Below are 269,732 nucleotides of genomic sequence, written 5' to 3' on the forward strand. Positions count from 1 at the left end.
CAACCATCTATCTTCACTCCCATTCCTTCCCATTCCAGTCATCGCATGACGTTCTAGAGGGTGGCACTGAAGAGTTTTGGTGAAATGGTATCACGCTACCAAACCCCTCTCTTGACACGGATGATCACTTCTTTGTAGAATGGTGAGATCCTGGTAGTGAATCCGTAATACAGTTCACGGAGGATCCTGATGTATTGAGTTTGAATGCCCTGTTTGGCTAGGGCTTCGATGACCGCTTCAGTCTCAACAGAATCAAAGGCCTTCTTTAAATCAATGAACGTTAGACAGAGTGGTATCTTGAACTCCCGAGAAATCTCAATGAGCTTGGTTATCGTGTGGTTGATCGTGCTGAATCCTTTTTCGGAACCCAGCTTGCTCGCATGGTTGTTCTTCATCTAGTGTTCTGCCAATCATATTCAGGATGACTCGAGTGAACAGTTTGTAGACGACAGACAACAGGCAGATCAGGCGATAGTTGCCAATATCATGGATGTCTCCCTTCTTGTACAGTAGTACAGTCCTGCTGGTTTTCCATTGGGACAGAACCTTGCATTCAGACAGGAAGCGTAGCAAAGAGCCGAGTCAGTGTATTGACGAATACCAACGGCAGATTCTTCAGGTGTTCGGGTCTGACCTTGTCTGGGCCTGGTGCTATTCGCTTCTTTACCAACGAAATGGCGTGTTGGATTTCGGACGGAGGAACGTTGGGAACAACATATCCATCCTGCAGAATTTGGTATGTGGGCAGGTGGACGTGGCTCTCGAAGAGATCCGAGTAGAATTCATGAATAATCTTCTCCATTGCCCTTCTGGAAGATGTGATAGATCCATCAGGACGTCGGAGGGCAGTCATTTTGGTCTTGTAGTTGGCGAAGGAGAGGTGGGTGTTGCAAATGCTTTTCCCAGTTTCTACCACATCTACCAGCACTGCTGCTCTTCTCTCTTTGAGGTCTTCCTTTATCACTTCTCTGCACTGTTTTGCAAGCTCGGATGTTTGCTTGCGGTTGCCTGAGGCTTGCGCCAAGCCACGTTGGTAAATAAGTCAGCCACCGCCATGCTCCAGGACGCTTCCCGGACGGCACAGCCGCTTAAGACACATCATAAGACACTTAATACCCATCTTGCAGGATTGCAGCACCATATTTGATAGGGTTCAAATATGATTTGATCCATGGGAACATCTGCAAGGGTGATTAGAGACTGCCCTAAAAGCCTGTATCCCTCTCGGAGAGCATGGCAAGCTACCAAGAGTATCCTGCCCACACAGCAGAGCCTGGCAAGCTATACGTGGCATATTCGATATGCCAAAACCAGTAATTACAATGGGTCTCATTCCCCAACTGGGAGCTCTTTGGCACTATTGCGGCAACATGGGAAGATGCCGTCGTTGACAACATTGATGAAGAATACAATCGACTGGTTCAGCACTTCCATGATTGTACGAAGAACGCCAAGAGAGAGATAGCCACGAAAAGACGCCTGTCTTTAAAAATTCTTAAGCTTATTCACCCTGAACACCACCAGGAGTAATTCCTGAGTGCAAAGCCAGGAGTAACCCCTGTGCACTGCAAGGTGTGATCCAAAAAGAAAAAAATGTTTTATATGTGTCTCTTGAATATATGGCTGGATTTTTTTGTTTGCTTGTTTGGGGGCCAACCCCATAGTGCTCAGGGCTTACTGCAGATTCTGCACTCAAGGATCACTTCTGCTGGTAATCAGGGGACCATGTGCAGTGCTCAGATTCAAACCAGAGACAATCTCATGCAAGGAAAGCCCCCATCTCTGTATTTTATCTCTGACCCAATGAATTCTTTTCTGCCTGGAATTTCTCATCTTTAAACAAGACAATACAGTCTTTTGCATTGTATCTAATCAGCTACATGTTTGGATTCATCGAGAATCTTTCATTTCTTCTTTTTCTTATCTACCTGCTACTTTTTTTCTCTTTTCCTGCTTTCCTTTAAGTTAATTTTCATTTTTTTCCCTGTATAAGCTTGGAGATGATATACTTCTTTTCCTTCTCCTTCTCCTTCTCCTTCTCCTTCTTCATTTTAGGGCCACATTCAGTGGTGCTCAGGACTTACTCCTGACTCTGCATGAATGGATCACTCCTGGGTGGGCTCGGGGGACTATATGGGGTGTGGGGGTCAAAGTAGATCAGCCATGTGCAAGGCAAGTACCTTGCCCACTTTACTATAGTTCTGACCCCAAAATAAACTGTTTCTTAGGAATTAACCTAAAAAGTACAACAACAGGAAAAGTACTGTCTTTATTATTCTGTTTCAAATATGGAAAAGTTACATAATTATACCCTCTACATCTGTACTTAGGTAAAATTTATCCTTTTGAGATCTACATCTCTGGACTGGAGCCATAGTTCAGAGGCTGAACATGTGCTTTGCATAAGGAAGGTCCAGTTTGATCCTTGGTACCACATGGTACCCTGAACACTGCCAGGTGTGGTCCCCCCAGCACCCAATTTTTTTTTTGGTTTGTTTTTGGGCCACACCTGGCTGTACTCAGTTACTCCTGGCTTTATGCTCAGGGATCACTCCTGACAGGCTCAGGGGACCATATGGTGTACCAGGGATGGAATCCAGATCAGCTACATGCAAGGCAAACACCCTACCCATTGTATTATCACTGCAACCAAAAACTAAATATTTTTTTAGTGTATATGTCTGTGTTAGTTTATTTTCTCTCCCTCATATTTGTTTATATAACTCAAATTTTCCAAGAGTAACAATTTTTCTGTGTTTATCATATTGAGTCTCCTGCCTCCATGCCTGGCTGTCCTCACCGAGGCCCCTTGGAGGGGGGCAGGTTGAGTTTCCCTCCCCACCCCAAGCAGAGCCCCAGCAGCTGAAGACCTCCAGAACCAGCCACAGCCATGCTGCAACCACTCTCCACATATCCGGACAAGCCTCATGCATGAAGGAACCAGCAGAGGAACCCAGACATGCGAGTCCTGGGGCTGAGATCTCCAAGCCTGCTCGGATTGGGACTGGGCCTTCTCTACCCAGATCCCCCATCTTCTAGTAGGTAGATGTTACACCCACCAGCTGCCACCGGCACCAGGTGGTCCCATCAATGGCCAAGACCCAGAGACTATAAAACCCAGCTCCCGGAAATGCACAGCCACATTAGTGGCAGCGCAACATTTTATTATCTTGGTTTTACTTTGGAGAACCCAGCAGGCTACCGAAAGTATCCTGCCCACACGGCAGAGTCTGGCAAACTTCCCGTGTCATACTCAATATGCCAAATACCAGTAACAATGATAGGTCTCATTCTCCTAGCCCTGCAAGTGCATTGAATATGGCCCTTTTAAAATTTCAGGGCTAGGAAGAAGGAGACGTTACTGGTGCCTGCTCGAGGCACTCAACAAACAACAGGATGATCATGATCCTGATCATATTGACATTTCAATTTTCAAGTAATTTTTTTGCTTTGTTTTTTGGGATACACACAGAGAAGTGCTTGGGGCTACTCTCAGAGGTCTTTGGAAGAGCATGCAGCCCCAGGGGTCAAACCTGGAGTTCCTGCATGCAATGGTATTGCTCCAGGTCTTTGAGCCATCTTTCTGACCCTAACTTTTATTAGTTTTATTAAATAAAATATTTTATTTAAAAAATATTTTATTTAAACACCATGGTTTACAAAGTTGCTCATAGTACAGGTGTTATGAGTTTTTGATGTTCCAACACCAATTCTACGCCCAGAGTGACCTTTCCTCCACCATTTTCCCAACTACCCAAACCTGTCCCCTTAGCAGGCACACAAGAATTTATTTTATATTGCTTGTTACAACTAAATGGCTAGTGGAGTTATCAAAAATACTTCAGTAAGGGGCTGGAGCGATATCACAGCGGGTAGGGCATTTGCCCTATACGCAGCTGACCCGGGTTCGATTCCCAGCATCCCACATGGTCCCCCAAGCACTGCCTGAGTAATTCCTGAGTGCAAAGCCAAGAGTAACCACTGTGCATCGCCAGGTATGACCCAAAAAAGGAAAAAAAAAACCTTCAGTAAAAGAAATATGTGGGGACTGAAGCGATAGTACAGCAGGTAGGGCATTTCCCTTATATGCCTTCCATGTGGCCGACCTGGGTTCAATACCCAGCATCCCATATGGTCCCCCAAGCACTGCCAGAAGTAACTCCTGAGTGCAGAGCCAGGAATAACCCCTGAGCATGACCAAGTGTGACCCAAAAAAGCAAAAATAAATAAAATAAAAAAGAAAAAGAAAATATGTGAAAATTGTTCTATCTCACCATGGGGTTGTCAAGTCCTTGTCTAAGGGTTGAGCCTTCTGCTACTGTTTCATTCGCTGAATTTAGTTGGCTTCTATGTCACTTTCCCATCTAATTTGGTGTGCTCCTACTGGAATTTCAATATTGTGGAATTTGGAGGTTCAGAAACTTCAGTATCGGTAGAACTGGGTTGATGAGTTGACATGACAGTGGCTGTGGGAGGTGGATGTGGCTGCCAGGGCTGCTGGAAGTACAGGGGCTGAGAGGGACACTGCCCACTCTCACTCCAAGAAGACTCCAGAGTTCTTAGCCTGGACACAGGAGTACTTGGAATTTTCATGGTTTGGTGTCTCTGCAGAGATTATTGGTGACCCAGTGGAGTTGAACTGTCAGCATGGCAGCAGTGGTGGGAAATGGCTGTGGCTTTCCCAGGCTTGGGCAGGGCAGGATCTTGGCCCACCGTGCCTGGAGTTCTCAGTGGGGGGACTCTTGTGCTCATGAATTTTAGCTGCTTGGCTAGCATCTCCTTGGAGATTTAATCATGAATCAGAAGTGTAGGCTATGAGTAGATGTGGTGGCGAATATGGAAGATCCTGGCCCTAAGTTTGTTTTTTTTTAATTAATTTATTTTTTTATTAGTGAAACACCATGAGGTACAGTTATAGACTTACAAATTTTTGTGCTTGGGTTTCAGTTATACAATGATCAAGTACCCATCCCTCCACCAGTGCCCATCCTCCACCACCATGGGTCCCAGCATCCCTCCCACCCCCCATGCCCCCCTGCCTTTGTGGCGGGCTGGCCCTAAATTTTAAAATAAATTCCTGGGGCTGGAGCAATAGTACAGTGGGTAGAACTGTACTATTGCCTTGCACCTGCCTGACCCAAATTCGATCCCCAGCATCCCATATGGTCCCCCGAGCACTGCCAGGAGTAATTTCTGAGTGCAAAGCCAGGAGTAACCCCTGTGCATCACCAGGTATGACCCAAAAAATCAAAAATATAAATAAATAAAATAAATTCCTGGGCCAGAGCGATAGTACAGTGGGTAAGCATTTGCACGTCACTGACCTGGCTTTGATGCCCCAGCATCCCGTATGGACCCCCAAGCACCACCAGGAGTGATTTCTGAAAACAGAGCGTGAGCATTGTCAGGTATGGCCCCCAAAAAATAAAATAAATTCCTTCCACTTCAGGAGATATATTTTGCTTTGTTTTGTTTTTCAAGTTTTTGATGTCCCAATTTAGTTTACTTCAATGTAGTCCCCCCCCCCCCTTGTTTTTGGTTTATTTGTGACCACCAAGCATGACCATGTGGATCACACGCAAAGTCAACAGTTTAACCCCAGTACTCTCTGGCCATCTGCCTTATTTTTTTAATGTTTTCCTCCTAGGAAACCACACACAGGATCAGTAGGAATGCTGCTCAGTTGCAGAGCACTTGCCTTGCATTTGTGAGGCGCTGGTTCAATTCTCAGCACCACACACACACGCGCACACACACGCACGCACACACATAACATAGAGCTTCATAAAAAGATAGCTCAGTGGGCAAGGCTCATGCTTCGCATCAGGAACTTCAGTTCCACTCCCAGACTACGTGGTCTCCTAAGCACAGGAGTTAACTCTGAGTACAGAGATAGAAGTAGCCCCCAGGCTGGTTGTGGAGGTACGGGGGTGGGGGATAGGTGGGTTGTGAGAACAAGAGATACAACCATCTCAGTATATAGTGTTTCATTAATTTCTAAATCACTTGACTTCTTTGTCTTGATTTTTCTCGCAAGCAAAGTGATCTAGAAAGATGGTGAGAAATGTATATGCTCTTATCTTGTTTTTGTTTTGTGTTTCTTTCTAACTCTGTCAGTCAAAGGATAAATCCTTTTTAGAGTTACTTGAGACATTATCTGTGGACTTTTGTCAATTTTTGTTAATGATGCCATGTCTTGGGCTGGAGCGATAGCACAGCGGGTAGGGCATTGCCTTGCAAGTGGCGAACATGGCAGACCTGAGTTCAATTCCTTTGGCCCTCTCGGAGAGCCTGGCAAGCTACCAAAAGTATCTCACCCACCCGGCAAAGCCTGGCAAGCTACCTGTGACATATTCGATATGCCAAACACAGTAACAACAAATCTCACAATGGAGATGTCACTGGACCCGCTTGAGCAAATCGATGAACAATGGGAGGACAATGACAGTGATGCCATGTCTAAAAACTATTACTCTTGGAGCCAGTGCCATAGTACAGTAAGTAGGGCACTTGCCTTGCTCTAACTCACACCTGTAGGTAAGCCAGACTCCTATCCTAGGCATCAAACCCAAAGCCCAGACACTACTCATGGTCTCAGCTGCTTGCCAGGGCAACCAAGACAACATGCTAGCCAGATCACTGGGTTCAATCCGCAGCACCACTTATAGTTCCCCAACCCCCACCAGGAGTGATCCCTGAGCACAGAACCAGGAATCTCTGAGCATTATCAGGTATGTTTCCCTGCCCCTAAAAAAGACTTGGTGGTCTTGTGAACCCCATCTTGGCTTGTAGATTTTGTTGGGGGTTCCCTTTCCATGGTGCTAGTGTTCTGCATATTGGTTGCTTCCTGACTGCAGGCTCATCTTTGCATCATTGCATTTGCTACCTGTCTCTGGCCACTGCTTCTCAGGTCACTGTGTCACATGTACAAAAACCAATGGATGTCAGAATTTCAAGCAAAACTTTTATTTATTTATTTTTTGCTTTTGGGTCACACCTGGCGATGCTCAGGGGTTACTCCTGGTTATGCACTCAGGAATTACTCCTGGCGGTGCTCAGGGGACCATATGGGATGCTGGGAATCGAACCTGGGTTGGCCGCGTGCAAGGCAAAAGCCCTACCCACTGTGCTATCACTCCAGCCCCCTCAAACAAAACTTTTAAAGCACCTCAATACATCAGTTTTGTTTGGGGTTTGGAAGTAAGATTGCCATAAGTAGGACAGTCTTTGCTAATGATACTTCTACAGCTGAAACTCAACGAGCAGAAAGCCTTGCTCTAATTTACACCTGTAGATAAGCCAGACTCCTAACCTAGGAATCAAATCCAAAGCCCAGACACTCATCACAGTTGCTTACCCAAGGCAACCAATACAACATGCCAGCCAGCTCATATCCAATTCCTAACCCCCAATAACCAGACAGTTTGTAGAATTTTAGTATATTTTCTCTCCATTTTACAATTTACAAAAAAAAAACTTGACAAAAATAACCTGCAAAAATAATTCCATAGGTTTCACTCTCCACCCCTCCAAACATCACTGACATTCCTCAGAGACCATCCTTTCCCTTCCCTAATCTCCCAGATGAAAACCTCTCCAAGGTGAAGGAGGGCCCCAATCAGGAGGCTCTCCGGCCCCAGGCAGATCCTTGAGGAAATAAATTAGCAGGAGAGGCAGGTGGCTCTAGGCCGTGCGGTTCCTCGCTGTCTCACACACCCAGCGGTAGAGTTTCTGGCAGACGTTGTCATTCCATCTGCCGTCCACAGTCAAGTGGGCGCAGTCCTCCCCTCCTCCGAGCCCGTGCCCGTACCAGTCATCAGGCTGATCTGGTCTCCAGTTCCTAAGAGACCAGAACCTTCAGCCAAGCCCCTGATGAGACCCTAGCTCAAGGGGCTGGCCGAGGCACACACTCACTTGAAACCCTTCTCGTAGTCTGTTCCGTCCACCCACTTCCAGGGCCCATTCTGGTCAGTGAGGCCTATCCAGGTGTCCACAGGGCCCATAAATTGCTGGACAAATTGCTGAGGAAGAAGAAGGGAGATGGTGAGCTCGTCTTAGAGCTGCAGGATCCCTGCAAAGCCCACAAGGGCCCTCACCTGCTCTCTCAGTGAGCCAATCACCACCAGGTGGGCATTCTCCAGCCGGCAGTAGTTGTCAGCTTCCGGCCAGGACTTGACAGAGCTAGAGAACCAGTAGCAGCTGCCCTCAAACTCCTTCCAGTTCACGGGGCAGCATGTCTTCTCAGAGACTGAGGGGTGCAGAGGAAGGGAAAGGGGCTAACAGGCTGCAGAGGTGAAGCGCGCAGGAGAGCTGGGTTGGTTGGGGGGCCCTCACCATTGCCTTGGAGGACAGCCATGTGACAGCTCAGGCTTCGAAGGCTGACCACAAACTGCTTCACATGGAGCAGCAGGGAGGAATGATCTGGGGAGATGCAGGCAGAGGTGGAGGGAAAGAACATCAGTGGGAGCCCTGGCAAGCAGCAAGGCTCTGTCATCTATGGACTGGGCCAGAGAGAGATGACAGGGGTTAAGGTGACACCTTTTGAGCCACTGAGCCTGGTTCCATCCCTGGCTCCACTCTCCACCCCCCACCCAGCACCACCAGGTGTGGCCCCGGAGCCTCTGAGTGCCACAGCAGTGCCCAGGTGATCCCCACCACAGTGCCACAATAAGCCTGGGCCCCTCGGGTATAGTTTGAGCCTCCCACAAACCTGGGTTGCCCTGAAACTTGCTCTGGGGCCCCTTTTCCTCTCTGACCTTCTTTCAGGCTGTGTTGCTGCTTCTCCACCTGTGACTCCAAAGATTTCATCTTTCTGCCCATACTTTCTCCTGGGGGAGAGACTGGGTCAGGGGCCCAGCACGCCTGCCCTGCGCCACCACAGCCCCTCGACACCCACCCCCTTACCCTGGATGTGCAGGTTCTTAACCTCGCCCTCCGTGGTCTTTGTGAAGTTGCTGAAAGTCTCTCTCAGAGTCTGCAGTTCCTCCTCCAGCTTGGAGTCTGGGAGAGAGAGGGCGAGGAGGGGACAAAGGGCACTGCGTCTACCATCACAGCTCTCACAAGCCCAGTCTCCCAGCCCACCCATCGGGGCACCCACGTTGGGATCCAATGACACAGATGACCAACAGCAGGAGGAGGCTGAGGCCCAGCGCGAGCAGCAGCAGGCGGGTACTGGAGCAGAGGCGCCGGAAGAGCGTCCGGGAAGGAATCAGCTCTGTCAAGGAAAGGAGTGGGGGGAAGCTGGGCTCAGGGGAAAAGAGGCCTGAACTCTGATCCTCACCTCAGAGGAGAGGAGGCTGCGCTGGCCCCAGGAGGGTCTTTGTAGATGAAGAAACCCAGGCAGTGTGTGACCCCAAGAGACCAAACAGAAAAGAGTCAGGAGCACAGCAAACCCCTGACAGGCCCGGCCTCTGCTGACACCCAGTGGCTAGACTGTGTCACTGGGACTTGGTGGAGGAAAACGAGCCAGCCAGCAGCATGGGGGTGGGGGTGGAGAAGAGAGTCCTGGCACCACCGCTAAGGAGGCAGAGAAAGAGGAGGCTTCTTTCTCCCCCCAAGAATCCCACAGCCCATTGGGCAGATGTAGGGAGAGAGCCCATGGAGCCCAGTTTCTTGTGAGTTGGAATCAGGGGCTTCTCCCCACTTCTCTCTTCCCCCACAATCCCCTCATCAAAGAGCGTCTGCCACCCCTCACCCCCCAAGAACTTTACTTAGCCCGGGACTCTCACACCTTCTCTCCAATGAAGAGAAGGCAACTTTATAATGTGGGAAATCTCCAGCTCTCTGTCTTGTCACACAAACTTCCCCCCACCCACACCCCCGCCTCAGACCAAATGGAGAGCATGCTCTAAGTCCTGTACACACATACTTGCTACACTTTCATGCTAACAGACACAGCAGAGGCTCACAGGGCGTTGGGAGAAGAAAGGAGGGAATATAACTTCTAGTTACCCCACACCCCTGATCCTATGCTGTCTCGAGGGTCCTGGAAAGCAGGCAGAAGGAGGTCAGGAGGTGTCACCGCAAGAGAGACTGCAGCCTCTGTACCCCCCTCACAAGGGGTGGCTCAAACCCCAAGTCTACATAAACAGAGTCTCCTCTGATCCTACATACATAACCAGATCCAGATCCAGGGACCTCTGAATGAAGCAGGAGCAGAGAAGGGGTGAGTCACCAAACGCCTGCCTTCCAGAAATGGGGATGGAGGTGCATCTCCTCACCTGTTGTGGATTGATGATCATTCTCCTCATTGTCCAGATGCTGAAAATCTTGATACTCCTTTGTCATGGTAGGGCTGACTGAACCTGAGACTAGGTCAAGTTTGGGGTTAGGGCTAAGATTGGGGTACAGGGTCTAACCACTTTCTAAGTGATTGGAAGTTTCATCGAGCTCCTCCTTGCCCTCGATGCATTCCCAGGCTTGATATACAAAAACCCATCAACAACCCCTACACACACACACACACACACACACACACACACACCCCTCAGGACCGGGACCTCAGGTCCCCTCCAATCCCTCCCACCCACACCTCAGTCCCCACTTTTCTTCCCCTTTTACTTGCTGAAGATCGAAAGGTTGAATCTCAGGTCTTGTTCAGATCCCAGACTAAGGAGGGGGCTGCACCCTGGAAAGTGGGGTGTATGGACAACCCTAGAGGGCAACGGGTAAAGGGGGAGGTCCACCCCTGGACTGCGTGTCCAAGCAGGTCGAAACTGGCATGTCCGGTGCCCGGGACTTTGGACAGTAAACAGAGGTGGCGATGGATTTGGAATACAGAGGACACGTGGGAGTCAGAGTGGGGGATGGGTTCCCTAGGGAGAGAAAGTCTCCTCTGTTCCCCCCACCCCTACATGCCTATCACTTATCACTGCAGTTTGGGGGTGCCTAGCCAGGAGGGAAGGGGGTAACGTGCTATTTCCCCTCTTTCTTTCCCTTTTCGCTTCAGCCTCTGAATTTCCCAGAATTTTTCGTTCTGTTTGTTTTGTGACCTCACCCACAGTGCTCAGGGCTTACTCCTGGCTCTATGCTCAGGGATCACTCCTGGCAAGCTCAGGGGACCATACATGGAACCAGAGTTGAATGCATGTCAGGCAAACGCCCTACCCACTGTACTCACGCCCTCCCAGAATTGTTGGTGTTTCCAAATACCCCTGACTGGAATCAGAGGGCCATGATCTCTACGCTTGTCTTTTTGGGGCCTGTGACCCTGACATCTGAACCCCAGCTCAAGATTCCCTAGCTCAGTCTTCTGGGGCACTCTCACTCCTGGGGAACAAAGTCCTCTGAGCAATATGAGGGCCATGAGAGCTGGCTTCCTGCCGCACTTTGCCTACACACGCCTTCATGGACTCCCCCGGTCCCTTCAACTGCCTCGTGCTGGTGTTGAGGCTCTGTACTTCCTAATCCACACACAGTCTGGTTGATAAGTAACGAGACAAGCCCTGGAGGTGTACTGAGTTACCCTGAATTTAAGGAGCATGGAATGGAGGCTGACTGAGCTCACAATCTATACATGGCCTCCGAATAAGATCCCGTGGTGAGACACCTATACTGCAGAATGTCACCCTCACAGTCCCACAGGGGTTCAGAGATGACTGTATCATAGAGTAGTATGTGTCTCTGAACAATGCTAACTCAGAAATTGGGCATATTCAAGATGTTTAAACATCTCTTTAGGCCCTAAATGTGTGGTCATGTAAATCCCACGTTAGAGAAAACTAGAGTCATGAGTTTTACATCCAATGAGATACTCTAGAATGGCTTTCAAAACATGGGAAAGCCCACATTTGTTTCGGTTTGGGAATTTTATCCAGTAGTGTTCAGGGGAACATAGAGTGCTGGGGATTGAACCCAGGGCTCCCACGTGCAAACCCTATACACCAGCCCTTTGGTCCACCTCCCCAACCCTCATCTGCTTTGAATGTCCTTTGGTCCACCTCCCCAACCCTCATCTGCTTCAAATGTCCCCCAGCCCCCACCCTATTGTTAGTTAAGTTACTGGGACTGTGGGCAGTCATTTTGGTGACTCTTGGGCTGTTGTATAGCATTCTCTGACTTCACTGTGTGTAATTCAGTTTATTCAGTTGGGTGCCGTTTAGCCTTGAAGAAGTAGGAAGCACCAGAGTGTGACGGATGCTGCTCACAGGGGTATGGAACTGGAAAAAACTGTATGCTTATAATCTGTACGTTCTTCTGTTTGTTATTCTGAAATAAATTTTCTTGAAATCTGGCTTCTACCCTATAACCACGTTGCCCAAAGTCTCTGATTAGAGAGCTGAAAATAGCCTCCAAATCCCTTAACTGCAGAATGGGGTCAGAAGTGATTGTCACTGGGAAAGCAAACTAGACTAAAAGCACAGGACACGAACTGCTCATTTGTAAGCAAGGGCCCTGAAAAATGCCAGAAAAAACTCTGGGATAGTAAAAAATAAAAGATGAATGGTGCCACAACGGTGTTTTATACACCTGGCAAACTTTTCCCTCTTTACATTTTACATTTATTCCTTTAAGAATATGGGCTCCAGGGGCTGGAGCAATAGCACAGTGGGAAGGGTGTTTGCCTTGCACACAGCTGACCTGGGTTTGATTCCCAGCATCCCATATGGTCCCCTGAGCATAGCCAGGAGTAATTCCTGAGTGCAGATCCAGAAGTAACCCTTGTGTATCACCGAATGTGACCCAAAAGCAAAAAAAAAAAAAAGGTATGAGCTCCACTCAATGCCTCTTTTGCAAACCACAACACCCAAAAGGAGAGAGAGAACAAAAGGGAATGCCCTGCCACAAAGGCAGGGTGGGATGGGGGGGGATGAGGGGTGGGAGGGATACTGAGACCCGTGGTGGTGGAAAATGGGCACTGGTGGAGGGATGGGTACTTGATCATTGTATAACTGAAACCCAAGCACAAAAATTTGTAAGTCTACAACTGTACCTCATGGTGTTTCACTAATAAAAATTTAAAAAAAAAAATATGGACTCGTCAGGGCAAGAGAGATAGGGCATATACAGCAGGTAAAGGCATTTGCCTTGCATGCAGCTAACGTGGGTTTGATGCCCGGCATCCATATGGTCCCCTGAGCACCACCAGGAGTAATTCTTCAGCACAGTCAGGAGATACCCCTGAGCATTGCCAGGTGTGACCCAAAATTAAAAATAAATAAAAAGAATATGGGCTGGATAGATAGTATGGAAGGTAAGATGCCTGCCTTAGATGAAGCCAGGAGTAAACCCTGAGCACAGAGGCAGTGACCAAAAACAAAACCCAAAAAAAAAAAAGGGCAGGGGTGTTGGAAAGATAGTACAGTGGGTAGGGTATTTGCCTTATACATGGCCAACCAAGGTTCACTCCCCAGCACCCCCAAATGAGCCCTAGAGTATCACCGGGTGTGACCCAAAAACAAAACAAAAAATATTTTTAAAGAAAAGGAGGTGGGGGTGGGGGTTAATATGCACTTTGAATTATGGAAGGTGCTCAGAGACAAAGCTTCATGTATTAATTTTTGATCTGCTTAATAACATGCCACAGACATAATAACATAAAACAACACCCATTTATTTGCTCAGCTCCAAGGGCAAAAGTCCACTGGGTTTCATGCTTGGGGCCACACAAAGGTGCCAGCAGAACTACATGACTGTCTGCAAGCGAAGAATTCACTTCCAAGTCTAGTCAGTTGCTGGCAGAATCAGTTCCTTGCAGGCATGACTCAGAGGCTGCATTTCTTTGCTGGTTGTCAGACAGAGGTCACTCTCTGCTCCTCCAGGCTCCCCACAGCCCACAGCACGGCTCAGCAACAGTGCATGGAATCCTCCTCATGCCTCAAATTTCTACATTCCTCTGAGCTTTGTGTGGAGTGTTGGGGAAGAAGGTGGAGGGAAGGGGAACTGAAGGTGACAGGACAGAATTAGGCTACTCCGGCTCTATGCTCAGGAGTGATCCCTGGAATATGTGGTAGTATAGACCATGCGTGGTACCAGGAATTGAACTAGGGCTAGCTGCATGCAAGGCGAGCACTTCACCCTCTGTTCTATCTCTCCAGTACCTCTGCACGTTTTTGTTTTGATTTTTGCTTGGGAGCCACACCTACCTGTACTCAGGCTTTCTTCTGGTTCTGTGCTCAGGGATCATTCCTGGAATGGCTCAGTGGGTCATATGTGGTGCCGGGGATGGGCCTTGGGGTGGCTGTGTGCAAGGCAACCTCACCCACTTTACCATCCTCTGGCCCCTTTTCTGCACTTTTAAAGGACTCATGTGGTTAGATTAGGCCCTACTAGGTAATCTTTCTGTCTCAAGGCCAATGGTGCATACAAAATGTATGTATATATATGATCAAACATATAAAACATTAGCTATATAGAACATTTAACCATGAGTTAAAAGGCTCATCATACAGATTCCAGGGATGACAGTATGCCTACCACATTTCACACAGACTCCTAGGTTCAAAGTCCTCTCTGTATGTGCTTTGCATCCTAGGGAAATGTACTGGGAAGGGACGGATGAAAGCACATGTGAACAGAGTAGGTTGCAAACCTAGGAAACCCACATCCAGGCAATCAAGGTTCCAGATTAAGTATCTACAACATTAATCTGGAGAAACAGGATTTCCTAGTGGTTAGTAAGCAGGTAACTGGGGGAGGGGAGAGGGGTTTGTGAAGAGCAATACTACAGTGGGTAGAGGGGCTGGAGCAATAGCACAGCGGGTAGGGCATTTGCCTTGCATGCAGCCGACCTAGGTTCGATTCCCAGCATCCCATATGGTCCCCTGAGTACCACCAGGAGTAATTCCTGAGTGCATGAACCAGGAGTAACTCCTGTGCATCGCTGGGTGTGACCCAAAAAGCAAATAATAAATAAATAAAAATAATACAGTGGGTAGAACACTTGCCTTGCATGCAGCCAACCTAGGTTCCTTTCCCAACATCCCATATGGTCTCCAGAGTCTTGCCAGGAATAATTTCTGAGTGCAGAGCCAGGTATAAAACCTGAGAACCATAGGGTGTGGCCCAAAAACCAACAAAATAAGTAAAAAATAAAATTATGGGAGCCAGAGTGATAGGATAGCGGTTACAGCATTTATCTTGCAATGTGGCTGACCTGGGTTCAGTCCCTGGCGCCCCATATGGCCCCCGAGCCCAGGTGGGAGAGATCTCTGATACTGGCATGATGGGGTTGAGATCTGAGGTCGGGAAAACTATACACATGGAATTTGATCATGGCTGATTGTAAAGTTAGTTGCTATGAATAACTATGTAAATTACAGTACCTCAATAAAAAAATAAATAAAAATAAAATTATGTGGGTCAGCCCAGGGGTCAGGATTGATCTAAGTTCGGTCACAGACTCTGGGGCACTGCCAGGGTAGCACTGGATGTCCACAGTACTGCTGGGTCCAACACTGCCACAGTGCTGGGCCCCAAGCATTGAATCATCTGGCCTTCCTCTCTGGCCCCCTTGTATTGATGGGAGTCTGAACGCTAGTTTGTAACTACAGAGCAGGAACTATGGTTCAGCAGGAAAGCATGTCTGACATGTGTGAGAATCTGGGTTTGATGCCCACAAACAAAAAAACACGGTCCTCCCGTTGTTCATCAATTTGCTCGAGCAGGCCCAGTAACATCTCCATTTTGAGACTTGTTACTGTGTTTGGCATATTGAATACGTCACGGGTAGCTTGCCAGGCTTTGCCGTGCGGGCGAGATACTCTCAGCAGCTTGCCAGGCTCTCCGAGAGGGGCGGAGGAATCGAACCCGGCTCAGCTGGGCTGGCTGCGCGCAGGACAAATGTCCTACCACTGTGCTATCGCTCCCCACACTACAAAAAAAAAGAGAGAGACTGTGATTATAGATTATGCAGCCCATGAAGAGTTGCACGCAGGGCAGCAGCCGGGTCAGATCTTTATGTACACTGGCAATGGTCTGACCTCGGGGTGGGTGAGAGGAGTCAGAGATGGAACTTCAAGGGACCAGATCTGTATGCACAGCGATCAATGGTCTGACCTTGCATGTAACACACCGGGTTCATTCCTTGGCACCACACATGGTCCCCAAAGCACCAGGAGAGGTCATTCCTGAGCAAAGAGCCGGGAATAGTGCCTGACTACTGCCAGCTGTGGCCCTCAAACCCAAACCCAAGACCTACACCCACCCCCCAAATAAAAGAGGGATAGTTTAGTCAGGAAGTTGCTGTGTTGGTCCCAGTGAGAAACCGAGGTTTGAAGGTCCACAGAGGACTGAAGACGACCTATGGTTGCTGATTGTCCACTGAGAGGGGCTGAGGACGGGGACAGGAATGTATCTGCCCGGGCCCAGAGGCTGCTGGAAATGGGTCTGGAATCCACAGAACCATCTGGGCTAGAATCACTAAAGCTCAGGTGTGGCACTGTGGGCAAGCCAACCCAATGAGAGGGTACAGAGGAGAGACGGTAACCCACAGAACCTCTGCCCATGGGAGAAGCAGAAGAGCAACCTCCCCACCAATACTGCCAGTCATGCAAGTGGAGAAGTGGGGGTGACCTTCAGGACCAACTCTGGAAACCCTGACTGCCAGGTCAAAGGCTGCCAAATAATGAGAGGAACAGGATCCTACCAAGTAGGTCTGGAAGAGGAAGGAGCTACTCTGGCTCGGGGAGGCCTAAGCAGAGAGCAGAGGAGGGACAGGGAGGCAGGCTCTTGGATGCCGAGAACAGGCTGGGGGTCCCAGGATAGACGTTGCGGGGTGGGAGATGAAGGCAGCAGAAAGAGCCTGAAGATTTCTATCAAATAGTCTCAAGTTCGCCTTGCCCTAGTTTAAAAAGTGAGTCTCATGCCTGTGTCAGTGATGTACAGGTGAAATGAGATCGATGAAAAGCACTCACCACAGTGCCCACCACATACCAGTGCTCAGCACATACTATCTTATTCTTAAGAATAAAGAGTTGAGGGACTGGAGCAATAGCACAGCGGGTAGGGCGTTTGCCTTGCACGCGGCCAACCCAGGTTTGATTCCCAGCATCCCATATGGTCCCCTGAGCACTGCCAGGGGTGATTCCTGAGTGCAGAGCCAGGAGTGACCCCTATGCATTGCCAGGTGTGACCCAAAAAGCAAAAAAAAAAAAGATTTGAGTCCAGAAAGAGTACAGTGGGTTGTACAAGGCCTACCCGGGTACAATACCTGGCACCCCCTGTGGTCTCCGAGCCCTGCCGGGAGTGATCCCTAAGTACAGAATCAGGAACAAGCCCTGGGCACCAGTGGATGTGTCCCCCAAACAAAGTACAGATTCTGGAGTAAGCCATGACTGAAGCTGGTGTGGCCCCAAAACAAAAAGAATAAAAATTTGGGGACAGAGAGATAACACAGAGGTTAAGGCTCTTGCCTTGCATTCTGCTGATTCTGGATCAAATTCCTGGCACCAAGCACAGTCCCCTAAGCACAGTTGGGGGTGACTCCTGAGCAGAGTCAAGACTGTCCTCTGAGCATCAACAGGGGTGGAGGGGGAAAATAAATAAATAAATGTCATGTATACGTGTGTATAATATATATATACATTATATATATGTGTGTGTAAATATATATATAAACATATATATATATATATATATATATATATAGTGTGTGTGTGTGTGTGTGTGTGTGTGTGAATAGTATAGTACAGGGGTAAGGTACATAGTTGACCCACATCCAATTCCTAGCACCCCATATGATACCCAGGGCATTACTGGGAAGGCCCCTAAGCCCTGCTCAAAATAAAAAAGCTTTAATTAGGCCTCAGGGCCTCTGAAAATGCAAGAAAGGGGGAGGTGGTCTCAAGAGACCAGAAAAGGTTCCCCTGACCCTAGAGTGGTCAACAACTCTCTGTGGCAGAGTTGGGAGCCCAGCGGTGCTGAGCAGTCCCCTCCCCTTAATTCACCCTCTCAGGGTGCTTCCAACTTGATAATTGGATACCCTACTTTGACTGGACCCCAGATCGAGAGAGCTGGGACCCAGAGCACCAGAGTCCTCTGTGCAGTCCTTCTCTGCCAGCTGCAGTCAGGCACCCAACAGGTCTCAAGTGCAAGAGCAGTAATACAGCAGATAGAGTGCTTCCCAGGCACACAGCTGACCCAGATTCAACCCCTGGCACCCCATATAGTTCCCCCAAGTGACCTCTGAGTGCAGAAACCCCTGAGCAATGCCAGGTATACCCCTCCCCCCCACACACACACACATTAACATACCTCAAGAAGCAGAGACTGAAAAAACGGGCAGAAAGGGTCAAAAATAAGTCCCCACTTTCAAAGACGGTGGTGTCTGGCTCCCCAAATCTAGAGGAGGCAGAGTAGGGCATGGGTAGAGGTGATGCCAGAGATTAGAGACACACTCAGGTTGGAAGGCTCCATACTAGGAGGCAAGAAAAGGGGATGTTCGGGCTGAAAAAAGATGACCACAGGATGCAAATTTATTATTTTGGGGGTGTTTTTAGAGAGAAGGGGGCCACATACATGGCAATGCTCAGGGGTTGCTCCTGGCCCTTCACTCAGGAATCACTCCTGGTGGTGCTCAGAGAACCATATGGGATTCAGGGATCAAACCCAGGTCAGCCACATGCAAGGCAAGCACCCTGCCCGCTGGACTTTAGCTATGGCTCCAACAAGTTTAAAATAACAGACCTACACAACCCAGCCAAGGTCTTCTCCAACCCCCAAGATATACATGAACTTGACAGCGAGGAAGGTCAGAGTACATCCTCTCCCACCAACTATAAGAGGCCTCCCTTAACATCATGTGTATTTAACTCTCCCTCGACCCCAGTCCACGATCCTCAGTGTTAGACAGTTGGGACTTAGTGAAACACAACACTCTTTTTTCAATTCTAATTTAGAGAGCAAGTTATTGGAAGGGGATCAAGCCCCACACACAGCAGTGCTCAGGGCTTACTTCTGGCTCTGTGCCCAGAGATCACTTGTGGCAGGGCTCAAGGGACCATAAGGGGTGGGGAATCAAACCTGGGTGGGCCACATGCAAGACAAGCACCTTACCCACTGTACTATCTCTCTGGCCCCAAAAGCAAATTTTCTTTTTTTTCTTCTTTTTGGGTCACACCCAGTGATGCACAGGGGTAACTCCTGGCTTGCGCACTCAGGAATCACTCCTGGCGGTGCTCAGGGGACCATATGGGATGCTGGGAATCAAACCCAGGTTGGCCGTGTGCAAGGCAAATGCCCTACCCACTGTGCTACTGCTCCAGCCCCCAGCAAACTGTCTTAATTCCAAATGTGTCCAGATTTCTCTTCCACCATAACCTGCAAGTTTACCAGGAACCGAAACTAGACTAAGACCAATAACAATCATCACCACGTCCTACTATGTGCTGGGTCACTTCCAAGGGTTTTACGCGCTCTCTCTCTATTTCTTGCAAAACCTCAGCAAGTAAGTAGTTATTATCCTCTTACTAGGGAAATTAAGGCTCGGAGAGGTTAAGTTCTTTACCCAGTCTTAATGACATTATTCTCTCCCTTAACCCATGCCTCCCCCTTCTACTGTTCGTTCATCCCCGCACAGAGGACAACCCTGTCCTTCCCACCTGTGCTCTCAACAGCTTTGTTATGGAGTTTTGAATAAAACCCACGGAAAATCTTAGCATTGACCTTGCCCATCTCTATCCCTCCCCACCCTCTTCTCTCCCGCACCCTCCCCCGTCCCCTGACATTCCAGACTTCTTCCTTCCTTGCCTTCCTTTGAACCTGGTTTACTTGCCCAGCCCAAAACCTCATCATTGGTCAAATCTCAACACAATATTGCTCCAAGATTTCTCTCCTATCATCATGTCTAAACTAGAGAGACATAGAGCCAGCAGCCACCTTCTTAGCAGAGCAGCACAATGAATACTCTAAATCAGGAGTTCCTAATTTACTTCCTACTGTCTGATATCTCCACACCAAGAGGACCCCCAAGTTCCCTTATGGCAAGAACATTGTATTCCCAACTTCCAAATACTGTCAAGCACCAAGGAAGATCACAAGTGCACATTGAAAGAAATACAGTGAGAGGTATTAGAGGAATCAGGATTTAAACCCAAATTTTTAAAAACCCAGAACCATCCATCCACTCAGTACACTGTTTCCTAAAATGTTCTGGGAGGAGTTATTTAGAAATTGGAAGAATCTGCTAAATGCTGCCCTTGTGGAGAATGTAGAATGCAGTGGGTAGGGCACTTCCTTTTAACTATGTGTATTCCTACATTTATTTAAAATTTTAAGACAGATTTTTTTTTATTTTTTGGGTCACACCCAGCCCATGCTCAGGGGTTACTCCTGGCTCTGCACTCAGGAATCACTCCTGGCGGTGCTTGGGGGACCATATGGGATGCTGGGAATCGAACCCAGGTCGACCGTGTGCAAGGCAACCGCCCTACCCACTGTGCTATTGCTCCAGCCCCCATGTATTTTTTTTTAATCTTAAAAAGAATGCATGCTGAAGGCTAAAGAGATTGTTCAGTGGGCAGGGCACTTCTCTTATATACTGCTGATCTGGGTTCAATCCCCAGCACCCTATATAGTACCCTGAGCACTGTCAGAAGAGATCCCTGAGCACAGAACCAGGAGAAAGCCCTGAACACAGCTGGATGTGACTCAAACACAAAAACAAACCTGCCCCAAAAAAAGTAGTTAAACAAAAATTTTAAGTAATGTTTGCTGGATCAGAGAGATTGTACAGGGCTTAAGGAGGTTACTTTCCTCATGGCCAACCCCAGTTCTATCCCTAGCACATGTGGCCCCTGAGCACAGAGCCAGGAGTTAGCCCTGAACATCACCAGGTGTAGCCCAAGAACAAAAAATAATGCATGCATGGGGCTGGAGCGACAGCACAGCGGGTAGGGCATTTGCCTTGCACATGGCTGACCCAAGTTCGATTTCCAGCATCCCACATGGTCCCCCGAGCACCACCAGGAATAATTCCTGACTGCATGAGCCAGGAGGAACCCCTGTGCATCGTCAGGTGTGACTCAAAAAGCAAAATTAAATAAATAAATAAATAATGCATGCAGAATTAGATGGTTCTACCCCTTCTTCATTAGTTCCTTAAAATCCATACATTTACCCACTCGTACCTTCCCCCAGTCACTGATTTCTCCCTTCAGCCAACAGGTAGAAAACATCAGTACAGCCTCAACCCAGTTACTCCTACATAGAACCAAGCTAAAAGAAGGGTTACTTGAAAAGCATCTTTTCCACTCAGTTAGACATCAGAATTACCTGGAAGGTTTCCTGAAATGCAAATTTCTAGTCCCACTCTTCGGATTCAATGAGTTGGGTTTTGTTGGACAGAGTGCTACACAGAAAATTCTGCAGGGCCATGCGCAGAGAGGACAATTGGTTTAAGTAACACTCTACCTCAGGATCTCACCCTCGCCTTGGATCAGTTTGGGTGGGAACAGCCGTGCCCTCCCCACGTGGGTTGGTCTTCTGCATCCGTCTCCCACATTCTGTCAGGACTGGCTACGGACACTGCCCTTTGGTACTACAGGACTAAATCATCAGTTACTTCTTACCCTCCACCTCAATCTTTTCCCCTGAGCCCCCTGTGAGAGGCAGAAATGGTGGTGTCACAGCTGGCCTGGCAATCGCCCATGTAGGCTGAAGTTGAGGCCTTCACCATGGAGGTCTGGCACGTACATGGACAGGGCAGAAGGAACCTGAGAATTGCACCACATGGCTGCATCTAAGAAGTTTCAGTGCGGTCACAGAGGCATAAAAACTGAACTCCCTAAAAGCAACTGATTTTTCTTCCTTTATACTAAGAAAAACCTGGTTGCCTGTTTTTGCTTGTTCACCAGGAAGCTTAAAAACTATACTTACAGCAGATTCAAGAATGTGTCTGCCTTGTATGCATGAGACCAGGATTCAACTCTTTTTTTTTTTGCTTTTTTTTGGGTCACACCTGGAGATGCACAGGGGTTACTCCTGGCTCTGCACTAGGAAATTACTCCTGGCGGTGCTCGGGGGACCATATGGGATGCTGGGAACCGAACCCAAGTCAGCTGCATGCAAGGCAAACTCCCTACCCACTGTACTATTACTCCAGCCTCCAGGGTTCAATTCTTGCTACTCCCTCCCCAACACACACACACACACAAACACACACACCTTTCTCTTTTAACGCTTACTTGGCCAATTTAACTCCTTCCTCATGTATAGACTAACTTCCAGCTGCCTACTGTGCATGGTGCTCCCTGTCGTTAAGCCAACTATCATTCCCTTCCATTCCCACACTTCACTCACACCTCAACCCACCAGCTCAATACATCAGTCCATTTTATCCTGATTCCCTCCTGTATTTTTTTTTTTTTTGCTTTTTGGGTCACACCCAGCATTGCACAGGGGTTACTCCTGGCTCTGCACTCAGGAATCACTCCTGGCAGTGCTCAGGGGACCATATGGGATGCTGGGAATGGAACCCGGGTCGGCCGCGTGCAAGGGAAACGTCCTACCCACTGTGCTATCGCTCCAGCCCCCGAAAACTTTATAACATTTTTAAAGCTCAGATATTTAGCATATTGTATGCTAGTGCGAATTATCGAATAGAAAGTAAAATTACCGATGTAGGGGAAGGAGAAAATACAGGAGGGGGCTGGAGCGATAGCACAGTGGGTAGGGCGTTTCCCTTGCACGCGGCCGACCCGGGTTCCATTCCCAGCATCCCATATGGTCCCCTGAGCACCGCCAGGAGTAATTCCCGAGCTCAGAGCCAGGAGTAGCCCCTGTGCATCACTGGGTGTGGCCCAAAAAGCAAAAAAAAAAAAGGGTTATAAAGTTTTCATTGACCCAACGACCCAAAGGTCTTTTGCTCTTCAGTGCTATGTGATATTCTATAGCATGGTACCCCCGCTTTGTTTTTTCACCACTCTAATGATTGCCCCCAGCTATGTGCTACCACAAGCACTGGCTGCAAGTTTCTTCAACATGAAAAAAATAAACATATGTAGAGACCAGAGCGCTAGTACAATAGGTAGGGTGTCTTACACCCAACTGACTGAGATTTGACCCTCAGCACCACATACGGTCCCCTGAGCACCACCAGGAGTGATCCCTCTGTGCAGAGCCAGGAGTAAATCCTGAACACAGCCAGATGTGGCTCAAAATCTGACATAATTTTTTAAATAAAAAATCGTATTTACGCTCCTTGCTTCTGCAACTATTTCTCCCAGACTTTTCTATTTTTCTGTCCTTGTTACTTGCAAAACTACTTCAAACTTTTCCTACTGAATGATAGAGTTTTTAAGGACATCCAATGAGAATATATTAATGCAATATCTCTCATCAGCAATGTCTGAAACAAGTTTCACCAGAGCCCTGCTCTGTCTACCAGTCCATGAACATAAGCAGGAAAAATTTCCTCTCTCTTTCTTTGAGAGTCCACTGAACTGATGATAGGACCAAGACAGCCCAGAACAGGAACAGCCTGGGAGAAGCCCACAAGAGCCCTGCCAGTCTCACTTTCTTTCTGCACCTGTCCGTGGGGCTGGACAAGGTCCAGGCTTCACTGGTGACTTGGATCCTTGACCTCAGGTTCCTCTGAGACCCCTTTCGGGCCACTCTGTCCTGCAGAGGGAGTGAAGAAGGATCTGACTTTCCCCAGACCCCAACCTACGCTCCCACCCTCTCTCCCTCCTCACCCGGGTCCCAAATAACCAGGCCACACACCAGGTTTCAAGTATCTGTCTCTTCCTTTCACTCTCTCAAAAGAAAAAATAAATAAATTGCAGAAGGCGGCAGCATTTCCAGTCTTCCCCTGGCTCCCTGACACCCAACCCCCAACCCCTGGCCCCACCCCCCTCCCACATTCCCCTCTCCCTAGACCCACCCCTCCCCTTCCCTCCCAAAAAAAATCCCAGAAAAAAAAAAAGCCACAGTTAGACCTTCCACTCATGCAAACCGGCAAAGAAAAAAGGTGGGGGGCATGTGGAAGGCAGGGGGCCCACAGTCGAGTCCCCCCACTTATCCCCCCAAAAACCACCTTTGAGAAGAAAAAATGGAAAAATTAAATGAGAAATCAAGGGACATGGGAAGTTATGGTGGGGGCAGGGGTGACACCAGACCCTTCCTTAGGAGAGAGCAGCCGCAGTGCAGCGCCGCTCCGGGATGGGGCACTGACTTCTGGAATGTGTGGGGGAGGGATGGGGGAAGGCAGGTGACCCCCAGTGGGTTTGTGTGTGCATTGGGGGCAGGCAGAGTGTAGGGGGTCCTAAGGAACAAGGGCTCAGGACCGGGAGCCTGGCCCCCCCCAGACCCCAGAATTCTAGGGTTTAGGAGCCCAGTTCTGGGGTGCGGAGATACATGCAGAGGAGTGTTCCCCCTCCAGTGGGCTGGATCCAGTTAGAAAGGAAATAAATAAGAAGGGTGGGAGGGAGGCGGGCAGGGCAGGGGTGTGAAGGGCTTGGGCGACTGAGTCCAGACCATGGGGCCCAGGCGGCGGGTGCAGGGCAAGTCCAGGCCACGCCAGGGCAGGAATCAGAGTCTCTCTCGGGCTGGGACCCAGATGTAAGGGCCTGAGAGGTCCTCGATAACGCGCTTCACCTTGTGGTAGATCTCCTCAAAGCTGTCGCCCTCCACGATGGCTGGGGGTGGGGTGGAACAGGGAATGAGGCTGGAGGCACAGCCAGGGTGCGCCAGCCCAAAGAGGCACCTTTCTCTCAGCCTCCACACCCTGAGCCATGGGGGTCCACCACCCACAGGAGACCATCCCCCCGCCTCATGCGCTGGCAGCAGCCGCTGTGGCCTCACCTGAGAAGCACTCTGTGAACTCCTGCTCCAGCTTGCTGGCTCTGTCGAAGGCTTTGCGGGCTTGCTCCTCCGTGATCCGTTTATTGATCTCTCTGTGAAGAGGGAGAGGCACTGGCTGAGGGGCATCCCACCCCGCCTTCTCCTTCCTCTACCCAGAGATGTGAAGTTATGCCCAGTGTCGTCTTTTTTTTTTTCCCTTGTTTTTTGGGTCACACCCGACAATGCTCAGGGGTTACTCCTGGCTCTGCATCAGGAATCACTACTGGCGGTGCTCGGGAGACCATATGGGATGCTGGGAATTGAACCTGGGTTGGCCGCGTGCAAGGCAAATGCCCTACCCGCTGTGCTATCGCTCCAGCCCCCCAGTGTTTTCTTATTCAGAGCATACAACGTGTCTTCTGAGGTCACAAATGACGGGTCCGCCACCCCACAGCCCACCCTGGCCAGCTGTGGCTACTCCAGAGTCAGCCTGAGTCAAACAAGGCCCCTGAAGGGACCTTGATTTGCCGCAGCGCCTTTGGGACTGTGGGCAGCTGTCGCCCCCTCTAGGTCAAGGCAGGAAGGGAAGGGAAAGGCCTAGGATTTCCTGCATCTCCTGGGATCCAGCTCTGGAGCCAGTGTGTCCAGGCTTCAAACCAGGGGCCACAGGTGTGGGGAAGTGAAGGGGAGGCCCCCTGGGACCATACTCACAGCACATTCTCCAGGGAGCGGGGGCGGATGAAGATGGCGATAGGGTGCAGGTGGGCCGCCTGCAGCCGCCGCACGGCATTGGCTGAGACATCGAGGATGCAGTGCTTCCCCTGGGGCAGGCAGGGTGGGGGGCGGGGGGGGGGACCAGCGTGTGGCAGGAAAGACAGACAGGTGCCAGGACAGGACAGAGTCCGGGGAGAGGTGGGAATGGGATGTTGGCCAAAAGGAAAATGACAAGGATGTCAATGGAGAGAGAGAGAGAGAGAGAGAGAGAGAGAGACAGAGACAGAGACAGAGACAGAGACAGAGACAGAGAGAGACAGAGAGAGTCAAGGCAGACAGGAGAAGTAGACAGAGCGAAAGAGAGAAAAAGAAAACGGCAGAGAACAAGGAGGAAGCAAGCACAAAAGGGACAGCGCAGGCGGCGGGGAGGAGGGGCGGAGAATGAAAATGAAACAGGGAGAGGACCCAAAAGATGGGCAGAGTAAGGTCAGAGGGGCAGCAGTGAGCCACAGGCGAGGAAAAGGGAAAGAAGGAAGTAGGGTAGAGGAGGACGGAGGGGGGAGGACAGACAAAGGACAGACAGATGGAAGGAACAAGAAGGGACAGATGGGATGGAGGAGAGGCAGATGGAGAAAGGATCCGTGAAGGGAGAGAGGGCAGGGTGAGGGGCAAGAGAGGGAGAGGTAGCAGAAGACAGGAGAGGGGGCAGAGACCCCAGGAACAAGGTGGGGAGAGAGCACAGGGCCAAAGGGACATGGGGCACAGGAGAGGGAGAGTCAAGGGGGGCCAGGGCCCAGGAGGAGAGAAGTAGGGCGAGTCGGAGGGCCGAGGAGGAATGAGGGGCCAGATGGTGGTGCAGAGTTTGGGTCAGGAAGCGGGGGGGGTGGGGGGGGGAGGCACAGGGGAGGGGCACAGAGTGCACGCGATCAGACAGAGTCGCCCAAGAGGAGAAGGAGGTGGAGGAGCGAGTGGAGACCCAGCAGGGAAAGAGACAGAAAGAAAGAGAGTTAGAGAGAGCTGGAGGAGGGCCAGGGGTGGGGGGCAGGGGTGGGGAGGGGAAAAGGAAGAGGACAGGGGTGCCCACTGGGTCCTACCTGCTCGGCCACCTCTCGCACGGACTGGACGCTGGTTCCATACAGGTGGCTGTTGTACTGGCCGGCCTCAATGAACTTGTGCGCTTGAATGTCCTTCTCCATTTTCTCCCGGGACGACACAAAGTGGTAATCCCGGCCATCTATCTCATACTCCCTCTTGGGCCGTGTCGTATCTGCCAGGAAGTCACCCCACCCCCCAAAGATCTAACCACCATCCCTCTAGCTCAAAACCTCACTACAAGCCCCTAGAGAGCTGGTCCACGAGTGGCAAAGGGCTGCTAGGAAGCACAGGACGGAAGCAGGGCAGAGCCGCTCCAGCTCCCTCGAGTTCTCCGAGCCTCTGGCCTGGAGTGACTACTGCGAAACATGAGGGGGGCCAAGAAATCCCCCTTCTCTGTGTCCTCTGCACCCCAGAGACCCACATCTGCCTATAGCCCCCAGGGATGGGTCTCCCCGACCCTTCTCCAGCAGAGCCCGCCACTCGCCTCCATCTGAAACCCTGACCCAATACTCACGAGGAACACAGGATCCAAATTTGTCGGGGAACTCGGAGAGAAGATCATCATTGGCACGGTCCTTGGTGGGCCCAAGGATGATAATGGGGCGAGCATAGTGTACTGAGGAGAGAGATCTGGCTTAGACGAGACAGAGCTGGGAGCAGGAGAGACGAGGGCCAAAGCCAAGGCCAGGGCTCACCTTCCATCTGCGTCACTGTCTCGTAGCTCAGAACGGAGTCTTCTCGACCTAGAGGGAGGAAGGCAGCTGGGAAGGGTGCTGCTTGGGGGCTCAGTGGCCCATGTGACCCTCCGAAGGTTATAAGGGGAAACACAGAGCCCCTCTCCTCCAGGTCGCCCCACACTGACCCTACCTACCCTGCGATCCAGAGCTGGAGCCCCAATCCTAGGAACGAAGACACCATTTGGTTGATTTAGAATTCAGCCCCCCTGTAAGTCCCTCACCCCCAAGCTCTGCCCCTCTTCTACCTACCTTGGCCTTTAACCTTGACCACTCTCGTCGCTCAACCCTGTGGGAAACATAAATGAATGGATGGGGCTCGGGGAATCCTCCGTGGGAAGCCCTAGAACAGCTGATAACCCCATCTGCCAACAGCCCCTAGTCCCATGAGCAACCACAGGGGCTCACGTTAACCATGATGCCCAGGAGAGCCAAGCAGATCCCCGATGACTCAGGACACAGCCCGAGGAACTACTGGCTGCCCGCCCAGGAACCTTGGGAACTGGGTGCCTGTAGCAGAAAGGTTGCAGGCACCAGGAGCCTCACCGCCGTTTGCTGGGGATAAAGCCAATGTCATCGGTCTCACTGTCGGAATGGACCCGCCGTGCCTGCCACCATTCCTCATCGCTGGCATCAATTACATGCAGCACGTCCCCAAAGTGGAAGCTCAAGGCCTGGCTCAGGAAACCGCAGTCCTTGGTCTTGTCGTAATCGAACAGTGCCCTGAAAAGGCATATGGCCATTGGTCAAATCAATGGCTCAGGACTCCAGGAATGACCCCAACCACTCGAAACCCAGACCTAAGGTCCTAGGAGAAAAATCGACAGCAGTGTTCTTCAATCACCAGTCCATAGACTGCTGTGAGTCCACAGGCATGGAAGGTTGGAAACCACTGTTCTGCCATCTTGGTTAGGACTGCCAGATCTAGACGGGTGTGCAGGACAGGTACTGGTCTGCAGGTGTGTGAAAGTTGAAGAACACTGAAGAACACTGGTCTACAGCAAAACCTGGGCTGCTCATGGTTCTCTCCCACAGCTGCCATGTTTTCTGTGGCACTGTCGCACTGTCCTCCTGTTGTTCATCGATTTGCTCGAGCGGGTCCAGTAACATCTCCATTATGAGATTTGTTGTTACTGTGTTTGGCATATTGAATACGTCACGGGTAGTTTGCCAGGCTTTGCCCTGCGGGCGAGATACTCTCGGTAGCTTGCCGGGCTCTCCGAGAGGGAAAGAGGAATCGAACCTGGGTCGGCCCAGTCGGCCGCGTGCAAGGCAAATGCCCTACCGCTGTGCTATAGGTCCAGCCCATATATTCTGAGGAACCCCCAAACTATGTGAGGACCAAAAGTTCTACAGAAACTTCATCATCACCATAGCTATCTACTATCGTTCAGTCCACACAGGGGTCCCCTGACTCTGAGACTTCTAGAATGAGAATTACATCTCCTCCCTTCCAAAAAAGCTTTCTGCGTCTCAAGGATCCACCTTTGTTAAGGTGAGTTGGAAACTGCCCCCACTCATAAATAAAAAATAAAGAAGAAGAACAAGAAAAAGAAGATCACCCTTCCAGTCTGGTTAGCCTATTCAGTAACAACTTCCGGTCATGGGGGGGGGGGGGGGGCGGGGAGGGCAAGGCAGGGAGAGAAAAACTGTGAAGTTGTAGTTGCAGGCAGAGTAATGGGACTAGAAACAAAACAAGAGTCTCCGGACATCATTGAGGAGTTAGAACTAAACAAGCCCTGGAGCCAACAGCACCCCAGCAGGGAGAGAAGGGCCACTTGCAGGTCCAGTTTGAACCAGGGATCTGGGCAACCGTTCAAAGAAAGAGAAAACACTGATGAGGCAAGACAAAGCATGCACACACAAGAAAGAGAAGAGCTCGATATGGGACATGTTGAGTGTGATATGCCTGTGGAACACCCCAGTGGGCATGTCCAGAAAGCAGATGGCCAAACTGCAGACCTGGACCTCCAGAAAGAGGTCAGGCCAGAGCTGACAGTTCCAGTTGACATGGACATGGGCAGAGCAGAGCAGCACAGGAGGATGGAGAGGAGCCGAGACAGTGAAGAGAGGACCCGGGAGGTAGTCGAGTGGGATAGTACCTCATCCTGGAGGATGAGAAAGAGGTGTGGGGACTGGAGCTATAGTACAGAGGGTGGGGCGTTTGCCTTGCACGCAGCCAACCCTGGGTTGATTCCCAGCATCCCATATGGTCCCCCAAGCACTGCCAGGAGTAATTCCTGAGTGCAGAGCCAGGAGTAATCCCTGAGCATTTCTGGGTGTGACCCAAAAAGAGGGAAGGAAGGAAGGAAGGAAGGAAGGAAGGAAGGAAGGAAGGAAGGAAGGAGACAGAGAGAGAGAGAAAGAAAGAAAGAAAGAAAGAAAGAAAGAAAGAAAGAAAGAAAGGAAGAAAGAAAGAGCCCGAGAAGAGAGCAAAATGCCCTGGAGAGGTGAAGCAGAAGCAAGAGAGCAGAGACCCAGCTCCCCTGGCTGCCCACGTGAATGTGTAGGCAGTGGCCACATTCCAAATCACCTTTACAGTACCAGGCAGTGACTTTTCTTTTGGGGGGAGCCACTCCTGCTATAGTCAGGTGGTGCTTGAGGGCTCTCCGGCTACATCCAGTGGGGCTAGAGGGGTGAGGGATCATGCACAGGGCAGATGCAAGGTAGGTTCTTCACCATTTGAGTCAATTCCTGACCTAGCATTAATTAATACGTGAGTTGCTGGTGGGTGGCTGAGTGATATTAGAGGAGGTAAGGCACTTGCCTTGCAAGCAGCCAACCCAAGTTTCATTCCCAGGGGCTGAAGAATAGTACAGCAGGTAGGGCGTTTGCCTTGCACACGGCTGACCCGGGTTCGAGTCACAGCATCCCATATGGCTCCCCAAGCACCACCAGGAGTAATTCCTGAGTGCATGAGCCAGGAGTAACCCCTGTGCATTGCCGGGTGTGATCCAAAAAGAAAACAACAACAACAACAACAAAAAGTTTGATCCCCAGTACCCTACAAGGTCCCACGAGCCCTACTGGGTCCCGCGAGCCCACCATGAGTGTTCCCAGAGTGCAGGACCAGGAGTCAGCCCTGAGCATTGTTTGGTGTGGCCCCAAGTAATGCTATTAAAATAATTTTTAAAAAATTTAACTGTGGGGCTTGAGCGATAGTACGGTGGTAGGGCGTTTGCTTTGCATGCGGCCGACCCAGGTTCGATTCCCAGCATCCCACATGGTCCCCCGAGCACCACCAGGAGTAATTCCTGAGTGCAAATCCAGGAGTAACCCCTGGGCATCGCTGGGTATGACCCAAAAGAGAAAAAAAAAAATTCAACTGTGAGTTGTGAAATTGTAGCACAGACTGAGAGTCCCAGGGAAAGTGCCGAGTGCCAAGGGTCTAGAAGGCAAGAAGGGTCCTTGAGGCAGAGACTGTTTCCCCACTGACAGAGATGTCAAAGGTAACCTGGACAGATCAGGTCCTCAGCCAGAGTCAACCCCCAAGCCATGTGCCCCACCCCCACCATGAGTAACCCAGAGAGTCTGACCTGATATAGAAACCCCTCTTGGGATTGCTTCGCAAGGAGGCGGTCCCTGAGCCCAGGCTACTGTTCATGAGCTGCTCCCGGAGGTCATGGATCTTGGCCTCAAATCGGCTGTACTCTGAGGAAGAACAAGAGGTTCCTGGCACTGGCCTCTCCTATTGCCACACTGCCCCCCCACCCCCACCCCTGCTGAAGCCACATCTCAGGACAGTGTCCTAAGAGTCAGCCCAGCCCATGAGAAGAAAAGCTTCAAGCCTGGTACCTTCCGGTTTGTACTGAGCGATGATTGTGACCGTCTGGCCTGCATTTTTAAGGGCGATGGCAGCCTGCTCATGGCTAGCATTACGAAGGTCAACACCATTGACCTAAGCAGAGAGGAGAGGCTCAACTGCTGAAAGTGACCAGCCCACGCAAGCCCTCCCCATGAGCTCTGAGTTCTGCCCAGGAAATGGGGGGAACAGAAGCTGGGCCAGCCGTTCCTCACCGAGAGGATCTGGTCCCCCTTCCGTAGCTCGCCGCTCAGGTCTGCAGGGCCCCCAGCCAGGATAAAGGAGATGAAGATGCCTTCACCATCCTCGCCACCCACAATGTTGAAACCCAGGCCTGTGGAGCCCCGGTGGATCACGATCCTCCTCGGTTCTCGGGGAATATCTTCCTCGCCCAGCAGGTCCTTGGCCACTGGGGAGTAGCGCCGAGGGGAAGTGGGGGTCATGGCTGTGGGGTAGTCTGTGCCCAGGTAGCTGCTGTGACTGATCTCGTTGTCCAGGTGCTGGGAATAAGCTGAAGGAAGACAAGAGGGAAAAGATGAGACAGACCTCAAGGACAGAGAAGCACCCACCATGGGACCTTCTACCTTGGGAACCAAAGGAGCCAGACTCAGGGGAAGGGGAAGTTATTCCACCAGAAATAAGGGCATGGTTTTAAAAAATTTTGATTCCTCCGCCCCTCTTGGAGAGCCCGGCAAGCTACCGAGAGTATTCGATATGCCAGACACAGTAACAACAAAGTCTCCAATGGAGACGTTACTGGGCCCGCTCGAGCAAATCGACGATCAACGGGAGGGCCTTTACCTTTACCTTTACCTAATTAAAAAATTAAAATTGAAAAAAAGTAATGTGGAGTTCATGCCCAATTCAATCAGCTTAATCAATGGCTGAATAAATAGCAGTGCTCCTACATTAAAAAAGAAAAGAAAGAAAGAAAGAAAGAAAGAAAGAAAGAAAGAAAGGCGGGCATGATAGGTAAAGTAGATGTCATGAGTCAGGACAGAAGTGACACCAGCAGGAGTTACTTTCCCTAAGGAATATTAGAGGTGAGAACTACATGTCCGAGGAATGCCAGGATGGCTAAGTCAAGAGCAGTATTATCAGGAGGCGGGGTTCTTTTGCCAATTCATTCATTTGAATGAATTCAATAAAATGAATTCTATAAAATCCATCACGTTTGGCTGGAGATATTTTAACAGGTTGTATGCATACAAAGCTTGATTTGCATCTGGAAAGCCTGGATTCAGTTCCTGGTACCATGTGGTCCCTTAAGCACTAACAAGAATAACTCTGAACACTGCTAGGGGTTGCCGAAAATTTTTGAAAAAATATTCAGGGCAGGAGAGATAATGGGTATGGTGCTTGCCTTGAATACAGTCGATTCAGGTTCTATCCCTGGAACCCTATATGGTCTCCAAGCCTTGCAAGGAGTGATCTCTGAACAATAGCTAGAAGTAAGCCTTGAACACTGCCAGGTGTGGACTAAAAAATCCAAAAATTCATCAACTTTTTTTCTCTCTTGATGATCATTTTAGAAAATACAAGGTCATTTTTACCTTCTATTAGGAAAATCCTGGTAAGTGTACAATGTCCCTTCACCCTGTGCCTCCTTTAAACCGGTCATCTTGCTCTATACACTCATCAGATTTAAGTTCAGTTTCTTGGCAAGCATGTTTCAAAGGTTACTGCATCACAACAGTAGCACTGTAGCACTGATTTGCTCGAGCAGGCACCAGTAACATCTCCATTGTAAAACTTGTTGTTACTGTTTTTGGCATATCAAATACGCCACAGGGAGCTTGCCAGACTCTGCTGTGCGGGCGGGAGGGCAGTAAACTCTGGGTAGCTTGCCGGGCTCTCGGAGAGGGACTGCATCCCAATAGGATGTACTGTTTGTCTTTTTACATGATTAAACAGTAGGTTCAGGGGCTGGTACGGTGCTTGCCTTGTATGTAGTTAACCCTAGTCTGATTACCAGTACCTCACATGGTCCCCTGAGCACCATCAGGAGAAATTTCTGAGTACGAAGCCAGGAGTAACTCCTGAGCATTGTCAAATGTGGCCCAAAAACAAACAAATTGATGATTCAGGCCTTGTCAGCTGCCTTTCACTGAGGATTTTAGTAGCCACTGTGACAATCACTGTCAGGTTCTATTTCATTGATGACTGAAAAATGTGCTGCTTTTATATTATTTCCTTCAGTATTATTATTTCTCAGAGGAAGCATTTTTTGGTAGAAGCTCTTCTATAAAGAACTTACACAGAGTAACCATTTGATGATTCTGAGTTGATCTGTACAGGAAAGGGAGGATAATACTGGACCCTTTACCTTTATTGATCAGTTTCCTAAATGGATAGATTCCCTAGCACCTTTAAAAGGTACCTAATTAGGGGCTGGAGCAATAGCACAGCGGGTAGGGCATTTGCCTTGCACGCAACTGACCCGGGTTCGATTCCCAACATCCCATATGGTTCCCTGAGCACCGCCAGGGATAATTCCTGAGTGCAGAGCCAGGAGGAACCCCTGTGCATAGCCAGGTGTGACCCAAAAAGCAAAAATAAATAAAAAATTAAAAATTAAAGGTACCTACTTATTCTACAGGGTTTTGTGTATTGTTTTGTTAAGGGTTTTTTTGGTTGTTGTTGTTGTTGTTTCATTTTTGTTTGTTTTGGAGTCACACCAGCAATGCTCAGGGCTTACTCCTTGCTCTACACTCTGGTACCACTCCTGGCAGGACTCAGAAGATCATAATAGGATTCCAGGGATCCTATCATAATAGGATTCCAGGGCTGGAGCTATAGCACAGCGGTAGGGCGTTTGCCTTGCACGCAGCCAACATGGCCGACCCGAGTTCGATTCCTCCGCCCCTCTCGGAGAGCCCGGCAAGCTACCGGGAGCATCTCGCCTGCACGGCAGGGCCTGGCAAGCTCCCCGTGACGTATTCAATATGCCAGACACAGTAACAACAAAGTCTCCAATGGAGGCGTTACTGGGCCCGCTCGAGCAAATCGATGATCAACGGGAGGGCCTTTTATTATTTATCCATGTCTTGCCCAAGATCTGGTATCAGCCTTTTCTCCAAGGAGCAAGTATCTTTTAGGTAGATACAGAATTCAGAGACAGTGTCATACAATTTTCCTTTAGTTTTAGTGTACTTTCATATTGTTGGCGTAGTCATGCCTCGTTATTCTTATCCAAAACTGTCTTAGCTATTTTCCAAAATGTATTTTTCCAGTAGAACTTTAAAATCAACCTGCCAAGTTCCGAGAGGAAAATCACATTAAAATTCTGATTAGAATTGCATAAAATGTATAGACTAACTTGGAGAGGGTTGAAATGCTTGGCATATTAAGCTTCTCCATCTGAAAATATAAAATGATTTTGCATCTCTTCAGTCTGTTTTGTTTTGTTTTGTTTTCATTTGTGTTTTTGGACATGCAAGGCAAGTGCCCTACCCACTGTACTATCATTCTGGCGATTCTCTTATGTTCAGTAACAAAATTCCATCATTTTCTTCATAAAAGCCTGAGACATTTCTGATCCAGTTTTCATTTTTTTAAATTATATAGAATTTTTACTATAACAAAAGGGATTTTTTCCTCGGTTTTTAAAAATTTCTTCGTGTGCATATATGTATGTGCATACAGACACCAGGATCGAACCCAGTATCTCACCAAACAATGCATACTCTCTACCAATGAGCTACATTCTTGTCCAGCCAAATAGAACTCTTTTTTGGTGAGGGGGTTACATGTGGCATGTTTGAGGTTCTATTTTTATTTCATTGTTCAGAGCTCAGAGGCTACTCCTGATGATGTTCAGGAGATGCTCACTGAAAACAATATGGTACCAGGGACCAATCCTGGTTTGCCAAACTGATGCATCACCTATCCCCAAAATCTGGTCCCCAAACCAGATTTATTTTTAGCCCTTACGGTTTCTTATTGCTGAGAATTTGCTAATTCCTGCTATGTATCTTACATACAATCACATTCTTTTTCTTCCTTCTTTTGGGGTAGCCACACCAGTGGTGCTCAAGGCTTACTCATGGCTCTGTGCTCAAGGATCACTCCCCGAAGTGCTCGGTGGAATATGTGTGGTGCCAGGAACCAAACCTGGGTCAGCAACTTGCAAGGTAAGCACCCTGCCTGCTGTACTATCATTCCAGCATCACAGTCACATTCTTAACCTTCCTTATCCTTTCAAATTTTTCAGTTAATTCCATTATAGATTTGTTTTGGGGCCACACAGGTGGTGCTCAGGGCTTACTCCTGGCTTTGAGCTCAACTCACTCCTGTTAGGCTCCGAGGACCTTATGGGATGCCAGGGATCAAAAACCAGGTCAGTTGCCTGCAAGGCGAGCACCCTACCCACTGTACTATTGCTCTGGCCCCTCAATTATGGATTTCATACAAATAGAAAATAGCACAACTCGGGGCTGGAGCGATAGTACAGTGGGTAAGGCATTTCGCTTGCATGTAACTGACCTGGGTTCAATCTCCTGCATCCTAAATGGTCCCCTGATCACCTCCATGAATTATTTCTGAGCTCAGAGCCAGGAGTAACCTCTAAGCATCACCAGGTATGGACCAAAACCAAAATGTTTAAAAAACAGCATTAATTCACATCTAAGAATGTGTATTTATCCTTCTTTACATGTAACCTCTATGTATTCTATCCTCTAGCCCTGCTTAAAATCTTAATGCAATGATTCCCAAGCCTCCCAGAGGATGCTTGAAGAACTGAAGCACTGAAGCACTGTAGCACTGTCCTGTTGTTCATCGATTTGCTCGAGCGGGCACCAGTAACGTCTCCATTGTGAAACTTGGTGTTACTGTTTTCAGCATATCGAATACGCTATGGGGAGCTTGCGAGGCTCTGCCATGTGGGCAAGATACTCTTGATAGCTTGTCGGGTTCTCTGAGAGGGGTGGAGGAATTGAACCCAGGTCGGCCTCGTGCAAGACAAACACCCTACCCGCTGTGCTATCGCTCCAGTCCTTCCAGAGGACATCTGGCAATATCTAGAGACACTTTTTGATTGTTATGACTGCTAGGAAGAAAAGGCCACTGTCATCTGATGGTCAGAGATTAGGGGTGCTATTAAAAGATAGCTCAAAGGGCTTTGCATGCAGGAGGCCTGGGTTCAGTTCCCAGCACCATGTGATCCTGAGTGACCCCCAAGCTTGTTTGTTTATTTCTGAGGGGTTGGCATTTGGTCTATATCCATGGTGCTCAAGAACTGTACCTCGCTCTATGCTTAGGAGTGACCCCTGGTGGTGCTCAGAGGACCAAATGCAACGTCAGGGATGAGTCAGGACTGGCGGCATACAAAGCAAATAAATGCCTTACCCCTGTATTATTGTTTGTTTCAGGGTACACACAGCAGTGCTCAGAGGCTACTCCTGGCTCTGCGCTCAGAAATCAGTCCTAGCAGTGTCCAGGGAACCATATGGGAAGCCAGGAGTCAAACCTGGGTCAGCTGTTGCATGCCTTACCCACTGTACTGTCTCTCTAGCCCTTCCCTTAACTTTTTTTTTCTTTTTGGGTCACACCCAGCGATACTCAGGGGTTATTCCTGGTTCTGCACTCAGGAATTATTCCTGGCGGTGCTTGGGGGACCATATGGGATGCTGGGAGTAGAACCCAGGTCAGCCGCGTGCAAGGCAAGCACCCTACCCGCTGTGTCTTCCCTTAACTTTTGAATACAACAAATCACAGTCTATCCAACCACCTTTCAGTTTTCCAAAACAAACTAATTTACAACGATGCTATTCCCTTAACATGCTTCTATGTTATTAGAAACTCTTAAATCTCAATTTACAAGCAAGACTAGTCTATATAGTCTTTTCTCCACATGCTCTTATAAAATAAAAAATGAAACTTTATCTTTTCCTAGCCTCAGAAAGGACTTCAAAATCATCTGCTCTCTGAGGCTTTAGTAAAATTGGCCAGAAAATCAATGGCCCTTATTTATGCCTTCTGGGGGGAAGTTCCTTTCCACTGAGTCCTTTTCCAGTTCTTCTACGCTGATTCTTCACCAACTATGGCAAATAACATAGGTGTTGTGGCTATTCTATGTGGAATATCAAAGAGGAACTAAGTAGGTTGTCAAGGGGCTAGGTGGGATGGGTAAAAAGGGCTTCGGGGCATAAAGGGCTCTCACAGGTTGTGATATCTGGAGGAGCATAGCTGTCACTCAGGTAGGCGTTGCTGGGTTTGGCCACCTTTAGGTAGACGACATCGTATGTATTCTTAAGGGCTGCTACAGCATCCTCGTGCATAACATCCTCCAGCCCCACACTGTTGACCTGGGGAGGAGGGAAGCAGAGTTCAGAGAGCAAATACTTGGTGAAGTTCAGGTTTCCAAGGCCAGGCAGGAAAGTGTGCCAAGGAAAGTAATGGGGGTCCTCACCGCCAGGATTTTGTCTCCAATCTGCAACCTCCCATCCTTGTGGGCCGCACCCCCTTCGATGATCTTCGTCACATAGATGCTATTATCTCCTGGGATATGCTGGTTCCCAACACCCCCTGCGATGCTAAAGCCAAGACCTAGAAGAAGGGGTGAGCAGAAGTGGGTAAGCCGGCTCTAAGGGGCGTGGGGCAAGGAGGCAGGTGGAGGAACCCCATGGTACATTACCTTTAGGTCCCTTGATGAGTTTGATTTCCATGAGCTTCTCAGCTGGGGGCTTCCGCCGCATGACGTAGAGGCGGACTATGGAGCCAGCTTCCTTGAGGGCCTCCACGGCAGCAGAGTGAGTCACCTCCCGCACATCCACTTCATTTACGAACAAGATGCTATCATTGACCCTGGGGGCAGAAAGGTGGGCCTGAGCCAGGAGCCTTGGGCTGCCACAGCCCTTCCTTTCACAGAACGAAAACCCTAACCCTTGGCTCTTCTCCCCACCTGAGGCGACCATCCTGGGCTGCAGCCCCACCAGGAATGATCTTGGTGATGAAAATGGATGGGTCGTCACCAATGTGTGGGTTGTCAGTGCCACCTGCGATGCTGAAGCCCAGACCTGAGTTACCCTGGGCAAAATAAGAGACAGAGAGTCAGCTCACTCACTGCACATCAGGGCAGAAATGACAGGGAACAGGAAGCGTGGCAGGGTAGAGAGACACAGAGTAAGGGCTTGCCACCCAGAAAACACGGGCAGAAGGCAGCACCGACCAGAGGGGCTCAGACAGAGGCGCCTGCTCACCCTTTCCAGCGTGATCTCCTCGTATTCCATCTCCCCCTCTGTTCCATTCACCTGCAACTCCAGCGGATCAGAAACACAGACACAGTGAGCCGGAGACTCCTGGGGAGCCTGACCAAAGACCCAGACCCTCCCTAGCCCCTCCGTGAAGACCAAGACCCTCCCACACCCCCTCCGGTCTGCAAGGTCCCCAAAATCTAAACAACTCACATATCCTGGGGCTTCTAGGGTATCTGTGTTGACAATCACAGGGGGTGAATTGGCCTGTGGGGGGGTGGGGAGGAAGTAAGAGATGAAAGTTGCCTGAGCCTTGGCTCCAGAGGAAGCTGGTGATGAAGAGTCCCACGAGCCAGTCTGATTCTTGCCATCCTTTTAACCTAACCGCACCCCTCAAGGCTACAGCCACACATGCCCGTGTACATGAGCCTAACTGTGCCCCGCCGAGGCCCCTACATGTGGAAGGAGAGGTACGAGAAGGGAGAAGGGAGCGACGGCCAGACTAGGAGCAGCAGATGGAAAGGAGTGAGGAGGGAGGGGCTGGGAGAGCTTCTCACCGGATGTAGCACCACAGGGGTGTCATGTGCCTATGTGCTACACATAGACACCCCGGGACGTACGTCCACCGGGTGCAGCCCTCTTCTGCTTGGTCCTCTTCCTGTCCTATCTCTCCACACAGAGACTCACGTGCCTTTATTGTCCTACCAGAGGTTTGACCCTCACCTTCGCACACATCTGCCTTAATCCCTGAGCCTTGGAATCTAGGGGTTCCCCCAGCTGCGAGGCCTTTCTTCCTTCTCACCCACCCGCCATCTAATCCACCCTTCCTCTAGGGACCCTGTTGCCTAGCAACAGTATCTCAGCCCAGCCAAGGCTTGGGGAGACCCACCTCCTGGAGACCTTGTCGTCAGGACAACAGGAAAGGAGGAAAAGGGAGGGAAGAGAAGGACAGGCGTGGCTTGGGGGGGGGGGGAGCAGACACCCGAGATCCGCCTCTCCAACCCTGTTAGCCCAGCTGAGAAGTCCCTGCTATGGAGCTTTGTGGGCACAGCTCAGAACAAATATCCTCCCTTCCTCCTCTTCTCCCTTTCTTCCTCCCTCTCCCATTCCCTTCATCTACACAGTACAGCTAGGTCCGGTTCTCTCATCTTCCAACCCACCTTCGCTCAGGAAAGGGTTAAATGGGGCTTAACCAGATCCCTGACATTGCTGGATACGGGAGAGGCCAGATTTAAGCTGGTTCTAAGGGTTTCCCCAAATGCCAGAGCAACGGCAACCACATCGTCCAACCACATCGTCGCTATGGCAATAAAGGGAGGCGATCTATCTCCTCCCTTTCTTGGGGAGGGGGGACGGGAAGGGGGCAAAATACCAATCACAAGGCATTTATCTTCAAATCCCTAGACTCTTTCTCGCTCTTCCCTTTTAAAGGGGGTCCCCACGTCCCCCCTTCCTCTTTCTCCCAATCTATCTCCTCCTTATTTATTTGCAACCCACCCAGCACAAGACATTTATCAATGATTCCCCAGACTCTTTCCTGCTCTTCCCTTCCAGCAGGGAGTGCCCAGCTCTCCCTGACTGCTATTTCTCAATACTAATTACCATTTTCAAGTTCTAAAATAGACCAGATATCTATAAGTCTACGAACACCATCCCCCGGCCCTTCAAACCTCAGCAAAGGCTACTGTCCAGTCCACAGCCACAACAGTCAAAATCTCATCCACATGTCCTTCGTCTACCCCATAGAGCCCATCCTCACTTCCTGACCCCAGCCTTATTCCCAGATCCCATCTCTAACCCTGACTTGCTTTCATCTTCTTCCCTCCCCTCACTTCTACTCCTCCCACACCTTCCATATACAATCCTGGTCGCACTTTCAAGTTCCTCCTTCTAACCTTAGCCTCGACTCTAGCCCCTTCCCTGTCACTGTGCCATCCTGCAGCTGCATCCCTCAGCAATCTTCTGCCATTATCCTCCACCATCGCTTCTATTCCCTGGAGGAGAGAGCAGCACCACTTTAGCTCACCCCACGTTCATACCTCCGAGACTCTTTCCCCACATCCTAATTCACTTCTCAGCACATCCCCATCTCCTGAAAATTGGTGCTTCTCCTATCCTTGTCAAGCCTTGTCCTGAGCCCTCCATCATACATACACTCAGAGCCTCTGGCATATCCCTCGGGTTCCATCACTCCCTAGCATGGTCCTAACTGTCCCTGTCACGCTCACTTCTCTCTGTCTCTGTCCGTGAAGCCTCCATCCTTCCTGCCCTCCTTGCAGGGGGGACTTCAGGGGGAAACTCTGTGCCACCTCCCCAATTCCTGGTCTGACTCTCTTTCCTCTCTCTCAGTTCTACCTGCTGTTCTGATTTCAGTCTCACCCCTGTCTGGCTCCTGCCCCAGAAATACGCGAGTTTCATCCTTTCTCAATTTTGCTACATGCCAGAGAATGGACCCGCTATGCCCCCCAACTCCTGCCACCTCCTCACCCCAGGAGCTCATCAGCCCGGGGTTCATTAACCGCTTCCCCATCTTCTTGGTGAAATTTTCAGCAGCCTTCCCATTCTCAGGGTATTCACAAGATCTTGCAATCCCAATCCTAACTCTCAAAGCTTACAATATGCCCACTATTCTCCCTTTCTCCTCGTCCTGTGCCCCAAGAGAAGACTCAGGGAGAAGAGAGAAGGGGGACTTGGAGAGTCAGACAGTCCCGGAAACCAGGCATCTTCAGGACTACAAAACACAGGGGGAGCACCGAGAAGAGGAAACCAGTAGTAATGAACAGTAATGGGGGAGAGAAGGGTGCGGAACGGTGTGGATGGAGGTGAGAATCTGAGAGCGGTCTGAAGGGAAAGCAGAGAACATGTAAAGGGGGCAGGGATGGACCAAGGCTGCTCAGGCCGCAGAGGGCCTGAGCCGGGGATCAGGGAGAGGGAGGAGTGCGTGGGAGGGAGAGAGCGACAGCATCAAGCACCAGCCAGCAGTCAGCAGCCAGCAGGGAGGGAAAAGCAGCGGGGGAAGGGGAGGCAAGGGAGGGAAGCAGAGGCTGAGGCAGAGCTGAGGCAGAAAGGGACCACAAGCCAGGTGGATGGAAGGGACTGGCCAATTCAGGAACGGACGGCTGGGCCCAGAGGTTGGAAATGGGAGGAGGAGGGCCCCGGGATCTCTAAGCCGCGTCTGGACACACACACAACACAGCCAAAGGAACACCGCCCTACCCCTTGGGGACTGATGCCGCACAGGCTCCGAGGCTCCGAGGGCCACACTGGGGAGGGCCCGTCCGAGTCTCCTACCTGGATGGGGGAGAGGTGGGCGTGGCCCACGACCCCGTGGACCGCCTCGAGGTGGGCCAAGTTCCTCTCCGCCACGTGCACCAGCTCGGGGGCGTTTACCTGGTTGGGGAGGTGAGCCGGGCTGTGCTCCAGAGGGGGCGTGTCTTCATCTTGGTAGCGGTATTTCTGGGGACCAACCGGGAGGCAACGTCACTGGGGCAGGCCCCCGCCAGCCCCCGGCGCCTCCCAAGTACCACCACCTCCTCTTCCCAGACCACGGCAAAGCGGGAGGCCCTGGGGCCAGCCCATCTCCTCCCCCTCCCTCGCCTCCAGCCCATTGGCCCCTAACCGCAAGAGACCTGACACCTCTCCTCTGTCCCCAGGACCCTCCCCTCCCCCAAATCCTGCTTTTAACATTCTGGGATCACCTCCCCCACTTTCTCCTCAGCACACTCCCTCCCTTTCATACCTTCCCCCACTGTCCCTTCCTGGTCCCAGCTCCTGTGACATTGGGAACCTTTGCATCCATCCTCACCCTCTTCATGCCACTCCCTGAGCTGTGACCTCCCTCCTTCCTTGTACTATGGCTCAGCCCCCATTGGACTTCCCAGCCAAACCCCACCCTAACTGCCTCAGTCTCCCCACTGCAGCCTCTAAACCCCCTGAACCAGCCACTGGCTTTCCAGCACCTCGAATGCCCCCGGCAGAGACCATGGTGAGACACTTCCACTAGCAGGCACTTGGCATCGGCCCCACAGGCAGAACAAGGCTGAAGGCATCCAGCTCTTTCTCCACTGGCCTCAATGGCGCCCACATAGTCAGAAAATGGACCCCCAAAGTCTAGCCACACCTTTAAAAATAATCACATTCCAGTCAATTCATCCAATATGCCAGAAGGCACCGGGGAGGAAGGGAGAGGTAAAGAGGCAGCAAGGACTCTGAGGAGGACAGGAATGGGTGACAGGTTCCTTCCTGGGAAGGAAGAGAGTGCAGAGCCTGACTGTGAGTTCCTGGTCTCTTACAGCCCTTTCGAGTGGAAAACCCCTCATGACTCCTGACTTATAACCACCTGCCTCCTGTGCTAATTTAATAGGCACAATGAGATTAACTGGAGGCCAGAGAGAGAGAGGGGCATCTGGAGAGAGCTATGAAAGGCAATAATCCTGCCTGATTCCTCCTACATCTGTGCCAGACAGCATAGAAACAGACCCTCTCATGGGGCTGAGTGAGAGTACAGGGATAGGGCCCTTGTCTGACCCCTACGGGCAGAGTCAGGAGTAAACCCTGAGCACAGCCAGGTGTGGCCCTCCACTCCCCCGCCCCCCCAAAAAAAGAAAGAAAGAAAAGAAGAAATCAGCTCTCTCAACCCCAAGAGGAGAAAAAGAATGAGGAGGCCACATCCAAGACTCCCTCCGTGATTGGAGAAGATAAAATACACTCCCTAAAACACATTGTTCATAAGAAAAGGCAAGGAGACTGGAGAGTTAAGGAAATGGCATTGCGTCTGAAGGACTCAATACAACCTCTAAGCTCAGAGCCAGGAGTAGCCTCAGCACCTCAGGATGTGGCCCAAACCACCCCATCCCAAAGAAAAAGAAAAGAAGCTTGTCAAAGTCAATGCCCAATATTTGAGTATGATTCTGAAAAGCCTGAGGCTGATGAATCAAAGATGAGGATGTAGCCCCACATGAACTGTCGCCAAGAGAACAGAGGAGGGAAGTGACAGTGAGCAGGGCAGACCCTCATGACCAGGAGACAGAGAGCAAGAATCTAGGAGAACCGTGATACAACTGAAGAGTCTTAAAGAGGGGCAAGAGGGAAGCGTCTTAAAGAGGAGCTTATCAAAACAGACTTTGGCCATGACGTGGAGGGGGAATTCTCTGAGGTTTCAATACCACGGGCAGAAAATGTCGGGGAAAGGGGAAAGGAGGGATGTATTTAGTAAGCAAAATAGTGTCTTCAACAGCTGAGCCATCTCAAATAACAGGATCCAACGGACCGAAAACGGCTGCTTACTCTACAGCCTGAAAAAAATCTTAAACCTGGATAATGGCCCAGAACTGGAGGGTCCAGAAAGACAGCAGGACGCAGTTTTCTGCACGAGCCCTCGCAATTCCCAAGAAGTACGTGGGTCAGAGTCAAGAGCTGCAGCTTCAAATCTGGAGTTTAGGGGAGGGTTTAAGCCCAACACCCCTCTAGCACTATCCCATATCACAGAGAAAATTCCTAAATCTGATGTAGTATCAGGGTGCACATAAAGAAAATGGAAAGGTAAAGACGGTTATTTTGTGGTTTATTCTAGAGAGGAAATGAAGGTAAACTATTATCACAGTGAGACTGCAGACAACTGTACCTGCCCCACCCCCAAGAGGGAAGAAGGAGTCAAAACTGGGGGAAAGGCTTCTTATTGGGAAAGGATGTGAAGGAAAAGGGGAACAGGAACAGGGAAGGAGACCAAAGTTCCCGGAACGTGGCTAACGGGGGTTAGGGCTTATGTTTCATCCGTTAATCTCTGGGAAATTTTCAAGTAGATGTAGCAAGGAAATCGGGGGAGGAAGGCCTTCTAGAAGGGTGAGGATGAGTGTAATTCCAGAACTGCAGTCTTCGGGGGTGGGACCGGGTCTTTAGCCCCAAATTACAGCACAGTGAATGCAGACAAGGCAGACAAGGAGAATTCCTTCCTTTACTCTACTGGGACTCCGGCTGACAAGAGACAGCTTGGATGCCATTGGCGGACCAAGTCTGAACCCCCAATATAAAAGGACATGAAGCAAGAAAAACACTTAGGGATAGCTGCTCTTCCTTCCCCCGTGAGCCCCTCATCATTGGAGCCCCAATTCCATAGAATGACCTGGAACCCAAGGCTGCACCCGGAGAGACAGGGGTGTGAGTCAAAGTGAATGATGATAAGGGGGCGACCCACTGTGCCTATTCGCCATACACTGCAACCCAAAGACCCCACACCAAGCAGAAGGAAGAGCGACAACACTTGAAGCTTGCACCCTGAGATTTGGGGGGTCCGGAAAGAGGGGAGCGGGGCCGGAGCCCGTACCGCGGCACGTACCACGCAGAGACACATGGAGGCGAATCTGTTCCGAGCCGACATGGAGGAGGGGAGGGGGAGTCGGGGAGGGGTGGGTGGGAGAGCGAGGGTCCCGGGGTTGGGGAGGGGGAGGGGTAGAGGGGCGGGGGCTGCGGCGGCTGAGGCGACTGGAGGCTGCGGCCGGAGGGGGGGGCAGCGCCTGCGCAGTGCGGGAGAGGCGTCACGGAGGGGGGGCGGTGCGGGGAGACCCTCTGGGCCAGCAACTTCCTCGCTCCACCCAGATCTGCCAGTTCCGACCCCCCTACAGAGAACTTCTAAAACGGACCATTTTATTCCCCCGATTCTCTGGGCCCCTTCTTCCAGACAATCGCCCATCTCTAAAATCACCTCATCATTCCAAAAGCTCACCTCTTATCTTACCGGACTCCTAGGATGCAGGCAAGGAAGCAGTACTTCTCTCACTTAAGAAGGACCTCCAAAGAATCTACAGTGCCTCTGACAAGCCTCTCCCTTCAACCCCACCCCCAAGGATTGCTAATGTGGACAGCATCCCCCTCAGACTCTTCCCCACCGGATGGTCAAAGGAGTTTAGATCCTTTAAACTAACCCTTTAGAAATCACCAGTTCATTAACAGAGACATTGAAACACTACCCTCCTGTTAATATAAACATCCAAACAGGGGCTAGGACAATAGTTCAAAGAAATGGGGTGCACGGTTTGCACGGGAGCCACAGTGCACCAAGCAGAAACCAGAGGAGCCCCCAGAACCCAAAATAAAAGTAAACAGCATCCAAATAAGCCGCCCTCAAATCTGTTTCCAAATCCATGGGTCCAATAGGTATTCATGACTTGCTAATATGTTAGTTCCCAACGTCACCAGATCTCTTTTTGGACACCAAATGCATCTTAAATATGACCCTCAAATTAAATCAAAAACTCTTCCATTTACTCCCATTGAAAGGTATTTCTGTCCTTCTCCTCCTCTTCTTAATTTTTTTTTTTTTGGTACTGTTGCTGGGTATTGAATCCAGGACCTTGCAGGCAAATGCATTTTCTTCCACTTCCACTGACCTACATTCAGAGGCCTATCCCTTTGTTTCATCTCATCCCTAAAGTTCATACATGCCACTTCCTACACCTCAACCATGTTTCTTAATTTCAACTCTGTTGAAATACTACCCCCAAAAGAGCTATTTATCTCACACCTAGATCTCAAAAAACATTCAGTAAAATTAAACCCAGTCTGCAATTTACAGTGACCCACACAACTTCCAAACACACCCCAAACAAACCAACTGCCCCACGTCTCTTCCAGGTCTTCTATTTTCTCCCTAACCAATGAATCTTAAAGCATCTCTTCCAAACATTCTCCCATTGAACGCCCACCTTTCCAATTAAAAGCCCAGTGAGTAGTCTCCTCGAATCTACTTCTGTACAGCGGGTAGGATGATTGCCTTGCACACCTCCAACCATGGTTCGATCCCTGGCACCAAATAATGGTCCCCTGAACCCGCCAAGAGTGATCCCTGCGCGCAGGGCCAGGAGTAAGCCCGATCAACACCGGGTGTGGCCCCAAAGGGGGCAGGGGTGGGGAGGAGGGGAATCAGGAAAGATGGACTTCCCTAGCATCTCACCTTACCCAGACACACTCTCTGCCATTAAATGAAATCTGTTATATACTCCCCAAAATGAACCCCGATGCCCTAGTTTCATATCTGGAGATAGAATGCTCAGATTCTCAGAGGGCGCATTGCGGAAAAGCAGGACGCGAAATGCCTTCTAAAATAGAAGATGCACAGGCCCTATTTCTCCACCAGTGGGCGCTACGGCCCACTAAGACCCTCCGCACCCCCCCACTTCCTTTTTCCCTCCATTTTCCGTTTCCCCGTTGCCTGGCAACGCAGAAATCAAGGACTTTGCTGTAGCCGGGCAACCGTCTCCCTGGAACATAGAGTTGAGGTAGGAGGTTGTGCTCTGGTGAAATTTGAACAAGCCTCCATCTTTGAAAAACTGAGACGTCAGATCGCCCAACCCCGGATTCTCCTTTTCGAAGACCCCAGCGCTTCTTACTCACTCCAATCTATGCTCGCCTCTTTCCGCGTGCTGGACCACGCCACGCCCCTCCCGGGCGAGCCCCGCCTCATCTCGGTCAAGCAACCCCAGCCCCGTGGCCCCGCCCCGTCCAGAGGATGCGCTCCCCCTCCCGGATCGAGTAAGCCGGACCCCACCCACCTGCCGCGGCAAGACCACGCCTTCGTCCACGGCCCTCCCATTCGCTCCCCCGGCCTCGCCCACACTGTCCGTCCGCCTCGCCCCTGTGGCCAATGAATGAGGCCGTTGGTCACACTGCCCCGCCCCCAGCATCCTAGATTTGCCCAATAAGGACCACCTGGAGGCTTTAACCGCTTAGCCCCGGGCTTAGTGCAAACATTCCGGTCTTCCCCACTTTCCGCCCTCCCCCACTTGTTCTGCTCCGCCCTCCGCCACCCTCGCCCGGCCCTCAGAGCAGCCACGCAACTTCAGTCGTCGACGGTTACCATGGCAACGGCGGCAGCAGCGCGGGGAGAAGGGGGAGGGACGGGGGCGGAGTGGGAGAAAGAGATGCTCAAAGACTGAGAGATCCCCTCAGATCGGTGTAAAATTAAGTGATAGCTCTAAAGGCAGAATTTGCACAAACCGCGGGGCCTGGCACTGCGCGAGTCTTCAATAAACGTTCTTTAAATTACTGCGGCAGGAGTCTAAATATAGGCAATGAAAGATGGAGGACTCAGAACGAAGGCAAAGCCTGAGCAGCCCCTACCCCATCCAGCATTTAGCGGGGGCAGCTCGATGCCATGCTGGCTCCTCCTGCTGGCTCTTCCTAAGCTACCCTCCACTGCCCTGGATAGAGATGAACCACAACTCCCGAGAGCCTCTGGAGCAGCAACTGTCTTAACATTGAGGGTTACTGGGCCTTGAAGCCTCATGGGAGTTGGAGTCTCCGCCATCCTGGAACTGACAAGTTTTGGGGCCAAGGAATGTGGCAAGCCTGGGTCTACACGCCTCTGTAAAACCCAAATGCATGATCATCTGCGCACAAGATTCCTTCTTCAGGAGAAGCTCAACCCTGGGATCCATCAAAGTAGGAGTGTGGGAGATGATAAGCCCCACCCCCGAGGATCACTGCCAGTGCGATCAAGCCCCTCACCCTCTCTCGCATGTGTGTATGTTCACGTGTTCACAGCAGAGCCCACACATTCCAGTTGGTCTACTGTGGACACTGTACACAGGGGACCACCGCAGGGAACTCAGGCTAAGGGCAGGTCAAGGACCGGAAACAGGAAGACCAGAGGAACAGACAGACACTAGAAGAGACCAAGTCAGAGAAACTGGGCTCAAAAATTCACTGACACTGGTGGTTGGGGTGGTTGTGGTGGGAGTGTGGGAGGGAAGGGGGAGCTGTGTGAGAGAAAGCCCTTGGACCCACAGAACAGGGAACAAACAAGTAGTCTTCAGAGCAGTTGAAGCTCCAGACCTATAGGTCCTCCTGCCCCAATCTCTTCCATCCATCATTCACATGTGCACAACACATGTGCATACATATGTGTGAGTTTGTAACAGGGAACATGTGTGTCCTTAGCTCTCTCCCCTGAGAAGCTGCAGTTCCCACTAAATATAACCCCCTCCCCAGCCTGTGACTCACACAGACCCCGCCTCCCCGGCCCCCACTTCCTGTCCCACCCCCCCAGCCCCCAGCTGCCTGCCACCCTCCCAAGCATCCCTCTACACACCAGGCATCCAGCTTTCCAGTCCTAGCTCGAAGCTAAGACCTAGGCTATTTGTCATCCCACCAGGAGTGTGCCTGCGATGCCTATCCTAAACCTCCTGCTCTTCCCAGCTCCCATCCAACGTGGGACACCTCTGTACAGATTTTCCCAGTCACCTCCCTGCCCTCCTACTCCTTTCCACCCCAGTAACCTTAAATCCAGGTGTCCTCCTCCACCTTGATCCGAAGTGCCAGGAGTAACAGGAACCTTTTCCTCCATCTGTTCTTATTCCCCTTCCTCAACCAGGAGTAGACATGGTGAGTGTGGAAACCTACCTGGGCCACCCCCAGGTTCTGCACTACCCACCTGTCCCCCATCTAAATCCCTTCTCTCCTAAAATCTTTCCTCCTCCTCCTCTTCAGAAGCTGGCAACCTCAGCTGCTGGAAGCTCCTACTTCTGATGGAAGCACCCCAAATCCTAACCTCACCTGGTCGATTCTCTCAGATGATCCTATTTCAAACTCCAGCCCTCTGACAACTCTCAACTCTCCTCATTTCGTGTGATCAAATCCTAAATGACCAGTTCCATCAGACTGAGAAAGCACTCCCAAAATGATCTACCACCAGATACTTGCCCTGTTAGCCTGAAGGCCAAACCCCTCCTCCGCCAGATGACAGCCCCAGACCAGTCAGACATTCACAACCAATATCATTCTGCCCCAGGCCAGGAGTCCCCTTAAATTGGACACAGCACTTGCAACCCAAGGAAGAACCTCACAGACCAACGTAGTCTAGCTCCTAGCATACAGGAGCAGGATTCCCATGAGAGCCAGCTTCTCCTTAAATAAGTCTCCCTCAAACATCAGTGGTGCTATTTGACCATTTGTGGGTTTGAACCAAACCCACAAGATCCCCCCCAAATCACAGAATACCCCAAATTCCCCATTTCCCCACAGGTACAAAGGGATCACTCCAGGAGGCACCTGTGGCCAAACCCAGCATTTTCTGATGTGAACCCCCAAACTGAATTATGATCCCCCAAAGCATTCCATATACGCATTCCAGGGTCTTCAGCCCCAAATCAGGCCTCCTTAATCCCTCCCCACAAACTCATACCCTCCCCCAGGACTGTCCCCTACCATCATGCTTACCTTGGTTGTCACTATACAGAGACAGTCCATGTTGGGGGGCCTGGCCGCTGTGGCGGGTAAGGGGCTCTGACTTCATCGGAATTTCCTTCCTCCCCTTGGTGGGTTCTCACCCCTCCCCCCTCCGCACCCCACTTTTGCAGGGGGGGCCAGGATGGGGGGAGGGGTGAGAGGGGAAAGAGGGGGTTGGAGAAGGGAAAGGGAGGGGAGCGTGGGAGGGAGGAAAAAGGGGCCAAAAAAGGGGGTCCCCAATGTAGGGAATGGGGTTTGGGGAGCACACCCCAATTTTCAGGAGGGGCGGGGGCACCGGGGGCTGGCAGCCCCGGAGTTCGGGGGCTGGGGCATGAGCTGAGGTGGGGGAGGGGAACTGGATTTCAGGGAGCCCCGGGGTGCGGGGGGGTCTTGCCTAACAGCCAGGGTCTCCGGCAGTGGTGGGGGGGCGGGGGGAGTGGGGGGGTCGGTCGCGGCAGCGGCCGAGGGAGCCGTGGAGCTGAGGAGGGAAGGGGAGAGAGGAGGAGAGAGGAAGCAGGGGGAGGGAGGAAGGGAGCGAAGAGCGAGAGAATGGGGGGGTGCCTTGGCAGAGTTAACTCCTTCGGTGCTGGCAGGAACCCGGATAATGGGAAAAGGAGACGGAAGCCAAGGCGGCGAGGTCCTAAGACCAACACGCAGAGCTGGTCAGCCGCCGGCTATGACATCAGTGACTCTGAGGATGGCTTCAGCTTCTTAGAGGAGGCAGCAGCCACATTGGCGTGTGAGCGCCAGGGTTATTTCAATACCCGGGAGAAGCCATGGCAGGGGATGGGAAGGGTAGGCAGAAGGGAATCCCAGGGGGCCGAGGTCTTCCTCAGAGTCTCCAGAGGAAGCCTAAAAAGTAAGTATGCCTAGACCTCTCTGCGTCCAAAATTGATGCAGACCTCTCCCCCCACCACCAAAGAGGAGGGAGCAGGGGGGCTACAGGATGAAAGATACTCTCTGTGCCCCTTGCTCACCCCTCTAGCTTCCTGCTTCCACAGGAATTGTGTCCCCACACTGCACCCCCTTACCTGACTCTCTGAGATGGAAGCTTCATAATATTCCAGGATATCTGTCACAGGTACAGAACTGAGTTACTTTCCCCTGGCACTGCCTCACTGGCCAGCCCTGCAGCAGCTCCTCTCTGTCTGGTACCCGAGGAGCTCCAACATGCAAGGCTAATGGGGCTTCTGGAAGAAATTTGCTTGAGTCAAAGGATCTCTAGACTCCCAACCAGTTAAAAAAGTTCGAGAGTTGCCCTGGCAACCCTGGGTCAATTCTTTTCAGTAATGCCCCTCAGAAAATAGGGTTACTCACCCAGCAAGGCCTGAAAGAGGTCACTATGTAGCACTCCGAGGAGAGGGGGTGCCCATTGCAATAGTGGGGGGGTCAGAAGCCAGAGGGCTGACCTGGGAGCTGGACAAATGCAAAGGGTGGAAGGATCAGGACAAGAGACAGATCGATACCCTCACCTCTTCCCCCAGCCCCAGCCCTTTCGGCACAGGCAGGATGGAAAAATTCAGGAAGAAGGATCCCAGTCTGTCCCCGACACCCCCCTCCCTCCTCCACAAGAACACCTTTTTTTTCACCTCTTGGTCTCTCAGACATCTCCCTCTTCTCTAATTTTAATCTCCCTGATTCACTAGGATTGGAGTTGAGCTTCCATCTCCCAACCCAATTCTAGTCATTAGGTAAAGCAGATAATCTCTGGACTAACGACTGTCCTGTTCTTCCCCAGATCCCCAGGAAGCACTCCCTTTGCTTTGCTCCATGAGTCTCAACCCCCTCTCACTAAAGCTAGGCGGCGTGACTTCAATTCACTTTCCCAGGCCAGAAAGATAGTATGAAGAAAGAATAAGGCACTTGCCGTGCACACGGCCAACCTGTTTCATAACTGGCATGACATTGATCTGAGCACCGCCAGCAGTGACCCCTGAGTACAGAGCCAAGAGTGAGCCATGCTGAGTGTAGTCCCAAAATGGGAGAAAAAAAATCACCTTGCTGAGGGACTGGGGAAGAGGGTCACTTCAAGAATTCCCCCTCCTACATCAACAAACAAACACTGTTCATCGATTTGCCCGAGTGGGCCCAGTAATGTCTCCATTGTGAGACTTCTTGTTACTGTGTTTGGCATATTGAATACTCTCAGCTCGGCCGGGCTGGCTGTGTGGAAGGCAAACGCCCTACCGCTGTGCTATCACTCCAGCCCTACATCACAGCTTAAAATAAAAGTTGCTCCTTTTTCTTGAACCAGAACCAGTTTCCAGTTGGACAGGCAGAACGGGAAGGTATAAATGATTTTTTTGTTTTTGTTTAGTACCTACAGTGCTCAGGTTTTATTTCATCCAGGCAGGCTGGGGGTGGAGGTGGGTGGCAGGATCAAACCCAGACGAGCCTGTTCTAGGATTTCTGGGTAGCTTTTTGTTTGTTTTTTGAGGAGGTAGGGTGGCAGCACACCCAGCAATGCTCAGGGGTAATACTCCTGGCGCTGCACTCAGGAATCCACTCCAGAGGTGCTCAGGCAGCCATGTGGGATGCCTAGGATCGAACCTGGGTCAACTGCATGCAAGGCAAACACCCTACCCTCTGTGCTATTACTCTGGTCCTGTTCTAGGATATTTATTTGTTTATTTATTTTGCTTTTTGGGTCACACCTGGCGATGCACAGGGGTTATTCCTGACTCTGCACTCAGGAATTACTCCTGGTGGTGCTCAGGGGACCATATGGGACGCTGGGAATCAAACCCGTGTCGGCCGCGTGCAAGGTGAACACTCTACCCACTGTGCTATCGTTCCAGCCCCTGTTCTAGGATTTTTTTTCCCTTTTGGTTCATATCCAGAGATGCACAGGGGTTATTCCTCGCTTAGGAATTACTTTTGGCAGTGCTCAGGGGACCATATGGGATGCTGGGACTCGAACTTGGGTTGGTCATGTGCAAGGCAAATGCCCTATCTGCTAAACTATAACTCCAGCCCGTTCTAGGATTTTTGATTTGTGGGAGAGGGGAGTGACAGGACAATTGCTATAGCTCCTCTAGAGCCTGGGAAAAATTCTTTTACCCAGAGGTCAAATCGATCTCAGGAGGAAATACAGGTCAGAGAGTAAAATGTTCCATCATTTGTTTTTCAGAATTTGCAAAACACCTCCTTGGCCTGAGGAGTATATGCTTATGACACACATCCCAGCTTGACTTTTTCACCCCATTATTTCTCTTTTGTGTTAGGGGAGGCTACCTCATGAAAGACCCCAGAATCTCGGGTCTTTTCATCCTCTGGCACTGGTCTTCCACTTCTTTCTGGGAAGTCTGGGAGCCCAGTACCGCAGATAGGGCACTTGCCTTGAATGTGGTGGGCCAGGCTTCAATCCTCAGCACCCGAAGCCCGCCAAGTGTGATCCATGAACCCCGAGCCCAGAACCTGAACACACCTCCGGGTGTGGGTCCCCCAAAAAAACCCTCCATGAGTCTGCCAGCCTGACCTCCCATGTGTCTATCGATCTATCCTCTTCTGTCCCTCTGACCAGCCACCTAAGCCATTGTCACTCTCTTCTGCTCCATCCCACCTCGCGACGCCTTCCAAGGACTACACTTCAGTTGGGACAGGTGGCAAGACTGAGTTCAGGTGAGACCAGGGCCATTTGTCACCCTGGGTCTACTAGGGCTGGGGAGCGGGGGAGCGGGGGAGCGTTCCGGAACTACAGCTCCCAGCATGCTCGAGCGCCGGAAGCCCCTCCCGACCGCCTCCCGGTGCATTGTGGAGCGTGAATCGGGGTGGGACGACCCAGACTTAGACAGACCGAGTCAGTGTGCTAGGTCGGCGCTCGAGGCCAGCCCGCAGGAGCAGCTCGGAGATGCGGGCCGCAAGAATAGCCCCGGGCGTGGGGCGGCAGCTGCTCAGGTTGGGGAGCGGAAGGCGAGGCGTTGAGGGTGGGTGCCGCGGGTCGGGGTGAGCGACCCCGGATTGAAGCCCCCGTCCCCCACAGCTTACGACCCAGCGCACTCTTGGGGCAGCCTGGGGCCGGCCCTGCGCAGCGACCCTATGCCAATGGGGCCGCTCAGGTAAGTGCCCGCAGCGCCGGGGGCGTGCGGGGCGCCCGCCGCTCGCCGTCCTCCCGGCCCGCCGGCAGGGGTCTCCCTCCGCATCTGCCTCCGGGCTTGGCACCGAAAGTGGGGGAAAGGGCAGGCCAAGGTGGCCGGGGCGGAAAGTAGGGGAAAGGTGGCCGGATCCACCGAGCCCCGGAACCCGGCCCTTGCCTCCGCTCTCCTGGGCTCTTCGACGTCCGCACTCGATAACCATCTTCCTCCAGGCGGTTCTGGACAAACCCGAGGCCGGAGTCTCCACCGATGCTTCCGCCGGGGAGAAGCCGGCGAAGGCGGTACGTGAGTGCCCGGAGGCTGGTCTGAGGTGTGAACCGAGCCGCCGGCAGCCACACCCCAGCCAGCTCTTCCCTGACGCTTCTTTGCTCACTGCAGGAATCCAAGTCCTTTGCTGTGGGTATGTTTAAAGGCCAGCTCACCACCGATCAGGTGTTTCCATACCCGGCCGGTAAGAGACTGGGTAGACCGGGTGGGGAAGAGCAGGATCTCCGACCACCTCACCTTGCCTGGCCTCAGCCGCCCTCTCCTGCTCCCCACACAGTGCTCAACGAGGAGCAGACACAGTTTCTCAAAGAGTTGGTGGGGCCCGTGACCCGCTTCTTCGAGGTGAGCAATTAGAGGCAGAGGACTATTTGGGCCCTGATGGAGTGGAAGAGATGTTAAGAAGCCTGAAAGCGTGGTAGATCAGAGACAGTACAATGGGTAGGACATTTGCCTTACACATAGTCGACCGGGTTCTGTCCCTGGCTTCCAAGCACCACCGGGGTAATTTCCAGACCGAGCAAGGAGTAACCCGAGCATCACTAGGTGTGCCATACCCCCCCACAAGAAATAAAAGGCCAAGAAGAAGGTGTGGATGTGGAATCCTATGATTTCCCCAGGAGGTGAATGATCCTGCCAAGAATGACATGATGGAGAAGGTGGAGGAGAACACTATGCAGGGCCTCAAGGATCTGGGCGCCTTTGGTCTTCAAGTGCCCAGTGAACTGGGCGGTGTAGGCCTTTGCAACACCCAGGTGAGGGCACCCCTCAGTTACTCCCATCATGGCAGATGCAGCCCCTCACCCTTGGGGTTCTGTGGGATGACCCTCCTAAATTTCACAGACATCTAAGTGCATCCAGTCCCCGAGGGCTGTGGACCTGACCCAGGTCCCAAGCTCTAATCCGAAGGTGGGTGGGAGGGATTCCTGACAGTAGGGCCCGAAGCCTTCTCCCACCAAAACATGGTGGGAGACATATATCCTCTGCCAGCGTCCCTTACTATACCAGTTTCCTGGTCCCACAACCTCTTTCCCCTCTGTGGGAATATTTCTCTGCCCTTTTGCCCACAAAGGTCAACCTCCCAGGCAGCCAGTTACAGTGTCACATGACTGTTTCCCCTACAGTACGCCCGCCTGGTGGAGATAGTGGGAATGCACGACCTTGGTGTGGGCATCACCCTGGGGGCCCATCAGAGCATCGGTTTCAAAGGCATCCTGCTCTTTGGCACAAAGGCCCAGAAAGAAAAATACCTCCCCAAATTGGCATCTGGTGAGGCTATAAACTAAATCTCGGGACTGGGTGTGTCCTGATCTGGACACAAATTAGGCCACTGGTACTTGGATCACAGCATTTGGGGGCATGCTGGTTGGTGGAGGTTCTGGAAAAGCATTGTAGAATACTAAAGGGAGGTGACTTGCTGAGTTTTACCAGAGGGGCTAAGGGGTAGGGTTACTGAGATTCTTTCCTAAAGAAACTTTCTTCCCAACAGGGGAGATTCTGGCTGCTTTTTGTCTAACTGAGCCTGCCAGTGGGTCGGATGCAGCCTCAATTCGAACCTCGGCTGTGCCCAGCCCCTGTGGAAAATACTATACGCTCAATGGAAGCAAGATTTGGATCAGGTTTATCTTCCGCCGTTTTCCCCTCTCTCCGCAGCCTTGGACCTCACCACGCTCGGACCTGCCTAATGATCTTCTCATTTTCCACAGTAACGGTGGCCTGGCAGAAATCTTCACAGTCTTTGCCAAGACACCAGTTACTGATGCCAGTGGAGCTGTGAAGGAGAAGATAACGGCTTTTGTGGTGGAGAGGAGCTTTGGAGGTGTTACCCAGTGAGTGGGTATGGGGAGGAAGAAAGGAGAGTGGGGGGTGGGAGAGCAGAACTGAGCTATGGGACAAATGGCTGTTCCGAGACATCCGGGGATATGTGCTAAGCCAGAGGAAGTGGACAGCACGTTCCCCATGGGACTGATGTATACGGGACTGATGCAAGGCTTCAGCTCCAGAATCACAAAAGGTGGCAAAACAGAGGTATGCCTCCTCAGTCCTCTGGGCCTCGGGCACCGAGGTGAGCCCTCCCCCCACCTCCTCTGCCCCTTTTCTGAAACTTGTGGCCTTCTCGGTTCAGACGTTCAGGCTACAAAACAGAGGTATGCCACCTCAGTCCTCTGTCCCCTCATAGGCTGGGAGTCGCGTTTTTCTCTGGTTGATAAGAGGTAGTTTATTCAGAGTGGACGCCTGTTAAAACAATCCTGGTTTCTCCACTCTATTCTGCTACAGTGGGGCCCCTGAGAAGAAGATGGGCATCAAGGCCTCCAACACAGCCGAGGTGTATTTTGATGGAGTACGGGTGCCGGCAGAAAATGTGCTGGGCGAGGTGGGGAGCGGCTTCAAGGTTGCCATGCACATTCTCAACAATGGAAGGTTCGGAATGGCAGCAGCCCTAGCGGGCACCATGAAGGGCATCATCGCTAAGGCGGTGAGTACCCAGCCCGAGGGCAGAGAGCTAGCCTGAATCCAGCTCATGTTGTTTCCCCTTGCCCTTGCCAGTGTACCTTCTGCCAGAAAACCTTTCCCTGCCAGCCATTCCAGAGCTGACATGCACAGTCTCAGCAGTGGGAGGCATGGCAACAGCCCAAGCGAGCACTGTAAAAGGCATCGTGGCATAGCTCTCAGTCCAGCCAGGACTAGAGCCAACCCCTGTCCCTCCCAGCCCAGCAGCTTTCCTCAGGAGGTTAAAAGACCACAGCATGACACCATGCCCTCTTTAAGGTGGATCATGCTGCAAATCGTACCCAGTTTGGGGAGAAAATTCACAACTTCGGGCTGATTCAGGAAAAGCTGGCCCGGATGGCTATGCTGCAATATGTGACTGAGGTGAGCCCTCCCCGACTCCCCCTGCCCCTTTTCTGGAACTTGTGGCCTTGTCGGACGTTCAGACTACAACCCCCAGCAGCACCTGGGGCAGTGGGTCTCCAGCTTTACACCAATGCCCTAGGGGATGCGGGGAGGCATAGTCAGCTCAGCTTCTGCAAAAGACTGTTCCACACTGTTCCAAGATGGCTCCAGGATACCAAATTCCACCCCGGTTCTCACCTCTTCAGCCAGTACCTTAGAAGCCCCAGCAAACGTTAACTCAGGATCAAGTATTTTGAGAGGCCTCACATGGGGACACATGGAGAGCTAGGTCACCCCTTGTCTCTGAGGATTTGGGTTTTGAGATGAGAAAGTCTGATGCCACCCTTTTCTGTATTCCTTCCCATGTCCCAACCCACAACCTCAGTCCATGGCTTACATGGTGAGTGCCAACATGGACCAAGGATCCACAGACTTCCAGATCGAGGCAGCCATCAGCAAAATCTTTGGCTCGGTGAGGTCCCGGACACACAGGGAGGGAGAGTCCACTTTGGGAACCTGGCTCCAACACCAGTTTTATATGGTTCTTTGTCCCTAGGAGGCAGCCTGGAAGGTGACAGATGAGTGCATTCAAATCATGGGGGGCATGGGCTTCATGAAGGTACAGGATGGTTCTCTGCCATGGTTCCCTGCCCTGGCTGGGTGGGGTGCAGCTGGGCCAGGAATGAGGGTAAGCTGATTTTGGCATGAGCCTCGCTGATCTGTGTTCCCCTATGATAGGAGCCCGGGGTAGAGCGAGTGCTCAGAGATCTTCGTATTTTCCGGATTTTTGAGGGGACAAATGACATTCTTCGGCTGTTTGTGGCTCTGCAGGGCTGTATGGTAAGAGGAAGGGGACCTGATGGGAGGACAAGGAGTCCTGACTTGAAATCCTGATTGTGGTTTCTCCTCCCCCCCAGGACAAAGGAAAGGAACTCTCTGGGATTGGCAGTGCACTTAAGAATCCTTTTGGGAATGCCGGCCTCCTGCTGGGAGAGGCAGGCAAACAGCTGAGAAGGTAAGTTAGGGCGCAAGGCAGGGCAGAGCAAGGCAGGGTGGTATCAGCAACTTACAAGTCGCTCTCACCCTTCCTCTAGGCGGGCAGGGCTGGGCAGTGGCCTGAGTCTCAGTGGAGTTGTCCACAAGGACTTGAGTCGAAGTGGTGAGCTGGTAAGTAGTCAAAGGAACAGGGGACAGCTTGCACCCAGGACTGATGGGTCTGGGCCCCCTCTGAGCCTGATACCTTCCGTCTCTTCAGGCAGTTCAGGCTTTGGAGCAGTTTGCTACCGTGGTAGAGGCCAAGCTGATAAAACACAAAAAAGGGATTGTCAGTGAGTGACCTCTCTACCCCATCCCCACTGCCTTTTTTCCTCTCCTTTCAATTAATACCCCCAACCCCGTCCCATCTCATTACCTGACAGATGAGCAGTTTCTGCTGCAGCGTCTGGCAGACAGTGCCATCGACCTCTATGCCATGGTGGTGGTTCTTTCCAGGTAAGGAGGCAGTGGGGAACCTGAGCTGGAGGTGGGGTCTGGGGCCAGGGTCACAGGCTAGATTTGTCCTCCCCCTACTTCCCACCAGGGCCTCGAGATCTCTGAGTGAAGGCCACCCCACAGCCCAGCATGAAAAAATGCTGTGTGACAGCTGGTGTATTGAGGTGAGGCTGGGGTTTCTGAGTGGAGTGTGGCGGGGAGAGGGGCTCACAGCGCAGGACTCAACCGCTGCTGCCTCCACAGGCAGCCGCCCGCATCCGGGAGAACATGGCCGCGCTGCAGTCAGATCCTCAGCAGCAGGAGCTCTTCCGGAACTTTAAAAGCATCTCCAACGCCTTGGTGGAGCAGGGGGGTGTGGTCACCAACAACCCCCTTGGCTTCTGAAGGTTCCTAGCCAGTTCTTTCTCAGAATGTGCCTTTACTCAAGCCAAAGCCAAGGCCTTTTTCCTGGGGGCCCAGCTTGTGCCTTGAAAATTTCGGGGCCTGCCCCACAGGAAGTGCTGATCACCACCTTACAAATAAAGTTGCTAATACATCACTCTGCTGTTCCATCTCGGTCCTTTCCCTTGCTGCCTGCCCAAAGAAAGGAGCCAGAGGCACGGGGAGTTTGCCCCTATTGCTTTATTGGTTTTCATACAAGTGACTAAAATAAATAGAATAACAAAAGCAGCTACACGAACCCCAAATACCAAACACATCCCCAGCTTCCTTTGACTACTTACTGTCTATGGGTGACTGATTGATTCCCTTCTTCCTCCCAACGTACCTCTGACCACCACACACCCTCCCCGACCTCCAAGCCCTGTCCAAGGCACAACTATCTGGGGGAACGGACTAGGTCCTCATATTCTGGGATTAGAAGAAAGGGTCCAGTAGATGGGGATTCTTCATATAAAGTAAGGAATGTGTACTAAAAAAATAGTCCAAACAATGTAAGAAATTCTATTTTACCCCCCTCAGGCTTATTAAAAAAAAGATAAAAAAATTATTGGAGGTCCCTCACAAGGAAGGAGGAGGAACCAGGCACTGCTAGAAAGTCACAATGGCAACAGCGTCACAGCAGGCAGTAACCAACAGGACAAGCTGAGCCCAGGCACCAAAGGAGTGATGAACACATATGACTGACAAGACATGCAGTCATAGAACAAGCACCAAGCACCACTGGCCAGGCCGTGGTGCAGATCCAATATGGCCCCTCGTGGGACCTACATGACATCCACAAAGAACTCACTGGGGTTACCCATGGCCATGTGGAAGCTTTGGCGGCTAGCAGTTAGCTCTGGAGGCACAGAGCCCAGATCTCTGACTGGAGGGGCCCCTGGCGGCTGTACTGCTGGAGGCACAGGAGGCAGAGGTGGGGGCATCATGACCACCATCATGGGGTTATACGGGAGGGCCATACCTGGGGGTGGTCCATAAGGATGGAGTCCTGGGTGGGCTCGGAGATTGGGAGGGCCTCCCGAAGAGCCCCTGGACAGAGGTGGGCCACCATCCCCATTCCCCCCAGGCTCCCCAGCCCGCCGAATGCTGCCCCCTCGGCTGGAGGGCTCCGACTCACTGCCGCTGCCGGACTTGGACTCGGGGGCCCGTTCCTCAGGCCTCCCTGTGCGCCCTGCCCCCCCATCGCTTCGTGTCGACCCACTGCTCCGGCTCCCTGCAGGGAGAGGGGATGGGGCACTGAGTCCTGGGCCAGGGCCCCTCAGCTACCCCAACCCCTCCTAGCCGCTCCTCCCTGGTTTCCCCGCAGACCCATCCCTGGTCCCAGGCTGCGCCAGGATCTGACAGGGACTTACCCTCACTGTGCTGGCTGCTGGCACTGCCTCCACCGTAAGTGTAGGAAGAAAGCTCATGGTAGGGTGGCGGCTGAGGGCTGTATGGGTGTGGGGTGGGATACTGGTAGGAGAACGTAGGCAGCAGGGGCCAGGGGGTGGCACCAGGCAGAGGAGCCAAGGTATCCTGGTCTGATGCCCCACTGGATCCATCGTTGTCATTCAGAGAGAGGTTGACTAGGTCTAGAAAGCAAAATCAGAGTTACTGCCTTGACAGGAGGGGATGCTCACCACGATACTAACAACGAGCGCGCTAGAGAGTCGCTGCTCTGAACGGCAAAGATCCCAGACGCCGAATGAAGAGGAACTGGGAACTGCCTCTTCGGAGAGATCAAGATGGGCATTGAAACAAGCAAATTCAAGGACCTCTGACAGGAAATGCCCCACCTATCATTGCAGAAGGGCAGGAATACAGTCAGGTTTGGCCACAGCAGGCCCGTATGTCTCCAGGAGGCTCAGGAAGAGGACCATCCCCAATGGCAAAGCCAGCCCTGCTGGGGGGTGGGGAGGGGTGCACACGCCCTCACACAATGAGAGGCCCAGTGCAAAAGAAGTTTTCTCAACTATGCGAGTGGCCCTGGCAGGTTTCTGGGGTCAGAGGTAAGACACAGAAGCCAGAGTCCTTCTCCCAAGGCTGGGACAGGGGAACTCACAACTCTCACAGCCGCCACTGAGGTCTCCAAAAACATAATAACACTGCTCAGAGAAGGTGATCTTGTTCACAGTATGTCGGATCAGGCCTGCCTTGAGCAATCCGCTGGCATACTTGCGGGCTTCCCGCCGCTCGGGAAAGCCCTCCACATGATGGTAGAGCCAGTCAACCACGTCTGAGCCTAGCATCACCCAAAACAGAAAAAGGCCTTAATTACTCCCCTTCATCTTCTGCTCTCACCCCTACCCAGCTTGTTTCCAGCGCTGCCTCTTCCTCCTCCCCTTCCCAGAACCTAGTACCCAAAAAGGCATTAGGGATGGTGATCTTGAGCCACATGCGGTCCCGAACTTCCAGCCCAGACTCTGGAGCTGCCATGGCTTTGGTCACAGACGCCATGTCTGTGTGGACAGAGAGACCTCGGCCTTCACAGCCTGTCAGAGGAGACAAGGGGAAATTAGAAATAGAGCCTGCAGCAGCAAATCATCACCAAACTGGTGGAAGGCCGATCCTTGGGTTCACCTTCAGGCAGAGAGGACCCAGACGTGATGGTGCTCATGGATGAAGAGCCTGGATAGGCTGGGAAGGTACCAGTCAGCGCAGCAGAGTGAGAGACCCAGGCAGCAGGGTCAATTGGCTGGATGGGTTCATCTGGGAGAGAGAAGTTACCAATCACCCATCACTTTCCAGATGCAGAGAGCCAGCCTCGTTCCTTTCTGATCCCAAGCCTTATCCCACCTCCACCATGAACCTCCTCCACCCATTCCGTATGGCCCCACTCCACCCCCCAGTTCTCAGCTGCACTCCACCCCCCAGTTCTCAGCTGCAGACCCACCAGAGCATCACTCACTTCGGGGGAGAGTGAAATAGGCTTGGGGAGAGGGATCCCAACACTTGGCTACCGTCAGCACAATGGGGCTGTAGGGAAGAGAAGAAGGCCAGTCAAGCAGGGGTGGGGGAAGAAGAGAGTAGAAGCCTGGAATGAGAATGGGTTGAGATAGAGAAGAAGGAAAAAAAAAGCACAGGGTCCCAGAGACGGCACAGGGGTTAGGGAGCTTGCCTTGCATGAAGCCTACTCTGGACACTGCATAGCCCTCTGAGCGCTGCCAAATACATGCCTCGAGCACAGAGCTGGGAGTAGCCCCCATCCCTCACCACATGTGGGTCAAATCCCCCTCACCACCACTCCCACCCTCTAAAAAGGAGAGAAGGTCAAAGTACAGATATGGCTGGGCCAAATAAAGGTGGGCTGGGCCAAAGTAAGGGTGAGAGGCTCCACCACACGAATGACAATAAAACAGTATGTTAATATGTTAACTTTTTCTTTTGAGTCATACCTGGTGGTGCTCAGAGTTCACTCACTGAGCAAGCCCAGGGGACCATATGGGATGCCAGGGATCAAACCCAGGCAGCCACATGTTAGGCAAGGGCCCTACATGCTGTACTATCACTCTGGCCCCAACTTTTGTTTTTGGGTGGTGGGAACTTCATCCACTCAAGGTACATATGCCAGCATTTAGCTACATCCCTAGTCCTCAAAATGGTAACACTTAAAATATGTACTACTGGGAGATTCAGAGATAATGCAGCAGGTAGGAGGCTTGCCTTGCAGATAACGAACCCAAGTCCAATCCCTGATATCCCATATGGTTCCTGGGCCCTGCTGGGAGTGATCCCTAAGTACAGTCAGGAGTAAGCCCTAAGTACCACCAGGTGTGGCCTACCCCATACAACCCAACATAAATGACGTACTACTAGGGCCAAAAAAAAATAGTACAGGAGTTAAGGTACTTGCCTTGCACGTAGCTGACCCTGGCTTGATCACCAGCACCACATAAGTGCACCTGAGTAACCCCCTAGCACTGTCATATGTGGTTCAGAAATCAAACACCGAAAAAAAAAGGGGGGGAGTGAGGACTGCAGAGTTCAGTGGCGAGGGTACTTGCCTTGCACCAGGAAGACCCAGTTTCAAACCCTGGCATTCCAAACGGTTCCCTACGCCCTGCCAGGAAGTGATCCCTGAGTACAGAGGCAGGTGTAACCCCTGAGCCCCAGCGGGTGTGACACCTTCCCCCCCACCCCCCGCAAAAAAGGGGAGGGTTTGAAAGAAGTGCTACTAGGGCCAGGAAGATGGCTCTGTGGCCAGGGGCATGTGCTGCACATGGAACCCAAGTTCAAAGCCCAGCACATGACCCCCTGAGCACTGCTGGGTCCTGGAGGCCCCTGGTGGTCCCTGGCACTGCAGGACTTGAGCAGCTCTGCATCCTCGGGTTGCAGCACTAAACTGCCTGACTCAGTCGCCAAGTCTCACCAGGAGTGCCCGTTCGACCTAGCATTCAGGCTGCCTCGCAGAAGTCACATCAACCAAAACAAAACAATAGGAAAAAACAGTCCGCTGAACAATGCAGGAGTTCAACTCAGAAATATGAGTTCAATAACAGTAAAAACAAAACCATTACAAATGCTAAAATTATCACTGGGTGAAGATTTTCTTTGTTATAATAAGCAAAAATGTCACAGGATTGATGATCACCTCTAGGGGGAGTGAGAAAGCTGAGAGAGACATTTGGAGGAAGATTTATTTACACTGGGCATAATTTATTTCAGGTGAGGGTACTCATTCACTCTGAATTCAGTCATTCTGTTGCACATTTTTGTTTTTGTTTTGGGTTTTTTTTGGGGGGGGATCAGTAGGGGTCGGGGCACTCGGCTACATTTGGCATTGCTCAGGGGCTTACAGCAACCCCTTGTGGTGCTCAGGGAGCATGCACGGTGGCAGAGATTGATCCATGCTCAGTTGCATGCAAGGCAAGTCCCTTACTATCCCTCCAGCCCTGACATTTTTGTTTCACACACTTGTTAAATGATTAAGCTTCACCACTTTTTAAGACTATAAATAGAGAGAGAAAAAGGAAACACAAGAGGATGACGAAACCAAGAGCAGCAGAGGCTTACCCCGGCTTGTGCACAATGTCCCTCAGCACCCGAACTGCATCATCATTACTCATATTCTCAAAGTTCATGTCATTCACCTGAAAATGAGCCAGTGTGTGAGGAGCAGGGGCAGGCAGTGAGAAAGAGGCAGGTGGGCAGCAGAGGCCCTCCCCAGCACACCTGCAGGAGCATGTCTCCCGGCTCGATGCGGCCATCAGCTGCCACGGCCCCACCCTTCATGATGGAGCCAATGTAGATGCCACCATCGCCACGTTCGTTGCTTTGGCCCACAATGGAGATGCCCAGGAAGTTGTACTTCTCTAAAGAAGGAATCCATGTGACATGGGGGAAGTGCCGGCCACATGATTCCCACGAGCCCTAGAAACCAAGTCCTTTCCTGGGCCCCTACCCCAGGCTCCCTTCATACCCATGTTGAGGGTAACTGTGATGATGTTCAGAGACATAGTTGAGTCAGTGACGCTGCTGAAGGAGGAGGTCTGTGGTGAGAAAAGGGGAAGGAGCTAGCTGGCCTTCAACAATCAAGGCCCAGTGCAGAGAGTCTTGTTCTCATGCACCTCCTATACCAAGGCCCATGTCCCAGACTTCTGGGCCCAGTCAACCCAGGAGAACTCTCACCCTCTCCAGTCGGGGAGGCCGCTGTTTCCGTCTCCGCCGGTGGCGCTTGAGAAGGCGGGAAGCACTGCTCTGCTCAGTGGAGCTGCTGAACCTAAGAGGCGGATGAGAAGGGTAGGAGTGATCGTGGGAAAGGAAGAGAGAGAGAGAAACCAGCAGGAAGGAGGGGAGAGAGAGACAGGGAAACCATACCTGCTCATGGTGTCATCCTCATCTGAGTCCCCAAGGCTGGTGCTCTCCAGTTCACTGGTCATGAGGGTGGAGGAACTCTCATAGCCAGCCAGGTGGCGCTCCAGCCTTGAGGGGCCGCTGGGTCGGTGGCCCGCGGCTGGAAAACAACCGGAAGCTCACCATTCAGGTCTCCCATTCTTGTACACTCCTCCAGGATTGGGTCTGGCCTGCCCGCGCGGTTCCCAGCTAACCAATCTACCCCGGCTCAGGACAGGGCCCCCTCACCGCTGTGCTCAGTGCTGTCTCTCCTTCTGGGCCGCTCCCGCCTTAGAGACACTACTGACTCCGTTTCTGTCTCAGGCTCCAGATTTTCACGGCTGCTGGATACATTGGGGCTAGATGGGCAGAGGTGGTTTCCAATCCTGTCAGTGGGACAGGGCTCCAAATCCTCGGCTGCCCCTACAATGGGTTTTCAATGCCCTCCAATCCCCTCCTTAAGAATCCCCAAGACTCACTGGAATGATGGAGGCCGGGAGTCCCCAATGCCACTGGTCCTCTCTGGTGGTAAGGGGGGCAATGGAGGGGGTGGAGGCGCCAGTTCAGACCGAGACTCATGGGTTGTCAGAGCCATTTCCATTTGGGGGTTATCCGATGACACTAACTAAAAGGATGCAAGTGATTTAAAAGCCTCAGTGGGAAAGTGAGGTATATGAGATGGCAGTAAAAGAAAGGACAAAAAAAAAAAAAAAAGAGGACAAGGTATGAGAGCCTGGACAGAAGTGCAAGAAAAAAAGCAGAATTAGATGCTTCACAAGAAGGTGGAAACTGGGGGGCTTCAGTTTCTCTCCAAAAAGATAGAGAAAAGAAGAATCAGGACCTCCAACCACTGACAGGGAGCCACAGAGAAATGGCAACCCAAAACCCAAAACAAACAAAAAATAATAAGGGGTTGGGTCTCAGGGTCAGGATACCACCTTACCCAGGATACCACCCTTCCATTGAAGCAGGGAAGGCGAGCATTGTCATCTGAAATTTCTTCCTTCACCACACTGCCAAGACACAAAATAAAGATGAGACTGGACTAGCACTCCCCAACTACCACACCTGTTTGGTTTCTCCCAATCTTCATCCTGCTCAAGGTTACTGTCTTTCTCCCATTCTGTTCAAGTCCTGTTCTTGGGAAATCTTCCAACATAATTCTCCTTCCTGATTTCTCTCTTTTTAAAAAAATTTTCATCCACACCCAGTCATGTTACTACTAGCTCTGTGCTGAGGCATTAATCCTGGTGGGCTCAGGAGACCATATGGGATGGTGGGGATTGAACGGGGATTGAACCCAGGTTCGCTATGTGCAGTGCAAGTGCCCTATCCTCTGTACTCTCTCTCCAGTCCCTTATTTTTCCTTATTCTCCCAACTCATTCTCAAGGGCTCAGCACTGTTCCAAAGATTTCCAGAGTCTGAGTCAAACCACTCTGTTCAATTCCAAAGGCCATCCCCCAAGGTTACACCAGATGCCCAAATACCTAATCAAAATCTCTACTCCTAGGTTTTCTTTACATTTCTCTCAATTGCTTCCAGAGAACAAATCCTATGTGTTGTCTTTATCTAACGATGTTCAATAGATGGGCTGGAGCGATAGCACCATTTGCCTTGCACGCAGCCAACATGGCCGACCCGAGTTCGATTCCTCCGCCCCTCTCGGAGAGCCCGGCAAGCTACCGAGAGTATCTCGCCCGCACGGCAGAGCCTGGCAAGCTCCCCGTGACGTGTTCGATATGCCAAACACAGTAACAATTAAGTCTCACAATGGAGATGTTACTGGGCCCGCTCGAGCAAATCGATGAACAACGGAGGCCCATGACCGATTCAATAGATTAAAAACAGCACTTTCTCGGGGCCGGAGTGATAGCACAGTGGGTAGGGCGTTTGCCTTGCACGCGGCCGACCTGGGTTCAATCCCCGGCATCCCATATGGTCCCCCAAGCACCGCCAGGAGTAATTCCTGAGTGCAGAGCTAGGAGTAACCCCTGAGCATCGCTGGGTGTGACCCCAAAAGCAAAAAAAAAAAAAAAAGAACAGCACTTTCTTATTAGGCTGTGGCTCCTGAGGTGGGGGTCAGGAGGAGCCCAGCTTTTCCTAACTCTGTGCCTCAACTGGCACAAAACTCTGTACCAAGGGCCTGAAGAGAGAGTACAGTAGGTAAGGCACTTGCATTGCATGCAGCTGACCTGGATTGTGACCCTAGTTCCATCCTTAGCACCACTGATAGTCCCCAGAGAACCACAGAAGTCACTTCCAGTCACCTTAGAGATGCCCAAGTGCTGTTAGGTGAGGACGAAAACACAAAAACCCAACAAAACTGCACTACATGATCTATTCTGCTTGATCGAGCCCAACTTTGGGGTCATAGTGCCCTGGGTTCCTAGAAGGCCCTGCTTCTCAACCACCACATAATGTCTTTAATGACTATTCTCCTCAGCACCATGTCCTGGTCAGGCAGCAGAGTATCTGTTACTTGGTAGCGATTAGTGATTAGAGAATATTTTTTGAGGCCAGAGACAGTAGAGTAGGTAGGATGTTGGCCATGAATTCTATCTCCAGTACCTCACAGGGTCTCCAAGCCCTTCCTGGAATGTTCACTGACCAAAAAACCATGAGTAAACCCTAAGTACAGCCCAGTGTTGGTATCCTCTCCCCTCAAATATATATATATATATTTTTTCCCTTTTTTTGGGTCACATCTGGCAATGCACAGGAACTACTCCTGGCTCATGCACTCAGGAATTACTCCTGGCGGTGCTCAGGGGACCATATGGGATGCTGGGAATGGAACCTGGGTCAGCCGTGTGCAAGGCAAACGCCCTACCCGTTGTGCTATTGCTCCAGCCCCATCAAATATACATACTTTTTACTACAGGAATAAACATAACCAGCTCTCAAAGACCCACTCTTTCTTTCTGTCACACATACACACACCCCCACCTCCCCAAATTATTACATCCTATAGTCCACAGTTTAGTCCCATTTGCTATCAGTGTGACAACACAACCAGGTCACTACCAACCTGTCTTGACATTTAGGTAATACTTTTCTCAACAAAACCCATTCTCAGCTTGTCAAATTATTCTATTTTGTATCACTATAACCTGTGGACTAGAGAGCCTTGTATACTGGCATTTATACTCACCACAAATTTATTGTGAAGCAAGCACTTTTACTTAGATTATCTCCAACTCAGATAGGATAAAGGCACAAAAATTAAACTACTTAAGTGACAAGCAGACAAAATTAAAGCCAAAATAACTAAGGTAATACGCAAAATACCACTCTCCCAAACATGCAACAATTTTTCCTAGATTGTTTATTCAGTGCACCTAAAACCCAGGATAACCCAGCCCATCTACTTCAAGAGCTGAAGCCGATGACCCAAAGGCTCTGTCCCAGATATTATAAATTAAAAAAAGGTATTTTTTCATTTTTTTCATTTCATCATCCTGTTAATCGTCGATTGCCTCGAGCAGGCCCCAGTAACGTCTCTTTCATCCTAGCCCTGAGATTATATTCACGGCTCTTTAGGAGAATGAGACCCATCATTGTTACTGGTATTTGGCATATTTGGTACGCCACGGGGAGTTTGCCAGACTCTGCCCTGTGGGCAGGCTACATTCGATAGCCTGCAAGTTTGTCCAAAGTAGGAATGAGACAATAAGATGTCATTAAAAAAAAAAAGGTATTAATCAAATTGTTTACTTCCCAGTATAGCCCAGAATTTTCCCTGGGGATCATCCCAGGGACCTAATACCCCACTATCTCAAAACATGCAGCTGTCCAATATAGACTACAATACTGCTGTCCTTAGTAGTCTAAACACCAACCCTGTCTGCCATTGTATTAACACCCTAGTTGAAACTAATCAACCCACAGAACCACGTAAAAATGGAAATGGTCAATGTTTTCCATTACATCAAGTCCAAGGGAGCTGAAGAACACCCCCAATATTGAACCCTCCGCATTCATAGAATGAACGTTCCCTAGCAACCCGTCTATACTGGTAGAGGTCAGAAGGTCCCAAACGTTCCACCATAGCCAAATCAGTATCAGAAAATTTCAGAGTATCCCTAGTCTGTGTGCTACTGGACACCTCGGAATAAACTGGCAGAGGGTCAGATCAACCTTACCGCAGCTGTCCATAATATCCCCAAATAAGCCAGAGGGTCCCACTGCAATCCCAGAATAGCCTAATTCTCTCTAATCTGGTTTATTATAGCCTAATCTGTCCTACAACATCATCTGCCCCAATCCGTCCAAACATAGCCTTTCCCGTCCTTGGATAGCGAACCTACACCAGCACGGTGCTATCTGCCTCGTTAGAGTCAGTATATCCCAAGAGTCCCTTCAATATTATTCAATCCATTCCAGCACAGCCCCGTCTGGCTGCAGTCTAGGCCTAGCGCGCTCACCCGAAATCCTGATCCATAGACTTGAAAAAGTACTTAGCGCCCGCGGGTCGCTGCAGAACGCTCTTGAAATCACCAAGGGTGATGCGCTCGGCGGGGACTGGGATCTTCACCAGGTAAGGAGTCTCTTCTTCATCCAGATGGTAAATCACCTTCGTCTCCCCACCACCGCCCCCCGCGCCGCTGCCCGCCATGGTCTCGCCCGCGCGCTCCCGGGCTCCACCGCCCACCCAACCCGGCTAATGTCCCCACCGCGCCTGCGCACACCCACAAACCGACGCGAGCGCGCCTGCAGGATCGACCCAACGTAAGAACATGCAGAGGGCAGGTAAGAAGGTGGTGGCCAGTGGCGTGGCAGTGCAGGAAGCGACCGGCGGAGCACGACCCAAGCCCCTGGCTAAGGCTGCCGCCGCCGCCGCCGCCAGACTCCCTCCAGTGCCCCGCCTACCCTCAGACCACGTGACCCGAGCCAGCCCCCTTGGCACGCCACGCCCCACCACGTGAGCCTTCCCGGTCACGTGACCACGTCGACCCGCCCAGTCTCCGACACGTGACCACCTCCAGCAACGGCCACTCAGTCCCCAGCGATCCCGCCCACCAATGTCTCCGCCTACGATCTCTTGTACTTCGGCAAAGCCAGCCACTGCCTTTAGGGGGCAGGACACTGCTGACCACCCCCCTTTACCTCCGGCTCCAAGCAATTTTGGGCGGGGGCTGCGGGTGGATGTTGTGAATTGAGGTGGGCTGTAAAGCCGACTGAGGCCACAAAGTGGATGAGTTAAGGGGGGCCCGGTGATTATCAGCTCCGAAGAAGAAGTGGGCTTAACCCTGCAGCTGGCCAGCGTTCTTACCATCTTTTCCAAAGCCTCCCTTCCCCAACCAGAACAGTCAGGGCTATAAACACAAAGAGCCCACTCTTTTATTTACAACACGCAGGCTGTCTGTACAAAGACCTGGCCAGTATTATTTTAAAAACAAAGGGTGAGGGAATCATCACCTTTCTGTTTCCTTTCCTCCCTCAGATGGGCTCTGGCTGGTAATGCTACCTCTGAGCTGCCATACCCAAGAGGGGAAATCCAAAATTAAAAATACAACCGGTGTAGAATAAACGGGTAGTGAGATAGAAGATGAAGGAGGGGAATGCTATATTTACACTAGTTTTATAGACAACTGTTTCATTCCATCCCAGTTCCAACCTTGGCCCAGAGAGTGAGGGGTGGCAAATATGAGGGACAGATATTAAGTGTCTAGGGACCCAAACAGCCTTCCACCTCCAACTGTAATGGATCCAAGTTCGAGTCCACAAGGTGGGGAGGGAGGGTAGAAAAGGAACATGAAATACTCATTTCCAAACAAGTCTTCCTTGGGAATTCCTGCCTTGAAATGGAACAAATCCAAGCTCCAGGGGATAAGACTGAGGACCCTGAGGAACATTTCCCAAGTTATGTTGTCATCTGGACGTTGCAGCCTAGAGATGGCAATGTCAGGGTTCTCCTGATTTGGGAAGCCCTCCTAACCGCCGGGCCTCTGGCCGCAGTTCCTTGCATTTCTGGCAGTAAAAGAAGTCAGGGACATTGGTCTTCTTAATCTTAGCACAGGAGAGGTGGATCCACGTTCCACAAAGGCTGCACTCAATCATTGGCCTCCCTGCAAAGGGCTTTCGGCAGTAACACGTGATGAGATCCCATGAGTCATCACCTGGGGAAGAGAAGGTTTGTTTGGTGTTCCTCCTGAGCTCTTGGGATTCCCAACACCCCCAAGCCCATCATCCCAGCTGCCCCTGGCCAGCCCCCAACTTCTCACCTGATTCTACCATGATGTCCTCATCCATTACCCGCATCTCTCCTTCACTGGAGCTGGCATCTCCATCTTGGCTTGTTTCAGTGCTGCCTACCTCCTTGTTTTCACCGTCAGTGGGGGGGACTCCTTCAGGGTGGACGGTGGCAGCGGTTCTAGGAGCCTCAGGTGGTATAGGCAGCACAGGAACTGGGGCTTCACTGCCTACAACTGCTGCCATTTCTTCCTCCTCCTCCTCCTCCTCTTCCTCCTCCTCCTCCTCCTCTTCAGAGTCTGTATCACTGGGAGGCGCCCGTGGAGGCCCAGGAGGTGGGAGTCTATCTCCCCGATCTGCCTTTTTCAACTTCCGCTTCTTGCTCTTCTTGATTCGAGACCTCTTTTCCCCATCCCCAGGGGCTGGTCGAGGCCTCCGAAGAACCCCAAAGCCAGTTCCCCCTCCTGGCCCCAACTTTCGGTTCTTTCTGTCCTTCTTTCGAGGAGGCTGGGAGAGGTCTCCCTGGGAAAGGGGCACTGGGGTAAGAGAAGCAGGGGGACGGGACGCATGTGTCAGAGATGAGGGGGATAGTGGAGATGTCATTTTAGGTCCATCTAGATCAAAGAGAGAGTCCTTGAGCTTCATCTTCTCAAGTAGGGTGGCACTGTCAGGTGTCTGCAGACGTGAGAAAGTGGACCTTGGGGGTCCTGGCTGGGTAGGACCAGTCTGAGCCGCCCTTCTCTTAGATGACTTTGCTTTCTTAACAAAGGTCTGGATGGTTCGGAGATCTGAGGGGGCTGAATCCCAGCCATCACTGTCTGCAGCACTCTCACCGCGCAATGGAGAGCTGGAGCCAGAGGCTGGCCAGTCACTTTCCTTAAAAGGAGGAGAAATCAAGGTCAGGAGAAGGTCCAGTGTTCCTCCACTACCCAGTTTAAAAACCCAGGATCAGACCTACTTCAAAACATCCTGCCCAACAGCCTTCACCCAATGCCCATCTGCTAGATGCTACTTTCCTGTGTTCAAACTAGGTCCTGCTGCTCTTTGCCTCCTAAGAGCCATAGCAACAATGTATCCCCCAGGCTACAATAGCATTTACACAGAACTCATTTGTTACCATTTTCAGTTTAGCGAAATAGATCCAAAAGCAACCTAATAGTACCATCCTCTATTGCTCAAGCCACCCCACCCCACCCCCACACTCATTCCCCCACCCCCCCTCTGAATCCTCAGGTTTCCTATTAGTCAGAGGTATGCTTTTCAATTTTTTAACTTTTGGAGGGGAGGGTTGGGGGGGGGGCGTAAGCCCAGCTATATTCAGGGCTTACTCCTGGTAGGACTCATGAGACCTTATGTGCCTCCAGGGATCCAATCCAGTCAGCAGCATGCTAGGCAGAGCCCTGCCCGCTGAACTCCCTGGCCCCACAAATGTTTTTTGCTGTTGTTTGGTTTTTGGTTCACTCCCAGTGGTGCACTGGGAATCACCCCCAAGCTTGGCCACATATAAGTGCTGTACTATCTCTCCAGTCGTTCCCCCCACCCTTGCCTCCACATGTGGTATTTCTGCTAGGTTTCTTCTATAGAGTCACAGGAACTTGCTCAACAGTCCATTTATAGTCCTAGACCACTGCCCTATTGTCCCCACCTCTTTGCTAGGGGGGATATAACCAGCATACGCCAAGACAAAACTGCAGAATTTGTTGAAATCCTCAATTGTTCTTCTACGTTTCTCTGGTGGCTGAAAGAAAGGAAACATGTATCACTAGGAGTTTAAGAGGGGCATTCCCAAAGGCACAGTCTCTGGGGTAAGGGATCTGGGAAAGGCAGGAGGGGAAGGGAGGGGCAAAGTATTCCGCAGTCACTAGTAGGCTGCAGAAGTAAGGTAAACCTCACCTGAGTCTCTGGCTTAAGGGTCGGAGGTGGATCTGTGAAAGCAATAAAAGCCAGTCAAGGCACTGGGAGGTCGTAAAAGCCCACCACGAACCCTCGAAACCTCGAGGTTCCAAGTTAATCAATTTCCCTCTTACAGGTCCCTCACGCAGCCAGCAGGCCCCCAGCTGTGCCGGACCCGCCCCAGCTCCCCCTTCCGCTCGGGGAGGGGGCGGAGCCTGGGCAAGGCGCCCTCTCAGGCCTCGCTATAGCGCTCCCCTTCCCCCACGGCGCCGGCGCCCCGCCCCCCGCCCCCCGCCCCCACGGCGTCTCCGACTCCCGGCTACTCGCATCTCGGCGCCCCACCCGCCAAACCGCTCCCCCGGCCGAGCCCAGGCTGCCGCCGGCCCCCAGTCCTTCACACACGCCCAGCACCCCGAGGTCTCCCGGTCGCGCTCTACCGCGCCAGGCCCCGCCTGAGACCGCACACGCCGCCGCGGGCCCCCAGGCTTCGAGGTGACCACGCCGAGGCGCTCCCCGCCCTCCGGCCCCCTCTGCGCGACCACGAGGCCCGGCGCGCCCCTCACCCACACCCTCAAAACACACAGGCACGCACGCCCAGCGCCACTCCGCGTTCGGGACAGACCCGAGCGCTCCAACCCGGACGCGGCCCCACCTGCCCCCCCACCGCGCTCCCCACAATCTCGCCGTCCCTCCGCCCCCATCCGGGGCTTTGGCCCCTCCCCGTCTCGAGCGCCTCGGTCTCCCCGCCGGGCCCCCGGGCCCAGTTCGAGCTCTTCGGCCGCCGCTCCCCCTCCGCCCCCGTACGCGGCACCAAGTCGCTGGGCGCCGGACCCTACACGCCACCCCCACCACTCCTCTCCCTCCACGCGACCTCCGCCGCCGCTGCCCCCTCGCCTTCCGCCACTCCGGGCTCTCCCTCGCCGTCTCCTCCCCCAGCCCCCAACAACCCGCCGGTCTTCAACACCCCCCGCCCGGCACCCCGCCCCGCCGCCCTCACAACTCGCCGCTCCCTGGCTGCCCCGCTCTCTCCCGCAAGCCCCTCGATACGGTCCCTCGGCAGACAATGCCCAAGCCCCCTCCTCGCCCGCAACTCTCGGCCCACCCCCCGACAATCCCCGGGCAGCTCCGGCAGCAACTACCGGGAGCGCCGGCACCGCCGCCACGAACTCCCCCGCCTCAGCCAACTCGAGCTCCTCACTCCGCGCTCCTCCACGTTCCCTCCTCAACTCTCCAGCCCCCGAGCCCCCGAGCCCAGCTCCAGGGCCTCGACATGCCTCGGGCCCTTTCCAGCCGCTGGCCCGAAGCTCCGGCTTCCCGGCTCCCACTCCCCACCCCCCAGTGTCCAGTCCCCAACTACCTCCAGCCGAGACTCCCACTCCCCTTTATCCAAGGTTCCCGAACTCCCCGTTCTTCCACCTCCAGGGCCAGGCAGGGCCCCGACCCGCTCCCCGCGTTCTCCCGCTGGACGCCGGGGCTCGACCTCCAAGTTTGCCAATTGATCCCTCGACCGCCCCCGCGCCGGCTCTGCGCCCGGTGCCGGCCGACAGCTCACCTTCGGGACTGGGCTCCGCCATGGCTTCCAGCATCGCCCCCTCCCCTCCTCCCGGTCCGGCGCCCCCCTTCCCTGAGCCGGGGATCCCGGTGCCGCCTCCGGTGCTCGATGCTCCTACTACCTCGCTCCACAGAGATCCTGCCTCGGCCAGGTGGTGACTCCAGTCCGCTAGTCGCTGCCACCACCTCCCTCTACCACAGCCTCCCGCACTCCCGGACCAGGCCCCCTCCCCCCGCGCCGCCGGCCGCCTGCTCCCTCCTCCTCCTCCTCCCTCCTTTCTTCCCCTCCCTCCGCGAGAGCCGACGCGCAATGCATCGAGGGGACTGTAGTCCTTCCGGGGGCAGCGGGAAGGGGACAGCACTGGGCGACGGAACTTCAGTTCCCAGCAAGCCGAGGGCTGGCGCAGGCGCACTAAGCCGTTCCCGCCTCCGGGGAGTGGCGGGGAGACTGGGAGGGAGAAGGGAGAGCGGAAAGGGGCGCGCGGGCTCCTGGGAAATGTAGGCTGGGCGGGACCAAAGACCGGGAAAGGCGGGGTCAGAACTCTCGGCCACCATACTGCCTCGTTCGGCAGATGCGCGCGCGCGTTCTCTTTCGGGCTCGCCTTCTCGGCCGCCTGCATTTCCGGCCGGACGGAGAAATGGTGGTTGGGAGCTGGAGTTCTCCTAGTGATAATGGCTCCCTTCTACAGGTCTTCTCCCACCCCTGAATTCCACAGCGCAGAATCCCACACTCCTACTCGGCAAAGAGACAGGCAACGAAACACCAGTTCCTTAAAGCGGTTCCCACACCAGAAAATTTCTTCTTTAATCCAATAGGTTATAATCAGTATGGGTGTGTTTTTCTAAGAAAGCAGGTATTTTCAAACTTTTCTACAGAAACCCATGATAAAAAAAAGGTAAGGTTTTACGTTAGGACTCAATGCACTCGTATATTAAACAATGAGTTTCATGAAAAGATACTCAGAGCAGTCTATTCACACACAGAAAGTCCCCAATCAGAATAAATGAAAATATATACTATTCTTCCAGCCACCTCTTTCCCCACCACAGAAGACTAAAAAACGGGAGAGGGAAGCAACACAAAGCAAAATTCAACTCAGATTGGTGGTTTCCACTTTATTGTTGTGCCTCCTACTTTCCCCCCACAATTTCAGTCCCTTCCATCTACCCCCAAAAGAGAAGGTAGTGAAAGGAAGGGATTGTTTGGAGTTCTGAGCCTCTTGGGCAGTCAGGGAACCGAAACCAAAACAACCACTGAATGTAACAGAGATTGACAATCAAGAAGTCTAAAGCATAGTGGGAAAACGGTAGAGAAAGGGGAAGAAAGGAGAAAGGTTCTAGAGGCTGTCTCCCCCATTAATCCTCCAGCGAAAAGGGGCTGAAGAGAACCTCAAACATTAGGAAGTGCAGGTCCTGAAGAAGGAAGGCGGTGGTTGAGCCTGGAGAAGGAGGTCAAGGAAGGGGGGCCGCCTCTTTAGAACGGGACCCTCCCCACCCCACCTCAGGGGCAGCAGCTTCACAGACCATAGACACTTTCATCACTGTAGGCAATGTATAGAAAGAAGTCTTCTTCATGGTGTTCCTGGGGTGAAAACAGAAAACGACGGTACTCAGGCACGTGGACTTTGAACATTCTCAACTACCCACTCCCAGACCCATTCTTCAAATATTCTTTTTGAAGACCCCAAAACCACTGCCTTTCTCCTCCACTTCCTCCAGGGCTCGACTTAGTATTATCCCGGTAAGTAAATCTCAAATTGCTCTTTCTGCCTTTGAATGCAAAAAGAAAAGAGGAGGAGCATACATATTGATGAAAACCAACCCTTTTCTCTCCTCTCTTGTTCAAACCCCTTGCCAGGGACTATCCTGTTTTGTTCTGTTTTGGTTTTTGTTTTATGGTGACGAAATCAAAGACAACTGGTAGTGCTTAGGAATTGAACCTAGGGCTCCTGATTACAAAGTATTCATTTCAGCCAGCTGAGCGATCTTCCTCGCCCTTATCCTGAAATTTTACGGTCAAAGATAAAATTAAGAGCTAACCAAGTCAACGCACTCCAAGAACTGCTGATCTAGAACTTTCTAATCCTCAACTCCCCTCTATAGCCTCTACTATACTCCCCAGTTATCATACCTGGTATAGCTGACCCATGGTGGCACTGGTGGGTGGAATGACATTGTTGACAAAGAAAAACAAGGCATCCTCAGCTCGGAGATGAATTCGCTTCCGGATCAAGAAGTAAAACTGACCAACTGCCAGAGTTACGAGATGCAATTAAGTCACATAGGTCACAAATGTCTTGAAAGAACAGCTGCTACATAGAGCCTCCTCCCACAGATCGCACTCCCGCCCCCAGGAGGTAAACCTGGTCAAATTCCCACCTGTGAGATCAGAAGGCACCAGGTATTTCTTTTTGTCCAGATCTCCTATCCGAGCTTTGGGGGCCTTTTCTACTATCACCTAATAAAGGGGAAATAAAAATTTTAGAGATAACAGATGCCTCATGGCCTCACTGATCAAGAACTTAATCAACAGCATTCCTGGCACCCCGGATTCATTTCTCTTTGTCTTTACACACGCGGTGCAGCCCTGAATACAGACTGTGACCCCACCCCCACCCCCGCAAGTCTCCCTAACGCCAGTATCCCAGAATCGGGCGTCGGAACACAGCTCTCTCTTAACAGACGAGAATGATCGTGTCCGTCTGATAAAGCCTCGATTTCAAAAAACTTAAGTAGCTGGGGGCGAGGGGTGACCATGGGAAGCGCAGTCCACAAAAACTCCTTACAGTCTTGCCACAAACCCCAAGGTCTCACACCCATCCACATCCCTCGCTCTACCTCTGCCCCACTCCTCCTACCTCCGTCTCAGGGACAGTTGTTTCAGACTAATCCTCAACCCCCCCAGAGCTGGCAGCCTGACACCCGCGATACTAGTCCCAGACCCAAGTCAGTATGTGGCGTCAGGGCCAGAGCCCCGCGCCGTGGGCCCAGTAGCTACTGTCCTCACCGGGACCCGGTCCGGATATTTCTTTCGGATCTTCTCGCCCTCAGAGCGGCGCTTCTCGAACGGATGCTCCTCTTTATACACGAACTTCATCCTCCCGGGAACCGGGCTGGACCGGGCTGGGCTGAGGGAACCCGGGGGGGCCGGGACGGGGGGCGGCGGCGACTGCGGCGACGCGCGGGCGGATTCAGCGGAGCGATCCCGGGACTTGCGCCACTTCCCTATTCATCAACCCTGCCACCGACCAACAGAAGCCTCCCTACCTACTGTATTACGCCACTAGCGTAGCCGCCTTGGCGCCGCCAGCGTAGCACTACCTACTGACCGCCCCTCCCCACCCCACCCCCACTCGCGCCATGAGCGTAATCTCTTTGGAAGCAATTTGTGAACTAAACTAGCGACGTAGCCAAGGTGACTGGCTTTTGCTAGTGTGGTAAAGCGCCAAAGTCCCATGTTCCGATCTTCCCCTACACGAAGCTGGAGGTAGGAGACGGTAATCATACTTTGAGACTTGGCTCTCCCAAATCGCCTTTGGGAAAAACGTAGAACTGCAGACATTACAGGAATAGATTCACGAAATGCACGGGTACGCTGGCGGCGGCCGTTGACACGGAAACAAAATAGCACCCACATGGAGTCCATCTCCAGAAATAAAGGGCGAGTTAAACACGTTCGGAGAGAAACAGAAAACACTCAGGTTCCACGCATGAGTGGGCCAATAGGGACTAGAGAGGAGGTCCGAAAGGGCAGGGACTACGTCAGCGCGGAAGATTACTTTCGGCCTGTGCAAGGGGCTGTCATGTGATCTCAGAGCCGGGCGGAGCGTCACGTGGTGGGTGCGAGGAAGTAGAGCCGGCTGCAGGGAGGCGGGCGCTTGGGGGTGGAGCCGGGCGGGCAGTGGCCCAACTCCGGAGCGCGCGCCAGCCGCCAGGGAAACACCGGGCTGTCCCGAGTCAGTCGCCCGGGCACAGCCCGCCCTTTCTCCAGCTGCATGTCATTTCCGGCGCCCAGGTTTTTCCTTCATTCAGACTTAAGGCTGCAGGGTGCTTACGCTGCCCTGGGGAGTCCATCCTTATCACCAAGGCCCTGCACCAAAGGATCTGCTGATGCTCACTGCTCCGCCCCGCCAAGGGAACGGCGCTTTCCCACCGCGCCCTCTCGCCTGACCACCTCCTAAAGGCCATCTTTCTGGCGGTGTCTACGGGACCGGGTAGATGTGAACGAAGACCCCTCCCTTCATTTCCCAACCCCCCCAGAGAAGGACCTAGGGCAGCTTTGGTTTCAAAGTTATTAATGCATGGTTTAAAAGAGGAAAGGGGGAAAAAAAGAGCGAGAAAGCTGGTTACAGGTCTGAGGGGATATAGAAAGAAGGTGGGGGAGTAAGAGGACAAGTTGGGGGAAAATCCAGTGGCCCAAAATCCCAGTTTCCCACCCTCGGCCCAGCCCTTGGAGTGAAGAATTAGATCAGTTTTGTACAAGAGTTTTTAAAAAATCAAATCACAACAAAGCTGGCTTGGCTTCTGTTTTGAGCCTCCTGGATTAGCGAATTCTCACTCTAGCCAGTCCTGTCTCTTCACCATAGACAGTTTCGGCTCTCCTAGGCCTCCGCTTATGTCCCAGTCTGGGCTTTCCAGTGAGTGCGAACATGAAGTTAGAATGAGGCTGCTTCAGAGTCTGGCCCATGTGTCCATCCAGACTCCAAGTGGAGTGCAGGGCTCCCAGGGCAGAGAGGGGCAGGAGGGGCAGACCCTGCCCAGGCAGTCCTCATCACTGGACAGGGCATCAGATGGGTGGGAGGGGCAGACCCTGCCCAGGCAGTCCTCATCACTGGACAGGGCATCAGACGGCTCACCCTCCTTTTCCCCCCCACCCCAACTCAGGTGGAGGGGGAGCAGCTGTCACCAGAGCCTATGTTGGTGAAGGTTTCGGCTCAGCACAGAACGAACATCAGCGGTGAACCTGGGATGACAATAACTTGCATTGGTAGAGTCCTTATAGTTGATATCCTCACAATATTAGTGTTAGGCAGCCTCATTGGAGATGTGGGGCAGCAATGAGCACCATTTTCACATGAGGAGACTGCAGTTCGGCTTGCCCAAACCCAAAGGCTACATAAAAGCGATGAGCTTAGTACAAGAAGACCTGGGTTCAAATGCTAAGTTCTTAAGGGAAAAAAGATAAGTAAGTAAAACAGGACAAATTTTTATTCCCTGTTGGGATCTCCCACCACCTCCTTTCCTCAAAAATCTAACTGTCTAGCTTCCCTTACCTGAGGGCATCCAGCATTGGAAGCAGGTTGAGAAGGGCGGTGTCACTGGGGTCACTGAACCAGGATTTGATGGGGATGGCATTGTCTAGGATAGGTGAAAATGCATGTGAGAAGAAAGGATTCAAGAGCCCCAGAATGTTTTTCTTTTATTAGGGTGTGAAAATTATTACTTTTAAAATATATACCTCTGAACCACTCCACCCAAAAAACAACCTATGTAAAACCTCACAGATTTATATTGAAAATATTTTTCTTGTCTTTTTTTTGGGGTCACACTCAATGGTGTTTAGGGGTTAAGTCTGGCTTTGTGCCTTAGAGTTGCTTCTGGAAGGTTTCAGGAAACCATGCAGTGGTAAGACCTTGAACTAGGGTCTCCAGCATGAAAGTATACACTAACCCATTTTATCTCTCCAGCCCTAAATTTTAATCATCACATAGCATGCTAGTGTGAGGATTCTCATAAATTTCACTGCTATTGTGTCTCACCTGAAATGAATTTGAGAAATAAGATTTATGAAACAGACATATGAAGAGTAGACATCTCACTTAAGAGAAACAATGCATCTGAACCTACAATAAATCAGAGAATCCTAGTTCCACACATTCAAAATACTGCCTCAAAACTACTTAATGGGGCTGGAATGATAGCACAGCGGGTAGGGGTTTGCCTTGCACGCGGCCTGACCCTGGTTCGATTCCCAGCATCCCATATGGTCCCCTGAGCACCGCCAGGAGTAATTCCCGAGTGCATGAACCAGGAGTAACCCCTGTGCATCACTGGGTGTGACCCAAAAAGCAAAAAACAAAACAAAACCTACTTAATGGTCCTGCCAGTCTCACCACCTTCTCTCATACCTGGATGGCTTCTGTAAGCCCCTGGGGAGTTATCCAGAATCACAATGCTGGAGAGGTCACTGTGGACTACAGAGAGGTCCTTGATGTAGCTGCCCAATTCCAAAGTGCAGTGCTGGAAGGCAGGGTGAGCTGGTCATCAAAAGGAGACTCGCCCTCGGTGACTGCTCCCCCAGTCCCAACAACACTCGAGGGCAGCCAACTTTCACAAAGGGAATTATGAAGTGTGACTCCCCATAATCCCAAGTTCCACTGCAGGGAAACTGGAACACATGCTTCAAATTCAGGTCCTTTTTTGGCCACCTGTCTCCCAAATCTCTTTCTTAGCACTGGATTCTAGTCCCTTACCTGTCTGTAGTATCTCCTCTTAAGAATGCTTCTGCTATTGTCCAGTTTATCTGCTACAGCAGAGCCATAGATCTCCATGCTTGCTGTAAACACCACCAGCTCATACCACTGGCTCACCTACATACATTGGGAAAGAGAGTGTCAGAAAGAGTGATATTCATTGAGACATACAGTTCCTATTCATTACCTCTGGGGCCGGGCATTTGCCTTGCATGTGGCTGACCCAGGTTCAATCCCTGGCATCCCACATGGTGTCCTGAACCCACAAGGAGTGATTTCCTAGGACACAAAACTCTGAACACCCACAAATTCAATTTTATCCTTATGATTCAGATGCAAAAAATAAGAAGTCTGTGGAAAAATAGAATTACAGGGGCCAGAGAGATAGTACAGTAGACAGGGCTCTTGCCTTGCACAAAGCCCACCCAGGTTCAACTCCCACTGCATATGATCTCCTGAGCACCACCAGGTGCAGCCAAAAAAAAAAAAGTACTTAAAGCAATAGTATAGCAGGTAAGGCACTTGCCTTGCATGTAGCCAACCCAGGTTTGAGCCCTAGTACCCTATACAGTTTCTTGAGCACTACTAGGAGAGATCCCTAAGTGGTGCAAAGCCAGGAGTAAGCCCTGAGCACAACCGGTGTACCCCCCCCCCCAAATAAAAGTTACAACAGCACAATAACTGCTGAAAGCTAAATTCTGAACATGCTACCACTGCCCCACTCCCAAACTGCCCATCTCCATTTCTCCCCATCCTCCACCTCCTCTAATCCTCTAAATCCCCAGAACCACAGAAATATTCCTTCATCACAGAGCTCCTGATCCCTTTTACAAACTCACCACTTCTAAGAAGAAATCCACATGAGGCCTCTTATGTACAAAAAACCGGACGGGATGTTTATCTATTACCACCTGCAGAGGAACAGAAAAGGACTGGGAAATGTCCTAACCACAACATGACCTGAAGCACACCTCCCACCCTTCTGCTGACCACTTCTGTTCTTCAGGCAAATGCTGGTAAAAGGGGGTGGGGATGAAGACAAGACACTCAGATTAGAAAAGGGAGTCCAGGCCTGAGGAGAACAATAGATACAACTATACCATCAGTTCCCATCCACAAACCTTGAGGATGAAGTCAGGAGGTGTTCCCGGTCGAACTGTGGGCCTCAGGACCCCATCGTGATGTGAGTGAATAAGCGTCTCATCCAGATCCAGCACCAGGATCTTCCTCTTCACCTGTCCTGAACCACAACAGGAAGCATAACACCAGTCAACCTCCAGCCCAGGCCTAGAATCCTTTCTCACTTCAGGAGTCTGCCCAGTGAGCTACTCACCGAGCCGATTCCGGGACACGGGAGATAAAGGAAGGATATCATATCGAACAGTTTGATACTGAATTACCTAAGAAGAGCAAGAGAGAGAATCAGAACTCTTAAAAACATCCCTCAGGAACAATAATGAGTAGCAAACACTAAACATTTCTCATACGCTAGTTACCATATGGGTTAGAATTATTTAATTTAGGGTACGGAGCTATAGTACAGCAGGTAGGGTGTTTGCCTTGCATGCAGCAGGCCCCAGTTTGATCCTCAACATCCCATATGGTCCCCTGAGCACCACCAGGAGTAATTCCTGAGTACAGAGTCAAGAGTAACCCCCGAGCACTGCCAAGGGTGACCCAAAAGGAAAAAAATTTTTTTTCATTTACCCCTCAAAAACACAATATGGCCAGAGCAATAATTTAGCAGATAGGGCACTTGATTTACAAGCTGCCAAGCTGCCAACCTGTGCTTCCCGAGTCCCACCAGGAGTGATCCCTGAGCAATCTCTAAACACAGAGACAGGAATAAGCCCTGAAAAACGCAGGGTATAGCCCCAAAACAAAAAAAAAATGTCATTCTTTTTTTTATTGTGTTTGGTTTTGGGAACACATCAGTGGTGCTAAGGATCAAACCAGGGTCAGTTACCTGCAAAGCAAGCGCCTTAACTACTCTGTTGTATCTTTGGCCCCATAATCTGTTTTAAGGATGAGAAAATTCAAGTTTGGAGAGATTCAATATCTTACCTAATGCCACAGACCTAAGAACTGTAGCTGGTTGTGTTTTGTCCCTATTAGAACAAAACCCCATGACACCATAGCTATTTTAATTAAAACAAAAAAAATTTATTTTTGGTTTGGGGGCCCAACCTGACAGTGCTTAGGGTTTACTTTTGGCTCTGCACTCAGGGAACATTTCTGGTGGGCCTCGGGGGACCAGGGATGCCAGGAATCAAACCTGGGTTGGCTATATATAAGGCAAGGCCCCCACAGGTTATACCATTACTCCATCCCCTACACCATGGATTTCTGTCTCTGTTATATTTCCGGAATACCATAGTTGAATTGCTCCAATAATATTAGAATTGATGAGGGAATGGAACTAGGATAGTAACTATGGTAAGCTGACCTAAGAACCTACCCTCTTATCCAGGAAATGTGGCTTTACTGGACAAAGAAATAGCTAAGCTCCTCAATACCAGGGATTCTTTGTGGTAATTCCCATCACCTTCCCTGGGAAACAGAAAGTCTGAAATTCTTTAGTATACAGGAACAAGAGTCAAGTTGGGAGATCCTTGGGTTCTCTAAAGGGTAGCAGAGGGTGAGGAAATCCGAGGGTTGTCAGGTCAGCTAAGTTCCTCTGGCTAGGGGCCACCAAGCCTATTTTAACCAGCCACCTGTCCATTTCTATCTCTACTGGCCAAGTCACAAGTTACAGCAACCTCAGTCCTCTAAACAGCCTCCTTATCTTGGTACCCAGAAAAAAGCAAGGACACTGTAAGCCTCACAAGCCAAACCAACTGATAGAGTATCAAGAAGACCAGAGCAAAAGGCTCTGTAGAAGATGTCACCACCTCAGCCTTCAAGATTCTCCAGGTTTTCTAGTATTAGAGGTTTATTCTAATACAAGAATTTCCCCCCATGCAAAACCTGGCCACTCCCTCCCTCTGTTCTCTTCACAAGCCTGACATTCACCAGAAGCTGACCACCCTCTGGAAAAAACGCATGGGCCCTCTCTCCTGATGCCAAGACATCTGCCCTTCTTTTCTTCCCTGACCGTGATGAGGACTGCAGTAGCTCGGGTGTCCTGCTTGCTATCTCGGGTTGCACATGCTGGCATGTAGGGAATGCTCAAAGCATTTGCCAGTAAGGGGGGGGTGGGAGGAGAAACCAAATTGGAAGGGAAGACAAAAGGCTGTGGGGTCAGTACTGCCTGAAGGAGAACAATTTTTCAAGTAACTAGTCTCCAAATATACTATAGTACTCCCTGTACACAGAACAGAAATCTGACATGTTGGCAGTGAAGGGGTGAATGCTTACAACAAAGCTAGGGAGAAAGACTACAAAGAAAAGCACAGGAAGCAGCCCCACACACCTCATCACTTATGACCTCAAATTCCGGGCTTTTGCTTTTTTTTTTTCTTTTTTGCAGTGCCAGGGATCGAACTTAACGCCTCACACAAACAAGGCAAGTTTGATTTCTAACTTGTCTCAAGTAAACAGCCCTGCCTACAGCTATGATCACCCAGAATACTCACCATACATCAGGAAGTAGAAGTATACTGGTAAAGGAGCAGACACATACAAAGCCAAGCCCATTCTCTCAAATAAGTCAACCACACAGTTACCACCCAGGACTTTCTTCAGATTTCTTTCTAGGTCAGAGTCCTCACTGAAGTATGCCAAAGTGTGCAGAGGGAAGAACTCATACACCCCAGTTCACTGAATTTTCCAAGTGGTGATGAGAACACAAGAGCACATTGATAGAAAGATGTAAGACTAAGGAGCCTTGACCTTGGAGAAAAACACAGGGGCAGAAACCCAGAGATACTTGTACATCCAGAGTCTCCCGTTCCCACCGAATCTCTCACAATGCTAGACTCTGTTTCCTCAGACTCAAATCCTGTCAGTGATAAGCACGGTCTTCTGATAGGGACACCCAAAGTTTAATGTACTTCCATAACTAAAAAAGGCAATCATGAACATATCCCGAGGGCTCAATAAATCCAGATATACAGTCCCGCTATGAAAAGAAGTTTTCTGAGCCACTGTGGAGGAGTTCACACTAAGTGTGGAAAGAAGAAGGGTTTCTCCTTGGTGGCTCCAGGCTTTTCCGTGTTTGTCCTGTAAGGCCATCCTCACCCTTGATACACCCTTGACACATAAGCCTTTCTGCCCTTGTAAGACCAAGTACACACGGAGGTTCTTAATAACAGGAGGGTCTCTCTCCCGTCCACACCAGCAGATCCACTACCATCAAACAGGTGTTCCTCGACTCTAGCTTTCTCTAACAACTACAGCTTTCTTCAGGGGTGCTCCTCCCACTACCTTAGCCCCCAAGAGTTGCCAGATCCAGTTCCCGTCTAGCCGCCCTCCTCCCCAACAATCTTGGTTCCACTACGGGGTCTGCTTCCTCTCCACCCCACCCATGCCCAACTGAGGATGCCCTAACTCGAGCTAGGGGGAGAAGCCGCCACCAAAACTCAGTCCCTAGGCCCAAACAGAGCCCCAACACTTTGCCAAAACCCATGAGCACCACTGACAGAGGCAGCCACCACCACCACCAGCACCCACCCAAGGCTCACCGTGCGGATCTGCCTCCGCAAAAGGTATATGAAGAAGCTCCAGAGCTTGGCGGCGAAGGCCACGAACGTTCGCAGCCCCAGCAGACACTGTGTCCGCATCATCCCGATGACCCCGGCACCGCCGGCCCCGGGGCCCCCGCGGCCCAGCTCCGCCAGCCCACCGGGGGCAGCCCCCCGCCGACGGGAGGGGGGACGGGGGCCCCGAGTGGCCGGAGGAGGGTGCAGAGAGGGGCACGAGCGGGCGGCTCAGAGAGCCACCCCCAGCGAGGGGAAAGCCCAGCGTAACGGAGAGCGGGGGGACAGGCGTGGGCTGCCCGCGGGGGCCCACATGGGCGGGGAGGGGCACCGACGGCTTCGCGGAGGTTTCGGGCCGAGACAGGTCGGGCTAAGACGGGGCCCTCGGAGACCAGGAGAGAAGGGGATGGAGAACTGGGGGAGGGGGCATGAGGGGAGGGGGCTGGGGAGAAGGGAGGGAGAAAGAAGGGGGAGGGGAAGGGGTAAGCAGAGAGTGGCCCGCTGCGCAGGCGCGCCGAGGGGCTACCCGCGGGAAAGGGGCGGGCGGGGGCAGCAGCGAGCTGACAGCGAAGAAAGGGCCGGCTGAGAGCAGGGGGGAGGGGGAGCCGAAGGGCGCGGATGCCGGGACCGGAGCGGCCTCCCCCTCCCCGAGACCGGGGGTGCCTTAGCCTCGGGGGAGCGGGGCTGCAGCCTCTGCAGCTGGGGTTCCCATTCTGACAGGCGCCATTTTACCGCCCAAAGGGCTCCCTCCTCCTTCCTCCCCCTCCTCTTCCCCTGACACGACTTCCGGTGGTGACGTGTATTCGCTTTACCAGGGCTCCCGTTCCCCGAACTTGCTTTATGGGGGTGGGGATCAGGAGAGGTGTGTGCTTTAACAAGGCTCGGCAGCGCGCACGCGCGAGAGTTGGCTGTGGGGCGGGGCCTGGGCGAACGAGCGGGACCTCGACCGGCGTGGGCGGGGCCGAGAGACGTCACTTGCCCTCGACGTTCGGCCGGCGACCGCCTTCGTCCTTTTTTCTGAACACAGCTGTCCCAACGGTTCTCCCTGTCCTAGTCATGATAAAAATATAGAGAGAGCGCGTCGTTCGTGAGCCAGAGGAGGGAGAGGTCGACGGAACGAGGCCCTCTGCTGACATCCCTTCTCGATCCGGAACGCCAAGTCTTACTGGTGCAAAGGTGATGACTGTAAAGGGGGCGGGACGTTGTTCCGACGTCATCACAGCGCGTCGGAAGAGTCCCAGACCAGGTGAAGATGTTGGAGTCACTGTTGGCGTTTGGCGGCCTGGTGCTGCTTCGTGGTGAGGAATTCGGATATAGGAGGTTCAGAATCGGGTTGAAGGGGAGCAAGTGAAGAAAAAGGGATGTGGATCACTAGATAGAGGTAAAGATCGCGCCGGGTTCGTGAAGACCTGTTCTCACGAAGTTTATTCATCCCCAGACTCCGTGGAGTGGGAGGGGCGCAGTCTTTTGAAGGCGCTTCTCAAGAAATCTGCGCTGTGGTGGGTATTCTTTAGCATTTTTCTGTTCCTTCCGGAGGAAAACCGAAACCCCGCTCTTTGACTCCCCCCATTTCTCCTTCAGTGGGGAGCAAGTTCACATACTGGGCTGTGAGGTGAGCGAGGAAGAGTTTCGTGAAGGTTTTGACTCCAGCATCAACAGCCGGTAAGAAGAAGTTAGAATCTGAGATGTTATTAAATTCGGGAATTGTTGCTAAGGAACTTCCATTATAGCATCAAGCCTTGAGTATAGGAGCTGCTACTTACATCGATTATTTAGGGGCCGGAGCGATAGTACAGCAGGTACTTTTTTGTACACTGTATCGTCCCTTGAGCCCCGCCGGGAGTGATCCCTGAGTGCAGAGCCAGGAGTAAGCCCTGAGAGCCGCTGGGTGTGACCCTCCCCCCCAGCCCCACCCCCTCAAAAAAACCCACCCGCTTGTGTTGTCTGGTTAGAATAATTACTTCCTGATCTGGGAAACTGAGTGGAAATAATAATAATTACATTTGTCTTTTAACTCTTGATTTTCTTTTTGGGGGGGGGGGCTGGAGCGATAGCACAGCGGTAGGGCGTTTGCCTTGCACGCAGCCAACATGGCCGACCCGAGTTCGATTCCTCCACCCCTCTCGGAGAGCCCGGCAAGCTACCGAGAGTATTCGATATGCCAGACACAGTAACAACAAAGTCTCCAATGGAGACGTTACTGGGCCCGCTCGAGCAAATCGATGATCAACGGGAGGGCCTTTCCTTACTTTACTTTCTTTTTTTAATTCTTTTTGATTTGGGGGGGCTACATCTGTCTGTGCTCAGGGCTTACTCCTCTATGCTCAGGGATATTTGGTGCCAGGAATATGAACCATTGTCATTACAGCTGCATGCAAAGCAATTTCCCTACCTCCTGGACTGTGTCTCCAGCCTTGGGCCCAAATTTTCTGCAGGCGGTGTCTTGCAACAAGTTCTATCACTTGAAACTTTTCTAAGATTTCTGTTTGGTGTATTTTTGGGCCATAAATTAATGGTGCTCAGGGCTTATTCCTGTCTCTGCACTCATTCTTAGAGGAGTTCGGGGCACCACATGGGGTCCCAAGGGTTAACCAAGTGCCAGGCAAGCACCCTTCTTGATGTGCTATCTCACCATCCTGCAGTTATCCCAAGATTTCTTGCCCATGCCGGTTTGCTGTAATTGCATTACTATTTTGTCTGTAGTTTGTATCATGTGGCTTAATTCTTTTGTGGGTTTTTTGGGGGAGGTGGTTTGGAGTTTTTTGCTTGTTTTGCAAGTACTATCTTTCCTGCCTGTGGCTTAATTCTTGATTTTCTCATCTCTAACTGATCTGATTAGTGAAACCATGTCTTGAGAAACCATATCTCCACTTCTCTCCTCTCTTTCCATCCAGAGAATAAGGAACTCTTAGATGTAGTTGACAGGACTCGTAGCAGCAGTACAGGAGCCAAGATACTTGCCTTGAATCTCTATAATAATCAGCATTGCCAGGGCTGACTCCTGAGTACAGAGAGAGGAATAGCCCCTGAGCACTGCTGGGTGTGGGCCATGGGACAACACTGCCCCCTCGTCCCCAGTATAGAGTTGATGAGGGTTGGGAAATAGCCCAGTGTGCTTCACGTGCAGGAGGGATTCACCCCAGCACCATATGATTCTTCAAGCGCTGAACTGCGAGTAGGCCCCAGAGCCAGGAGGGTATGGCTCAAAAGGCACTACAGCACTGTAGCACTGCCCTCCTGTTGTTCATCGATTTGTTCAAGCAGGCACCAGTAATGTCTCCATTGTGAGACTTGTTGTTACTGGGTGTTTGGGGGGCATATCGAATACGTCACGAGTAGCTTGCCAGGCTTTCCCGTGTGGGCAGGATACTCTCGGTAGCTTGCCGGTTTCTCCGAGAGGGGCGGAGGAATCGAACCCAGGTCTGCCTCGTACAAGGCAAATGCCCTACCTGCTGTGCTATCACTCCAGCCCATGGCCAAAAATAAATAAATAAAATGAGAATAAAAGATAGAGTTGGAATGATAATAGCTGATGTTTATCAAATATTTTATGTATGTCAGACATTATCAAAAATTTCATGTACAACATGAACAGCTTTATAAGGGTCAAATAGTGACTCAATAAAAAAAAAGTTAAAGAAAAAGTTTGTGTCTAAAAAGAAAGTTAAAAATAAACAAGGAAAAAAATGGTTTTTTTTTGCTTTTTTGGGTCACACCTGGTGATGCATAGGGATTAATCCTGGCTCTGCACTCAGGAACTACCCCTGGTGGTGCTCAGAGGACCATATGGGATGCCGGGAATCAAACCTGAGTTGGCCGAGTGCAAGGCAAACACCCTACCCGCTGTGCTATTGCTCAGCCCCAAGAAAAAAAAATTTAAAGGGGGAAAAAACAAAAAAGAATGGGGCTGGAGTGATAGCACAGTGGGTAGGGCATTTGCCTCGCACGCGGCCCACCCGGGTTCGATTCCCAGCATCCCATATGGTCCCCTGAGCGCTGCCAGGGGTAATTCCTGAGTGCAGAGCCAGGAGTAACCCCTGTGCGTCGCCAGGTGTGACCCTAAAAGCAAAAAAAAAGAAAAGAACAACAACAAAAAATTTTGATGTCTTGGGCCAGAGCAATAGTTCAGCAGGTAGGGTGCTTACCTTGAATGCGACCAACCTAGATTTGTTCCCCAGCACCCCATATGATCCCGTGAGCCCTGCCAGGAGTGATCCCTGAGCACAGTACCAGGTGTCGCCCAAAAACAGAAAACACACACACACACACACACACACACACACACACACACGACATTTCTTGGTATTCTACAAATGAAGTACTGGGGATAATGGCGCAGTGGTAGAGTACATGTCTTGTTTGTGTGGTGTCCTAGGTTTGATCCTTAGCGCCACATACAAGTTGAAGAAAACCAAGTCATCAAAAAAAAAAAAAGACACTGAATCTTAGATTAGGTAGTATATCAATTAGGTGGTTTTAGGCAAGTAGCAAAGTGAGTCTATCTGGCATCAGAGTCCATACTCTGGATCACAGTATTACCTCTGTAATCTTTCTCTAGCATTTAGTATGTTCGTGAAAATTAATGAATTAACCCCCCCAAAATTTTTTTTTTCTTTCAATTTTTGGGTCACACCTGGTGATGCTCCGGAGTTACTCCTTGCTCTCTACTCAGGAATAAGCCCTGGCAGTGCTCAGGGGACCATATGGGATGTCGGGATCAATCCCGGGTTGGCTATGTGCAAGGCAAACCACCCTACCTGCTGTACTATTGTTCAGGCCTCAGAAAAAAATTCTTGGTGGAAGAATGGGACAGTGCTACATTGTCTCTTCTTTTCCTTTTGTAGGTTGATTTATCATGACCTGTTCAGAGACCCTCTCGGCTGGTCAGAGACCAGAGAAGCATTTCTGGGGGACGCTCTGGGAACCCTGAAAGCCATATGCAGGAGGACGGAGTCTGGTCCTGTCACCATTGCTCTTGATTCACTCAGCTGGCTGCTGCTTCACTTTCCCTTCACCACAGTCTGTCAGACACTGCATTCTCTCAGCCATCAGGATTCCGGCCCTGGTGAGACCCCTTTCATGGTTGATTCTCCTCGGTCTTCTCCCCTGCCAAATTCTTACTTGCTTTCTTTTGTTGTTGTTTTTTGCTTTTTGGCTCACACCCGGCAATGTTTAGGGGTTACTCCTGGCTCTGCACTCAGGAATCACTTCTGGCAGTGCTCGGGGGACCATATGGGATGCTGGGAATCGAACCCGGGTTGGCTGCGTGCAAGGCAAAAGCCCCTACCCACTTTTCTATCGCTCCAGCCCCTTTTATTGTTGTCGTTTTGTTTTGTGGCCATGCCTGGCAATGCTCAGGATTTACTCCTGGGGTGCTCAGGGCACTACATGGTATGCCAGGGATTGAATCTGGGTCAGTTACATGCAAGACAATTACCCTACCCGCTAAACGGTTGCTTCAGTCCTAGTCACATTCTTGATATCTTCCTAATTCCATCCATTAATCACTTTTTTTTCCAAGTATTTTTTCTTTTTTTTGCTTCCGCTCCGGCCCCTCCAAGTATTTTTTAATTTGTCTTTTTATTCATTCCACAGAATTTATATGTGGCATGTTAAGTACAATTATAGATAATGGGGAGCTGGAGCGATAGCACAGCAGGTAGGGCGTTTGCCTTGTAGGTGGTCAATCCGAGTTCAGTTCCCAACATCCTATATGGTCCCCCCAAGCACAGCCAGGAGTAATTCCTGAGTGCAGAGTCAGGAGTAACCCTTGTGCATCGCCGGGTATGACCCAAAAATAAAATAATTATAGATAATGGGATATGGGCTAACCAAGGTCAGGGGCTCAGTAGAAACACCTGCTTTGCAGACATGAATCTAAAGGTTTGGTCCCCAGCACTGCCTACAAGCCAAGTATGATTCTGGCAGCTCAGCAGAGTGCAGTCTCCAGTATACTGCAACCAAATGTGCTGTACCAGTGAGCACTCTAATCAGAGTGTGAGCACCATAGCTGAAAAAATAAGCATGTGGGGGCCAGAGAGATGGTAACAGGGGTTAAGGCACTTGTCTTGCATGCAGCCCACCTAATTCAGTACCTGACATTGCATAGTCTCCTAAACCTAGAGCCAGGAATAGCCCGTGAGCGCTACTGAGTGTGGCCCTAAAAATCAGTAGAGAAAAGTGGGTGTAGTCCCTAGTATGCACCACAACAAACACCAAGTGTAAAACACCATGTCATTGACAACAAAGGGAAAGTAAAGGGCCAGAAGAAAAATGAAAACTGGGGCCAGCAGATAGGGCATTTGCCTTTCATGCAGCCAGCCCGGATTTGATCCCCGGCACCCCATATAGTCCTTCAGGCCCTGCCAGAAGTGATTCCTGAATGCAGAACCAGGTGCCCTGAGCACCTAGGGTTTGTGGCTCCCAAACCTTGCCTTCCTGGAGCTCAGAGTTTCATGATGAAAGAAACAAACAGTTATAAGATAGTTTGATATGAACCATAAAGAAACACCTACAGAATACCTATAAGAAAGGAGCTGTCTTTTTTTTTTCCTGTGTGTGTAGGGCTTTTTTTTTCTGACTCACTTTTGAGGTGCCTGGAATCAGGAACAAAATGTCTTAAAGAGAGCCTGGAGAGATTTTTTTTTTATAATGTAGGAGTATTGCTATTTAATCAGCCATTGATTAGGCTGATTGAATTGGGCATGAACTCCACTTTACTTTCCTTTTTCCTTTTTATAAATTTATTGAATCACCATGAGAGCAGTTGCAAAGCTTTCGGGTTTAAGTTTTGGTCATAGAATGATGGAACACCTGTTCCTTCATCAGTGCCTATTTTCCACCACCAAAAATCCCAGTATAGGGGGCTGGAGCAATAGCACAGTGGGTAGGGTGTTTGCCTTGCAGGTGGCTGACCCGGGTTCGATTCCCAGCATCCCATATGGTCCCCTGAGCACCACCAGGAGTAATTCCTGAGTGCAAAGCCAGGAGTAACTTCTGTGCATTGCTGGGTGTGACCCAAAAAGCAAAAAAAACAAAACAGTATACCCCCATTCCACACCCTCCCCCTACCTGTGGGGCAGATGATTTCCACATTACTCTCTAGAGAGATATTCTTGAGGTAAGATGCTTGCCTGGCATTTGCCTATTCTGGGTTTGATCCCAGGTACCCATATGATCCTCCTAGCCTGCCGGGAGTGATTTTCTGAGTATAGCAGCTCTACCCAATAAAAAACAGTTTTGAAGAGCAAGGGTTCAGCCATGCCAGGGACACTAGGACTATTCCTGAAGAACACTGGCTACTAAAATGGACTTTGTTTTGGGAGAATGAGCACACCCATCAGTGCTCAGGCATTACTCCTGGCTATGTGCTCAAGGATCACTCATGGTGGACACCAAGCGGCCATATAGCGTGCTAGGGATCAAACCACAGTTGGTTGGTGGCTTGTAAGGCAAGCACCTTACTTTACTATACATTTCCCACTAGAATGGTCTGTGGAGTCAGCTTTTAATAATATTGTTTGTGTTAAAGAATCTGAAACCCACTTGACAGTGCTTCAGTTTCCTCTGTAAAAATGGGAAGAAACTCCAGGCCTAAAGGGCTCGGGGATGGGTCATTCCCACATCTCCCGCCCCTTGGGGATCCTGGCTGTCACGCCCACGAACTGCCTCCAGGTGCCATTTAAGTGCATTAATGGCCATGATTCAGACTCTCACAAAAGAATCTCGGAAATGAGCTCACAGTCCAGCTAGCTGCAGATATGCCTTCGGACCCTAATTACGGGAGTGCATTTCTGTGAAAGTGGCCACACAATATCTCATGCTATTCATCACTGTATCACTGTCATCCTGTTGTTCATCGATTCCCTTGAGCAGGCACCAGTAACATCTCCTTCGTCCTAGTCCTGAAATTTTAGAAAGTGCCACATTTGAGGCTCTTTCAGGGAGCGGGAGCGATAGCATAGCAGTAGCGCGTTTACCGTGCGCGCAGCTGACCCAGCCAAGCCAGGTTTGATTCCTCTGCCCCTCTCGGAGAGCCCGTCAAGCTACCGAGAGTATCTTGCCCCCACAGCAAAGCCTGGCATGCTATTTGTGATATATGCTATTCATAAGCAATACAAAGTAAATTATCTAGCATCTGCCTGTTGGGCAGGTTTGAGTGGTGGTAGGAAAATTCGAAATAATGGTGGTAGAATTGATGTCAAAATATTGAATGTAATCCATTATTGTGAACAACTTTATGAAAATAAAATTTAAAATGGGAAGAAGGCAAGAGTATAGTATTAGGATGAGGGACTTGTAGTTGTCATCTTGTAGGTTACATGATCAAATATTAGCAGTTTAGCTATTTAATGTGGTTTAACCTGAAAATTGTATCTAATGGTGATTCAATTAAAAAAAGTACTGTGGAGTTCGTGCCCAATTCAGTCAGCTTAATAGCTGAATAAATGGCAGTGCTCCTACATAGATAGAAAGAAAGAAAGAAAGAAAGAAAGAAAGAAAGAAAGAAAGAAAGAAAGGAAGGAAGGAAGGAAGGAAGGAGGGAGGGGAGGGAGGGGAATAAAGAGGCTTTGGCTGGAGAAATAGAAGAGGCGAGATATTTGGGTTTTGGTGATTGTGTTTTGTTTGTCTCTCTGTTTGTTTGTTTGGTGGGGGGTGAGGGTGTTGGTTTTGTTTTTTGGCCACACCTAGCTGTGCTCAGGGCTTACTCCTGGCTCTGCACTCAGGAATTACTCCTGGTGGTACCTAGAGGACTATATGGGTCAGCCGCATGCAAGTCGAACACCCTGCCTACTATACTATTGCTCTGGCCCCAAGAGGCAGCGCATTTGTTTTGCAGTTATCCAACCCTGGTTAGGAACCCTTGTACCACACAGGATCCCTCAAACCGACCAGAAGTCATTCCTCTTCAGAGAGCAAATAATAGCCCCTGAGCACCATAATGAGGTTTACAGACAACCGCTGGACTAGAGCCATTACTGATTGGATTCCACGGGACGTCAAAAGATCGCGTGGATGCCCACCTACAAGATAGTCAGACTTCTTTGTCAAGACCCTGAATTGAGACCCTGGTTTGAGGCTCTGCATGTTCCTAGAACGAACAGATGCCATTGGGCTACGCTAGCACGCAACAGGGATGAATGGAGACGCTACTGGCACCCACTCGAGTAAATCGATGAATAACGGGGGATCAAGTGATCAAGTGAGCACCATTATAATGGCACAACACGCCCACCTCCCACCTTCAACACGCTCCCCTGCCTTGAAAAGTAAGCAGACAGATGATGAAAGTCTTAATTCTATGAGGGCCATGAGGAGCTCATGGTGATTCATGTCAGTGGTATCATGATCATGTTTACATTGAAATAAAATGTATTAGGGTCAGGGAAATGGCTCAAATGCAAGGACATACATTCCAAGCAGGGGACCTTGTTCCCTGAGCAACACTGGAACTGACTCTGAACGGTAAACCAGTAGTAGCTGCTGGGAAAAAAACATACTAAAGGGGCCGGAGCGATAGTACAGAGGATAGGGCATTTGCCTTGCACGCGGCCGACCCAGATTCAATCTCGGCAATCTATATGGTTTCCCAAGCACCGCCAGGAGTAATTCCTAGTGCAGAGCCAGGAGTAACCTCTTGAGCATAGCTTGGTGTGACCCCAAAAGGGGGGGGAGGAAGTATACTAAAGGTGATGAATTAAAGAGACTTCGAGCAGGGCAGTGAAACTGGCTCTGGTAGGTCAAATCTGGATGGCATAATGGTGATAGGAATATGGACCTCTCTTTTCCTTTTCCCTCTTCATCGCATCACAGAATATTTCTACCCATCATGCTCCCTACACACTTTTTTCCTTATATGTCTTATCCCTCTTCAGGTGACAGCTCCCCACTCAAGCAGGTACGAATTTTGGGCCTACTACATGAAGAACTTCATGGCCCAGGCCTTGTGGGAGCGTTGAGTAGCCTTTCACAGTCTGAGGTGACTCTGAGTGGTAAAACAGGCCAGACCCTGGCAGCCCACATCCTATGTCGGAGAGCTGGACATCGCCCAACCCATCAGGTCAGAAAAGGGGGGATATGGTTTGGATCAGATGGGAAAAGCAATAACAGTGCTGATATGACTGAGAACTTACCCAGGCTTTCCCCATTTTGTTTCACTCATTTAATCCCCCCAGGGCTGGAGCAATAGCACAGCGGGTAGGGCGTTCGCCTTACAAGCGGCCAACATGGCCGACCCGAGATCGATTCCTCCGCCCCTCTCGGAGAGCCCGGCAAGCTACCGAGAGTATTCGATATGCCAGACACAGTAACAACAAAGTCTCCAATGGAGACATTACTGGGCCCGCTCGAGCAAATTGACGATCAACGGGAGGGCCTTTACCTTACCTTTACCATTTAATCCCCACAATTAACCTATGAGGGTTGATTATTATCCGCCAGTTTTGTAGCTGGGGCAGAAATATCTGAATGATTTCAGTTAAGCTCCTTTACCCAAATTACAGAGACTCAGTGGCAGAGGGGCTGGGCTCTGGCTCAGAGGAAGAACTCAGGTCTCCCATGTATAAGACGCTGGGTTCCCTCTCCATCAAAAAACAAAAGATTCCGTGTTAGAGACAGGATTGCCTAGCTCATCCTAGGAGTTTAACCAATGAAGGATACTTCCTTCTAACCCTTCAAAGAAATGAGGAAGGACTGAGTGCTGAGTGTTGTTTTTTTTTTTTTACTGAGAGGGCTTTTTTTTTTTAAATTTTTTTATTTTGAATTTTTATTAGTGAAACACCATGAGGTACAGTTGTAGGCTTACAAATTTTTGTGCTTGGATTTCAATTATACAATGATCAAATCTGAGTGGGGTTTGTGTTTTTGTTTGTTTTAGTAGGAGGGGGGGAAATTCCATCTGGAGAGGTTTTGTTTTGCTTTATTGGTTGCACTGCCAGGGACTGAACCCAGGGCATTATATATGCAAGACAAGTGCTTCTCCATTGATTTATATCCCAGGCAAAATGGAGAGGATTCAAAGGGCTTTAAAGTGGAGAGCTAGGGCTGGAGAAATAGCACAGCAGGTAGGGCGTTTGCCTTGCACGCGGCCGACCCGAGTTGATTCCCAGCATCCCATATGGTCCCCCGAGCACCGCCAGGAGTAACTCCTGAGTACAGAGCCAGGAGTAACCCCTGTGCATCGTTGGATGTGACCCAAAAAGCAAAAAAAATAAAATAAAATAAAAATGAAGAGCTAAAGTTAAGTCAGTTACATAGGTGACTGGGGTTGGAGTGGTTAGGTCCCGAGTTCTAGAAGACGGAACAGATCTATTCTGTTTCATTGTGGGCTGGGGACTGGCATGGTTTGGACCACACACCTGGAGGTACTCTGACTCTAGGCTCAGGAGTAACCCCTGGTTATACTCAGAGACCATATGCGGTACCAGAAACTGAACTAGTTTTGGCTGCATGCAAGTTAAGTAGGCAGCCTTAACTTGTACTATCTCTCAAGCCCTGACAAATCTTATCCCAGGGATGCTCAGGGCTTACTCCTAACTCTGTCTGGCAGGGCTTGGGGGACAATATGGGTTGCCAGGGATTGAACCTGGGTCAGTTACCTGCAGGGCAGTTCTGAACAAGTGGTTTTTTTGTTTGTTTGTTTGTTTTGTTTTGTTTTGTTTTTCTTTTATCCTTTTCTGTTTTCTTTTTATTATTTTTTATTACTGAAACACCATGAGGTACAGTTGTAGGCTTACAAACTTTCATGCTTGGGTTTCATTTATACAATAATCGAGTACCCATCCCTCCACCAGTGCCCATTCTCTACCACTAATGATCCTAGTAGCCCTCCCACCCCCACCCCCATCCCCCCCATCCTCCTCCGCCTCTGTGGCAAGGCATTCCCTTTTGCTCTTTCCTTTAGGGTCCTGTAGTTTGCAACAGAGGTCATCATGTTCAGTCTATAGTCTACTTTCAGCACGCATCTCGCATCCCAAGCAAGTCCTCCGAACATCCTTTACTTGGTGTTCCCTTCTCTATCTGAGCTGCCTTTTCCCCAGCACGTGCTGCAAGCTTCCAAGCCCTGGAGCAGACCTCCTGGTACTTTTCTCAGCTATTCCTGGGTCATGAACAAGTTTTTAATGCCCTTTTTTCTTCTCCCCAGACTCAGTGGTTTTCCATCCTGCCCGACTTCAATGTGGATCTCCAAAGGGGACCATCCCCAGAGTCCCAGGCCCACCTAGATCCTCACAGACCCCAGGTATCCAAGAATGCCAGAGCCAGTACAAGGGGATGGAGGTTAGGGGCTGGAGGAAATTGCAGAAGTCAAGGATTCTTATGATGCGGCAAATTGGCAGCATCCATTTATGGGGATGCTCAGGGGTTACTCCTTTCGGGCTCTATGGGGTGCCGGGGATTGAACCGGAGTCAGCCACCTACAAGGCAAGCGCCCCACCTGCTGTACTATCGCTCCGGCCCCAGCAGCATCCTTTTTATCTCCAGGTGGATCCCATGACTCATTTAACCTTTAACCTTCACCTGTCCAAGAAAGAGAAAGAAGCCAAAGATAGCCTGATCCTGCCCTTCCATTTCAGCTCTGAAAAGTAAGGTTGGGGCATGGGTACTCGGGTCTCTAAGAGTACAGCACCTGGGTCTGAGGTAGGGCACTAGCAGGTTATTGATTAACTTCTCAAACTTTATAGGGGCTGAAGTCCACCTCCAGTGACTAGTTTGGGGAGTGGTTCTCTACCCGCCCATACACTAACAATGACAAGGGCCCTTTATATATCCCTTGTCTCCATAGTCATCCCCAGAGCACTGAGGCCTAAGCTGAACCATCCCATACCCTGAGAAGGTCATAGTGATAGAAACTAGATGAGTATGATGAAAAGCAAGTTATTAAATACCTATTCTGTGGGTATGTGGATAGGTAAAGCAAGACTACTATAGCAGAATACTTGCCCTTAAAGCTTCTAGAATTTAGGGCACTAGAACAGCATATTAGGTGAGCAGTATAAAAGTATCTTCTATTATCAGCTTAATACGTAGCTTCAGTACTAAGTAAATGAGCTCAAAGAGACATGTACCATGGACATATGAAGGCAAAAGAGGTAGTCAGTCACTAGGGTGGGGGTATCCAGAGGTGACCTTTAATACTCACCCTTACTAACACCAATTCTCTTATCTCTCAGACAACAGGCTTTACTGCACCCTGGACCAGGCCAGGCTACCAGCCACATCTTTTATGAGCCAGATGCTTATGATGATCTGGACCAAGAAGATCCAGATGATGACCTGGATGTTTGACTGGCCTCTAGACTAATTCGAGGCGGGGGGGGGGGGGGGGGGGGGGGGACCTTGGACTCATTACCTCCTCCCAGCGCTGGCCTTTCCTCCCTATCCCCGCCCCCACCTTCTTCCCTATGTCTGTGGAGGCCCTGCCCTCTGATCCTGGAGCAGCATCCACACAGTGAAGAATGTGTGTTTTTACACACACACACACACACACACCACCAGCCTAATAAACTTTTTTATTGAAGAAGGTACTCTTTGGCAGCTGTTAAGCAAGAGCTGGTAGTGGAAAAGTGAAGGCGAGTGCGCAAGTGCCGGTAGAAATACAGCAGAGGCTACGCCTCTTCGAACCTGGCACTAGCTAGTTTCCATCCCCAGCACCACAGTTGTTCCCCCAAGCGCGGGTGATGAACCCTGAGCACAGCTGGGTGTGGCCCGAAAACAGATCAGAGGGGAATGCAAAAGGGAAGTCAAGTACCTGAAACTTTTCATCTTAAGTGCCCAGTTCTGTTTGTTTTTTTCCTTTTGGGGTCACACCTGGCGATGCTCAGGGGTTACCCCCGACTATGCACTCAGGAATTATTCCTGGTGGTGCTGGGGAACTTACCTGGATTGACCATGTGCAAGGCAAATGCCCTACCCGCTATACAATTGTTCCAGCCCCCAAGCGTCCAGTTCTGAATAGCAGTGAATGAAAGGCTGGCCTTGTACACTATAGGAACTCAGTAAATGTGTGTTTAGCTGAATAGGTGAACTTTAGGTTCTAGGCCTCCTGCTCGGATCTAGATCGGAAGGAAAAACACATCCTAAAGAGGGAAAAAAATTTCCAAAACATACTTTTATTACTGTACAAAAGCACACCCTACCCTCTTCCATATCTCCCACCCAACTGACTCCCCCAGGAAACTGTACATGGCATTCCTTTGGGACTGGAGTGATTGGGAGGTTCCACGCCCTGCCCACAGGCTGAACTCTGCTCCATGTCCTTTCAGGTAACTGCTTACCCTCAGGCTGCCAGGCTGGGATCAGGGTATCCCCCAGTTCACACATACTCCTTAGCAGAGTTGGGTTTAGGGTAGGAGCGGGGTGCATGGTATGCTGGTTTGCTCTCACTCCTGGGACAGGAGCAAGAGAGCAGGCCACCTCCCAGAAGGACCAGTGCAGACCCTGCCCAGCCAATAAAGATGGCAGGGCCAAACTCAAACCTGTGGAAAGAAGGAATTGATGTCAGAAATACTGGCCGGTCTCTTCCCACTTCGGGACCAATTTCTTTAGGGGGCTCCCAGACTTACTTAACATTCATAGGGACCAATGGGTTATAAAAGTCTCTGACAATCTGGTTACCAGACCAGGAGCAAGCTATTAGGGCAGCAAGACCTGGGAAGAGAATAAAGATTGTGAGACCCCAAACCAAGCACCCGACCACCTGGCCGCCTCCAGGAGGAAGTTTCATGGGCCCCTCTGGAATTTATGACTCACCTGCCACGATAAAAATGATACCTCCGGTCATGGCTATTCGGGCCTTCTTTACTTTGTCATCTCCCCCACAGTTGGTACACTTCATGCCCATCGTGGCCACGATCATGGCCATGAAGCCCAGCACCAGGGACACGACCATGAGGGCTCGAGTAGCCTGCAAAGACGCTGCAGGGAAGGGGAAAGGCCATCATCAGGGCTGTAGAGATGGGTGGCCCTTGGGGGGGTTCCAGGCCTGGATCCCCAACCGCGCCCACTAACTAGGCGGGCGCTGGATCTGGCGCGGCCCAGGGGACCCCAAGGCTCCGCGACAATTCGGTGCCGCCCTGGGCTGGGTCCCGCCCCTGGGCTCCAGAGACCTTCCCGCTCCGCCCCGCCCCTGGGCGCCAGGACCCGCCCGAGGCGCCGGGGCTGGTTTCGAAGAAACTGGCCGGGCCGGGGGCCCCGGGCAGGGGTAGGGAATGGACGCGCGGCGGCCCGGAGGAGACCCGTGAGGGCGCCGATCCGGGCGGCCGGCCGCCTCTGACCCCACTATCGCGGCCGCGGGGTTTGTGGCTTGGGCTAATCGGCCGATAAGATTAGAGGCCGCAGGCGCCGGCCCACGGGGACAGCGCCCGGCGGCTAGACCCACGGGGACCCGCGGCCTCCGCCTTTTGCTGGAGGGAAAGAGCGGGAGAGCGCGGGGCCCCGGCCGGCCTGGCAGGGGGTGGGGGCGGCCCCAACGTCGTGAAGCCGCGGTCTCCCCTTCACGGGTTCGGCCGCGGGAAGCCAGTCGGGGAAGAGACCCGGCCAGCGGCGGAGCAGGGGGCTCCCGGCCCGGGTGGGGACCCACGTGCCGCCAGAACCCGGCCCGCTCCCGCCTCGCCGTCCGCTTCCGCTTCCTCCTCTCGGCCCGGCGCCCGGCAACCCCAGGCGTCCAGCCGGGCGCCCTCGGGCCCCACCCGCACCCCAGCCCGCCGCCCGCACGCCAGGCTCGCCCGTCCCGTCGGTGCCCTGCCCCGACGCGGCGACCCCGTCCCAGAACGCGTCGTCCCGTGGGTCCCGGGACCTTACCCGGCAGGGCGAGCACCGAGTCGTAGATCTTGCAGTTCATCACGCCCGTGCTCTGTATGGCGCACTCCATCCACAGGCCCTTGTACATGGCCTGGGACGTGATGATGTTGTCGCCCGCGAACGAGCTCATCTGCCACTGCGGAATGGCGGTGCAGGCCAGCAGGGCCACCCAGCCTAGCAGGGCCATGGCGAAGCCCAGGAGCTGCAGGCCCGAGTTGGCCATTTCCCTCCTCAGAAACAACAAAGTGGGAGGTGAAAAAAAATGATGGTAATAGGGAGGCCGGGCAGGCGACCCTGCAGTAGAACAAATCAACCTGGGGGGTCAACCCCAAAAAGACAAGTCGGGGTGTAGCTCTGAGTCACCCAACACGGCAAGAAAGGTTGAGGCGAGTGGCCGCAAACCTTCTTGGTCACCGAAGTAAATCTAAATGTCCCCTCCGGCGGGGCAAGGCGCGCGGCCCCAGGACCAACAGGCTCCCTGGAGGTCGGGTGGCAGACGAAAACGATCCTCGAACGCCAAGACGGTCCCTCCGACGCTCTCGGTGACTCTACTCGGACAAAAGTCGGTCGGACGAGCCGTCTGGGCGCGGTCCTGAGCCTCCTGAGTCCCCGGAGAGCTCTGGGCTCGGGGCCCCCGGCGAGGAAGGGCAGGCTCGGCGGAGAGCGGGCAGGTGCGGGCGAACAGGTGCGGCGCACCTGAGTATATGTAGGGTGTCGGGGGCGCGCCCCCGCGGGCTCCGGGAGCGCGGGGGGGGGCGGGACCGGAGGGGTGATCGAGGGTGACCTGACGTCACCGAAGGGACACTCACCTGAACCGGAAGTTCTGGCCCCCACCCCTTCTTGCCCAGGTGAAGAGGAAGAAACCTGAGCGCCAGGGTCACGCCCCTCCACTGGCCCGGCTTTGACCGCAGGTGGTTGGAAACCCGCACCTTGGGAGTCCCCAGCTCAGATTCACCTCTGGGCAGGACTTTTCACGGTCACCGGGACGCACCTTCCCTTCTCTTGGGATGCTGCAGAATGGAGGGAGGGGAGAGGTGGGAGTAGGGGACCGTCTCGGGCCATCCGCGGTTCCGCCCTCCCCTCCCCCTCCCGTAGGAACTCCTGGTTTCTGCTCTCGGTGTTCTTTGTCCGGCTCCACTTTCGCCCCCACCCTCTGCTCGTCTAGTCCTTCCTTCTAGCCGAGCCGGTCGCGTCAGCTCCCAGCCCGCACAATTCCGCGCTTCAGCGGACCTCTAGAAGCCTCCACTCCGCTAGCCACCACTCCTGGGTCCTTGGTCCGCCTACTCTGCCCTCCAGGGCACCCGGCTTCCAGGCACCCGCCCCATCTCTCATCTTCCTGAGCTCTCCCATTCCATCTCCAGTGCACACGTTAACTGTGTCCTCTGACATCGAAGTGGGGTTGGGGAGAGGCTGGGAACCTTGCCCTCCTGCCTCTCCCTGGGGGACTGCAAACCAATCTTCCGTTCCTCCCCTCACCCCAGCCAGCCCTGCACACCTTTCTCCTGTCCGGGTTCCCAGCCTGGATCTGCCTGTTGGCAACACTCTTCGGTGCTCTCACCGTCCTGTGCCGTCCTGCTGAGCATCTGGCTCTGCCGTGGACTTTGATTTGGTGCCCAGACTCCCACCACACTCCCCCCGCCTCATCTTCCTTGGCCATTGCCCCCTTCTTCCTCTGGACATTCATTGAGTCCAAGCATCCTTCTCTGTACCCACACTTGCCTATTTTTTTTTAGGGGTTTGGATGACATAGGGACCATTTCTGGCTCTGTGCTCAAGAGTGACCCCAGATGGTCCTGAGTAGGGGTGACCATATGTGGTGTCAGGGACAAAACCTGTGACCATATGTGGTGTCAGGGACAAAACCTGGGGTGACATATGCAAAGAAAGGATCTTACCGTTCTTATCATCATTCTGGCCCCAAAGTATATAGCATTTAAATTTTTGTATGTTTTTGGGACACACTAGCAGTGCTCAGGGAACTATATGGGAAATCAGGGTCCAACTAGGGTTAGCCACAAACAAGGCAAGTGCCTTAACCTCTGTGCCAGCTCTTGGATCCTTCATCTCATCTCATCTCATCCGTTTTTGTTTGGGGGGACATACCTAGCAGTGCTTAGGGCTTACTCCTAGCTCTGTGCTCAGTTATCACTTCTGGCTGGGCTCCGAGGACCGTAGTGGTGCCTGGAATCAAACCTGGGTCAGCTGCATGTAAAGTCTTGCCCTCTGTATTATCTCTCCAACCCCTCATCTCTTTTTTTATCGCCTCCCCTGCTTGCTTTTTCTGCTTCCTACTACACTCCTTCTCTTTGAGTCTCCCTTTGTACTTTATCTCCCCCTTCAGCACCAATTAGTATTTTCCCTGCACTTTTCTTCTCTGGTAAACACTGCTGCCCCACCCCTCAAATTCAAACACCTTCTATTTTGATTTGCTTAGGGAACTCACCTGATGGTGCCTGGGGGTAGGGGACAGCTACTCCCTGGCCCCCTAAGTTGGCTTTCTTTTCAGTTTTGGGCCACCCAATGCTTGAGGTTCCTCCCATCTCTGTCCCATCTCTGTCCTGAGGATCGCTCCTTGTTGGGCAGTGTTCTGGGGCCATATGTGGTGCAAAGCAGTCTTTTTTATTGATTTATTTATTGCTTTTTGGGTCACACCCGGTGATGCACAATAGTTACTTCTGGTCTGCACTCAGGAATTACTCCTGGCGGTGCTCAGGGGACCATATGGGAGGGAACTGAACCCAGATCGGCCGCATGCAAGGCAAATGCCCTACCTGCTGTGCTATTACTCCAGCCCCAGCAATTATCTTAATGCACTCCCTAAGCCGGATTTTTTCCTGGCTCTAAAGGTCCATGATTCTCACTGCTTTAGTGAGCTGGCTCTTGAACATCAGTTTGAACTATGTAGATCCACCTATATAGAAAAGGTTTGCAGGAGCGATAGTGCAGCGGGTAGGGTGCTTGCCTTGCATGCATTCTACCTGGATTTGGTCCCCAGCATCCCATGGATACCATCAGGAGTAATTTCTGCATGCAGAGCCAGGAGTAATCCCTGAGCATTGCTGGATGTGGCCCAGAAACCCAAAAGGAAGAAAAATGATAGAAATCAATAGTAAGTACAATACTGTACATCTATTTTCTCTTCCTTGTTTTTAGTTTTTGTACCACATCTGATGTTCCTCAAGGCTACTCCTAGCTCTGTGCTCAAAGGTTCCTGGTGGTGCTAGGGGGGATCATGCAATGCCAAGGATTTAGCCTGGGGCTCCTGCCCACCAAATTGCACTGTGAGCCATCTCCCTGACCCTCTTTCTAATATTTTTAGGAGTGCTGAGAATCATACCCTGACCCTCACTCACAAGAAACATGGACTCTACAACTAACTAGAGCCCTAACCCACCCCCCATGACTTTCTTAATTTTTTCTGTAGCTAACTATATTGTAAAACTACAATATATTATATATACATATATATTTATATCTGTAAAATATGGGGCTGGAGCGATAACACAGCGGGTAGGGCGTTTGTCTTGCATGCAGCCAACATGGCCGACCCGAGTTCGATTCTTCCACCCCTCTCTGAGAGCCCGGCTAGCTACCGAGAGTATCTCGCCCGCACAGCAAAGCCTGCACGGGAAAGCCTGGTAAGCTCCCCGTGACATATTCTATGTGCCAAATACAATAACAAGGGGCTGGAGCAATAGCACAGTGAGTAGGGCATTTGCCTTGCACATGGCTGACCCAAGTTCGATTCCCAGCATCCCATATGGTCCCCCGAGCACCGCCAGGAATAATTCCTGAGTGCAGAGCCAGGAGGAACCCCTGAGCATAGTCGGGTGTGACCCAAAAAGCCAAAAAAAAAAAACCAAAAAACAAAAACAAAACACAGTAACAAGTTTCACAATGTTACTGGGGCCGCTAAAGCAAATCGATGAACAACAGGAGGACAGTGATAAAATATGCATTAATTGGGGTTTGGAGAGATAGTACAGCAGATAGGGTGCTAGCCTTGCACATGGCTGACCTAGGTTCAATCCCCAGGACCCCATATGGTCCCCTGAGCCTGCCAGGAATGATCTCTGAGCATAGAGCCAAGAGTAAGACCTAAGCACTGCCAAGTGTGATCCCAAAGCACCACCACCATCACCACCAGAAAGTGTTAATTGGCTATATTATCATAAGGCTTCTACCTAACAGGAGGATCTTAGTAGTTTGGGGAAACTATGCATGGCAAGAACCAGGAATATGACTCGGTGGTAGAGAACTTACTTTCCAAGTGTGATACATTGGGTTTGATTCTTGATATGACATGATCCCTCAAGCTCCTGCAGAAGTGACCCCAAACCCTGTGCTGGGAATAACTCTGAGTAGTGACAGGTGTGGCTGGAAAAAAATTTCAACATTGTTTTTTTTACCCCCTCTGGAGGGCTGGAGCGATAGCACAGCGGTAGGGCGTTTGCCTTGCACGCAGCCAACATGGCCGACCCGAGTTCGATTCCTCCGCCCCTCTCGGAGAGCCCAGCAAGCTACCGAGAGTGTTCGATATGCCAGACACAGTAACAACAAAGTCTCCAGTGGAGACGTTACTGGGCCCGCTCGAGCAAATCGATGACCGTGTGACCCCCTCTGGAGAAGCCATGTTCTCTCTTGAAAACTAATGCCTCTTATAGAAATCTAATTTCTCTTCCCTCACATTTCTCAAAATTTCTTTATATGAAACTAGTTTGCCTCACTAAAAAAATAATAATATAGGACTGGAGAGACAGCTTGCCTTGCATGCATTCTACCTGGATTTGATCCCCAGGATCCCATGGATACCACCAGGAATAATTTCTGTGTGCAGAGCCAGGAGTAACTCCTGAGCACTGCCAGGTGTGGCCCTAAATACAATAACAATAATAATTTAAAAACGTTGTATGTAGGCACTATGGAGGCCATTCAAGTGATAGAGCATATGCCTAGCAGTTTTGTCCCTGAAACCTCATGGTTTTGTAGCTGGCTCGACCTGGAATCTGAACATCAGGCTGGCCCCACTAGGAGAAACCTGCTTAAGCACAAGCCCCACAACACCAAAGGGGATAGCCCATCTGAAAGAAACTATATGCAATTTTTGTTTATTTGGTTGTCTGGGTGACACCCAGCAGTGCTCAGGGCTTAATCCTGCCTCTGCACTTATGAAGCAGTCCTGGTGAGCGTGAAGGGCCATATGAAATATCAGGGACTGAAACCTGGTCAGCTGCATGCAAGGCAAATGCCCTACCCCCTTACTATTGCTCTGGCCCCTACGTGGATATTTGTTTTTTTTTTTTCTTTTTGGGTCACACCGGGCAATGCACAGGGGTTACTCCTGGCTCTGCACTCAGGAATTACCCCTGGGATACTGGTAACTGAACCCAGGTCAGCTGCGTGCAAGGCAAACACCCTACCCACTGTGCTATTGCTTCAGCCCCCTACGTGGATATTTGTAAGTGTGCGAGGTGTCAGGACATCTACCTCCCATGTTCCAGAATCACCTCTATACCCAACAGCCCCCCAGGTTCACTGCAACCACCTCACACCAAGTCCCCACTCCCCATCACTTGAACAAGCCTAATGCTGCAGCTACCTCCAAAATGGTCTCTTGGTTCCCCACTTGTTTCTGGGGTTACTTTTTAACAAAATAAACTGAGGTCTTGTTAGTTCCTGCTTAACAATCTTAAAATCTTTCAGTGGTACTCCTTAGTTCCTGTTTCTCCACCAGATTTAGAAATGTGTTCTCCTGGGGCTCCCCCCATCTCTGCACGGTAGCCATCAACCCTTCTCTCTGGCAGAGATGCATCGTGTTCCTTTCCACCACGGCTGCACACAGTTCTCTGTGCTCGGATGCTCTCCAAACACACCTGCCTTCCTCTTTCCTGTTCACAGACTCATACTATGCTATAAGCTCTAATGTGACTTTTCCTTTAGCCTGGCCTGAGTACCCCGCCCCAGACCGAGTCAAGTCACCTTCTCAATTGCTCTTGCCTTACCATAACTGGCATGTTTTTAAATGTAGGCACCACACCCAGCAATTCCAGGGGACCCAGAGCCGCTCCCAGCAGACCTCAGCCAACAATGGGAAAACTGGTGGTGTTCCGGGGGCCATACCCTACTTCCCAGTCCAACTGCTTGTGGCCACGGGAACCACACCAGAGCTATACCCAGAGGTGCTGGGGGTGAGGGAGAGGTTACACAATACTGGGGATTGAATTCAGAGCCTTACACATGCTAGGCATGTGCTCTGTCATTTGTATTATCTTCCTAACCCCTGTATTTTCCTTTCAAAACGCATAGCTTTATTTTTTTTTAATTTTTATTAGTGACAAACCAAGAGGTACAGTTGTAGACTTACAAATTTTTTGTGCTTGGGTTTCAACTCAAAACACATAGCTTTAAAGTATGTACTTTGTGCGGTTATTTCTTCAGTGTTAGTCTCCCTTTGTTAGTACAAGTTCCAAGAGGGCAGAGATGTGTCTGGATTTTATCACCAATAAATATTTGATGAATAAAAAATAAATTGAAAGTAAACAGTATTTTCATCTACTGGTTCCACTAATTTTTTGAGTGTCTCTATAATATATGAGTTACCTTGTCTGACACTGGGATACAGCTGAAAACAAGACAAATAAAGACATCTGCCTGGATAGCTTACGGCTTTTAAAGGGAGGAAGCAGGCTATAAAGACATAAACAAAATGGTGTATGTTTTGTGTGCAATAAAACCAGGTAATGTGATGGGGTTGGGTCCACACTAGAGAGAAGTCAGGGAGACCATTTTGAGGAAGTGGCTGTTAAATTATGAGTCTGTCATGAGAGAATCATGTTACAGGCAAATGCAAAGACTGCATATTGATTGTCCCTGTGAAACCTGGAATATTAATTCTGGGGATGGGGTTGGGATTTGAGCCACACCTGGCTGTGTTCAGCTCTTACTTATGCCTCTGTGTCAGGGATCACTACTAATTCTGTGGTGATCAGGATAGCTGAGTAAAATTCAAGAACCTTAACCCCTGTACTAGCTCTCTGGTCTCATGAAGTTTAAAGCAAGATCTTTCAGCCTCGGCACTGTTGACATTTAAGGTCAGATAATTCCTTGTGGGTGACTATCTTGTTCTATGTAGAATATTGAGGGGCTGGAGCAATAGCACAGCAGGTAGGGTGTTTGCCTTGCACGCGGCCAACCTGGGTTCAATTCCCAGCATCCCATATGGTCCCCTGAGCACCACCAGGGGTAATTCCTGAGTGCAGAGCCAGGAGTGACGCCTGTACATCACCAGGTGTGACCCAAAAAAAGAAAAAAATATATAAAATATTGAGCATCATCTTGACTTCTGTTGTTCAGAAAACTGTAGAACCCTCCCCTGAACCCTAGTGTGACTACAGAATGTCTTCAGGGCCTGGAGAAATAGTACGGCAGATAGTACACTTGCCTTGCACATGACACCCTAGGATTCGATCCTCTGTGTCACATAGTGCTCCTACACCACAGAGTAATCCCTGAGTACAGAGCCATGAGTAACCCCTAAGCGTCTTTGATTATGATCCCAAAACAAACAAAAATATATTCAGGGGAAAGAGAGATAATAGCTCAAATAACTGAAGTACATACTTTGTAAGACACTGCACTCTTCCCCTAAATACCACCAGGCATATTTCAAAAAGGCAAAAAAGAAGGCGGGGGGCGGGGCAGAAAAATAGTACAAGGGATAAGGTGCTTGCCTTGCATGTGAGTGACCCTGGTTCGAATCCCCAACATTGCATATAGTCCCCCAAGCACTATCAGGAGTGATCCCTGAGCAAAGAGCCAGGAGTAAACCCTGAGCAACCCTAGGTGTGTCCCTGCCTCAAAAAAAGGTGGGGCGGGGGGTGGGAATTCTGAGATACTGCTAAACTTTCCAGTAAGGGGAGAAACAAAATCCTACCAGTTAATAACCATGGATTTGGGGCCGGGGATGTTTCCTTGCCATGCATGTGAGATCCTGAGTTCAATCCCTGGCACCACATGGTTTCCCCAGCAAAGTTGGGAATGACCTCTGAGCATCAAGCCGAGAGTAAGATCCAGAGCTCCACTGGATGAGTTTCCCTCCCCCCACACAAAAAGAACCTCTAATTTGTTTCTTGGGGGGTTGTGTTGGTTTCTTTTTGGGGTCACACCCTGTGGTGGACAGTGCTACGGTGCTACCCCGTGACGCTCAGGGGTTACTCCTGGCTCTGTACTCAGAAATTCCTCCTGGTGAGGCACAGGAGAACAAATAGGATGCCAGCAAATGCCCTAGCTTCCGTATACTATTACCCCAAGAACCTCTAATTTAAAGTATTACCAATACTGTGGATTTTTCTCTCTAATAGACTTCAAGTAAATTGTTGGGCATAAGGAGATAGTAGATGGACAGTTGGGATTAAGCCCAGAGCTAAGGTTTTGCTAAGAAGAGAAAGGGATCTGGGATGATAGCTCAAATGGGAGAGCACATGTCTGGCACGTGTGAGACCCTGAATTTGATCCCCTGCACCACTGGTGTGGTCCTGGTGGACCCTAAACACCCCCTAAACACTGCTGGCTCTGGCCTCTACTGAAAAAGGAGGGAGGGGGGGTCAAAGAGATTGGCAGAGAGAAAAGGTAAAGGGTTAAGCACATGTTTTGCATGAGGAGGACCAAGATTGATCCCTGGTGCCAGATGTTCCCCTGAGCACTGTCAGGAGAAAACCATGAGCCCACAGCTGAAAGTAGCCACTAAGCTCCTTAGGGTGTGGCCTAAAAACAGAGACAAATAAATGGATTTTACAGTATTTGCATGAGAGTGATTATGTGTTAGATCATGGATATAATGAGAAGAAAGAGAAACATAAAAGAGGAATAGTAAACAATAAATACTGGCAACATCAGTGATTTGGTGGCCTCCATACAGTGAAAGACAGGATACAATACTAAATGAACTGGACAACTAGGAAAAGGAGGAAGGCTTGAAAGCAATAAATTAGAAGAGGTTGTTTTGGAGATGACCAAGCCTAGGGTAACCTGAGAATAGGTTAGAAAAGGGAAAAAATGTGTGTATACATATATATAATTATATATATATAATTTGGGGCCAGATAGTACAATGGGTAAGGTAGTTTAAATATCCGCACTACATGCTGTTCCTAAATACCACCAGGAGTGATCCCTGAACATAAGGGTCAGGAATATCCCTGAGACCCCAAGTGTTACCCAACCCTCACCCCCAAGCCAAAAAAGAAACCAAAAAACGAAACAAAACAAGAGAGGAAAGGCAGAGAGACTACAATTAGGTGGCGTGTTTAATGAGGCACCCAGTAGGGCTTGGGGGCCTCAGAGCGAATCCCAGCGGTGCACGGTGCATGGCCCATGGGTGCTCAAGAGCCACCAGGGCTACGCCTAGAGGTGCTTGAGATGAGAGTTGGAGGTACAAGATGGTGCTAGGGATCAAACTCGAGGCCTTAGGCGTGCAAGGCAAGAGTTCCACCACTTGAGAGGCCTCCCCAAGCCCTCCCTGATGGATTTTGAAGCCAACAACAATGATGACAGGAAATTAAAAGGTTGATGAGCTGGGTGAATGAACAGGCTAGAAGATCCTAGTAGATTTGAGGTTGTGGGAGATAATCTTCTGGACATGATATTCAAGGGAAAAGAGAATTTTGAAGAACAGAGGAAGAATTATAGTTTAGATTAATGGCAGTATTAGGTGAGAATAGTGAAGCCACCACAAACTCTCAGAGGGATGCAGGGAGACGTATGCTGAAACAGCCAGGAACCAGCAAGGTCTCATACACAAATGGTCTGGTGGGGCTAGTACGATACTGTGGCTAGTTTGTCTTGCAAACGTCTGATCTGGGTTTGGTCCCTAGCAACCCTTATAGTCCCTGAGCCCACCAGGAATTATCTCTGAGTGCAGAGCCAGGAGTCAATCCTGAGTACCACTGCGTGTGGCCCAAAATCAAAGAAACAAAAAATCCATAAATGGTTTGAAAAGAGGCTGACAAGGATTAAGTCCAGAGGTTACAGTGGAAGGGTTTGACAGCTGAAGTGTGATTGGATGACTAGGGTCAGATCATAGCTTCTACACCACAACATGGGATGACTGACCAGCAATATTATAAGCTAAGCAACATGATAAGGGAATGTGATCAACTTTCTTTCTATGGGGAAATGTACTCTGAATTCTAAAAAATTAAAATATAAACTTTAGAAGCTTTCAGTGTCATTTTAATATGATATATTATGACTAATAATTATACAAGTCAGATTATTAAGTTACTAGTCAGATCAAGAAGTTATAGAGAGGGGCTGGAGCAATAGCACAGCGGGTAGGGCATTTGCCTTGCACCTGGGTTCGATTCCCAGCATCCCATATGGTCCCCTGAGCACAACCAGGGGTAATTACTGAATGCAGAACCAGGAGTATAACCCCTGTGCATCGCCGGGTGTGACCCAAAGAGAAAATAAAAAAGTTATAGAGAGTGTCTGGAGAGATAATACAGCAGATAAGGCACTTAATTTGAATATGTCCAACCTGGGTTTGATTCCTGGCACCACATATAGTGATCCCTCAGCACCAACTCTGAACACCACTAAGGGTGATCCATAAACAAACACAAATAAAAGTTATAGAGGGAAGCTGGAGCGATAGTACAGCGGGTAGGGCATTTGTCTTGCACACGGCAGACCCGGGACATCCCATACGGTTCCTCAAGCACCGCCAGGAGTAATTCCTGAATGCAGAGCCAGGAGTAACCCCTGAGCATCATTGGGTGTGACCCAAAAAGGAAAAAAAAAGTTATAGAGAGAAGGCAGGTAAAACATTCCAGGACAGATAAAATATTACAGATTCTAATTCCACCTCATTCAACATTTATCCTGGGACCTCATTCTCTCATCTGTAAAATAGGAATAATGGTAATTTGTTTGCTTAAGAGGTAGGGGAGGAACCAAAAAGGTCGTACAATAGGTAGGGCGCTTGCCTGGCACGCGGCCAGCCTGCATTAGATTTCCAGCATCCCATTTGGTTCCCTGCGTGCTGTAGCACTGTAGCACTGTCTTCCCGTTGTTCATTATTTGCTCGAGCAGGCCGAGTGACTTGTTGCTTGTTGCTGTGTTTGGCATATCGAATACGTCACGGGTAGTTTGCCAGGTTTTACCGAGCGGGCGAGGTACTCTCGGTAGCTTACTGGGCTCTCTAAGAGGGGCAGAGGAATCGAACTCGGGTCGCCCCAGTCGGCCGCGTGCAAGGCAAATGCCCTTACCCGCTGTTTTTGGAAGATTAGCATGGCCGCTGAGTACAACCGGTAGTAATTCCTGAGTGCAAAGCCAGGAGTAACTCTCCTGAATACCGCTGGTATGGACCGAAAACAAAACAAAACAGGACAACAATAACAACAAAAAGCAGGGGTTTGGTGCCACCAACAGGTCAACCCGTACCTGCAGGGCGAGTGCATCAGTAGCCTGATGGTGCCTTCAGGCTTCCTGACACCCCAAAATTGCCGCTGTGCCTTTGGCTGGACCCCAACAACTTGGGACCAAGTTTCCCAAGAAATTAAACAGCCAAAAGTTAGGTATGTAGGAGCCATGTCCACAACCACCTCCAGCTCAGCTATGCACGCTCATTTATTGGCCTTATTTCAGAGACCCATAGAATAAATCTCAAAAGAGATCAAAAGCCACAGTTAATCTTGGACCCGCGCATGGCTGAACAGACTGGGGTAAATTGGAGGGGGCAGGTTGGCCTGTGTCTTCCCAGGCAGAGCCCCCAGCAGCTGCTTGCTTCCACAATCCAAAATCGCTGCCATATCCCCGACCGGACTCCACCATCACCAAGATATAAAACGCCGAAAATTCGGGCATGAGGGTTTTGTGACTGAAATCTCCAGGTTTTCACGAAGTTGGGATGGGCTACCTCCCCCACTTCTCAATATACATGGAAGCACTGGCAGCCACCCCTGCAAACCAAGTTCAGCACCACTCTGTAAACTCTATTACTGGCCTTGCTTTAGAGACCCATAAATAAATCTCAAAAGAGATCAAAAGCCAGAGACACAGCAGCGAGTCCCAGAATACACCACAGAGCCAGAGATCTCTCCAGGCCCCATACTGAGCCAATTTCACCAGGGCATCCCAGATGGAGCAGGTGCAGTCTCCCCGCCTACTCCAGATGGAATCCCGGTGACCAAGTGTTCCCACAAGCAAGGCCCAGGTATGCGGGTTCCAGGACTAAATCTCCATGCCACATATCAGCAGAGGTGCCGGGCTGACCCTCCCCAGTTCCCAGCCCGTTCATCAGCCTGGCTGTCACCCCCACAAGTTTCCTCCGGGCACCATTTTAGCTCACCAACAGCCCTGGTTCAGAGATACCCAAGTGAATCTCAAAATGGATTAGTGCCCTATAGAAATGTCTCTGGAACCCAACCATTTACAATCTAGGATTCCAGAAGCACACGGCCACAGCACCCATGATATTCAAAACGAGCAAAGGACAATAAATGATCTAGCATTGCCCCTGGCAGGCAGGCTTGAATGGTGGTGGGAAAATTTGAGCAAAACATAATGCACAAAAGTAGAGAGAAAGTATTGGGGAAATTGCCTGCCATGGAGGCAGGGTGAGGGCTGGGATAGGGGGGCGGTAATCTTGCCTCCAAAAACAGTTTAGGATAATATAAGTATTCTAAGCCTATTTTATAAACATAGATACAAAAATTCTTAATAAAATATTACTTACCCAAATAAAAAACTGTATACTGAAAGGCAAATACAGGGACCAGAAGCAGTACCTAAGCTGATAGGAACCCCTGTCACTATACTAGGTGTGCCCCCCCACCTCCTTCCAAAATCAGTAATGTATTTTCAAAAGAGTAAAGAGTAAAATAATATATTTGTAATAGACTAAAGAAGAAAGTTAAAGGTCAGGGAGGTAGCTCAGAAGTAAAATACCTGCCTTGTATGTGTAAAGTTACTCACCCACATACACACACACTTGAAAGAGAGCTCAATGGACTGAACACATGCAAAAGAAGCATATGACAGATGGATAGGGAGCTTGCCTTGCATGTGGACAATCCAGGTTTGATCCCCAACATCTCATATGGTTCCTTGAGCCCACCAGGAGTGACTCCTGAGTGAAGAACCTGGGATAATCCCGGAGCACTGCCAGGTGTGCCTGCCACCCAGTCAAAAAAAAGAAGCATATGAAAGGCAAAGGTCAATCCCCTGCAACAAATGGTCTCCGAAGCACTGAGCTGGTGTACCCTCCAGCATCTCTGGGTGTGGTCCAAAAGACAAAAAGAAGTGATCCCTTGAACCTCACCCAAGAGTGGACCAGCAGGAAAACCCAGGCATGTGGGACCCCATGACTGAGATCTCCAAGCCTGCTTGGATCAGGACTGGGCCTCCTTCCCCCGGGTCCCCATTTTTTCAGAAGCTTGGCAGTCACACCCACAGACTGGCCCCGGCACCATGTAATTTCATCAACAGTTAAGACCCAGAGACTATAAACTAAAGCTCCTGGAAGAGAACAACACAGAATTTCCTGTACGTTATATTCTATCCATAATAAGCAATACAAAACAAATCATCTAGCATTGCCTTTTCAGCAGGTTTCAGTGGTGGTGGGACTGGTGTCGAAATATTGATTGTAACCAAAGCAGAGAGAGAGTGTGGGGGAAATTGCCACACAGGCAGGAGAAGGGTTGGAACAGGGGGAGGGGAAGTATTGGGGATTTTGGTGGCGGAAAATGTGCACTAGTGAAGGGATGGGTGTTTGATGATTGTATGACCGAAGCTCAAACATGAAAGCTTTGTAAGTGTATCTCATGGTGAATCATTATTGAGGGGGGCAAGGAGTGATCCCTGAGTACAAAGCCAGGAATAAGTCCTGAGCACCACCAGGTATGGCCCAAACACCACGAAAAGAAGAAAAGGAAAGAAAAATCTAAAGGGTCAGAGAGATAAGCAGAGGGATTAAGGCACTTGCCTCTCCTGCAACTGACCCTGGCACGACATATGGACCCCTGAGCAACTCCAGGAGCAATCCTGGAGTGCAGAGATGGGAATAAATCCTGAGCACAGCCAGGTATGGCCCAAAAAACAAATCAAAAGAGATAAATAAAAATATAAAGAAATAAGTTAAGTTGGAGAAGTAGCACAGGCGATAAGGTTTTTACCTTGTGGGACAGACCCCATTTCGACCCCCAGCACTACATACGATTCCCTGAGCTTTGCCAGAAGTGATCCCTGAACACAGAGTCAGGCGTATATTCAGCCCAGGCAAGTGTAGTCTCCCAAAATTTAAGAAATAAATAAATGAGATGAAATTAAAATAATATTGAAAAGAAGGCAAGATCAGTTTTTTGTTTGTTTTATTTTGGGGGTCACACCCAGCAGTGCCAAGGGCTTACTCCTGACTCTGTGCTCAAGGATCATTCCTGGCATAATTTGGAGGACCATATGGGGTGCCAGGAATCAAACCCAGTTTGTCTGCTTGAGAGGAAAACGTTCCCTAGGTTAGCCTCTTGCAAAGTAAACACCCTCCCTGCTCTACTATCGATTTGGCCCTGAGATTCTTTTTTAGGTGTGCTCACGATTTACTTCCCTATCCCAGAAAAAAAAATGAAAGTTTCCTCAACTGGGCCAAAGAGATAGTACAGCAGGTAAGGTGTTTGCCGTGCACATGCCTAACTCGAGTCAAACCTCCAGCATCCCATATGGTCCCCTGAGTCCCACCAGGAATGATCCCTGAGCACTGAGCCAGGAGTAAACCCTGAACCCAACTGGTGTGATGAAATATCAAAAGAAAATAAAACAATACTAATACTTAACAGGCTGAAGCAATAGCCTGAAGGGTTAGGGCTCAAACAGAGGCACTGAGTTTGATCCCCTGCACTGCACTTTCAGGTTAGCCTGGGTGGCACTCAGTATTGCTAGGCAGAGTTGCCCGCACCAACTAATTGTCGGACTGGGCACCTCCAGGCCATCTTAGCAGAAGAGACCTATAGACTCCCAAGCGCCTCTAATGGAACACTGTCCCCAAATTTCCCCAAAAAAGAACTCTTTAGCAAACAAAGATTAGAAAGCAATTTTTTGGTTTTGCTTTGTTTTTGGACCAGATCTGGCTTTTACTACTTTTTAGTCATGGTATTATATTCAGGAATCACCCATGGTGGGCCGTGGGGACTATATGGGGTGCCGGGGATTGAACCTGGGTCAGCTGCATTCATGGCAAGCCCTCACTCACTATACTCTTTGGACTCTATAAAGCAAATATTTTTATTTTCCTCTCCTTCCCTTCCCTTTATTGCTGTAAGGACTAGGCCCACATATACAGGATTTCCTCATAGTTTCAGTTATACACAGGCATGCTGGGAATTGAATTCCTGGCCTTGGTACATGTCTCTTTTGCAGTGCCAAGGATTGAACCCAAGGCTCATGCAAGCAAGCATACACTTAACCACCGATTCACATCTTGGATCCTCATACTCTTTCCTTGTGATGCTCAAAGACATTTGGCTCTTTGATGGGGAGGGGTATGAGTCACAGACAACAGAACTTTCAGGACTGGTCTGGGTACACAGGCCACACCAAAGGGCAAACTCTTTCAGTTACTGGGCCATTTCAGGAAGGAAATCTTTTTAAAAATTATTATTTCTTGGGGCTGGAGCAATAGTACAGCGGGTAGGATGTTTGCCATGCACACGGCCAACCTGGTAGGGCGTTCGCCTTACAAGTGGCCAACATGGCCGACCCGAGTTCGATTCCTCCACCCCTCTCGGAGAGCCCGGCAAGCTACCGAGAGTATTCGATATGCCAGACACAGTAACAACAAAGTCTCCAAATGGAGACGTTACTAGGCCCGCTCGAGCAAATCGACGAACAACGGGAGGGCCTTTACCTTTACCTACCTTTACGGCCAACCTGAGTTCGATCCCCAGAATCCCATATGGTCCCCCAAGCACCACCAGGAGTAATTTGAGTGCAAAGCCAGGAGTAACCCCTGAGCATCACAGGGTGTGACCCAAAAAGAAAAGAAGAAATTATTTTTTCTTTCCTACCCCTCTCCTTGGATGTTGTTAATGTTGTTGGGGTACTTGACTGTGGTGTTGAGCTGAATTGCTCACACACACAGACATGGCACTCACAGAGGGTTGTGTTTCCTTAGTAGTGGAGCTCACACACATGCTCACCTGGGTTGGAGTGTTTGCTGGGGGTCACCGTGGCACTTTTGTATCTGTGGGCCAGGGGCATACTTTCTGAACATGTTGCTCTGATAGCTTTTTGTAAGGTGCTTGCTGGGTTGGCGGATGGAAATCTTGTTGGTGCAGATGGAAATCAGTTGTAGTGCTGAGGTGAGAGAGCCTCAATCTTGCTCAGAATGACAGAACACTGAACATTTGAACCCAGGCATGCAGGGCAGACACTCAAAATGCCTGAGCTCCAGGGGTTTTGAAGGAAATTCCAAAAGAAAAGGAATATTTATTTGTTTATCTGAATTTATTTATTTTTAGTTTGGGAGCCCACACGCAGTAGTGTTCAGGAGTTACTCCCAGCTTGGTGCTGAAGGACCTTGTGAAATAGGAATTAGAACCTTGAGAAGTAGCCTCCTGCATGCAAATCATACTATCTGCCCCTTGAGCAATCTCTTATGCCCCCAGAAAGAAAATCCTTCTTCTCTCTCTCTCTCTTTTTTTTTTTTTGCACTACGCAAGCTACCTGTGATGTATTCGATATGCCAAACACAGTAACAAGTCTCACAATGTTACTAGGCCTGCTTGAGCAAATCGATGAACAACGGGAGGACAGGGACAGGGACAGTGACATCCAAGAGTGCACACTCCTGGCTCTGTGCTCAGGGATCACGCATGGCTCAGGGGTGGTGCCAGGAATTTAATCCTCATCAGTCACATGCAAGGCAAAGTGCCCTAACTGCTGTATTTGCTCTAACCCCACATTTTTCAGTTTAATTATTGTAGTTTTGATTCTCATGCTTACAGCAGTGCTTGTGTCTAGTAGCTTAGGTATGTATAAATAGCTCCTTCTACACTGCAGACATGTCCAGGGCCCCTGACCTTTGCCCCTGTGTTACCTCTGGACTGCCTCTGCTGGCTCCCCCCACCCTTCTCACCCTCCCTGACTTCTGTGTTTCTATAATCTAGGGGAAATATTTTGCCCACCCTTGATAGCTTTCATTCCCTAGACAAGTTGTTCTGTATACCGTAGATTAGTGAGATCAGTCCTTGACTTTTTTTTGTTTATGTTTTTGGGCCACAATCAGCAATGCTCAGGAGTTACTCTTGGCTCTGCACTCAGGAATTACTCCTGGTTGGGGGTTGGAGTGATAGCACAGCAGGTAGGGCATTTGCCTTGCACACAGTCGACCTGGGTTTGATTTCCAGCATCCCATATGGTCTCCTGAGCACCGCCAGGAGTAATTCCTGAGTGCAGAGCCAGGAGTAACCCCTGTGCATTGCCGGGTGTGACCCAAAAAGCAAAGAAAAAATATTACTTCTGGCAGTGCTAAGGGAACCATGTGGGATGCCAGGGATCAAATCCAGGCTAGCCACATGCAAGGCAAATGCCCTACCTGCTGTACTATCATTTCATCCCCATCCTTGTCCTCCTGACTGACTTCACTTTTCATGAGATCCTCCCATTTCATTCAGGTTGGAGCGAATCACATGATTCCATCATTCTTTTCGGTTGCATATATCATATCTATTATAATGTGTTGCAGTGAACAGACATGCATATGTCTTTTCCTTTTTGGCCACACCAGTGATAATCAGGCTCTATACTCAGGAATCACTCCTGGCAGGCTCGGGACCATATGGTACAAGGAAAGTACCCTGCCCACTGTACTGGTCCCCATAGATGGCTAAATCTTTTCTAATCAATGAACTCTAAGGTTTCTAAGGAATCTCCAGATTGTTTTCTATAGAGGCTATACCAGAATAGCATCCCCACCGGCTGCATCTGAGAGACCCATATGGGCCTCTGAGCCAGAAGAAATTCCTGAGTACAGAGCCAGGAGTAACCCCTGAACATTGCTGGGTGTGACTCAAGGGCAAAAACAAACAAAAAAACCCCAAACACATTCAATTCTGGTACACTATAAATCACACAATTTGGGGGCCAAAGCAATCATACAACAGGCAGGGCATTTGCCTTGTATGCAGCCAACATTTGCAATTGATCCCTGGTGCCCCATTCGGTTCCCAGAGCTTTCAGCACATACCTGAGTAAAGAGCCAGGAGTAAGCTCTGAGCACTGCCAGGTGTACCTCCATCCCCCCCATCCCCGAAAAATCACACAATTTGTCATAGCTCTGGGGATTCCTAATACCGGATTGCCAGATTGCCAGTGCTACCAGGACTTTGCTCAGTACATGTGGAGTGGTACTGAGGATCAAAATCTTGGCCTAACACTTGCCAGGTATTTTTGACACACTGCTATTCCTCAGATTACTTGTACAAGAAAAAAAATCAAAGGGGTCACACCCAGTAGATTTACTCAGGAGACTTACCCAGTAGACTTACTCTGCACTCAGAGATCACTCTTGGTAGGGCTCAGGGGACCATACAGGATATGAGAATTGACCCTGGGCTGACCCAGACAAGGCAAACTCCCTATCCTCTGAACTTTTTTTTTTTTTTTTTGCTTTTCAGGTCACACATGCTCAGGAGTTACTCCTGGCTCTGCACTCAGGAATTACTCCGGAAGGTGCTTGGGGGACCATATGGGATGCCGGGGATCAAACCCGGGTTCTGCCTCATGCAAGGCAAAAGTCCTACAGCTGTGCTATGGCTCTGGTCCCTCCCCACTATACTATTGCTCCAGTTCCAGTACCAGAAAATTTTGTAGATGATTGTGATTACAATGATGAAATGATGGGTGTATATGTGTTTGTGTGTCTGTGTGTGTGTGTGTTTAAATCTATCAGAATGGGGATAGGGAAATAGCTTAATGGAATGAACACATGCTTTGCATGAGTAGTCACAACATAGATCCCCAGAACCACATATACACCCCTAATAGCATCTGGAGTAATCCCTGTGCACCTACCATGGAGTACCTAGTCCCTGAGAATCACCAGATATGACTCAAAAGAAAAAATTATCAAAATGTATATTTCAGGGGCAAAGAAAGAGGTGGCATGCTTGCCTTGTATGCAGTCAACCCAGGTTCAACCTCCAGTATCACATATGGTCCCCCAAGCCCCACCAGGAATAATCCCTGAGAAAGGAGGGAGGACTAAGTCCTGAGAACCACAAATATGGTCCTAACCACCCCCCCAATAAATAAATATGTACAGTTTGTTTGCCATATTATCTTCATTAATCTGTTAAATATAAACAAAACCAAAAAACTTACATGCAATTTCTTCTAAGCACTGTATGAGCACTATATTCTTCAGCATTTAAAACCCTGAGATGTAGATACTATTATTATCTCCCTTCTCATTTTACAGATGAGGCACATTGCTGAGAGAACTTCTCCGAGGACACTGTCAGTATGTATGAGAGCCAGAGCTCACACTCCAGCTGTTTGGGCCCAGAGTCCGCACCCTGACCAGGGCGCAATGTGGGCTCCAGTGACTGTGGCAGGAGGCAGGGCAGCGAGCAGACCCCGCCCACACTGCTGATGGCAATGACAAGCTGTAGTGCTTAATCAAATTAGGCACAAGTATCCCCAGTGACTCAGCAATTCCACTGCTGGTACTAGATGTAAATAAGGGCCCAGAGGAATAGTGAGGGGCTTAGTCATGAGTCCTAATTCCTCAAGTTGTACATGCTTCTGCTGTGGAGCCTTACAGCTCTCTTGTCTGCAATCCCCAGTGCCACAGATACTTCTAACTGCGCCACACAGAGCTGTGTGTGGCACTACAAAAAACATCACACTGCCACTCAAAGATCTGCAAGCGCCGCCACTAGAAAAAGGGACCCGAGAAAACATGTGTGAGCACCGCAGGGCCTCTAGCGGACACCACAGCCATAACTCGAGTCTCAATTACAAGAGCGAGCCCCAGAGAGTCACATGTGCGAGCACCACAACTAAGGAGTGCAAACCTCTGTGAATGCCACAGTTACATATGTGAGCACTTAATCTAATGTTCGATTCCTGGTGAGCCCCCACATGAGAGAAGTGTGAGCATCCCAGGCAGGCATGAGTATAGAGAGGCCTTGGTCATCAACAATGAAATAATCAACAGCAGCAGCAGCAACAGCAATGAAGGGAAGGAAAAGGAATCCAAAATGTTGTAGGCTGGGACTGGAGGGATAGGACAGTGGGTAGGGCATTTACCTTGCACCTGACCCAGGTTTAATTCCCAGGAGCCCATATGGTCCCCCGAGTCCCACCAGAAGTGATGCCTGGCACAGAGCCAGGAGTAAACTCTGAACACTACTAGGTATTCCCCCACCTCACACACAAAAAAAAGTCCTCATCGGAGTTCATATGGAACATTGTACAAAAACATCTCTTGCAGTATTTGTGATTGGGAACTAGCGTTGAAAGTATGCTTATCAGGGCCAGGGAGATAGTATAAGCAGGCTGGCACTTACCTTGTACTCGGTGGACCTGGGTTTTATCTCTGGCATCTCAAATGGTCTCCTGAGTCCTGCCAGAAATGATTCCTGAATGCAGAGCCAGGTGCAAGCCCTGTGCACCACTGAGTGTACCCCCAACCCCCACAAAGAAAGGGGGCTTGTCAAAGGGACTGAGAGCAAGTGAAATGTGGAGTGATTGATTCTATGGAATATTAGGCAACAATAGGTTTAATAGTCATAGAACAAAGCCTTTTTTGCCCTGGTCTTTTTGTATTGTTTTGTTTTGGCCCCATGAGCTGAGATTGAACCCAGGGCTCCCAAATACAAATCATGTGCTCTAACCCTTTGAGTTATCTCTGTAGCCCATAAGTGGAGATTTATTTTATTTTATTTTTAGATATTGGGCCACACCTGGCAATGCTCAAGGGTTACTCCTGGATCAGCTTCAGGAATCACTTCTGGAGGTGCTCGGGGGACCATATGGGTTACATGGGATCAAATTCAGGTCAGCTGTGTGCAAGAACCAGACCCACTGCGCTAATGCTCCCACCCCTAGATGGAGCCTGAAAACATAATGCTGGGGCCAGAGAGATAGTACTGCAGGCAGGGCAGTATGTGGCTGTACGTGGCTGGCCTGGGATCAACCCCTGCACGCCATATGGTCGCAAAGTCCAGACAGCTATGACCTGGGGCCACCAGGTGTGGCCCCCAAATCAAAATAAAACATAATGCATGGGGGGGGATCAAAGATAGAGCAAGATAAAAACAATTCAAGACAAGAAGCTGGAGTAACAGCGCAACGGGTAAGTTGCTGGCCTTGCACATACTGATACCAGTTTGATACCGGCATCCCATTTGGTCCCATAAACAACACCGGGAGTAATTCCTGAATGCAGAGACTGGAGTAAGCCCTGAGCATTACCAGGTATGGCCCAAAAAAACAAAAACAAAAAAACTCAAGACAAGATATTGACTCATATAATTTTAAGATATTTTCACCAGAGGCAGAGGGGGGAGGATGAAGAGATGGACAAGAGGTGACATAGGGACATTGATATAGGCTCAGTGATATAGAGACAGTGACATAGGAAGGCTTTGGGGCACTTTTATCGTGGTGGGTGCAGTAACTGTACATAATATCATATACATTAACACTATTGTAAACAGTTATCTAAACTATAAATTAAAATAAGTTATTAAAAAGTTATTTTCACAGAAAAACTTGATATTTTTGTAGAACACAACCAAAAATAGTAGTAAAGGCATTAGAATGGTAGTGGTTTCTCCTGCCCTCCTATATTTTAGCTACCAAGATCACAATCAGAAGGCAGCAATCACAAGAGCCTGGAAAAAGTTCACAGGAATTAGCTTCCATACACTGAAAAGTTTTATTTTTAATTTTAATTTATTTTTTGGCTTTTTTTTTTTGCTATTTGGGTCACGCCCTGCAATGCACAGGGGTTACTCCTGGCTCTGCAGTCAGGAATCACCCCTGGCAGTGCTCAGGGGACCAAATGGGATGCTGGGAATGGAACCTGGGTCGGCCACATACAAGGCAAACACCCTACCTGCTGTGCTATTGCTCCAGCCCCTATTTTTTGGTTTTTTGAGTCACACCTGGAAATGCTCAGGGGTTACTCTGGCCTGGCTCTGCACTAAGGAATTACTCCTGGAGGTGCTAGGGGGATCATATGGGATGTCGAGGATCGAATCTGGGCCAGTTGTGTGCAAGGCAAACGTCTTACCTGTTGTACTATTGCTCTGGCACCACTGGACAGACTTAGAAAGACTGCAGTTGATTCTGAGATTAATGAACCAAGAATTACTTTGCAAGATCAATCTGCTCCCTCCCTGACATATGCAGTCTCTCTCTTCTATTTTTCCATCATATTATCATATTCTTTCTCTCACACACAAAAACATTCTGTCTCTGGGGCGGGAGTGATAGTATAGAGGGTAAATCCTTGAGCACGGCTTACCCGGGTTTGATCCCTGGCACCCAATTGGTCCCCTGAACCCATCAGGAGTGATTCCTGAGTACAGAGCCAGGAATAAGCCCTGAGCACTGCAGGTGTGTCCCCAAAAAAGAAGCAAACCAAAAAAAATACTCTGTCTCAGGAGTCAGAGAGATAGTATGGCAGGTAGAACACTTACCTTATACACAACCAAAGTGGGTTTGGTCCCCAACACTCCTTATGGTCCTCCAAGCCAGCTAGGAATGATCCCAGAGCACAGAGCCAGGAGTAAGTTCTGAGCATGGTTCAGGTATAGCCCAAAACAATCACAATCACGATCACCCTGTTGTTTGGCAATTGCCTCAAGCAGGCCCCAGTAACGTTTCCTTCGTCCTAGCCCTTAGATTTTAAAGTGCCATATTCAAGGCTCTTTCAGAGTTGGGAGAATGAGACCCATCATTGTTACTGGTATTTGGCATACTGGGTACACCACAGGGAGTTTGCCAGACTCTGCCGCGTGGGCAGGTTACATTCAGTAGCCTGCCAGGTTTACCCAAAGTAAGAATGAGATAATAAGATGTTGTGTGGCCGCATTTGCGGCCGCACGCTTCTGGGAACTGGGTTTTATAGTCTCTGGGTCTTGGCTGTTGATGGGATTACATGGCGTGGGGCGGGGGGAAGGGGGGGTCAGTTGGTGGGTGTGACCCCTGCCTACTGGAAGATGGAGGATCTGGGTGAAGGATGCTCAGCCCGGATCCAAGCAGGCTTGGAGATCTCAGCCCCGGGACCTGCATGCCTTTGTTCCTCTGCTGGTACCTTCATGCATGTGGAGAGTGGTCTCAGCATGGTGGTGGCTGGTTCTGTAGGTCTTTGGCTGCCAGAGCTCTGCTCGGGACAGGGAGGGAAACTCAACCCGCCCCCCTCCAAGGCGCCCCGGCGAGGACAGTCAGGCACGGGGGCAGGAGACTGCTCTGTTCTCTTCCGGGAGCTGGGTTTCTTCAGCCTTGAGCCAGGAAGCCTGAAGGCCAATTTGTGTGATGAGAGAGAGAGAGAGAGAGAGAGAGAGAGAGAGAGAGAGAGAGAGAGAGAGAGAGAGAACAGAGAGAGAGAGAGAGAGAGAAGCAAAGGAGAAAGAGCTTGCCAAACCAATCCTGTCTTCTATATCGGCTCAAACTTGTTTACCTTGATTCTGCTTTCCCTAGAGTTTAGTTGTTTTTCAATTTTTGGTTTTTGTTTTGCGGGATGGGGTAGGGATGGGGGCACTGCCAGTCAGCCAGTGTGCTCAGGGCTTACTCCTGGATCTGTACTCAGGGATCACACCTGGTGGGGATTTGGGAGTCATATGGAGTGTCAGGAATTGAATCCAGGTCAGCGGGGTGCAAGGCAAGTGTATTATTACTGTGCTATTTACTCCAGTTCCTGGAGTTTAGTTTTTTCGTTTTGTTTTTATCTTTGAAGTGTTGCCAGAAATGGAAGTAAGGGCCTCACAGCTGCAAAGCAAGTGTTCTAATGCTGAGTCCCCTCCCTGGGAGAGTTTAGTTTTTATAATAAAGGCCTCACCTTGGGGATGACATTATTGTACAGTGGTTAAGATACTTGCCTTGCAAACGGCCAACCCAGGATCCATCCCCAGCATTCCATATGGTCCTCCAAGACCACCAGGAGTGATTCTTGAGCACAGCCCCAAAACAAAAGAAAATAGGGGCTGGAGAGATAGCACAGCGGGTAGGGCGTTTGCCTTGCACGCGGCCGACCCGGGTTCGATTCCCAGCATCCCATCTGATCCCCTGAGCACCGCCAGGAGTAACTCCTGAGTGCAGAGCCAGGAGGAACCCCTTTGCATCGCCAGGTGTGACCCAAAAAGAAAAAAAAATAGGTGCCAAGGCCACCCTATTAGAAATCAGTCTGACAAGAACAGTGCTTCAGAGTCACCTGGACTATAATTAGTGTCTGGCCTGGCGGTAGTTGGGGGAGTATGACGGGTGGTCTGGGGGAGATGTAGGGGTACTCTGTGAGAAGAGTTAAACTCAGGGCTTTACACATGTTAGGTATGTTCTATATCCCTTCAGCTATGTCCTGAATTTTAAACTCTAAGGAGGGGCCAGGAAAACAGTGCAGGGATTAAGGCACTTGCCTGGAATGTGATTGAGCTCTGTTTGATTCCCAGCATCACATAAGGTCTTCCGAACACTTCCAGGGGTGACCCGTGAGCTCAGAGCCAGGAATAATCAATCCCTGAGCACCACCAAGTTCAGCTCAACCTGACCCTTCCTTCCTTTGCGGGGGGTGGGGGGGGGAACAGCAACACAACTCTAAGAAAGGTCCCTAGAAACCATCAGAAACAATGAATCAGAAAAGAGGAGGAAAATACTTTGCCCTGAGTGGCAGAACAGACTCTAGTGTTGCTTGACACTAAAATTTGGGGAGGAGATCCCACAGTGCTCAGGGGCTACTCCTGGCTCTGTGCTCAGGTATTACTCCTGGAGGTACTCAAATGACCATATTGGTAATGGGAATTGAACTGTTCTTGGCTACATGCAAGGAAACACCCTCTCCCCTATACAATCTTTTTTTTTTCTTTTTGGGTCACACCTGGCAATGCTCAGGGGTTACTCCTGGCTCATGCACTCAGGAATTACTCCTGGAGGTGCTGGGGGGACCATATGGGATGCTGGGAATCGAACCCGGGTCGGCCATGTTGGCTACGTGCAAGGCAAACGCGCTACCCGCTGTGCTATCGCTCCAGCCCCCCCATACAATCTTTCAGTCTCTACACTGACTTTTTCCTACCTCCAGTGTGTGCCTTTCTCCTACTTGCTTTCCTTTTTGTGGTATTCTGCATCTCTACCACTACTTTCACCTTTCTGAGCTATTTTGCTTCCATCAATTGCTTCTGCTCCTCTCTGATTATAAACATTTGGTACTCCTCAACGTTCAGACCTCAATTGTTTTTGCTTTGTTTTTGTTTGTGGGCCATACCTGGTGATGCTCAGGGTTTACTCCTGGCTCTGCACTTAAGGATCACAGATGGCAGGCTTGGGAAACCATATGGGCTGCTGGGGATCGAAACTGGATCAGTCACATGTAAGGTTCTGGCCCCTCTTTCGTTTTAATTTTAGATCACACAGTGTTCAGGGTTCATGCGGTACCAGGGATTAAACCCCAGCACCCTACATAGCATGTGGTCCAGCCTTCTGAGCTATGTCCCCTGCCCCCACCTGTATTCTTGGTCATTAAAAGCAGATCTCTATTTCATACACTCAACATAAATTTACTGAGTGCCCACCCCTAGGCTGAGTACCAGGGTCAGAAGAAAACAGGGTGGCCTTCTTCCCTCAAGGTTGAAGTCACGGTCACGGTCCTCCCGTTGTTCATCGATTTGTTCAAGCAGGCCCAGTAACGTCTCCATCATGAGACCTGTTGTTACTGTGTTTGTCATATCGAATACGTCACGGGTAGCTTGCAGGCTCTGCCATGCAGGTGAGATACTCTCAGTAGCTTGCCGGGCTCTCCGAGAGGGGCAGAGGAATCGAACTCGGGTCGACCATGTCGGCTGCTTGTGAGGCAAACGCCCTACTGCTGTGCTATCGCTCCAGCCCCAAGGTTGAAGTAGAGAAGAGAAACTACATATCACATCAGGTTACACATGGTATTCTGTAGGAAGGCCACGGAAATTTTCACAGAGGGACTTAGCTTATTCTGAGGGATAACAGAAGTCTTCTGGTATTTCAGAAAAAAGGGCTACTATGGCAAAGACACTATGGACTGAAAGAACATGCTGTGTTCAAGGTACAATGGGTAGTTATCGACCAAAACTTAAGGGAAAGGATAGAAGCTAAGGCAAAGGTGGGAGAAGTAGGAGGTAATATTGACTCTGAAAAGGGACATGAGCTTAACAGTGATGACAACAAATAAACTGTTGGACACGGGCACTGTGTGAATAAACCATTTTGCATTATGCTATGTAAGGAAAGGAGAAATAGGAAGACAAGTCTGGACCAAAGGAAGTAGTAGAGAAGGAGAAAATCAATGACAGTGGCAAATAATTGGGTAAGTAACGAATAGGTGCAGAAGGGCAGAATCAGATGTATTTCTAGGGTTCTGAGAGTGATGATAGCAGATGGGACCATTCACTGCCATGGGGGGCTGTTTCGGATATGTTTTGTTTGACGGATTGGTTCTGGGTCACACCTGGCGTGCTCAAGGGCTCCTAATGGCTAAGTGCTCTGGGAACAAAAGAGGCCGGGACTTCAGCATGCTAAGTACATGCTCCAACACTTTGAACTATCTCCCTGACCAGAGACTTGGACTACTTGATCATGTGAGTTGCCCTATCCCTGTGTCCCTGTGGTAGATGAACCCTCTGTTCTTTTTTCTTCTTTTGGTTCACAGTAGGCGATGCTCAGGCTTAGGGATCACTCCTGGTGGGTTTGGGGAACCATATGTGGTGCTGAGATCGAACCCGGGTCAGCCGCGTGAAAGGCAAGGTACTTAATCGCTCAAGCCCCCAAAGCCGGTTCTTGAGCTCCTGAGTGGTAGGTAACTGACGCCTTGAAGAAGTGGAATGGCTTGGGTCGGTGAGCCGGAGACCACCACGGGCGGACCGTTGCGGATCCCCACTCTCCCTCCAGGTGGCACTACAGTCTCGCGCTTCGGTGGCCGATTTTCCAAGCAGGGTGCCCAAGCGATCCTGCGCAGGATTCAGTGGGGACTCAAACCCGAGGGACCTCTGGAGAGCGAGTCCAGTCATTCACACAGTCACGCATGTTTTGGGACCCAGGGTCCTTTGAGGTGTAGTGTGCATGCCTATGACTACCGGTCCCTCAACCAGCAACCAAAGCGGAAACGACCGAGTTTAGCAGTGTCCAGCGCCAAGGATGCGCAGAACCCACAGCCCAGACGCCTGAACCACAAAAGAACGGAATTCCCTCCATCTAGTTACCCGTTCGCGGGAAGCGTCGCGGGTCCTTTAAAGTCCCATTATTTCTCCCCTCCCCCGTCCGGGCCTGTCCGGGACACCCGGGACCTGACATTTGGCTTCTCCCAGCGTGGGAACTAAAAATAACTGCTCTGGGTTACATCAGGCCATTGCTCCTCTCCCGACCGGCGCACCAGCTCCCACGCCGTGTCAGGCCGCCCGCGTTCCCTCCACCCCTGACCACCGGGTCCGCTGGACCCAAAGACCCAGCCGGCGGCGCTAGGCCTTGACACCTCTGCTCGCGCCCCCCACCCGGCGGGGACCCGCGCCTTCCCACCAGGAGCGGAGGGGCAGCAGGTCTCTCCGCCCAGGCCCGAGGGGCGTGTCCGGGCGGCACGCGGAGGGGCGTGGCGTGGCGGGCCGACCCCGGCACCCCGCCGCGGGCCGAACGCGGGGCCAGGAGGGGCGTGGCCTACCGGGGTGTGCGGGCTCCTGGCCAATGGGTGCCGCGAAGGGCGTGGCCCGTGGGGCGGGGGTTCTGTGGGGGCCCTTCGGGTCTTTTCCCTGTAGCCACGCTTTGCCAGATCCCCGGGAGCCCTGCAGCTCTCTGGCTCCCTGGCCTCCGGCTGCGGGTCCCGCCAGGCCCGCCCTCCGCACGCCGCCCCGGGACCCCTGTCGGCCCCGCGCCCTCTGCCTCAAGGCCCGGGCGGCAGGCTGCGATCACCCGTCCCGGCACGTTGCGTCGGCCGCAGCTCCGGTGCCCCGAGCTCCTAAGCTAAGGCAAGATGCCGTCTGGTTTCCAGCAGATCGGCTCAGAAGTAAGGCTCACCGTGCAGGAGCTGGATGGGGGCATGGGTCCCGCTTTGCTCGGGCTGGGGTCGCTGTTGGGGTCAACTAGGGGCGGTCCCTGCGTAGGCGTGGGGGGCGGTTGGGATGGGGGCTGGCTATTTATACCTGGGCAGCCCAACTCGTGACTGTCGGATTCTAGTCCCGCCAGAAGAAGCCAGGCTGCCTCGGAGACCGTTTGGGGGCACAGACACAACTGTATTCTGAGAATCCAGGGTTCGCCTTTCCCTTGCGTGGTGCGTGGGGAAGGATCAGGACACCCTGCCTTCAACCCGACCTTAAGGAACAGCTCCAGGCGGGTCTTTGCCTCAAGGCGCTGCCTGCCTGACCCGGTACTCGGCCGATTTTCGGAGCAGAGGCCCTATAGGGGCCCCCACCCCCACTCCTGGCCATCCTCCAGACCGCTGAACTTTCCCTTGGCCCCGTGGCTGTTGGAGGGGTAGAAGGGAGTGTCACCCCACCCCCACCCCCCTCAGCTCAGGTTTCCTGCTTGGAGACAGTCTGTGCCGCCAGAAGTGGCCACCACTGCCACCGCCCCTCACACCACCTTCCCGCCCCCCCTCCCCTGGGCATGGCTTTCCCATGCTAAAGCAGTCTGCCCCCCAGCCTTTTTCAGAGCTTAGAGGGGGAAGGGAGGCCAGGGCGGAGACAGAAACAGCCCCCTCAAGAGCCAAAGGCTGGGAAGAATGACCTCCATGTCCTTTTTGGAATTGCCCTTCTTGAGCCTGGATGAGGGGACCCCTCCGAAGGAACAAAAGAAAACGGAAGTTGATAAAGTACTTGTTGGTTTATAAACCCAACTCTTCCGGAGCTGGTTTGATTTTGTCAATCAAAATCATTGGCTGTCAATAGTGGGTTTTGATTTTCACATTTCCACTGACAGGAAAAGCAGGCAACATTCCCGCTATTTCACAGGGGAGGAAATCTAGGTTCAGATTTGGGAAAGTGACTTGCCCAAGGTCATACAAAACTAAACTCAACTCTCTTAATGTCAAGCCTATTTCAAGGTCACAGAGGAACTGCCGAGATCTAGATCCTCAAACATTTCTCTGCCTGCTGGATGCAAATATCCGTTTCTTCTCCATGCCCTGGTTACTGTTGGATTCTCCCCACTCTTGTTTATATTAAGCGCTTCGTGCAATTCCTAATATGGCCCAGTTTTTCTGACCCAACATGTTGGATGGAAACCAGCATCATAAAACTGGGCCCTGGAAAGAAACAATGATTCCTTGTGCTAAGCCTCTTCTCTCCTGCCTGTTCAGGATGGTGAACCCCCTCAGCAGCGCGTCACCGGGACCCTGGTCCTTGCTGTATTTTCTGCTGTGCTTGGCTCCCTGCAGTTCGGTTACAACATTGGGGTAATCAATGCCCCGCAAAAGGTAAGGAGGCTACAGCTTATAGGCTGGGGTGCTCAAAGGGCAAGAAGCGCAGGGAGACAGCTCAACAGATTGGGTGCATGCTTTGTATGCAGAAGTCCAGGTTGAATCCCCAAGTCCAGCACCCCATAGTTCCCTAAGCACACCCCCTTCCCCAGCCCCTGGCATCCCCAAAGGGCAGGGGTGATCAGGGAGTGCAGAGAGAAAAAGACCTGCAAGGAACCACTCCTATGTTGTCCCCTCAGGTGATTGAACAAAGCTACAATGAGACATGGCTGGGGAGACAGGGACCTGAGGGGCCTGGCTCCATCCCCCCGGGTACCCTCACCACCCTCTGGGCTCTCTCCGTGGCCATCTTTTCTGTGGGCGGCATGATCTCCTCCTTCCTCATTGGTATCATCTCTCAGTGGCTGGGAAGGTATGGTACGAGGGGGCCAGAACGAGGGAACAGGAAGGGAGCCCCACAGCAGGGCACCAACTCTTACAGCCTCTCTTTTGCCTACCAGAAAGAGGGCGATGCTGGTCAACAACATCCTAGCAGTGTTGGGGGGAGCCCTCATGGGCCTCGCCAATGCAGCTGCCTCCTATGAGATGCTTATCCTTGGACGGTTCCTCATTGGCGCCTACTCAGGTACCCTCCAGCAGCACCATGACTTGGCCCAGTGCCCTGGCCTTCTTTACCACCCCACTGCATCCCTTGAGCCTTCTTTTCTTCCCTCTGTCCAGGGCTGACGTCAGGGCTGGTGCCCATGTATGTGGGTGAGATCGCCCCCACTCACCTGCGAGGTGCCTTGGGGACACTCAATCAATTGGCCATCGTCATTGGCATTCTGATAGCCCAGGTGACTGGGCCTAACCTTGTGGGGGGGCCAGGTAAGGGGATGGTGGGACTCTAGGGGACAGTCTCAATGGCCTGTCCCACTCTGCTCCCACAGGTGCTGGGCTTGGAGTCCTTACTGGGCACTTCCACCTTATGGCCATTACTCCTGGGCATCACCGTACTGCCTGCCCTCCTACAGCTGGTCCTGCTACCCTTCTGCCCAGAAAGTCCCCGCTACCTCTACATTATTCGGAACCTGGAGGGTCCTGCCAGAAAGAGTAAGTGCTCCCACCCCACCTCACTAGCCCCAGACATTTCTCCTCCCAGGCCTCTCCGAGCCCTCTCAGGCCTGACCTTCCTTCCCCACAGGTTTGAAGCGCCTGACAGGCTGGGCTGACGTGTCTGGAGCACTAGCCGAGCTTAAGGAAGAGAAGCGGAAGTTAGAGAGAGAGCGGCCACTGTCCTTGCTCCAGCTTCTGGGCAGCCATACCCACCGGCAGCCCCTCCTCATTGCGATTGTGCTGCAGCTCAGCCAGCAGCTCTCTGGCATTAACGCGGTACGTGTGCTGTGCCCAGCAACCTCTGCAGAGGACAAGTGTAGGGATGAGCTTGAGATGAAGGGAGAAGGGAAAATGCCCCCCCCAGGTCTTTTAGGCCAGAGAGAACTCAATAGGCTGAGCAGAGACTGGGTTTAATCCCCGGCGCAACATGGTCTCCACGTACTACTGGGAACGATCTCTGAACACAGAACCAGAAGTAGCCCCCAAACACTGGCAGGGATGATTCCCCCATACCACCTGCCCCCCACACACACACATACATACCCCCCAAAACCACACAAACTCAGATTTATCCAGTTTGGTGCAGCTGTGAGAGAAGGAACATTTCGGCCATCCCCTTTTCTTTTTCACTTGTAGGTCTTCTACTATTCAACCAGCATCTTTGAGTCAGCGGGCGTTGGGCAGCCAGCCTATGCCACCATAGGAGCTGGTGTGGTCAACACCGTCTTCACTTTGGCCTCGGTAACTAATGGCCTCTGGAATGGCCCCTCGATTAGCTGTGTGTCCTCAAGGGCCCCACCCAACTCTGATTCTCTCTCTAGGTGTTCTTGGTGGAACGTGCAGGGCGCCGGACACTCCACCTACTAGGCCTGGCAGGAATGTGTGGCTGTGCCATCTTGATGACTGTGGCTCTGCTTCTTCTGGTGAGGTTTCTGCTGGGGAAGGGAAAGGGTCGGGGACGTGCGTCCCAGCCAGCCCGGGAAAACTCCCTTGGTATTCTGTACGATAACCAGCTACTCGTCCATACAGGCCTTTAGAACTAGGGCCAGCTGGTATGTGAGGACCCTAGTCTGTGTTCTGGAGGGTCTCAGCCTACATGGGAACTCACTCTGGGAGGAAGCTCTCGCTCAACATTGGCAGCCAGGCAGAAAAAGCGCTGTCAAGCCTCAGAAGGACCCAGCTTTAGAGCTTGACAGGACTCGACCCTCAAAGAACCTAACATTGCCCCCTGTCTCCACCCCGTTCTGAATCTACTTGGGACTAATGGCTGAATGTCAGTGCTCAAAAAGGATCAGGGCTGTTCTAACCTAAGTGGCAGACCCACGAGCTGCTGAAAGGAGCAGAGGGGAGTTCTTGGGCTCGGGCAAAGGAAGATGGCACTGACTTCCTTACTCTCCCTGCGTGCCCTAGGAGCGGGTTCCAGCTATGAGTTACGTCTCCATTGTGGCCATCTTTGGCTTTGTGGCATTCTTTGAGATTGGCCCTGGCCCTATTCCCTGGTTTATCGTGGCTGAGCTTTTCAGCCAGGGACCCCGCCCAGCAGCCATGGCTTTGGCTGGTTTCTCCAACTGGACCTGCAACTTCATCATCGGCATGTGCTTCCAGTATGTTGCGGTAAGTCTCCTGTGAGGAGAGCAACTCGGAGCTCGCCCACTCATTTTCTAGTATCCCCAAAGGCTGCCACTCGCAGTGCACAAACCCCAGCCCAGAGACTAGTAGGTGTGGGGGTCATTTTGGGGATGACATGAGCATCAAAGATCCCCTTATGTACCAGAACCAAAGCAAGAATGAAGTTGAAGTCTAGAGGATAGGAAGTGGAGGTGTCCTCAAAACAACCCAGTGGCAAAATTTTAGACTTTGAATACAATAAACATGTGCCATACATGACTGGGAATTTATACAGGGCAGCAACCTGGGGTGGGGAAAGAAGGAACGAGCTGAAGGAGAGTCTAAGTCCAGGGAATCCTTCTTTCTGATCGACTCTCACTGCTGGCCATTCCCACTGCCCTGCAGAGGAGCTAGCTGCTGTCTGCGAGGTTCCCAGATCCCCGTGAGAGACCTTAGTTTCTGGCTTGTCTGAGGCCACCCCTTCCTTCTCCTCTGTCAACACCTCTTTCTCCACTGTCCCAGGATGCTATGGGTCCCTACGTCTTCCTTCTGTTTGCGGCTCTCCTGCTTGGCTTCTTCATCTTCACCTTCTTAAAAGTGCCTGAGACCCGAGGCCGGACGTTTGACCAGATCTCAGCTGCCTTCCGCCGGACCCCCTCCCTTTTAGAGCAGGAGGTGAAACCCAGCACAGAACTTGACTACTTAGGGCCTGATGAGAATGACTGAGGGGCTGGCCTAGGTGGGAGAGCCTGTTCTCTACCTCCCTAGAAACCCCTCCTTTCCTCTGCAGCACTTTAACCCTCTTGTCCCCGTTACTTCCAGGCTGGAGAAGCCCCTGCCACCTGGTGGAACTGGGAACTGGAGGGAAGGGTGGTCTGAGCACCCCCTCATTCCCCTGTGTGACTCTGATTATTTATGTGTCGTGGTTAGGTTGTGACCATCAGGGTGGGCCATTCTCCCCTCTCTTCCCCTCCTTCCGTAGCCCACTCCCTCTCTGCCAAAGAGGGATTAGGAGGAGGGGAGCCCCAAGGCTGACTTTAGTGGGCTGGACTGAAGAGGATAGCAGGACTGGAGAAAAATCCAGTTTCCCACTGTGAACTCCTCCCACTATCTGGCACTTTGTCTGAAATCTTGCTCCAGAGACTCTGGGTGAAGGGGGTTTTGTCTTGACTCCTCCAGGGCAAAGGACACTCCTCCTCCCCAGACCTAAGCTCACTCCAGACTCGGTCCTCTCACTGAACCTGCTAGGCAAGAGGATGGTGGTGAACGGAGGGAAAGCAGGCTCTCCACCTCTGGACTTCAGGCCTTGGGCCCTACACCAAGTGCTCCCTAAGGCAGCACAGGAGGCGGGGCGGGGGCTCTTTTCCTCTGCATCCTGTAGGGAGCGTAAGGGGAACAGGGAAGGACACCTGTAAACAGCGGGCTGGGAGTAGCCTTTAGATATTTTTTGTATATGTTTGAAAAAAGATGGGGTAAGAAGAGACTGGAGGTCATTGTACTAAATGTGTATATATGTGTATAGAAGTCTATAAAATCACTGTATGAGACCAATGTCCTGTGGTGAAGGCACTCACAAGGATGGGCTGAGACAGGGACTGTAACTCTTTCTCCCCTGACCTCAGCTGGAATCCAAAGAATCCTGTGAAATGGGCAATCACCCCCCACTTACAATCTAGCTATAGCTTTCATTTACTAGTAAATGCTAATAAATTGCAGCGAGCGCTAGTGCCAGCCACAATCTCAGAACTTTACAAAACATTCCTGCCAGGGTGGTAGGCTCCCTGCCCCACAGCCTGGAGAGTGAAGCTCACAGAGCTGAATGCTGCTTTGGAGCTGCTGGCCAGACCCTGGGACAGGCCTGCGCACAACCCGCTCCACGCCGCCCCACCACCCCGCCCCCAGCTCCAGTCTGTTGCCAGCAGTTCTCCGAACAGAAAAAGGCAGAGACCAGGACAGCAGGAAAGCCTGTTTTTGTTTTTACTGGAGGCTCAGGTGGCACATGACAGTTCATAAAATGGCTTCAGAGGTAGGGGGAGAGGGGAAACAAAAATAAACTGGGGTGGGAAAGAAAAACCGCCAGGAAGAGGGAAGAGTTGGCTGTTTCCTTCTCAGCCTGTTTAGGGACAGGAGTTGGTGCCTCTGAGCAAGGATGGATCCCTCCTTCAACCCTTGGTAAGGGAGAGGCGGGGAAAAGCAAAAGGCGGTTATTGCTTTGGCTCTCCTGAGTCTCACGGAAAAGGGGGAAAGCCGGTGTTTTGATGTCATGAATTGTGGGAACGTGGGGGGAGGGAGTCCTGGATAGGGTACAGGTTAGTTGGAAAAACTGGCCGATACCTGTGAGGAGAGAGAGGGAGAGAGAGAGGGAGGGAGAGAGAGAGAGAGACAACAGATCACCATGGAGAGCTCATCATGACCTGATCTTGGCCCTCTCGGCAGTCCACCCTGGGCTACCCCAGAGCAGCCCCTCACCAGATGGTGGCTCTGGGTGTCCTTTGAGTTGGAATCACTCCAGTATGGTGGTGGGGGGGTCCCCACTGTTGATGGGGGCTGAAGTCTAGAGAGAACAAGAGTGGTCAGATTAGACCCTCTTATTTTTTTAAAACCCCCAACTTCAGCTTAGCCTCACCTTTTCTCTCTCCGTTCCTCCCCCACACCAGTTCTCCCAATTTATGTCCACAACTAGTGGCATTGCCCCAGGCGGAGCCGAGAGGAGTGTCTGGAGAGGATGACAGTCTGATCACCTCTGTGGGGGCTTCCTGAGCCTACCAGGGTGGTCCAGCTATACTGGCTCTTTGGGGTGTGGGCAGTGCAGGAGAGAAAACCCAGGAAGTGAGAGGAAGTGGCTAGACAGATAGGAGACGGGGGAGTTGGTGCCAGTGTCCTGGTCTCCTCCCCACAGGAGCTATCTCAGCTCACCTCTGGGGCTGTGGGCTGCCTGGGCCCGGGGGGCTGCTGCCGTCGCCGCTGGAAGTAGGGGCGGTTTCGTGGGCGCTGGGGCTCAGGCCGGGAACCATCAGTTGGACCTTGGCTGGGTTTGGTCTCACCATCCCCACCTTCTGTGGTAGGCTGCTGGGGTGGCCTGGGACGAAAAGGCCTAGAACAGAATAAAACAGGGAGCATGGTACAAAGCACCTTCGACTCTACCGGAACAGGGGTCACCTCTGTTCCTCAGCCCCAGGAGGACTGACTGCTCCTTGGGCACCTGAGAATGGACCCTCAGCCACCCAGCCCCACTGTGCTCCAGAATCTTCTTAGAATGCGCCTACTCCCTGTCCTCTCCTCTCTCCTCCTCCTGGGGACCAAGAGTGGAGGATGAGGGGAAGACAGCATCCTAAGAGAGGGAGTCTTACCTTCGATACCTGGGCCGGAATCTGGGTGGGGGGACCCGCTCGTCTCCCTGCTGTTGGTCCCCCTCCAATGGAGCTGTCTCTTTGGTTTCAACCCCATCAGTACCCTGAGAACAAACAAAGGCCCGGATAAGGAGGGGAACATCAGTTGCCCAGGAGCCCGGCGTCCAGCCAGCTTTCCCCAGCCCTCAGTTCCACTTCCTCAGCGAACTCCTTACCAACGCCCATTCCTTCCCCAGGACCTGTGCTCACGTTCCTTTTCCCCTCACCTCTATAGGTTGCTGCTGGTTGGGGGGCCGAGGGCCTCGCACAAAGCGCCTTCGGTAGAAGAAGGGTGGTGGGCGCCGGCGTCTGGGCCGCTGCCCGGAGTCTTCAGCTCGCTCCCCTTCACTGCCTGGCTCTGTCCCGCCTGAGGGGGCCTCTGCCACCATGGGTGGTGGGGCAGCTGGGCGAGGCCGGGGGATGAATCGGCGGAACCTACGTCGGTTGGGGGCATAGCGGCTGCCCTTCACTGGCACACCCCCAGGCCCAGTTACATTAGCAGCTTCTGCACCCTGGAGAGGAGGTGGGAAGGAAGTAGTAAGGAGGTTTCCCATGAAGATGCACGCTCCCAAACTGGCTGGGATCATCCCTCGTGCCAGCTTCCCTTCTGTGACTCTACCTCCTACTTCCTCTCCTCCCCCAGGAGGTCAGTGGTGTTTTGGCCCTTCAAGAAGGGGCCACTTTGGCATCTTGTCCTCTTGGAGAAATTGCTTCAGGACCCTTGAATTTAAGACTGATGGTGGGGAAGGGATGGAGAAAGAGGTCTGGCTTCCTCGAGGACAGACTCTTCCTTGGGGACAAGGTCCATGTGAAAGACAGCCATGGAAGTGCTTGGTGAACTACAGAAAGACCCAGCTGTCACTGCATGGCGGTGACACTCTAGGATGGTGGGACGGTGCTGGAAGCAGCCAGAGTATTAAAGACAACGACTGGGTGAGCTAGCGTTTCCGACAGCTTGGGCTGCTCAGCCAGCAGAAACGCTGGGTTTAGGAGGGCCAAAACCCTGAGAGAACCTTCAGTCCACCCTCCCAGTAGTCTCCTCAACTATAGGTCCCTCCACAGCCCCCAAACCTTCTCTCCTTCCACGACATCAAACTCCACAGTCTCCCCATCTCCAACGCTGCGCAGAAACTTCCTGGGGTTGTTTCTCTTAATAGCTGTCTGGTTAGGGGAAAGGTCAGAAGGGTGAGGACAGCAAAATGAGAGTCTCTCACCCTTGATGGGCCACCACCCAATTCATTCTTTCCAACATTTTGTGGACTAGGACCGAAGGATGGAGCAGAGAGAAGGTAGGAAAATGTGGCAGTGGTGGGAGGGGGTGGCAGGATAAAGCCGTGAATTAGGGGCTTCAGGGGCAGCAATGGTGCAGTTGCTAGTGTCCCCACATTCCTTCCTCCCTTTGCCCTTCAGGGATTCTTAAAAGGCAGGCAAGAAACACGAATTCGAAAGGAAAACAAAAAGCAGTGGTAATCTTAAGTTGAAAAGCGGGCAAGACATACTGCGTTTCTTACCTCAATCCTACTGAGAGTTCTTTCCACCAAAGCAGTGGTTCTCAAATTGTGGTGAGCATCAGAATCACCTGGAAAGCTTGTTAGAGCAGACTGCTGGACCCCTCCCCCAAGCCTGATGGATTCAGTAGCCTGGGGCAGGGCCTGGCAATTTGGACATCAGGTGTTGCTGCTGGTGCAGGGACCACACTTTGAGAACCACTGCACCCAAATCACTCTAGCCTATCTCTGCCCTCCGAACAGTGCCTGTGATTCATTTCTGGAGCTGCGACAGGTTTCAGTAGATGGTGAACATGCCAAGCCCAGAAGACACCCCAGGCATTTCTTAGAGACAATCCGACACAAGTGGGGTCAATGGGCTGGTTAGTACAGGCACCTGGGGCAACCCGGGAGGGGCTGGTTTCCTGGTTGTGAAGGAAAAGGCTGGAGAAACAAGATCTGGTCTAAGGATTATGGCAAAGACCTTCAGAGAGAGGCGAGGTTCTTGCCCTGGGAAAGTTAACCTAGCTCTTACCTGGTGAACAAAGACATCCTCCTTGGTGTCATTCCTGCAAACAGGACGGGTTGTTAAGGCAGGGACTTTGTCAGGTCCTCACCTCCTCTGAGTTCTCCCTAGCTGCCCATTCCGGTGGTCAGTGGACCTACTTCGCCAGCTCTACTTAGCACTTCAGGGGTAGACAGAACCCAGGGATGAGACAAGAGTCAACAGAGGCCCCCAGAAGAGGCAGAGAGAAGAGTGCCTTAAGCCTCAGTACAAAAACTGGGTTTCATGAGGAAAGGACTGAGGGAAGGAGCTGGCAAAGGCACCTTGAAGGAGCTGGGCCAACTCTCTACCTGCTGAGTACTCCACCCTCCACCCCAGGGGCTCCTACGAACCTGGTAGTGCCAGGTGTAACTGTCCCGAGCCAATACCCACTCTCCCAACCCCCGTCCCCTCATGGTTGGAAAATTCCGCTGCCTCTTTCCTTCTACAGTTGAGGGAAAATGTGGAGACAGTAGAGGTATAGAACAAGTCTGAGAAGGAAACAGTGTGCCAAGAATTTGCTCCAAATGTCACAAAATTCAATTAAATTCCCCTCAGCCTGGAGGTGAATCCCAGGGTCAGGCCCTCCTTACACTGAATGACCAAGGGAGACAGACCATATTCTAATCACGCCTTACCCATTTACCCTACCACCCTAATAGGGGCTGGGAGACTTCCCTCTAGAACCTCTCAGGAGTCCTATTTCCAGAATTAGGAACCCTTCCCTAGAATAAATGATCTATCTTCAAGCACTTGGATCTGCATAAAGGTCAGCCTGCTAAGAGGGAACTAGGGTATCCCAGGAGAAATGGGTTTCGGCAGAATGCCAGGGTTGGGGCAGGGCCTACTGGGGGAGACCAGGCTCTGGGACCGCCTCTGGCTGAGCTGGCTCCTTCATTCTCCAACCCCCATCAGCCTGTCCCATCAGATGGGGAATTCAAATGAACCTCAAATGAACCGAAGGGAGGTTAGTTATGAAGAGTGCTGTATGTGTTGCTTGAAATAGGAAATGAGGATTCCAGCCTGGAGCCCTGAGGCACAGAGATGCACAGGTACATTGTGCGCCAAGGACTTGGCAAATTAAACCAGAAGGTGAGACAGACAAGCCCGGAGGGTCACAATCAAGTATGCCAAGTTCCTAGATCATTAACCCCCTGCTGCCCTTGAGCTTGCGAAAGAGGCTTCATTCTTGCCCCCATCTGTGCTGTGACTTTCAATCAGCATCAGCTGGTATTGTAACCATGTGCCTCCTGAGGGGCAGAGATGAGGTGGGGAAGGTGTCCGGCCCCATAGGCCAGTTTGGAAGACACCCATTCCACCCTCTCCCTGGGTTTCTTGGATACCTGTTGATGAATCCGTAACCATTCCGGACGTTGAACCATTTGACAGTGCCCAGGACCTGGATTGCTGCCAGGCAGAGATGCAGTGGGGGCAGTAAGATGGGGAGGGGGAAGAGATGGTGTTGGACTCAGTTCTGAGACGCTCCAAAATCTAATATTCTATTAGCTATTAAACTTAACTCCAAGCTAAGCAGATTTTACCCAATTGCTTCAACACTTCCTTATCCCAGATTCACCAAGTGCAGAGTGCTCAGATTACCAACGCCTTTCCAACTCCAAGGCATGTGCCTCAGACCCTACAAAGTCAGGCCCTCCATCTAGAACCAGATACTTACCTGGCCCACAAATCCCCACCGTCAGGTCCTAACTGAGGCCTTTTCTAGCTCTCCCCCCAAAAAGGGTCCCCCTAGCCCCTGCTTCAGGGCTCATTTAGTACTAAACGGAGTGGACTAAACCAATTCCCCCGCCCTCGTGGCCTGACCCTGCGGGGTCCCCCTCCGGCCGCTGGACATGCCCCCCACACCCTTCTACCAGGGAGGCACCAGTTTTTCTCCCAGGAAACTACTTTTGCTGCAGCCCTCAGCTCAGGTGGTCTGCTGAGCCCCCGGGAGAGCCCGACCTAGCTCCTGCCGGAGCCCACCGAATCCACGATGCCCCTCCCCCAGTCCGTCCGCCCCTTAAAGCCGCCCAGGCGCGCGCCACCCCCCTCACCCAGCACCGGCTTGTCCGCCTGACTCCGGGCCGGGGGCGCGGGGGTCCCCGAGGCCGCTGTCGCTGGGTTGCCGGGGGTGCGGGGGCCCGGAGCTGAGGGGGTCCCTGCAGCGGGGCCTGAGACGGCCCCGACCCCGCCGCCGACCGCCCCGCTGCCTGCTTTCTGTGGCTCCCCAGCGGGCACTGGTACCACCACCGCTACCACCCCAGCAGCCGTCGCGGGCACCGTCGCCGCGGGGGCTGCTGTCGCCACCGCTGCCGCCTCCGCCTCGCTCATCCCGCCGGGTCCAGTACCGGCCCCCGCCGCCACCTCCTCCGCCGCCGCCGCCACCGCCCCGGCCCCTCCCCCCGGCTCGCGAGCCCTCCTGGCCGCTCGGTCCTCGCGCCCCGAGCCGCGCCCTCAAGCCTGCAGCGGGCCCGAGCCGAGGCCAATCGCGGTTCGCAGCAGCGGCGCGAGCGAGCCCCGCCCCCCGGCCAAAGGCCAATCCCAGGGAACCAGGCCCCAGGCCCGGACGCCGGCCCCGCCTCCCGGGCTTCGAGCGGAGCCCGAGCCGCGGCCTGCTGCCCCGTAAATACACCTGAGCCCCGCCCCGGGCCCATCACGTGACCGCCCCTAGCCCAACTCATTGGCTGGCTTCTTTTCCCCTCCCCCGCCCCTTTCCACCGGCCGCGGGAAATCAAACGGGCTGGTCGCGCCCCAACCGCCACCTGATCCGCACACGATGGGCGGGGCGTGGGGCGCAGCTGTGGAGTTGCCCCAGACGACCAGGTCGGGGGCTGGAGCAGCCCCTGTTCTGGCTATGAGCTTTACCACTCACCTGCACCTTCGCGACCGTCCTTGCCGCCTTTTCCCAACCTGTTCCATCCTCTCTCTAAAGAAGGTCCCCCCGGCCCACCCATTGCTGGGTAGGCTAGAAAGTTCAGCATAACTTTTTTTTTTTCAGCCCACGGTCACTCTTAAAAGTGTTTTCCCAACTTTTATCTTGCATGTTTTGCATGTTTCGAGGTAAAAATCGATATATAAACCAAACGCACAACTCATTACTGAGTTTTGATAAATACGTTCATCCATGCATGCAGCACTCTAGTCCAGGTATTCATTCTTGGTCTTCTGAAGGGCTAAGCAATTGCTTTACAGTCCTAAATAATTCCACCCTCACCACAAGTTCATCGTGACGTCTGTCACCGTTCACTTCAGGGCCCACCATGTCTGGAAAATAAGGTCCCTAGTGCTTAAGGTGCATTATGGAGAACTGGGAATGAACACCGGAGGCCTGTGTGCAAGGCAAGCACCTTACCTGCTGTACTAAACCTGCTGTACTCTCAGCAGCCCCTAGCTCCCTGCCCTCTTTCCCTGTCCCCTCTTTTCTTCAACTCACCAGGCTCTTCCAACTCAATCCATTTGCCAGGTATTTTTCTTTGCCTAGAACATACTCTCCATACCCTCCCACCGTATCCTTCAGGTCTCTCAGGTGGTTTGTAGGATCAGATTACATATTAGTCATTATCAAGCCACCCTTTATTCAAGGCATGGTTGTTTTTTGTTTGTTTGTTTGTTTGTTTGGGGTGAGGAGACCGGAACGTACCCAGTATTCAGGTTTTATCCTGGCTCTGTGCTCAAGCATCACTCCTGTCAGGATTTGGAGGGCCAAGAGTGGTGAAGGGGATCAAACCCAGATCAGCTGCATTTAAAGTAAGCGCCTACTGGCTGTACTATCTCTCCAGCCTCTCGTGACATTAACCCCATCCCTGGACTATAAACTTCACAGCTCTAAGCGTAGACCTTGTGCTTTGCGCCTGGATAGTGCCTGGCGTAACAGTGACTTCAGTAGTCCCCAGAACATTGATAAGAAAGCTTCCTCGGAAGCCGGGAAACCAGGCCCTAGAGAACGGAGGCTCCAGAGCCGCTCGTCCTGATGGCCGCCTCTCTGACCTGGCGAGGACGCGGCTGCTCCAGACAGCGCGTATTTTTAGTTGGGCCGGCGCGCCCGGAGCAGCACACGTGTTCGCGCGCTTCGCTCAGCCCACGTGCGCCTCCCCGGGACCCGCGTTCCTCCGAAGCAAGCCAGCGCAGTTCTCCCTTCCGCCAGCCGCCAATTACGAGCCCGGCGCGCCCTCTGCCGGCAGCTCTCCTGGATGCGGCCAGTTCCGCTTTTTCAGGCTTTCCACGGGCTACTTTTTTATCGCACCCAGGCATTGGGCAGAATGCGGGAAAAGAGAAGAGGGCTGGAGAGAGAGTGCAGCGTGTAGGGCGCTCACTCTGGGTTCTGACCCTGGTTCAGTCCCACCCTCCACCGAGAGAGAGGAGAGAAAGAGAGGAAAGAGAGAAGAGAGAGAGGGGAGGAGAGAGAGAGAGAGAGACAGAGAGAGAGAGAGAAGCTCATGGAAAGGGAGGGCTAAGTCCTGTTGCAGTGAGATTAAAATAGGCAACTAGCAGTGCTAGGAGCACTAGAAGCACTGTGGTATCCATGGTCAACAACAGGCAAGAATCAAAGACAAATTATGTACTGTGTGTCCGGATACAGTAGATAGGGCGTGTGCCTTGCATGTGGCTGACCCAGGGTTTGATCCCTAGGACCCCATATGATCCCTCAAGTCCTGCCAGGAGTGATCCATAAGCACAGAACCAGAAGCAAGCCCTGAGCACCACCAGGTGTGGCCAAAAAACAAAGTAAAAAATTGGCAGATGCCATTAGAAGATGCAACTAATGTAGAGCCCTGTATATAACTATATGTATAGTTATATATCTCATTCTGTATCTTTTCTTTTTTTTTTTTTTTTTTGCTTTTTTTTGGTGTCACACCTGGCGATGCACAGGGGTTACTCATGGCTCTGCACTCAGGAGTTACTCCTGGCGGTGCTCAGGGGACCATATGGGATGCTGGGAATCGAACTCGTGTCGGCTGCGTGCAAGGCAAATGCCCTACCCGCTGTGCTATCTCTCCAGTCCCTGTATCTTTTCTTTCACATTTTTTTTTTTTCACATTTTATGGTGCTTAACAAACAGACTGAGTGCATACGCTGCGTGAAGGAAATCCAGTTTCGATTCCGGGCAGTTCATGGTCCCCTAAAAGCAAAGGTAGGAGTAGCCCCAAGCTAACTCCAAATATTTTTCAAATGCTACTGACAAAATTGGCCTCAGGTAGTCTACGGGAAAGGCTTCCACCTTTTTCTGTCATTCTCCTTCCATTTTCTCTTACCCTGACGAAGTTGTCTCCTGCTGTGCTCACTGGGTTTTGTTTGTTATTCTCCTCTCCCTTTGATTGTTGCCGTGACAGGAGATCACACACGCTTGTTTATGGTGCTTGCACATGTACTTGGCTGAGGGTCCTACCCTTTAGTGGCAGTGCTTGAGCACTTAGTTATTTGTGTGTCTGAGCTTTATGGTGGTGCTGGACATCCAAATAGCTGGGTCACTGCGATCAAACTTGGGCATGTGGAATGATGCCTGAGGCAGAACTTGGCCTTGCAAGGCAAGTCCTTTACTCCCAAGATAATCCTGAGAGTTTGCCCACTTTTGAAAAATAAAACAGGGAGGGGGGAGAGATAGTACAGTGGGTAGGACACTTACTTCACATGTAGCCGACTGGCACCTGATATGGTTCCCCCAGCCCCCAGGAGTGATCCCTGAGTGCAGAGCCCTGAGCACTGCCGGGTGTTACCCCAAAATAAAAACAATCCATATTTTCTAAAATTTGAGGTCAGAGACATAATATAGCAAGTAGGGTGTTTACCTTGCACATGGCCATCCCACGTTCAATCCCTGGGATCCTATATGGTCCCATGAATACCGCCAGGAGTAATTCCTGAGTCAGAACCAGAAGTAACCCCCAGGCAATGCCAGGTGTGGACAAAAAAACAAACTAATAACAGCAACGACAGTAGGAAAAAAAAAAGGATTCTGGGTTGCACTAGGAGGCCATGCCTGCTCTGTGCTTAGGAGATCATGTAGTATCAGGGATAGAACAGAGTCTGCAGCATGCCAAGCAACTGTACTATCTATCTGGCTCTTTTTTGCGGATTTAAAAGAAGACATGCAGGGCTGGAGCGATAGTACAGTGGGTAGGGTGTTTGCCTTGCACACGCCCAACCAGGGTTTGATTCCCAGCATCCCAATGGTCCCCCGAGCACCACCAGGAGTAATTCCTGAGTGCAAAGCCAGGAATAACCCCTGTGTATCGCTGGGTGTGACCCAAAATGCAAATAAATAAATAAATAGAGACGTGCACAAGAATGTGAAGGTGGGAAGCTGGAGGAGATGTGAGCAACCATTTTTTTTTTTAAAGGGCATACCCCCAGTGGTACTCCGAGGCTGTTACTCTGGTTCTGTGCTCAGGAGTGACGTCAGGTAGTACTTGGAGGACCATATGCAGTGCCAGGGTTGACCACATATAAGGCAAGCTCCTTACCCCTATACTGTAATTCCTGCCCTGGGCATCCAGTTTTTTTGTTTCGTAAAGAGCCACATCCTGTGGTGCTCAGCGGTTACCCCTGGCTCTGCACTCAAATCATTCCTGATGAGGTAGGGAGACCATACAGGAAGTCAGGGATCAAACTGGTTAGCCTTGTGAAACATAAGCACCCTACCTGCTGTATTATTCCTCTGGCCCTGGGAATGAATTTTTTAAGGTAAGATATATAGTTATATATCTCATTCTGTATCTTTTTTTTTTTTTTGCTTTTTTGGTGTCACACCTGGCGATGCACAGGGGTTACTCATGGCTCTGCACTCAGGAGTTACTCCTGGCGGTGCTCAGGGGACCATATGGGATGCTGGGAATCGAACTCGTGTCGGCCGCGTGCAAGACAAACGCCCTACCTGCTGTGCTATCTCTCCAGCCCCTGTATCTTTTCTTTCACATTTTATTTTATTTTTGTCACACCAAAAGTGCTCAGGGCTTACTCCTGGCTCTGCATTCAGGAATCATTCCTGGTGGGACTTGGGAAAACATATGGGGTGCCAGTAATTGAATCTGGGTTAGCTGCATGCAAGGCAAGCACTCTACCTGCTGTGCCATCACTCTGTTTCTTACTATTTGGACAAACTGGCAGGCTACCGAATGTAGCGTGCCCACACGGCAGAGTCTGGCAAACTCCCTGTGTCATACCCAATATGCCACATACCAGTAACAATGATGGGTCTCATTCTCCTAAAGAGCCTTGAATATAATCTCAGGGCTAGGATGAAGGAGACGTTACTGGGGCCTGCTCGAGGCAGTCGACGATTAACAGGATGCTTTGTGATTGTGACTGTGATTGTTGTTGTTGTTATTTTTATCGTACAGGGGATGGAATACAGGGCCTCGCATATTTTTGTCTGGGGTTTGGGAGGGACCACACCCGAGGTGCTCGGGGTTTACTCTAATTAATTAATTAATTCTCTGCACTCAGGAATTAATCCTGATGGTGCTTAGGGAACCTTCTGTGATACTGGAAATAGAACCCGGGTCAGTTGCATGCAAGACAAGTGCCCGACCCATCATCATATTATCACTATAGTCCCAAGGGCCTGACACACTGAGGCATGTGCTCTACCATTGAGCCACATCCCAAGCCCAATTCCACTTATTTTAATGAGAAGCCCAGGAAGAATAACATAGTGAGGGGCTTGATTAGGGGCTTATTTGAAATACCCAAGAAGATAATGCTAGCAGGCTATTGGAGGTGTGAGTACATAGGCTTGAGTCATACATTTCATTCATACCTGATAATTCTCAGGGAACTATGCTGAGCTGGGGATCAAGCTGGGCCTCTTTTGTGTGACACTGTCCCTTCCACCTAGCACTCCAGCCTTTGAGTCAGGCCTTTGGAGACCTGAGCAGATAGGCTGTATAGCTTTAAATCTGGAGAAACTTTCTACAAAGTATCTATTTCTCTAGTTTCAGGGACAAGCCCAGAGAGGATAAGTGACTAAGCCAAAGTTAGGCAGGGAAAGGCCACAGCAATTGTGTTCAGGGCTTACTCCTGTCTCTGCACTTAGGAATTACTCCTAGTGCTTCAAGGAACCCTGTGAGACCCCATGGATCAAATTTTGCTTGGCTGCATGCAAGGCAGTCACCCTACCCACTGTACTATTGGACCGGTAGCTGTTAGTGTATTTCTTGAGCTGTTTCCATATTATTCCTTCTTCCTCTTTGAAAAAAAAATTTTTAAACTTTGAACCGCTGGACTGGAGAAATAGTATAGCGGGTAGGGTGCTTGCCTTGCACTTGGCTGACCTGGATTCAATGCCCCTCACACTCCATATGGTCCCCCAACCCTCACCAAGAGTGATCTCTCAGCACAGAGCCAGGAGTAAACCCTGATCACCACATAGTGTGGACCCAAAATAAAAACAAACAGTTTCTATCATTCCAGCCCCTTGTATTTGGTTTGTTTGTTTGTTTTTTTCTTTTTGGGTCACACCCAGCAGCGCACAGAGGTTACTCCTGGTTTATGCACTCAGGAATTACTCCCGGCGGTGCTTGGGGGGCCATATGGGGTTCTGGGAATCGAACCCACCCAGATCAACATATGCAAGGCAAATGCCCTAAGTCCTACCTGCTGTGCTATTACTCCAGTCCTTGTATTTGTTTTTAAAATAAAATTAATTCTGGATTCCGGCAGGCGAAAACCTCCAGAACCCAGTCGCCACCATGCCCATGGCCACTCTCCACACACTCAGGCAGAGCATCACCCACAAGTTGAATCTATTACTGAACTGCATGGCCACATTTGTGGCTGTGTAATACTTCAAACCACACACCCTATCCATACTCCAAGATTACCGCACCACATTTGATATGGTTCAAAGTAGGAGGCAACCAATCTTAGAGGGAAATATACTATTTTTTTTACAGATGCACATATAAAAAGCACACAAGGCTCAAGCTTTAACAACATGTTAGTGATCTCTTATAGAAGGGCTTAATGACCCCCAGGTGAAATACAACAATTTTCACACTCTTTTCTCTAAGGATACTTTTTTGTAGCATTTTCAGCGGTTTTTCATAGCAAACAATAAAAAATATATTATTTTGGTTCTGCTTTGGGGCAGGGATTGGGGTTCAGGATGGAAACACCCGAAATATGGTGGTGGGAAGGTGTAATGGTGGTGGGATTGGTGTTTGAGTATTAAATGTAATCAAATAATATGAACTACTTTATAAATTTTTTTAAATAATTAATTAATTTTGGGGGAAAAGTTGCTCTTTTCTTAGGAGTTGATAATCAGTTTGATACCATCTTTATACTGAGTGACCAGTTTCACCAGCAGGCCCATGACTCCATGACTTATATTGCGTATAATGGAATAAATTGCTTTTGTTTACTGGGTGTGGGTTTGGACCACACTTGGCAGTGTTTAGGACTTACTCTTGACTCATCACGAGGGTAGGGCTCTGGGGGCCACAGAATACTAGAAATTGAATTTGGGTCCGCTGCATCAAAGTAAGCACCTTATCAACTATTCTATCTCTTTGTCTCCTAAGTTGTGCTTCAACATTAAAAAAAAAAGGCAAGAAAAGGGTTGAAGGAAAATATTGTGAGGAAAAAAAGGCAATTGTTTTTGAATAGTGGGTTATGGTTACCTTTTTTTCTAAATGTTTTCAAACTTTTTCACAATGGATTTTTTATTTTTTGTTTTTGTTTGGGGCCACACCCAGTGATGCTCAGGAGTTACTCCTGGTTCTGCACTCAGGAATTACTTCTAGCAGTACTCAGGAGACCTGGTGGGATATCAGAGATCAAACCCAGGTTGACCGCTTGCAAGGCAAGCGCCCTACCCACTATACCATTTCTCAAGCTCCACAATGAATTTATATTATTATTAATAAAGAAAAATATGAAAATAAAAGGGATACAAAGATTTGATATAATCATTATTTGTAGATGATATATATATATAGAGAGAGCATATATAGAAAATTCTAAAATTCTCAAAAATCTATTAGAAACAACAGTACAGCAAGGAGGCTAATTATAAAATCAATACACAAAAATAAGGGCCAGAGTGATAGTACAGTGGAAATAATGCTTGTCTTGTCATGGCTGACCCAGATTTGATCCTAGGCACCACACATGGTCCTCTGAGTCCTACTAGGAGAAATCCTGAGTGCAGAGCCAGGAGTTATCCCTGAGTACTACCAAGTGTGGCCCAAAAACCAAAAAAAAATTTTTTTCAGGTCAATTAAAGGGCTAGAGAGATAGTACAGTGAGTAGGGTGCTTGCCTTGCACATGGCTGACCTGGGTTCAAACCCTGTCATGCCGTATGGTTCCCTGAGGCTTGCCAGGAGTGACCTCTGAGCACAGAGCGAGGAGTAAGAGTAAACCCTGAGCACAGTTGGATATGACATGTAAACTAAAAAAAAAAAAAAAAAACTCCTGTAAAATTTAAAGCTAGGTCCCTAACACCACAGAAAAAGATTTATAAATAAAGTACACACCCAGGTGAAAGCCATGAACATAGACGTAGCACTGTAGCACTGTCCTCCATTGTTCATTGATTTGCTCGAGCAGTCCCAGTAACGTCTCCATCATGAGACTTCTTGTTACTGTGTTTGGCATATTGAATACGTCACGGGTAGCTTGCCAGGATTTCCCGTGGGGGCGAGATACTCTTGGTAGCTTGCCGGGCTCTTTGAGAGGGGCGGAGGAATCGAACCCGGCTGGGCCAGGCCAGCTGCGCACAAGGCAAAATCCCTAAGCCCTACCGCAGGGCTATAGCTCCCGCTCTAAATTTATAAATAAAGCACACACCCAGGTGAAAGCGCTGAACATAGCTAGGTGGACTAAATCCTTACCCCCCAACAAAAATGGATTAAAGATCTAGATGTAACCAACCTATCCAGTCCCATTACTTCATCCCACCCTAAATAAAATCTTTCCAGCCAAACAGCAGTATTTTGCTTACAGCAAAACAGAAAGCAGAGAGATTTCCCCATACCTGCATAGTCTCCCTCATTATCAACATCCTCCATTAAAGTGGGACAGTTGGTGAGTCTACATTGACTCAATATATCACCCGGAGTCTACACATTACATTAGGGTTCATTCTTGGTATTATACATTCAGTGGGGTTGACAGACGTACAATGACACATACCATTTTAGTATCAGATAGAATTGTTGCACTGCCCTAAAAATTCTCTTGAACTCTACCTGTTTATTTTGATCAATATGCGCATATGGTTCCCTGAGCATTGCCAGGAGTAAGCCCTGCACAGCACCAGTGTAGTCCAATCCCACCTCCACCCCACCCCACCCCCTGCAAAAACAAACAAACAAAACTTCAGGACAGAAATTTCCAGGTCTCTCGAGCATAGATTGAGAAACACAAACAAAGAAAGCAATACCTACCCTCTCCTCAACTGCTGACAACGATTTTTGGGCCAAGGGCAGGGTTTTTGGGTCCTATCTAGTGATACTTAAGGGCTACTCCCAGCCCTGTGCTCAGAGGTTGCTCCTGTTCTTGCTCAAAGGAACATGCAGTGCAAGTACCAAACCTGGGTCCTCATCATGCAAATTATGTGCTCAGTCCTTTGAGCTATCCTTTGGTTCCATCATTTTTTTTGGAGGCCACACCCTGAAAAATGTGAGACTATTCCTGGCTCTGTACTTAGGAGTCCATGCAGTACAAGGGATTGATAGCAGATTCACTCCACCTACTTTTCTCTACCCTTTTGTGCCCACTATTCTCAATTGTCTGGAATGTTCTCTGTTTATAATTCCACCTTTCCTCCCAATTCCACCCATTTTTCTTTTTATTATTTTAGAGCATTGCAATGCCATTTATGATTGGATTTCAGTCGTACAGTATTCCAACACCCATCCCTCCACTAGTGTATATTTCCCACCACCAGTGTCCCCAGCTTCCTTCTCATCACCACTCCTCACCCCCGCCTGCCTCTTTGGCAGGCACTCTTCTCTCTCTGTCTCTCTGTCTCTGTCTGGTCTCTCCTTTTAGGCATTGTATTTTTTTCAAGGTCTAGTTATGAATATACTGCTCCTTTGGGAACTCAAAAAACTTAGTTTTGTTTTATGTGGGAGCCACACTCAGTGGTGATTATGGGGCCATTATGGGGTGCCAAGGATTGAATCCAGGTGGGCAGTGTACAAGGCAGGTATCCTACCCTCTGTATTAAATCTCTGGCTCCTTTTCAACAATTTTTTAAGGGCTTTCTTATCCATGATCATTAATATTCCAGGATTTTTTTTAAATGTCTTTACCATTTGGTGTTTTTTTTTTATTATTATTATTAGTGAAACACATGAGGTACAGTTGTAGACTTAGAAACTTTTTGTGCTTGGGTTTCTACTTTTGGGTGTTTGAGCCACACCTGGTGATACCCAGGAATGACTCCTGATGGTGCTTAGGGGATTCTACAGTGCTAGGGATTGACTGAGGTCTCCTGACCACAGAGCAGGTAGTCTGTCCATTGAACCATCTTTCTGTCTTTGAGAACCCCACCAAGGAGTCTTTTAGAATGGAGGCAGACAGACTTGTTTTACAACTGGAGACAAAATGGGCTATGCTATGTGTGTATGTACTAGTCACATATGGTACCAGCTACGAAATAAGTGTATATGGTACTAGTCATGAAATTAGCACAGCTACTTTCCTTATCTTCATTGCTCCTTGACTTTTATCTCCCCACTTAAATTTTCTTATATAAAAAATGGAGAGATGAGGGACTGGAGCGATAGTACAGCGGGTAGGGCATTTGCCTTGCACGTGCCTGACCCAGGTTTGATTCCCAGCATCCCATATGGTCCCCCAAGAACCGCCAGGAGTAATTCCTGAGTGAAGAGCCAGGAGTAACCCCTGTGCATTGCCGGGTGTGACCCAAAAAGCCAAAAAAAAAAATACTTATGCAAAGGCCCAAGAAACATGTTATAAGTATCTTTGTTCTATCAAAATTAATGGAGTCAGATTATATAAGTGGTAGACTTAGAAACTTTTTGTGCTTGGGTTTCCACTTTTTGGTGTTTGAGCCACACCTGGTGATACCCAGGAATGGCTCCTGATGGTGCTTAGGGGATTCTACAGTGGTAGGGATTGACTGAGGTCTCCTGAGATCAACCATGTGATCAACCATGGTTTAATTCCTAACACTGCAAATGGTCCATGAGCACAGAGCCAGGAACAGCCCAAGAGCATCACCAGGTATGACCTCCCCACAAAATAAATAACTGCTCTGGGGTCCAATTTTTTGGAGACGGCTAAGATCACATAACTTTCATATGTAAGGTCCTGGGAGCCCACTACTGCTGATGTGCCCCCACAACAACAACAATAACAACAATGGTCACTGTCACTGTCCTCCCATTGTTCATCGATTTGCTCGAGTGGGCCCAGTAATGTCTCCATTGTGACAATTGTTACTGTGTTTGACATATCGAATACGTCACGGGCAGCTTGCCAGGCTCTGCCGTGTGGGCGAGATACTCTCCGTAGCTTGCCGGGCTCTCCGAGAGGGGCAGAGGAATCGAACTCTGGTCAGCCATGTTGGCTGTGTGCAAGGCAAACGCCCTACCCGCTGTGCTATCACTCCAGCCCAATAACAACAACAACAACAACAACAACAATAACAACAAATATCCAGAAGTTCGTATGATTTAAAATATTAATTCTTGGGGTCAGAGAGAGTGCAGTGAGTAAAGCACTTGCCTTGCATGAGGTCAATCCAGATTTGATCCCCAACCCAGATGGCCTCCCTCAGGAGACCATCCCAGATGGTATCCTGAGCACTTCCAGGAATGATTTCTGGGTGCAGATCTAAGAGTAGACCCTGAGCATTGCTGGGTATGGCCCCAAAACAACAAAAATTAATTATTGGGTCTTAAAAATAGTACAGAGATTTACTTGCTTGCGTGTGGCTGACCATGGTTTAAAAATGCCAGCTTTGCATATGGTTCCCTGTGTACCTTCAGGAGTGACCCCTGAGCAGAGAGCCAGAAGTAAGCCATGTGCAGTGCTGGGTGTCACCCAGGAACAATAAAATAATGGTAATAAAAATAAATGTGAATGCTATTTGTGACTTTTGTTGTTTATGGGGGGGGAGGGCACACCTAGTGGTGTTCAGGGTTTACTGCTAGCTCTGCACTCAGGAATCACTCCTGGCAAGCTTGGAGGACCATATGGGATGCTGGGGATGGAACCTGGGTTAGCTGTGTGCAAGAAAAGAAGAAAAGTGCCCTACCCACTGTACTATTTCTCCCCTGTGACATTATGTTTTTTTTTTTTTATCATAGTTATAATACATGCTGAATTCATTCTTGAATAATGCTACCATCTTTCAGGGCCCTTTTTATGACGGCAATACTTGAAAGAAAAACACAGGGCAGGGGGTAGCTCAAGGGTTAGAATACATGGTAAGCATGTTCAGTCCACAGAGCTGCATATCCCTGTCCCAGTAATGACACATAGCAGCCCACAACCACTGTGGGGATGGCCATGGTGGGTCCCGGCGTCATTTCTGCAAACAGTAAATCTTCATTTATTGTGACGCTTTTATAAGAATGAGTGTTCCAAATACTTTCCAAGCACAGTTCTAGTGGATATAAGAGTGAACAAAACAGTAGCTCCTGTCCTTAAACAGGATGTATTCTAATGAAGAAAATATTAGTAAAGTAATCAAATAAATAGATAACAATTTATGTGCTATAAGTTTGGGCTGGATAGATACTACAGAGTTTAAGGTGTTTGACTTGCATGTAGGCGATCCTGGCTCAATCCCTGCACAACATATGGTCCCTGAGCACTAATCCTTTCACTCCAAAAGATAAAGAAGCTGGACAAGAGAGATAGCACAGCAGGTAGAGCATTAGCCTTGCATGTGGCCTACCCAGTTTAGAGCCCCAGCATCCACTTTGGTTCCCTGAGCCCTGCCAAGAGTGATCCCTGAGGGGGCTGGAGCGATAGCACAGTGGATAGGGCATTTGCCTTGCATGTGGTGGACCTGGGTTCAATTCCCAGCATCCCATATGGTCCCCTGAGCACTGCCAGAAGTAATTCCTGAGTGCATGAGCCAGCCCGTGCATCGCTGGGTGTGACTCAAAAAGCAGGGGAAAAAAAAAGTGATCCTTGAGAGTAGAGTCAGGAGTAAGCCCTGAGCATAGATGGGTGTGGACCCCAAAACAGTAAATAAATAAACAGAAACTTGAGGAAGTGACTTAACCAGCAAAATTAAATGTCGAGGCTTACAAAGCTGACGACTACTCTGGACTGTGAAGAATCAGTCGATGCAATGCTACATAGTACTCCCCCACTCTAAAAAATATACACTATTTTGCTCTTAACTGTATGTATATCTTAGTCTTCTGTCAAGATTATTATTACCTATGGGTTGAAAAGATAATGCTGGGCTTAAGGCACTTCTCTGGCACACAGCTGACCCTGGTTCATTCCCCAGATTTCATGGTCCCAGAACACCAGGTATGGTCCAAGACTGCCCACTAGGTCCCCGATTCTGCCCCATAAAAAAGATTAATTATATCTCTTCTGCCTCTTCTATTTGGACCCAAAACTCTTTTATTTATTTATTTATTTATTTATTTTGTTTTGATTCTTCTGGGCTCCACTCAACAATACTCAGGGCTTACTTGTGGCTTGGTTTGGGGGACCATGTGGTACCTGGGATCATACCCAAGTTGACCACATACAAGGCAAGAGTTTTACCCACTGTACTATCTCTCCAGCCCCTTAGATGGAAACTCATATTTTTTAATATTTATTTTTATAAAAACACTGTGACTGTGGCTAGACCGATAGCACAGAGGGTAGGGCATTTGCCTTGCACGTGGCCGACCCAGGTTCGATTCCTAGCATCCCCGAGCACCAGGAGTAGTTCCTGAGTGCAGAGCCACGAGTAATTCCTGAGTGCAGAGCCAGGAGTAACCCCTGAGCATCGCCGGGTGTGACCCAAAAATTAAAAAAAAAAAGAAAAGAAAAAACTCTGTGATTTACAAAGTTATTCATAATACAGTTGTTTCAGGCATTCAGTGTTCCAACACCACCAGTGTGACCTTCCCTTCACCACTGTCCCCAGTTTCCCCCCAACTCCAAACTGCTCCCTTAGTCAAATAACAAATTTACTTTATATTGCTTACTTCATCAAATCTTAAAGAAACGGCAAATAGAATGCTCAGAAAATAAATCAGTGAAAGCCAGTTTGTGATTGTCATATGGATTTTCCGCTATGTAAATAAGAAAATTAAAACCATTTAATACAATATAATAAAATGCCTATTCTTATTTACATAAGTAAGTTTTCAACTCTGGAATTTAAGATATATTGCATTAAATTTTTTTATATTTGAATCTCATTATGGTGACAATCATGACTTACCTGTCATTAGTAAGCTTAAAAAGAAATTTTGTGGTAATACATTTTGGAGTTTACATTGAAATAGGCAAGGCCTTCACATGTAAAATTTTTTTTCTCCCTCTACACTTTATTTAAACACTGTGGTTCACAAAGTTGTTCATGATGATTTTTTACAGGTATTGAATGGAAACTCTTGGGGCCTATGCTTACTTAACCAATCATTAATATCCAGATACCCTTTGGCATTAGATAAGTACTAATCTACTTTCTGTCTCTCTGGGCATCTATTTGGAACATTTCATATGATGGGATTATATATGATGTAGTCTTATGAATGACTTTCATATAACATATTTCACAAGAAAATATTTCACGTGTTTCCCATGTTCCTATTACTCTTCATTTTCATTCCTAACTTTTTTTCAATCTATAGATATACCATATTTTATTTATCTTTTTGTCAGTTAATATACCTTTGGGTAGTTTCCATTTTATTTCAGCATTTATGAATACATTTTTTTAAAAAAAACTTTTATTTTTGAAATAAATTTTTTTTTGAAAAAATAACTGCATCATTTAATGAGAGCATGCTTTGCATGAAGGAGGCCTGAGTTTGACCCCTGGCCATTATATTCCAGAGCACTGCCAGCTATGATCTCTAAGCACAGGGCCAGGAGTAGGCCTTGAGCACTGGGGTGTGGTTCAAATCCCGCAAAAAAGTTATTTAAATGAATGTAAAAATATATATATATATTTTTGAAATTGTTGGTATTTTGGGCTACACTTGGCAGTGGTCAGGTCTGACTCCTACCTAGGTCTGCACTCAGGGATCACTTCTGGGTGTTCAGGAGACCATATGGGATGCTGAGGATCAAACCCAGGTCCACACCAAGCAAAGCAAGCGCCTTACCTGTGCTACTGCTCCGGCCCCAACGTAAGCTAATTTTAAATGAACAATTCAGTAACATTTAGTGTATTTACATTGTCAGTCAGGGCTGGAGTGATAGCACAGCGAGCAGGCTGTTTGCCTTGCACATGGCCGACCTGGTCAACCAGAGTTCGATTTCTCTGCCCCTCTGGGAGAGCCCGGCAAGCTACCGAGAGTATCTCTCGGAGTATCTCGCCTGCACGGCAAAGCCTGACAAGCTACCGTGATGTATTCCATATGCCAAACACAGTAACAATAAATCTCACAATGTTACTGGGCGGGCTCGAGCAAATGGGAGGACTATGACTGTGACTGACGTTGTCAGTGTAGTGCTATCATCCCCTCTATCCTAGATATTCAAGCATTCATCACTCTAAAAATTGAACCCCAAAGATTCAGGGATGTGGTTCAGTGAGAAAATGCAGGAGATCTGGAGTCAATCCCCACCCCAGCAAAAAATAAGTGAGTCGGTTAAAAGTGAAACCCAACCTAGGATGTAGCAGGTTTGTTTCTGTCCTGGGGGTGCTGGAGGGACCCTGTGTAGTGCCGGAGACTGAACATGTGCCTCCTGCATTCAAAGCCTGCGCTCGAGTCCATCGAGTTCTCTCTCAGCCGGTGTCACAGGATTCTTAAAAGAACCAGATCCAGATCTAGATATTTAGTTGCTTGTCCTATTCCACAATACTGTCGTCAACCAACCAAGTGAAGAAAACAAGGTAACAAGGAAGCAGGTGCTGAAAAGCTAGGAACTGGAGGGGGAGGACTACAAAGTTTCAGGAAAGACGCTTTCCTCCCTATAAGGCAGGCCAGGAAAACACTTTCCGCGAAATAGCTACATGGTCTTCTGGCTTAGAGACTTCCAGTGGAATGTAACTCACCTCTCTTCTTGATAGGTTTTTCTTTATTTTATTTTGGGGGGGAGGGCCGGGGTCCACACCTGGCGGTGCTCAGGGTTTACTCCTAGCTATGCGCTCAGGATTCAGTCCTTGGGCTTGGGGGACCGATAAGGTACCGGGGATCGAACCCATGCCGGCCGCGTGCAAGATAATAACCGCAGTATGACCTCTCCGATCCCTATAGATTTTTTCCTACGAAGCACTGCCCGTTGTTTAGGGGGCTGCAGAGAACAGTGAGGAAGGGCAAGATGCCACTTCTACGTGAAATTCAGCGAGAGAAAGATCGCCACAGAAGCCAGAGGAATCAAACCTGACCAAGAGCTTCAACAAGATGGTGGCGGAGTAGCACCGCTCTATCTGTCCGGGAAAAACTCTATGGCAGAGCAGCGGCGTCCAGTGACGCCTAAATGGGTGGCAACCTGACCGTACCAGAGCGCTAGACACCGGAGCGGAAAGAGTTCTTTTGCGCATGTATGGAACCGGGGGTAAAGGTTTTGACACAAACGACCCCACTCCACAGCGCAGGTTTCCTTAAACGCACGCTCGCCCAAACCCAGTTAAGGACGAGGCAGGGCGTTTCCTAAACGCATGCGTCCTAGACTAGACGCGTGATAACAGTGGCGTGGTCGTTCCAACGCCCTGCGTGCAGAAGACGTCCGAGGTGGAGGGGCGGTCAGGATTCGCAATACACATGCGCGCTGAGGCTGAGGCGTTTCCTTCAGAGGGTGTGGAGTGCAGGGCTCCTTACTGCGCAGGCGCAGGGACTGTCCGGTAAGGCTAGTGGTCTATCACCGGGAGGGAAGTAGAGGCTGCAGGGAATAAAAAACCGGGCGCGCCTGCGCCTTGCCTCCGAATGGGACGCACTCAGCACTTGTGAGGGGCGGGGTCATGGATACGCGTCATTAGACGGGTAGGTGGGAGGGAGGGTGGAGACCGGGAAAGGTCGGGTGCGCTTGCGCAGTGCGGGGGTGGAGGGCGGAGGAGCTCGGGAGCACGCTTGCGCGGCTGTCACAGGGCCGCTTGGTTGGTCGGTGGGGAGTCGGCGCCTGCGTACTAAGCGCTGTGTGCAGCAGCGGCGGCGGCGGCAGAGGCGGCGGCGGCGGCGGCGGGCTCGGAGGCAGCGGTTGGGCTCGCGGCGAGCGGACGGGGTCGGGTCAGTGCGTTCGCGCGAGGTGAGAGCGGGCAGGGCGCGCGTGCGCGGAACCTTGGCTTGGGGGCTGGAAGTAGACTTGGAACTGCGAAGGGATCAGGGAGGGGGCAGAGGGAGCGGCGGCCGCCGCCGCGCGAGATGCGGTCGGCGAGTGGCGCCGTGTGCGGAGTGGCGCGGCCGCGCGCCCTGGCTGGCTTGCAGGGTGACGGTTAGGGCCGGCCGGGTGACGTTGGAGCGACGCAGGGCGGGGACGGCGAGCCGCGAGGCCGCCACGCGGGAGAGGCCGCCGGGCGGCCACGCCGGGACAAGGCTGCGGGCCAGATCGGCCCGCTGGGGCAAGGGGTACCTGGGCCGTTGAGTACCGAGCGCCGCGCGGCCACGTGAGGTGGGGGAGGGGGCTCTTCGGTGAGAGGACATGTGGAGGGGTGGTTGGCGGCCGGCGGGGGGAGGGGAAGCGGCGTGGCTCCGGCCCGGCGTGGCCTGGGGGGGGTGACCGTGGCACCGGAAGTGCCCCCCGCAGAGGCTGCCTTCGGGGTCGGAGGCCGCATGGCCGAAAGTGGACGGGGGCCGCATGGCAGCGCTGGGACCCCTCCCCCTCAGCCACCGGAAGCCCCGGGCGGCCACATGGTGGGCGGGAGTCGGCAACCCCCTTCGCTGCTTAGAGTTGGTCTTTGGGAGCGCCTCGAGGGAGCTTGGGATTTTCAGAGAAGCCCGAAGTCCGGATCTTGAACCCCGGCTGGCCTTCTGCGGACATATGTTAGCGCGCCCCCCACCTCGTGGGCACTTGAGGCTCCCCCCTCTCCCCCACGCCGCCTCATCTGAAGCGAGGCTGCCGGCCGGGAGTAAGTGGCGCCCCTCCGTGTTGGTAGGACAGAGAAATGGAGAAACTGAGGGCAGTTGGACAGGAGCCCAACTCTTCTCCGTAGTGGCGACGCGCCTTAAACTCCTTGTAGAGTTCCCCGTTGTGATAGGTGCTCTAAACCTTGTCGCTGTCTTTCCTCGTATTTATTTGCAAAACCATGGTTTTAGTGTCCTTAGCTCTGCTACGCTAGGGTAATTTATACTACTCATTACTACCAGCCATTTTGGGTTTTTTGGGTGTTGGTTTTTTTTTCGGTCATTCACTCCCCCACTTGACTGTACTGGCCCGGCCTGAAAAGCAGACAGAACCGATGCATCATGGGGAAAGTGGGAGGTTCCTAGAGGAGAGGCTGGGTTCCTGGGTTCCCTTTGGGAAACTGGATCGAGGTATTGGGCAAGGGAATCTGTTAAAAAACTACTTTCTCCCCCTCTGCAGCACGTGTAAATGCGTGTTGAAGAGGTGGGAATCCCCCAAAGAGGCCTCGTGGTTTCCTGTACCACAAGGTTGGCTTATGTGGATAGAGTGGGGGGTATAACAGATGGGTGGGGCCCAGTCCTCTGGCCTCCCCCCATTAGCCCCGCCCTTTTGCTGGCTCATGGCTGCTCACCTAATTATAGCCCTGGTTATATGTGGGGACAAGGGGTGATTGGTTTCAGTGGCAAGTAACACCTGAGTCCTCCTCCTCCCCGAATTAGGTCTTTGCCCATCTCGATTTGAAATCTTAACTCCCTTAGAGCCTACTCCCATGCCACTGCTTTAATGTGGACTCATTCTCAGGAGTGATCTGTATCCACAGACACACACCCGTTCTTAAGTATTTGTGATCTCATTCAATAACCTAGGCACTTTTGACTTTAGTTGGGAAATGGGATGAGGGGGAACTGAAGCAACCTTGCCAGGGTGGGATAAACTGGAGGCCCAATTAACTTCCATCTTTATTGACGTCGATTCTCTTAACTTTAGTTGGAATCGAAGCCTCTTAAAAAATGGCAGATGATTTGGACTTCGAGACAGGAGATGCAGGGGCCTCAGCCACCTTCCCGATGCAGTGCTCAGCATTACGTAAGAATGGCTTTGTGGTGCTCAAAGGCCGACCATGTAAGATTGTGGAGATGTCTACCTCCAAGACCGGCAAGCATGGCCACGCCAAGGTTAGAATTTTACGTATTCGCATCTTGGCTTCCTCAAACGTGTACATATCAATGAGCTTCTGGCAAGCAGGCTTTGCTGTTCTGGACCTATCCATGTTCCTTGACCTCTTCCAGTCTTTGTCTTCAGCACTCAGGCCTGGATTTCTTTCGGAAACTATACTCTTTCCCTGGCTTTATGCTTCTGCTTTAGTCTTTCTCTTGTACCCCATCATTCTGGAGGTTTGAACTTTCCTAGTGAATCTTTTTTGCTCTATTTAAGTTATTCTTATTCCTGACTTTTGTTATTTGTCATCCCTTGAGCTTTTCCTGGTGCACTTTTACCATGACTTTACCCAGTGATTCTCTAATTCTAACATAAAACCTAACAAAATAATTCAGTATGCCTGAGTTTCCAAATCGCCTTGACTGACCCATTTCCTAGCTTTCCTTTCAGAGTTCCACCATTCTTTCTAGATTTCTTAAACAGTATCAAACTGCCACTTATTCTAAGTTCCTGGCCTCTCCACCTTGCTTTTTCAGTTCTAGCATCATCCTTTAGTGGTGGGGCCAGCTTTGACCAGGGTTGTCATGCCAGTCACACCCTGTAGTGTTTCGAACACCATATGGTACCTGGACTTGGGGCCTCATATGCTAAGTATGTACTCTACAACTTGAGCCATTTCCCCATCCCAGTATCTTTGTTTTTCCTGCATGCCTCTTTTCTCTAACAATTTTAAAGAGAGGGTAGGATGTTAGCAGTAGAGTGCTTGTTCTTGTGAAGCTGGAAAAAGTTGGATCTGATTCATCCCTGGATTTCTTGAGGTTTTATTTCATCAGTTTTTCATCTCCTATTGACTTGGCATTCCTGTTGGGCTAATATCGTCTTGCTTTCCTGATTGCATAGTTCTGGTCTCCCCCAAATTTTCTTACCCTATTTTCACCTTCCCTTCTCATTCCTGTTTCCTCATCAACCTTAGGAATTTAAAGAAAATTTTGTACATACTTAGACAATTTAAAGAAAATTCTGTACATACTTAGACCTAAGTCTCCAGTTTCCCCAAGTTCTTGGTTTTCAATGTTCTGGTAACTCAAGGTGACTTTTTGGTTTGCCAATACCAGCTCTCCACCCTCGCTCCTACCCCACCTCCATTCTCTCCCCCCCACCTCCCAAAGATTTTCTTGAATGCTGTTAATCCCAGTCTCGGTGAGTTTATATGCTTTTAGGTTCTTTTTTTAGAATTTTTTTCCTTGAGTTGATTTGGTTCAGTTCTAACTTTGTCCCCAATAATGTAATCCCTCAACAACCAGGAAAAGCTTGAGCTGTCCTTCATCCCAGAGTTTGCCTTGGTTTTTCTTTAATGTGATATACATACAGGTCCACCTGGTTGGTATTGACATCTTTACTGGGAAGAAATATGAAGATATCTGCCCATCAACTCATAATATGGATGTCCCCAACATCAAAAGGAATGACTTCCAGGTATGCTAGATGGTGTAAGCCTAGGTGGGTTAATGGTTAATTAAGGGGAACTAGAGACTCTCCAGAAAGCTTCAGTGGCATTTGGGAGAGGAGGAAAATGGCAAAACAGTATTTAGTAATAGTGTCCCACCCAGTTGGTACCTCAGACCCTTTATCCTTACTTGCCTTAAGCCTCCTTCCCTATCTGCCCCCAGCTGATTGGCATCCAGGATGGGTATCTATCACTGCTCCAGGACAGTGGGGAGGTGCGAGAGGACCTTCGCCTCCCCGAGGGAGATCTTGGCAAGGAAATTGAGCAGAAGTACGACTGTGGAGAAGAGATCCTGGTACGGTGCTTGATATCCCTTTCCCCCGTTGTTGCTCTTTGTGCCTTTTACCTCTAAACTTAGACTTCTGCTCTTTTTCTCCCTCCCCCCAGATCACGGTGCTGTCTGCCATGACAGAGGAGGCAGCTGTTGCAATCAAGGCTATGGCAAAATAACTGGCTCCCAGGTGAGTTGGACACTTGGCCCCAACCTTTTTACGTTAATTGTCCTCAGTCTTAAAATTGCTCAGGTTTCTTTTATGCCCATGTCACCTCATCCCTCTTGCTGTTGAAGACCTCATTGTCTTACTTGGTTTCTCTCTCCTACCTAGGGTGGCGGTGGTGGCAGCAGTGATCCTCGAGCCTGCAGAGGCCCCCTCCCCCAGCCTGGCCCGGCTCTGGCCAGGCCCTTGGCTGGATTCCTACACAATTTATTTGACGTTTTATTTTGGTTTTCCCCACGCCCCAGACTGTCGGGGAGTCCTTTTCCTTTACCCTGCTCCCTTGGCCAGGAGTGAGTGAGCTGTGGCCTTGGCGACGCTGCCCTCCTCTTCTCCCCTCGCACTACAGCCCTGGTGGGGGAGAGGAGTGGGTGCTGCTTGTGGTTTAGTTGGGTTTTTTCCTTTTTTTTTTTTTTTTGGTTTTGTTTTTTAAAAAATTTCAATCTGGAATCAGAATGCTGCGGATTCTGGCAAATGGTCCTTGTAATAACCTTTACCCACTCCGCCCTAGTCTGGTCCCTGTGCCCATAGCCCTTTTACCCCAGCACCACCCCTACAGACTGGGGACCAGCCCCCTCCCCTGCCTATGTCTCTCCCCAAATCCCTTTAGATGGGGAGGAAGAGGAGGAGAGGGGAGGGGACCTGCCCCCTCCTCAGGCATCTAGGAGGGCCCTGCCCCCACGGGCTTCACCCTTTCCTGCGGGCTCTCTCCCCGACACATTTGTTAAAATCAAACCTGAATAAAACTACAAGTTTAATATGAAGCCCCCCAACTTGGTTGCTTCTTTGAATTAAATGGGTATTGGCTGAGGGGATATCGCTTTGGTGGTCTTACACAAGCATACAGGTGAGTGTCACTCAGGTGTGTCACTGAGGTCATTATAGACTTTAACCACCCCAGCCTAGTTAGAAAATATATACAAATAGCAGGGACAAAGATAAGTAAATTTTTATTAACCTGGATATACACAAGAAACCCTCACTTATGGTGGGAGGCAGGGTGAGGAGGCAGAAAGTCGGATGATGGTCACTTGTGGTAGAATCGTGGATTCTGGCTGTGCTGGATAAAGGGAAGCCGAGGACCAGGTTGGCTGGTGGCTCCAAAGCCAGACTGGTGGCAATGAAAGGATGACTGTCAGAATACAGACTCTTTCTACTGCCCCCAGGGGGTACAGACAACCTGTCCTAAATCTTGTTTCTATGGTAGTGTACAGGATCACATTCTTACCTTTCCTGCTGGTTGGATCTGCACAGGGAGTTGGGGAGAAGCAAGGAGGCCAGGGGCTGGATGAAGAGCTTGGGGGTGCATGGGGCGCAAGGAGGACTGCAGAGAACAGAATGAGGGCCTGAGACATCTTGGGGTTCCCCATGGCATAGCTCTACTCTTGAACCTCCCAAGGCTCCATACTCACTGAGTCAGAGAAGCCAGTTTGCTGGTTCGCATGCTCCATCTGCTTCTGCAAGGTCAGGGCACTGCCAGGCTGGAGGAAGCCTGCATAAGGAGAAGGGAGTGTAAGACTGAACAGAGAATAAGGGAAGGGGGACCATGGAGCAAAGATCCCTGTATTGGATGTTGTCACCTGTCTGAGTGGGCTGAAAGTGGCCATGCACGGCATAGGGTTGTGGCTGTGGCTGAGACAGGTACTGTACCGCAGGAAACGCTGAAGGGGCTGAGGAAGGAGATACAGTATCTTATGAAATGTCTGGTTATGAGAAACCTCCCAAACCCTCGAAGAAAGTGCCCCCAGCTCTAATCCCACTTACCTCGGAGTTGCTGACTAGGACTATAGGCTGGTTGAGTGGGTCCATAATGAGGTGGGGGCTGAGCAGTCCCATAAGCACTGCCAGGACTGCCTTGGAACTGTCCATGCTCTGGAGTTCCTGCAAAAGCAGCTGTGTAGTGCCTGGTCTAAGGAGGGAGGGACATGAGAACTATCAGTAAGTGTATCACTTGTGTATACCCGATGTTCCATATACAGCAAAGTATATAGAATACTGAAATACTGGGTTTAGGGAGGTAGCATGGGCGTTGGGGGGAGACTAGACACAGAATCTTCCTCATCTTACAGTAAGCACTTGGGGTCCAAACATCTGTTTCGCTCTGTCAGCTGCCATTAGGGTGCCTGGGCGACTGTGTCCTCCAGGGCTCCCTAGAGAGGAAGAGAGGCTTTTAAAATAAAGGGAAAATGGTAAGGCTCAGAAGAGGCCATTCTGTCATGGTTTCATCCTTACCCTGCATGCTGAGGAGGTGTGTTCCTGTGTGAACTGTCAGACTCTGCTGGTATGCTGCTGGTGTCAGAGTGGTTAGGTCACTAGAGTGAGAAGGCAGGTTATAATCAGACATCTCTGGCATTGTGAAGATGCATGAGTTGCATGTGGGAGCCTCTGGCCCATTCTGAGCACCTGGTAGGTGTGCCCCCCCCCATAAAAATAAAACATTTAAATGAAAACATTTTGTTACCTGATCCTGATTACACTTTGTCCCCAATGTAACATTTTTTTTCCCCTTTAGGTTTTTGGGCCACACCTGGGGATGCTCCAGGGACCATATGGGATGCAGGAAACCCCAATCTGCTGCAAACTAACTATGCTATCTCTCCCACCCCCCACCTCCACCCCAATGTAACTTTCATCTAATCCCACCTCTGCTCTTTCCGCCTCCGTTTTTCTTCCTCATGTAAAACTTTCTTAAGCTGTAAGAAAAGCTGGTGCTTCTCTTCCTGTAGAGCCAAAAGCTTCTCCTGTAACTTCAAGATCTGGGAGGGGAGAGATCATGATGAAGGCAGAAGAATAAAAGGAAATTTCTGGGGGAGAGCAAGGGTCTGCTTACTTGTTCTTTGGTTTCCTCTAGTGACATTCTCTCCTCCATCTCCTTTTTCTTTCTTCTCTCCTGCTCTTCCTTCATTTTTTGTTCCATCATCTTGTCCACCTCTTCTTCCTCTAGAGGAAAGATCAGGCAAAATGGGAGAATGGTAGTGGTTAAGTTACTAGAAAGTTTGTAGTTTTTGTTTGGTTTGGAGTCGCACCTGGCAGCACGGGGCTTACTCCTGGCATTAGAGGGGTCATATAGAGTGCCTGAAATAATACCCAAGTAGGCTACGTGAAAAGCAAGGGTCTTACCCGCTGTCATCTCTAAGGACCGTGTGCGCGCGCACATGTGTTTTAAACATAAGATACTGAGACTGAAGACGAGCCGTTTGTCCCGACATTTTATGCTCTTGGTTAGGGATTCTCATCGCGGCAATAAAGGACAAGGGGGGGGGGTGATCTAGTCGGCGCTCTGCAAGGTCGTTCCCAGTTCACGTTTTCAAGTCTGAATTTCTAGCGCTGACGAGCATAAGTTGGCCTGAGGATGGAGGTCGGCCTGGGACAGTGTGCCACGAGCAGACCTCGTGTCCTCCCGCCCTAGCCCCGGCTCACCCTGCCGCTTGCGCTCCCGCTCCATCATGATGTGCCGATGCAACGCCCTGGCCATGGCGTTGGAAAGCTTGGGGCGCTCCAGGAGCGCAGGCATGGTGCTGCTGGGGGGGCGCGGGTCGTAGGCCACCGGCTCTGTCACTGCCTGCCAGACCTCTGTCGGGCCTGCAGGGAGGTGGGCACTCACTCGGCAGAGACCGCGCCTGACCCAGGCGGAAGCCCTCCCGCCGCTCCGGTCACGTGACCAGCGCTCGCCCTCGCACGTCCCAGACCCAGCTGACAGTCGCGGCGGCACAGCGTGAGCTGCGGGTCCGGGGCTTGGCGGTCCGCGAGCTCCCGAACCCCGCCACCTCCCCCGCCAGCCGGGCCACGGCTCTCCCTCCCCACCTGCCTTCTCTGGGCTTTCCCAGGGGCCTCCTCGCGCCTGGCTTTACGTCACATCCGGCAACTGGGCCCAATCAGGACTTCCGGAGTCGGGGCCGCCGTCAGCTTCCGGGTTGGACGGAGAAAAGGCGGAAGCGCCGGCGACGGGTGCCCGCGGCATCCAAACGCCTCTGCGGCGCCCTGTTGCAGGCGCACAGACCCCGCCCCCGCGGCGTTCTTGGCCCCCGCCAAGGTAATCTGGTAGGCCCAGATCACAGCACGCAGGGAAGCGTTGAGCGGCGCACGACAGACAGGCGGAGACCGGTACTCTGAGACGGCATTTATTGGCTCCTTAGAAATCAGTCAGTAACAACTGTACAGAGAGGCCCCTTCTTCCCTAGCATCCGCCCATACCCACTCCCGTCCCGTGGCCCCCGGAAAAAGCAGCTTCATATGAGGCACAGGGAGACTCCTCTGGGATTCACAGTAACCAGGAACAAAAACGGAAATAAATTAAGTGACACAGGGGAGGGAGAAATTGGGAGTCCTGTTCCCCAAATCAGTGCATGAAGAGGGGTTACCCATGGCCTGGAGCTGGGCTCCCCCACAGGCTCCCCCTGACAAGAAGTGCCTCTGGACTCAGGATATGGAGATGTGCTCCACTTGCCAGCTAAACTGACAGCCTGCCTGCATGCTCCCGTGCATCTGCCAGACTAGGCTGCCTTGGGGCATTGGAATGAGGTGGAGGCAGACTCTAAAGTCCATGGGCCCAGGCCCAACTGTGCTTGTTGCAGGGAGATCCCACCCTCATTCCACCCGTACCAGCAGGGCATAGAGGAGTGTGGCCCCCTTCTCCTTGGTTACCCACTCAAGTTCGGCTGGGCTGAAGTGAGGGTCAGGAGGTTCTTGAAGGGCAGCAGAAGGGGCGCTGGGAGTATAGGAGCCAGGACGCACACACACCTGGAATGCCACCTGGGCCTGGTGTGTCCGCTGAGATTTGGGGTCCCGGAATCTGTCAAGGAAGAAGCAAAAACGGTGTGAAAGCCTATAGTCCCAATCACCTCTTCCCAGGCAGGAGAGAAAGTACAGCAGATAAGGCATTGCATTGCATGCTGCCAACCCAAGTTTGATCCCTGGTGCCCCTTATGATCCCCTGAACCTGCCAGAAGTGATCCCAGTCATCCCTCCACTCCCCATTGCTTTTTTGGGGAGCCACATCGTAACAGTGCTCAGAACTTACTCCTAGATCTGTGCTCAGGGATCACTCTTGGAAGGGCTTGGGGTGCCCAAGATCTAATGAACCCTCCTCGGCCATGTGCAAGGACCCTGCATTATCTCTCCAGCTTCCTGTTCATCTGCTCTCTTTGTGATGTCTTATACTCCCCTAATCTTGCTGTTAGGAGAATCACCCTTACCTTACTGTGAACCAGTACCTAGTCATTTTTTCTACCGAAAACCATCTTCTTGGGGGTGGAGTGATAGTACAGTGGGTAGGGCGTTTACCTTGCATGCAGTGGACCCAGGTTCAATCCCTGGCATCCCATATGGTCCCCTGAGCCCACCAGGAGTGATGCCTGAATGCAGAGCCAGGAGTAACTCCTGAGCACTGCCAGGTATGCCCACCTCTCTTCCCCCAGCCTGCCCAAGAAACCTTTTTCCTGAGAACTTTCTCCTTTCTCTAAAAACTTGCTGAAATCCCACCACTTTCTGGGGAGTGGGGTGGCCTCTCAGGAAGTACTCAAGAGGCCAAAAGGCCACTTTGGGCAATACTCAGACCCACTGTGTGGACTGGACAGTTCAGTTCCGGCTGGAAGTGTGGTGCAGCGTGGCACAGGCCTAGAAGTGCTAGGGACCACCCACTGCCCAGTGTTGTTTGAACCATGCAGTATAGGGGATAGAACTCAGGACCGTGTGCTCATCAACAGATCCCAACAACCACCTATTTAACATGTCCACTCAGGTCCACTTCATCCCACTCTGCTTGTTTCCATAGTGCTACCTTGGAACGTTTAACAGACAGGGCCTGGAGTGATAGTACAGCGGGTAGGGCGTTTGCCTTGCACGCGGCCGACCCGGGGTTCGATTCCCAGCATCCCATATGATCCCCCAAGCACTACCAGGCATAATTCCTGAGTACAAAGCTAGGAGTAACCCCTGTGCATAGCCAGGTGTGACCCAAAAAGAAAAAATATATATATATACCAGATACCTTTTAGGCATAAACATTCTAGATGGGCCAGATCAATAGTATGGCATCTAGGGCATTTGCCTTGCACAAGGCCAACCTGGGTTCAATCCCCAGCACCCGGTATGGTCCTCTAAGCCCCCAGGAATAATTCCTGAGTGCACAGGCAGGAGTAAGCCCCGAGCCTGGCCAGGAGTGAGCAAAAACACAAAAAACATTTTCTAAAGTGACAAGACACATGTTCCACAAAAACAAGTTTCTTTTTCTGGCCTACTGATATTGCACCAAATTAGTGATACCCATTCAACAGATGTGAAAAAGGCGAGGCAGAGAATACGAGCAGCAAGATCAGGGGAAAGGGAACGGCGGAACCCAAGTGGCCTGTGCTCCTCCTGCGTACTCACTGCACTTTAGACGCCAGGATCTCAGCCCCAGCATATCGGAGGGAGGGAGAAAGCAGCACTGGAGGGGGCTGCTCCTCCCGAGGCGGCGCACAGTTCTCGCCGGGGTCCTCAAACCCTACCCCCGGCTCTCCCTTCAAGGGCCGGCAGCTCAGGATGGAGGCAGCACCTGTGGGGGGAGTGAATTCAGGGAAGCCTTGACGGCCGCCAGGCCAGGCCCGCCCTGTCTCTTTCAAGCACCACAATACCTTCTCCCAGCTCCCCTCGGTCCAGCACCCTCCGGACAGCTGCCACATTGCTCCCATGATATGCCATGTGCCACTTCTTGGTTAGTGTCCCAGCCTCCAGGCGGGGATTCACCCTAGGAGGTGGACAGAGGTCGTATGGCAAAGGTCACTGGCTTGCCCTAGACAAGAAGTACCGTCACTTCTTCCATCTACCCTCTTAGACATTTTTTCTTTCTTCACCGTGTATGTAAGCAAGCTCTCCACTGCCTAGATACAACCCTGGCCCCAAGACTTCTTTTTTGTTTTGTTTTGGGGCTGTGATCAAGCAGTGCTCAGGGGTACTCCAGGTTCAGTGCTTGGAGGTCACTCCCAGAAGTACTCAGGTATGGATCCAGACATCCAGCATATGCAGAGCATGGGTCCCAGCCTGTGGAAACTTCTCCCTGGCCCAGTTTGGGACTTTTGGGTTTGGGTTTTGGGTTGTGTTTTTGTTTTTGTTTTTGTTTGCTAGGGCCTTGAATTCACGGCCTTACACATGCAAGGTAATTGCAAGGTAACTGCGCTATGGCTGAGCTACATCCCTCCCTGGGATTTTCCTTTCTTACGGGGTAAAGAGAATAAGGGAAATATATGACTCTGGCCCCGTATGTACCTGAGGTTGAACCTGCACCAGCCAAAGGGGAGGGCGTACTCCCGAGGGGGTTCCCCACGGCGCCTGTGGGCCTCATCTCCTCGCAGCTTCCGGCAAGACTCACAGTAGCACAGGCTACGTTTAGGCGGAGGCATGAAATAATCCTCTGCAGAAGAGTGGAAGGCTTGGTGCTCTGGGTCTCAACCACGCAGCTTCCTTCCAACTGGTCTTCAGGGCTCTGGGCATGGTCGTCTACAAGTCCAGGTAATAAGGGGTTCTGGGGAACTGGGAACTCACCAGGAAGCAGCAACAGTTCTTGAAAACGGGAACAAAGGGCATGGTACTCGCAGCTCTTGAGAGGACTAGCATTGGGTGGTGGGCCCCAGCACACGCTCTCCTTGATACCTAAGGGCACAGAGCAGGGCAAGGATCATGGGAACCAAGGTAAGACGCACAGCAGGGACCAGGAGGTAGGATTCGGGTCCCTTTGTGCTGACTAACCATCCACCATGTCAGCTTTCTCCATGTCCCCTTGGGTTCCAGCACACTTCCCACTGGCAGCTCCAGGCTCAGGGCTCATGATTGTCACCTGAAGAGAAAGGGGTGGCCAGCAAGAGCATAACCAGCCCCCAGGTCGTATGATCATCACCTCATACCAAACTTCCCTTCCACTGGACAGCCTCCCAGGGACTCCCTCTTCCCTGCCTCCATTTCCACTGACCTGTTCACACTGCCCATAGAGATCCACAAGAGCATGGCAGGGCTGGGGGACGTCCGGCACAGCCACCCCCTGGTCCATCCCATTGATGTGAAGATGCAGCCCTCCGGAGCTGTCAAGACGCAGTCCCAGGATGGTGCCTTCAGGACAAGTGTCCAGGTTTGGCCCAAACTTCTCACAGATCTGAAAGGAAAAACCTACTGTCTTCCAAGAGATAGACTCCCACTGGCAGTTGTGACACCTACGTTCTCTATTTGAGGTTGCCAATCTCAGGGCTTTTTGCTTTTATACTTGCCCACTGCCTGGACTGTAAACACATCCTTTGTCTACTGCTTCAGTTACCTGGAGTTCTGTCCCTGCTGTCCCCTACCACCAAGCACTGTCAATGGACGGGCTCGCTACAGGAAGTCCAAGATTGCCCAGGGAGACATTCATGCCCTTGTCACCTACTATGCACTCACCCACTACAAGCTCATCAGTCCTGTCTGTCCTAACCATGCCCAAGCCTCATATAGGCTAGGCCTGTGCTGCTACTGAGCTGCCCGTCTTCCTTTTGGCCAGCTCCGCCTGTACAGACACTGCCCTTCCCCTTCTCTCTTCTCCGCACCTACCTTGAGACCATTGTGGAAGACTCCACGACCACGCAGCAGCCAGGCTGCCCGTTTGAGGGCACATGCAGAAGCAGGGAAGTTGAGCCTCTCCGGTGGGCAAGTTATGACTCCCAGGACAAGAGAAGATGTCCATTGGCGGTTCAGGAAATCAATCCGCACCTGAGAAATAAAGCAACTCCTCCCCAGTCATGACCTCTGGGGAGGGGATGACCCGCCCAGCAGAACCAAGTTCCTGGCCGCAGCCAGGAAGGAAAAATAGCACTTCCCAGACTGCTAGGATACCTCATGGGACTGGAAACTGAAAACTGTGTTGTTTCTTTCCCTCTTCAGTCATGGTATTGCTATTATCTCTGTCAGCTCTCTTTTCGTAAGAATTCCTTAACCTGGCTAATTCTGACAACTTTTAATTTGCAGCAGAAAGATACATCCTCCACCACCACCATCTAAAAAGTACTACAGCAGGTAGGGTGCTTGCCTCGCATGCAGCTGATCTGGGCTCCATCCCAAGCACCACATATGGTCGCCCAAACACCACCAGAAGTGATCCCGGAGTGTAGAGCCAGGGGGGAGCCCTAAGGCTCACCAAGTGTGGCCAAAAAAACAAAAACAAAAAACCTAAAACAAAACAAAACAAAGTGTCTCCTTAATTCCACTTACAAGATCAAGCATCTCCATGGACTCCAGCCAACTTTACCAACTGCTTTCCTCACCAGTTAAAAGTAATCTGCACCCTCTATACAGAGCAGGAGCTGCAGCTTCAAGAAAGGCTGGACCCTTTCACTCTTTCACTCTGTCCTCAACCTGGAAAGGGCTCAGTCCAGGAGGCTGGCCCTGGGTCACTGTAGTAAGGAGAGCTGCAGATAGGAGGGCGGCCCACCTGTACAAGCAGCTGGGGCACCAGGGGCTGGTTGACTACCACGATGCCTTGATTGTAGCTGGCCACCCGCGTAGCTGTGCGGTTTCCATTGGACAAGAGGATATTCTTCCCATGGTTCTCCAGGAATTCAAGGGCTGTGGGCAAAATGGCCACTTGATTCTGGCCCTGGTGTGAAGAAGAGATTGAGCTGCTGGGGTTGCCAATACAAAACCTATACCACCCCAGTGGAGTTCACCTAAAGTTCGAGTATAAGCTGACCTACCTGGAACAGGCGGAGAATTCCAAAATAACCTGACTGACTGCCCACTAACTCCCCTCCCATATGCCCAGCAGGCTCTGCAGCAGCCTTACTCTCAGGCTATGCTCCTCGCCCTCATCATCTTCCTCGCCCTCGCTGCCAGTGTCCGAGCTGGGGGAAGGAGGCTGGGTGCCTTCTGACTCCTCCAGCCTTGTAGAGCTGACAATAGACACACTCCGGACAGGTCCATAGAGATCCAACACCACCCACACATTCTGGGGCACAGGAGACACAGGAAGTCAGACATAAAGGAGAAAACCTAATCCTAGTCCCAAAATTCAAGTTAGGTTGTGGATCTACCTTGGCAATGCCAGTGGCCGCAGGCCCCATATCTTCGCCATCCACCAGGATATGCATTGTGTCATCTGCCCCTCGCCGGATGCCCACGTGGCTCCCCACCTAGGGCCAGGGTAGAACAAGGACAGATGATAAGACGACCTCTCCCTGTTACCCCCACCCCAAACCCCCCACCTGTCCCCAGAGCTGTTGCTTCACCCCCAGCCTCTCCAGGTTCCGGCCATAGTTCATCCTTTGGAGCTGCCCATCACGCCTCACTTCACAGCTGGAGACCATCCAGGTGGTCTTAGATCGGAGCTCAGGCAAGGAGGGGGGCAGCCCGGGGCCACCACCTGCCCCAGGGCCCATCTCCCCAGGTGCCAAGGTGGTCAGCCCCAGCCGAAGGGAACCAGCCCACTTCTCATCCAGCTCTTCCACTTTCACCTGGGAGAGAAAAGTACAAAAAGGTTCCATAGTTGGAGGCAGAAGGGTAGAGTGCAGTTTGGTCCTGGCAAATCAAGGATCCAGCAGCCTTCTTTATCACACCTCCACAGCCTACCTCAAAGACTTCCTCAGTCCTGAGCTCCTTGGTGCTGAAGACAAGGCCATGAGCATAGCCAGCTGCACGTACTGCCCTCATGCCATCCTCCTCCAGAGAGATGTTCTTCCCACAAGTACTGTGAAATCGGTGAGCCACACCAGCTACTGTGGAAAGACGGCACCGGAGGGAGGGGTAGGATTGGGGCAGCAGGCTTTAGACAGGACACAGAGCAAAGCTTTCAGATGAAACAGGAAGTTGACACAAAGGTCCCTTCTGCCATTACTCTTTCAAAATCTCTGATACCTCTCGCCACATGACTACTCCTGTGTTGGCCATCCCCAGTATACACTGTCCCAGCCCCTCGAGAGCCAGGGTAATGTCCAAGCTCTATACATCAGATATAACCTCCTCCTTCTTCTTGACTGTTTCCAACCACAAGCTGTTCCTGCCCCTTAATCTGAAGTTTCTTTCTTTTCTGTTTGCTTTTTCTTTTTTTCCTGGGGGGATGGGCGGGAAATTTGGGCCATATCTGGCAACGTTCAGGAGTTACTCCTGACTCTGCACTCAGGAATCACTCCTGGTGGTGCTCAGGAGACCACATGGGACGCTGAGGATTGAAACCGGGTCAGATGCATGCGAGGCAAGCACCCTACTGGCTGCACTATCTTTCCGGCACCCCTGATCCTTTCTCTGAACAGCTGCCCTAATCTGGAGGTTATTTCTTCACAGACCCAGAGCAGGCAAGCAGAGCCACCCTCCCTTCTGCCCTGTTCCATCCCTCCCTCCCTGCCGGCTGAACCTGGAGAGTGCAAGGGGAATGACTTCTCAGTGGCGGTGTTGCTGGTCGCCAGGCTGTTGTCCATGGGGCCAGTGGCACTGGTGATAGACACTTGAACACACTGGCCATATAGATCCACCACTGCATATACCTCTGGGGTGAAAAAGTAAAGGATTAGAAACCCTACAGCCAGGTAGGCCAGGCAGAGGGTGGCTGCTGGGGTCAAAGTAGTCACCTTTACCGGGAGGCAAGCCTGAGCAGGCAGCGCCTTGGTCCTGGCCATTGATGAAGTAGTGCAAGTCGCCTTTGGCTGTTCGCATCATGCCAATGCGTGCGCCTGTGCCCAGTGCATCAAGGTCACACCCATAGTTGTTGCGCATTGTGTTACCATCTTGCATGATGGCCGTGCCACTGCAAGAGAGTCAAGAGGCCAGATTAGCTTCCCAGCTTCCTTCCCATATACCTTCCTGCTCAGCCTCCACCAGAACTTTCCCATGCTTGGATCTTGTTCGAGGGGCTGAGACCTTGTCCCCACGATTCCCTGGCAAAAAAGGAGGCACTCTAAGGAAAAGGACGGTGGGGGATGAGGTCTCCCACAACTGAAGGGAGGGAGCAGTACCCTGAGCTCCTGATCTATCATTTCCCACAACCTCTACAGGTCCCAAACTCAGATTTCCTCACCCCGGCTGATCCAACCCAGCCCCACATAACTAATCCCCCCAAAATGGCAGCCCAACCTCAGCATCCATGTATCATAGTCAATGTCCGTCATAGTGTTAGGGAATTCAAGATCCTCTGGCCTAATAGCAGTCACTCCTGGGAGAAAGCAGGAGAAAGTCAGAGTCCAGCCCACAGCAGCCAGTACCCATGAATGCATGTGTCCGCATGCGCAAACACGCACACACCCCTTACCAGCCTCGATGGAGCCTGACCATCGGTCCACCATCTTCTGGATGACAATTTCAAACAGCTCCCCATCCCGTAGGGCCCTGCCAGGGAGAATGGTGGTCAGACGAGCCCTACTTGAGTTGCTGAGGCTGGGCGGCAGGATAGTGGGATACACAAGTCTAGATACTGACCGATTGGAGATGACAATGGCATCATTGAACTCGCTGCGGCAGTTGTGACGGAGAGCAGTGCGGCCCCCATTAGTGATGACGGCATTACTGCCATGCAGCTGGTGGAAACGCAAGTCAGAAGCTCCAGCCCCTGATGACGGGGAGCTTGGAGATACCTGGTTATTCCCTTCCGGGAGTGGCTCAGGGACCGGAGGCACCTCTGCAAGAACAGACATCACTTGTCAGGCCTATAGCTGTCTCTGAGGTCTCCCAAGGCCGCCCAAATCCTTCCCATTGCCCAGCCGGCCCTCACCCACGTCGTCCACAATAGTGGCTTGGGCTGCTTGGCCATAGAGATCAACGACAGCGTAGACACCGGGGGGCACATTCCAGGCAGCAGGGCCCTGAGTCATCCCATTGACAAAGAAGTGGAGAGTCCCATCCTCCCGACGCACCACGCCCACCGTGTCCCCTGCCTTGGAAGAAGGGGTTCTGGAGTGAGGAGTCAGGCAGAGTTCCTGCCTGCGCTGGTCCTGCAGCAGTCCTATCTTCCTGCGTCCCCACTGCTGAGACTTGGGGGACACCCACTCTCCCACCTTGAGGCGGTCCAGGTTGTGTCCATATTCATCCAAGATGGTCGTCCCATTGTGCATCACTCCATTTCCGGTCATCATCCAGGTCCCTAGGGTGACAAGGAGAGGCCGAGGACATGAAAGGGAAGGCAGCGTTATTTTTTCTTTATGGGGCAACCCCCCTATTAGCCCCTTCTGCCCCCTCAGCCAAGAGGAAGAAAACTGCAGTTCTCGAGCCAGCCACAGGCCATGTCCTAGTGGCACTCATCAGCCAAAGTCGTCACAAGTGTGACAAGTGAAAAAGGGGCCAGGGACAAGTGTAAGGAGTGAGGGGATAGGTTGCTCTCTAGGATCTTTCTGGAAGCTTACCAGAGCGCAAGTTGGTCATGGTGGAGGGCAACTGGAGGTAGGCGGGGTTGTGGGTGGTGACACCAATCTCAATGGAGCCAGCCCATTTGTCCACCATCTTGTCGATGCGTACCTGGAACACCTCTCCATCCCGCAGGGCTCTGCTGCTCAGCACCACTCCATGATTGAAGTCATCAGTGGCACTAAGGGCATAGCAAGTGAGGACTAAGACCACACACACACACACACACACACACACACACACACACACACGCTATGCTAGAGCTCAGCCCAGTATACCTCCCCATCTCCCACTATCCCAAGTCAATCAGCTAAACTTCGCCTTCCAGGAGGGTTCCCCCTTTTCTGTCCAGCAATCCCTAGACCAGACTTTCTTCTGCCTTCCAATTCCCTTCCCCTCCCCCAATCCCATTAGAGCCCCTTCTGCAGGCTTCTCCCCACCCCATGGGCCATACTGGGGCCTCAAGGCAGTGCGTCCCTCGTGGGTGATGGCTGCCTTCTGCCCACAGTTGGGGTGGAACAACAGGCGCTCAGGTTCTGCCTGAGTGGAAGGGGCAGCACGGCGGAGAGCACCCTCAGGGGACAGCGCCCGCAGGATGGCATTATTCCGGCGTAGACGGTCACTGTGGTTGTTATTATGCACAATGGTCACCTTCACTGCCATCCCATATAAGTCCACCACACCATATACCACTGGGGGCGTCAATGGGGTAGCCACACCTGTGGATACAAAAGGCACAGGGAGCAGAAGGGAGAAAAGTCAAATATAGGGAGGCCAAACTTCAAGAGATGCAGGAAAATGTGGTAAGAACTCCTCCCCCCAATACACACAACAACAACAAAAGCCCTGGCTCAAGGCCCTTACCCTGATCGATGCCATTAATAAAGAAGTGTAGAGCAGAATTAGACTTCCTCGTGAGACCAATGTGGTCCCCCTCCTACTCAAAAAGAAAAACACCAGTCTAGAATCCATCCACTGAATCAAGTTCCTGACTCGTCCTGGGGCCAGGAGAGCAGAGTAGTCCTCTAGCCTTCCCATCAGCCCTTCCCACAAGGGAACAACTACAAAGGATCCTATGAGTCTCAGACCTTCCAGAATGCTCAATGCAATTCAAGCATTATCTCTAAATAACAGATTATATAACCTTATGTTATCCGTAAATCTATTAATATCTATTACTAATAGGTTCATTTTAGATAATAGAAGAAAAACTACCAAAATCATTGCTATGTCAAAACAGCAGGAGGAATTGAAACTAGATGATTCCAAAATCTGAGTGCCTAAGAGTTGATCAACTCTGCATTCTCAGAAGGAATCTTAAGGGCCAGAGCAACATGATAGCAGAAAGGGCATTTGCCTTGCACACAGCCAACCTGTGTTCAATCCCCAGCATGCCATATGGTCCCCCACACACTGCTAGGGGTGATTACTGAGTACAGAGGCAGGGGTAAATCCTGAACATTGCCAGGTACGCCTCTCAACCCCACCCTCCAAAAAAAGAAATCTTCAAGCAAAAGATAGCGGGACTTGCTTGCGGTCATGAGGGGAACAGAAGCTCCCAGGCAGGGATAAGAGTACGGGAGGTTCCCCAGGAGAATGGCTTGAGCTGTGAGTCAGCCCTCACCTGCAGCTCATCCAGGCTGAATTCACAGTACTCCCGGCGGGTTCCCTTGCCATTGGTCAGGATTCCACATCCGCTCATCATGATGGTACCTGGAGAAAGCAGCCATTCTGGTTAGGGAAGGGACTTCCCCAACCACAGAATCCGTCACCCTGTCAGGGACTGTTACCTGACTGGAGGTTGGTCATGGTGGCTGGATATTCCAAATTATTGGGGTTGTGTGTGGTGACACCAATCTCAATGGAGCCTGACCACTTATCTACAAGCTTGTCAATGCGGATCTTGGCGGGAAGAGGAAAAAATAAGAATGTAAATGCAGAGAATGGACCATTAGGCTTTGTCTCCCCACACCAGGTCCCACCCTTCCAGTATCAAGGATCCCCATTTTTAGCTGCCAGAGGATGAGGTATCAGCCAGACCCCAGGATCTGCACACCTCAAACATCTCATTATCCCGAAGTGGGCGGTTAGTCATGACAACCCCGTTGTTAAATTCATCCAGGGGTCGGCGGCGCTCAGCTGTCTTATTGTTGTTGCTGAGTTTGATGAGAGTCCCACACTTCTCATGAAAGAGCAGGGCGTCGTTGGAAGTGAGGATGGGCGAGGTGGCAGCACCACTAGGACCCAGTCCTTCTTGCGCTGGTGGGGAGCTCAGGTTCACATTTAAGAGACCCCCATTGTAGGCAGAGAGGATGGCATTGCTCACCACCTCTGATAACTCCATGCTGGCAAAATCTACAGCAGCAGAATGAAGAAAGCTGAAATGAGGTTCTACACCCTCAGGCTTGCCATTCTCTCCCCCCTAGCCCCCAAATAATGTCCCTCTATGTCCGCCTCACTCCCCCCCCCTTCCCAGGCCTTCGGATGCCTTCACCATTATTCAATCAACTTTGTCAGGAAACATCTCTGGTAGGATCTGCACTGGGGATACCATGAAGGCTGGGAAACAGGAAAAAATGGGAGGGGAATAAAGGTTCAGTCCCTGGTGTTGGTCCTTCAGTCAGGAAATTCCCTATTGTTTTTTGAGGGGGGTTGGCTCACACCTGGTGATGCTCAGGCTTACTCCTGGCTCTGTACTCAGGAATTACTCCTGGGGGTGCACAGAGGGCCATGTGGGATGTCAGGGATCAGGAGCTTGCCGCGTCGGCTGCATGCAAGGCCAGCTCCTTATTCATTGTACTATCGTTGCAGACCCAAACCCCTTCATCAGATTCAGGGGTCTGGGTGGCCCTGCCCATACCCAGAGCCAATCGGTACTCCATTCCCCCCATTCCTTCACACATGCCTCTGACCCACCCTCCCCCACTGCCTTTGCTGTGTTCTCACCTTCATCCCCAGAGGTCCCCTGTTCGGCCAATGCAGAGTCTTCAGGGGGGGCAGAAGGCTCGAGGGGAGGTGTGGGGGTGGGAGTAGGGGGGCTGAAGCCTGGCTCAGGGGGCAGCACTGTGATCTGGGTACATTTGCCATAAAGGTCCACGACGGCCCAGACACGAGCAGGCAGGCCAGCGGCGGCCACACCGCAATCCCGCCCATTCACCCAGAGCCTTAGCTCCCCTGCAATTGTGCGCTCCACACCCACACGGTCCCCTTCGCCAAGCTGGTCCAGGTCCTGACCATACTCCTCCAGCACAGAACGTCCATCCCTCAGCACTGAGCAGCCCGACACTACCCATGAGCCCCCCTTCAGCCCTGTGGCGCTGCTTGGGAAGTCCAACACACTGGGGTCCAGTGCCGTCACCCCAATTTCAATGGAGCCACTCCAGGAGTTGACCTGTGATAGGGGCGGTGGACAGAGGCTCAGATGGGCCACAAGCAGGTCTCCCACCACTAGGAAACCACATTTCACAGGCCACCGCACCACCCTTCCCCACCTTTCTGAGCTAACTGGCTTTTATCTTGAAATGTCAGCCCCTAATCCCCAAAGGTACATTCTGGATGCTGGTGAGATCACCTAACTCCAACTCCTGCCTTCTATCACCTCTCTGCTCTCTGCCCCTTCAGTTCCCCCAAATGCACAGCTCTCCACAAACAATCCCCACACTCTTGAAGGGAAATCTCGCTCATCTCCTGTCCCATCCTCCCTAGCTCTGGTTCCTCGGATTTGCTCTCCTCCCAAATTCCAGCTCCAAGGACCTGGCCTCTTCACATACAAGCACTCTGGCAGCTGAGCACCTCTGCTCATCCATCCTTTTAGTTCAACCCCAAAACTCTAGTTCAGAGGTTTCTTCCCTTTGTTTTCTGTTCCCACCACACATCTAACATCTCCATCTGCCACATGCTAGAAACCGTTCCAGGAGATGCACTCACTAGTCATCCTAGTGGTGATGCCCCAAGCCTCCTCTGTCCCGGGTCCGGAGGGACCTCAAGGCGTTCTCATCTCCCTTTGGACTGAGCATTTTCTCGATTTCATACTCCCTTCCTTCCGGGCACCTCGCAGCCTCGGTCTGTCGGTTCCCTGTCGGTACCCAGTGATGCCGGCCACCCTAACTGTCCTACTGCGGCTCCTTTCGGTGCCCTCCCACCGCCCTCATCTCGGTTCCACAGCCCCAGCTCCGCACCTTGCGGTCGATGCGGACGGTGAAGACGCGTCCATCCCGCAAGGGTTCCCGGCTTAGCACCAGCCCGTGGTTAAACTCCTGGCCTGGCTGCTGCCGCCGCGCCGTGCGCCCACAGGCCGACAGGCTCACCAAGCGCCCGGTGCGCGGGTGCAGCTCCCCGCCGCCGCCCAAGCCCCCGCTGGACCCTGGTCCTGGGCCGCTCCCGCCCGGGCCCCCGCCCCCGCCCGGGCCCGGCCCGGGGCCTCCCCCAGAGCCCCCACTCCCACCCGACCCCGCCGCCATCGCCGCCGACACCGGGGCCGCGCGACAGCCGTGCTTGGCGGCACCGTGGCAACCGCGGTGCGCGGACGCCCTGAGGGAACAGGAACGGGGGCTGGGGCCTGATTTGCTTTACGGCACTGCCGAGCAAGGAAGCTTCCCGGGGTAGGAAACTAAGGGCTACCGCCGAGGGGAAAGAAGGACGACGGGGTCGGAAGCTTTGCTTTACGGCAAGGCTAGGCGACGGGGTGGCCCTGAGAGTGAGAAACTTGGGCAGGGAGCTTTTGCGACAGTGAGAGAAACGACACCCGCAGGCATCTTTACGACAGCTTCGGCTTTGCGACAGCAGCACCGACGGCCCCGCCCTCGCGGGGGCAAGCGACGCCTTCTAGCGTTTGCTTTCTGAACGGAGGCGGTGTCTTGCCTTCGCGCTACACGTTTATTTAGCGTTTCGTTTTGGGGCCACACCCAGCGGCGTTCAGGGGCTCTTCCCGACTTTTCACACGGGAGTCACTCCTGGCGGACTCGCGGGGCCATTCCTCCCAGCTGGACTATCGCTCCGGCCCCCTCACTACACGTTTTACAGGGTGCGAGAGGGCCGGAAGGACCTAGACGGAGGGATCTGGTAGCCTCACGTCTGCTTTTTACGCCTGAGTCCTGCGGCCCCAGTGTAGCAACCCTTTCTGTCACACCTCGTGAGAGGAAAAACAGGCCAACTTTTAGGGGAGAGATGACTCAAGCGCACCCTGAACCCCAGCCCCAAGGAACGTCTTAGATTCGAAACCCGTGAATAAGGAGTACAAAGAAACGCGGGCAGCAGTTTCAAGCGGTGGCGTTAACCCCAAAGCTCCCCGCGACCTATGGTACACGCCAGCCCAGCTCCCCAGGACTCAGGCTGAGGTTGGAGAATTGTGACCGAACAGTTGCGGCCCGTCGCTGACCGGGACCTCAGTCCGCGATTGGCTAATTCGGATGAGGGCGTGATGGGGGAAGGGCGGGAACAAACCCCGTAGACAAAGAAAGATCTCTGGTGGGCAAGGGAGGGGCGGGCAGCGGGGCTCCCAGCCGGGACTTCTCTCGGGTCCGGCTTCCGCCCAACGCTGCTCTGGAAAGCAGAGGGGAGAAAGGCTCCAGGCCTCTTCCAAGGGTCTCCTGCCCCCCGCGGTGGGGGCGGGCAAGAGGCGGGGCTATGTGGAGCTGGGCAGCGGAGCGGGGTGGTTGGGACTGACCCTGCGGTGGGGCCATGGAGAAGCCGAGATCTCAGGGAGCTGCTGGCGGCGTTAGCGGAGAGTCAGGAGTAACCCGGCGAGTGCCCGGAAGCGTCAATTTAGTCGACGCTGGCTCCGGGATGGCCTCCGGGGAAGTCTTGGTTCAAGAGTCTGGGTCTTCCCTGCACTCTGAGGAAATCAGTCCTACTTCATGCCAGTCCCTCGTGGAAGTAACTGCCCTCAGCTCCGGGTCCAACCAGAGCCTTGGGGAAGCCCTAGGCCACCACCGTGAACCCTGCACCAACTGCGCACACAATCCACCCTTTACTGGAGCTAGTGTTTCTGGGACGTGGAGCCTAGGGTCTGGAGCGACTGGGGTGTACAACTCAGGATGCAGTTCGCATTCTGGGACATCTTGCCTGTATCCCCCCAAATCTCGTGAAATCCGGGGCATCCTTAAAAGCAGTTCCAACCCAAAGTCTAGAGACACTACTCAGGAGCGGTAAGGTGCCGGGCTCCGCGGGCGCGCAGCTGGGAGCCCCGAGGGTCGGTTTCAGATACTGGAAGGGCAGAGCTAGGAGGGAAGAGGCGGAGTCTTCAGAAGTAGAAATGAGAGTTGGTGACGGCTATTGGGTGAGGAATCTAGGATTCCAGGCCTTTGGGATCCTGGCTGCATTTGCGTTTGACTCTATCCCCAGCCTCCTATGTACAAGCGGTACAAGAAAAACGTTTTGAATGATTGAAGTAAGAGAAAAGGAGGTTTTCTACCCCCTTTTTTGTGTCCTCTCCTGACTCCAGGAAGAAGTATCAGCACTGGGATGAAATGAACATTCTGGCCACCTACCACCCTCCTGACAAGAGCTATGGACATAAGAAGGTGGATGAACCCAGCACCCCCTACTACAGGTGCTGAGCCCTCAATCCTAGCCCTTCAACCCGGACTGGTCCTCATTTGAAGAAGGGGGACTAAAGAGAGGAAGTAGGGAGTCCTTAGGGATAAAATATTGCTTGAGGATCTTCATACTGCTTCCTCCATCTTCTGTAGGTTGCCGGACAGTGATGAGGACCTGTCCCCGGAGTCCTCCGGCCCACTGACTCCTGAGATGCTAACAGAAAGGTGAAAGTCCTACCAAAGATCAACTGGGAAATAGAACTTCCTCCTCATTCCATCCAGAAAACTCTGAATCTAATCCAGCTCTGCTTTTTCTTTTCTTTTCTTTCCTTTTTTTTTTTTTTTTAACTACACCTGGCAGTGCTCAGGACTTACTCCTGACTCTGCATTCAGGGATCATTCCTGGCAGTACTCGGGGAAATCATAGAGGTGCCAGGGATCAAACCTGGGTTGGCCATATGCAAGGCAGACACCTTACCAGATGTGCTATACTATTTTTTCAGCCCCTAGTTCTGCTTTTTTTGCCTCCCCAAATGGGACATTAATACAATTCCTGTCAGGCCTGACCACAGCCAGGGGTGCAGCCAGGTTGGCCCCATGCACCACCCATCCCCACTGTTATTCTCTCCTTTCAGTGTCCCCAACTAGCCTCCCTTCTCTTCAGGTTGGCCACAATGGACAATTTCTACCCCAAGGTCCTCCGGTATGGTGACAACAAAAAGCCAGAGTCTACAGACAACTTTGCTAAGACATGTGAGCTGAGGGGTAGAATACTGAAAGGAAAGGGGAGGCAGAGTGGGCCTTCATCCAGAGCCTGGAGGGAAAGTCAAGCTCTTCCACTGGCCCCCAGACTCCAGTGATTTTGAGAAGCACCGCAAGGCACACTATGATGAAGGAAAATTCTTCAGGGCTTCGAAAAATCTGCCCTTGGACAGTAAGAAGAGCAGCGAGAGTAATGTCAGTGTGGACAGTAGCAATCAGGTTGTGATGAGTCAGGACTCGGAGCCCAGGTCCGTGGAGAGAGAGTGGACAGGAGGACTGACCAGAGGAGTCAGAGACAGAGGAATCCTGGCTGCCAAGAATCACATCCTAAAAAACAAAGGTTAGTAACAGTGGAACCTCAGGGACTCAAGGGAATGTAGTCTGGTGCCTTCTCTATGACTCCAGAGAGAAGTCTATCTCCCTGTGCATTGATTAACCTGGGGCCTGACTGCCTGAAAGATAATGCTAGGAGGTGACCTTAGGGAAGATAGGGGGCAGCTGGGGAAGGGCCCCCTCATAATAGTCCCTGGGGACGGCTGGCTAGTGAGAAAGAACAGTCTAAGAGAATCAGGAAGATGGTTGTAGGTTCACTGAATATTTTCTGAAATGGAAGAAGCTTAATCCCTCTTTCAGATGAAAATCTGGAACTAAAGTTTCTCCCCTGGGTGAAACTGGCGGGGCTGGCAGTGGGGGTGGGGAGGTGCATTGGATGTTGGATTGATGGAGACTCAAATTGATATGGGTGACTCTTCAGATTCTTCTGCCTTCAGAAATCAGTCCCAAGAGCTAGCCACTGGCTTATCGCAGAAGGAGTTTGAGCTGAAACGCAAGGAGTACTACAGTAAAGGAAGATACCTGCGATGCTGTGCTTACCCAGAGTTTGAGGACGACATAGAAGATCAGCAGCAGGACTGTGAGAGGCGGGCTGGGTCAGCCCGATGGGGGGAGGCCTGAGAACCAGCAGCCTGACGCCTAGCTCTGACCCCATGACTTGTCCAGGCTCCTCAAGCTTGCCCTAGGTAGTTATTCTAGAAGCCCATAAACACTGAGATCCCTCTGCTGGAAGACACAAGAATCCCATTTCATAAAGCCACTAAGAATTCTCTGTATGAATCAGTGACACCATCACAGCACTATATCACGAGGCCTGACTCTAAACAAGCTCTTTTCCCTCAACCCCCATTCCTTTAAGGAGGAAAAGAAAGTATAGCTCAGCAGTAATGGAATATCCTGGATTATAAGGCCCACACTGTGAAGAGATGAACAGGGAGACTCAAGGAGTTGGGATCCCCCTTTCTACTTAGACCTCTTAACAATCCCTATGCATCTCCTTCCCCCCTCCTCTGCCACCCACACTCTCCCAGGTACTCCAAAACTGTGGGTCCTGGCTAGTGTCTGACAGTATCAATAGCTGGTATTCGGTGGGGCTGAACAGGTAACATGTAGAAAGCTTGAAGGGTATCTGGAAGCTATACAGACTCACCAGACCCAAACCTACATGGATGTGAGCCCAGGCAGGACAAGAGCAAGGAAGGAGCGGGATTAGGAAGGTATATTCTAGAGAATCTGAATGTGGTCAGGCCTGACTGGACCTGATCTCATGCTTCCTGCAAGGAAGCCAGTAACTCAGACCCTTCTCTCCAGATGAAACCCTGCAGCTTGGAAGAACTAAGGAGGAAGAAGGCAGACCACGGAAAATGTAGCCAGCTGGGGATGTGCTGGGGACCTACTTTCCCCTGCCCTTACTGCCCTAGGGGTGAACAATAAAGAGAAGAGCAGGAGTCTGAGTACTGTGAGTTGGGGCCTGCTCTGAAACACTGAGGAGAGGGGAGGAAGGCAGGGAAATTCAGAGAGCTGACAGAACAGAGAAGAAAGCTTGGAACTGTCCAGGCAATCAGAACCTGATCCAGGAAGGCCTTGCTGAAGCAGCGTACAATAATTGGTATGATTTAGCTATACATTTGTCAGTATTGGGCCAGAGTGATAGTACAGTGGGTAGGACATTTTGCCTTGCACACAGTTGACCTGGCTTCTATCCCCGGCACCCCATTTGGTCCCCAAGCCCATTAGGAATGATTCCAAAGTGCAGAACCAGGAGTAAGCCAGAGCACTGCCAGGTGTGGCCCCAAAATAAAAAAATAAAAGAACAAAAAGGAAAATTTTCAGTATTGGAGCCCTGAATTTGAGCCCCAGAGCACCGACCAGAGAGCAGCCCCCAAGTACCAAACTAGGAAAAGCTGAGCATTGCCAGGTGTGCCCCGAAAAAACCAAAATCATAACAACAAAATATTTGCCCCTATCAACTTTAACTCTCACCACAATCCTAGCGTTAGGGGGTTGTCATTTCCATTTTCCAGATGGGGAGACTATAAAATCAGAGAGCTTTCTCAGTGACAGACAAGCCACATGGCATTGTGGACCTGCCAGCCCCCCTAGAGTCGCACAAAAGGAGAGAGCAGAAACTAGAATCTTCAGAGGAACTGCACAGGGTGTTCTAAGGCGGGGCTGTGGTCTCTGATCTCCGGTGCCTCTGCTCAGGCCCCGCCTCTGCTTCTTGCACTGCCTGAAAGTGTGGGGTGCGAGCTCTTCCTAGGACCCCCTTCCCCTTGGGGAGAGAACTGCACCTCCCCAGGTTTTACCCAGGAGAAGACCCTCTTTTCCCTCACCTCTGCTCCTCCAGGCACAGGGGTGCCTCCACCTGCTTCCCCACTGCATGCCTACCCCACCCCCGGGGGTCACCAGTCTAGCTGAGATGACAGTCAAGCTGGATTTCGAGGAATGTCTCAAAGACTCACCCCGCTTCCGGTAAGTATGTACAGGTATGGGGGTAGAGGGGGACAGTTCTGATACCCCCTCCATACACACAGCCTCCTCCAGCCAGATGTTCTTAAAGGGAGGAGTCATGAAGGGGCAAGATGGAGCCTGAAGTAGTCCCGTTGCCAACAACCTCAAGGCTCTGCTACCCGCTACCCTTTGCGCATGTTTGTGTCAAGGGAGGGGGTTCCTTTAGCCTCACTTTACCCCTAGAGCTGGCATTCGCTCTTTTTTCTTACTGAGAGGCCTGCCCCTCCCCCAGCACCTGCTCTGGGCGGTTAGTAACTTCCTGCTCTCACCACAGCCATCCTCCTTCTACCCTTCCTGGCAGGCCTGGGCCTGAGAGCTCCCACACTGCATTGAGCCAGTAGAAGATGGCAGTGGGTGATCACGTTTGAACTTTGCAGGCCCTAAATCCAAATGCCCACGTTACCCCAGCTCCCCCTACCATTATGAACCAGATAGACCCCCAGCCCTGTTCTATTGACTTCATCCCTTCTTTCCTAGGGCCTCTATTGAATTGGTGGAAGCTGAAGTATCAGAATTGGAGACCCGGCTGGAAAAGGTGATTCGCACAGAGAGAAGTGACTCAGAAAAGAGCTAAGATGAGAGATACAGGGCCAGGAAGAAAGTTAGAAACAAAGAAAGTATTCTAGGGGATTACTGAAAAATTATTTGGGGGGATAGCCCTTTGGCAGGCTACAAAGAATCAAAAAGGTGGTTTTCTACCTTTAAGGAGCTCAAGAAATAAGACTTTTACAGTGGTCTTTTCTTTTGGGGGTGGGGGGAGTCACACCTGGCAATGCTCTGGGCTTCCTCCTAGATCTGCACTCAGGAGTTACTCCTGGCAGTGCTTGGGGTCCATATGGGATGTCAGGGTCAAACACGGGTCAGCTGTGTGCAAGGCAAACACCCTAATCTGCTGTACTATCTCTCCGGCCCTGATTTTTTACAATGGTCTTCACTTGGTCAGCTTTTTTTTTCTTTTTGGGGTCACATGCAATGTTGCACAGAGATTACTCCTGGCTCTACACTCAGGAATTACTCCTGGCGGTGCTCAGGGGACCATATGGGATGCTGGGGATTGAACCCAGGTCGGCCACATGCAAGGCAAACGCCCTACGCTGTACTATAGCTCCAGCCCTACTTGGTCAGCTCTTGACCTAATATGCTGGTAGGGGACATCCAGGAGAGCAAGAACTATGGACCCATAGACATATTGGAGGTCAGTATGTGATTGTTTCTGTAAGTCAGGAGCCAGGCACAGCTTGACTGGTCTCATAGGGTACAAATGAAGTCTTGGCTAAGGCTACATTTTCATCTGTGGTTTCTCAGATAATGAGATAGCAGGATTCAAATCCTCGCTAAGTACTAAAGAGACTGTACAGGGGCTAGAGCACTTGCCTTGCACACACCTGACCTGGGTTCAGTCTCTTGCAACATACTATGTTTAGTCTCCTTAACACCACCAGGAGTGATTTCTGAGCACAGAGCCAGAGTGATGCCCTGTGCATCGCTGAATGTGGCCCAAAAACCAAAATAAATAAATAAAAGGATAAGCAGAAAGGACAAAGAAAAAGAAAGTTCTTTGTTGCTGTGGGACTGAGACCCTCATATCCTAGTGGCCATCCTCATCCTCTGTCCTGTGGTCTGTCCCGAGTAATTGACATCATTACAGCTTGCTGTTTCAAGGACAGCTGGGGTTCATTTTTTGAATATGCTGACAAGATGGTGCATTTAACCTATTGTTTTAAATCATAAGAGTGGCCTCCAGAGCCTTTGCTATATAGTAGCAAAACCTAATCCTGGGGACCTCAGAGTGCTTTGCCAGCTCCTTTGGCAAATCCTGTTGGTTAAAAAAAAAGTGGGGGTGGTTGGGTGCAAGGAGATGGCTCAAAGACCTGAATCACATGCTTGGTATGTGAGAGCCCTAGGTTTGATCCTTAGCACTTTATGATACCCTGAGTATCACTAGATGTAGCCTCAGAACACTGCTGGTCATGCTCCCTACCCTTCCCTAAGAGAAACAACTTACAGTCTCACATGCAAGGGATAGAGATGATACAAAGGTGTGAATCATAGTGTATATTAGTATGTTTATATCCTACTTACTAATTATTTTCTTGTCTATTTTTCTATACTAGAATGCTTGCCAAGAGAAACTGTGTGTGTGTGGCTTTGGGCCACACCTGGTAGTACTCAGGGCTCAGTGCTCAGTGATCACTCCTGGTGGTGCCCTCCTTAGTCACTATACCCTTATTTATCAAGCCTTGTCTGTCAGCTGATGGGGTAAAACCCTAGGTACATTCTAGCACGCTTTCTTTTTCCTGATCTGTGGTCTAGGCAACTGATTAATATTTATGAGGTCAATTAATCAGCATACAATTACAAATTGTAACTGCTCTAGAAACTTAGCAATGAAGCCGAATATTCCTCCTGTGAGCTAGACAGTGCATCGGAGTTCTGGATCCAAGAAGTTGAAGTAGGGTAGAGGGATGTGTGGGAGTTGATAAAGAAGGACATTTTGGAGACTGAAGCTGATAATGGCTTTAGTGATAGGCTAGAAGGAATGTTTGGGTACAGAACAGTGGGAGCAAGGATGCAGAGATGAGAAACCTGGTGTGAGTTAGAAATTTGGAGAGGGGCTGGAGTGACAATACAGTAGGTAGGATAGGATGCTTTCCTTGCATGCAGACAACCTGGATTTGATCCCTGGAATCCCATATGGTCCCCTGAGCACTGCCAGGAGTAATTCCTGTGTGCAGAGCCAGGAGTACTCCTGAACACCTCTGGATGTGCCCTCTCCCCCAAAAAAAAACAACTTCACAGGTTCAAAGAGATAATACTGCGGCTGGGCCACTTGTCTTGCATGCACCTATCCCAGAGTCGAATCCCCAGGGTCACAGTAGGGTCCCTGAGCACAGGGTCACAGTAGTGACTCTCAAACACAGAGCCAAGAGTAAGCTCTCAGCATAGCAAGGTGTGGGTGGCCCCAACCCTAACCCCAAGATTAAAACAAAAAGATATGAAGAACTTGGCTTGGAGATACAGTACAAGGTTTACATGTAGTCAGTCCTGACTCAATCCCCAGGACTGCATTTGTTCTCTTAAGTACAACCAGAAATGACCCCTGAGCACCGAACAAGGAGTTGCCCTTGAGTATGAGTATTTCTAGGTATGAACTAGAAACAGAAAATAGGGTCCAGAGAGTTAGTAAATCAGATAGGGCACTTGTCTTATAGGTAGTCAACCTAGCTTCTATCCCCACCATCCCATATATTCCCCCAAGCCCCACCAGGTATAACCTCTGAGCACAGCTCTAGGAGTGATTTCTGAGCACTGTCAGTGTGACTCCAAAAAGCAAACAAAACAAATTTTTAGGGTCCGGAATGATAGTATAGTGGGTAAGGCATTTGGTTTCCACGTGGTCGACCTGGGTTTGACCCCAGCATTCCATATGGTTTCCTGAGCACCACTAGGAGTAATTTATGAGTGCAGTGCCAGAATAACCCTTGAGAATCTCCAGTGTGGCCCAAAAACAAAACCAAAAAAAAAAAAAAAACACAAAAAGGATAGCTGGACTAAGCTACAAAGAGATGTAGGTGAAGTTGAGAAGGTGGCCTTGGGGAAGATGAGGAAGTGAGAATTTGGTGGCATGTATCATGACTCCCTTTGTTGCCCCTGTTGCTTCCTAGCTCCTCAAGCTGGGCACTGGACTCCTGGAAAGTGGGCGCCATTACCTTGCCACCGGCCGTGCCTTTATTGCTGGCATTTGTGATCTGGCCCACCTGGGTCCACCAGAGCCCATGATGGCAGTATGTGGAGGGCCCCAAATGGGGGTGGAGTCTGGGATTCCAAGAGAGCCAGTGTAAGGGGAGGGTTGGCCTGGGATCTGCAGGTATCACTCAAACAGGGCAGGAAGTGCTATCTCAGACAGTCAACACTCTTATCTCTTCTTGTCTAGGAATGTCTGGATAAATTCACGGAGAGCCTGAGCCACAAGCTAGACAGTCACGCAGTGAGTGGGGCAGAGGGTAGGTTGGCAGGGGAGCAAGGTGGTCCAGGTTCTTGATCTCCCTTGTGAATTTCTGCTTCCCTTCAGGAGCTTCTGGATGCCACCCAGCACACACTGCAGCAGCAAATTCAAAACCTGGTCAAGGAGTGAGTTGGAAGGGAAAGGGACCTTTTTCCCCTTATAAGTCACTGAGCCAGAGTGATAGGATAGCTGGTAGAGTGCTTGCCTTGCATGCAGTCAACCCAGATTTGATCCCTGGCACCCTATGTGCTCACCCAAACCTGCCAGGAGTCATTCCTGAGTGCAGAGCCAGGATTAAGCTGTAAACACCTCCAGGTGTGGTCCCAAAATAAAACTAACAAAAAAAAGCCAGCCCTCCAATTCTTTTCTCATTGCCAGAAGGAAGAGTAAATGGGAATTCCTATATTCCCTAGATTTAGGAATTGTTGAGAATTGACATTTCCGTGGCTTGACTATCGTTTCCACATCCCAAGAATTCCCTACGGGTTCTGACTATGCAGTAGTGAGAGTATGACTGTCCAAAAGGCCCTATGTGGGCCTTCTAGGATTTCTCTGAGGGGGGCAAGTGGGTGAATCTGTGAATCTGGCATTTGTGATCTGGCCCACCTGGGTCAGTCTCTCTGTGTTGTCTCTCGACCTTTCAGAGGTCTCCGGGGCTTCCGAGAGGCTCGTCGGGATTTCTGGCGGGGGGCTGAGAGCCTGGAGGCTGCTCTCACTCACAATGCAGAGGTTCCCAGGCGCCGGACCCAAGAAGCAGAGGAAGCAGTATCAGCTTTGAAAGCTGCTCGAGCTGGGTACCGGGGACGGGCACTGGACTATGCCCTGCAGGTGACCACCCTCCCTGGTCCTCCTGAGGCACCAGTGCCTTACCATCTTGAGGCTGGGCAATCCCCAGCATGTTTTAAAGACTGACTGAAGTTTGTTTGGGCTTTCAGGTCAATGTGATTGAGGACAAAAGGAAGTTTGACATCATGGAGTTTGTGAGTTGCAGTGGTGGTGAAGGCAATGAGGGAAGGAACCTGTCAGAAGGAGGAGGAGAGGGGAGCTGCCTCATATGTGTCCCCTGCCCACGTTGTCCCTCAGGTGCTACGTTTGGTGGAGGCCCAGGCGACCCATTTCCAGCAGGGCCATGAGGAGCTGAGCCAGTTGGCCCAGTATCGCAAGGAGCTGGGTGCCCAGGTAGGGCTTCAGGAAGTGGGAAATGTGGTAGAGAGACAGTAGCGAGGCTCTGAGATGAATGAGAGGAGGAAGGCCAGGCCACTGAGATGCTCCTCCTATGCACAGCTGCACCAGCTGGTCTTGAATTCAGCTCGCGAGAAGAGGGACATGGAACAGAGGCATGTACTGCTGAAGCAGAAGGTGAGGGCTGGCACTGCGGGCAGGAGAAGCCATGCCTGGAGCCTTGTTCCCTGCCATTTCGTTTGCTCCTTGACCCTCTTGTACCCGCAGGAGCTTGGTGGGGAAGAGCCAGAGCCAAGCCTGCGGGAAGGACCTGGTGGTGCTGTGATGGAAGGACATCTCTTCAAAAGAGCCAGCAATGCATTTAAGACCTGGAGCAGGTGAGAGGGTTACCCCAATCTGTCAAGCCCAGTCAATTACATCAATTTTGGAGTGGTTATATAGTGTCCCAACCCAGCAAAGAAAAACAAAATTCATAGAGTCTGCAAATCATCAGTGAAGACCGTGAACACGGTAATCAAATAAATTATACATTATGTGAGAAGGCAAAATATGTCATAGGAAAAATATGATGAAAGCAAGTAGGCAGTGAGGAAAGGGTTTGTAATTCTTTTGTTTGTTTTCATTTTAGGCCACACCCAGTGGTGCTCAGGACTTGCTCCTGGCACTACACTCAGAAATTACTCCGGGCTGGCCCAGGACCATATGGGGTGTCAGGGAGTAAACCTGGGTTGGTTATGTGCAAGGCAAACACCCTAACTAATGTACTATTGCTCTGGCCCCCATCTGTGTGTGTTCGTGTATGTGGGGGAGGGCTTCCCCAGCAGTGCCAGGTGCCACTAGAATTACACCCAGCAGTGATGAGAGGGTCATTGAACCAGGGGCCCTGTTCATGCCAAACATGAACTCCATCCAAAGCCTTGATTTATCTCCCTGACCTTGGTTTTTAATTTAATTAATTGATTTTTTTTAAGTTTTTGGTCATAACCAGTGACTCTCAGGTGTTACTCCTGGCTCTGCACTCAGGAATTACTCCTGGGCATTCTTGGGGATCCATATAGGATGCTGGATCAAACCTGGGTCAGCCATTTAGCAAGGCAAGCGCCCTATCCTCTGTACCATCACTAGCCCCATTAATTTTATTTTATTTCCCCCCCTTTTCATTAAATCACCAAAATTTTAAACAGTGTAGTTAGTATGGCCTAATAATAAGGCTTCTAAGTAAAACCTTGAAAAACAAATGTGGAGGAGCAGAAAGATAGTACAGCGTGTAAGGTACTTGCCTTGCACACAGCTGACCTTGGTTTGATACCAGGCACCCCACAGGGCCTCCCAAGCCCCACCAGAAGTGATCCCTGAGCACAGCCAGGACTAAGTTCTGAGTACAGCCAGGGGTGCCCCAAAGAAAAAAAACAGAAAAGAAAGGCAAAAGGGATAAGAATGTTCTAGTGCCTGCTATGTTGAAGGAACCGTGGGTATATACAGAATGGGAGTTGAGGAAGGAAATAGGAGATAAAATTGGAGCTAATTGAGTGTGAGTCATGATTGGGCCTTGTCAACTCCTGTAAGAACTTGACTTTTCCTCTAAGGGAAGTGAGGAGCCACTGCAGGGTGTGGAGTAGGGTGGGGGTCTGCTGTGATTCAGTTCCTTCCCCTTACAGGGTTAATGTCATCCCAAATGGGAACTGTGTACAAATAAGCAGAACACGTTCCCCACACACAAAAAGTAGTAATAGAGCTATTTTATGAGAAAGCATTTTACTGCCATCTCCTGGAAAGTTGTCTTTCCATCTATTGAGTTGTCCAAAATGTTCAGCACTGCTTCCGTGTCCTGGTCTGTCCAATTCTCCACTGTCTTTTGAAATAACTCGTAGGAACTCAGCTCAGGTCTCTCTCCTCTTAGCAAAATCTTTATGGGGGAAAAAAAAAGCAAGCATCTCTGCTCTTCCTGCCCCAAGTCTCATCCCAGTGCTGCCCACATCCATAATTTCTTTTCCATTTTCTTCAGACGCTGGTTCACCATTCAGAGCAACCAACTGGTCTACCAGAAGAAGTACAGGGTAGGTGCACTCAGTTATGGAAACCTGAATCTAGGGACATTTAGTCATTGTTGCAGCTTGACTGGATCTCTTGGTCTTTTATCCCCTTCCTCTCCCAGGATCCTGTGACTGTGGTAGTTGATGACCTTCGTCTCTGCACAGTGAAGCTCTGCCCGGATTTAGAAAGGCGGTTTTGCTTTGAGGTGGTATCCCCTAGCAAGTGAGTACAGTCCCTGGGGGGTGATGCTCCAAATATGTCCAAATACTGACCAGTTGGAAAAATGGGTCAATCACAGAGACATCCCAAGAGCAGGGGCTTGAAGGAAACCTATGTAGCTCCAGGCATCAACCCTTGCTGGCTGGATTATAGGCCCAACTAGAGGGGGGATAGAGGGTGGTGGGAGAGGTATTTAGAGAGGTCTATTCCTCTTGGTACAAACGTGGGTTTGTTGTTTTGCTTTTGGATTATGGGCCACAGTACCCAGGGGACCATATATGATACCAGTAGTTTGAACTGGGTTTCGCAGGACATAAGGCAAAAACCTTAACCTCTGTACTGTTTCTTTGACCCTATGAAAGTCTTTGTTTGTGTAGGGGTGGAGGTAGGGGTTGTAGCTGTGTTTTGGTGCCATACCCTGCTACGCTCATGGGCTTGTCCTGCATCTGTGTTCAGTAGTGCACAGGGGATTTCACGTGGTACCGGAGATCAAACCAGGGTTGGCCACACGCAAGCAAGTGCCTTAACTCCTGTACTATCTCTCAGGCCCTAGAGCAGACATATTGCAGTATGACTGGTAGCAGTTGAAGACCAGTTGATAGTAGCCTGCAGCTCCTGCCTCAGTGTTTCCTAGGCCTCAGCCCCTCTCCTTCTCTCTGTCCATGTTCCTGCAAGGTCCTGCCTCCTCCAAGCTGACTCGGAGCGCCTCCTTCAGTTGTGGGTCAGTGCCGTGCAAAGCAGCATTGCCACCGCCTTTAGTCAGGCTCACCTCGAGAACAGCCCCCAGAGTTCAGGCCAGGTACTGTAACATGGGGGTACAGAGACACGGAGAAAGGGGGTACCCTTCTTCCAAACCTCAGAGCCACTCTTTCTTCCCCTCTCTCCTCCAGGGCTCAGGACACCCGGCCATGGGCTCTGCTGCCACCATGGGCTGTGGTGGTGTGACTAGGGGAAGGGAGCGTGGGGGAAGTGGGCCTGTGGCAGCACAAGTGCAGAGTGTGGATGGCAACGCCCAGTGCTGTGACTGCCGGGAACCAGCGCCTGAATGGGCCAGCATCAACCTTGGTGTCACCCTCTGCATTCAGTGCTCCGGCATCCACAGGTCATTGCCCAAGGCCCCAAGCAAGCCCCAGTCCTCTGGTCATGGTGTTCAGGAATAGGACCTGAGATAGGCTCCATTCCCAGCCTCACTGCCACTCACCCTGCCCTGGCTTTCTCTCGTAGGTCTTAATGACCATCTGAGCACAGGCTTGGGCAGAGCTTGTCAGGGAATGGGTGGTAGCAGTTAATAAAGAGGCCCCAGGGAGCCTGCCTGTTAAATGTCCTGGTCTAGCCAGGGTTGGGTACACCCCAAGGAGTATATTTGCTTGACCAGCAGAAGTGTAGAAAGAGATGTGGGACCTGAGGATGGAGAGTGAAGAAAGAAGAGGCCATGAAGCCTAAACAGGTCTATCTGCTGTTGGTGGCCTGGTTGGTGGAAGGAAAGAAGGAGAATGGTATGGAAAGAGTTGTCCAGACCAAAATATCATGAGTGAAGGGAGTGGCAAGGGAAGACAGGGCCTCAATGTGAAATTCAGAGGAAAAACGAGAGGAAAAGAAATAAGAAAACAGGATGGTGCCCAAGCCAGGCAGGTTGGCTCTAGCTGCCCAGCACTGCTGCACAGTGTGCGTGGAGGACCTTTCCCCAAGTCTTCCGGAGCAACAGCATATCCCCTGACTCCTACTCTGGTCCTCCAGGAGCCTTGGCGTTCATTTCTCCAAAGTGCGTTCTCTGACCCTTGACTCATGGGAGCCAGAACTAGTGAAGGTGACTTGGGGTATCCGGAAGATTGAGTGTGGCGGGGATAGAGATAAGGACAGACACTAACCTCTCTTCTGCACTTTCCAATCTGCCTGTCCCTTGCCTCTACGTCCTCATTGGCTGCCTGAAGCTGATGTGTGAACTGGGAAATGTCGTGATCAACCAGATCTATGAGGCCCGTGTGGAGGCCATGGCAGTGAAGAAGCCAGGGCCCACCTGCTCCCGGTGAGGATGGGGTGGAAGAACCAAGGCTGTTCTACTTTCTGGGAGAAAACAGTAGGGATGGGAAGGGAAACTCTATTCTGTTCCCTTCTCTTCCTCCTCTCACATCCTAGGCAGGAGAAGGAGGCTTGGATTCATGCCAAATATGTGGAAAAGAAGTTTCTGACAAAGCTTCCTGAGATTCGAGGGCGAAGAAGTGGCCAGGGGACCCCACGAGGATACCCTCCTGTGCCCCCAAAACCTTCCATGAAACCCCAGCCAGGAAGGTTCAAATCCAAACCAGGTATAAGACTGGTTAGCTATTCATTTGCTCAGTGATTCTCTGTCGCACATACTCAGCACCATGCTGAGTTGGGTGAGACAACTGAGTATGTTGCAGGAGCTGAATCACACTGGTCTTTTGTGTGAGGGGGAGCCAGATGTGGGGGACACACCCAGCAGTGCTCAGGGAACTACTGGCTCAGGAATCACTCTTAGCAGTGCCCAAGGGAACATGAAGTGCTAGGATTGAACTGGGCTTCCTGCATGCAAAGCATGCGCTCCAGCCCATTGAAATACTGCTTCAGCCCACACTGACTTTCTAGAGTAAGAATTTTAGGTTTTGGTGCCAGGGAAATAGATCAAAGAAATAGATTGCATGGCGAGAGCTGGAGGAAATGACCCTAGTGTGACCCCAACACTTAATACTTCCTCCTAGCATGTCTGGAAGTAGTTCCTGAGTGCCAACAGTTATGGACACACAATTTTGGGAAAGGTGACACCCAGATAAGCTTGGGGCTTACACCTGGCTCTGTGCTCAGGAATCACTTATGGTATGGCTCAGGGGTTCCATATGTGATGCAGATCAAACTTACATGATCAAACTTGTTTCGGATGCATGCAAGGCAAGCTGTTTTTGTTTTGTTTTTTGGAGGGGCCACACCCAATGGTACTCAGGGCTGCTTACTCCTGGCTCTCTGCTCAAGGATCACTTCTGGTGGTGCTCAGGAGACCATATGGCATGCTGGGCTTTGAACCTGGGTCAGCTGCATGCAAGGCAAACACAACACAATCCATTGTAGTACTCACTGTACAATCTCTCCAGCCCTGAGGCAAGCTATGTGTACTGCCCCTGAGATCCCAAAACTCTTTTCTCTTTGAAGTGTCTTGGGACTTATGAAGAACTATGGGCCTGTGATTAGATAGGGAGGACTACTCAGGAATTTCAACTGTGTGAGAAAAGTTGATTAAGAACAAGAATGCGGGGTCGGAGCGATAGTATAACGAGTAGAGCTGTACTATTTGCCTTGTACGTGGCTAGTCTGAGTTCAGTCCCCAGCATCCCTGAGTAACCAGATTACTCCAGCCAGGAGTAATCCCTGAGCATCACCAGGTGTGACCCAAAAGTTAAAAAAAAAAAAAAGAAGAAGAAGAAGAAGAAAGAAAGAAAAGAAATTCCTTTACTAAGGTTAGGGTTTCCCAAGGTCTCTATAGAGTATGAGCAGAGGGAGCTTCATAGGCAGCTGAGACTACGCAGGGAGTCACCTCACAGGTGCTATCCCAGCTAGTTAGGGTAGTTGGACAGGAAGAGGTGACACATGATATTGGCTGTCCCCACACCTCAGGACACACACACACACAGAGTTTTTCCTCCCACTACAGTCCTAGGTCTGGAAGGTCTCCTTACAATTAAAAAATGACTTCTCCCCTTGAAGAATTGTGCTGAAGGATTTCTTCCTTGACTAATAGCTGACCCCTCCTAACAGAAGCCCCTTCTGATGGTCTGGAATCCCTGCACCCTGGGGCCCTGCTGTTTCGAGCTGCTGGGCCCCCTCCATCTCTTCCTACCATGGCTGATGCTCTTGCCCATGGAGCAGATGTCAACTGGGTCAATGGGGGTCGAGAGAATGCCACACCGCTGATCCAGGCCACAGCTGCTGTGAGTGTCTTGCTGGCTTCCCTTATTTCATTCTAAGATTCCTTCTCCCTGACCCCTACTCTGTGTTTGGGCTCAGTTCTTAATCTATCCTTACCCCACTTGCTCCCTGGAACCTGCAAATCCTAGGGAATAACTGATAGATACAGGTGGCTGAACATGTGTGATCTGGAGGTAGGTTAGTCTAGGTTTAGTCCAGGCACTTGCCACTTAGTTATCAACTTCTTATGCCTCAGTTTCCTCATCTGTAAAATAGGGATGGCATATCTCAAGTTTATATTATAGTTTTAGCATATGGAAAGAGCTAGAGTAAAATTTGACACCTAGCTGTGCTCTTTCACACACCCACACCCAACTGACCCCACTGTAAAACATATTTAAGCTTGACATAGTCAAAAGGCTAACAAGCAGTCTGGGGGTGTGAAGGGGTGCTGTTCACCAAGCAGTGCTCAGGGGCCACTGCCAGTTGGGTACTCAAGAAACCATGATGTGCTGGGCCTCCCCCATGGCCCTAAAACATTTTACTTTGGGGATGGGGAGGTGGGGTTTTTGGGTTGCACCCGATTTGCTTTTGGCAGAGCTTGAGGAATCTTATGTAGTGCTGGGTATCAAACCCAGGTCACCAGTTTGCATAATTGCTGTATTCTCTCCTGCCCCTAAAACCTTTTAAATCTCTAAAGAGGCCCTCTCTTTCCCCTTTCTGACCCCCTTATGCAGAATTCTCTTCTGGCCTGTGAGTTTCTCCTTCAGAACGGGGCTAACGTGAACCAAGCAGACAGTCGTGGCAGAGGGCCACTCCACCACGCAACCATTCTTGGCCACACCGGGTAGGAACAGCAGGCCCCTGGGTAAGGGCTCTCCAGGCTCTCTGTTCCTGTTCCTGAATCTGACTGTTCTTTCCAGCCTGGCCTGCCTGTTCCTGAAAAGAGGAGCAGATTTGGGGTCTCAAGATTCTGAAGGCAAGGACCCACTGACCATCGCCATGGAAACAGCCAATGCTGACATCGTTACCCTGTGAGATTCCCCAAAAGGGTGGGATTATTCTTGCATTTTCCACTTGGGGGTCGCTGAAAAAAAGACCCCTGGGAAGGAATGGGACAGGGCAGTGCCTGGACCAGATGAGAGAAGGGGTCCTCCTACTGTTTGTTGAGGTCTGGAGCAAGGAGGGGAGCATGCAGGCTCTGAGGATGTAGGTGAGTTCATTAGAGGGCATCATTCAGACCTCGACATCTGCCTCAGGCATCTTTTGACTCAACACTGGGTACACAAATGAATAAAGTATCCAAGCTCAAAGGATGGGACTTGGGGGAGGGTGGGGGGTGGACAATAAGGAGGATGACATCTGCTTCTCAATTCCCTCCATGTCAGGTTGCGATTGGCAAAGATGAGAGAGGCTGAAGTGGCCCAGGGCCAGGCAGGTAAACTACCCATCCCTTCACGGTTCAACTAACTTTGGGTTTCTGGCTCCTGATGACCTTCCCCTTGTTCCCTACTTTGTGGGTTAATTATGTGAGAGGAAGGAGTCCCATAAAGAGAAGTGGGCTGAGAAGATAGTAATGGGGGGAAGGTGCTTGCTGTGCTCACAGCAGGCCCCATATGGTCCCCCTGCCCTGCCATGAGTGATTCCTGAGCACAGAGCCAGGATCACACCCTGAGCACATTCAGACCTGTCTCCCCTCCTCCCCCACCCCAGACACAAGAGGGAGAGAAGTGAGGCACCAGACATGGGATGTGATGTGGGCGCTTCCCAATGGGTGTGCTAATCACATTATTCAACCCGCTGCCTGGGCCGCCTCTTGCCCTCGGAAGGGGCCAAGAATGGGCAAGGGTGGGGAAGACCGGGCATGGCCGGCCGCTGAACCCCATCTGGCCCTTCTGAGTTGAGTCAGCCGCCAGGTCACCGCAGCCCGCTCTCCCTCCGAGCAGGAGACGAGACCTATCTGGACATCTTTCGCGATTTCTCCCTCATGGCATCAGACGACCCCGAGAAGCTGACCCGGCGGAACCACGACCTCCACACGCTTTAAGTCGGGCCGCGGCCGCCGCCCGGTCCATTAAACCCGCTGTGCTTCGCGCTTCCTTCAGCGTGCATTTATTAGGCGCCACCTTCGCTCCAGCACTGGGCTGGATTCTGCCAATTTGAGTCACGCCGGGCGCGACTCGTGGGGAGGGGGCGCTGGGGCCCAGGTGACGTGGCCGGGCGGGCAGCCCTCCGCGGGGCACCCGACCAGGGGCTGACGGAGGCCACCCCGGCCCACAGGCATCCCGGGAATGCGGCGGCTCAGCGCCCGCCCCCTTAGGAATTCCCGACGGGCGCGCCGGGGATGCGGGGGCAGCGGGCGCCCCAGGGCTCGGAGGGCCGGTGCGGGCGGTTGCTGCACGCCGGGAGGGGAGACTCGGACCCGGCGGGCTGCAGACGTGCGCTCGGGCACACCCGGGGGCCTGAGTCACCTTCCGGAGCGCACCCCCGCTCGCGCCAGCCCGTCCAGCCCGTCGGCCCGGTCCCCGGCCTCGGCGTCCCGCGGCTCCCGTCTCCCCGGGCCGCGGGGGCGGGGGGCGGGGCCGGGGCGGAGCCGCCTCTTAAAGGGCCGGGGGCGGGGGGCGCTGTCCTGAGGCCACTTCCTGGGGGCGGAGAGGACTGCGGCGCCGCGGCGACTCCCGACCCAGGCGGCGGCTCCCGACTCCGCGGCTCCCGACTGCTTCCAGCCAAGTCTTCAGGCCCCGCCGGCTCGGATCGAGGGTGCGGCGTCACTCCCCTGGCGACTCCGAAGCGTTCCACGATCGGCGCCCGTCGACAGCACCTCCGGCTCCCCGGACCCGCGCCGGAGCCAGCCAGGCCTCTCCCGGCCGCCAGGGCGCTGCGGACGCTGACCCCAGGCCACTGGGACCTGCCCGAGAGCTCGGAAGCCGGGGCCTCTTGAAAGGGGTCGGCCTGGTGCTCGCCACCGTCACCTGCTGGTTGGATTCCAGAAACCCACTCTGTCTGAAGCCCGCAGAAATCTCAGCATAGACTAAGTCTGGATCTTTCCTCTCTGGCTTCCCTCTGCTCTTTTCATCTGTTCTCGCAACCCTCTGAGGTTTCTCAGCAGAAACTGCCCGCCCCCACCAAGTAGCTGGGGTGAATCCCAAGTTTTGCCAGCTTGTTCGCCTTCCTGTGCCTTCAACTGACAGTCTGAACCTTAACATCCCAGGAGCACACTCCAGAAATTTTACTTTTTCTCTTTCAGTGTCTCCTACACGCCCCAAAATTTCTCCTCCTCCTGTGCCCTCTCCGCCCCCCTCCTTTGGGGGCCCCGTGACCCTGAATGTGGGGGGCACGCTCTATTCCACCACTTTGGAGACCCTGACTCGCTTCCCAGACTCCATGCTGGGTGCCATGTTTAGGGCTGGCACTCCCCTGCACCCCAACCTCAACCCTCAGGGAGGCCACTACTTCATCGACAGGGATGGCAAGGCCTTCCGGCACATTCTCAATTTTCTGCGACTGGGCCGCCTTGACCTGCCCCGGGGATATGGGGAAACAGCGCTGCTCAGGGCAGAGGCTGATTTCTACCAGATTCAGCCCCTTCTGGATGCCCTTCGGGAACTGGAAGCCTCTCGGGGGACACCGACACCCACAGCCGCCCTTCTCCATGCAGATGTGGACACCAGCCCACGCCTGGTACACTTCTCTGCGCGCAAGGGCCCACACCACTATGAGCTGAGTTCTGTGCAGGTGAACACCTTCCGAGCCAATCTCTTCTGCACCGACCCCGAGTGTCTGGGGGCCTTGCGGGCCCGATTTGGTGTGGCCAATGAGGACAGAGCAGAGGGAGGCCCACACTTTCGGCTGGAGTGGGCTCCCCACCCCACAGAACTCCCTGAGGCGGAATATAGGAGACTGGGGCTGCAGCCACTGTGGATTGGTGGGCCAGGAGAGAAACGGGAAGTTGTGGGCACGCCAGGCTTTCTGGAGGAGGTACTGAGAGTGGCTCTGGAGCACAATTTCCGCCTGGACTCAGTCTTCCCTGACCCTGAAGATCTGCTCAACTCCAGATCTCTGCGCTTTGTCCGGCACTGAGAACACTGCCTTTAGTTTGATTCAGGGGCTGGGGGGGGGGGGGGGGCGAGTGATGGGAAGCAAAAGCAATAATATCTCCCCTGACGCCTCTTCCTAGCTCTGCCCTGGGAGCTGGAAACCGGAGACTCCATTGCACCAGATGTGGACAGGAATCCCCCAACCTGAGCCCACCAGGGGCTCACAAGTGGTCCAAGGGGGTCGGGACTGGTACTAATCCTAGGAGGACTGCCTTTCCTTGGTTGGCGTTCAGTAGTCGAGGCTCCCCTTTAGGCTTAGAGGAGCCCGGAGAGATTCTGAGGTTGGAGAAAAAGGGCATTTGGGCCTCTTGGACTATGGCTTCTGCCGGAGCTGGGTTACCTGGCCGGGCCTGACCACTGGAAGGTCAAAATACTCTGGAACATGGGGAAAGGGATTCTTCGCTGTGTCCAAACCATGTGCTGAGGGAGACAGAAAAACTACCTACACCCCCACTCTAGGTTGGCATTGGCACCTGGGAGAATCCCTTCATTTTAACTATGGGGTTGTAGCATCCTGCTGAAATGCCCAGCTGTTTGACAGGATTCTGAAGGGGAGTGGCTGTGGAGAGGAATGTAGATCTTGGGTCCTGGCCTGACTTCCTCTAATGCACTTCAGCCAGTGCACCTAGTTTTCTGTTTGTTTGAACCACACCTGAGCCAGTTCAGGGGTCAGGGGTTGCTCCAGGTGGTGCCAGGAATCAAAACCAGGCCTTCTGTATGTGAAGCTGGAGCTCAGCCCCTTGGGCTATACTCCTATCCTCCCAGCCAAGTGTGTTCCTGACATCCTGGCTTCACCAAATCCAGCCTTGCTGGGTCTGGGTCTGTTGTGCCAGTCTTTCTGTGGTGTCTGCCTGTCTGAACCTGTTTGGAGTTGCCTGGCAACTGTTTTAGTACCAGGTGTGTTTGTGAGTAGATGGTGAATTAGAACTTTCTTGACAAGGGGTGAGTCTATGTGTATTCATGCGTGTGCATTCATATCATCAGCAGGAGATGCCTAATAGGGTTTGAGTCACCAGGATCTCCCTGGTGAGAGATAAGAGAAGCTACTGGGCTTAGCCTTGGAGGCCTGTATGGAACTTTTGGTTGCTTGGCAACATAGTTCTGTTACTTAGAGATAACTGGAGAAGGCCCAAGGCTGCACAGCAGGGCTTGAGAGATTATACAGTGAGTAGGGTGCTTCCCTTGCACACAGATGACCCAGGTTTGATCTCTAAACCCCAAATAGTCCCCCAAGCCTGCCAGGAGTGATCCCTGAGTATAGAGCCAGAAGTACGCCCTGAGCACTGTCCATTGTGGCCCCCAAAATAGAACAAACAAAAAAGCTGCACAGGGCAGAGAGGAAATAGTTTGGGAGAGAGCAGAGAGAGGATTTCTGGGTCTCTGAGGGGATGGGCTACTGATAACCGCTCAAAATTCTTCACTGGGGAGTCATTTACCATTGGTCATGATTTACAAGAAGGAAAATAAAATTGCTTTTGGAAACAAACTTGTAAAGGCTGCTGAGGGTTGGGGGTGCTGTTCAGTGGAAACAATGTTCCTCTCTTCATGACCTGCTGAAAAGTGTCATCTGTCCCTCAGTTCCTTGGGCGACAACTTTACCCCTGTCAAGGATGGATCAGTGGCATCATTCTGAAACACTCTAGAACTGCCAAGCCAAGGTCTGGAACCAGGATACAGCATTCTGAGACTTCTCAGCCTCGGTGGGCCAGTCCTAGATGATCCCCTAGTGGGTCTCATGTGGATGCTGGCAGTAGGAGGACTTTTTTTGGCAGCCTCCCAGGCCTGCATCTTTTGCCACCTCCCAGCCCGAGACTTACCAGGCCGCCTGGCTCAGCTCTGCAGCCAGATGGAGGTCCAGTGGAAGGACTGTGAGGCCTCGTGGAACTTCACAGCTTTTGCTTTAGGTGAGCCAAAGGCACGTTGAGAGACAGACCCAGCCGGGGTCGGTCGTCCTGTGGCCCAAGCAGAGCCACATGTGGCTCCCAGCTGTGTGCCCTTCACCTGGCACTTTATCCTCTCCTCGGAGAGCTGCTGTAGAACTGGAAAAGACCCCTTGGGCTGGTAAGGACATTGCAGTTCCTCGCCCTTCTCCATAGATGAGGTGACCATGAACAAAGTCACAGAGAAGACACACAGAGTCCTGAGGGTCATCGGTGAGCTCCAGTGGCACAGTCTGGAGGCTGTGGAGGAAGGGAAGGAGGGAAGGCAGAGACCTGAGGGGATGGGGAGGTTGAGGGGGGAAGCAGGGAAGTGAACCTGAACTGTTGAAGCCCCAGGCGGCAAAACTATTCCTCCTCTCCCCAGAGATCAAAGGCTCTCTGTCCTCACTCCTGAAATACTGGCAATGGCTTCAAAAGACCAAGTTCCCAGAGTACACCAGGGAAGGTATTTATGTGGGAGGCGGCCAGGAGTACTTAGATCGCCAGCAAAAGGGGTGTGGATATGCTACTTCATCTCCTGTTTCATTTCAGCGCTCTGTGCTCCTGCTTGCCGTGAGTAGAAAAGGAACGGGCTGGGGACAAGCTCCAGGGCCTCTGGGTATCTGCAGTGGATCTTCCGAGGCGCTGCGCGGGGGAGGAAGTGAGGTAGCAGGCGGGGCGAAGCCTGGCTGTCCCTTCCCCCGCCCTGTTCTCACTGTCTCCTGCAGGGGGCAGCACCATCCTGTACAACTGTTCCACCTGTGAGAGCTTGGAGGTGTACTGTTGGCCCCGAAAACGCTGCTTCCCAGGTCCTTCTTTCCCACCCCCACCTCACCCCGCTCTGATATCTGACACTGAAGCTCCCCAAATGCCCACAAATGTAGTACTCAGAGTCAATTTTGTTCTCTTCGGCTCTCTGCAGGAAGCCATGATCTTTGGGAAGCAAGAATTCTGCTTCTTTCTGTCTTCACAGCTGCACTGTTCCTAGGTGTTGTCACCCTCCTGATAGAGTGAGTTGGGGCAGAAGGGCAGACAAAAGCCTCACCAGCTCTGGTACTGTCTTCCATCCATCCTTCGGCCTCCCCACTTCCCACCCTGACCCCCTCCCCTGGCCTCCTAGCCTCTGTCTATCCCCAGGTCCAGATACCTTGAAGCAAAAGATGACCTGTAAAGACGATGACCACCCCCAACTTCCAGATTAAAGAAATACACACCCACAACTTCTGCTTCCCTTGGGAAAAAGAATCAGAGATCCCCATATTTCAGTCTCTCAGATCCTGAAACTCCAAACACCCCCAGGATCCTAGCTACAAATGGCCTCCAAGAATCCTGGGAGACTCCTCCTTTCCACTCCTCAACCAACCAGAGAGGAGCAGTCACTCCTGCCAGGAAAATATTTATAGGGAAAAACTGCCCCCTGTACCCCCAATCCACCACTCCCACACCTGCTTCTGCTTGTTCTCGGAAACGGGGGCTGCCTGCCCCAAAGCTATTATGACTTATTGGGAATCCGAGAATGATTGTTCTGGATAACTCCCTCCCTCCTGAGTGAGACACATCAGTCAGTCCTCTGGTATGTTTGTTCTCCCTCCGCTGAACATTGCGAAGTCTTGGCCTTGCGGAAGCCTTTCTTCTACCAGGCCCAGCTAAAGCTGCCATTAATGATCTGCACCCTCACTGGCCTCTGACTCCAGCGGGGTTAGGTAGAGGAAGGCCAGCAGGCACAGTGAAGCTCTGCTCTTCTCAGAGGAAGGGGATTCTCTATCCTAGGAGATAGATATTTCGCTGTGTTCAGAGAAATTGTTTTTAGATTTGTTTGGGAGCCACATCTAACAGTATTTGGGAAAACTATTCCTGGTTCTGTGTTACTGGATCGTACCTGGAAGCGCTTAGGAGATTGAACTCCTGCAAGCAAAGCATGTTCCTCAGCTTATGGACTATTTCCCGGGCTCTGGAGAAATTTCTGTTTCTCTATTGGGGGGACGAGTGTTACTGATCTCCAGTGGGCAGGGGTCAGGGATGCGTGCATCGTCCTAATATGCACGAGAGTCCTACAGCTCAAAAAATAACTCTGTCCAGGCCCAAGTGAGGCACAAAGCTTGTCTTGCATGAGGCCAAGACCGGTTCCATGCCCAGCATTACTGTATGGTCCCCTGATCACTTCAGTTGCAACCCAAGCACACATCTAGGAGTGACACCTGACTGCAGAACTCAAGGAGTACCCCTGAGCACCACTGAGTATGAACCAACACCCTTCCCTCAACCCCATACTACCACCATCACCATGCACACTCTCCTCTCTCTGTCTCTCTCTGTCTCTGTCTGTCTGTCTCTCTCTCTCCTCTCTCTCTCTCTCTCTCTCTCTCTCTCTCTCTCACACACACACACACACACACCCATCAATCATAATTATCCTGTCCAGAAAGCCATAGTGTTGGGACCAGAGCCTTTGTACAGAAAGAAAGTGCTTGCCTTGCACATGTCCAACCAGGGTTTGATTCTTGGCATCCCACATGGTCTCCTGAGCACCACCACGAGTAATTCCTGACTGCAGAGCCAGGAGTAACCCCTGAGCATCATTGGTGTGACCCAAAACAAAACAAAATAAAAATAAAGCTATAGTGTGGTGTTGAGAAATCCTGGTGTTTGGTTTCCTGGCTCTCAGGAGTTTTTGGTATGACATATGGAAAGTGGAACATGAAAAGAGAGGCCTGTCACCAACCAGGCCAAGCCACAACCATGCTGAGACCATTCTCCACACGCATGAAGGTACCGGCAGAGGAACAAAGGCATGCGGGGTCCCGGAGATCTACAAGCCTGCTCAGATCGGGGCTGAGCATCCTCCACCCAGATCCTCCATCCTCCAGTAGGCAGGGATCACACCCACCAACTGCCCACCCCCCCGCCCCGGCACCGTGTAACCCCATCAATGGCCAAGACCCAGAGACTATAAAACCCAGCTCCTGGAAGCACATCACGGCCGGGCGACATCTTATTATTTCATTCTTACTTGAACAACCTGGCAGGCTACTGAATGTAACCTGCCCACACAGCAGAGTTTGGCAAACTCCCCGTGGTGTACCAAATATGCCAAATACCAGTAACAATGATGGGTCTCATTCTCCTGACCCTGAAAGAGCCTTGAATATGGCACTTTTTAAAATCTCAGGGCTAGGGCCAAGGAGACTTCACTGGTGCCTGCTCGAGGCAATCGACGAACAACAGGACGATCGTGATTGTGATCGTGATTAAAACATCATGGTTTACAAAGCTGTTCATAGTGGAGTTGTTTCAGGTGCACAATGTTCAGACACTAATCCCACCATCAATGTCCCCAGGTTCCCTCCCACACCTCAGCCTGCCCACTTGGCAGGCATATAACAATTTTTTTCATATTGTTCCTTAGAATTTTAAAGAAATGATGAATGGAAGTATCAGAAAATAAATTAATGTCCATTTGTGATTATTGACTGCTATGTTTTTATCCTTTCTTAAGGAGTGGAGCGATAGCACAGTGGTAGGACGTTTGCCTTTCACAAGGCTGGCCCGGCCGACCTGGTTTGATTCCTCTGCCCCTCTGGGAGAGCCCGGCAAGCTACCGAGAGTATCTCACCCACACGGCAGAGCCTGGCAAGCTCCCCATGACGTATTCAATATGCCAAACACAGTAACAACAAGTCTCACAATGGAGACATTACTGGGCCCGCTCGAGCAAATTGATGAACAACGGGAGGACAGTGCTACAGTGCTTAAGGAGTGAGTGCTATTCTCAATGCCACATGTTGGGAAGTTTCTCCTGTCCTTTAAAGGAGTTCTTCTAATGCTGCTTTTTTTTTTTTTTGAGAGGGGGCAGGCTTGGTGATGTTCAGGGGAACTCTTGACTCTGCGCTGAGGAATCACTCCTGGTGGGCTCTGGAGACCATATGGGAAGTGGGGGGTCAAACTTGAGTAGGCTGCATGCAAGGCAAGCACCTTACCTGCAATACCATCTCTTCAGTCCCTAATGCTTCTTTATTTTACTTATTTGGAGAGGGGTGGGGTTTCTCCATCTCTGTGTTGAGGAGATCACACCTGGGAATGCTCGGTGAAACTTGTGGTACTGGGGCTTGGATATAGGATTCCCTTATGTAAAGCAGACTCTCAAGCCTTTGAACTCTCTCCTCAGCCTCAATTTTCCTCAACTTTGTTTTTATTATGTTTTGTGGCCACACCTGGCAATGTTCAAGGGTTACTCCTGGCTCTGCACTAAAGAACCACTCCTGGCAGTGCTCAGGGGAACATATGGGATGCCAGGCATCGAATCTGGGTGGGCCACATGCAAGCCAAACCCTCTACCCACTGTGCTATAGCTCCAGCCCTTTTCCTCATCTTTTTATTTTTTTCCTCATCTTTTTTAAATACAGATAATGCATTTCATTTATTCTATGCCTCCTCTTTATTTATTTACATTTGAACATCTCTGAGGAATCCATTTGAAGTTGAAAACATATTTAAGCATAATTGTATAATATATACAATTATAACTGATAGGCTGGAATGATAGCACAGTGGGTAAGACATTTGCCTTGCACATGGCTGACCTGGGTTCAATTCCTCCACCCCTCTTGGAGAGCCCAGCAAGCTACCGAGAGTATCTCACCCACATAGCAAAGCCTGGCAAGCTCCCCGCGACGTATTAGATATGCCAAAAATAGTAACAGCAAGTCTCACAATTTGTTGTGAGATGTTACTGGTGCCCGCTTGAGCAAATCAATGAACAAACGGAAGACAGTGCCACAGTGCATTATAACTGATATCTTAAATTCAGGGAAGTGCAGCAGTGTTTGCTTTACAGGATTCCTGTGCTGTTCAAGTGAACTCATATGAAATGCTTGGAACTGTGCCCTACAAGTCATTTAGTGGGCTCTTATATTTTAGACATTATAATATTATAATATCATTTAAAATCTCTATAGTAGGAATATAGTTTAGAAGTAGGGGCCGGAGTGTCGCCTTGCACGTGGTCGAGCCGGGCTCGATCCCCAGCATCCCATATGGTCCCCTGAGCACCGCCAGGAGTAATTTCTGAGTGCAGAGCCAGGAGTAACCCCTGTGCAACGCTGGATGTGACCCAAAAATAAAGAGAGAGAGAGAGAGAGAGAGAGAGAGAGAGAGAGAGAGAGAGAAGTAGAGTGCTTGCTTTGTACGTATGAGGCATCACACACCCAGAAATAGTATGGGTCTTAAAGTACTTGCGTTGCATGCTACTGAATCTGGTTCAATCCCTAGCACTGTGTATGGTTCCCTGAGCACTGCCAGGAGTGATCCCTGCACACAGAGCCAAGAGTAAGTCTTGAGAACCACTAGATGTGATAAACAAACCCTAAAAAGAAATTATGGGGCTGGAGAGAGAGCTCAACAGGCTGAGCGCATGCGTCCCATGCAGGAGGCACTTCATGGTCCTCTAGCACAGAGTCAGGAGTAGCTCACAAGCACCACTCGGTCCATGCCCCCAACAACAACAACAACAAAAAACCCAATAAAATCCTTCCTTAATTCTTTGCCTAGAGAGCATAGAAGATCAGGCCCTTTACCCTAATATTCAAGGGTTTTCATCAGGGATTTGTCCCTGTCTTGTTGACCCAGGGGACACCATCCAAACACAAACCTAACTGGAAACAACTATCTCAGATATCACACGTGCAAACCCACTTTCCTCCCAACCCGACCTCTCCTCTGGTAAGCTCCCTCAGGGTAGGCTGCAGTGCCAGCATTGTGGCTATTTTTCTCATGCATATGCTTGCAGAAGGCTTCTCAGTAAGTGATCTGCCTTTGGGATACTTATTTAAAATCTGGCTCCCCAGGTCCTGGAGACTTACCACCCAGCTCAGCGAATCCACTGCGGCACTGAGTCACTTGCAGTTGACTAAACTGTGCTCATGTCTTCGCTTGTTCCTATCCCCAGGATGCCCTTCCCTTCCGAGAAAGCTGCCTCTGAGTTCCTGAAGCTGAGTGGACTGCCCCCTCTCTCAGCATCTCCTGTGGCAAATGTCACATCAAATGTTGGTGTTTCTCTACCCACGTTTCCTCTACTCCATGTACTAACCTACAAAGCCACTACCTAAGGGTTTTTCTGGTTTTGTTTCATTATTTTGGGTTAGGGCCACACCCAGCAGTGCTCACGGATCAGTCCTGGCTGTGCTCTGGCAATCATACATAGTCGAGGCTCTGACCCCCTTTTGTCTGCTTTTCTGCAGCATCAGAGACTGAATCCAGGGGCTTGCACACTTCCACATGCAGCATATATATCTACCTGCTGAGCCACATCCCTGGCCCACAAAGGTTTCCAAACTTTGTTTCCCCAATGTCTGGCACTTGGTGGCTATCATGAAACATCTCTGACCACCCTTGTCCCTTCTCTGAACCCTTGTGGGTTTTGTTTGTTTGCTTTGTGGGGGAGCCACACCTGGGTTACTCCTGGCTCTGCACTCAGGAATTACTCTTGGTGGTGTTTGGGGGACCATATGGGATGCCAAGGAGGGAGCCCAGGTCATTTGTATGCAAGCAAAAGTAGCTCAATCCCTCCGAATCCCACATTAATACTTCATGATCACGTGCATCATTTGGCACTGGAGACTTGTAGAGTTTTTTGCTTTGTTTTGTTAATTTTTTTTTTTTTTTGGTTTTTGGGTCACACCCAGCAATGCTCAGGGGTTACTCCTGGCTCTGCACTCAGGAATTACTCCTGGCGTTGCTTGGGGACCATATGGGATGCTGGGAATCGAACCCAGGTCGGACACGTGCAAGGCAAACGCCCTACCCGCTGTGCTATTGCTCCAGCCCTGTATTGTTAATTATGAAGAGAGAGGAGAGAGAGAGAAACCACCACCACACCCTAAGGGTAATGCTGGATGTGACTCCAGTATGGAGTGTGGAGGAGTTTGAATCCTTTTTGTTTTGTTTTTGTTTTTATGCCCACCCAATGGTGCTCGGGGCTGTCTCCTGGCTCTGTGCTCAAAGGAATATGCAGGGTATTGAACTCTGCTTGGCTGCATGCAGTGCCTTACCCTCTCTACTATCACTCAGGCCTGGAGTTTGTTTCTTTTCTGCATACACAAAATCAAGGCAACAGAGAACACCTGACAAGGCAGGATGGGATTTTTCTCACCAAACAAACTGGGGAGACTGCTGTGAATGTGGCCATTGTTTTCTTTTCATTTCTTTTCTTTTTTTGCTTTGTCTTGTTTCAAGGCACACCAGTGGTGCTCAGAGATCATTTAGGGTCTGCAGAGAACTCAGGATGAAACCTGGGGTTTCAGCACACACAAAGCATTTGCTCTAGCCCTTTGAGATGTCTCCCTAGCTCAGGTCTGGCAATTATATTTGGCCTCCAGGGCAGCAGGGAGCACAGGACCACTCCTGAAGACACTTGCCCCCACTGTGAAGGTTCAGTATTGAGAACTGGGGGTTCAGTGCTGTTTGGGCGCAGAAGTATAGGCCAGGCACGACAGAGGCAGTATAGTGGGCAGGGCGTTTGTCGTGTATGCAGCAAAGTGGGATTAGACCTGGCCCCACATTTAGTCCCCTGAGCCCTGCCAGGAGTGGAGTTTGGCTGTGGTTCTAAGAAACAATTAAGGGGCTGCAGTGATAGCACAGTGGGGAGGGCGTTTGCCTTGCATGTGGCCGACCTGGGTTCGATTCCCAGCATCCCATATGGTCCCCTGAGCACCGCCAGGAGGAATTCCTGAGTGCATGAACCAGGAGTAACCTCTCTGCATCATTGGGTGTGACCCCAAAAAGCAAAAAATAAATAAAAATAAACAAATAGGGACTAGAGCAAGAGTACAGCGGGTAGAACACTTGCCTTGCACGTGGCTGACCCAGGTTTCATCCTTAGTATCCCAAATGAACTCCTGAGCACTTACCAGGAGTGATTCCTGAGTGCAGAACCAGAAGTAACCTGTGAATATTGCCGAATGTAGCCCCCCCCAAAAAAAAAATCAAAGAATGTGTAAGCAGGTAGGGAACTTGTGCAAGGCAAGTGCCCTATCTGGGTTCAATTTTTGACATCCCATGTGGTTCCTTCCCCCAAGCCCTCCAGGAGTGATTCCTGCACAGAGAGCCAGGAGTAAGCCCTGAGCACTGCTGCCCCCCCTCCCCAACAACAATAACAAAAAAACAAAAAGATAAATGCTGGATCATAAAGATAGTACAACAGGTAAAGCACTCACCTTGAACGTGTCTGACCTGAGTTCAATTATTGGTACCCCATACAGTCTATTATCCATGTCAGAAGTGACCTCTAGGTGCAGAGCGAGCTAGGAATAAGCCCTGGGCACACCTGGATGTGGTCTAAAAACAAACAAACAAAAAACAAGTGCAGGTCACAAGAGCAACACGCAGTGTTATTCATATGGTGCCGGGATCAGACTCAGCAATTGCTCTAACCTTTAAACTATCAACTGGCCCTGGGTTTTACAATTAAAATATCTCCCAAAATTATTTGAAATGCCTTCTGACAAACAGCAGAGGCCAGAAAGTCTTTTATTTTAAAAAAAATTTTTATATCATATTTTTTATTTTTTGATCGGTAACCCAAAGGCCAAGGATTGTGTATCAACAACAGTAGAAACTCAATAAATGTGTGCTGAGTTAGGGAAATTTTGAAACATTTAGAATGAAGACAGGCTGGACTTTGTAAACCATACTCAGATGGTGGACACAGCTGCCTTCGTCTTGGAGCCAAGACCACACTGGAGCAAATTCGCCTCCTCTCAGGCGAATTCTGGAGGACTGTCCTACTCACACCTCTGTACGTCGTGATCGGGGTGACCCCTCTTCCGAAGGCAAGCAAGTCCTCTTTTAAAGCTGCATTCTGTGACCGATTGACCAACTGGTTATGGTATAAGTGAAACTGGGTCTCTTTCTAGGTCAAGCTTAAGAGAAACTGACCTTCTGCCTTCTGCCTCTTCTACTGACTACCCTTATTCTAGAACATGATAAAAGGATGGCCAGGACACTTGAAGAGTCCACATGTCCACATGTCCACATGAGGGGACTGGCCAAAAAAGCAACATTGTTCAGCAGGCAAGGGAATGATGACACTGCCCCCTACTGTCAGATCACCTCCAGACCTTCAGTTTTTCCAACTCAGGCTCCAGACATGGTGGAGCAGATCAACACAATCCCAGTGTGTTTTGAATTTCAGCTTCTCAAAGTCTAGGAGCATAATAAATGGTTGTTTCATGCCATTAGATATTGTCACACGATAGAGAGCGGGAACAACAGTACAAAGGAAAAGGAGCCCAGGATTTGGCCCTAAACTCCCTAATTTTGACATGCTGGCTGTGCCACTTTTTTGCTTGTTTGTTGATTTTTTTTGTTTTTGTTTTTGTTTTTGGGCCACACCTTGAGGATCTCAGGGCTTACCACTGGCTCTGCACACAGAAATCACTCCCAAAGGTGCTCAGGGGACCAGCTGGGATGCTGGGATCGAACCCAGTTCAATCGCATACAAGGCAAGTGTGCTTCCATGGTACTCTCAGTCCGGCCCCTGACACTTCCTAGCTATGTGCCCTTTACCAGCCTGAACCTTGGTCGTCCTATCTGTAGTTAATGGGCCTAAGGGATGGGCTAAGCATGCTTTGAATGTAGAAGTCCAAGGTTCGATTCCAGACACCATCTGGTCCCCAGCATGGCTCAGAACAACCTCTGACGTACAGAGTGGAAGTAGCACTTGAACACTACCAGGTGAGCTCCAGAAACCAAAAAAATAAAAGTTAACAATGGACAACAGGTGTAGAGAATCTGTCAGACATCATTCTTTTTGTTTGTTAGTTTTTGTTTTGGGGTTTTGTTGCTATTTTATTGTTTTGTTTTGTTTTGTTTTGGGGACACCGCCAGCTATGCTCAGGGTTAACTCCTGGTTCTGCACTCAGGTATTATGCCTGGAGGTATACATGGGACCATGTGACATGCCAGGGATTGAACCTGAGTTGGCTACATGCAAGGCAAGCTCTCTATGCTCTCCTATCTTGGCAACCCCATCATTTCAAGTCTTTTATGCATTCTTATCTATAGCTGTGTAACAGCTCATTTCAAAACTGGTCAAAAATTCAAGAGCAACCTCATGGTGTCTCACCAATAAAAATTTTAAAAAATTAAAAATTAAAAAAAATTAAAAATAAATAAATAAAAATTCAAGAACAGCTTAGTTGAATGGGCCTGATTCTGAATTTTTCATGTCGGTGCAGTCTTTTTTTTTTTTGTATGAAACATTTAATTTGTTGGTCTGGGGGGAGGAGTCTGCCGCATCACCAGCGTTTATTACAGCTGAGCCATTAACTTGGTAGCGTCATCGACATTAACTGGTTCATTTTCATGACACTGCTGAGGACACATTCCTCAGTGGTTTCTGCAGAGGCTCCAGGGAAAGGCCTTTCGAGAAGTGTGCAAGTTCCTTCTGTATGTCTACAAAAGCTTTGTTCATTCTGTTGATCTTTTCCTCATTCACAATATTTATCTTCTTGAGTTAGTGGCAACTGGTTTTGCTTTGTGTTTAGCTTTTAAGTGTTTCTGGGAGGCTACGTGGAACACATTCCTGGTCTTCTGCCCTCTTACTTTGTTTCTGGCCATTGTCAGCTAGAGCTTCGGACGCCCCTCACACAGCAGCTCCGACTCCAGGAGACGCCATAGGCTCACCTAGGTGCAGTTTTGATGTGGTTCAGGACTGCAGAAATCTGAGATCTGACTGAGACTAGAGGATCAGTTTCTAAAGTGGCTCAAGCTTGGAGTGATGGTGTTGGATGTTGGCTGTTGACTGTTGGCAGAAAATCTCAGTTCTAGGGCCAGAGAGCTAGAACAGCGGGGTGCTTACCTTGCATGCAGCTGACCTATGTTTGATCCCCAGCAATCCATATGGTGGAGTTCCCTGAGCCCCACCAGGAGTAATCCCTGAGCACAGAGCCCGGAGTAAGCCCTGAGCAACACCAGATGTGGTCCAAAACAAACAAACAAATTTCAAAAGTCTCTAAAAATAGTCTTAAAATCTAGCTTTTAGAAGTTATATACTGTTCGTTATACGACATTGCATGGATTACACAATCAACCCTTTCACTATGGGAAGGGACTAAAACTGACTTTTTGAAGGGGATTTTCAGCGACCACCATTCTGTAGACTGGCTACCATACACAGACAGTAAATTCTTCAATAACCCCATAAGCCCAATCACTCCATACTCCTAGATATTGATCTTGAAGTTGATGCAACAGAGGCACAGAAACATGAGGAGGGCATCTGCCTTACAAGGGGTTGATCCCAGTTTGATCCCCAGCATCCCAGAGTCCCCTAAGCCTGCCAACAGTGATTCCTGAGTGCAGAGCCAGGAGTAACCCCTGAGCATCACTGAGCATGGCCCCCAAACAAACAAGCAAACAAAAAGTGAGGAAACTTGCTTAGCTTCACGGCAGTGATAGGTTACAGACTGGCAGTTGCCCCAGAGGCTAGAGGCTCTAGTGATGTATGTGCTGTCCACTCTGCTGTGAGAGTTGAAGAACATGGTGGATATGAATATTTAGACTTCAGGATGCCACCAACAGATCACTCAACACAGTGGGCTGGTAGATCTGAAAACTAGTGATGCAACTGCAAATTGAGACAGAACAGAATCTCAGGATCCCGGGAGGTGAAACATGGGTGAAAGAACAGGAGGGTTTTACCCCAAGGTCTGGGAAGAGCTAACCAGATAAGGCCAGGGCATTCCAAGTACGACAGTGGGCAAAGATAGTTTCACCAGGAAAATATGTATAGGTTAGGTTTGAAAACTCTCATCCCCATTCTTTTGTTTTTGGGTTTATTTTTCCTTTTGGGACCGTATACCTGGCAGTACTCAGAGGTTACTCCATGCTCTGCACTCAGGAATTACTTCTGGCAACGCTTGCGGGAACCATATAGGATGCCAGCCAAACTCAGGTCAGCCACATGCAAGGTGAACACCCTACCTGCTTTACTCTCACTGTGGTCCCATCATCCCCACAGATTCCCACAAAAGATTTCTTGATGTGAAAAATCACTTCTGGGTCAGAGATATCGACCCAGTAGGCTGAGTGCCTACTAAGCAGGATTTGCACGTGAGAGGCCCAGGTGAGATCCCTTGCCCACATGGACCCCAGTACTGTTGGGAGCATCTCTGAAGCACAGAGTCAGGAGTAGTCCCCAGCACCATTAGGTGTGACCCCAGAACAAAGCAAAACAAACCAAAAAAAATTCACCTTCGTGGGGTCAGGGGGCTAGTTCAAAGGGTTGTTTCAGGTTCTGTTCCTGGTACCATAGGGCCCCCAGGTACTGGCTATGGACGCTAAACAAAACCGAACAAGTCACCTTGGCTTTATTTACTCTGTCCCAAAGACTCCATTTCATCCATATGTTCAACAAAGTTTATCAAACTTATCACATAAGCCAGGTGCAAGACTGGATGTGGAGACACAGCAATGCGCTAGCAAAATAAAAATCTTTTTCTTGGAGTCTAGCACGGGAGACAGACAAGTTATTAACAACTTCTATCAGAGCAACAAGTACAATGGGGAAGCACGGGGCTGCAGCGTGCAGGGGGGAGAGACCTGACCTGCGAGGGACAAGCTTTCTGCACTTAGCAGGGCAGATTAGGGTGAGACTTGGCAGAAGGAGCAATCACTCACAGGCTCAGAGGAGAAAAAGAGCCAGGATGACACAGGGGGATTTCTCCTCCCAGAGACGTTGATGGGGGTAAGGCAGGAGGAGTCAAGGCCAAGATCTCAGAAATACAAGCAGAAATAGAGGCACTAAGGTGGCCTGAAGGTGTTTGATTTCTGCAGAATTATGGGCTCCACTCCCTAAAGCCAGGGGAAGGGAGGAGGGGCAGCTCGGTGCTTTCTCATCCTTCTGGTTCTCTTCCCTGTGAGGAAAGACTTGGCCTTGGTGGTGTCAATGTGCTCATCACTGTGGGATGCAGATCCTGTGGGGCAAGGCAGAGGCTGGGTGGGACAGGTGGAAAAGCAGTGCCTGTCAGAGAGCCCCATCTCAGCCTGGAGCAGGAGCTGCCCTGTGGGTTTGGTTAGGATGGTCATGTTGTGTTCTCCCATAGCTCATTTTTGGGGGACTTATTTTGTGGACACATCCAGGGGTGCTCAGGAGTAGATCCCAGTGGTGCTTACAATGGGGGATGTACAGTTCTTGGGATCTAACCTGGGGGCTCTGGCATGCGTGGCATATGCTTTAATCCTCTAAGCTATCTCCACTGACCCAAGACATCACATTTTTTGGGGAGGCGGGGTCTCCCAAGAGGTGTCCAGGGGGTTCAGAGGCCCCACCAGTGATTCTCAGCCTCTGGGGCCAGTGGTTCAATGCAAGGGTCTACGAGATGATCCTCCTCAGGTTGCCCAGGCAGTGTTTGGGGCCTCTAGGGCTGCATCCAGCAATGTTGGAGGACCATGGGGGGCCCTGAACTGAACCCAGATTCTGCACAGGCTTAGAATGTACCCTAATCCTCTGCACTCATACTTAGACCCCATACTCCACCCTTTATGGGAAATGGAGGGGATGAGAAAGATTAACACCAAAATAAAAAGTAAACAGGGGCCTAGAGTCATAGTACAGCTTTTAGAATGTTTGCCTGGATCACAGCTGACCCAGGTTCTATCCCCGCATCCCATATGGTCTCCTGAGCACAGTCAGGAGTAATTCCTGAGTGCAGAGCCAGGAGTGACCTGTGAGCATTGCCCAGGTGTGACTCAAACCCCTGCCGCCCCAAACAAAAAGTGAACAGGGAATGGGGCTCAGGAGATGGCTCAAAGGGCTGAGTGCAAGCTTTGCATCCAGGAGGCCAGTTTTGATCCCAGGTACCCAGAACACCAATGGAAGTGACCCTGGAGCATTGCCAGGCGTGGTCCAAAAAACAAATATAAAACAAAAACAGGACCGGAGCAATAGTACAGTGTGGAGAGCCTTTTAAGCAGCTAACCTGGGTTTGATCCTCAGCACCCCAGATGACTCCCCCTCCCCAAACCTGCCAGGAGTGATCCCTGAGTGCAGAGTTAGGAGGAAGTCCTGAGCATCGCCAGGTGTGGTCCAGTAAACAAACACACAAAAGACAGGCCTCCCCGCCCCCCCCCCCCCTAGAGAAATAAACAGGGTGAATAGGAATAATAAAGCCCCTAATTCCCTATATATTTTTTCTGAGTTCAAGACAAGTGGTGAAGACAGAGCTCCACAGATAAGAGCCTGCTTTGCTCCCAGAGGCCTGGATTTGATGCCAACACTGCGCGTCTCCTAGAACCTCTGACAGGAAATTCTCCATCTCCACCACAGCCCTGGCAGGAGTGGTCCCAAAGCAAAAAACAAAACATATCAGGGGCCAGAGCAATAGTACAGCGGGTTGGGTTCAGTCCTGATTACTCCTGGCTCAGGACTTGTGTTCAATCATAACTGACCCGGCTTCAATTCCCGGCATCCCCTGTGTTCCCCAGAGCCCATCAGTTTGCAGATCCCTGAGTGCAGAGTTAGGAGGAAGCCCTGAGCATCGCTGAGTGTGGCTCTAAAACCAAATAAAGTAAAATATAAAATAAGATATAGAGAACATCAGTGCTGAATCCGACCACTAAACTGTCAGGCTTGAACCCTAGCCCCAGGTCCCCAAGCACTGTGGGTGTGGGTCTTATTTTTGACAAAGTGAGGGAGGTGGGATAGTCAGGGAAGGGACCACTATTACAGTGATAGAGGGAAGTGGTCACTCTGGACCAGGAGTAGGTGCTGAAAGGAGGGAAAAATGATACTCAGATACGCTGTCAGGAACAGTATTGCAAACCACAACGCCTGAAAGGGGGGATGCAGGGGAAGAGTGCCTGTCATAGAGGGGTGGGTTAGGAGGGAAGCTGGAGACATTGGTGGAGGGCAGTGGACACTGGTGAGGGTTTTGTGTTAGAGCATTGTAAGCCTGAAACTTAATTTTAAATATTTTTTTGGGGGGTCACACCCGGCGATGCTTGATGCTCAGTCACTCCTGGCTTTGCACTCAGGAATTACCCTGCGGTGCTCAGGGGGCCAGATGGGATGCTGGGAATCGAACCCGGGTCGGCTGCGTGCAAGGCAAACGTCCTGTGCTATTGCTCCAGCCCCAGGGGGGTTCCATTTTAGACTGTCTAGCTGGGGCCTAAATTTCTGCATCAGCATGAGTACCTCTCAGGGTGAAGGGCGGGTAGGGCCTTGCAGACACGGGTTCGATATCTTGCAGGCCCTGGACTATAAGGAGTTTGTTCAATAGGAGATGAGCTCCGGTTGAGAGAGGAGAAAGACTGGTGTGAGGGGTAGGTGGAAGGAGGAATTGCGGAAAGAGGTGGAAGGTACTCAGGGAAGACTACGAGACTGCGTGAGGCGAGGTCGGGAAAGGCAAGCTCACGCGTAGCCCCGCGCCCGGCCCCGCCAGGCCCCGCCCAGGCCCCGCCCCGCCGGGATTTAGCGCCGCCAGCAGCGGGCGGCTCCGCAGCCGCCGCTTCCGCCGCCTCCAGGTGAGCCCGCGCCAGGTGAGGGGCGATACCTTGCAGGGCTCTTGCAGGGGTGCGTGCCGTGGTGCTGAGCCTGCCACGGGCCCTGCCTTCCCCCTGCTGTCGGGCCGGTGGCCCCGCGCCCGGCTGTCCCCGGTCTCCTAGCAGCGAGCGGTCCTTTCGGGGGACCCCAGAGCCCAGCCCCCCGCCGCCCCGCCTCTGCCTGCTGGGCTCCGCCTCTCCCAGCCGCGTCCACGGCTTCCTCCGGATTGGACTCGGTCGGGGGGAGGGCGGACGAGGGGAAGGTGTTCAGGAGGGTGTAAGGGAGAGTGCGTCGGTGCGGGCAGTCAGCACCCTGAGACCGGGAGCCTCCTTGAATAAAGATCCGGGAGTTGCCTTCAAGCGCAGTCGGATCAGTGACTCAGGTGTGTGGGCAGAGCTCTGTACCCGGAGCTGATCTCCACTGGGTGTGGACCGAACGCCTGGCTACCTGGGTGGCCCTGCCCGCAGCACCCAAGTTTAGGGTGGCCTGCGGTCACTGCTGGTCGCAAGTGGTCAGATTGTGTTGGAACGTTGCTGCCTCGGGTGCTGAGGACGGGCTCAGAGCGGAAGGGCAGCAGGTGGAGCCTCTGGGACCTGGTGTGTCTGCAGTCCGGGCCTGTGGTGGCTTATTTTGGAGGCGGTGAATTGACGTGACCCGGGGGCGTGGATGTGAGTTCAGGCCTGTGGCAGGAACTCGGAGTATTTTGTTCCAGGTCCTGGCATGTTTCAGATTTAAGAGGACACATACCTGGGTGTCTCAGCCTGTGTGTTTTTTTTTTAATTTTTTTTTATTAGTGAAACACCATGAGGTACAGTTGTAGATTTACACTTTTTTGTGCTTGGGTTTGATTATACAATGATCAGATACCCATCCCTCCACCAGTGCCCATTTTCCACCACCATGGATAATATCCCCCCCACCCCCAGCCTGTGTGTTTTTGATGTGTGAGGTTTGGTATCTCCCCCGTGTGTGGATGTGAGGATATGCACGGCTGAGGTTTGGTGTAGGTAGTTTTTCTGCGTGCTCTAAGGGGCAGGTGACGGACCAACATGTCTTACGCTTGAAGAGAGGGGGTGTCTCAGGTAGGTGTACATTGCACTTTTGAAGAGTGAGGGCCCATTTGTACGCAGATTTTTCCCCCTGTGAAGTTCTGCATTCATCCATTCAGCCAGCTGAGGTTGTAGTTTGGTTTTCTCTCTGGATGCAGAACTGTACATATGAAGGGACAACTGTCTGGGAGCTTCTAAGGATTTTGGCAAAAGGATGATTGTAATGAAGTTTTGAGGCACCAAAAATTATACTCGGAGGCCGGGGAGATGACTCAAAGAGAGGGAGCACCAGCTTTGCCTGCAGGAGAGCCAACTTCCTCCATCACTAGCACTGCATGGTCCTCGCCGTCCCCCAGCCAGCCGTGGGGGACCTAAACTTAAACAAAAAATTGTCCTCAAATTTCTTGTTGTTAGTTTGTTTTTTTTTTTTTTCAGTTTCTTTTAGGGCTTTGCTCAGGGTTTGCTCCTGGCCGTGTGCTCAGGCATCACTCCTGGTGGTGCTCAGGTTGATCCAGGGTTGGCTGCTTGCCGTATAAACTCTTTATAAAGGTTATAGACTCTAAACCTTTGTATTGTATCTCCGACCCCTTACATTTGGTGGGTGGGTGGCAGCACTTCACCAGAGGTGCTGGGGGGGCCACTCCCAGTACACCACGCTGCTTGTGCGTCCTGGGGCCCCTATACTGTGTCCATTCCCTAGCCCTGCACCATGTTATTCAGTGGTGAGTGAAGTGTGAGTGCATAATGCGATGTACCCAGGGGGTCCTAGGAGTGCGGGAGCAGTGTGCCACACATGTGGAAAGTGAATGAGCAATATACCGGAAATCTGTCTATTGTCCACTGTCCTCCCGTTGTTCATGGATTTGCTCAAGCGGGCACCAGTAACGTCTCCATTGTGAGACATATTGTTACTGTTTTTGGCATATCGAATACGCCACAGGGAGCTTGCCAGGCTCTGCTATGTGGGCAGGATACTCTCGGTAGCTTTTTGGGCTCTCCGAGAGGGACAGAGGAATTGAACCCGGCTTGGCCGCATGCAAGGCAAACGCCCTACCCGCTGTGCTATCGCTCCAATATATCTGGAATATACCGGAAATCTATAGAGTTCTGAAATCCCAGGTGTGCGGAGGCTGGGTTTCTGTGGTAAAGGGGGGATGACCTTGATCTCAGGAGTGGGAAGGATTCCCTGTGGGGTTTTGTGTGGGAGTGGCAGGATGGCAGAATTCCTGGGCACTCAGAGGTGGCCTTTCCTCTGTTCCTAGCATCTCCGTCTCTGGGATTGGAGGGTCTGTGTGGGGAGAGCCTCTTCCGGGGGGGTTCCTTCTCCAGACATGCTCCCTGAGGCAAGCTCACTGTGGCTGCTGCGGCTGCTCCGGGACACCCAGCTCCCCCAGTTTTACCGGCCCATCCTCGAGGAGCTGAATGTCACTCAGCCAGAGCACTTCGACTTTGTGAGGCCCGAGGACCTGGACAGCATCGGCATGGGTCGGCCTGGTGAGGGATCCACCCTCCCCCCACCCCGCCCCAGCCCGACTCTCCTTCCCCAGGCTTCTCACCCAGGCGTCTGACCATCATTAAGGATTTCCACCCTCCACCCCTCTCTCTGCCTCATAATTCCCCGCTTCCTGCCCTCCCAGCCCCTCCCCACCCCCGTTGCCTTTGCACCAGTCCTCTGATTGTGGACTCCCCCAGCACAGCGCAGACTGGCTGAAGCGCTGAAGAGGCACCGTGCAGGGCACAAGCCCAAGAACTGGGTCTACAAGGTCAGTATTTTGGGGTGCCTGTGAGAAGCTTAAAGGGCACCTTAGGGGCTGGAGTGATAACGCAGCGGGTAGGGCGTTTGCCTTGCATGTGGCCAACCCGTGTTCAATTCCCAGCATCCCATATGGTCCCCTGAACACCACCAAGAGTAGTTCCTGAGTGCAGAGCCATGAGTAACCCCTGTGCATCGCTGGGTGTGACCCAAAAAAGCCAAAGAAAAGGGGGGCAGCTTAGCCCCAGGGGGTGGGGGCTCAAGGGAGGAACTGGCAGAGCTCCTCACATCTGATTTCCGGTTCATGTTTCAGATCCTTGGGGGCTTTGCCCCTGAACAGAAGGAGACCTCCTCCCTCGCAGACAACCCCGGGTCCCTCCCAGAGCTGGAGGGGGGACTCAAGTGTCTGATCCCGGATGGCGCTGTGTGCAGGGGGGAGTTGCTGGGCTCTGGCTGCTTCGGGGTGGTGCATGGAGGGCTCTGGAAGCTGCCCAGTGGCCAGAGTGTGAGTATCTGGGAACCTGTTTGGATTTTCAGACCTACTCTCCCTCTGTTCCAAGTATCCTCTCTGCTCTGGCCCGGGCATAGCCAAACCCTGGAAACCTGACGAGCTTTTCCTCCTCACCTCCAGATTCCAGTGGCCATCAAGTCCCTCAGGATTGGTCCTGAAGGCCCCGTGGGCACAGAGCTGGGGGACTTCCTGCGAGAGGTATCAATCATGATGAACTTGGAGCATCCAAATGTGTTGCGTCTGCATGGCCTCGTATTGGGCCAGCCTCTGCAGATGGTGAGCAGATTCAGACACCAACGCCCCAAACTGCCCCCGGACCCCTGGCCATGTGTGACAGGAAAGTGGGGGGATGGAACGTCCTCATGTGTTGGTGCCCCATGCTCCTGCAGGTGATGGAGCTGGCTCCACTGGGCTCCCTCCACGCACGCCTGACCACGCCGGCCCCTACACCCCCGCTGCCAGTGACCCTACTGTGCCGTTACCTGCGGCAGCTCGCAGGGGCCATGGTGTACCTCGGGGCCCGCGGACTGGTGCACCGAGATCTTGCAACGAGAAACCTGTTGCTGGCTTCACCACACACCATCAAGGTGGCCGATTTTGGATTGGTGCGGCCACTGGGCGGCGCCCAGGGACGCTATGTCATGGGCGGGCCTCGCCGGATCCCCTTTGCCTGGTGAGGATGGGGATGGCGCAGGAGACGGGCAGCTGAGGGGCTGGTCCTGTGAGGGATGCTGGAACAGAAGTAGGGGGTCTGGAAAGACACGGAAGGACTGGCCTGCCGGTATGAAGGGGTGATGCTCAGCGGCAGGTGTGTGCCCTGGAGGCCTCATGTGCTGCCCCCCCTTGACTCGTGCAGGTGTGCTCCGGAAAGTCTGCGCCACGGAGCTTTCTCCACTGCTTCAGATGTGTGGATGTTTGGGGTGACGCTATGGGAGATGTTCTCCGGGGGTGAGGAGCCTTGGGCTGGGGTCCCACCTTATCTCATCCTACAGCGGCTGGAAAAGGAACGAGCTCGGCTCCCCAGGCCTCCCCTGTGCTCCAGGGCCCTCTATGCCCTCGCACGGCGTTGCTGGGCCCTCCATCCTGCCGACCGGCCTAGCTTTTCCTACCTGGAGGAGTTGCTCCAAGAGGTAGGGGACCCGTTTCCCCAGCTACATTCGATTCTTCCCTCCATTCTGTCTCCCAGGGTTTCATGCAAAGACTGACATACTGATCTGGGACCTGGCTTTTTCTGGGGGGGTGAGGGATGGGGCACACCCAAGGGTGCTCAGGACTTACTCCTGGCTCTGCACTCAGTGATCACTCCTGTTGGGACTTGGGTGACCAACCACGTGGTACCAGGAAACACCAGACTGGCCATGTGCAAGGCAAGCCCCTGACTTGCTGTACTATTGCTCTGACCTTACAGGGCCTGGCTTTAACTGGAACAGATTCAGACCCTACCAGCAGAGGCAGAGCACCACAGACCTGGGGCTAGAGCTGGGCTTAGAAAAGGGGGAACAGAGAGCAGCGGGTTGCAGTGGATATATGAGAAATTTCAGAAAGGGGGAAATACAAGTAACTTCGGTGGCAGAGGTGTACAAGGCTGCTCCTTGCAGGAATGTAAAGGCAGGATGAAGAACCAGCGCTAACATACACCACCATGTTTTTGGTTTTGGACCCCATATGGCCATGCTCGCTCAGTGTTCGGGGCTGCTCTTGACTCCAGCCCACTGGGCTCTCTCATTGGGTCTGTGTACAATAATGCAGAAGCTGGAGAAATAGGACAGAGGGTGGGGCACTTGCCCTGCATGTGGTTGCTCGCGTTTGTTCCCAGGCATCCTATTTGGTCCTCCGAGCCAGGAATAATTCCTGAGTGTAGAGTCAGGTCGGCCATGTGCAAGGCAAATGCTCTACCTGCTGTGCTATCCATGGCAAAGCCTGGCAAGCTACCCATGATGTATTCAGTATGCCAAAGACAGTAACAAGTGTCACAACGGAGACATTACTGGGCCCGCTCAAACAAATTCACGAACAGCGGGAGGACAGTGATAGTGACAGTAACAGTAGAATCAGGAGGAACTCCTGAGCATCACCAGGTATGGCCCAAACACAAGACAACAACAAAAGAAGAATTTTATACGTTCTCTTTTTGGGGGGGGGGTCAGAAGGGGCTCCTGAGAGGTGCTCAGGGGGCTTGGACCCCAACCTGGAATTCTCAGCAGCCAGTTCAGTGTAAGGGCCTAAGGATGTGGTATCTATTGTGCCCTGCGGTGCTGGGGGTTATCTGGCCCTCAGTGCTCAGGGGCCTCCGGGAGTGCTCAGGGGCCTCCGGGACTATGCCCAGTAATGCTGAGGAAACCTTGTGGTGCTGGGGATAGATCCAGGGTCAGTGGAATGCAAGACATGCACCTTTATCCCTGTAACCTGCCTATACTCAGAGCATAGCTTATTCTGTGCTCAAGGGCCCCTAAGCTCCGGTGACCCCTAAGCCACCCCAAGTGGCTCAGGAACCATTTGGGGTTCTGGGAATTGAGCCTTGGTCAGCTGCATGGAGGGCAAGTACCCTGCCTGCTGTACTATTGCTTTGGCCTCCATAAATTGTTTAGTTTGGTTTTGCTTTCAGTTTCTGAACATACCCAGCTGTGCTCAGGACTTACTCCTGACTTTGCCCTTAGGGATCGCTCCTGGTGGTACTCAGAGACCAATATGCGTGCCAGGGACCAACAATCTAAGTTGGCTGCATGCAAGACAGGCCTTGCCCCTCTGTACTCTTATCTCTGGCCCTTTAGTCCCTTATATATTCTTATGCGAATTCATTGATTTAATCCACCAACAATGAAATGAGGTCATTACTATTTTACACAGAGGGACAGTTAAAACCATTTAAAAGAATCACTAATTTTCAACAAATGGACTGGTACCCATCCACAAGTGTATAAAAGTTTGACAGTCAATCTAATTTTAGGGCTGTCCTCAATCACTATGGCCTACTTTTTGGGGGGGGGGTGTCACACCCTTGGTGCTCAAGGCATATAACTGGCAATATGCTCAGAGCCATGCCTGGAGCTGCTCAGGGGACCTCACATGTATCTGGCCTCAAGCCAGGCTCAGAGCTGCAGCCACAACCTAGGCAAAGTGCCTTGCTTAACCTTTGTACTCTCTCTTTCCCTTACTATTGCCTAAGAGTTTAGTCTTGGAGAGATAACTCAATGGGCTGGAGTGCTGTTTTGCAAGTAGGCACCCTGGGTTGGATCACAGGCACCAAACTGCCAGGAATGACCCTAAGCTCCAAGCTACTCAGAAGAAATTCAGTTTTTACTCCAAAGGGGCCTGGGAACTTATAGAAAGGGTTTTCAGCAAGGCTGTGACAAACCAACTTGCTCCTTATCATGTGTGATACAGAAGATCAGAAAGCGATGGAGGGAAGGCTGGGCAGACAACAGTGGTGAGAGGCAAAACAGATAAAGAGACCTGGAGAAGTGCCAAGGTCGTGGCGTTGGGCAGGAATGTCAGCCTCAGGTCTGGCAGGCTTGAGTGTGGAGTGAAAGGGCCCCATCGCACCTTAGGCAGAGACAACACCCCCATCTTTGTTGCTGTCTTACCTCTGACTGGGATCTAGCTCGGTATGAAATCTAGGTCTAGCTCCCCCAACTGGATTACAACTTGGGGACAGGGACAATTCCCATCCTGGGCCAGGACAGAGGCCTTACCAGGTACGGGTTTGAAGGAGGGGTGCGTAGTCTTTCCTGCTCTTGTGACAGTACCCTTCTGATTCACACCACAGGGCTGCTCCCCTTTTAATCCCATCTCTGCAGGCCTGGCCTCCTGAGGGACGCTGTGTCAAAGAAGTCACAGAGCCAGGTGCCCTGAGGATGGAGCCTGGTGACCCTGTCACCATCATTGAGGGCAGGTGAGAGCCCTTGCGCCTGCCACGGGACGAAACTCCCTCCCACTCCACTTGGCCCGGTTCCCTCTCAGCTCCTTCAATGCTGCTCTTCTGCCTCAGCTTTACCCCGCCCCCCACCAGTTCCCACAGAAGACTGGCCTCCCAGCCAGAGCCTCAGCTGGCTCCCATCACCTCGGCACGTGGAAAAGGCTTCCCTTCCTCCAGTCAGAAGCAGCCCCACATCCTCTTGGACCTCCCCCCTTTCACCAAGCACCCCTTTTCACAGTGCCGATTCCACAACCTGGAAGGGCCAAAATGGTCGCACTCTCAAAGTGGGCAGCTTCCCAGCCTCGGCAGTGACGCTGGCAGAGTCCAGGGACTTCCCAGCCAGCCGCCCAGCCCTCAGAAGCAGCCCTGGCCAGGGAGAGCAACGCCGGGGAAGCACAGAGAGGTGAGGACCTGAAGAGTGGGCACAAAGTGGGCTTGGGGGGTCCCACTAAGTGCAGCAACTTCACTGGGAAGGGGGAGGGGGCCGGTGTGATGTTGGAGGGGAGGGGCTGAACTCCCCCCCCCCCCAGCTGGGGCTACTATTCGGGGTCTCAGTCCGTCTGGGAAGCCCAGAGATATTTTTGGGGGGAGGGGAAATGGCTACGTCGGGTAGGGGTGGACGTGGGCATGGGGTATGAAGAATGAATTGGATCGCTTTCCGATAGGGGGGACCGAGCAAAGGCAAAGCTTCAGGAAGTACCTCAGACCCAGGGCCAGAGAAGAAATATGGCCTTGAAGGGGATGAAAGGTCTGTATGGCGGTAGGGACATCCCCCTGGGTCTTCACAGAGGGCAAGAAGCACCTCAAATCTGCCCCTCCATCCTGACTCCGCATCTTGGCATGAGTCCTGCCCCGGCTCTGCCTGCTGACACCCAACACTTGCCTTATTATGCGGCCAACCTGGATTTCCCTGGCACCCCATGTGGCACCCCTAAGTCCTGCCTGGAGTGATCCCTGAGGACTGAGCCAGGAGTAAACCCTAAGCACCTCCAGGTGTGGCCCAAAACCCCAAAATATAAATAAATGAAAGATCTGCCTCCTCGACCGAACAGCAGCTCCCAGGCAGCGCTGTGGTCCCGGTCCTTGGCATCTGTCCACACGTGTCTCGTGTCCTATCCGGCACAAGGCTCAGCCCAAGGACAGACAGACCGAATGGGGAGAAGGCAAGGCCTCACATCTAGCTTCCTCTCAGGTTGTTTCTTTCTCAACTGTGCAGGCATTTCTAAGAGTCTGGAGTCGGTTCTGTCCCTGGGTCCCCGCCCCACAGGGGGTGGCTCAAGCCCCCCTGAACTTCGGCATCCCAGGGCTGTGCCCCAGAAGCCATCAGGCCTGCCACCCTGCCCTACTTTCGCTGCCGCCAACTCTTCTCACCAGGCCAGCCCAACCAGTAGAGAACGACCTCCTTGCCTCAAACAAGAATTTGCACAGAGTCACCCCAAGAGAGCACCAAGAGCCAGCAAGGCCACTGTTCCCTCGGGAGGCCCCTTGCCTGACTCTGAGTTACAGAGGAGAATTGCAGAGGTAAGAGGCCTAGTGTCCTTGAGGCACACCAGATGGGGGTAGGGACAGACACGAGGCTTTGTCTCCCTCAGGTGGAGCTGAACGTGCATGGAGTCACCCACCAGGAGTGCCTGTCAGCGCTCAGGGCCACCAGGGGAGATGTGGCGTCTGCCATTCAGAACCTTAAGGTAAAGCCAGAACCTTCTCCTATAGTCCCCCCTGCCTCCCCCTGCCCCCACCCTCTGGCCACCACTCTCCTGCCTCTGCAGGTGGACCAGCTCTTCCACCTGAGCACCCGGTCGAAAGCTGACTGCTGGCGCATCCTGGAGCATTACCACTGGGACCTCTCCGCTGCCAGTCGCTATGTCCTGGCTCGGCCCTGAACTCTGCTGCCTTAGGCATGAGCACTAGGAAAGGAAATCACGGCCATGCAGAACCTGCAAGGGACTTAAGCAGCACCACAGCAAGGTCCTGACAGAGCAGACCTTCCCACCCGGGGAAAACTGTAGTCAGGTATAGGAGCATCAGGTACTGATGAACCTTAGTCTCTGAGGGCCCGAGACCCCCTGGCTGGCTCAGAGAAGGATTGTTCATGTTACCTACCACTCCCAAAGAAGAAGAAGACTTGGAGGAATACAGCCCCTTCACATCAAACTCACAAGAGTCTCCTACTCAGGACCAAGCAGCAATACTGGACCATAAGAGTAGCCAAGCTGAACTGCCCTCAGCTGTCCCACGGGACTCTGGGAGCAGCCCTCTTGGATAATGGCTTGGAACTCATGGCTAAACTGCCTTGGTGTGGTCCTGGGCCATCGTGAATGGTGAAAGTAACTTTCTTGGACTCAAGGACACCTGGGAGTATGGATTATGAGATGGGCCGGTCCCTCCTTAGCTCATCTGTCATATTTCCCTTTATTTCTTCCTACACCAGCTCTTTTGTCTACCCTCCCCCATTGTATACTTCTTCCAGTGTCAAAAAAAAAGTTACAAAGTTTATATGAATACAACATACAAAGATACACAGGCCCCTTCCTAGGGCGAGGGAAGGAAGGGATGGTTAAGGCACAAAAGTTACAGCAAGCACTAGCTGTGGGCTGGCCCCAAGGGGGGAAGTAGGTTGGCACCGGGGCTTCAGCCTGTAGCTGTTGTTGGGGAGGCGAGGATCCCCTCAGCGTGGTCTGAAGCTGAATTGTCCAAGCCGATGCAAGGAAAAGGATGACATCTGCCATCTTTGGTACGCTTATCCCCCCACGTCCCCTGCCCTGTTGTAGAACCCCAGTCCTAGGTTCCAAAGGTCTTCTCTAGAGCAGAGGCCCTGAAAAGGGGTGGGAGGAAGTGGATTGGCAAAGTTTGGAAGCTTTGATATACTTGTATGCTGGAGGACTGCTGGAGGTGGAGGCAGGGGAAGGGCTCCCATGCACGCCCTTCTATGCAGACCACAGGCGAAAGAGGTCAGGAGGAGGGGAGAGATGGGGCACCAGGACCCCCACTTCCTCAGGCATCCCTGTCTGTTCCCTGGTGTACATGGCGGGAAGGGGCTCCTCTGAAGAGGGTGTCTGGCTGTGGCAAGCAACCATCTTGAATTCTAGTTGAGGTGATGGTGTCCTCACCCTTGGGTGGTGGGTCTAACTCGTAATGGCAGAGGGCCCGGTGCCGCCTCGCTTCTCGAAAAACATGTAGTCCTATGAGGAAGAGTATTGTCAACAGAAGATCTGGCTGGCCAAACTTGAACCGCCCTCCCCACTTCTCCGCATGAGACACGTCCCTGTCCCTCATGAGCAGGAGGATGCGGTGGAGACAGCGACTCACAATGAGGAAGGTGGCGCCCAGCAGCACAGCCTTCACCCTCACGTCCAGATCCAACGGGAACTGCAGGCCAAAGTCGTCAGCATCTGTAAGGGTTTCTCGGAGCAGACCTCCCCACTGCTTGCTGATTCGACCTACGCTGCGGGATTCATCTGGAGTCTTCACCTGTCAGGACAGCAGGGAGAGAAAAGAAAGGACTCGACTTTGGGAGGATGTGACTTTTGTCACCTACTTCCCAGGTTCAGCCCTGGAATCATCACGGATGAACTGAGCAGACTTTCTTTCCTAAAGGTCTTGGGTTTCCATGTGACATCTGGGGAAACAGAGGCCACACTGTGAGTATACAGCAAAAATCAGGACTCAGATCTCCTTTTTCGGAGGGGAGGGGCCACTTGGCAGTGCTTAGGGTTCCTGGTACTGTGCTCAGGAATGACTCCTGGAAGTGCTCAAGGAACAGACCGGTGTTTCAGCTGCCACAGACGCATGCAAGGCAAGTGCTCTACCTCCCGAACTCTACCTTCAGCCTCTCGGATCTGTTCCTGAAAGGCCATGTGTGACAATTGAACATCAGCAGTGAAAGAACTGGACGAGGACAGTCTAGAGTTGTTTTGGTTACCAAAGTCCCTGCCACCCACGGTTGGTGCAGTTTGTTCCAGTAGACATCAGAGCAATAGAATTACAGGCAGGGCAGACGTTCTGCCCACTGACTCTAGTTCAGTCTCTGGTGCCCCATATGATCCTCGAAGCACCAATAGGAATGATCCCCGAGTGCAGAGCCAAAAAACACCCTGAGCACCCAAGTGTGGCCCAAAAAACAAAAGCCAACATTGACAACAAGAAGAGAAAACAAAGCTTGGCAGGGGAGACTGCAGACAGCCAGGGTCCTAGAAGGCTATATCTAACCAACGGGCTACCTTTCCCCTACAGAGCTAAGATGCAATAGTCCTGACTGGCACTGAATACAAGCCACATCTAGAGGGAGTCTGACCCAATGTCATAGAGTGGGAACTGGGGATCGCAACAGTGGTCCGTAAAGGCGATAGGGCTCTATGGGCCCAGCACCAATAGCCCGTGGTAATATGCATGGTAATTCACAGTATTGCCTGTCTTTTCCTATGCTCATTCCGCAGTAGCTAAGACGAGAGTAGTTTCCTCTGATGTCCTTCTCATCCCTTCCCCCATGGTCCTACGGGACTTTTCTACCAAGCTAAACAGGTTTCTCCCAGCCAGTCCTGTGGGACCAAGCGTATACCCCAATTATGGATTATTCATAAATCTAAAAAGAGCCTGGCCCAGAGTCTACACATTCGCACCCAGGGTCACCCAATTAGCTATTTCCCAACAAGTTTCCATCAGAGAACAAAGGTGATGTATCTCCCTCCGGCTACAAAGGTGACTCAGTCTTTAAAAGTAACTATACACAGGGCAACAAGAAGCCTGGGAAAGTCTACTGAATCATACCTGTTTCTCCCTTACTTGTACAAATAACTACCCTAAAATAACTCAATGGAGGTGACTAATTTCTAGAAATCAAGATGCCTCCTATCCCTCACTTGACACTTGAACCACTTAGATTTTCCAAGGCTCAAGGTGGCGGTAGAATACACAGTGAGGATAGCACCAGGATTTCAGGGTGAAGGGGCCATGTAGTTGGCAGAGAAATTCACAAGACGTTGAGGAGCTAAATTCAGCTTGCTTCAGAAACATGCGTAGCAGCCACATAGGCCCAGCCTACAGCAGAAAACAACAACCATCCACCCAAAATCCAGGATGACCCTCAACATAGGGCTGCAGGTAACAATCAGAATTGGCCTTTAAGAAGAAATCCTCTTGGGGCAGTTGTGATAGTACAGTGAATAGGTGCTTGCCTTGCATGCAGCTGACCCGGGTTTGATCCCGGGCACCCCATATGGTCCCCCGAGACCGAGTGGTCCCTGAGTGCAGAGCCAGGAGTAAGCCTTGAGCACAGTGGGGTGTGGCCCTAAAACAAAGAAGAAACCCTTTGCCCTGCTTAGATCAGATCAGGGGCCGTGCTATATATCTGCACAGTGAATATGTGGGAAGATTACACTGGGTGAAGAGTGATGAGTTCAGGGTCTTGATCTCTGTGTTGACCATCCTGCCTCATAGACCATCATTGTTTCTAAAGGCCCCAGGAAACTTCCTTTATTCCTGATACCTCGAAGTTGGTGTCTGTGCCACAGCCACAGGTCCAGCAGGGACCCACTACTCGTAGGATAGTCTGGCGATCCACATCCTGGATAGAGAACTTGGGAAGGAAAGGATGCCAGGTCTGTAGGATATGGCCGATGGTGGTCCCGGGTGGAGCTTGAACTTCCATCTGGAACGGGAGGCAGACAGTCACTGCCAAAGGCACTCTGGCCCAAGCACGCATCAGTCCTCTTCTATCGCCCATCTCATCTCCCCTCAGGATTTCTCATTCTCTCTGCCCATTCCCACCCAAGCTGCAACTTGGATCTGGGGTCCTCATGATCCCAGCCACCTCCTCACCTCCTGGAGGTCACATGGGCAGCAGCTGCATCCACAATGGAGAGGACGGAGCAGGCGCAGCACCTCTCGGTCCCCAGGATCCACTATGCGAACACGCAGAGGCCGCTGGGGGCCACAGCACAGCCGGGCACAGAAGCTGCTCTCCTCCGCCGCCTGGCCCAGGGGTTGTCCAGCCCCTGAGCGCAGTTCATAGCGATTACATATCTCCCAGCCTAGAAACGCTATGGAGGGATGACACACCGAGGCTCAGAGCTGCGCAGAGCCCACTATCTGTGTCCACCACACCCAAACTATTTCTTTCACTCACATTCCACTGGCTCAGTCTTCTGGTGAATCAAGATCTGATCCATCTGAAGAGAGTAGGGACCAAGCAGATATCAGTTAGCAGACTTGGGCCACTGAGGGTACTTCCCTGCCACCCTCCCTATCAACCTTCCCTCCTACCCACCTGAACCAGGAATTCCAGGCCAGGAGGCACCCCTGGCAGTGGCAAGAGGGCAGCAGCAGGTCCCTGGGCTCCAGGGCCCGGTGAGGGGTAGAGAGAAAAGCCGGGAGCTGGGGCGGGCACCGGTACCTGCCCGAGCCCCGGATCGGGCCCGGGATGAGGTGCTGGCTCGGGATACCCGGCGGTCACAGGGTAGGGAGGTGGGGGCGAAGGGGCATAGCCTTTGGGGGGCACATAGCCTGTGGCAGGACAGAAGTAAATCATCGTGAGACCCACGGCCTCGTCCCCCGCCCCTCTGTCAAGGAGCCGGAGAATGCGGTGGGAAGAAACTGAGAAAGATGGGACCCGGGAGAAGGGCGGCGGCTGGGGGAGGAAGGGAGGGGCCGCACACAGCCAGTCCGAGCACATTCCCGGAGGATGTGTTACACGCCGGCTCGCCAATACGTGGGGGGATAACGGAGACCCTCGGCCGTGCGCACACTTACCTGCCATGGGAAAGGTGCTTGAGATCGCGAGGGGTCGGTGTCCAGGAAACTAAGTTCTAGAAGTGGAGGCAGGCTCGGACACAGCCAGACAAACACAGACACACACACAAAGACCGACAGGCAAACGCGGAGAAGCAGCTGCGTCCGGCGCCAACCCAGGGTCTCTTGGGCGGCGCCTCTGACTCGGGGAGAAACCGAAAGCGTGAGCGGTCCCGGCGAAGTGTCTGGGGCCCAGAATTCCCTCGTGGGCCCCCGAACCGCCCCCTCCCTTTGTTTTACCATTCTCCGCGGAGGTGGCTGTTGGCAGGCAGGGCGGATGCACCTGCGGTCAGACCTACTGCCCGGCCCCCAGGGAGGTCTGCGGGCCCCACGACGCCCCACTCCCGTTGCTCACCTGGAACCCCTCTAGCTCGGGTACCCAGCACACTGCAGCGCCCGGGAGCTAAGGGAGGTGGGTCCGGATCGCGCCCCGCCCCTCGGCCCGCCAAGACTCCGCCCCCTGCCCTGGCAGTGCGCCTGCGCAGGGGAAGAACGCACACTCGGCGCTGGGCCCCGCCGGCGAGCCCGCCCCTTCCGCTCAGGTGCTGACGCCGGGGTGGGAAGCCCGCGGTGGGACGGGACCCCGCGGACTCGGGGCCGGGGTTCGGTCGGGCGGTGGGCGGCGGACGCTGGTCGCTCAGGGCCCCTCGGCGGGTAGCGAGGGCCGCTAGCGCGGCGCCAGGCCCCAGGTTCCTCCCGAGAGCGGTTGGATCCCCGCGGATGCATTAGTTTGCAGGACCGGCTCCCGTCTCCCCCCGTTGCGGGAATAACCCACATGCAGACACCTCACAATTACACTTCCTCCGTCAGTTGCTCCCAGCCGCGAGGGAAGCAGGTCGCCGAGGACCGCGATGCGTCTGCGCGACTTGCGGATTGGGGGGCAGGGGCTGGGGCAGAGGAGGTAGTTAGGGCGGCAGGAAAGTGTCTTCCCGAGGAGTCACTTGACTCCGGGTCCTGAGTGAAGGAAGGCCCGCAGGTGGAGGAAGTCCTGTCGGGGTGGGGGCTAGAGGCTGAGGGATCAGAGTTGGGCTGAGGGAGGGAGACTGGCCCCAGTGCACGAAGGAATTTGTGGGAGCCGAGACTGTTCCAAGCGCAGCTCGGAGTCCAACGAAAGATTGTAAGAATGAGGGAGGTCAAGCGGCAACCTGAAGGGGCCGCCGCTGGGGATGGCATAAAAGGCTGGAGAGATGCTTTGCATGCTGCAGACACGGGTTCCGTCCTGGCCGTCTCATCCTGGGTATGGCTTGGTCTCCTGATCACAACCAGGAGCGACCCCTAAGCAGAATCTGAAAAATAGCCTTGACCACGTCCAGGTGTGGCAAACAGAACAAAAACAAAAACAGCAGAGAGGACTGGAGTGGTAGGGCAAACCGCGAAAGTAAAATTCATTGTTAAAGGAAAAAAAGGCAGAAACCCTGCAACACGAAGAACTATAAAGACATACCCAGACTGAGTTATTGGGGACAGGATAGCTGTTGTGCAAGATAAGCAGTAGTGGCAGATTGTGGAGCTACTTAAAAGATAACTGCAGAGGGGTTGGAGCGATAGCACAGCAGGTAGGGTGTTTGCCTTGCACGCAGCCGACTTGGGTTCGATTCCCAGCATCCTATATGGTTCCCGGAGCACCGCCAGGAGTAATTAGTGCAGAGCCAGGAGTAACCCCTTGCATCGCCGGGTTTCACCCAAAAACTAAAAAAAAAAAAAAAAATACTGCAGAATTTGTTTGCTGGCACGAGATGATCTAGGCAAATGAAGGTGCCACCAATCAATATGAGCTTCATGAGATTTGGGGGTTCCTTTGACCCCTGTGCTTCTCTGTACTTATAAGATGTTACCACCGCTACATTCTTTCACACTCAAGTGACATCTCTCAGTGCCTCATGGCTCAAATCATAAGCCAGTATCCACCAAAATAGGGGCCTGAGACATACTATGAGGATTAAAGCACTTGTCTGCATGCAGCTAACCCTGGTTTGAGTCCCCCAGCACTGCATATAGTTTTCAGAGTATTGCCAATAGTGAACCCTAAGCACAGAGCCAGGAGCAAGCCCTAATTGCTGGCAGATAGGGCCCAAGAAACAAAGCACATCAAAATAGAAATTCAGTCTCAGAAAATATTTAGTGAGTACCTAATTTATCCCACACTATGCAGAAATATATAACAGTATTTAAAAATTGGGGTTTTCAGAAAAATAGTATAGCAGGTAAGGTGCTACAAACCCAGGTTTGATCCCTGGTATCCCATATGGCCACCTAATGGAGTGATCCCTGAACACAAAGCCAGGAACAAGCCCTGAGCATCACTGGTTGTGGCCCCCAAACCAAAAACTCTTTAAAGGTAAGGTAAGGTAAAGGCCCTCCCGTTGATCGTCGATTTGCTCGAGCGGGCCCAGTAACGTCTCCATTGGAGACTTTGTTGTTACTGTGTCTGGCATATCAAATACTCTCGGTAGCTTGCCGGGCTCTCCGAGAGGGGCGGAGGAATCGAACTCGGGTCGGCCATGTTGGCCGCGTGTAAGGCGAACGCCCTACCCGCTGTGCTATCGCTCCAGCCCAAAACTCTTTAAAATTCTTTAAAAATTTGGGGCGTATGGTGCCGTCAGCAGGACAGTCTGTACCTGTCAGGCGAGTGCCTGATGGTGCCTTCAGACTTCCAGATACCCCAAAATTGCTGCTGTGCCTTTGGCCAAACTCCAACAACTTGGGGCAAAGTTTACCAAGAAAGTAAACGGCCAAAAGTTAGGTATGTGGGAGACACACTCACAAACCACCTCTGGCTCAGCTATATAATTGGAGGCATGGCCTCTCTGATTCCTGATTGAACTGCTTAATGGCCATCCCAGAGACTCAGAAACAAATCTCGGAACCCAACGGCTTTTGGCAGAAATGTGTCCGGTCCCTGCAGTAGGTTACCGGTGCTGGGCCAACCCAGGTGGGAATAGGTTTTGTGCCTTGGCCTGTTCCCCTGGTGGCTTGGTGACCATCATCCTCCAGAGGCCACTGGACAGTCCGGCTAGGGCCCACAGTGACGAGACTTATTGGGCCTCACGGGATGGGGGTGGAGTTGGTCCTGTCCTCCCCACCCCAATGAGACCCCAAGTCATTGCCCACGAATGGCCTCTCTGGCTCCTGATCAAGCTGCTTAACGGCCATGATCCCAGAGACTCAGAAACAAATCTCGAAACCCAGCGGCTTTTGGCAGAAATGTGTCCAGACCCTGCAGTAGGTTACTGTCGCCGGGCCACTCCAGGGGGGAAAGGGTGTTGTCCTTCCGCCTGCATCCCCCTGGCAGCTCAGTGGTCGTCATCCTTCAGAGTCCATTTGGACAGTCAGGTTTGGGCTCACAGTGATGAGACATTTTGGGCCTCACGGGATGGGGGTGGAGCTGGTCTTTTCCTCCCCACCCCAATGAGACCCCAAGTCATCACCCACGAACAGCCTCTCTGGCTCCTGGTCAAGCTGCTTAACAGCCATGATCCCAGAAACTCAGAAACAAATCTCGAAATCCAGTGGCTTTTGGCAGAAATGCGTCTGGACCCCGCAGTAGGTTACTGTCGCCAGGCCACCCCAGGGGGGAAAGGGTGTTGTCCCTCCGCCTGCTCCCCCTAGGTGGCTCAGTGGCCACCATCCTTCAGAGGCCACTGGACAGTCAGGTTTGGGCTCTCAGTGATGAGACACATGGGGCCTCATGGGATGGGGGTGGAGCTGGCCCTTTCCTCCCTGATCCAGTGAGATCCCAAGTCACCATCCATGAACCGCCTTTCTGGCTCCTGATCAAGCTGCTTAAGGGCCATGATCCCAGAGACTCAGGAGCAAATCTCAGAACCCAGCAGGTTTTGGCAGAAATCCCTCCAGATTTAAGTGTTAAAATTTCAGAATTTCAAAATCGCATAGCCACTACTGCAGCTATGCGATATCATATGTTATTTATAACCAGCAATAGAAAACAAATTGTCTACGGTTGCCTTTTCAGCAGATCAGAGTGTTGGGGTAAAATCTCAAATAATAATGGTGGGTCTGGTGTCAAAATATTGAATGTGATCAAAGTAGAGAGAGAGTAATGTGGAAATCATCTGCCCCACAGGTAGGGGGAGGGTGTGGGATGGGGGTATACTGGGGTTGTTGGGGGTGGAGAATGGGCACTGGTGAAGGTACAGGTGTTTCATTGTATGACCGAGACTTAGACCCAAAAGTTTTGTAACTACTCTCATGGTGATTCAATAAATAAAATTATAAAAAATGAAAAAAAAGTAAGTTGTAGTTCATGCCCAATTCAATCAGCTAATCAGTGGCTGAATAAATAGCAGTACTCCTACTGCTATTTATTAAAATTTATTTAAAAATTTATTAAAATTTATTTAAAAAAATTCTTTAAAAATTTTGCACTGTTGAATAGGTATTAGAGCATCCTATCCTTTTTGTTGTTGTTGTTGTTGTTTGCTTTTTGGGTCACACCCAGCGATGCACAGGGGTTATTCCTGGCTCTGCATTTAGGAATTACTCCTGGCGGTGCTCAGGGGACCATATGGGATGCTGGGAATAGAACATGGGTCAGCCATGTGCAAGGCAAACGCCCTCCCTGCTGTGCAATCTCTCCAGCCCTTGAAACCCAATCAGGAATGACTTTGTAACTGTGTATCTCCCGGTGATTAAAAAAAGGGGGGGTACGGGGGGGTGCTGAAAAGAGAACTCTACAGGCTGAACAACATTTTTCACATGTGGGGGATCTGGGTTTTATTCCTGGCACTGAGTGGTCCCTGAGAACACCAGTGGTCCCTGAACACTAAGCAGAAGTAGAGACCTTGAGCACTGTCAGGTGTTCCCCAAACCGACATCAAACAATTAACAAAGAGCAGGAGTGATATTACAGAAAGTAGGGCATTCACCTTGCTTGCGGCCTACCCAGGTTCAATCCCTGGTATCCCATACAGTCCTCAGAGCACTGCCACTACCAGGAATAATTCCTAAGTCAAGAGTAACCACTGAGCACTGCTAGGTGTGGCTTCCCTCCAAAAAAAAAATTGGAGTTTGTTTATATCCTGGTGGAGAAAAGAGCAATAATGTCCAGAAAATACATCAGAAGAAAATGATATGTATTATGTGACAAAGTAAATAGGATAGTGGGTAGCAAGCAGAGGTTATGATTTAAAGATAGCTCAGTGGACTGAGTATATACTCTGGAGAACAAGGTTCAGTTTTCAGTACCACCTCATGGTCCCCTGAGCATCACCAGGAGCAACCCAAGAGCACATAGCTGAAGTAGCCGAAACATGCTGGGTGTGCTCCAAACCAATACTTTTTTGGGGGAGGGAGGGATATTAAAGTCCCTCTTCCTCTCTTCTTTCTACCCGGCTTTCTAGCAAAGAAATGGTGAGATGGCCAGAGAGATAGTACAATGGGTAGGGACTGCCTGATCCATGTTTGATCCCTGACTTCTGTTCGATTCCAATCACCGCACGTGACCACCCATCACACACCACCAGAAGTGATCCCTGAGCACAGAGCCAGAAGTAAGCCATGAGCACAGTTAGGCAGTTGTGACCCAAAAACCAAAAAAGAACAGGAAATAAGTGGTCAGATTCCAATAGTGTTTGAGCAAAGAGGACTTGAAGATTTTGGTATAGGATAGAGGAAAAGAGAGGTCAACGTTGCTGTGGACTTGGCCATTTGACATGTCAGAATGCAGCTCCACCCGTTTCTGTTTCCTCTCTGCCGTTTCCTTCCTGAGCTCTGGGCCTTCCATTACTCTCTTAACCTACCAGAATGCTCCCTCTCCTTTTCCATGCTGAAAATCCAACAAATGGACTGAATATATGGAATCAAATTGTGGGTTTTTGTTTTTAATTTTGTTTGGCTTTGGACCACATGCAGTCAACAAGCAGTTCTCAGGGCTTACTCCTGGCTCTATACTCAGGGGTGAATCCTGGCGGGGCTCCTGGAACTGTATGTGGTGCTGGGGGTCAAATCAATGTCAGCCACATGCAAGGCAAGTGTTTTACCCATTGTGCTATTGATCTAGTCTCAGTTTTTTATTTTTTAGTCTTGTTTTGCAGTCATATCCAGCGGTACTCAGGAATTATTCATGGTAGGACTTAGAGGAGCATGTGTGGTATCAGGGATGGAATCCCAGATCTGCTACATGGAAAGCAAGTGCCTTACCATTATACAGTTTCTCTGTCCCAAATTGTGTGTGTGTGTGTGTGTGTGTGTGTGTGAGTGTGTGTGTTTAAGGGCCAGGATGTGGCTCAAGTAGTAGAGTACATGCCTGGCATGTTCCAAGCCCAGTCTGAGCCTTTGCCACCTCAGAGTCCCTTGAATGCCCCTGGGTGTCCTGATGACCCCAGAAACATGTCATAATTATCGAAACCTGAGTTTCTTGGTATGTTCAGGGAAAAAAATTATCTGGTTTTGAGCTACAACAAGCAATGTTCAGGGCTACTCCTGGCTCTGTGCTCTGGGATCACTCCTAAAAAGACTTAGGGGACCAAATGGATACCAGGGATCAAATCCAGGTCAACTGCATGTAAGGCAAGCATCCTACTCACTGTGCTACCTCTCCAGCCCAAAGAAGAAAGAATTTAGCTCTAAAAATTGAACAGAAAAGGATCTCAATCCCAGCTTACCCATGTTCTAACTTTATGATAGAGAACAAGTTACTTAGCTTCACTTTCCACTGATATGCAGGATTGTGGGAAAGACTGAATGCAAAGTAAAACGGGGCGGTGATGGGTGGGCTGGAGAGATACTGAAGAAGGGAAGCTGCTTGCCTTGCATGCAGTCAACCACAATTCAATCCCTGGCACCACATATGGTCCCTCGAGCATAGCCAAAAATGATCCCTGAGCCTAGAGCCGACAGTCCAGATATAATGCACTCTTGCCTTCAAGCACTGCTCTCAATCACTCCTGAGCTCAGAGACAGGAATAGACCCTGAGAACTGGCCAGGTATGGTCCCCACAAAAGAATAGTAAAAACAGGAACCAGTGATCAGATAGATCAAATAGGTCTTACCTACCTTGGTTTCCCTAGCTATGGCCCATAGCCCCAAAACTAGGGCACCAGAGATCATTTTACATGGACTATAACTGAAATGAAAGATGGAAATGTAGCAAGAGCACTGGACAGGAGAAAGGAGCCTTCGGAAGAGTGATGGGCACCACCAGTGGCACTCTGACAGCTGTGGAAGGCTTCTCTGAGGCCTCCACTCACCTTTCAATGAAATATAAAATATAAATGTACTATTATGTATATAATAAACAATATTTTAATACATAATATTACAATGAACTATTAAGATTTTCTACTACATAACTGGCTTCAGTTTTTACTCAAGCCCACACCAAAGGCTCCCCTTTGCCCTCTGAAGTGTCCAACCTCTCAATATAAGGCTCCCACCCTTTGTCCCCTGACATCCTCATCTTCCACCATGACCCCGTGATGATCTTCAAACCAGCAGCCAGGAATTCTTCCAGGTGTATGACTAAACTCCTTTGACTCAGGGCTTTCTCAGAAAATTTTCAGAACACTCCTGCCAATATTCAGTGGGAGACAGAAAATCTGGGAGAGAGCTCGAGGGGGCAGAGCACATACCTAGCAAACACAAGATCCTTCCCTTAATCCTGGAGCCACATCCTGCCCATCTCCTGGTACCACTAAGCATGGACCTAGTAACCCTGAGCACCACTGGGTCTGAGCGGTACTACGTTGCTGTTGAGCCCCACTGGGAACGGCCAGTGTAAGAAAAATTATATAGGGCTGAATGAGGTGACCTAGAGAAACAAATGGATACTTTTTTGAATGCATACCTTCAGAAAAATTAGGTATGCATCCTCAACATATTAGATAGATATGCACTTTTCAAATATACACAAAAATGACAACCCAAAAGGGTTTTGGTTAAACATAGGAGTTCTAAATTCCTTTTGTCAGGGGGAGGAGGTTTTACACCATACCAGCAGTGCTTAGGAGTTGCTCCCCACAGTGAGGGATCGAATCAGGGTCAGACAACATGCAAGGAAATCACCTTGACCCTTATACCATGGGGGTTACTCTGGTCTCTCTACTTTATTCTTATTTATTTATTTTGGGGGTTTTGAGTACAACCTGGCAGTGCTCAGGGCTAGTTCCTGATACTTCTCAAGGATGACTTGGTGCTTGGGGGACCATATACTGTGCTGGGGGTCGAGTCTGGGGTGAGCTGCATGCAAAGTGGCCCGCCTTAACTCTTGTACTATCTCACTGGCCCTTCTAACTCCTTAGTTGTTGTTGTTGCTTTTTGGGCCACACCCTGTGATGCTCAAGGGTTTCTCCTGGCTCTTCACTCAGGAATTACTCCTGGTGGTGCTTGGGGGACCATATGGGAAGCTGGGGATTGAACCCTGGTCATCCATGTGCAAGGCAAGCACCCTACCTGCAGCACTATCTCTCCAGCCCCTCTCATTTATTTTTCATTAAGATTTGGAGACCACTCTTTCAACTGAGTAGAGGAGCAGAAAGCCAAGCAGTCAGAGAGAGGAAGCCCACTGGGCACCGTCATAGGAGCGACACCATGTGTTGTGAGGATAATGTGAAGCTAACTAGGTCAAATGTAGCAGAGACTGAGGAAGATGAGAATGAAAATAATCTACTGCCGAGCCCCACCAGGAATGATCCCTGAGTGCGGAGCCAGGAGTAAGCCCTAAGAAATACCAGGTGTTACGTAAAATCTGATTTCAAAAATCATCCACTGGTCCGCAATCAGGCAGCCAGGTCATAGTGATTCAAGGGATCTTTACAAAGGCATTTAGTGGGGACGAGATGGGATAGAAGACCCACTCTAGTGGGTTATAGAATAAACAACTCCAGATCTCCCTTTTCTTTCTTTTTAAATTTTGGCCACACCCAGTTCTTTGCTCAGAAATCACTCCTGCCAGTGCTCGGAGGAACGTATGGGGTGCTAGGGATCGATCAAACACCTTACCCACTGTACTATTGTTTTGGCCTACATCTCGCTTCTGAGTTCAGACAACTCCCTGAACTCAAGCAGAGTTACCTAAACTTGAATGTCTCTCAGGTACTTCTGAAGGAAATTTCCCCAAACTGATCTTTGACCTACCTTATAATCTCTCCCTCATTCAGTTTCTCTCATGAGTAGTAGCATCTACATACAACTAGATGAGTAAATTAGGATTTCCTCTTGCTCACCCTTCATATCCAATCTATAAACAAGTCTTGTCTTCACTGTATTCAAAATGTTCCAATTTTTGCCCTTCTTTATTTAAATCCGTCATCACCCTCTCACATCTTCAGAGGCCTACCCTTATCCCTCATCGCTGGTCTGCTTCTTGTCATCCTTACTTTCCTGATTGCTTTCCTGAAATCAGATCCTGGTACTTTCATATTAACCTTCCTTTATTTGTAAGTCACTCAGCAGGTGTGGGGGACGCTTCTGGCAATATTCAGCCTGGTGTCCCCTTAACCCAGAAGTGCTGGGAATAATTCCAGCTGTGCCCAAGGAACCACACAGTGCCAGTGTCAGGAATTGAACTTGAGGCCTCCATGTGCCAGGCATGAGCTCCAGCCCTTTGAACTATCTTCCTAATCTCTCTATATCTTTTTGTTGTTGTTGTTTTTTGGGTCACACCTTGTAATTCACAGGGGTTACTCCTGGTTTTGCACACAGGAATTACTGTTGGCAGTGCTCGGGGGACCATATAGGATGCTGGGGATTGAACCTGGGTCGGCCGCGTGCAAGGCCCTACCCACTGTACTATCGCTCCAGCCCCCTAATCTCTCATTTTAACCTCTTTTTTGGGGAAGGGTCGCACACCTGGAAGTGCTCAGGGCTTATTCCTGACTGTGCTCGGGGATCACTCCTGGAAGGGCCAGGAGGACCACATGAGGTGCCAAGGATCTTATCTGGGTTGGTCACATGGAAGGCAAGGGCCCACCTGGCTATACTATTGCTCCAGTCCTCACTCTACCCTTTTGGTGACTGAGTGTTGCAGTGCAAACAAATTCTGAGTGCCTTGGTTTAGCACCGTCTACGTGTCTACAAGCCCTGTACATGTTTACTCCTGTTCCAGAGATTTTGAACTACTCCTTTTGGTCCGTTTTGCCATATTCTTTGTGCCTTAAATGCACTTTCCCCCCACTTTGAGCAGGGATAGGTGCTTTTTCAGCAGCTTCAGTGGTACTTCCTCAGTGAGGTCTTCCCAACTAAAGCAGCTGCTCCTAGCCTTAGCTCCACCCACACCATTGCTGCCTGTTCTTTCTCCCTCAGGTACAAAGCACAACTCACAATGATGTATTTGTGTTTCTTTTTTTTTTCTCCTTTGGTTTTTAGACCATTTGGTTGTATTCAGGATCTCCTGGTGGGGCTTGGAGATCATATGTGGTGCCAGGGATTGAAACCAGGGAACAAGGCAAGCACCTCAAACCCCTCTACTATCTCTCCAGCCTTATATTTTCCTTCCTTCCTTCCTTCCTTCCTTCCTTTCTTCCTTCCTTCCTTCCTTCCATTTTTTTTGGTCATACCCAGCAATGTTTGAAGTACTGCTAGATCTGTACTCAGGAATTACTTCTGGTAATGCTTGAGGGACCATATGGGATGCCAGGAACTGAACCCAGGTTGGCTGCATACAAGGCAAGCACCCTGCCCACTGTATTATCACTCTGGCCCCCAGCCTTATCTTTGTTTTTTTTGGGGGGGTCACACCCGGTGATGCACTGGGGTTATTCCTGGCTCTGCACTCAGGAATTATCCCTGGCGGTGCTCAGGGGACCACATGGGATGCTGGGAATTGAACCCAAGTTGGGCGAGTGCAAGGCAAATGCCCTAACCACTGTGCTATTGCTCTAGCCCCACCTTATCTTTTCTTAACGGGACTCACTGAGCATTTAAAATTATATACTGGAGTGGAGAGATAGCACAGCGGGTAGGGCGTTTGCCTTGCACGTGGCCGACCTGAGTTCGATTCCAGCATCCCATATGGTCCCTTGAGCACCTCCCCGAGTAACTCCTGAGTGCAGAGCCAGGAGTAACCCCTGTGCATCACCGGGTGTGACCCAAAAAGCAAAAAAAAAAAAAAAAATTAAATTATATACTGTTTTATTTGTTTTGGGGTCACACCCAGCTTGCTCCTGGCTCTGTGCTCAGGATCACTCCCGGTGGTGCTCAGGGTGCATGTACAAAGTAAGTGTACAAGATCGATCATGTACAAGGTAAGTGCCTAACACACTATATACTATCTCTCCAGCCCTTTATTTATGTGCTCTTCTCCTATACTACATCCATTGCTGTTGCTGATGCTATTATGATCACTGCTGGGCACACACATGCCTGACTGTGATGTTCACCATGGACCGTCCATCCTGGCACTGACACTCTTATAGAAACATGACTAGTTTGTGTAAGAAGTCAGAAATAACTTGCAGTGTTCTTCATCATAAACAATAGAGCTGCCAGGCTCAAATAGTAGCACTGTAGTGAGGGAAATGGTTTAAAGGGCTGGAGTGCATGATTTATATACCAAAGCCCTGCATATGATATGTGGCAACACATATCATATGCAGCACTGCCGGATATAAGCCAAATAAAACAATACAAAACAATGTAGGAGATTTGACAGAATTGCACTGGACACATATGGAACACCAGGGATTTGGACTTGTGGCCATACAAATGCAAGGCAGGTATTCTAAGTCACCGTACTGTTCTTCCAGGCCTGTGCTTCATTGTTTTAGGGCCTGATCAACTACTAGATGGGAAACTGCACAAGGAAAGAATGGTGTTCTAATCGTGGTTAATTTCCTTATGTGTGTTTGACATGTGATAAAGATTGTTCTGGGGCCACACCCAGTGTTGCTCAGAGCTTACTCCAGGCTCTGCTCTCAATCACTCCTGGAGGGGTTCAGTAGAACATATGTGGTAGTAGGGATCGAACCCCAGGTTAGCCACATTGCAAGGCTAGTGCCCTACCTGCTGTAATATCTTTCTTGCCCAATAGTAAAGATTTAATAAAGGTCAGAAAAGATAGCAGGAAGATCAGGAATACATGCTTTGCATGGAAGAGGCCCGATGTGGATCCCCAGCACCACAAGGTCTTTCCAAGTACTAATAGGAGAACCCCAGAGCAATGAGCACTGCTGGTACCATGCTCTAACCAACTGAGCTAACCGGCCCCATGAGGACTGCTGGTTGTGGCTTCCCAGAAAAACCTGAATGAGCAGCGGTAAGTGCTGCCTCTAAACGTCTATTTTTATCTCTAGGTGCTAAATCAGACTTCCTTGTCACCTTTTCTCACTTTCTTTCTCGGGGGAGTGGGTGGAAAGTGTCTCCCACGCAGTGTTCAAGAGGCCAAACTCAGGGGTCCCGCCTAGCAGTTCTCAACCAACTAGGCCTTCAGTTCGATGCAGGAGTCCAAGCTACTCCAGTGGCGCTCAGGGCCTCCAGGACTGCGTTCAGCAATACTCGGGGGATAATGTGGTGCTGGAGATCAAATCAGGGTCAGTCTTAAGCAAGGCAAGCATCTTAAATCCTGGACTAGCTGACCACCATTTCCCACTTTCTAGTTAAATCAGATATTCAGCCCACACTGACAAGTCCTGTGACCCTACAACCCTCCTTACCTCCACTGTCTTTTTTTGTTCATTGTGCTCCCTTCATACAACAGTTCTTTTTATTTCCCCTTTTCCTGCATGGTTGTGATGATGAGGGGTCAACCCCTTAAGCTGTGGTGCTGTCTGTTGTGGCACCAAGATTGTATTCAGCAGGTGGGGCAGTGCCAAGGATCAAAACCCAGGCTCAAACTTAAGGCTTCATGTCTGTCTGGCAAGTGCTCTTCAACTGAGCTATCTCTAGCCCCCACAAAAGTTCTTTAAAAGATTATTTCAGGGGCTGGAGCAATAGCACAGCAGGTAGGGCGTTTGCTTTGCATGCGGCCGACCCGGGTTCAATTCCTAGCATCCCATATCATCCCCTGAGCACTGCCAGGGGTAATTCCTGAGTGCAGAGCCAGGAGTAACCCCTGTGCATTGCAGGGTGTGACGCAAAAAACAAAAAAACAAACAAACAAAAAAACATTATTTCAAGCACAAATACTGTAGCATTTTTTTTTTTCTTTTTGGTTTTTGGGCCACAGCCAATTCACTCAAGGGATCAGATGTGGTACCTGGGATTGAATGGGGGCAAACACCCTACCCGCTATATTAGCACTCTGGCCCACTGTAGTATTTTTTCTAATCTCCAACACATGATTTTCACCCCCTGCTTTGAATTCCAATGTTTCGTGACTAATGGCATTCCTCCTATTCTGTATTGTTTTAGCCCTGACTTCTAGAGAGGTTTTTAATAAATTTGTGGAACAAGGATGAAAACAACTATTCTAGGGTAATCTTCAACAATTATTTATTTTTTGGTCTTAGTGATACCACAGAGGGTAGGGCGATTGCCTTGCACGTGGCTGAGCTGGGTTCCATTCATGTCTGTCTCTCTTCGAGAGCCTGACAACCTACTGAGAGTATCCCCCCCCGCAGCAAAGCCTGGCAAGCTCCCCATGACCTATTCCATATGCCAAAAACAGTAACAATGTCTCAATGGAGATGTTACTGGTGCCTGGTCGAGCAATGGGAGGACAGTGCTACAGGGATACACCAATTTGCTTAGGTGTTACTCCTGCTGGATGCTCAGTGGCTGTGCTATGCCGGGGTTCTGGGATTGAACCCGGGGCACTCAGATACATCCCAGCAGCCCTTTCAACTCTTTTCCAGACCCTAGTTTTTAAGTCTAATGAGCATTAAAAACTCAGAACCTTTGCTTTGGTTTGGGGCCCATACCGGGCTATGCTCGAGGCTTACTCCTGGCTCTGTGCTCAGGGATCACTCTTGGCAGTGCTCAGAGGACCATTTGGGGTGATGGGGATCAAACCCTGGTCGGTGTGCAAGGCAAACAGCTCTATCTGCTGTACTTAATCACTCTGGCTCTGAGAAACACAAGACAATTTTTAAGAGAGCACAGATTTTCAGGCTTGCTGGAGATGTTCACTCCTCATTATGTTCCTGGAGGTGCTCAGAGGACCATATACAGTGGTGATCAAACTAGGGTTGGCAAGGCCTTAACCCTTTTTTTAAAAAAACTTAGTTTTTTTAAAGTTTTTTAAAATTAAGTTACTGTGACAGATCCTTACAAAGCTGTTTGTATTAGGTTTCAGTCATACAGTGTCCTAACACCCATCCACCAGTGAACATTTCCCAACACCAGTGTCCCCAGTTTTCCACCTATCAGTCCCCCACCCCCAAGCCTGCCTGTATGGTGGGCGCTTTTCTTTTCTGTCTTTCCCCCCTGCCTTTTGGGCATTGTGGTTTGCAATACAGATACTGAAAGGTCATTAGGAATATCCCTTTACCTCCTTTTAGCACTCAGTTCTTGCCCAACGTGATCATTTCCAGCTATTATCATACTGGTTCCTTCTCTGCCTACCCTCTGATCAATGGTTGGAATCAACCACAAGTGTGTGGGGAGCGGAGGGTAGGCCTTAACCCTTTAACCCCTGTAATCCAGCCCCTAAATTGTTCTTTTAACCATGCAGTGCTGGGGTGAAACCCCTATATACAGAAAAAAAAATTCCACTGAACTATCTTTCAGCTCTCCCCTCCCCACACCACTAAAAAGTAGACTTAGCCACATAGTACTAAGGGGGTGATATAATGTGGGGGTGTGTCTGAGATAAAACTCACACATCCTATCACTTGAACCTCTCCTAGGCCTCCAAAAAGTTAACGTGATGTGAAGGCAATCCCCAGGCCCAAGGCTGACTGATTCAGTCCTAGTAAGGGAGGGAGTTCAGAAGTTGACAATCCCTATCCTTCCTCCAGGAGGTTAGATAAATAAAGACTGCAGTGTTTTTATTTTGCCTTTCACTTTTAATCTCCTCCAGTTCCAGTTCTCAAAAAATTACCCAGAAGTAAAAAACAAGAAAGTTCAAAATGCCAAGGCAAGCCAGCCCAAGATTAGCAGGCTCCCCCCCACAGGGGCCAAAGTCTGGATGGTAGGATTTCCAGTCAGACCGTAGTAGTAGAAACTGGCACAGAATAAAGTGGTTCCAGAGGCTAGTAGTAATCCGGCCTAAAGGAAATAGAAGGCAAAATTACAAGGTAAGTAAGAACGGGGAAGGCTTAAAAGGGGTTGGTAGGGCTTCATCAAATTTAGGCAAAGAGGGAAGGTTACCCAGAGGGGTTTTCTGCAATTGGGTACCCCTAACAGGGCCAGACTGTGTAAGAAGTGGTATTGGTTGGCCTTGACAAACAGCTGTAAGAAAAAAAGAGAGAGAGAGAGAGACTTCCTAAGCACCGCAGGAAACTGGATCTTGAGTTCTAATGCCACATGTAAGTTCCACTCTGCCCCTCTCAGGCACCCCGATACACGTCAGGCAGTGTCAGCAGCTCCGAAGAACCGCAACCCTTCCCCTTGACACTGTAAAGATCCTGAAGTCGCTTGGAAGCCCCAGAGCAGTTACTTCACCTCCTTTCCGTAGGCATCTGGGAACTGGGCGCCTGTAGAAAGAAAAGGTAAAAATTACCAATTTTCACAGGAATTTCACCGCCCCTATTCCTGGGGTGACCCAAGGGGGCGCTACTGAAAAAGGGAGCCCCAGGGAATTTTCTGATCGACTGAAATAAGCCTCAAGCAGCTTGAGAAGCCACTGGGCTAGGGTGAGGAATTTACAAAGGGCTGGGTCTTTGCGGACTGTCCGGTCGATAGCAGGCCGGGCACTTCCCAGATTCCACCCCTAAGCCAGACCCCAGAGGTCGCCCCCGGCACAATCCTAGGTCTGTCCTCCGTCCCCACCGTGCGCCCCGTAGGCGGCCAAGCCTACGGCCCCGGCTCCGGACACAGCGCCCAGGCGGCGGAAGGCAGTCCCCAGAGAGGCCATCGCCGTAGGTGGTCACGCGCAGTTCAGACACCGCCCAGGCTATCTTGGGAAGTCGGCCAATCACGACCTCCAATGCAAATAAGCTCCACAGGTGCCCAATCGGGGCCGTGCTCATTCCAGCGTTCAGCCCTCATCGTGCATTTGCGCCTTTGTAAAACCTCCGACGAGTGGTGAAGACGTCTGGCGGGCGGAGAACCCGGGGCCAATGAGGAGCGGAGGAAGGAGGCAGTGGCGGAGCGGGAGGCGGGGCCGTGGGTTGCGTCACGGATTGGCCCACTTTCTAAGCCGATCGCTTCTTAACGCCCCCTCCTAGCTCCGACCAGTTTCCGAAGAACCGGGTCCCCACGTTTAGGCCCGCCCCTTTCCCCACAGTCTCCTCCTTTTCAGGTTTAAACCGAACCCACTCCCCAAAAGAGGCGGCTCCCACCGCCAAGCTCCACCCACGGCCGAGAAACACCGCCCGCAGCTCGACGGCTCCTCCTCCTTCACATGATGCCTCGCCCCCTACAGTTCAGTCCTCTCGGCCCCTCACCCCCATCCCACCTCGGGAGCCGGGAAGGTGGGAGACCGTGGGGGAGGACTCCACCCTGTCCCGACCTGCCTGGTCCGCCCGTCTGCCCCCTCTGGCTCCCCTTCCCCGTCTCTAGCCCCCCACACTCCGGAGGGCGGGCGGGCTGACTGGTGGGAGCGAGGGGTGTGCGCTGCTCTCTCGGCAGGGGGCGGGGGAGGCGGCCGCGCGGTGACGCGCGGGGCTGCTGCGGCTGCTCCGCCGGCGGATCATCACTCTCGGGCTGGGATGGACGCGAGGCGGGCGGGCCCTGGCGCGCGGTTCCTGGAGTCCGGGCCTCCGGGCTGCTGAGCTACCCCCGAAGCCGCCTCCTGCAGCCACTTTCTTTCCTAGAGCCCTTCCGACCCCAGCCCCGGGGCTCCAGACCCGGCTCCCGCCCTCCTGAGTCCCCGGACCTTCCCCTCCCGCCGCCCTCGGGATCGACTAGATCCCTCCCCCTCCCCGAGGATTCCGGCTGGATCCCTGCCCCTGCACCGCGGGTCCTGCGTGCCCAGGCTCCAGGCCCCTGGAGATTGCCGTGAACTCCTCCTCCCGCACCCGATCCCTTAGGATCCTCCGCCTGTAACGCCTTCTGATCCCTCGGAGCCGGCCCTCGGAGCCAGTGGATCTCAATTCCGTTCTGTCCCGTTTCCCCCTCCTCTCTCCACCGTCCCCACTGCGGGGATCCCTGTTCTGGGGCTCCTCCTGACCCCATCCGCTACCTCTCCTTCGCCCGGGGATCGACTGGATCCCGGCCCCGCCCCCCGGGGTTGGGGCGATCCCCCCTCCCCCGCCGGGTGAGGCGCTGCGGGCGGGGGCTGCGCCTGCGGGACCGCGGGGGCTCAGAGGCCGCCGCCCCCCTCCCTGAGCCAACCCGCCCCCTACTCGGAGCCCTGGATGGAGGCACCACGGCCCCGGGGCTGAGCCAGGTAGGAGCTAAGCCGGGTAGGGTGGAGGGGCTGCGTGGCGGTCCGCTGGGGTCTCCCTCTCCCCGTTGCTCTCCTAGTTTCCCCCAGCCTGCTCCGTCTGCGTGTCTCCGCCTAGGGATGCTCTTGCCGTGTCTCTGCGTCTCGGTCTCTTTGTCTCTGCTTCTCTCCAGCCCATGAATGATCCTTTGAATGGGCCTACAGACCCCGTGTGTTCCCATCTCCCCCTCCCCCTCCTCCCCTTCCCGGCCAAGCCATTTTCCCCACTGCAGGAAGGGGGGGGCGCCTGCGGCCAGAGCCCCCGTCCCTCAACTCTCCCTGACTAGGGGAATCAGGGCTGGACAGCAATGGAGAGAGCAGAGCAGAGGGATAGGGAGAAGAACCGGGGAGCAAGATGTGGCAGACAGACATGAGGAGAGCGGGGAGAGAAAATGGGGGAGACAGGGAGAGAGAAGAGCGGGAGGGAAGGAAGGAGGGAGGAGGAAGGGGGTTGAGGGAGAAATTTGGGGACGGGTTCTGAAGAGATGAGAACACCAAGGAGAGATCTGGAAGAAAGACGGAAGGGACCGAGGTGGAAGACTGAAGGCTAGACTGGAGCAGGCTGGAAGAGGCCAGGCTCTGAGGGAGTGTAAGAGGAGCGAGATGGAGGGGGAAGGCTCCAGTGGGAGTGAAGAAGAGAGAAGATGACTAGGAGGAGGCCAGGAGCCAGAGTACCTCACAGGCAGGGCTGGGGGCTGACAGAGGCAGACCATGTTAGTGGGAGGAGGAGGCTGACACCCTGGAGGCAGAGCCCAGCCTGGCATGGGCAGAGCAAGATCCTGAGGGAGCCAGTCCCAAACCCTCTGAGGTGATGGGGGAACAGGAGCTCAGGAGGACCTGAAGAGAGGGAGGGCATGACTGGGTGTGTGTGTAAGGACTCCTGTGTCCTCAGCTCTGGAATAAATTGACACCTGCAGAGAGCCACCGGGAGGGCTGGCGCCTGGCTCTGAAAACCCCGCGTCAGCAAACAGCTCTGGCTGCTGGGGGCGGGGGTGGGGGGGGAACAGGACAAGTGGGGGCTTGCTGAAATGACCTGGGTGTCTGCTGCTTTGGGTCTGTCTCTTCCCTTGTCCTGCCCCTGCTGCCCTCAGCACCCAGCATCCAAGCAAAACTGTGGAAGGGCTGGCAAGGGGAAGGGGAGGGGACTCAGGGTGAGAAGAAAGCCAGGGTTTGCCCCCGGACATGGGTCCAGATGCCTGGCACAGAATAGGAGGTGCCTGGAGTCCATGGCTGTTTCAGAGTGTGGGAAGGGGCAGTCATCAGTGGGTGCATCTGATGCCCCTCAAATCTACCTCAGCATCCCTTCTCCCCAGCCAGAAGTCTGGTCACTAGAACTAGACTGACTGGCCTGCAGTGTGTAATTTGTGGGTCTGTTGGGGGGGTCTCTTTACTCCCGGTCTCTCATTCCCTTCAACATATATACTTGTTCCTCCTTGCTAATGTTAGGGAAAACTCTAGCCTTCTGATCTATGCTTCTGCTCTACCCTCTCTTGCCCTAAATGGACCTCATAACCAAGAGAGCCCCTTACCCTCTTTTCTCGAGACACCCCCTTCCAGGGTTAAAGCTGCAGCCCGTTACCGAGGTAACATTGCGGGCAGCATCCCGTCGCCCGGCAACCGACTGCAGGATCATGCATATGTCCCCCGGATTTGCCCCTCCAATATCCCCTCCCTACTTTAGACACTGTCTCAAGGCACCTTAACTTCTGAGGGGAGAAATTAAGTGAGCGTGGGGGAAAAAGATCCCCTAAGCTTCACAAACCCTTAGGGTACAGGAGGTTGAAGGGCGGAAAAGATGCTGGGTTTGTTCAGTCCCAAATGAAAAAGACCAAGTCTGGCCTGGGTTGAAGGTTCAGTGGCATGAAATTACAGCTCAGGAGTAATTAACGCGTATAAACAAATCTACCACTTCCTGCTAATTAATGAGCTGGTATTTTTATTTTCTCTTCCTTGACTATCTCATCCCTCCCAGGGAGGTGGGAACTGGGACTCCTGAGTCCCTGGAAAGGATAAAGCAGATGGAAGGGAGCATGTTTGGGGGTTGCGGGGGGTTGACTGCTTCCACTCTGGTTCTGCCCTTAACTTTTACTACATCTTCACCCCACCCTCAGCCTCAGCCTCATCCTTTTTCCTCTGGGTTCCTGCTGAGGCGGGGAGATTGCTAGGGTGGAGGAAGGTGCCAAAGGGTCCTGTGGGTGGAAGAAAGGGATAATTTGATCTGAATTCCAAGTCACTAACCGCTTGTCTCTTCTGTTTTCCCATTCCTTTCTGTCTGCCCCATCCTCCAATTTCCCTTCCCTTTCCTCACCTCTCTGTATTTTTCTGCCCGTCTGTCTGTCTTGTCTGTCTCTTGCACACCCGGGCCCCACAGGTCGGGTCGACCTTCACCTTCTCCCACTCCCTTCCCTTTCCCTACCCCTCGTCCCCTCCATGGAGAGGAACAGACCACTGCTCCGCCCGGTCTAACCCAGGTCCCTCCCCGCCCTCCCTCCTCCCTCCGTGCCCCGCCCCCTCCTCCCACCTGGGGCGAGGGGGGCCTCCCTCCCTCTCCCCCCCCTTCTCTCTCTCTCCGAGGGGGGGGGGTCCCGGGGAGGGAGGGGGGGTCCCCGGATCAGCATGTGGCTCCTGGCGCTGTGTCTCATGGGGCTGGTGGGGGCTCAGCGGGGAGGAGGGGGTCCCGGCAGTGCCGGCGCCCCCCCGGGCGGCCCGAACCCGGGCCTCGGGGAGGAGCGCTTCCCGGTGGTGAGCACGGCCTACGGGCGCGTGCGCGGCGTGCGGCGCGAGCTCAACAACGAGATCCTGGGCCCGGTCGTGCAGTTCTTGGGCGTGCCCTACGCCACGCCGCCCCTGGGCGCCCGCCGCTTCCAGCCGCCCGAGGCCCCCGCCTCGTGGCCCGGCGTGCGCAACGCCACCACCCTGCCGCCCGCCTGCCCGCAGAACCTGCACGGGGCGCTGCCCGCCATCATGCTGCCCGTGTGGTTCACCGACAACTTGGAGGCGGCCGCCACCTACGTGCAGAACCAAAGCGAGGACTGCCTGTACCTCAACCTCTACGTGCCCACCGAGGACGGTAAGGGCGTGGGCACCAGGCCGGGTACCCGTGGACGCGGCCCACTACGCCCAGATACACTCCCGAGCACCGGTGGGGCCCCGTGGCTGGGAGTTGGGCAGTGAGGTGGTGCAGCCCCGCCGTGGGTGCTTCAAGGCGCCTGCCAGGCGTGCCCACAGACATTCCTTGTGCCCACAGAGAACTCTTCTGGCAGTAAAAGCAGCAGGTAGCAGGCACACTGAGTGGCCCCTGGGAGCAATGTGGTGGGCTCCATCCACAGCCCGCCCTTACCCCCACTCCAGCTCTGTCCCTGCTCGCGCCCCAGGCCTGTGCTTATCGCTGGCCAAGGACCCACATTCACCACAGCTACACCTCAGGGACAACACAGACTCTCTTTGCCCCAGCCCAGGATGCACAAACTTCCTTCTGTCGTCATATGCAGGCCCCCCTCCCCTCACCCGCACCTGAAGCCTCCTCTCCAGGGGCCCCTCCGTTCACCGTTCGTAGCACAGCTCCTGCTTCCCTGGGATCCTGAGCCCGTCAGTGAACCTTCTGGGTCACTGTAGTTGGCTCACAGACCCCAGCGTGCTCCTCCTGGTCAGTCTCTGCTGCCAACCTTCTGCTCACCAGGATTAATCAGAACACTCCACCTAACTACAGGTAGGAAACCAGCCAAACTCTAGCACCCAACGGCACTATAGCCTTTTGACTTACCCCTCCAAACACTTCTTCAGAAGCCAGCCACTCCTGCAATATCCCCCCACAGGCCACTTTCCAACACAGAGCCAGGTCTTCTGTAGATACACTCTACACCCCTTGTGCCCCCATGTCATGTGGTCAGTCCTCTAACAGAAAAAAATCTCAGCTATTCAACACTCAGGTCATGTACCCAACTAAAAGGATATAGTGACCATGTGTTCTGATACCCCACATACCACAACTTCCGGTACCTTTATATAGCATATGTCCTACATGTCTCTAAAATTTTATATCGTATCACCCACATATCCGTATTCTCCAATATCCCTGGTATAGATCCGCTAGAACACTAATAACATAGAATGTAGGCTGGAGAGATTGTGCAGTGGGTAGGGGGCTCGCCTGGCATGTGGCCTACGTGGGTTCTATTCCCAGAACTACATACAATTTCTCTGGTCCCATCAGAAATGATCCCTGAGTGCAGAGCCCAGAGTAAGTTGTGGGCACTACGAGGTATGGCCACAAGCCCCTTCCTCCAAAACTGTATATACACCTCAGTCCCAGTGCCTGAACTGTGTTCAGCAAGACTATCCCTGCCCCAACACCCTGATATTTGCCATAATTTATTCTTGTAAATAACTTTCTTTCTGTCCCCCCCCCCCCCCCCCAGCATCTAATCCGGGCTTCACATATGGCAGGACTCTGCCCCTTAGCTGTATTCTCAGCTCCACCCTCAACACTTCTCAAACGCTTTTGCTTTCCCTAAGATCTGCTTAGAGATCATCTGTACATCCCTCAGGTATATCCCTTTAGACACGTGTCACACAAGTAGCAATCCTCCACTCCACTTACAGATCTTGTACTCTAGTTCCTCCATCACTGCACTCAGAATCTTTTCATGCCTATCACAGAATAACTCTGCACCCACTCATGTCCCTTTCCACACATTCTGTTACAGACCAGCCACTTCAGCAGTGTACCCTAACACCCTTACTACCACTCCCATTGGTAAGCTGTGCCTCCCAGAAATCCCACACACCATGCACAGAAGCATCATCTACTCTAATCCCACCCAGCTTCCAAGTACCCTAACAGACTACTTGCCCCCTCACAGCCCACGGGTCCTTTCCTTGGAAGCCCCTCTGCCCAAGAACCATCTCTTCCACATCCCCTGCCTTTCTATGAGCCATCCGCTACTGTGCCCTCTTGCCGTGACTCAGAGAACCCAGTTCTTCCACATAGACTATTCACCTCAGTGTGCTCCTCAGTGGGCTTTCTCATCCACTCCCAAAACATCTACTGAACATTTTCTCACCAGAGGACAGCCCACCCCACTACTTCCAAATAAACTGTCTACCTCACCCCCATACCACCCTTAGTTATACCTTCACTTGCTGTGGATGTGATGCCCAGGGCCAGCCTGGCACAGTTAAGTGATCTCACTGAATCTTCACAGCAGCTCTGGGTGGGAGAGGTTGGCTCCAGCACACAACAGACATATCTACACTTCATAGTCTCATGTGTCCCCATGGCCTGCCGAGTATCCCTGTTCCCTTCCCGCCATAATGAGCAAGCTCCAGTGCAGTAGGTCTCCATGGGGCCCTCATTGCCAGTGTGGAGAATGGGCCTTCCTGGTCCATCCTTCCCCAGGCTGGTCTCCAGAGCGGTTGAGGAGAAACCAATCAGCCTGGAGATACCTCCTCAGGTTTCCAAGCTCTCCTGTGATCAGTCCCCAATGTGAATGAAGCCTCTAATCCAACTTGGGGCCCAGTGGTGGGTGGGGAGGGGGGTATTATCCCTGAAAGTGGGGACACCTTGTGCCTCCTAATACCTCCTTAGATGTCAAAATGACTCAGGCCACTGTGTTCCCTCTTCCTTGTTTGTGGACTGAAACCACAATAGGGGAGGGGACTTCGCGGGCTTTCAGAAGAGTTGGGGGGATGCTGGTACCCCTGGTGGGAAGTTGACCATTTGTGGGGGTGGAGGGGGGGGGAGGAAAGCAGTCCTGGGTAAGGGGGGGTGGTGAGGCAGGGGCGGGTGCAGAGGAAAGAGGTGGAGTGGAGGGCAAGACCTGATGACCCCTTTCCCTGCTTTGACCCACATTGGGGAGCCGGGATGAGAAGCCAGCCTATGACTGTGGTAAACCGGAAGTGCAGGTGGGGTGAGAGGCCGGGGAGGCAGCTAGACAACCCGGGCAGACCTACCTCCAGCCCTCCAGCGAGGAGCTGAGTGCTTGCAGGAGCTGGGAGAGGAGCTGGGAGTGGGGCTGTTTCCTGAGCCCCTTCCTACCCTCTGCCCTCCAGATTTGTCCAGATGGAAGCAGAGTCCTAGCCCTTCCACCCTAGAGCCTGGGGGAGCAGGCAGGTGCTTGGTCCTGGAGACTCAGCTGGCTTGGGGCTCCCAGCAGTCTCCCCACTCCCACCCACCCCCACCTCTAACACTGTTTCATTTCCAGCAATTAGCAAACACTTGGACAACCAAATCCTTTCCAGCCCAGTCAATATGTCTTAAGACAGGCCTCAGCCCACTCAGGCACCCCACCCCCCCAAATCAGCCTTTTCTTTGGGGCATGACTTTTTCCGGGGAGGGGAACAAAATTGGGTTGTAGAAACGTTTTTCTCTTTTCTTGGTTTCTTTTTCTTGCAAACGATTTTGCTTTTTTTGGCTTATTTTTTCTGCCCCCCCTCACCCTCCCCTTTTCTGCTCTCTCTCCTCCCCTCCCCATCCACTACCTCCCCTGACCCCCGTCTATCCCCACAAAATTGTCCTTTTTTCTCTGTTTTGTGTTCCCGGTCTTAGGTCCGCTCACAAAAAAACGTGACGAGGCGACGCTCAATCCGCCAGACACAGGTAGATTTTAAAACCCCGCTGCTGCATGTGGTTGCTGAAAGAGGACGCCCCTAACTAAGCCCCCAGCCCGTCAGGCCCCTCAGTCACTCCCCCCAACTAAAAATGAAAAAGAAAAGAAAAGAAAAAATTTTAATAATTGGAAAAAAGAATTATGAAAACTTCAAACAAAATTTGAACAATGTTGGACCCACTAGAAAATCGGCAAGAAAAGCCAAACATGGCGAAAATAAAGTGGAAAAAAAAAAAGAAAGAAATTGGATTGTCAAAAACCAAAAGAATTGGATAAAATGTTTAGGGCCTGAATGAAATTTGGACTATTTTGAACCATGAAATGTAACATTTGAAAAAAGCAATTTTAATTTGGAGCAAAACAACATTTGAAAAAAAATTCAGTTGGCAAATTGACTACACAATTGAAACATCCGAAGTCTGCTGCAATTTCCAAAAGCCTGTGAGACATAGAAAAGGCAAGCATTTGAAGCAAATTAAGGAATTTGGAAATTTTTGAAAAGAGGGCCCAATATCTTGAAGTTTTATCTCAAAACTTTGGGAAAAAAATATGCAAAGATTTTTTTCTTTTTTTCTTTTTTTCCAAAACTGGATCTTCTTTTTTTTTTTTTCTTTTTTCTTTTTTTTTTCTTTTCTTGTTGACTCTGCCCCGAGAGCTTCTTGCTTTTTGGTTGTTGTTTTTTCTTTCTTCTTTCTTGATCCTGTTTTTTTTGTTGTTGGTTTTGAATTCTTGTTGTCCCTGGCCCCCTTCCGGCTCCTTCCCTTTCTGACTTCCCCTCCCTGCCCCTTTCCCCACCCCACTGGGAATGGAGGTTCTGGGTGGGGAGGACGTGAGAACCGAGGACTTTCAGAACAGGGCCTGAAAGGGAAGGAAATGTTGGAAGAAGAACAAGATTTAGGGAGGATATGGGTACCGCTGGTGAGGGAGCTCCCGGTGAAAGGCAAGCGAGAGTGAAGACTGGAGGCTAGCAGTGTCTTAGTGCCTTCTGTGATGTAGCAGGAGGAAAGTTCCAGCAGGACAAGAGGCAAGCAGAAGCCCAGCGGTTGAGGCCAGATCCTGCCTGCCTGCTTGCCGAGTACCCCAGCGAGGAAAGTAGTGTTAAAGAGAGAGGAGGGCCTGTGGGCCAGAGGTGACCCCAGCCCTGGCACTGTAGCTGAATCATGAAGGGGCTGCAAGAGGGAACTTAGAGTCTTGGGGGCTCCGGAAAGCCCTCTCTGACTCTCAGTCTCTTCTGGAATTAAGCACCTCACCCCTTAATCCAGCCTATAAGCGACACATGTGTCAGTGATTATGGGGTTCTTTGGAAACATGGCCAGAGACGGGTCCACGGCAAAATCCAGAGCTCCAGCCAGTTTGAGGGAGGTCTGAGACTAGGAAACTGCACCCTGACTTCATCCTGCAGGTTCTTTCCCACCCTGCCTCCTCCTGACACCGTAATTAGGCTGGGGGTTGCCATGGTAACTGGGGAGGTGACCTAGAAAGGAATTAGGACGGGGAGAAGACCAAGCCAAAGCCCCCAGGGACCCTAGGGCCTGGCACCCCCTCAGCCACAGGACAGGCTCCTACATGGAGGTGAAACCCAGGGCTGAGGAGATGTCAGGACCTTCCCAGCATCTCTCGCTTGAGTTCCAGACTTGGGGACTCACCCTTCCTGTGAGCAGAAAGGACATTCATTATGTGTATGGGAAGGGGTAAATCTGGCAGATGCTCTGGGGAGCGCCCCCCACCTCCCTCCTCTTTTGGGTTCATGGAAGTTCTCCTGGGCTTTTGGAGAAGTTCTGTGGGGCAGACTGGCAGGAAGTGCGGAGGGACCTGCTGCCAGGACTAGCTGGGGAGGGAGGGAGGGGAATCCGGTCTTGCCCCCCCAGGGATGGGAGTGACATGTGCCCTGAGCTCCTGTCTGGTCCTCATCAGGCCTAGGAGCTGGGCGCTGCTGCTTCTGGACTGACTGTGCCCTTGTCCTCCACCCCCCCCCCCACCCGGCCCACTTGCCCACTCCCTCCCCACGCAGATATCCGGGACTCTGGGAAGAAGCCCGTGATGCTATTTCTGCACGGCGGCTCCTACATGGAGGGCACTGGAAACATGTTCGATGGCTCCGTCCTGGCTGCCTATGGCAACGTCATTGTAGCCACGCTCAACTACCGGCTTGGGGTGCTCGGTGAGGGTGGACAGCCAACTCGAAGGGCTGGAGTCTGGGGGGGTTGACAGGGGTGGGGCTGGCGGGAGGGTGCCTCTAAACCCAGAAAGAGTAGAATGTCTTCTCATTTAGACTGAGATGCTCCACGAGGGGCACAGACACTATGACACCCCCAGGGAACTCCCTTTCTTCCTCTACCCCCAGGTTTTCTCAGCACTGGGGACCAGGCTGCAAAAGGCAACTATGGGCTCCTGGATCAGATTCAGGCCCTGCGCTGGCTCAGTGAAAACATTGCCCACTTTGGGGGCGATCCGGAGCGCATCACCATCTTTGGGTCTGGGGCAGGGGCCTCCTGTGTCAACCTTCTGATCCTCTCCCACCATTCAGAAGGTACCAGCTACCTCCTTGACCTGCCTTCCCTTCTCCTTGCTCACTCCCCCTTACCCGACCACTCCTTTGTTCTTTGGGCTGATCGATACAGCCCAGCCTGAAGCCTGCGTGTCCCACTAGGGCTGTTCCAGAAGGCCATCGCCCAGAGTGGCACTGCTATCTCCAGCTGGTCTGTCAACTACCAGCCGCTCAAATACACGCGGCTACTGGCAGCCAAGGTGGGCTGTGACCGAGAGGACAGTGCTGAAGCTGTGGAGTGTCTACGCAGGAAGCCTTCCCGGGAGCTGGTGGACCAGGACGTGCAACCTGCCCGGTATGGGGGTGGGAGAGGACCAGGTCCAGGCTATCACTGTTGATTGCAAAGAGATTGAGGTCAAGGGGTACCTGCCTGCTTTCCATCTGGCAAGGAAGCCTGTGCTTTAAGCTCCTATGGGGGCCACACTTTCTCTTCCCATGGCTATAAAGGTAGTGTAGCAGGTAGGGAACTTGCTTTATAATGCACCTGGTCCGGGTATGATTCTCAGAACTGCATATGGCTCCTTAAGCATCCCTGAGCGCAGAGCCAGGAGTAAGCCCTGGGCACAGCAGGGTATGACCCAACCCCCTTCCACCCCCCCCCCCCAAAGGAAGCCGCCTTCTCTAAGTAAAGGTTCCTAAACAGAGAAAGTGTGGGCAAAGCACCCTGAGTTGCCTTAGGAGGGACTTGGTACGAGGTCTAGGGGAGAGGTCTTGCCAAGCCCAGGGAGAGCCCGGGTTGTGGGCTCTGAGCTGAGGGGGCCCACGAGCAGGTGATAAGATCCTGACCCCTTCTCCCCAGCTACCACATTGCCTTCGGGCCCGTGGTGGACGGTGACGTCGTCCCCGATGACCCTGAGATCCTCATGCAGCAGGGAGAATTCCTCAACTATGACATGCTCATCGGGGTCAACCAAGGAGAGGGCCTGAAGTTCGTGGAGGACTCTGCAGAGAGTGAGGACGGCGTGTCTGCCAGCGCCTTTGACTTCACTGTCTCCAACTTCGTGGACAACCTGTATGGCTACCCAGAAGGCAAAGATGTGCTGCGTGAGACCATCAAGTTTATGTACACAGACTGGGCTGACCGTGACAATGGTGAGATGCGGCGCAAGACCCTGCTGGCACTCTTCACTGACCACCAGTGGGTAGCACCGGCTGTGGCCACCGCCAAGCTGCACGCCGACTACCAGTCCCCTGTCTATTTTTACACCTTCTACCACCACTGCCAGGCTGAGGGCAGGCCCGAGTGGGCAGACGCAGCGCACGGGGATGAACTGCCCTATGTCTTTGGTGTGCCCATGGTCGGTGCCACCGACCTCTTCCCCTGCAACTTCTCCAAGAATGATGTCATGCTCAGCGCTGTGGTCATGACCTACTGGACCAACTTCGCCAAGACTGGGTGAGGGCCAGAGGGACCGGGTGGGATGCCCTGCAGACAGACGCGTGCACCCCCTTTCCTCACTCGCACTCAGCCCTCCTTCCACCACTCAGGTTCTCTGCCTTGTCTCAGACGCCTGCCGGCCACCCCTCCATGCCAGGCACTGGGGGGCTTGCTGCAGACATGGCAGCTGACAGACCAGAGCTCTGTTCTTCGGGGGGTGGGCTCCCTCGCTGCTGGCCCTGCCTCCATGTCCGTCTCCTTTCTGCTGTCAGTGCCTTCTCTCGCTACCCAGCTCTGTCTCTCGGAATGCCCCTGGCCAGCAGAATCTAGAAGGGGCGTGTCCATTGTCAGGGCTGCGGTTGCTCTCTCACCCATCCGTTGCTCCTCTCCTTCCCTCTCTTCGGTTTCCTTTCTGTTGTAGCTCTCATTCCCCTGTCTCTCCTGTTATCGTGTCTGGGGGATGGGGATGTGACACACCTAGCAGTGCTCAGGTTTTCCCCTGCCTCTGCACTCAGGGACCACTTCCGGCGGGCCTCGGGCAACCATATGGAATGCCCGGATCGAACCCCGCTCTTCCTGCTGAACCCCTACCTGCCGCGCTATGTCTCCAGCCTCTCGCCTGTGCATTTGTTTCCTGTTCCCTTGTGATTTCATCCTGACTCTCGCTGGCTGTCTCTCATCTCATCTGTCTCTGGCAGTTCCGCTGTCTCTTGGTATCCGCTGGGACTGTCTCTCTTCTCTGACTCCCTGGCTCCCTGACTCTCATTCTTCCTACTCCCCCCCGCCCCTCCCCCAGCCCCGCTGGAGCCTCGCCCTCACTCCTCCTTTCCCTGCCCACAGCGATCCCAACCAGCCGGTGCCCCAGGACACCAAGTTCATCCACACCAAGCCCAACCGCTTTGAGGAGGTGGTGTGGAGCAAGTTCAACAGCAAGGAGAAGCAGTACCTGCACATTGGTTTGAAGCCACGCGTGCGGGACAACTACCGTGCCAACAAGGTGGCCTTCTGGCTGGAGCTCGTGCCCCACCTGCACAACCTGCACACGGAGCTCTTCACCACCACCACGCGCCTGCCCCCCTACACCACCCGCTGGCCACCTCGCCCGCCCCCGGGCGCCCCGGGCACCCGCCGGCCCCCGCTGCCTGCCACCCTGCCGCCCGAGCCTGAGCCCGAGCCGGGCCCCCGGGCTTATGACCGCTTCCCCGGGGACTCCCGAGACTACTCCACGGAGCTCAGCGTCACTGTGGCCGTGGGCGCCTCCCTCCTCTTCCTCAACATCCTCGCCTTTGCCGCCCTCTACTACAAGAGGGACCGGAGGCAGGAGCTGCGATGCCGGCGACTCAGCCCCCCGGGGGGCTCAGGCTCTGGCGTGCCCGGAGCGGGCCCCCTGCTCCCCGCTGCAGGCCGAGAGCTGCCACCGGAGGAGGAGCTGGTATCGCTGCAGCTGAAGCGGGGTGGTGGCGTGGGGGCGGACCCTGCCGAGGCCCTGCGCCCTGCCTGTCCACCCGACTACACCCTGGCCCTGCGCCGGGCACCAGACGATGTGCCTCTCTTGGCCCCGGGGGCCCTGACCCTGCTGCCCAGTGGCCTGGGGCCACCACCGCCCCCTCCACCCCCTTCCCTCCATCCCTTTGGGCCCTTTCCCCCTCCTCCCCCCACCGCTACCAGCCACAACAACACCCTACCCCACCCCCACTCCACCACTCGGGTATAGGGGGCAGCTTGGGGAGGCCCGCCTCCCCGGCCCTCCAGCCCTCCCGGCAGGAAGTACCCCTTGGAAGGCAGGGAGGACTATTTGGCAAGAGGCTTTTCTCATGGAGTTGTCACATGTCAAGGAGCCTTAGGTGGACACGGGGTTCCTCACCGGGATGTGTGTCTCCCATGCAGGGAGGCCCTTTCTCTTCTCTGGACCTGGGCCTTTGAACAACCGGGGATGCTTCTCCCACACTGGGACACCAGTCTTGGGTATATGGAAACTCGCAAGTGTTGCCCCCCCGGAGGTGTGCTTTCTCACCAGGGGGTGCGTTTTCCCATGTGCAGGGCGAGGTTTTTTTTGCCCCCCTGGACACATGTTGGCCCCCTCAAGAAATTTCTGTGGGGATTTGTACCCCACAATCCTATTCCCTTCCCTCTTCTCTCACCTCTCTCCTCTCCCCACCCCTGGAGACCCCAGAAGTGGTGTGTGTGTGTACACACAGTGACCCTGGGCCACCAGACAGCATAGGGTTGTGCCTGGGAAGTGGCAAGGAAATCAGCCCGCTCCCTGCCCCCACAGCCCCGCTGCCCCCACCCCAGCAAAGCATGTTTACCCCCCCCCCCCATGGCACAAGTCCAAGGAAACAAAGTTTTCCAGAGAGACAGATTTCCTGCTGCAGGGAGGGAGAAGATCTGAGCATCCCTGTAGTGCCTGGGAATCGTCTACCCGTGGGTCCAGGGCGCACTTCTCTGAGTGGAAACATGGTTTTGCATGTGGATGTGTGTTTTCCCATGCAGATGACCCCTTTCTCTCCAGCACTTCCCGGTGTCCCTTACCCCCCGTCCCCACCTCGCGCCCAGCACTTAATTTCTTCCTCACACAGGATGAGGGAGCACACTTGAAGCTGAGGGGGAATGTACAAACCCTGAGGGGAGGGCACGTGGCACCTGCCCTCCACAGAGGCCATGCATGTTTGACCAAAGCCCTCACTGGGGTCTGAGGACAGCCTTCCCCTCAGTCCTCGGACCACCACTCATATGTGCCAAACTGGGTAGGTTTGAGGGTGGAAGAATCCCCAAATGTGCCAAGGATTCCCCCAATTCCAGGCCAGGGCGTCTAAACGAGGGGGCAGGCGGGGAGGGAGTTGGCAGCTAAAGGGGTCCCACCTGCGTCTCATGTCGCACTTCTCTCTTCCTCAGTTCTCCATTAGGCCCTCTTCCTCTGAAGCTTTTGCGTCCTGGTGTCAGACCAGCTTCTCTCCTCCCCCTTCTGGGGCCATCCCCTTCTCGGACCAGCCCTCAGTCACCAGGGCTGAAGGGAAGGAGGGTGAAGGAAGGCAGGGCAGGGGTGAAGGGTTTCACAGGACAGGTGGACCCAGTGAGGTCACTGTGCTGAGGAACAGATGTCGCGGGGTATGGACTCGGGAGAGACCCTCAGGGAGAACAGGGAGCAATGAGGCGATGCCCAGCTGGGACCGAGCAGGAAGTGCTGGAGCCTCTGGGGGACTGTATGCTATCAGAGAGGTGTGTGAGGGGCACCAGTGGGGAAGGAGAGAGCCCTACTGGCATTTGGGTGGGTTTGTGCCAAACTTGAATTGGGAGTGAGGTGCTTCCACTGACACCTACATCCAGAATTCCCAGCCTTGGCTCCCCAGAACGTTGCTTCCTGGTTTTCCCTTCTCCTACCCCACCCATGGAAACATAGTTTGTCTCTGACCCTCCCCGCTGCCTGGTCTAGCTCCTCTCCAAACAGCCATGCCCTTTAAATGCTAGGGATCTGGGCCCTGAACCCTGTTAGACAGATGCCCCCTAAAAATGGGGCATGGAGGGGATTAGGGGACCCCATGATTCAGCCACGGACTCCAATGCCCAGTCCTCACCAGAACAATTCCCTGACCATCCTGTGTCCCCACCCCAATCCTTCACAGCTCTGTACACATTTTTAAACCTGGCAAAAGATGAAGAGAATATTGTAAATATAAAAGTTTAACTGTTGCTTGTGCCTGCTGAAATGTTAGCAGATGGATGGGGAGTGCGCAAGCAGCAGCTTGGAGAAAATGACTGCCCATGAGGGAGAACGGTTGGAGCCTGCGGCCACTGCAGCCAATGGCTGCATTATCTAAGATGGGAGGTGGGTGGTGGGTAGGGGGGATCTACAGGAAGTTAAGATTAGGGCCCTTGTGGGGCTGGAGCCATAGTACAGCGGGTCGGGTGTTTGCCTTGCGTGCGGCTGACCCGGGTTGGAGTCCCAGCATCCCATATGGTCCCCCGAGCAAGCCAGGAGTAATTCCTGAGTGCAGAGCCAGGAGTAACCCCTGAGCATCTCCGGGCGTGACCCAAGAAGCAAAAAAAAAAAAAAAGATTAGGACCCTTGTTTGTACGGAAATCGAGACTGTAAAGGGTCAGGCAGGGGACAGATGTGGACAGAGCCCAGGCAGGTCTGAGCTTGTGGGCTGGTTCGGGTGGCCAGTTGAAGGCACACAAGGGGAAGGGCTGGCCTTTGCTGATGCCTGAATCCAGGCTGGAAGGTCCACCATGGGCCTGGACTTTCCCTCTTAACACATTGTGAGGGAAAAATCTAAGATCATTATGACCCGCTTACCCCCAGGAGCCTCTGGGAAAGGTAGGATACTGTATGCTCAGTGGGCCTAGGGGCCCCAGTGGCCCTAGAAACCCCCATTACCATGGCTGAGTGGCCCCGGCCCCAGTGGACCTCTTATCACAATACCCATCCCAACAACTGCCAGGATGTGGGCAACTCCATCCTCCTGCTGCTGGGCCTCATCATCTGCATTAACATCAGCATCAATATGGTGACGCTGGTCAGGGGGGGACCAGGTGGGAGGGTGTCTGCAGGAGGGCTTGGAGGGCCATGCCTGGTGGCCAGGGTGTACCTAAGGTCACTGTGTCCTCCCCTACCTAGCTCTGGCACAGACTTCGTGGCGTCTTACACCAAATGTTCCATATTATTTGTGAGAAAGGTAAGTAGTGACTGAGGGTTAGGGTGTAGGAAGGGTAGAAACCCGTATTCTAGCCCTGGCCCTAAGCTGGTCCCTCCCCGCTCCCAGATCTCCCCCTCAAACACCAGCGCCCTGCAGCATCTTTCCCTACACCCTGCCCTCCATCCCTGGAGGAGCCAGCTTCTCACCTCTCCCCATCCACAGAGGTTAAGACTTCCTCACCTGAGAAAAAGGAGCCGCCCCCGGAGAAGACCCCCACTGAAGTCCACCTTCGGTGTACCATGGACCCCGTGAAAATGACTCTGACCCCCCCACCTACTGGACACCATCATCACCATCACACCCACCACTCCAAATCTCAGGTCCTCGACACTGAGGAGGACGAGGAAGAGCCCGAGGAGGAAGAGGAGGAGGAGGAGGAAGAGGAGGAGGAGGTGGTGCTGGCGGAGGAAAAACCCGCACACCTGCACCCAACATTCTGTTCCCACAACTGGAATGGCCCCCAGACCTGGGGAGGCTGCCAAACCACCAAGGAATTTTGGGTTCCCTGGGACCCAGATGCTGCACAGCCACTGCCCCAGACTATTCACTTCCAGCAGACCGTAGTGGAGAGGTGCCCCAAAGCAGACAGGCATTCAGAATTGGACCTAGAGGCCTATGTATACCCTGTGAATCCCCCACCTCCCAGTCCCAGGAGCCTGAGCCACAATAACGGTGGAGGGGGGTCAAAGGAAGGGGCAGGAGGGGGCGCTGAGGCAGAGCAGGAGCCTAGCTCGCAGGCCCCACCTGCTGTGCCACCCAACCAGGGCCCAGCATATGTCCCCGAAATTCCACGATGCCACTCTGCAGCCCGAATAGAGTATGATGCCCGAGATGTGAGGCGGCGGCTTCGGGAGCTGACCCGGGAAGTGGAGGCCATCACCCACTGCTACCCTCTGGCCTCCAATTCCAGCACAGTTAAGAATGTGGCAAAGAATGGGCATACCACTCCCTGACAGATGACTGGGAGAAGAATAAAAAAGAAGAGAGGTGATTTGTGGTGATGTGGGGAGCATTGGCTGGGGGCAGGGCCACATAGCACTCAGAAGCCAGGGCTGCTAAATGATCGATCTTGCTGACAACAGGACCTAGAGCCCTTAGGAAACTTACTGACCTCACCAGGTCTCGTCCTCAGGATCTTCCCTGGTCTTTTTTTTTTTTTTTTTTTTTTTTTTAGTTTTTGGGCTACATTTGGCAGTGCTCAAGGGTTACTCCTGGCTCTGCAGTACTCTGCACTGCCCCTCGTGTGCAGGGTAGCACCTTACCCACTGTACAGCTGCTCCAGCGCCACTTCTTGGGTCTTGATTCTTTCCAAATTGACTCTGTGTGTGTGTGTGTGTAAGAGAGAGAGAGAGAGAGAGAGTTTACAAGGAACTGTTTGGGCCACACCCAACAATACTTCCAGTTTGGTGCTCAGGAGTTGCTCAGAGAGGTACCCCAGCTTCCTGTATGCCAAAGCATGTGCTCCAGCCTTTTTTTTTTTTTTTTGGTGGGGGGAGAAGTGTAGCATGCACACACAGCAGTGTTCAGGGCTTACTGCTGGCAGTGCTCAGGGCACCATATGTGGTGCCAGGGATTGAACCCAGGTCAGCTACATGCAGACTGAGCACCCTCCCAATTGTATTCTCTCTCCAGACTCTCCAACCCTTCAGGCTATTTTGCTGGTAATCTTTTTTCTTTAAAGCACAGAGACCCCACAAATTCCCACCCCACATCCCTAGGGACTGAAGAGAAAAAAATTCTCACCCCCTTGGCCCTAACTCCTCAGAGGCCTAGTTCCTACAGGTGAGACAGAGTTCCTTCCTAAGACTTGGTTTCTTTGGGCATAGGTGGCTGAGAATGAGGGTATCTAGTCCTTCTTGTTTCCCTAGTCAGAACCTTGAACCCCTGTCCCCATAAGGAGTTTGGAGGAGGTCGTTTGGGCCAGCCTGATCATTGCATCACAGCTTGCTTCGACCTGACTCCCCTGCCTGCTTAGCATATATCCGCATCATAAATGAGCAAATTGAGGATCTCCTTGAACCCAGGAACACCAGGGATCACATTCCATAATTCATGGCCTCAGATGCTCTGGGTCACACCCAGTGATGCTCAGGGGTTACTCCTGGCTCTGCACTCGGAAATTACTCCTGGCGGTGCTGGAGGAACCATGTGGGATGCTGGGGGATCAAACTCGGGTCTGCTGCATGCAAGGCAAACTCCCTACCCGCTGTACTATCGCTCCAGCCCCTATCATCCATTTTTACGGTTGGGATCACATGCGAGTGCACACACAACTTGAGAACAAGGAGCCATGTGAGTACACAGAGACTGAAGAAAGCCAGCTTTGTTTTTCATAACAACTTAGTTCCTGGAATTTGAGCAGATAGAATTTTATGGGAATGGCTCTGTTTCTCCGTTCATTTTTTTTTTTTCTTTTTCTCAGTTTTTATTTTTTGATTTTTTTTTTTTTTATAATTTATTTATTTATTGAATCACTGTGGGAAAAGTTACAGAGCTTTCGGGTTTAGGTCTCAGTCATGTAGATACCGAACACATTTCCCTTTACCAATACTCATTTTTAACCCCGAACCCCAATAGACCCCTACCTCCCACCCCTCCCAATTCTTGTGAGGCAGATGAGTTCTAGTTAATACTCTATCTACTTTGACTAGATAGATTATTTCGATAGAAGATGCACAATTATTGTTAAGAGTTTACGACCCACCCACCCCCCAATCAGACATGCTGAAACAGCGTTGTGAAATGATTTGCTTCCTACAACTTGGTTTAAGAATAAAATGATGTCGCGCGGCCGCGATAGCGGCCGCGCGGTTTTGAATTTCTGCTATTTTACTTATTGACCCTGGAAGAATTTCTATTAAAAGTTAGCTAGTTAAGAGATTGGTTTCTGTGCCCTGGAGTCGTGGCCGTGCCGGAGAGCCGCTCGTGGGGGGCAGCTGGCGACCTCGGTGGGGCGTGGGGGACGGCCCACAAAGCCCCCCTTCCCATGAGGTCCCCGCCGCTCCCCCCCCCCGAGCCCGGCTCAAACCTGCTTTCCACAAGGCTCCCGTGCGGCCGCCATCTTTCTTTCCAGAGAGGAGCGGGCGGGCTGGTCAACGCCCTTCCCCCTCCGGGCAGTCTTGGTGGCGCGGATCAACACAAGTCCATTTGCTTTTCTGCTCCAAGCGGCTGGTTCTCTGTGCTAAGTCCTTGTGCCTCCGGGGCCGTGGCCGTGCCGGAGAGCCGCTCGTGGGGGGCAGCTGGCGACCTCGGTGGGGCGTGGGGGACGGCCCACAAAGCCCCCCTTCCCATGAGGTCCCCGCCGCTCCCCCCCCCGAGCCCGGCTCAAACCTGCTTTCCACAAGGCTCCCGTGCGGCCGCCATCTTTCTTTCCAGAGAGGAGCGGGCGGGCTGGTCAACGCCCTTCCCCCTCCGGGCAGTCTTGGTGGCGCGGATCAACACAAGTCCATTTGCTTTTCTGCTCCAAGCGGCTGGTTCTCTGTGCTAAGTCCTTGTGCCTCCGGGGCCGTGGCCGTGCCGGAGAGCCGCTCGTGGGGGGCAGCTGGCGACCTCGGTGGGGCGTGGGGGACGGCCCACAAAGCCCCCCTTCCCATGAGGTCCCCGCCGCTCCCCCCCCCGAGCCCGGCTCAAACCTGCTTTCCACAAGGCTCCCGTGCGGCCGCCATCTTTCTTTCCAGAGAGGAGCGGGCGGGCTGGTCAACGCCCTTCCCCCTCCGGGCAGTCTTGGTGGCGCGGATCAACACAAGTCCATTTGCTTTTCTGCTCCAAGCGGCTGGTTCTCTGTGCTAAGTCCTTGTGCCTCCGGGGCCGTGGCCGTGCCGGAGAGCCGCTCGTGGGGGGCAGCTGGCGACCTCGGTGGGGCGTGGGGGACGGCCCACAAAGCCCCCCTTCCCATGAGGTCCCCGCTGCTCCCCCCCCCGAGCCCGGCTCAAACCTGCTTTCCACAAGGCTCCCGTGCGGCCGCCATCTTTCTTTCCAGAGAGGAGCGGGCGGGCTGGTCAACGCCCTTCCCCCTCCGGGCAGTCTTGGTGGCGCGGATCAACACAAGTCCATTTGCTTTTCTGCTCCAAGCGGCTGGTTCTCTGTGCTAAGTCCTTGTGCCTCCGGGGCCGTGGCCGTGCCGGAGAGCCGCTCGTGGGGGGCAGCTGGCGACCTCGGTGGGGCGTGGGGGACGGCCCACAAAGCCCCCCTTCCCATGAGGTCCCCGCCGCTCCCCCCCCCGAGCCCGGCTCAAACCTGCTTTCCAAAAGGCTCCCGTGCGGCCGCCATCTTTCTTTCCAGAGAGGAGCGGGCGGGCTGGTCAACGCCCTTCCCCCTCCGGGCAGTCTTGGTGGCGCGGATCAACACAAGTCCATTTGCTTTTCTGCTCCAAGCGGCTGGTTCTCTGTGCTAAGTCCTTGTGCCTCCGGGGCCGTGGCCGTGCCGGAGAGCCGCTCGTGGGGGGCAGCTGGCGACCTCGGTGGGGCGTGGGGGACGGCCCACAAAGCCCCCCTTCCCATGAGGTCCCCGCCGCTCCCCCCCCCGAGCCCGGCTCAAACCTGCTTTCCAAAAGGCTCCCGTG

General features: G+C 51.6%; 23 protein-coding genes and 1 pseudogene across 40 annotated transcripts; 11 read left to right on the forward strand and 13 right to left on the reverse strand.

Moving 5' to 3' along the window:
- Positions 1 to 6,984: 6,984 nt before the first annotated feature.
- LOC130024386 (asialoglycoprotein receptor 1-like) lies at positions 6,985 to 10,707 on the reverse strand. 2 transcript variants are annotated; one of them, XM_056115112.1, is made up of 9 exons: positions 10,565 to 10,707; positions 10,221 to 10,310; positions 9,098 to 9,214; positions 8,905 to 9,000; positions 8,757 to 8,828; positions 8,335 to 8,421; positions 8,097 to 8,248; positions 7,915 to 8,021; positions 6,985 to 7,840 (listed from the first exon to the last, which is right to left on the reverse strand). In XM_056115112.1, the coding sequence occupies exons 2-9, from the start codon at positions 10,285 to 10,287 to the stop codon at positions 7,684 to 7,686; spliced, it is 855 nt and encodes a 284-aa protein (XP_055971087.1). In that variant the 5' UTR covers positions 10,288 to 10,310; positions 10,565 to 10,707; the 3' UTR covers positions 6,985 to 7,683. The 2 variants fall into 2 exon arrangements, with proteins under 2 accessions (XP_055971087.1, XP_055971086.1); XM_056115111.1 differs by having other exon boundaries at positions 6,990 to 7,840; positions 10,561 to 10,706.
- A 13,111-nt stretch (positions 10,708 to 23,818) lies between these two features.
- DLG4 (discs large MAGUK scaffold protein 4) lies at positions 23,819 to 49,842 on the reverse strand. Of its 6 annotated transcripts, none has more exons than XM_056115156.1 (20): positions 49,470 to 49,842; positions 41,550 to 41,714; positions 38,471 to 38,525; positions 38,265 to 38,323; positions 37,967 to 38,091; positions 37,700 to 37,869; positions 37,475 to 37,611; positions 37,226 to 37,370; positions 31,278 to 31,573; positions 31,056 to 31,158; positions 30,797 to 30,911; positions 27,807 to 27,983; positions 27,513 to 27,549; positions 27,398 to 27,425; positions 27,222 to 27,269; positions 27,041 to 27,142; positions 26,526 to 26,698; positions 25,429 to 25,538; positions 24,739 to 24,830; positions 23,819 to 24,572 (listed from the first exon to the last, which is right to left on the reverse strand). In XM_056115156.1, exons 1-20 carry the CDS (start codon positions 49,497 to 49,499, stop codon positions 24,466 to 24,468), a joined length of 2,274 nt encoding a protein of 757 aa, XP_055971131.1. In that variant the 5' UTR covers positions 49,500 to 49,842; the 3' UTR covers positions 23,819 to 24,465. The 6 variants fall into 6 exon arrangements, with proteins under 6 accessions (XP_055971131.1, XP_055971132.1, XP_055971133.1 ...); XM_056115157.1 differs by having other exon boundaries at positions 23,820 to 24,572; positions 38,265 to 38,321; positions 38,472 to 38,525; positions 41,649 to 41,714; positions 49,470 to 49,839; XM_056115158.1 differs by having other exon boundaries at positions 23,820 to 24,572; positions 38,265 to 38,315; positions 38,472 to 38,525; positions 41,649 to 41,714; positions 49,470 to 49,838.
- Positions 49,843 to 53,245: 3,403 nt separating this feature from the next.
- On the forward strand, positions 53,246 to 58,760 carry ACADVL (acyl-CoA dehydrogenase very long chain). Its single transcript, XM_056115165.1, has 20 exons — positions 53,246 to 53,375; positions 53,461 to 53,536; positions 53,785 to 53,853; positions 53,951 to 54,023; positions 54,117 to 54,181; positions 54,457 to 54,591; positions 54,961 to 55,105; positions 55,326 to 55,455; positions 55,543 to 55,665; positions 56,114 to 56,312; positions 56,606 to 56,710; positions 57,117 to 57,203; positions 57,288 to 57,350; positions 57,470 to 57,571; positions 57,649 to 57,746; positions 57,826 to 57,898; positions 57,987 to 58,059; positions 58,150 to 58,222; positions 58,311 to 58,386; positions 58,466 to 58,760. Exons 1-20 carry the CDS (start codon positions 53,329 to 53,331, stop codon positions 58,604 to 58,606), a joined length of 1,953 nt encoding a protein of 650 aa, XP_055971140.1. The 5' UTR covers positions 53,246 to 53,328; the 3' UTR covers positions 58,607 to 58,760.
- Positions 58,761 to 58,894: 134 nt separating this feature from the next.
- Positions 58,895 to 69,293, reverse strand: DVL2 (dishevelled segment polarity protein 2). Of its 3 annotated transcripts, none has more exons than XM_056115164.1 (15): positions 68,900 to 69,293; positions 65,418 to 65,487; positions 64,954 to 65,099; positions 64,724 to 64,815; positions 64,460 to 64,595; positions 64,271 to 64,361; positions 64,062 to 64,131; positions 63,815 to 63,954; positions 63,656 to 63,732; positions 61,551 to 61,618; positions 61,223 to 61,351; positions 61,003 to 61,134; positions 60,705 to 60,884; positions 60,016 to 60,234; positions 58,895 to 59,876 (listed from the first exon to the last, which is right to left on the reverse strand). In XM_056115164.1, exons 1-15 carry the CDS (start codon positions 69,088 to 69,090, stop codon positions 59,428 to 59,430), a joined length of 2,190 nt encoding a protein of 729 aa, XP_055971139.1. In that variant the 5' UTR covers positions 69,091 to 69,293; the 3' UTR covers positions 58,895 to 59,427. The 3 variants fall into 3 exon arrangements, with proteins under 3 accessions (XP_055971139.1, XP_055971137.1, XP_055971136.1); XM_056115162.1 differs by having other exon boundaries at positions 64,724 to 64,833; XM_056115161.1 differs by having other exon boundaries at positions 64,724 to 64,860.
- A 498-nt stretch (positions 69,294 to 69,791) lies between these two features.
- PHF23 (PHD finger protein 23) lies at positions 69,792 to 74,356 on the reverse strand. Its single transcript, XM_056114914.1, has 5 exons — positions 74,113 to 74,356; positions 72,561 to 72,592; positions 72,313 to 72,405; positions 70,700 to 71,543; positions 69,792 to 70,594 (listed from the first exon to the last, which is right to left on the reverse strand). Exons 1-5 carry the CDS (start codon positions 74,144 to 74,146, stop codon positions 70,380 to 70,382), a joined length of 1,218 nt encoding a protein of 405 aa, XP_055970889.1. The 5' UTR covers positions 74,147 to 74,356; the 3' UTR covers positions 69,792 to 70,379.
- Positions 74,357 to 75,207: 851 nt separating this feature from the next.
- Positions 75,208 to 77,423, reverse strand: GABARAP (GABA type A receptor-associated protein). Its single transcript, XM_056114913.1, has 4 exons — positions 77,119 to 77,423; positions 76,491 to 76,569; positions 76,243 to 76,361; positions 75,208 to 75,693 (listed from the first exon to the last, which is right to left on the reverse strand). Exons 1-4 carry the CDS (start codon positions 77,206 to 77,208, stop codon positions 75,628 to 75,630), a joined length of 354 nt encoding a protein of 117 aa, XP_055970888.1. The 5' UTR covers positions 77,209 to 77,423; the 3' UTR covers positions 75,208 to 75,627.
- Positions 77,424 to 78,389: 966 nt separating this feature from the next.
- On the reverse strand, positions 78,390 to 85,979 carry CTDNEP1 (CTD nuclear envelope phosphatase 1). Of its 2 annotated transcripts, none has more exons than XM_056114911.1 (8): positions 85,207 to 85,979; positions 81,918 to 81,984; positions 81,706 to 81,824; positions 81,424 to 81,495; positions 80,585 to 80,701; positions 80,240 to 80,351; positions 79,385 to 79,469; positions 78,390 to 79,074 (listed from the first exon to the last, which is right to left on the reverse strand). In XM_056114911.1, the coding sequence occupies exons 1-8, from the start codon at positions 85,306 to 85,308 to the stop codon at positions 79,014 to 79,016; spliced, it is 735 nt and encodes a 244-aa protein (XP_055970886.1). In that variant the 5' UTR covers positions 85,309 to 85,979; the 3' UTR covers positions 78,390 to 79,013. The 2 variants fall into 2 exon arrangements, with proteins under 2 accessions (XP_055970886.1, XP_055970887.1); XM_056114912.1 differs by lacking the exon at positions 78,390 to 79,074 and adding an exon at positions 79,087 to 79,277.
- A 462-nt stretch (positions 85,980 to 86,441) lies between these two features.
- On the forward strand, positions 86,442 to 98,531 carry ELP5 (elongator acetyltransferase complex subunit 5). Its single transcript, XM_056114910.1, has 8 exons — positions 86,442 to 86,519; positions 86,660 to 86,720; positions 86,803 to 86,883; positions 90,066 to 90,286; positions 95,097 to 95,281; positions 97,364 to 97,459; positions 97,702 to 97,802; positions 98,391 to 98,531. Exons 1-8 carry the CDS (start codon positions 86,474 to 86,476, stop codon positions 98,503 to 98,505), a joined length of 906 nt encoding a protein of 301 aa, XP_055970885.1. The 5' UTR covers positions 86,442 to 86,473; the 3' UTR covers positions 98,506 to 98,531.
- An 882-nt stretch (positions 98,532 to 99,413) lies between these two features.
- On the reverse strand, positions 99,414 to 101,242 carry CLDN7 (claudin 7). The gene is made up of 4 exons (XM_056115171.1): positions 101,020 to 101,242; positions 99,970 to 100,134; positions 99,783 to 99,867; positions 99,414 to 99,695 (listed from the first exon to the last, which is right to left on the reverse strand). The coding sequence occupies exons 1-4, from the start codon at positions 101,240 to 101,242 to the stop codon at positions 99,533 to 99,535; spliced, it is 636 nt and encodes a 211-aa protein (XP_055971146.1). The 3' UTR covers positions 99,414 to 99,532.
- Positions 101,243 to 129,031: 27,789 nt separating this feature from the next.
- On the forward strand, positions 129,032 to 134,926 carry SLC2A4 (solute carrier family 2 member 4). The gene is made up of 11 exons (XM_056115000.1): positions 129,032 to 129,262; positions 130,553 to 130,669; positions 130,912 to 131,084; positions 131,173 to 131,297; positions 131,393 to 131,508; positions 131,602 to 131,764; positions 131,856 to 132,043; positions 132,404 to 132,508; positions 132,589 to 132,690; positions 133,178 to 133,381; positions 133,898 to 134,926. The coding sequence occupies exons 1-11, from the start codon at positions 129,230 to 129,232 to the stop codon at positions 134,099 to 134,101; spliced, it is 1,530 nt and encodes a 509-aa protein (XP_055970975.1). The 5' UTR covers positions 129,032 to 129,229; the 3' UTR covers positions 134,102 to 134,926.
- Positions 134,927 to 135,339: 413 nt separating this feature from the next.
- On the reverse strand, positions 135,340 to 141,226 carry YBX2 (Y-box binding protein 2). Of its 3 annotated transcripts, XM_056115086.1 has the most exons (9): positions 140,847 to 141,226; positions 140,139 to 140,202; positions 138,787 to 138,820; positions 137,836 to 137,925; positions 136,992 to 137,276; positions 136,726 to 136,829; positions 136,292 to 136,469; positions 135,845 to 135,929; positions 135,340 to 135,709 (listed from the first exon to the last, which is right to left on the reverse strand). In XM_056115086.1, exons 1-8 carry the CDS (start codon positions 141,121 to 141,123, stop codon positions 135,879 to 135,881), a joined length of 1,083 nt encoding a protein of 360 aa, XP_055971061.1. In that variant the 5' UTR covers positions 141,124 to 141,226; the 3' UTR covers positions 135,340 to 135,709; positions 135,845 to 135,878. The 3 variants fall into 3 exon arrangements, with proteins under 3 accessions (XP_055971061.1, XP_055971063.1, XP_055971062.1); XM_056115088.1 differs by lacking the exon at positions 137,836 to 137,925; XM_056115087.1 differs by lacking the exon at positions 135,845 to 135,929.
- A 16,729-nt stretch (positions 141,227 to 157,955) lies between these two features.
- On the forward strand, positions 157,956 to 162,888 carry EIF5A (eukaryotic translation initiation factor 5A). Its single transcript, XM_056115170.1, has 6 exons — positions 157,956 to 158,149; positions 159,953 to 160,140; positions 161,495 to 161,599; positions 161,794 to 161,925; positions 162,018 to 162,091; positions 162,236 to 162,888. The coding sequence occupies exons 2-5, from the start codon at positions 159,976 to 159,978 to the stop codon at positions 162,078 to 162,080; spliced, it is 465 nt and encodes a 154-aa protein (XP_055971145.1). The 5' UTR covers positions 157,956 to 158,149; positions 159,953 to 159,975; the 3' UTR covers positions 162,081 to 162,091; positions 162,236 to 162,888.
- A 162-nt stretch (positions 162,889 to 163,050) lies between these two features.
- Positions 163,051 to 165,873, reverse strand: GPS2 (G protein pathway suppressor 2). Its single transcript, XM_056115038.1, has 10 exons — positions 165,545 to 165,873; positions 164,955 to 165,064; positions 164,768 to 164,880; positions 164,357 to 164,436; positions 164,192 to 164,274; positions 163,889 to 164,033; positions 163,705 to 163,794; positions 163,537 to 163,616; positions 163,353 to 163,448; positions 163,051 to 163,235 (listed from the first exon to the last, which is right to left on the reverse strand). Exons 1-10 carry the CDS (start codon positions 165,636 to 165,638, stop codon positions 163,152 to 163,154), a joined length of 975 nt encoding a protein of 324 aa, XP_055971013.1. The 5' UTR covers positions 165,639 to 165,873; the 3' UTR covers positions 163,051 to 163,151.
- Positions 165,874 to 166,231: 358 nt separating this feature from the next.
- On the reverse strand, positions 166,232 to 179,922 carry NEURL4 (neuralized E3 ubiquitin protein ligase 4). Of its 4 annotated transcripts, none has more exons than XM_056114953.1 (28): positions 179,626 to 179,922; positions 178,394 to 178,838; positions 177,504 to 177,802; positions 177,238 to 177,349; positions 177,072 to 177,160; positions 176,312 to 176,384; positions 175,902 to 176,166; positions 175,447 to 175,628; positions 175,102 to 175,187; positions 174,819 to 174,981; positions 174,527 to 174,725; positions 174,360 to 174,436; positions 174,185 to 174,263; positions 173,689 to 173,858; positions 173,469 to 173,600; positions 172,688 to 172,833; positions 172,348 to 172,572; positions 172,153 to 172,251; positions 171,906 to 172,067; positions 171,555 to 171,719; positions 170,678 to 170,836; positions 170,070 to 170,249; positions 169,850 to 169,937; positions 169,646 to 169,753; positions 169,370 to 169,514; positions 168,739 to 168,851; positions 168,494 to 168,659; positions 166,232 to 166,916 (listed from the first exon to the last, which is right to left on the reverse strand). In XM_056114953.1, exons 1-28 carry the CDS (start codon positions 179,905 to 179,907, stop codon positions 166,712 to 166,714), a joined length of 4,614 nt encoding a protein of 1,537 aa, XP_055970928.1. In that variant the 5' UTR covers positions 179,908 to 179,922; the 3' UTR covers positions 166,232 to 166,711. The 4 variants fall into 4 exon arrangements, with proteins under 4 accessions (XP_055970928.1, XP_055970927.1, XP_055970926.1 ...); XM_056114952.1 differs by having other exon boundaries at positions 172,688 to 172,830; positions 173,683 to 173,858; XM_056114951.1 differs by having other exon boundaries at positions 173,683 to 173,858.
- A 1,139-nt stretch (positions 179,923 to 181,061) lies between these two features.
- On the forward strand, positions 181,062 to 184,886 carry LOC130024260 (protein phosphatase inhibitor 2-like). 2 transcript variants are annotated; one of them, XM_056114945.1, is made up of 7 exons: positions 181,062 to 181,593; positions 181,890 to 181,997; positions 182,137 to 182,208; positions 182,648 to 182,736; positions 182,834 to 183,085; positions 183,500 to 183,658; positions 184,390 to 184,886. In XM_056114945.1, exons 1-7 carry the CDS (start codon positions 181,127 to 181,129, stop codon positions 184,446 to 184,448), a joined length of 1,206 nt encoding a protein of 401 aa, XP_055970920.1. In that variant the 5' UTR covers positions 181,062 to 181,126; the 3' UTR covers positions 184,449 to 184,886. The 2 variants fall into 2 exon arrangements, with proteins under 2 accessions (XP_055970920.1, XP_055970921.1); XM_056114946.1 differs by lacking the exon at positions 184,390 to 184,886 and having other exon boundaries at positions 183,516 to 183,840.
- A 339-nt stretch (positions 184,887 to 185,225) lies between these two features.
- On the forward strand, positions 185,226 to 199,004 carry ACAP1 (ArfGAP with coiled-coil, ankyrin repeat and PH domains 1). Its single transcript, XM_056114943.1, has 22 exons — positions 185,226 to 185,550; positions 186,067 to 186,124; positions 189,255 to 189,374; positions 189,524 to 189,577; positions 189,662 to 189,720; positions 190,240 to 190,423; positions 190,531 to 190,575; positions 190,679 to 190,774; positions 190,880 to 190,954; positions 191,045 to 191,154; positions 192,783 to 192,834; positions 192,933 to 193,033; positions 193,706 to 193,829; positions 193,921 to 194,132; positions 194,768 to 194,837; positions 194,962 to 195,056; positions 195,167 to 195,336; positions 196,799 to 196,971; positions 197,686 to 197,795; positions 197,872 to 197,982; positions 198,337 to 198,386; positions 198,895 to 199,004. Exons 1-22 carry the CDS (start codon positions 185,459 to 185,461, stop codon positions 198,993 to 198,995), a joined length of 2,262 nt encoding a protein of 753 aa, XP_055970918.1. The 5' UTR covers positions 185,226 to 185,458; the 3' UTR covers positions 198,996 to 199,004.
- Positions 199,005 to 200,076: 1,072 nt separating this feature from the next.
- On the forward strand, positions 200,077 to 201,418 carry KCTD11 (potassium channel tetramerization domain containing 11). The gene has a single exon (XM_056115046.1). The coding sequence runs from the start codon at positions 200,333 to 200,335 to the stop codon at positions 201,026 to 201,028; it is 696 nt and encodes a 231-aa protein (XP_055971021.1). The 5' UTR covers positions 200,077 to 200,332; the 3' UTR covers positions 201,029 to 201,418.
- Positions 201,419 to 202,780: 1,362 nt separating this feature from the next.
- On the forward strand, positions 202,781 to 204,135 carry TMEM95 (transmembrane protein 95). 2 transcript variants are annotated; one of them, XM_056115242.1, is made up of 7 exons: positions 202,781 to 202,949; positions 203,142 to 203,198; positions 203,350 to 203,430; positions 203,517 to 203,537; positions 203,669 to 203,773; positions 203,887 to 203,974; positions 204,102 to 204,135. In XM_056115242.1, the coding sequence occupies exons 1-7, from the start codon at positions 202,781 to 202,783 to the stop codon at positions 204,133 to 204,135; spliced, it is 555 nt and encodes a 184-aa protein (XP_055971217.1). The 2 variants fall into 2 exon arrangements, with proteins under 2 accessions (XP_055971217.1, XP_055971218.1); XM_056115243.1 differs by having other exon boundaries at positions 203,693 to 203,773.
- Positions 204,136 to 213,269: 9,134 nt separating this feature from the next.
- On the reverse strand, positions 213,270 to 213,578 carry LOC130024460 (ribosomal biogenesis factor-like; annotated as a pseudogene).
- A 7,283-nt stretch (positions 213,579 to 220,861) lies between these two features.
- On the forward strand, positions 220,862 to 227,701 carry TNK1 (tyrosine kinase non receptor 1). The gene is made up of 12 exons (XM_056115101.1): positions 220,862 to 221,045; positions 221,244 to 221,314; positions 221,618 to 221,809; positions 221,936 to 222,091; positions 222,205 to 222,488; positions 222,672 to 222,945; positions 225,613 to 225,707; positions 225,970 to 226,134; positions 226,397 to 226,479; positions 226,948 to 227,252; positions 227,324 to 227,419; positions 227,501 to 227,701. The coding sequence occupies exons 1-12, from the start codon at positions 220,883 to 220,885 to the stop codon at positions 227,612 to 227,614; spliced, it is 1,998 nt and encodes a 665-aa protein (XP_055971076.1). The 5' UTR covers positions 220,862 to 220,882; the 3' UTR covers positions 227,615 to 227,701.
- Positions 227,702 to 228,035: 334 nt separating this feature from the next.
- On the reverse strand, positions 228,036 to 232,881 carry PLSCR3 (phospholipid scramblase 3). The gene is made up of 8 exons (XM_056115010.1): positions 232,758 to 232,881; positions 232,479 to 232,656; positions 231,997 to 232,232; positions 231,856 to 231,898; positions 231,549 to 231,769; positions 231,217 to 231,378; positions 229,041 to 229,202; positions 228,036 to 228,913 (listed from the first exon to the last, which is right to left on the reverse strand). The coding sequence occupies exons 2-8, from the start codon at positions 232,483 to 232,485 to the stop codon at positions 228,857 to 228,859; spliced, it is 888 nt and encodes a 295-aa protein (XP_055970985.1). The 5' UTR covers positions 232,486 to 232,656; positions 232,758 to 232,881; the 3' UTR covers positions 228,036 to 228,856.
- A 14,502-nt stretch (positions 232,882 to 247,383) lies between these two features.
- On the reverse strand, positions 247,384 to 248,629 carry TMEM256 (transmembrane protein 256). The gene is made up of 4 exons (XM_056114908.1): positions 248,344 to 248,629; positions 248,017 to 248,048; positions 247,723 to 247,803; positions 247,384 to 247,620 (listed from the first exon to the last, which is right to left on the reverse strand). The coding sequence occupies exons 1-4, from the start codon at positions 248,426 to 248,428 to the stop codon at positions 247,477 to 247,479; spliced, it is 342 nt and encodes a 113-aa protein (XP_055970883.1). The 5' UTR covers positions 248,429 to 248,629; the 3' UTR covers positions 247,384 to 247,476.
- Positions 248,630 to 249,100: 471 nt separating this feature from the next.
- Positions 249,101 to 264,164, forward strand: NLGN2 (neuroligin 2). 2 transcript variants are annotated; one of them, XM_056114873.1, is made up of 8 exons: positions 249,102 to 249,904; positions 252,312 to 253,010; positions 256,488 to 256,538; positions 258,560 to 258,709; positions 258,893 to 259,078; positions 259,199 to 259,391; positions 259,896 to 260,492; positions 261,315 to 264,164. In XM_056114873.1, exons 2-8 carry the CDS (start codon positions 252,557 to 252,559, stop codon positions 262,186 to 262,188), a joined length of 2,505 nt encoding a protein of 834 aa, XP_055970848.1. In that variant the 5' UTR covers positions 249,102 to 249,904; positions 252,312 to 252,556; the 3' UTR covers positions 262,189 to 264,164. The 2 variants fall into 2 exon arrangements, with proteins under 2 accessions (XP_055970849.1, XP_055970848.1); XM_056114874.1 differs by lacking the exon at positions 256,488 to 256,538 and having other exon boundaries at positions 249,101 to 249,904.
- A 26-nt stretch (positions 264,165 to 264,190) lies between these two features.
- Positions 264,191 to 266,162, forward strand: SPEM1 (spermatid maturation 1). Its single transcript, XM_056114796.1, is given in 5 exon segments — positions 264,191 to 264,205; positions 264,797 to 264,991; positions 265,093 to 265,150; positions 265,334 to 266,095; positions 266,098 to 266,162. Coding segments are annotated over 5 exon segments (1,095 nt in total).
- The last annotated feature ends 3,570 nt before the right edge of the window (positions 266,163 to 269,732 follow it).

This window comes from Sorex fumeus, unplaced genomic scaffold (genome assembly GCF_029834395.1).
Source record: "Sorex fumeus unplaced genomic scaffold, SorFum_2.1 ptg000028l, whole genome shotgun sequence".
NCBI lineage: Eukaryota > Metazoa > Chordata > Mammalia > Eulipotyphla > Soricidae > Sorex > Sorex fumeus.

Coding starts and splice junctions, on each gene's coding strand:
- ELP5 (XM_056114910.1), top strand. CDS start 86,474: ATGTTGGAGTCACTGTTGGCGTTTGGCGGCCTGGTGCTGCTTCGTG. Junction 86,884..90,065: donor GACTCCAGCATCAACAGCCG/GTAAGAAGAAGT, acceptor TTCCTTTTGTAG/GTTGATTTATCATGACCTGT. Junction 90,287..95,096: donor CCATCAGGATTCCGGCCCTG/GTGAGACCCCTT, acceptor ATCCCTCTTCAG/GTGACAGCTCCCCACTCAAG.
- TNK1 (XM_056115101.1), top strand. CDS start 220,883: ATGCTCCCTGAGGCAAGCTCACTGTGGCTGCTGCGGCTGCTCCGGGAC. Junction 221,315..221,617: donor CCAAGAACTGGGTCTACAAG/GTCAGTATTTTG, acceptor TTCATGTTTCAG/ATCCTTGGGGGCTTTGCCCC. Junction 222,092..222,204: donor TGGGCCAGCCTCTGCAGATG/GTGAGCAGATTC, acceptor ATGCTCCTGCAG/GTGATGGAGCTGGCTCCACT.
- LOC130024260 (XM_056114945.1), top strand. CDS start 181,127: ATGGAGAAGCCGAGATCTCAGGGAGCTGCTGGCGGCGTTAGCGGAGAG. Junction 182,209..182,647: donor CCTGAGATGCTAACAGAAAG/GTGAAAGTCCTA, acceptor CCTTCTCTTCAG/GTTGGCCACAATGGACAATT. Junction 183,086..183,499: donor TCACATCCTAAAAAACAAAG/GTTAGTAACAGT, acceptor GTGACTCTTCAG/ATTCTTCTGCCTTCAGAAAT.
- NLGN2 (XM_056114873.1), top strand. CDS start 252,557: ATGTGGCTCCTGGCGCTGTGTCTCATGGGGCTGGTGGGGGCTCAGCGG. Junction 253,011..256,487: donor CTACGTGCCCACCGAGGACG/GTAAGGGCGTGG, acceptor TCCCGGTCTTAG/GTCCGCTCACAAAAAAACGT. Junction 259,392..259,895: donor CAGGACGTGCAACCTGCCCG/GTATGGGGGTGG, acceptor CCTTCTCCCCAG/CTACCACATTGCCTTCGGGC.
- DLG4 (XM_056115156.1), bottom strand. CDS start 49,499: ATGGACTGTCTCTGTATAGTGACAACCAAG. Junction 27,984..30,796: donor AAGAGGGGTTTCTATATCAG/GTCAGACTCTCT, acceptor ATGCCTTTTCAG/GGCACTGTTCGATTACGACA. Junction 27,143..27,221: donor GACAGTGACGCAGATGGAAG/GTGAGCCCTGGC, acceptor CTCTCTCCTCAG/TACACTATGCTCGCCCCATT.
- CTDNEP1 (XM_056114911.1), bottom strand. CDS start 85,308: ATGATGCGGACACAGTGTCTGCTGGGGCTGCGAACGTTCGTGGCCTTC. Junction 81,496..81,705: donor CTCCTGACTTCATCCTCAAG/GTTTGTGGATGG, acceptor GTTCCTCTGCAG/GTGGTAATAGATAAACATCC. Junction 80,702..81,423: donor TGGATTTCTTCTTAGAAGTG/GTGAGTTTGTAA, acceptor CAATGTATGTAG/GTGAGCCAGTGGTATGAGCT.
- GPS2 (XM_056115038.1), bottom strand. CDS start 165,638: ATGCCTGCGCTCCTGGAGCGCCCCAAGCTTTCCAACGCCATGGCCAGG. Junction 164,881..164,954: donor TAGAGGAAACCAAAGAACAA/GTAAGCAGACCC, acceptor CTCCCCTCCCAG/ATCTTGAAGTTACAGGAGAA. Junction 164,034..164,191: donor TTGGACCCCAAGTGCTTACT/GTAAGATGAGGA, acceptor CTCCCTCCTTAG/ACCAGGCACTACACAGCTGC.
- DVL2 (XM_056115161.1), bottom strand. CDS start 69,090: ATGGCGGGCAGCGGCGCGGGGGGCGGTGGTGGGGAGACGAAGGTGATT. Junction 65,100..65,417: donor ATGGAAGGGTGGTATCCTGG/GTAAGGTGGTAT, acceptor GCATCCTTTTAG/TTAGTGTCATCGGATAACCC. Junction 63,955..64,061: donor CACAGTTACCCTCAACATGG/GTATGAAGGGAG, acceptor TTCCTTCTTTAG/AGAAGTACAACTTCCTGGGC.
- NEURL4 (XM_056114951.1), bottom strand. CDS start 179,907: ATGGCGGCGGGGTCGGGTGGGAGTGGGGGCTCTGGGGGAGGCCCCGGG. Junction 168,852..169,369: donor TGGTGCAGGTTCAACCTCAG/GTACATACGGGG, acceptor TCCACCTCCTAG/GGTGAATCCCCGCCTGGAGG. Junction 166,917..168,493: donor ATCCTGGCGTCTAAAGTGCA/GTGAGTACGCAG, acceptor CTTCCTTGACAG/ATTCCGGGACCCCAAATCTC.
- ACAP1 (XM_056114943.1), top strand. CDS start 185,459: ATGCCTACCCCACCCCCGGGGGTCACCAGTCTAGCTGAGATGACAGTC. Junction 195,057..195,166: donor CCAGGGCCCACCTGCTCCCG/GTGAGGATGGGG, acceptor CTCACATCCTAG/GCAGGAGAAGGAGGCTTGGA. Junction 197,796..197,871: donor ACCATTCTTGGCCACACCGG/GTAGGAACAGCA, acceptor TGTTCTTTCCAG/CCTGGCCTGCCTGTTCCTGA.
- TMEM256 (XM_056114908.1), bottom strand. CDS start 248,428: ATGGCCTCTCTGGGGACTGCCTTCCGCCGCCTGGGCGCTGTGTCCGGA. Junction 248,049..248,343: donor GGCCGCCTACGGGGCGCACG/GTGGGGACGGAG, acceptor TTCTTTCTACAG/GCGCCCAGTTCCCAGATGCC. Junction 247,804..248,016: donor CAGATGCCTACGGAAAGGAG/GTGAAGTAACTG, acceptor TTTTTCTTACAG/CTGTTTGTCAAGGCCAACCA.
- TMEM95 (XM_056115242.1), top strand. CDS start 202,781: ATGTGGATGCTGGCAGTAGGAGGACTTTTTTTGGCAGCCTCCCAGGCC. Junction 203,199..203,349: donor CAGAGTCCTGAGGGTCATCG/GTGAGCTCCAGT, acceptor TCCTCTCCCCAG/AGATCAAAGGCTCTCTGTCC. Junction 203,975..204,101: donor GTTGTCACCCTCCTGATAGA/GTGAGTTGGGGC, acceptor GTCTATCCCCAG/GTCCAGATACCTTGAAGCAA.
- CLDN7 (XM_056115171.1), bottom strand. CDS start 101,242: ATGGCCAACTCGGGCCTGCAGCTCCTGGGCTTCGCCATGGCCCTGCTA. Junction 100,135..101,019: donor CTCGGTGCTCGCCCTGCCGG/GTAAGGTCCCGG, acceptor CCTTCCCTGCAG/CGTCTTTGCAGGCTACTCGA. Junction 99,868..99,969: donor TATCATTTTTATCGTGGCAG/GTGAGTCATAAA, acceptor TTCTCTTCCCAG/GTCTTGCTGCCCTAATAGCT.
- EIF5A (XM_056115170.1), top strand. CDS start 159,976: ATGGCAGATGATTTGGACTTCGAGACAGGAGATGCAGGGGCCTCAGCC. Junction 160,141..161,494: donor GCAAGCATGGCCACGCCAAG/GTTAGAATTTTA, acceptor ATATACATACAG/GTCCACCTGGTTGGTATTGA. Junction 161,926..162,017: donor ACTGTGGAGAAGAGATCCTG/GTACGGTGCTTG, acceptor CCCTCCCCCCAG/ATCACGGTGCTGTCTGCCAT.
- ACADVL (XM_056115165.1), top strand. CDS start 53,329: ATGCGGGCCGCAAGAATAGCCCCGGGCGTGGGGCGGCAGCTGCTCAG. Junction 55,106..55,325: donor CCTCCCCAAATTGGCATCTG/GTGAGGCTATAA, acceptor TCTTCCCAACAG/GGGAGATTCTGGCTGCTTTT. Junction 56,313..56,605: donor AGGGCATCATCGCTAAGGCG/GTGAGTACCCAG, acceptor GCCCTCTTTAAG/GTGGATCATGCTGCAAATCG.
- PLSCR3 (XM_056115010.1), bottom strand. Junction 231,770..231,855: donor GAAGACTGAGCCAGTGGAAT/GTGAGTGAAAGA, acceptor ATCCCTCCATAG/CGTTTCTAGGCTGGGAGATA. Junction 228,914..229,040: donor TGGGCGCCACCTTCCTCATT/GTGAGTCGCTGT, acceptor TCTTCCTCATAG/GACTACATGTTTTTCGAGAA.
- SLC2A4 (XM_056115000.1), top strand. CDS start 129,230: ATGCCGTCTGGTTTCCAGCAGATCGGCTCAGAA. Junction 129,263..130,552: donor TCCAGCAGATCGGCTCAGAA/GTAAGGCTCACC, acceptor CTGCCTGTTCAG/GATGGTGAACCCCCTCAGCA. Junction 132,044..132,403: donor AGCTCTCTGGCATTAACGCG/GTACGTGTGCTG, acceptor TTTCACTTGTAG/GTCTTCTACTATTCAACCAG.
- KCTD11 (XM_056115046.1), top strand. CDS start 200,333: ATGCTGGGTGCCATGTTTAGGGCTGGCACTCCCCTGCACCCCAACCTC.
- GABARAP (XM_056114913.1), bottom strand. CDS start 77,208: ATGAAGTTCGTGTATAAAGAGGAGCATCCGTTCGAGAAGCGCCGCTCT. Junction 76,362..76,490: donor GGTGCCTTCTGATCTCACAG/GTGGGAATTTGA, acceptor TAACTCTGGCAG/TTGGTCAGTTTTACTTCTTG. Junction 75,694..76,242: donor CCATGGGTCAGCTATACCAG/GTATGATAACTG, acceptor TTTTCACCCCAG/GAACACCATGAAGAAGACTT.
- LOC130024386 (XM_056115112.1), bottom strand. CDS start 10,287: ATGACAAAGGAGTATCAAGATTTTCAGCATCTGGACAATGAGGAGAAT. Junction 8,249..8,334: donor GGCTGTCCTCCAAGGCAATG/GTGAGGGCCCCC, acceptor TGCACCCCTCAG/TCTCTGAGAAGACATGCTGC. Junction 8,022..8,096: donor TTGGCTCACTGAGAGAGCAG/GTGAGGGCCCTT, acceptor CTTCTTCCTCAG/CAATTTGTCCAGCAATTTAT.
- PHF23 (XM_056114914.1), bottom strand. CDS start 74,146: ATGCTGGAAGCCATGGCGGAGCCCAGTCCCGAAG. Junction 72,593..74,112: donor GGCGGAGCCCAGTCCCGAAG/GTGAGCTGTCGG, acceptor TTGCTTTCACAG/ATCCACCTCCGACCCTTAAG. Junction 72,406..72,560: donor CCCTTAAGCCAGAGACTCAG/GTGAGGTTTACC, acceptor CCTTTCTTTCAG/CCACCAGAGAAACGTAGAAG.
- YBX2 (XM_056115086.1), bottom strand. CDS start 141,123: ATGAGCGAGGCGGAGGCGGCAGCGGTGGCGACAGCAGCCCCCGCGGCG. Junction 137,277..137,835: donor ATGTCGTGGAAGGAGAGAAG/GTTTGGGGGCTG, acceptor CCTCCTCTCCAG/GGTGCAGAAGCTGCTAATGT. Junction 136,470..136,725: donor TTCCGGCCCAGGTATCGAAG/GTAAGACTCCCT, acceptor ATTCTGTTCTAG/GCCTTTTCGTCCCAGGCCAC.